Below are 233,019 nucleotides of genomic sequence, written 5' to 3' on the forward strand. Positions count from 1 at the left end.
CTGATAACATAGACTTGGATTTAGTTAATACGCTCTCACTTATATTTCAGGAAACACTCACTAAATATACAGGTACAGATCCCACACAACGACCACGAATACCAAAAATCAACACGTCAAAGGAAGTAGGAAAAACACTAAATTATGTAAACACTCACTTACTACCACACTACATTCATTCAATTTCTACACTCTCAGACATTCATACATTAGTTTATGCTGGGGCAGTCACAGTAGTGACACACCATGGACTGAAAGTACAATCACAGACAAATACACAGAAAACACAATTCTATCACAAGCCTGCCTGGCAGAGAAGAATAGAAACACAAATAAATGACATTAGACAGCAATTAGGCAGGCTGACACAATACACTAAAAACAACATAACACCCAAATTAAGGAAACAGCTCAAAAACATTTTCAAGAAAATAAAAACACACACAAAGCATGAACATCACAACACACGCATTACAGAATACATTGATACACTAAAACAAAAACTTGCTGCCAAAGCACGTAGACTCAAACGATACAAAACATGTACACTACGAAAACAACAAAATAAATTATTTACAAACAATGAAAAACTCTTTTACAGACAAATTAATAACAAAGCAAACACTGATACACAGCACAGTGGCACACCAACAGAAGAAGAACTCACAACATATTGGTCTTCTCTTTGGTCCAGTGCTGTCATGCATAATGCTGATGCAGGCTGGATCAAGGAGGAGAACAGAAACTTGCACAACATACCAACTATGCCTTGTGCTGAAATAAACATACATGATTTCCAATACACTGTTAACAGAACACACAACTGGAAGACACCTGGTGTAGACAACATTCACAATTTCTGGTACAAAAAGTTTACATCACTGCACCAGGAACTAGCTAAACATCTAACACACATCATCATCAATCCACAAGACATGCCAAATTTTCTTACTCAGGGCATCACCTACATGAAACCTAAAAACAACAATACCACAGACCCCACACAATACAGACCAATTACATGTCTTCCAACACTCTACAAATTATTGACATCCTGTATTGCAAACAAAATATACAAACATGTTGAAGAACACGACATTCTAACAGAACAACAAAAAGGTTGTCGTAGAAACCACAGGGGATGCAAAGAACAGTTACTCATAGATTCAGTCATTCTACGGCAAGCACACAAACAACACAGAAACATACACATGGCATATATAGACTACAGAAAAGCATTCGACAGTGTTCCACACAGTTGGCTGCTACATATTCTACACATGTACAAAATACATCCATCACTCATGGCATTCTTTCAAAACACTATGCAGCACTGGAGAACAACACTACATCTCAGGGTTAGTAACACTTCCATACAAACAAACCAAATTTTTATTAGGCGAGGAATTTTTCAAGGAGATTCCTTGAGTCCTCTCTGGTTCTGCTTAGCCCTGAACCCATTATCCAACATGTTAAACAACACGCAATATGGTTACAATATCAGACACAAAAAAACAACACCGTTTGCACTGTCACATCTCATGTACATGGATGACATAAAACTTTATGCATCCACACAAAAACAACTTCATCAACTCCTACAAATCACACATTCATACACCAAGGACATACAAATGGAATTTGGCCTAGATAAATGCAAAACAGTTCACATAGAAAAAGGAATCCTGAAGAAAGAAGATTTTGCACTTGGAAATGGAGACATTATTGAATCCATGGAAGAGGGCAAGTTCTACAAGTATTTAGGATTCCAACAGGCCAAACTAACAGAACATACACAAATAAAGCAAAGATTAATTAAAGAATACCAAAGTAGGTTAAATGCTATTCTCAGAACACAATTAAATGCAAAAACACAGTTAAAGCAATAAACACATATGTCATCCCAGTACTCACATATTCTTTTGGAGTTATACATTGGACTCACACAGATCTCGAGCAACTCCAAAGGAAAACAAGAACAACACTTACTAAGCATAAACAACATCATCCTAAATCCGCCACAGAAAGATTAACCCTTCCACGTAAAGATGGCGGACGTGGCCTGATTGACATAGTTAACCTTCACTACAAACAAATACAGTCACTGCGAGAGTTTTTCTACAAAAAACAAGAAACATCACAATTACATAAAGCAGTAACTCTAGCAGACTCGAATAACACACCATTAAACTTACACTCACATCATATGGACACAACACAACATATAAAAAGCATAGACACCATTAAGCAATCGTGGGCTCGAAAGGCACTCCATGGCAGGCATCCTTATGATCTGGCCCAGGATTTTGTTGACAAAACTGCGTCAAACAGCTGGTTAGCTCGGGGATGCCTCTTTGGGGAGACGAAAGGATTCATGATTGCCATACAGGATCAGGTCATAAATACTAAAAAATACAGAAAACACATACTCAAAGATGCAACACTCACAAATGACACATGCAGAAAATGTCACATCATGCCAGAAACTATACAACACATCCCCTCTGGTTGCAAGCTTATGGCACAGACAGATTATTTACACAGACATAACCAAGTAGCAAATATAATACACCAAGAGCTTGCAAAGAAACACAAATTAGCAGACATCCACGAACCATACTACAAATACATTCCACAGGCAGTATTGGAAAACAACACGCGTACTACGCAACAACAAAATGTACTACGACAGAGCCATAATCACAGATAAAACAATTTACCACAACAGACCAGACATCACACTCATTGACAAACACAATAAAATCACATACATTATAGACATATCCATTCCAAACACTCACAATATACAAAACGCATGCACTGAAAAAATTAGCAAGTACACAGAACTCGCCCAGGAAATAAGGCATCTGTGGAGGATGGATAGGGTGCTTATTGTACCTGTTGTTCTCTCCTCTACAGGTGTCATACCACACACACTACACAAAAGCCTGGGCACATTAGAATTGAATAGAAACACATACATCACACTACAGAAGGCCACTATATTGAATACATGTCATATTGTGAGAAAATTCCTGAATACAGACACACACACTGATACACTTCTTTAATTTCTGTTTTGGTTACTGTGCCTTGACTTTGGTCCGGCATAGTACACAGCCACCGGTGTTAACCGAGTATATCTCACTTAACCCTACATAATAATAATAATAATAATAATAATAATAATCAACGCAGAGCCCAAACGGTTAGGAGTTGAAAGTTGAAATTTGGTACACAGCAGTGGCGTGCCGTCGTCGGAAGCGGTGGAAGCGCCGCTTCCCTTGTATTTTCTAAAAAAAAATACATATTGTGCGATTATTTTCATATAATTAAAATTAATATTTTATTATAACCGCATTATGTATCTTATTACAAATTTGTATACTACATGCGAAAAAAAACGATAAGATTGCTATTGTATATTCGAATATTAGTGCGGAATGGAAGCGCTGTATTGTCAGCTTCCAAACACCCAGATTATACTCATTCGCGCGTGCGCTTTATAGAGCACCAACCTCACCCGGTTTAGCTGGTGGAAGCTACACACATATAACGCTTCCAATTCTATCCAGGACTGGTCCTAGGCTGTTAGCCGCCCTCGCCCGATTATGTGAATCATGAGTAGATTTATAACTTAATCCAACCGACAAGAATTTACTGGTATGATGTTTTTATGATAGTTCTGTATAGTTGACAGGAGTTTTAAAAAATCCATTAAAATATTTGTTATTTTTATTCCGCTCTCCCATCTTATATTACTTACGGATTTCAATGTTAAACCAGTGATATTACGATTTCGTATGTTCCATCTATAAGGAAATGTAGAAAAAAAACGTGTACAAATCTTGTACAATGTTAAAAAATTAACTATTACTTTGGCAGCATCATTTACAACTAAATTTAATGATAAGGCATAAGGTAAATTTAAGGAAAATAAATTATAGAGCAAAAAAGCTCTAGAATTTATTTTCCTTGAATTTACGATTTATGCATCCATTGTCGTAAAAATTTGTCTTTCCACTTTTTCCCAAGGCTACAAATATTTAAGTACAAAGTAACCGGTTTCAACTTATTTCTACTTAAGAAGTAGTTAAATAATTAAGAGATTAGGGAATTGGGGACATAAATAAAACCTGCCGAAAGAGCCGGAATTTTACTTAAACAAAAGCTTAACTGAATCAATCTGTAGCCTAGTATTGTGCGGACTTATTTCTTCGTAATATTAGATAATAAGACAAATTTTTCCAGTTCAATGAGAGTGACCGAAAAGTTGTAAATTTTGGAAATTTCCGTGGACCCTGGTCCTAAAACGAATTAGTTAAAAAACAAATGACGGACAATCTATTAAGTTTAACATATTTAGATATTTATAGCTATGGCGAGAAACGTTTAAAATGTACAACAACCTTGTCGCGTCCTTTGAGATATACAAGTGATGTGACAAAAGAGACATTTGACATTGACCGGTATCGGCACCCTCGGGATTTGGCAGCCCGCGTGCATGCACCTACCAGGACCGTCTCTGATTCCATCCATTTGTCACTCGTAGGGAGCTATTTGACTAAGTGGATTGTTTTAAGATTTAAAAAGTAAAGATTTTATGTTATTTTTATGTACGTTTCTTTACAAAGCTATATTTAATTATAATTTTCTTTAAAAGTATATTCATACAGAAGAATATCTTATACCAGGTACGAGTATGTACTGTACATCCACCAGACATTTTATTTCACCAAGTAAGTTTTTATTATTTTATTTATAATTTTAGCCCTTATATCGTGGCTAGCGATTCAGAATGTAATTGTGATATTAAAAATACATTCAGAGAAGTCTACGGTTTTTACTGGCTTATCGAACAAACAATACGAATGGAATCAAGATCATCACTGACGCGCAATTAACTGATTACCCCTGGAAGTCGGCTTCTCACATAAACACGACTTCCCTATCATCAAATGTCACGGCATGCCACTGGTACACAGTTAGGGTACATCACGAGAACGCACACTAAGAAGGGATTTTTCGAAATACCTCCCCACGGAGGAGAGGGACAGGGTTAAGGCTTAACACTTCCATCAACAATGGAATTGTCACGTAACAATGGAATTGTTAAGAGAAAGCGACGTGCAAGACGCAGATGCAGTTTTTTCGTTTTTACGGGAAATCAAACATATTTTTAGACCCATCTAAAAATTCTGTAATTAGTCTGGAAACAGGGGGGACCCAATTCTTGCATTCTGTGAAAACGGGTAAGGTTGACTGTAACGTAATAATATTAATTTTCGCTAAAATTGTTAGGAGTTGAAAGTTGAAATTTGGTACACAGTTAGGGTACCAAATTTAAGTACCAAAGTGTTAAGTAACAATGGAAGTGTTGAGTAACAATGGATAACAAGAGAAAGCGACGTGCAAGATTTACGGGCTCTGGAAAAAAAAGAAAAAGAGTAATATGTTAGAACACATTCGATTTTCAAATTTAATAATAACGGATGAAATTTGATCCAATAATCTAGTGTCTTATATCAGGAGTCATGGTAGTTACTAGTGACTCCCCGGCAAGTAAACTACATATACAGGAATCAGAGTTTTCGATTTTCGGGGATCGATTTCCCCGTCCCTCAAACACTTATAGTAATTTTGTCGTTCGAAGGAAAATTGTTCTCTTAGGTAGTGTGCAAAATTTCAAGATTTTGTATAAAGAGTTGCCGAAATATAAGCAATCGAAAAGTGCAAAAATCTGCAAAAAAACGGTATTTTCTTCATCCGGCACTGCAGACGATCGTAGAAAAAAACTACTGGGTACAGAAAGCTCAAATTTTAAAGTTAAGCCTTTTTCGTTATCAACGAAACTTCCGGGTCTATATGTCAAAGTTTACGGGGGTTTCCATGGAGCTAATTCAGTTTTACGGCTTCATTTTATGCATATAGAATGCATTTTATTCAAAATGTTACAGAAGCTCAAATTTATGCCAATTAAAACTTTTTATAACGATTTTACTAAACGGTGTTCAGTAACATAATGATAATTTAAAGTATATTTTGTAACAAAACGATGATGTCATCTACTTTTAGATCAACATTGTTTATAACGGCAATTTTTTTCTACAGCGATTTTGCTAAATTGTGTAGACCTGCAGGCCTGCAGTAACATATAAATGGACTATGTATGTTCATGCTGTCCGTATTTCGAACGGTTTGTAGATATCTATCCTTTCCAAATGTTTCAGCCCAGGCAGTTCTATCACACGGTGTGGTAGTCACATACAAGTCCCTCTGTTCCATCTATAAAGAGATAGAATTCTGTGCTTACTACATCGGGCTAAGGACTGAGGAAATTGTAGGGTTTTAGGAGAACCCTACAATTTCCTCACTCCTTAGAAATGAAAAGGACGCCATCAAGAGAAAATAGTGCCTCGGCCGAAACAACTTGAAAGGTTAGAAATGTACAAAGCCTTCGGGAGAAAGGCGGTAGTTACCTTCAAGGAGACAGACTCTATTTCGTCAAGCTGGAGAACGTATAAAAAGTTATAAGTGAAGGTTTCTTCTTCCAATTGTCAGACTAATAATATTTATCGTCTTGCTTCACTATACATAACTAGCAGATACCGAGATTAAAACAGTTCTCTTTATTTCGCCTATTTAAGAATCAGTGGCGTAGCGTAGTGGGGGCGGCAGGGGCGGCCCGCCCCGGGCGGCACTTATAGGGGGCGGCAAAATTTCACAATAAATAATAATATCTTGTAAAAATACTTAAATAAGGGGGCGGCGAAATTTTCCTCCGCCCCGGGCGGCTGACACCCACGCTACGCCGCTGTTAAGAATGCATTTTGGATTGGTAATTTTCTAATCCCTATTCGGGCTCACAGCTTCAGTGTCTCCAACACAACGAACAAAAGGTTAGTTCGCCTTAATATACTTGTATTATCTACAATGATGGATATAGTGCACAATTTGTACACATTTTAAAGGTGTAGTTTTTACATATCAGTCTCTTGCACTTCTTTGTTTATTTTTTATGGGAAAATGCAACGCTTTTTCTAATTCCCACAATTATTAACTGCTTATTACCTCTTAGAAGGATTTTAACATTCAATATTGTGGTTCATAACACGACAAAATGTACTTTGTCATTGCGAAACCAAAGTTTTCACAGACAAACTACAACTACGAGCAATTGTTTATTGTGACGCCGTCACAATGAAAAGAATGCAAATTTTAATCATATTTTTAAATCATTTATTTTAAAACATGTGCTTTTCAGCTCAAATTAGTAGTGGCTTGCCCCTGTACATCATACTTTTTCTTAAACAATAGAGTCGTGCGGGTCATCTATTAACTGCTTTCGAAAAGGATAAGTTTTGTATTGTAAAAACGTAACTTCCGGTTTGCATCGGAAGTCATATAGTTAATTGGACCTCCCGTTCCCAAGGTTTCCATATCTGGTCTCGGATTTCATCTAACTCCGTTCTCGAGATTAAGGCAGACAGTGGAAATTTAGAGGTCTACAATTTTTTCCAAATGCAGTCCCCTGAGGTCACGGGTCGACGCGAACTAACGGATTGCAATACCGATGGAAAACATCCAGCTTTGACTCTGACTCTCGTAGACATGACAAAATTTGGAAATAAATGTAGATTCCTTCGAAAGCAAAATTGTCGCGTTGTAAGTAATGAAAGCAAAAAAAAAAAAAAAAAAAAATTCTTAGCCGTCAAAAAATAAAATATCATGGCGGGCAAAAGTTTCAAAGTTGGATCAACATAAACAACATACAGTGTGCTCAGCAGAAAATAATACGAAAAAACAAAACAAGCACCTGATCATTCGCTGAGAGATATTTATTCTTAACGTGTTAAGAATAAATATCTCTCAGCGAATGATCAGGTGCTTGTTTTGTTTTTTCGTTGGATCAACACTTGCCGACCAAGTCGAGTGGAAGTGTCAAATTGATTAACCGATCAAATTAAGAATTTAAGAGACAGATCCTTTAAAAAGCCAGAAATTCAAGGTGAAAGAATGGTGGCTTCTCCCCGGCTCAGTCTGTTTTCCTCCGTGTCGGTTTCCCCGCTGTCTCGGACTTCATTTTCGTTCATTATAAAGGTTTTTCGGTATTTTTAATATTAACTTTATCCAGTTTGACGTTGCATTAATACGCGAAACGCGCAACCCCGACGGCGACCGATGAATCTTTCCGTAAAACGAAATAATATTGGGCGAAATAAATCGAAATCCTAAGAATTAGATTGATTTCATTCGATGGCCGAAAACGGACGAAAAAGATATTTATCAACGTATTCAAACGAATTTCGGGCAATTTTCGGAGATGGTCAAGCCTCGAGACGTAAAATTTCAAAAGATCGTCTTTCACCTCTCCACGGTGGCCATTCTGCACCATGTAAATGCAGAAGATAATTTATTTATCAAATTCCAAACACAAGAAAATGGTTGAAGCAAAATTTAAAAAGAAAAAAAATTATAAATTAATTTTAAAAAATAAAATTGATTTTTTTTTAATTCGAATTTTTACGTAATTCGAACATTGTTGACGCGTCTTTTAACGTTTGTTTGAATTTCGTCACGCATGACGATTGTGTTTCTTGTTCGATGTTCGATTGTGTTTCTTGTTGTGGTCGGAAGTGCTTTTGTTGTGCTCTTCGATTGCGTGCTGTTTTTTGCGGTTTGCGGACTTTTGCAGAGAATATTAAAGATTTTTCAGGTAAGTCTTAGTCCATATTGACCCTAGACGTAAGAATTTATTTAATATTACTTGGAGGATCGGTCCCAGAAGACATCTCGGCACATCGTTCGATGGTCGGCCGTTTGCGCTTTGGATTCGAATCTTTTAGATTTAAAAAGGCAGCTGCGGTCAGCATTTTGCTTTTCTCGGAAGAATTTTGCCTTAACTTAAGCTTTTGTTTTCATCGGACTAATTGCAAATTTTCTTTTTTTACAGAATAGAGACGTTGGTGCGGCTTTGGAGGCGGTTCCGGCGGAGGCAGGCGGTGGCGCCGGAGGGAGGGGGTTCCTCGGACGACGCGGAACGAGTCTATCGTTCCGTGCCGTTGGAGGAGCGGGGGCTCGACGAGCGAGAGGCAGCGGGTGAAGAAGACCTTCCTCAAGTGCGCGTGGCGTGGCATTCTCCCGGAGTCGGGATCATGCGACGCTACACTCTGGGTTCAGTGCACTTGGCCAAGGTCTTCGGGGGTCATAGCGGCCACAGAGCTTGCTGTGACGGATATAGAAAATGACAGCTCGTCCGACTTGACATTTTCTGGTTGGTCGCGTTCTGCCCGTTCGTCCGCGACGGCGACGCCACCGCCTTGTCGAAGTCGGAGCGGGGAGGAATCGGAGGAGAGAGCCGCCGAAATTGAGGGACCGTGCTGTCCGTGGTTTCGTTGCTGCGGACGGCTGCGGTACCCTTGGCCTAGGCGGTGATCTTCTTCGATTTCCTCTTCTTCACCCGGATGCGACTTTCTTACCGGATTCGACACTTTTCACCCGGACTCGACACCTTTTCCCGGACGTGACTTCTCTTACTCGGTCGTGACCCACGGACTTGTCTCCCGAACGTGACACTCGGTCGACGACAACGGATTTGACTCCCGATTGTGACCACCGGACGTGACACTTTTACTCACCGGACGCGACATTCGGCTGACCTTTCTTTCCAAACAGCTGTTATGAGGATTGAGCTTCCGGTTAGGGTAGGTTAGATTAGGCTAGGCTAGGCTAGGTCAGGTCCTTCGGTCTTCTCATAACACTGTTCGGGAAGAAAGACTGTTTGATAAAGGTAATAATGTTGACCTTAGGTAATAAATGAATGAACTTCTCGTTTTCTCACTGTCTTTGTGTTTTCTAGGAACATTTGGGAGGGAGAAGAATCTCCCTCCCCAACTTTACCACCAAGAGGACCAAGTGGACAAGTGAATATTTTCCGAAATCTCCGATGGTAAGAACTCTTTCGTTTCATTTTTTAACACATCTTATTCTCGTATTGTAATTTACTGTTTTTCTGTTTATAGACATGCCGAAGATGTTCTTCGGTTACACACATACACACACGCACGAACATAACATCAGTGTACACGAAGATATACACCATTTAACCTTTACTCGAATTCTCGCACTCACACACTTATACGCCAAGCGCCTCGTTCTGTGTAATTCCACACAATGAAACAACCCGAACACTCGCTTCCCAAAAATCCAACCCCTGGGTCCTCGTCCCGGGAAGTGGAAACGCCAATTTTAAAGATTAAAAGACTTTAAATTGGCGGCCGAAGGGGCTCTGGTAATTACACATCTTGCATGGATTAAACAGAATTTCACACATTAGCATCAATAATCGTTTTGTGATGAATTTTTCTGTTAAATTTAGTGTGGTAAGAAAAGATCCACGATGTGGGCAGCCGAACTGTATGGAACGGGACTTGACAGACCGCCCTGGATTCTTCAACAGCACGAATCGATGTCAGAACGGTAGACCGAAGTCTTAACTGCTCAAACATTCGGCCGTCACCTTGTTATACTAGATATAACAAGTAGCGACACTTTGATATAAACAGTTTCTCATTGTACACTAGACACTTGCACATAAATTGTTTTTAGTTGGTCAGCAATGTACCATAATATGTTATATAGGTGAGAAATTGATATTCGATGTACACCATTTCATTCACGACGCGTTTTAGGAACTTAAGTATGACGTATATTGAGGATGTTCTGTATTTAAAACGGTAGAGCACGGCCGGGAGGTCAAGGGATTACGGGAAAGCGTCGCTTTCGCCGCCGAGAACGTGCAAACTGACAAGTTTTCAGGTAGTAAAGGATAAACAACAACGTTAGTTGTCAAAATATGTATGATGAAATCGAAAAAAGATTTTTGTAAGTCCGATTCTCACATAATTAAGCTTGTTTTTTACTATTTCGGCTCTGTTATATATGACAGAGTAAAAGTATGGCGATCGGTCAAAAAATGATCTCAATATTTTTACATTTTTGGGCTCGAGACCTTGAAACGTCGAGAAATACAAAACCACTGGGATTCTGTATGTATGTGTGTATGTATGTTTGTTACTGTGTGTGAGGGGTATGATTTTGTTCATTCACTTTGAAGCTTAAGCATTTTTTGTCGAAAATTTCTGAAATTTGTAAATTAAGACATTCTGGTAGAATTTCCTGGCGTACAAAGGGTCACAATCATTACAAATTCTTCTTTGGATTTTGAAAAATACAGATAACATTAGTTTAGAATAAATGAATGATTCGAATTTTGTTTATTAGAAAAAATAAAGCATTATTTTAACTTAAAAAACTTAAAGTAATCCTGTTTCTAGTGAATATTATTTTAATAAAATAATCCTTTTTGAAATATTTCAAACCGATTAATGTTACGTTACGTAACACGTGACGTAAAAATATGACGGGATCATAATACGGTCACGCGTTCTTAACAATATATTCTAACAATACGTAACGAATTGTTAGAATGTATTGTCTTTTTCTGTTGTAGATGGCCATTGTTAAACAGATTAGTTCGGTTTTTCTCGACTTTTGTTCTTTAGAACATTCGATGAAAATTGAACGATATAATCAGAACACATCGTGAAAATCGAACAATATTAGAACATTCGATTTTCAAATTCGACCTTTCTTTAAAAATACTTAGTTCGTTGATAAATTACTCTTTTTCTTTTGTGACTATAACGTAATAATCTCAATCTTCGCTATCGCTGCTTTTGCCCGAGCAACGCCGGGCCTACCTGCTAGTTTAAATATAATTTTTTAAATTATTTTTTTGAAGAACCTTGAACATTAACAGCATTGTTATTTACGGTCAGGTTTACTGATAATTATTTCTTGACTACCTATAATAATTAGTACTATAAAAATTACTTTCGAATAAAATCTCGCAAAAATACGTGGCTCGCTGGAATTTAACTTTAATAAGTCGTCTTAGTGTCTTTTAAATAGAGAAATTTATCATAATTCAAAAAAGTTACTTGTTTCTTCGTTCTGTTCGACTGCCTGAAAAAGTCGAGCAAGAAGTTTTTGCTGGCTTAGTTTTTCTTTACGTTTTATTGTGCAAAGTTTCTGCTCACCCTAAAAATGTCGTTGGTGTTCTGACCGTTCTTTTTCGCTCGATTCTTCATAATTCAGATAACACAATGAATAAGTCATTTGCTACCGGGGTTTACTGGAATCGACCGCAGTAGTGAGCAATGTATGTAAGAGGAATAGACTAAGCTCAGGTTGTGGCAGCGGCCATATCACGCCGAAAACACCGGTTCCCGTCGATCGTCGAAGTCGGGCCCGGTTAGTATGCAGGACGGAGACGACTTCGGAACACTGGATGCTGCTGTCTGTTGTTTTATTTTTAATTCCACGTTTATCTATCGCAAAATATGTTTTAAAAAACGAAAGCTGATGTTTTTAAGAAAGAAGTTTTTGATATGTGAGAGTTGAAGTGGCTCGAAAAATAAGTTTCTTCGACGCCGCGTTTCTCTTACGTGACAGTCAACAGTAACATTTTTTGACTACCGGCTAAGTCAGCAGTTGTCTTGTGTCGCGGCGATCTCAGAGAAAATAAAAGCCTAGTATTCCAAAACAAAAATAATACTTTAACCGAGCCAGCCAGGATTCAAACCTGGAATCTTCTGATTCGAAGTCAGACGCGTTAGTCCGTTGCGCCACTGGACCGCTATATTAATGCTTTCTTCGGTTAATAAAATACAGCGCGTCTCCATGTTTTCGGCATTCGTGTGAAAAGAAGGAAACAGCGTAGACCAACGCGATTTACGCCTTGCTTAAGCATATTCCATTTTTCTCTTGCATCGATCGTGTGAATCAGATCGTCCTCCAGTTAATTATTCACATTAAATTCACAGTATTATTATCACTTCTATGGTCACGTGATTTTTCCACCAACCCCCTTTACCGCGCGGCTTCTAACAGATTCCATTTTTTATCTTTAAATTGTAAAATTTTTGGCTTCGCTTAAAAAATTATTATTACATCTTTGTTTTCTTCATTTTTTCTACTTTTAAACAGTGTAAAATATTCTCTTATTGACACAAATGCTTTATTTGTGTAGAATTTAATGTAATTTGATACGTAAAACGCAAAAAATAAACATCAAATTTCAACTCGCCGTAATTTATCTGTGTTTCACCGATCGCTATTGGGTTTGTTTGTAAATAGGGAAGAAATATGACACTTTCAAGTGAAGTCAGTAGAAATTTCGTACTACTGCTAAAAAATTTGTCAATATACCCCGCTTTACCCCCTACCGCGAAAGTCAATAAACGTTAATTGTTTTATTACTCTATTTTCAAATGCTTATTTCTGACTTGTAAGTCAACCAATTGACAAAGTTTTTATTTTGTTTTACTCATATGAATGTTGTATGTAAGATTTAACAGACATTTTCTTTATATATTTACATATAAATTTTATTTTTAATTTTTAATGTGATATAGTCGTGTTTTAGGCTTAACTCGATCACCTAATATAAAACTTGACATCGCTCAAAATATTATTCAATCCATCAAAATTCTTTGTTGATAGTATTCGCTTGTGCCAACGATAGATCTGACACCTAGCGGTATTAGCGCGAACTACATAATGGCGGCTGCTATGGGTATAAAGTAGTTTGTTAGAATAGAAAGTGTTCACCCTATCTAATATAGGCCATCGTCAGGTTTAATATTATAAATGTTCCAAAATGGAACGTACCGTTTTCGAATATTTTACATATTTAAAATTCAAAAAATAATTTAACTTTAAAATAAATTGAAAGAAGTGTGTATATTAAATAAATAAATAAACAAATAAAACATAGAAAACAAAGCTAAGTGGAAAGAAATGATTTAAGGGTTTTTAAATGCCATTCTTTTTTCTATTATATATTTCCACGCTGTTGGAAGCGCATTAGCATCCATAGCATTTAGGCAACGGTTTTTCATTTTACTTTTATAAATTTCCACTTTTTCCATCTTTAACGCAATGGATGGAGAGTGCGCCGTTTAAATGACTTTAGCCTCTTCCCATTTTACAATCGTTCCTTCAGTCTGTGCTATAATTGATAATATTGTGTTGTGTCGTTTGTCAACATTGTATCAAATGCTCTTTTTTTTTTTTTTATAAAAATCGAGAATGATCTATAAAAGAGCACCTAATATCTGTAGCTTGCTACGGAACGATAAAGACAGCGTGAAAAAGGAAGGTAAAGCTAGGGTATATAAAATTCCATTTGAAAATCAACAGTTAGGAATCGAAAAAGATTATGTGCGTGTGACTAGAAGAAACCTGGCGGTACGTCTGCGAGAACATACATACAATTTTCACAAAGGACACAACACTATTAGCAATTATGGCACAGACTGAAGGAGCGATTGTAAAATGGGAAGAGGCTAAAGTCATTTAAACGGTGCACTCTCTATCCATTGCGTTGGAAATGGAAAAGGTGGAAATTTATAAAAGTAAAATGAAAAACCGTTGCCTAAATGCTATGGATGCTAATGCGCTTCCAACAGCGTGGAAATATATAATAGAAAAAAGAATGGCATTTAAAAACCCTTAAATCATTTCTTTCCACTTAGCTTTGTTTTCTATGTTTTATTTGTTTATTTATTTATTTAATATACACACTTCTTTCAATTTATTTTAAAGTTAAATTATTTTTTGAATTTTAAATATGTAAAATATTCGAAAACGGTACGTTCCATTTTGGAACATTTATAATATTAAACCTGACGATGGCCTATATTAGATAGAGTGAAAACATTTGTATAGAAGAATTTTAAGCTCAGCAAAATTAGCTGTGGTGAAACTGAAGTAAATTGTTTGCTGAGAAAGAGCTGGATAGGTGTGAAGTTACCAGTTTTAGTATTTTCTCTCCGTCTGTAAGACATCTTTTTCGATCAGCCACATATTCTAAAATGTCACAAAGTGTAATCATTGTAACATAAACAACTACGAAATCAACTAGGATTAATGTCGGATACAAATGCGAATAAAACGTTTTAACTACAGAGAGAAAAGTTATTAAAAAGACAACACACAAGTAACTCTCGTACGTTGTCAAGCACGTTATACCCTTTGTGGCAGCCATTTTGGTCGACCTCATACGCCACCTATATTTACTGGCACAAGCGAATAGACATAAATGTTTTCTGTGCATGAAATGAAGCAATCAACAAAATAATGTGTGGACTATCGAAAATTCGGCAATTTACGACATGATGTCAAATGCGTAAATTCACCTATTTATAACTAAAAATATTCTCGAAATTTCATCAAAAAAAAAAAAAAAATGCATTTGCAACAATACCTAAATAAAATTCTTATGCAAGAAAAAAAATTGTACAATTAGCGCAATTTGTATTAAATATATTAATTTTGAGAATTTTCATCGCTGTTATTTCTCGCGAGGACAAACGCGATTTCTCGCAGAGTATAATGAGACATCGCTGAGTTTAATAATAAATTGCGATATCTCGTTTCAAAATCAAGCTAGAATCGATCTTTTTTTTGAAAAAATAAAATTGTTGAGAGAAAAGAATTGACAGCGAAAAACGATGCTCGCGATGGTCGCGATCGACGATAGCGATTATCGCAAACTCGTTTTTTTCCCGATTTTTTGCTACCGCCAGAGTCGGTAGATTAACCGACTCTGCTACTAGCGAAGATAGGTAGTCGAAAGACCAGTTAATCTACCGACTCTGCTACCGCGCATAGTCGCGTGGAAGCTTGTTAGAAGCGGGCCCTTTTGTGAGTTTTTTTCTGAGTAAACTCAGCGCGCAATAAAAACGTTATTTATTGCATTTTTCGCAGTTCGAAAAGATTGGAGAACTTAAATTTTTTGAAAAATTTCAGAAAAAATGCCACCAAAAAAAACCACCAGAGGGCTTCTCACAGAAGCCGGGCGATCATAGAAGGGATTGGCTAGAGCCCTATATAAACAAAGTATGGCCACTCTAACGTATGGACGCCATTTTGAGGCCAAAGTTGCAGTGTCACAGTACTGCTTAGCATTTAAATGAGCAATGTTAGTTAAAAACAGAAATTAGATTCAGAAAGAAGTTATATTAAATTAAACATTTTTAGAAATAATTTTTAATTATGTTCGGAATAATTGTAGTTTATAAGTGATGGACAAAATATATAACAATAACAGGGCTAGAAGCAAAAAAGTGAATATATTAAAAAATTATATTTAGTGGATCACATTTATTCACAGCACTATTGCAATATAAATAATCTGAAAAATATGTATTTAAATTTAAAAATATAATAACTAAAGACAAAAATTATAAAAAAAATCAATAAAGTTTATTTTTCAACGAGAAAAACTCAAGTAACACAGTGTAACGTAGTAACAAATAGTGATTCTCTGCATTTTTTGCAAGGAATGCAGATAATTACTAAATATCAATCATTTATTAATAAAAAGGGTAATTTCCCTGTTACAGGGGGTGTTCTGTAGTCGTCTTTACAATGTCCGTAAAGAGGGAAGAGGCGAGCCTTGTTCAATTAACATTTCATAGCCCGATCTTCCACAAGCAAATTTTAACTGCAGAGCCTTTCTTATTGTATTATTTTGCCATTTTATTTTCCGTGTTGATACGTTTCCAAGGGCTGTTATTTGATCAGGATTGAAAATTAATTTTATGTTTGTACTCTGTGTTGACTCTAGACTTTAATTTTCTTATCTCTTCATAGAGATCCTTATTCTTTTCTGCGCTCTTTTAACTCTATGTAATGCATTATGCAATTGAGATTACAATTCATTAATTTGTTTTGATTTTGGTGACAGTGGCTGGTACAGATTACCGGAGTTTTGAAATACTGGACCAGATGTCTCATTATCTTCATCTTCATTCGTGCTTTTACATTCTTCAGCATTTTCTTCAAAAAGAATCAAAGTATGCAATAAAAAAAATAGAATATTTAATAAGAATATTTTAAATTTATATTATAAATATACCTGTACTGGGCTGCATAGATGTCATAGGAGATAATTTGTAGCATAACTGTGGTCCAAGGTCGGATCACAATTGTTTCTATGCCCTGTTTTTGATTCAGAGCATCTTCTCTTAGGTTCGATGCCGTCCTACACTTTTTTCTCACAGACCTGCGTCTGTGAGAAAAAAGTGTAAGTCGGCATCGAGCTTCAGCAATCTTCTTCCATCCTTCCTGTAATTTTCACACTGATCTTTCTCAAAATGAACCTATGAGAGTTAATTGTAAATATCCACATCACTAAACCAATATACTTATAAAGGTTAAAATGTATTAACAGACTTAATACTCTTTAGCTTTAGTTTATTAATGTGCAATGTACAATTAAATAGGTAGGCAAAGCAGAAGTCCTTTCTCATAAAAATTCTGATTCTTACCTCATAAAATTCTGATTCTTTCTCATAAAAATTCTGACAAAGTAATGCATGTTTTCCAGGAATCCATAATTTCTTATTTTCATCCAGCCTGTTTACTTTAATCGCCAATGCTTTTTTTCCTAGCTTTATCACTTGGAAATCGATGCAGTTTGAATTTAGGAGCTCTATTTTGAGCAATTAATGGCTGATCAACCTGGCATGATCTATTTTTATATGGTAGCTTTAAGAGCGATATAGATGTATCGATAGATCTAAAGGCTAAAATAATAATTTCTAACGTCAGTATAGCAAAGTAAGAACTAACTTGATGTTTAGAATCTATTTTAGATTGGAACTACCTGGTATATAAAGTTTCGAATCCTGTTATTTATCGTAATAAATAGCTGATTGACACTCACTTGTCATAAGCGGATCGGAACTGACCTCATAATGGCGTCCACAAACCACGTGATCGGCTGTAGCCAATCATATTTTGACCCCCCAGTTGACCATACTCTGTTTATAGAGGGCTCTAGGATTGGCGGCTAGTTTTTCTCACCTCGCCAGTTATTTCCTTTTTTTTTCTATTTTTATTTTCTTTACGTTTTATTTCGCGGAAGATTCTTATTCTAGAATCGCACGAAGCGGAAAGGCGGAGAAATGACTTCACAAAGTGTTGCAATTGAATTGAAAACAAACTTTGTTTTAATTCTAATTATTCATTAATCTTTTTATATTTAATATATTATATACCTTCTACAAATGCATAGTAGGCAATTCTTCTTTAATTTGGTGTTGGTACTTTTATTTAGCGTTTATTATTATTAAGTCAGTGATATTGCTAGGTTTGAATGAGTCTCGTAACAAAATTGATATATTTCTTTTATATTTAATATATTATCATCTAACTGATGAAGGCCATTTCAAACTTAGGGACGAAACACACATTAAAAGTTTTGTTATTTTAACCTATCATTGCCACGTTTATCATGAAGTTTCAATAAGACGAAATCAGGGAGAGTGGAGTATCCAGGTTTTATGGTAATCTATATTCTCCACAGAGTGTTAGGGAGTAAAAGTAAAAAATCTATAAAAGTTTTCTACAGTTTAGGAGTGTATAGAGAACAGACGGACTATTATATATATATATATTAATGTGAAACGTGAAATCACATTACTCTCAAGAGCGTACGCTCTTGAGTGTAATGATTTCACGTCTCCCTCCTATTCCGTTTCATATACAAAGGAATAATGTTTCCTATTCGTTGTTCCATTTCGTGTAACATATTCTAAGTAGTTCTGAAGAAATATTAAATTCTGAGGAACCGTTTCGTTGGAACAATTTAACAAATAAAACTGGCTTATTCACCTTTAATGTTGTGCAACAAACTGTTCGGAAGAACGCAATGGTTTGACTATGTCGAGAGTTTCAATGCTTGCACTATACATAATTGAATATTATCATTTTATTCTAATTTAAAATTTATGTACAGTATATATTTTAAGACGACATTTAACCTTAAGACAGTTCTCGATGAACAAAACCAGCTGCCATGATGCTTGTATGATGAAATATACGATAAGCACGAAGATCTTTAACGAGTTAGCGATACTGAAATACGAGCGAGATTTGTGCGCAGATAATTTCTTACCACACTAAATTTAACAGAAAAATTCATCACAAAACGATTATTTATGCTAATGTGTGAAATTCCATTTAATCCATGCAAGAAGTGTGATTACCAGAGCCCCTTCGGCCGCCAATTTAAAGTACTTTAATCTTTAAAATTGGCGTTTCCACTTCCCGGGACGAGGACCCAGGGGTTGGATTTGTGGGAAGCGAGTGTTCGGGTTGTTTCATTGTGTCGAATTACATACACAGAACGAGGCGCTTGATGTGTAAGTGCGTGAGTGCGAGAATTCGAGTAAAGCTTAAACGGTGTATATCTTCGTGTACAGTGATGTTATGTCCGTGTGTGTGTGTGTGCGTGTGATCGAAGAACATTTTCGGCATGTCTAAAAACAGAAAAACAGTAAATTACGTACGAGAATAAGATGTGTTGAAAATGAAACGAAAGAGATCTTACCATCGGAGACTTCGGAAAATATTCACTTTTACGATAAATGGCCACTTCGTCCTCTTCGTGGTAAAGTTGGGGAGGGAGAAGTATCTCCCTCCCAAATGTTCCTACAAAACACAAAGACAGTGAGAAAAGAAGAAGTTCATTCATTTATTATCTAAGCTCAACATTATTACCTGTATCAGCTAGTCTTTCTTCCCGAACAGTGTCATGAGGAGAGCGAAGGACCTGACCTAACCTAACCGGAAGCTCAATCCTCGTAACAGCTGTTTGGGAAGAAAGGTCGGTCAAATGTCACGTCCGGTGAGTAAACGTGTCACGTCCGGGTGGTCAGAATCGGGAGTCAAATCCGTTGTCGTCTATCGAGTGTCACGTTCGGGAGACAAGTCCGTGGGTCACGTCCGGGTAGGAGACAGTCACGTCCGGGAAAAGGTGTCGAGTCCGGGAGAAAAGTGTCGAATCCGGTCAGAATGTCGCATCCGGGTGCAAAGGACGAGTTGGGGAAAATCGAGGAGGATCACCGCCTAGGCCAAGGGAAACGCAGCCACCCGCAGCAACAAAACCGCGGTCCCTCGACTTCGGCGGCGCTCTCCTCCGATTCTTCCCCGTTCCGACTTCCGAAAGACGATGGCGACGACGTCGCGAGCGTGGACGAAGAGGCAGACAACCCGAACATACGAAGTAACAACGAATTCCGAGAAACCTCGTAGGTGTTGTTACGCCGTACTTCTTCCACAACAAGGTCTGTGGCTGGCTGATCCCTGACGACCTTGGCCAAGTGGAATGGACTCAGAACTCTCCCGCCTCCGGGAGAGTGCCACGCCACACGCACTGGGGGAAGGTCGTCACCACCCGCTGCCTCTCGCTCGACGGTCTCCAACGACACCGAACATTCGGCAGAGACCAAGTCCACCACCGGATCCTCGAACGTCTCATCGGAGCCGTCCGAGGAACCCCCTCCCTCCGGCGCCACCGCATTCTTCCGTCGGAACCTCCGGCGAAACCACTCCAACATCTTCATTCTGAAAAAAAAAGTTTGCAATTAGTCGATTAAAACAAAAGCTTAAAAAAATTAATGTCTAAATTCTTCCGAGAAAAGCAAAATGCTCACCGCAGCTGCCTTTTTAAATCTAAAAGATTCGAATCCGAAGCGCAAACGGACGACCATCGAACGATGTGCCGAGATGTCTTCTGGGACCGATTAGCGCAGAAAAAGTCCAAGATTATACTCACGACGAATCGGAATTCGGATAGTTTGCGTTAGATCCTACCGGAAATTGCTAGAACGTTCCAACTGTATTTGCAGTAGAGACGACCGACCCGAAACGAAGAAACTCTCTTACGTGTAATTTGTATTTGTACGACAGTAAATTAAAGACACGCCGCACGTAGCCACGAGGAAAAGGCACTCGAGCCAGAGTCGTAACAAGTGTTTCCTTCTAGAGCAATTTACCCTAACGTGTACGTCACATAAACGCAACGACGGCATTTAAGAGTTTCGTACAAAGAAATTGCCAACGAGTCGACCAAAACACAAGAGAAACGTACGAAGAAGCGAAACGTGCCCACATCCCAACTCGCCATTCGGGACACGAACGTTTAACTGGCACAAAGCATTGGCAGATCGACTGTACTCAGAAAAGACCACCTCGTGGAAAGAGACAAAGAGCCTAAGGAAAAGAATTCTTTGTGTCCAGCCTGTATAGATAACTGTTAAGTGTATTAGTATTAGATGTGTTTGCAGACAATTTAATTCTGACAAAATAAGCCATTGAAAAGCGTTGTAAGTAGTACATAAATTGCATGGAAAAGTCGGAGGTCAAAGGGCGAAAGTTTTGACCTGTCCAAGGAACATCCCATGCTTCGGAATACGGTCTCCGTCCATCAATGTTACCAGAGTATATTTCAGTTAAAATTACGAGGAATTCTATTTAAACTTAGTATTAAATAATTTTTAATTGAATTTCTATAAATAATCCTTATTCTTTGACCGTGTTTATAAAATATAAAAGAATTAATTACGAAAATAAACCAATGAGCAAATACTTAATCCGTTTCCGGCGCTTCGGTCGCTTTCCAATGTGGCGGCTCGTTTAAAAGTCATTTGGGATCCTGATTCACAAGCGACGTCTGTTCGGAGAAAGAGCATACAAGGCTAACATCTCCATATAAACCAGGAAGAAGAAGAAGAATTCACAAGCGACGGCACATTTAAACGCAAATACGCCGGCCGATGTCGTCTTTGAAAGTTGGACTAAACGAAACGAAAATAAAATCTTACAGCTAGCTAAATTCTAATTAAAATCTTACTTGGTATAATGTAGGCGTCCAAAAGTCTTCTTAAAACCACGTTCCGGTAGCAAAAAACACTGACGAAAGGCAAAAAACACAGCGAAAACAAGAGCACAGAGCGCACACGTCCGTCCGGCAAGCGAAAAACGTGCAAAGTGACGCAAAATCGTGTTGCAACAATAGAAACGGCAATTGTTGCCGTTTCTATGGAGATTAGAAAGCGCCTAACGAATTCGAATGCGATTGACGTAATGGGTTCTTTTTGAATTTTAAGGCTAAATATCTGCATTTTTTACGTTTCTATCCCCCGAGTGACGACGGATTGGGATCGAGAGACTCCCTACCACCCTCCGCCTTCGGTTTCCATTCTCCACAAGGGGTTAGAAGCAAGATTTTCTATAATCGAACGTCATCTTTACCTCGCCACCCCCAAAACTAGAACAAATCATTCCTCTCGTTCGTCCAGTATTCTCCGATCGACCGACAACGCTATTGTTACCAAATTTCCTAATATTTCGTTTGTTCAACGCCATTTTAAAAGCACATAAGGAAGAACATATAAAATTAACACGAAATAAACTTGAAAAATCTTTTAAAAAATATCATAAATCTTCCGATAAACTAATTCGAGCTTAAATTAATCCTTAAATTCTTCCGAGAAAAGCAAAATGCTCACCGCAGCTGCCTTTTTAAATCTAAAAGATTCGAATCCGAAGCGCAAACGGACGACCATCGAACGATGTCTTCTGGGACCGATTCTCCAAGTAATATTAAATAAATTCTTACGTCTAGGGTCAATATGGACTAAGACTTACCTCAAAAATCTTCAGTCTTCTCCGCAACAGTCCGCAAACCGCAAAAAAATCCAACGCAATCCAAGAGCACAAGAAAAGCACGTCCGACCACAACCAGAAACACAATCGAACTGCGAATCGTCATGCGTGACGTTTTTCGAACAAACGTTAAAAGACGCGTCAACAATGTTCGAATAACGTAAAAATTCGAATTTAAAAAATCAATTTTATTTTTTTTAATTCATTTATATATATATTTTTTTTTCTTTTTAAATTTTGCTTCAGTCATTTTCTTGTGTTCGGAATTTGATAAATAAATTATCTTCTGCATTTACATAGTGCAGAATGTCCAACGTGGAGATCTTTTTCAATTCTACGTCTGGAGGCTTGACCATCTCCGAAAATCGCCCGAAATTCGTTTGAATAAACATCTTTTTCGTTCATTTTCGGCCATGGCGTGAAATAAATCAAATTCCTAGGATTTCGCCCAATATTATTTCGATTTTCGGAAAGATTTCTCGGTCGCCGTCGGGGTTGCCGGTTTCGCGGATTAATGTAACATCAAACTGGATAAAGTTAATATTAAAAATACCGAAAAACCTTTATAATACGGCCAAACGAAAATGAAGTCCGACACATAGGATTTTTTTTAAAGCCAGAAATTCGAGGAGAAAGAATGGTGGCTTGTCCCTGGCTCAATCTGTTTATCCTATGTGTCGGACTTCATTTTCGTTTGGCCGTATTATAAAGGTTTTTCGGTATTTTTAATATTAACTTTATCCAGTTTGATGTTGCATTAATCCGCGAAACCGGCAACCCCGACGGCGACCGAGAAATCTTTATGTATCGTGGCAAAACAAAAGAACAAATTGTTGAATATAGTAAATGTCATAAACAAAGATGATACAAATATGTTAAACAAACTTGATGTTGCAGGTGTAATTTATAAATTATCTTGTACTTGTCCACAAACGAAGTCTTACGTTGGAGAAACCGGAAGGAAGTTGGAAACACGTTTAAAAGAGCACGAGGCAGCAATAAGATTAAAATGAGAAGAATCGCCGTGGTACCTACATTATAAAAATAAATTTTGTAAAATAGATAGAAATAATGTAAAAATACTTTATAAAGAAGAAGATTGTTTAAAACGTAGAATAATAGAACATTTTTGTATAAAAGAATATGCAAATTTAATTAACCTGAATGACAGTATGCAGATAGATGCATGCTGGGAAAACATCACCCAGCATAAAAGGAATGGGTTACCGAGACTCAACTACCCACTGATGAGGCGTTGCGAAATGCATTTGGGAAATGAAATAAAGAAGTTGATCAAAGTATAGCATTTTTTCGTTCTTTATTGTCTAAATAACTCACTCGAAGTCGGAGCTAAAGAGTAGTTTATTTTACTTGGATTATAACCTAAAGTTTTTTAGTGTTTTTAAAGAATTAATTTGTTTTAGTTGTGCTTGGTCTTAATACTGTATTTTATATTGTACGGGTATTATTCACCTGCTGAGATTGTATGGAAATTTGGCTCGGAGATTTGATCGATTGATGTGATATTTAATTTTTAAGTTTCTTGAAAATTACAAGATTTGTTTTTTGATACAATAAATTTTGTTGTAATCCTGATGTCTTGCTTTACTCCAGAATCATAGCCAATCATGGGCCGAATTCGCAAACACTACGTTACTAAGAGAAATGTGTTTATTAAAGCAATTGATAATTTATTTCCAATTAATAATTAATTAACAACCCCAATATTGTATTATGCATTAATATTAATTGTAGTTAAACGCAAGCGTTTTCTTTTTACGAGAAGTACAGTCGTCATCTCAGCTTTTTTGTTGATGTTGATCGGAAGTATCAGCAACATTCTCATATTTTTTATTTTTATCATAAGAAATTGCTATAGATGACAAAATATGTTATTAATTAACTGATAATTTGTTTTAGCAGGTCACGTTTGTTCAGTCAAGTACCGAGCGACTGTTTGCCAAAATTTGTGTTCGAACACCGAATTGTTCGAGTACCGAGATATAGCCGTATTTCGTTCGTTATTTTACTCATGATTAAAAAAGTTTAATAACACTTATCTAAAAGTGTTTAAATAAACTTTATTAAATACGAAGGTTAATCTATAAGTATAAAAACAAAACATAATGACGGTCTGAAAGCAACGACAACAGCATCGGTGAATAGAAGAGCTAGTGCAAGGAAGAAAAAATTATACTATCAGTTTTCATTAAAGCAAACCCGACAAAAGGCACAAAACAAACTGAAAATTTCAATATTCTAAAATCTATGGGCAAATTTTAGACGACACACGTGCTTGCTTGAATAAAAAGAAAATCGAATAACGGAGTTTACACTTAAAAATTGTGAAATTTTGTACGGATTTTCCAAACTGTGTCAGAGCGAAACCGAAAGTCGTATTTTACGTGGGATATCCCCAATTTTCCTACCGTGTTAGAGAGAAACCGTGTTGTAGAAGTTACCGTGTGGTATGAGAAATACCTGCAATTTAATGTTATTCCACTTTTAAACGAAAAACTATTATTTTGCCAATTTCTTTCAAACTTCACTTTCACTTCAGTTCCGTTCATACGGAGGTTCTAACCCTTGGTCTTATCCCCCAAAATTGACGCTCAAGTAAGTATGAAGCAGCCTATATGGCAATAAAGAGCTCTGGCACAGTTCTATGCTTACCAGATAATCACAAAACACTACCTCCATCCATATCTTCCCATCATACTCAATGTGCAAACTGAAAATCGTGAACACTATAACCATATATATACGTAGGGTCTAACTCATAATCCCTCGAGTTAACTGGAAAAGACTCGTCTTAATTTCTTCCATATACACTCTGGTGAACGTATACCCTTCGAGTGTTATATTTGTTTAAATATTTCTTGTCGCTTCCCATTTTCTGCCGTCTTGTTTATTACTATCCACGTACAGAACCACCATATCGGCTCTTCAGTCCGATGGTCTTGATTTTGTAATTCTGGACTCATCTACAATATATCAGACTTTCGGTTTCAACATCAACTGTTAAACTCAAAAATTCCTATCGACACATCGGAGAGGTCGCAACCGTCGTATTCAGCCTAAAACGTGAACGGCGGGTCGATAAATCCCCAGAAATTTTTCAAAGGATGGTCCGTCCGAATATGTCGGGCCCCGTCCCTCACCACTCGGTCGCCCCATTGTGGGACTGGTTAAACCCATAATAGGATTGCTTACGGCAGTGGCGTGCCGTCATTGGAAGCGCTGGAAGCAGCGCTTCCACCGAATTTTCTAAAATATAAATTTTCATATTTTAACGTAGTTTGAATTAATTAAAATTAATATTTTATTATAATTGCATTATGTATCTTATTACAAATTTCTATACTACATGTGAAATAAATGATAAGATTCAGTGGCGTGCCGTGTTTGATGGCAGGGAAGCTGCGTTGCTGTAAAAAGCCGACTTCTAGAGGCAATCAGTTAATTGCGCGTCAGTGATGGTCTAGGGCAGGGATGAGCAACCTGCGGTCCTCGGGCCGCATTCATATATTTTGCGGCCCGCGACGCATAAAATGTGAATAAATATATCAATTTTCCAGCTTAATTATTTGGTGCAATATATGTATTTGCATTATCCAATTCGAAGAGTGGTCAAACATATACTTGACAAGATTGGATTTTGTTTTTCTGATTTACAGTTGAGTCCAATTCTTGAGTGTTTTTGGTAATTTCGGTGAAGAATAGACTCGCTGTTTTAAAACGACCTAAATGTTTTTTATTGGATGTCACCGGGACAAATTTTTTGCATTATTTGTGTCTATCAAAAACGTAAAGTTCTTGGCAAGCAGAAAACTGAGTGTCATGAACTGAATGAGTTAACTTTGTCAGATTTTATTTTATTCTTTTTGCTCTGCGGGCGCTAAAAAGATTTTTTTCAAGTTCATCGTGGTTCTGGCTCGATCCACAATAGGGTGGCCATCACAAATGTCCTTTAAAAACTTCAGGCAAGTACTCGATATTGCTTTACAGTAGTGGTTTTTGTATAGTGTGTAAACAAGAAGTTTCTATTTTGTAGTGAGAAGTGGCAATGTCACCTTAACCATTGCGCTAATACGGCTGCAACCCTAGGCCGGATGGCCGAGCGGTCACGGTGGCAGCCTACCGCTCTGGGGGACCCGGGATCGAATCCGAACCGGTCCAATAATCCCCAGGAATTTTTCGGGGGGTGGTTCGTTCAGATATGTCGGGCCCGTCCCTCACCACCCGGTCGCCCCATTGTGGGCCTGGCCGAATCCATAATGGGCCTACTAAAAGAGGCCTTCTTAGTGCTCACAGGGCGGAAAGAGCTAAAAAAAGGGCTGCAACCTTAGGACTCCGACAGCCGCTACCTTTTCTTTTTTTATTTAGTTATTAATTTATTTTTTTTTTTACTAATGAAATTGTACCAGTATTCTGATGCAAAAATAAAAATGAAATTTTTTATTTTGAAAAAGAGCGCCTGATATCGTTAGACACAAGACATAAATGTATTAGGACAACCGGATTCGGACGGGTCGAAAAAGATCTGTGGTCCGACTGGATATGTTTGCCCCGTCTCTCACTACCCGGCCGCCCCATTGTGGGCCTGGCCTAACCCATAATGGCTTTGCAAAAAGAAGCTCTCTCTAGTACCCACAGAGCGGAAAGGGTAAAAAAAAAAAAAAAAATCTCGAAGTGATAACCCACTTGATCTTCAATAATTGTAATAAAAATTCATAATTCTTTTACTCATATTAGTGTTTGTAAAAATTAAACAATATTTAGTTGTATTGAGTATTTATTTAATTAATATAGATCTACATTAATTATAATTTTTATAATAAAGACCTATGTTTATTAATTAATTATGTTAAGTAATAACTATTTTTTTTTATTAGAGATATCATTGAATTAATCCTTTATTATAAAAATCACTCTGCGTAGGATTCTTTTATGATAAAAATAGGCAATATAGGCCAATACTATAGTTATTTTTATCGTTGTATGTTAGATTCAAAATTACCGATAAAATAATTTACACATAAAAAACATATTTCGATACAATGTATGCTTGATAAATCAATGAGATAATTGGGATTTGCTGAAATGAAATCTGAGAAAATGAACTTTTTTCGAAATAATCTGGATTGGAATCCATTTTGGCCTTTCGTGTATGTTACGGCAGTTTAGGATTATAATGTTTCCCCGTATCTGCTAGCCGTATGTTTAGTCCAAGCGTTGATTCTTAGCATCAACAAATCACAATCAATTTACTAAATTTCTCTTCCAGATTGTCGAGGAGATTCTTTAGTTTCGGGGCATTTCGGTTCAAACTCTATCCAGAACCTAATAATTTTTAATAATTTGTTAAAAGTAACTGTTTTCATCAGCCGCATTAATAAAGTAAACAATCGCGAGGTACATCTTCCTTTAATAGATAAAATAGAAGTAGGCTTTATAAATAATTGTACTCTGATCCTTTGCGTAACGAATCCAATCCAAACAATTTACAAATTCCACTCGTAATATCTTTAAGATAGCGCCCCTAGCGTAAGTACCAGTTACTATCCGTATCTGATGTCCGCCATGATCGGTGAGTGGAGGTGATTGGCTTTTGACTGATGCAAATGAATCCGTAAGAAAGATCTCACAATGTTCTCTACCAAATTCCGCCCATAGACAGATAAATAAGATCGTCGAAGAATTATAACAACGTTTAAGCAGGTGACTTTATTATAATTTGCCAAAATAATATCATTAAGCCTATCTGTCAACTTTTACAGGTCAAATATATGAGATTGAGGTTACTGTTTATTTATATTTAATTGGAAGTATGTTCATATTTACCAGTAGCAACAAAAGACAACGTAATCATAGTCTAAGGAATTCCACGTTTGCCTTATTTATATGAAATGAACAACAATGAAGACGGATAATATCTACAAATTTCAGGAGTTCCTTCCTGCCATACGATTATCATTAAGCTTATGTGTTTCCCAGAAGCCAAATTCCATAGATCTATCAAATATGGTGCTTTGGAATTCATAATTATTGCCTTGAGATAATAATAAATTAAAATAATGTCAGACTTAACGCTGGAAGAGCGTATGAAACGTCTGGAACAATTACTTTTGGGTGGTCCTTTGATGTTGAATGGAAAAAGTTTTAGTATTGAAACATTATTGGATGCATTGGTTGTTCTGTATGATGAATGTGTCAACTCTTCACTACGGAAAGAAAAGACCATCTCGAATTTTATCGACTATGGTAAGTATTTTTTATTCTTATAATAGGATGATATGAATAAAACATCAACTTGTTATATATAATAAATCAATTGATATATGAGAATGTCATCAAATTACATATTTTTATTAATTGATCAAATCTGATTGAATTTTACTTCTATTTAAAAACATTAAATAAATTGATAAATATAGAATATAATATGATTTTACTATTGATTTTTTTTTTTTTTTTTTATTGATATAAAAGATTTAAAACTTTTACTATAACAGTAATTTGCTTTGTGTTAAATATAATACTAAATGTTTATTAGTTGTATGTGTTTATTCTTATTTGTTAAAATTATAATATTGCTTAGATTTTTGTTATACATATTTTTATAAAAATATAAAAATTGAAGCTTATGTTTCAGTTTGTTTTTTTAATAGTTTTTAATTTTATTGATAAATTTTATACAACCAAGAATTTGATTAAGTTCTATTAGCGTATTTCTCCTACTTTTATTTCATGATAAATCAAAATCAATGTTTGAATTTTTTAAAATCTTTTGGCAATATTATGTAATTTAAAAAAAAATGAATGTCATAGTTTTAATTTCTTTAAAAATGTCCAACTGTTCTATAAATTCAATAGAAAGATCTATTTTTAATTAGAAGGTATACAGTTCAAAATAGATACTAACAAGATTAAATTATTAATTCAATATTATCAGTTATTATTTAATAGTATTTTCAGAATTATATGTTAAAATGTGAATATAAATAAGCTATAATTAACAGAATTGTAAGATTACTGGATTACAGAATAATTTGATAAAATTATCAATTAATTTAATAAATTGATTGATAATTATATGAATTTAGTAAAAAAATAGACATATTATTATATATTGAGAAATTTAGTGATTTTATGATTAAATAAATTGAAAAAATTAGTTAAGAAAGAACTAGAAAAGAAAAAAACTTTAAAACAATTTAAACCTGTGACAACTTAATGCAGTTGTTTCTCTCAGATTTATTTAATCTCGAGTTTTTTGGTTGATTGTTTTTTTTTGTACATGGGGAAACAAATTTTTTAATACATATTTTTAATGTTTTTATGTCTTATAGATTCAAGTTTAGATTTTATCATCATGTCAATACTATGAATCTATTCTGTGTAATTATTTTAAGTTTTGTTTAAATAATTTTTACTATATATTTCTGTCTTTTCTTAAAATTTGTTTATGTACATATTTTTAACTTTAATTTTTATTGTCCATCAATCAATTGGAAGTTTTGGATAAATGTGATTTCTGTTGCATGTTTCTGAAAAACTTTTTCTTTCAGAACATTTTTAACAAACTTTATCAGTGTCTTACATTTATTGGTCAGTGTTGATACTGTCTACTTGTTGGAAAGTGGTAGGCTTTTTTTTTAAGTACACGGTTCCTATACACCTGGAAAATCAGGGATTTTCATTAGTGTTTGGAAAAAGTCAGGGAATTTGTTTACTTGGTTGCCTTGTTGATTTTGTTTGCTGATAGTATGGCTGACCAAGTGTAGCTGTCTGCAGGCGGTAAGAAATATTGTGGTACAATGCAACTTATGAAAAAGAGATGCACAATATTTTACAAAAATTATAGGACACAAAATATAATAATTAATATTTTTTATTTGTATTAAGGCAAGCCTTGTTACAGGGGGTTAATATTGGAGTAGATTAAAAGTTTACAATTGTTGATTAACCATTAATCTATTTCATTTTTTTTACTTGAGTACTATTAGTAGGAATACATGAACATATAGTAATATATATATTTGTTTGTTTACATTTAATTCATTTGCTTTTTTTAACAAAATAGTTAATTTACAATAATTTTATATCAATTAGTTTCATAGTTTTTTAACTCATTGGTAATTTGCTTAAAGAAATTATTTATTATATACATTTGTTTCTTTGTTAGGTTACTTAATTTAGCTCTAAAATCTTGATTTTGATTTGTGTGTAATATCTCCATGATTTCATATTTTTGACGGTATTTTTCAAATCTTTCACAGTATAGGACACAAAATATACAAGCATACAACAATATCAATTGTTATTTTTAAATGTTAAAATACTTTTAGATTTTAAAACTGCTGTATTAATTATGCGGTATTATAAGTTTGAGAGAAAAATCTAATACTCTTAATAATCTAAAGTTGATAAAAAATTTTTTAAAATGTATTGGGACAAATTTAATAAATTTATACTTTTGTACATGGATTATACAGAATTTTTTAATAATAATTAATGGCTATTTTCTTTTTCAAAGCCATAAAGTTTTGCAGTTATCAGTTAACAGAATAAATTATTTTTATTTAATAAAACATTTTAGTTTTCTGTAGAGAAGACATGTCATAATTCTGTCTTTCTTATTTTATTTTTAATTTTACTAATCCATTAATTATAAAAAAATATATAAACTGTTAATTAGAAAAAAATAACCAGTTAAAAAGTTGGTGACATGAGAGTCAGAGAATTTGTAGTGTTGGTCAGGGAAAGTCATGGAATTTTAAACAAAAATTTGAGTAGGAACCCTGTAAATATAACGAAACTACACGAAGAAGCTTTAAAACTATCTTATTATATTAAACTGATAAAAGTAAATAAACAAAAGATATGCTAGATATTTAATTGTTAATGTCTTGTATTTTGATACATTTAAACATATTGTCTTCAAGAGAACAAATGGAATAGAATAAATGCCTTGAATATGATATCTTTGATTTTTCAATGCATTTCACATAAATATAGCATTATAATCATATATCAATTAGCATGATAATGCAATACAATATTAAAATAAAAATTCAAAACAATAATAGGATGATAACATAAATAATAATAATAATAATATGAACAATCAGAAATAATAAGAACATATACAATAGAACTGTTTCAAATTTTATTTTAAATTTGCTTAAAAATACTTTTTAAACAGAAATGAAAATAATATAACTTTTCATTCAATAATCGATATTTAACAATGTTCCATTACATTGTCGTGAATTAGGCTTATATAGTATCTATTTATTTAGATATTTGTATAATGTAGCCTGCTTCATCCATTCTGTTATGTAAAACAAAAATATATTTTGTGATTTCCAGGAACAAAATCAGAGCTACAAATATCTTACTGTACTAAAATTCATTGAAGTCTTACAGTACAACCTGTGTATTACAAAAAAATTTGATCCTCAACAGAATTGGGAAATAATATACAAATAATAACATTCTAACCTTGAAATTCTCCTAGCTGATAAAAGTTCAGAAAAACAAATGCTTTCGGTCTAATCTAAGACCCATGTATTGATAGTACTTTTCAGAACTTGCTGTTTGTTGCAGATAACTGTGTAAGCAGATTACAAAATCCATGTTCTAAGTGGTCCAAAACTGTACATAAAATGACACTAAATTTTGTATATTTTCTAATGTAATTATTTTGATTTATACATATGTAATGAAATGTGTAAAATTTTTGATAGGATATAGTTGAAAAAATTTTTAAGTCCATTTTCCAGTTATAGTCAAGGATTTCTGTCTAATTAAGCAGGAACTTTTCTTAAACAGGAACATTTATACAGAAAGAATTTAGACTTGAGATTAAACTTCTGACATGGGAAACTTCTTAAAATGAAAAATATCAAATGGAAAATTATGTATAATTTGATATAACAGAGAAACTAATTGTTACAATACAATTTGATAAGCTTTATATATCTCCTCCAATTGGTAGTTTGAAATAATTATGTAATACATTAGCTTTATTTAGAACAACGAATCATATTTTTAATGTTTAGGATCATGATAATCCAGATAGGATGTGTTGTATAGTCTTATGCAAGATATGGCATTTTCTACAAATGTCATTATTATTATTCCTTTCAACTTTCATCAGGGAAATGCCTATTTTTTTTACTAGCTATAAGATTTTTGAGTTTTGTTCAAATTCTATTTTCAACAAAAATATATTTAGACTATACCTATGCATATTCTAAATTATTTGTATTTATTTGATGCAATACCTTTGATATTTAATTTTTTTTAAAAAATTAATAAGATTAAGACTTTTACATTTAATGTTATCTCCAAAAGCTCTTATATTTGACTGAACTATTATAAGTCTTAAATATTTTTGACCTAACATTGCAGGCCTCATATTCATCTTTCTTTTTCTACTTTTTAAGACATTGTTCTAATTGTACTACTACTTATCTTTAAGTGATAACAAAGAAGCAATTTTTTTTCTAAATGAAGCATATGTAATACATATTCTTGAGTCTGCTTCTTTTTCCTACATGTAATGTATATGTAATGCAAGATTTTGTGATCATTAAATAATAAACTTTTAGATTTCTTTAAATTAAAAATTTAATTTTTAAAAATATTGAAGACCAAATACAAATAAAAATTTGTTGTCTTTACACATCCTTTACAACCACAGGAACACAATTAACATGAATAGAGTCGACTTTTCTTTTCAGGCTTTTCTCTGCTTACAAATATGTAAGTTGATTAAAAAGTCCCTCTGGCACTTGATTTAATTTTTTTTAATCTGTAAATCTCAACAATAGTTTTTCTAGTATGAGTGTTTAATCAAGTCTCAGTGAAGATTACAAGGGTCTTTATGATTTTTATTGCTCTAGTTTTTCTCAATTTGTTCCAGGTTTTTCTAAGCTGTTGTAGCAATTTTTCTTTAAATTTGGAAAATGTTTAGTAATATTTCATTAACAACATTAACTCCAGGACCAGTTTTATATTCAGTAATTATTTTGCTTTTATTTACAATATATACAAGGTGCAGTCAAAAAGTTCCAAGACTCAGACTGTTGTGACACAAGGGAGTGCTGCATAGTCATGAGCATGCAGTGAGAGATGCACATGGTTTTCATGAATCAGGGACTATTCCAAGCTTGGCAGGAATGCTGGAATTGATGCATCATCGTAGAAGGGGACTATTTTGAAGATGATGACTGTCAAAGTTAAATAAAGTATATTGTGTTCTTTTTATACACCCCGTCTCAGAACTTTTTGATTGCATCTCATACACCAAAGTACTTTGTTGTTGTATATAGTTTTAGCTCTAAAAACATATTATCATTTGCTGAATTTATTAGTGTGTCATTTCAATATAAAGTGAAATCCCATTTTTAATGTTTCTCAGTTTAACATTAATTCTGATTAGGCATTCATTTTTATGGAGAACTAGTTGAGACTACTAAAAATGATTAAATTTGGGTTTCAATTTAGTGTTTTTAGGTTTTACACTAAACTTTGATTTTAAAGAGCAATTTTTTTTTTTTTCATCAGCATATCAAAAGATGATTTTGACTTACTGTTTATAAGATAGAAGATACAATGCAATTTTTGGTCCCAAATTTTGCAGCGCTCCTTGATTTATGGGAGCAAACACTTATTCACTCTTTTAGAATTTAATCTACAAACTTATTCCATTTTTTATAATTTCAACTTTACTGTAATAAAAGTTAAAGAATAAAGTCTTGAAGATAACTGCCTGTGTTTGACTGAACAAAAAATATCTAGATAAAATACAAACAAGCAAAAAAAGTTAAAAAGACAAAGACAATAATTTATTGAAATGAAAAAGTCCAAAAACTAGATGTAATAACAAAAAATTTAAATCCAGTAAAAAAGAAAATGGAATGTTTATTAATGGAATGACCATTTTCAATCATGTATAATGGCTGTTTTCAGCTTTCTGTTCCATTTATTATATTCCATTCTAGAACCTGAAGATAACTGTTATACTTGGTTGAAAACATTTAATCTGTTAATAAATGTTCAATTTTTTTAAAACTGGATTTAAGGTTTTTTGGTATTAATTTTAATAATTTATTGAGAAAACATAATAATAGTGTTAAGAGATATGTAAAGAAAGAATTACAATGCAAAAGATATTAAATATAAAGAATACAATGCCAAATACACAGAGTATAAAAAAATACACAAAAATTTTTAGAATATATAGTAAGAATATAATAAGAATATAAATTAAATAGTAAACATTTAAGATTAAAAACTGTAAAAACCACAAGACAGATGTTTGCATTTGTTTTTAAAATAGTTAAAATCATGAAATAAAATATTTTCTACCAGATAAGTATAGTATTTTGAATCCGATAGTAAAAGAAGATTCTTAAATTTGAAAGAAGTAAAAGAAGATTCTTAAATTTAGGGATTGATAAACAAGTATTATTTCTAGTTAACTGGGGTTCAAGTACATTTAGTAGTGGAGAGGCAACCATTAAAAAATTTAAAGTATAAGATGGTTAAAATACACAATATAATGAAAGATAGAGGGTGCATTAATTCTTGATCTAACCACTTTGCTGAAAGTGGTAAGTGGACAATTTATTAAAAAAGAAGATATACTTTGTTGAGTAGTAGTTATTATTATTATTTATTTATTTTTTTTTTGTAAGAAAGTTGGTGTATCATTACACTAAATGAGTAAGCAATAAGCACTTATAGATTAGAAATTTGTAAAGAATGAAAATCTAAGAAAGAACAACATGTGATGATAGAATAATGACAGTGACATTAAATCACACCTTTTTTATTGACCAAGTTTTAACTATCTTATAAATATGTTTTGAAAATATTAATCATTACTTAAATAATATGCCAAGATCAGAGATTGTATCTATGTATTTAATATGATTGCTGTTAATGTAAATTGGATTTACAGAGGTATTCCTTATTAATGCAAAACACTTCATTTCCATTTTATGAAAGTTAATAGATGAAAAGACTCACTAGTCTTGTTAAAATGTCTGTTTGTAAAAGTGTCTGATCAGTATTTATTAATTTCATATTGTCAGTGTATAAAATTACATGAGAGGATATGTTAACCTTTCAGCAGTGGGAGAGTCAGGTATGGTTCTATCCCTTAGTAGTGGAGAATATACCCGAAAAATTTTTAAAGTATTTTTTCACGCAATTTTTCTCATTTCCGTTTTAGAAAAAGTATTTGTAAACAGTTATGTCTAGTAAAGAAAAGTCTTTTTTTATTGTTACATAATTCATTTTTTATGTGAATTTTTTTTTTGCGGTAGTTTTTGGCTAGATTCTGGTGATACCCCCAAAAGAATTTAACGTATATATACGTCCCTCACCACTGCCACACGATCGCCCTCGACGTATATATACATCCCTCACTGCTGAGTGGTTAATACTACTACTAATAATAATTTTGTAAGAAAGAAAAAGTAAACTACTAACAACAAAGCCCCAAGATATTCCACAAATAGGAGAAAAAGGAGAAAAGTAAAATTAAAAAATTTAATGGTAATTAATCTAAGTAAGAAATGATTATTTAACCAATTTAAAATGCAGGATGAATATCAAAATATTTCTCAAAATGTTGATTAATTGTGGGAGGGAATATCAAATCAAAGGTCTGTTTAATATCAATGTGGACACCATAAGATGCATTTTTTACACTCAAAGTTGTCAATGATAAGGGATTGTAGCTGCAGAAGAATAGTACATTTCAGCTGATACTGTAAACTACAGTGTTGATGGGGAAATTTTAGCTTCCTTTGATAGATGGATAAAAAGCAATAGCTATAGTACTTGAAAACTTTAACATTGTTGAAGATATAGATGTTGAATATCATATTCAAAGTTTTAAAAAGGTGCAGAACACACAACAGAAAATAAATAGAAAAAACAAAACAGTGTTGGGTTATATATCAATATTTAAAATATGTGATGCTGGAAAAGTTAAAAAAAAAAGTTGGCAAGGGCTTTTGTACTACTTTCTCAGCACTCAACAGGAGGTCAAGGAGACCAGGAAGTCTGATAATTTTCTATTATAATCTAAAAGTTAGAAAAAAAGACAAAAGCCTTATTTTTGTGGATAGGGGTGATTTTATTTTTTATTTTTAAATACTTCTAAATGCCAGTAACAAGTAAAATTATCATTAAGTCTGATCTCACTTGAGATTATGACTCCCTACCCCTTCTAACTTCCTCCTCAACTTATAACCTCCAAAATGCCTTTTTTGTTTTTGGAATCTGGACCTTAAAATGTCAAGAAATGCAAAAATTTTGGAAGATCAAATTTGACTTGTTATAATATTTTTCTGTTTTATGTCAACTGGGAAAGTAATATTGATAGCAATGCTTCTTACCATAATATATTATAGAGTTCTTAATTTGTTATTAGAATTAACATTTTTCATGATATTTTGATTTTTTTAAAATTGTTTCTACATACCACATTTCCTCAGTTAAATCCTGGGATTCAAATAAATTCCAGTCTTCAAATGAGCCCTGAGGAATGAAGGTGGCATTAAAAATAAATCCTTTTCTCCCTTTTTTTTTTACTCTTTCCACCCTGTGGAGCAATAAGAGGGTCTTTTTTTCAAGCCCATCATAGGTTCAGCTAAGCATAAAATGAGATGGCCAGATAGTGAGGAACAGAGCCTGACAAATCCAGGATAAACCACTTCTGGAAAATTCCTGGTGGTTTTTTTGACCTTCCTTGATTTGATTCTGAGTCTCCAGAATAATAGGCTAATATCTTAGATGGTGAATTTGGTTAACTATGACAATTCATAATTATTTCAAACATTGTAGCTGTAATCTGTAAATTAAGATAATTATTGCTTTTAATTTTTACCTAGTTATCTCCTATTGCAAGGTAATAAATCTCAGCTTCAAAAAAATTCTGGATCTTCAAATAAAACCTAATGTTTTAGAAATAAATTGTCTGGAGTTTAGTTGAGGAAATATAGGCCTAGTATTCTCTAATTGTAAATGTTATTGAAAAGTAAAGGCCATAACCTATCTAAGATTATTATTTTAGTAACTAATGAGTGACAGTTTGTTTGGTAGGAAATTTTTTTCCTACCAAACAACATTAAAAAAAAATAAAATTGAGGTATATAATAAACTAACTCTAAGTTATCTTTCCTTTCCTTGTTAATAAGAAGATTGTTCATTTGATATTTTCTCAAACATCCTTTTCTAAGTGGTGATTTTTTTTTCCCAGGAGTTTTTTTCTTTTAGATTTGTTCTTCTTATTCTAACTTTTCTTCAGAAAGTCCTACTTTTTAAACTTTGAAACACAGTGGGAGCACTGACATTGTCAAGTTGTTTAAAATTTCATATTTCAAATCTTAAATTAATTAGTTCAATTCTCTTTTATTCTTTGAAAGTACATTTTTTTTCTCAATTTTTTATGCTTTTCAAACATCAGGTACTATCTTTTTCATTAATTTCTTACAAATTTTTTTTCTACAGATTGTAAATACGACTTTCAGTTTTTTCAAATAATATTTTAATATCATCCTACTTCTTTCTTTTTATAAAGCTACAGTATTTCTTTGATTGAAATCCAGGAGAGTTTATTTTTAAAACATACATGTGGTCTCAAAAAAACTCCAGAGGATAACAATGTGATGCAGAAACATTTCAGCAACCCAGTAAACCAGAACCCCTGGCAACTATCTGGATAGCTTACACAACAGTCAACAGATTTACTGATACCACTTCAATGAAAAATATATATCCGAATAAGGTGGTTGTTCTCTTCCTGTCAACTTTTTGTATATTTGCTTTCACTAATATACATAAACTTGGTTGAAATTGAGACTGGTAGTTGACAAAAGCTGTTTCTCCCCCATCAACATTGAAAGAATTCTACAGAAATTTATTTGTCACGGCCTACCATCACATGAATGGAACCTTTGAGCCTGATCCAAAGATTACAGAATTCACACTGCTTGATGATGAATAGGTCATTGTTTTTGACTTTGAGTCATTGTATCTATCTATCTGCCTGGAATGCTGCTTTTGCCTTCTTAGAAACTTCCTGTTAGGGCACATTAGCCTATTTCTTACTCTTCACAGGCAAGTTTTGAGCTGGTAAGCCTTGAGACATACTGTTCATTTTTCCATTATGATAGAACTACTTACTTACAAGGGAGAGGTGGGCAGTCCTCTATCCAGGACATTTCATGAGATGGTTTTTCAATTGTTGAAGTTTGTCCTGCTGAAATATAACACATGCATCCAAAATTATGCCAGGTATATAGACAAAAAAACCTGATACACAGAAATACTTGATGTTAACACCAACTCTTACAGATGAAAACTGTACCTGGAGCAGGAGAGTGTGAGGCCCATTTTTTGGATATTCTTATCAAATTTAAGGATGACAGAATTAAGACTAAAAGCTTTTTGGAAGCCTTCATACAACCCTCTATTTCTTGGATCTCATGTGATCTAATGCACTACAAGCTAATCACTTTCAAAGACTTTATTAGAAGGTTATATACCCACTGCCTTAACATTGTCAACAGACAGGAAGAGCTCTCTTACATTAAAACACTTGAGAGCATTTTGATTATCATCCTAGGATCATACAATCACTGATTGACAAATGACATAAAAATTAACCTTATTTTCACACCAGCAAATAATTTTAATGACAATACAAACTTTTTTACTTATCAATAGGTCTGCATCAGGTTGATGTATTCATACATTCTATTTTTAGAATATATGTGAGTTACATGAATGTTACATAACTAAAACTTTGGAATAAATTTGAAATTTACAAGCTAACAAATTACACATAATTATGTGTGATTTGGTAAAAATTAAAATGAAAGGTTTAGTTCAATGTTACAAATATAAATTTTCCTGAGTTGTTCTTTGTTCTTCATAAAAATATTGCGAGATGGGTATAACTTCACTCTGTCTTTGGAATTGAGACGTTTTCCTCTATTTGACACCTTGAATATTTCCAGGGTTTTGAGTGATCTGGCTTGTTCGGTAGAGACGGTATGCTTGATTGGTTTGGCTTGTACTAAGTTAGCTTTACACCTGTTTCAATGGCAAAGATTGAAAGAGCAGTGGTCAGTTTTTACTTTCCTGGCTGTTATGTATACATAATAAAGGAAAGTATTGGAATTGTTTGACCCTCTGACTCTTGAAAATCTCCATGTTTTGAGATCTCAATCCAAAAAAGTCAAAAAAGTGGCAAAAAATTCTGTGTGTGTGTGTGTGTTGGCATCTGTTTCATTTAATGTCTCAGGATGGGGTAAAGATTAAGTAACAAAATTTGGCATGGTGACTTATATATGAATGGCATTGATGCTATTAAATTTTGGTGGTTAAAGGTCAAGGGGTGGGGAGATAAAGGAAGTCGTGTGTATCTCCAGTAGGGCCAGACTTAATGATGATTTTATTCATTATTAATATTAACAGTTAATAACTTTTTTTTATAAAAAAGTATAAATGTATACTCACCCCTACCCTCAAAGTTAAGCTTTTTTCCATTTTATAGTAATTAAAAATATAAAAAGTTTTTTATAACAAAATCTCATAACAGATGGTTCTAAATGCAATTTTATTAAGTTATATTATAATTAAAATTATAAAAGTTGTTTTCTAAATAAGATCTCATAATAGCTGGGAAAGTTACGTAACTTGTTGCTGGAGTTTTTTTATGTCATATTTGTGTTCTTTTAGCCTTTTATTAAATGATTGTTGATGGACCCAATATATACAAGGTTATGATTAAATCCTTTCATCCTAAACCAGGACACCATACTATACACCCCTGGTGCTTGCAAAATATTCATCTCATCTTTATTATTGTATATCAGGGATTGTGCCAGTATGTCAGTGCAGCTCTCTTGTGTTCAGCAATTTCTCTGTATATATTCAATAGAGATTTTGATCTTATTCAACAATTATACATTTAAACAAACAACAACATTACAACCTGATACATTATAAACTACAAGCCAACTAATGCCAAATGTTATAGGGCTAGATATCTGCTATTATACTAATAAATTATGAAACAGTTTGGTACTAGAGGGAGACATTAGGTGCCATCTCTTAATACATTTAATAATTATAATTTTTAATTAAATAATTTAAATAATTTAGACTACTGGAAGAAAAGAATTGGCCTGGAGTGGGACTCAAACTTGCAACTCCTGCTTACCATCCAGATGCATTGCCAATTATGCTGGTTCAATCTCCTCTTCCAGTAAATATAAGTTTACATTACAACCATTGACGGTTATTACAGTGCCGGCTGGAGACGCATCCAGTGCCCACGTCCTGTAAACTCCTAAGGCACTCAACTGGCCATTGCAAACTTCAGCAAGGCATATATATAAACAAACAACATCATTACAAGGTTCTGTACAGTTGTATGTTTATTGTGGTGTTATGTAACTTCTTCACTAGCTTCTGTTAGTCTTTATAGAAAATTCATGTTCCTTCAGATGTACAGCCAATACTTTGCATCTCTTTTTTGCCAACAAATGGGTGGGTGACCTGACCTGACTTAGTGTACTATAGGTCTCGGTAGGGTGCCTGGTTTGTTTAGGTTCCAAAAAGTTAACAAAAGTATACTATTTTCTGTTGTTAAGAGAGATGTGTTTATTAAAGTAATCAATAATTAACTAAAAATTACAATTCAAAGTACTGTATGATGCATTAATATTAATTTTAGTTAAATGAGGCATTTTCTTTTTACAAAGTATTGTCATCTGAGCTTTTTTGTTGATTTTGGTCAGAAATATCAGTAACATTTTCATTTTTATCATAAAAAAAAACTTTATGGATGACAAAATAAAAATGTTATTGATCAAAAATTTGTTCTAGGTCTCCTAGTTTGTTCAATCAAGTATTGAGCAATTTTTCTTCATAATTTGTATTCAAATACTGAATTGTTTGCGTTTAGAACAGTTCAAGTACTGAGATACCACTGTATTTTGTTTGTCATTTTTACAAACGATTACTTACCTACAGTTAAAAAAGTTTAATAACACTTACCTAAAAACTTTTAAATAAACTTTACTAAATATGAATATTAATCTATAAAACAACACAGTGACAGTCTTAAATGCTACTGTCTGAAAGCAACGTCAACAATATCTGGTTGAAAGCTAGGACAAGGAAGAAGAAAATTCTTCTATCAGTTTTCATTAAAGTAAACCTGACGAAAGACACAAAACAAATTGAAAATTTCAATATTGTAAAATCCACGGGCAGATTTGAGATAACATGCAAGCTTACTTGAAGGAAAAAATATCGAATAACAGAGTTTGCACTTAAAAATCATGAAATTTTGTACGAACAATTTCCTGAATTCTCGAACCATGTTAGAGCAAAACCAGAAATCATGTTGTATGGGTGATATCCCCAATTTTCCAACCGTGTTAAAGTTCCATGTTGTATGACAGAAAGCTATACATGCAAATCTAACATGTTTTGTAAGTTGTCAATATTAGGTAAACCGGAAAGTAATGTCGTTTCTGCACATGTCAATACTTGTTTATCATTTATCATCTCATTGGGTACTTCAAAGCTGTGCAAAAGACATTTTAAGGTTAAAGTGACTTGTTTACTTGTAAATAATTAAATCTTAAATTTTTTTTTGCAATTTTGGGTGAAATGGCCAGCCAAATACCAGAAGAGGTACATATCCGGCATTGTATGCTTTTTGAGTTTCACAAGGGTAGTGATGCAACAGTTACTACCAAAAACATTTGCAATGTTTATCCAAGTGCATTAGACGTTCGTAAATGCCAAAGGTGGTTTTCTAAGTTCAGATCCGGTAATTTTGATCTTTCCAACTTGTATTGATCAGGAAGACCAACAACTTTAGACAATGATGTGTTAAGGGCGGAAGTGGAAGCAAATCCGTATCAGACAATCAAGGACTGTCTCAACTGTCAAACACTCTTAACCAACCTTGCTCAATCATCCAAGAACATTTGCAGCAGATTGGTAAAGTATGCAGAGCAGGTGTTTGGGTCCCACATAATCTGTCCATAGAAAACAAAGCTAACTGATCCACCACATGCAACTTATTGCTTCAACAGCACAATACCGAAGCAGTTTTTTTGATTGCTTGATCACTGGAGATGAAAAATGGATCCTCTATGATAATCCAAAATACAACAGGCAGTGGCTCTCTCTGAATGAATTGCCACAAAGTACTGCTAAGCCAGGTTTACATCCCAAAAAGGCGCTTTTGTGTGTTTGGTGGAGTATTCATGGAATCGTTCATTTTGAAGTGCTGAAACCTGGAAAAACTGTGAATGCAGACCTTTACTGTGAACAACTGGATCAAGTAAATCAATGTTTAATTGAAAAGTGTCCAGCGATTGTCAACAGAAAAGGCGTTATTCTGCAACACGATGATGCAAGACCACACTGTGCAAGACAAATCCTGGAAAAAATTAATAAATTGGGGTGGGAGGTATTGCCTCACCCACCATACTCGCCTGACATTGCACCATTGGATATCCATTTATTCTGATTGCTACACTTTCTATGTGACAAAAAATTTGAAAATTTGGATGATATCCGAAATTCCATCTCTGGATATTTTGCTCAAAAACCAATTGATTTTTATCAATCCGGCATTGAAAATTTGTGCACTAAATGGCAAAAGATTGTTGATAACCAAGGTGATTACATCATTAATTAAAAATAAAAACAAGTTAAAAATTTATTTGTTTGATTTTAATGTAAAAAACGACATTACTTTCCAGTTGCCCTAATATATTCCTCCTTAATTTGTTCACTTTCTGTGGCAGCTATATACTCCTTTAGTTGTGCATTGTATGTAGATTTTTTCATTATTACAAAAGATCTATTTTTATCTGCTTTTAATGTGATAATTTGATTATCTTTTGAGCCATTTTTTGCTTTCAGATAAGTCATGACAAAATTGTATATCCTGTGGCCTAGTTTTCATGTTTCTTATTTGGGATACCATCATTCATCTATAAAATTCTTTTGACTTTCTTTCATATCCAATACTAGTTTTTCAATATTTGGAAGTACATATTCTGGTTTCAGATTGACAGTCTTCGGTGAGTCCCTTTCTAATCGTTTCTGTAAAACAGTTCAGAGGTGAGGAGATGTTTCAATAAATTTGAGTCATACCTGCATACTTGACAGGCCATTGCTTTTGCTCTAAGAATATCCATTTTAATTTTTTAACATATTTATTAATCAGTGAGTTAGAAACCTTTTCCTGTAAGGTTACAACTCTCTTGTTCAAATTATATAAAAAATTAGATCTTTGGTAAATAGATGATTTTCAAATTGAATTAAGTTGTTGAGTTTAGAGTACATCAATCTTCTTGTTGTTTGTATGGCCTTCCTGAGGTATATTCACCTCAATTTCAGAAGAGATTCATACCCATTGGGAAGGTGGAACTGGAAAATGGACCTGATTGGGAATCTGATTGATTTAAATTTTACCAAATCATTCATCATTATATATTATGTTAATTTTGTATGGAATACAGTTCTAAATTTCAAAATTGTCTTGAAGTTTGAATTTTGTAACATTCATGTTAGAACACTCATATATTCTAAAAATAGTGCTTAAATACATTGACCTGATGCAGGCCTATTAATAGGTCAAAAAGGTTTGTATATTAATTTGTAAAATTATTTGCTGGTGTAAAAATAAGCTTATTTTTTCTCATTTGTCAAAAGTTTGTTAAGTTTCAAATTTTATAAAAATAAAAAATAAAATCATATTTTAAACTTCTTTATTTAAGAAATTAACATTTTATTTAATTTTTAGTACTTTTATAAAAATGGTTTTAAACTACATTTCAATTCAATATGATTTTCTTACTTGTTAAAATATTTTGTAACTAGAATTAAAAAATATTTTTGTTGTTATTTATTTGTTTTATTTAAAAACAAAGTTATTGAATAATAATTTTTAACCTTATATTTCAATGATTTGTTATAAAATAAAATATATATATATATATATATATATATATATATATAAATATGAAACTTAGAATTTTTATTGTAAGCATTATTTCTATTGAAAATTTTTTGAATTTTAAAATGACCATTTTTATAGCAAAATTGGAAATGTTCATTAAAAGATAACAATTGTATTTTTCATTGCTTTTTGCCCTTAGTTACATGAAATTTTTGTAATGCCATATTCACTGGTGTGATAAGCCCTAAAATTTAAATAAAATATCACAAAAATTTAATAACAATTATGTTTATTAATTTTTATATCATGTAATGTATAATTTCACACATTAACTTTACTTGGAACAATTGTGTAATTGACATGTTAAGTTTTCAAGCTACTGGAATACAACAATTTTCATTATTCGTTATAGAAAATAAAATTTTTAAAAATGCTTTGTTCTAAAATTATATTGAACAGATTTTTAAGAATTTAAAATTATGTCTAGTAAATTTTATTTATTTTTAAAAAGTTAATAAACCATGATGAAATAATAGAATGTAAAACCCAAAAACAAATACTTGAAAGATTATAAGAGTCAAGAAGCTGAGATGAAAAGTCACAAAAACATTTTATCTGTACACAGTTTTGACTCCTATAATCTTTTCAAGTGCTTGTTTTTGGGTTTTATATTTTACTTATATGGAGTTGTTTATATCAAAACAGATAAAGTAATAAATAGCATCAGCTTTACTTTTACATTTTATAGAGATAAACTTGAAATTATTTATAGTTATCTTAAGGATTTTGGATAATAGAAATATCTGTAATCAGAGATTATTTTTAAGTTATAAAATTGATTTTATAAGATTTTAAAATTTATTTTCATTTATTGATTTTTTTTATTAAGTTATTTTCATAATAAAAAATTAGTATTCTTGGAAGAATAAAATAGTTTTCTTATTATCAACTTATAAATAAAAATATGTACAGTACACTTCATGTTAATATATAATTATAAACAATACTGCCTTTTGGAATTCAGAGACTTAAATGATAACAAAAATAACACTTTAACAATAACAAAAATTAACATTTCTTTCAACATCACATTGACTTCTTCTTCAGACCATATAGAATATATTAGAAATTTTTTTAATATTAAAATATATTTAATTAAATGTTCCGTTACTGGTTTTGTTGTGGATTTTAAAGAATTAAAAGCTATTGGCTTTTTTCTAGTAACATATCAAAAAAGGAGCAGTTGTTGATACAGGCTTTATTGATGGAGGAAATGCATTTTGGGTCTTAATGATCCCTCTTCAGTCCTTATACTTTACAAAAAGAAAATAGATAAGGATTAAAATTAAAATATATGTTTAATGTATTATATATTGCCTGAAAAAGACAATGCAATATCAAAAGTAATTGCTAATTTTTATTATTATTGTTAAAGTATCTTAACATGGAAAGACAGTATTGTTTATAATTATACTAGCAGGTAGGCCCAGCATTGCTTGGGCAAAAGTAACGGTAGCGAAGATTAAGATTATTACGTTATAGTTAACCTTACCCGTTTTCACAGAATGCAAGAATTGGGTTCCCCTGTTTCTAGACTAATTAGAGAATTGTTAGATGGGTCTAAAAATATGTTCAATTTCCCACAAAAACGAAAAAAACTGCATCTGCGTCTTGCACGTTGCTTTCTCTTAACAATTTCCTTGTTACATAACACTTCTATTGTTGACACTTCCATTGTTACTTAACACTTCCATTGTTGATGGAAGTGTTAAGACTTAATCCTGTCCCTCTCCCCCGTGAGGAGGAATTTCGAAAAATCTCTTCTTAGTGTGCGTTCTCGTGACGTACCCTAACTGTGTACCAAATTTCAACTTTCAACTCCTTACCGTTTGGGCTCTGCACTTATTATTATTATCATTATTATCAACTCGTCTCGATTATATATATAGATAATCAACTCATTTAATAGATGTGAGAATAGTTTAATTTAAAAAAGGAAAAATAAAGATATATTAAAATTATATACAGGGTGGGCCAACGAAAACGAAACGGCAGAGTGTTCGTGTTCATCCAAGCAAATCGCTCGGACAGGTCGATTTATTCTCGAGGGGACATCTTATGCAATAAAGTTTTTGCGAATCTGAATATTAACTAAACAAACATTTATTTCGAAAAAAATGTTTGTTTAGTTAATATTCAGATTCGCAAAAACTTTATTGCATAAGATGTCCCCTCGAGAATAAATTGACCTGTCCGAGCGATTTGCTTGGACGAACACGAACACTCTGCCGTTTCGTTTTTGTTGGCCCATTCTGTATATTAATTTAAAAACATATATATATATATATATTTTAAATTAATAAACTAATTTTAATAATACATATAAATAGGTTTTACTGTATTAATAAGTTATGTGGAACACTCTTGGTTCCATAAGAACGTGTTCAATTTAGACTGCTGGCTTGAAAAAAGTCCTGTTAGTATCCATATGGCAGAGACAAAAAAAAAAAATTAATGTACAATTAACACTCAATGGCTGATGTAGGTCCAGAAATACATTAAAATACAGATCTGATCCACAACAATGAATGCAGACAAAAGCAGCCAACTATTTTTTCCATAGCTAAAAAATATGTTGATAATTGGCTATAAATTTGACTATAATATTTTAGTGCAAAAATGGACACTGAACTAGCCAATTTGGCACAAAGTAGCTAAATATGGTAATCCTGGGCTATGTTCAGTAATGCAGAATTTTTGCTAAGTCTAGTTATGCTACGTTGTTTAACTCGTTTCCAACTACGCTTGCTCCTCCCACTGCTAGAATTCTAGCTAGTTCCGTCAGCTTTTTTTATCTATGCTAACTTTTACTAGTGACGTGATTGTTTTTGTCTCATCATACAATTTGCAAGATGGCTGCTCATGTTGGACTAAATGTATTTTATTATACAATCACAAAGTGGATTAAATGTGTACTCATTCTAAAATGACTTTGAAATGTGAAATTATCATATGTCGGTATAACAGATTCCGAATACATTTTAATAAAAGATAATGGTCCATTTCGTTGATTACAATTAATAATTGCTTCATTAATTTCATCACAATCTGATGCAGCTTTCATTTGAATAATTGTATTAGTTACTTCATCCTTTTCGACCAGTTCATTTTCGACAATTGTTGCAATCAGAATTTTAACTCCTTCCATCATTTTGCCCAGTTGTCTAACTAGGAATAATTGTTCAATGATGCTCAGAACATTCTTAGCTCCACCCACTAAGCCACTCAGAATTCTAACTTAGGTGTTCTGCATTATTGAACATGGCCCTGGTCTTTAGGAAGAAATTATGCCTGAGACTATTGGTGGTCAGGAATGTAGAAAATCTCCTAAAATGCCATTAAGGATGTTTGTCATAAATTTTCTTATCAGTTAAAAACTGATAAGACCTTAAAACAGAATGACTCAACAGTTAGATATTTTCAGAAATTTTTCTAATTTTTAACTTAAAATCACAAAGTTCAAAGTAGAGAGGTGTATCTTGGACACCTCTCTACTTTGAACTTTGGATATCATTTTGCCCAAGATACAGAGTATCATAAACATGTAAAAGTTCAAGGATTTCCAGTTCTGTGTGAAAGTATTCAAGATATGGGGGTGTCCAAATTGATGGGTTTTACTATACATAAAATATATACATAACTTCTTAACCTAAGTCAAACTGCATTAAGTCCCAGGTCCCAGGCACAGTATATGTAGTTTCCACATAATATGGTCTTGTTAAGTTGAAATTGTTAGTACTTTTAATTCAAACCTATTCTCCCATGTATCCTCCATCTTTTGTACATTTATGGTCTTCATTTTCTCCTACATTTTGTGTGGATGCAGATGATTAAGATAAACGAAAACAATGGTTCAATCCCAAACACAACACTATGCCATTACAACCTTAGGGATGATGGGTCCTAATGTGTCCCATGAAAACATTGCCCACATCATAATACTGCCTCCACTAGCTTGTATCTGTCCAACTGTCCATCCAGCTGCCATGGTCTCCTTTGGAAATTGGTGTATCCACACTTGATTGTCAATGTGATGGACCAGAAAACATGACTCCTTGGACCAGACGACTTTCTTCCATTCCTCTAAGATCCAATTGCAATGCTCTCTGGCCCATTGCAAACGCTGTTGCTGATCATTTGCTGTAAGTGTGGGGACTTGGCTGAGACAGAGGCTATGCAGACCCATATGCAGAAGGGTATGCTGCACTGTGTGCTGAGACACATTATCTTGGTTACTACTGTTGTAGCTGCTGGCGATTTGGGCCACTGTAGCCTTTCGGTCACAGCAAACAATGTGCAATAGTCTCCGCTCTTCTCTGAAATCAATGCATCGTGGATGGCATACAGCTGGCCGTCAACTTTTTGTTTCTCCATCCGTACACCACTTTCGATAAGTACTAACAATGACTGCACATGAACAGCCCACTAATTGTGCTGTTTCTGAGATCAATGTTCCCAGGCGCCTAGCCAAAACGATTTGTCCTTTATCGAAGTCTGATAAATCTGCTGCTTTTCCCATGATGCATGCCAAGTTAAGTTCTTGAGGTTTTGCCTTAGGACAAAACCTCAGGAACTTAACTTGTTCATAAGTAGGGGAGCACTTGTACAATAATACATTATAGTGGTATTTCACTTACCAAAAACTGCGTTCAGTTTAAGAACCTCTCGCACAAATAATCTTTATTCCAGCAAGCCAATTTTACAATTGGCTAATGTTTTTGACCTCAATTTATAAGTCATGATCAGGCTAAACAGTTTTGTTGAAGTTCTGATGAATAGAGTAAGGACGTATATTCATTCATAAAATAACTGCATCGTTAGATTTCCTACAGACTACTCAATCAACTATATACAACCTTACACAACAGCAAAAATGTTTATTAAATTCATGCTTTCTGTCATATTTAATGACCATCAGGTTTGCTATTCAAAAACTTGAACAGTTTACAAAAAGTTAATGGAAAATTTTTCTGCTATAGCAAACATGACTGGAAATATTAATTTAATAAATGTTTTTGCTGCTATGGAAGGTTGTATGTAGACAATTGAGAGAACATACATTTGATTTAAAACTTAGTAATGTTTTAGTGGTTGGCCATTTACATTCATTCTGATATTTTTAAAATCATAAAAATTACATAATAGTTTCTGCACTCTTATGCATCATATGATAAAAATAAAATTAAATGGGATACATAACACATGAAAGCCTTATTGGAGACCTGCCCACTTGTTATGGTACCTCATATCAGGTTTTCCTTGCATTAGATATGTTTACTTGGTCCTTATAATTTATAAATTTATCAAATTGAAAGGATTTATATATGTAGCCCTTCTATATGATTCTAACCAATTTTATTAGGTACTGATTTTATAATTTTGGCATTGTTCCAATTCACCTTGACTTTCTTCTCTATTACAGGCTTTTTTTTCTTAATTGTATACTTATATTCTTTAATCTACACTCTAAGGGAGTGAGAGGTTGCATCTATACATATTATATCTCTTTTGGACCTGCCATCTATTATTGGCACACTGTATACCCTGGGCATTGCTGTTAAGTCCATCTTGTCTTTGTTGTTTCTACGGTTGTGGGTCATTGGGCTTCTATAGTAAATGTGTCTGCCTATAGTTTTGGCAGTTTATTTACATATGTTTTTGAGATTGTGTTATAATTCATGGTCCTGATCTCTTCACTATTATTGATTTAAGTCATCATCATTGTTTTCACTTGCAAATTTATCGATCATCTTATTTATTAACTTGGGATGGTATCCATTCACACTCAATTTGTCACTTTTTCCAAGTGACAAAAAAGCCACTTGGAAAGAGCAGTACTACTGGAATTTCAACACCTTATTCTGATCTATGCTAGATATGTCAATATCTTAATTTTATGGTGCAAGAAACCCAATCTACATCATTTTCTCCAGTGGATCAATAACATATCCTTTTGGTCTTCTACAATTGGACCAGGAAAGCAGAATGCAGATTCACTTTTTGGACATTTCCATCATCTGCAAATGATGCAAGCTTCATATCAACATATACTGAAAACAAACATATCAATCCATTTTTATTGCTTATAACTCAGTGGCCCCATCATCTAAAGCTCTGTCTGGTTTAGATCTTTAATAAGAAGGTCCTCTGCACATTGTACTAGCATCCTAGACTTTCAATGAACTTAATTACATCAAAAAGATAGCAAAACAGCATGATTACTTGCTGGAATTGATACATTTAATCACCACCTTTTCAAGTACTCATAACCAGTCAGGTCCATGTGAAGACAGGAGGAAAGTTATGCTGCATTTTCCCCTGCCTTAAGAAAAATATATATGGAGATGGCCAACCATAACAATTTAAACCTGAGATTGTACGGAACAGTAAGATATTTTATAACTATAACGATTTCTCTGGAATTTATTCCATTCTGATTGAAGACCAAACAAAAGGAGCAATACACCTTTGTATAACTCCAGCAATATATTTAATTAACCAAAAACATATATTGCTAGAGTTATACAAGGTGTACTGCTTCTGTCATTTGGTTACTTCTCCAGTTTTGTCAAATTATTTTGATTGAAGATTTCTGCATAAGCAAAAAAATAATGACATTTGTAGGTGCTATCAGATGCAACCTGTCTCAAAGGATTAAGAAACAAAAGTATGCAATCAACAAGAAATTGGACAATATAGCCCTAATAGCATATGCTAGCCATCATGAGGTGTAAATTAATTAGGATGGAACCAAAATTGTTATATCTTCCAATGATTTTAATTTCCTTAAATATTTAGGGATATTTTAGGTTTTAGAGATATAAAAAGCAAACAACAGCTGTGTTAACTACCATGATCTGGACTCTTTAGCAGCTATGTGGAAATCACTTTATGAAATCTGATTTGGTCAAATTTTTAATATATAACCACTACAATTTAATATTTATTGTTCATTATTTTAAAGTTTGTTAATTTTATTATATATATTTATTTTTGTTTGTTTTTTACCTTGGATTTAAATTTTATATCATTCTATTTTATATGTTTTTTTGATTTATTTTTGGTTCAAAGTTTGATTGTTTGATATACATTATATATTCAACAAATGAGGAATCAAATTAGGTCCAAAATGTTCTTGCTTATTAAACTTATATTGCAGGGAGTTATGTTAAAATGTGAATTTTTTAGTTTTTGTGACATTTTCTCCAGTTCTATAATTACAAGTATCCCTCAAACAATACAATATTCCTACAATACAATTTGAGAATTGGAAATATTCTAAAACTTCATACATTTCATATATACAAAACTTCACAATTTTTAAGTGCAAACACCTTATTCATTATTACTATTTTTTTTTATTCAAGCCAGCATGCATTTGTCTCATATTTACCCATGGATTTTAGAATATTGAAATTTTCAATGTTGTTTCATGCCTTTTGCCTAGTTTTCTTTAGTGAGAACTAATTGTATAATTTTTCTTATTCCTTGTCCTAGCTTCCTATTCTAGCTTTCCTATAAATCTCGTATTGCTATAATCAGTGATAGCATTCTAAATGAAACTAAAAGACTGTTGCTGTTTGTTTTTATAGATTAAATTAAAAGTTATTACATAAAAAGATTAAACTTTTAAAGATCTGGTATTTACTAATTTGTACTTAGCTTTATTAAAGTAATATAAAATTTTTCATATTTACAAATTATAAAGACTCCAAGAAAATATTAATTATTTCTATTATGATGATAATTTATTGAGCAGAAAAAATAAGCATTAATTTAATTTAATGCTTTTATCTCAATGATTTATTGAAAGGAAAAAGTAATCGCGTGCTAATTTTTATTTTTATCATAAAAAAAATACTGTGAATTTTTTGATTCACAGTATTGTTTTTATTTATGTAGTTTTTCATTGTGAGATTTTATTGTTGAGAGTGAATATCTATGTGAATATACAGTAAATGTATGTATTAACAAATGTTTATAGCTCTTCGTAGAATTTAAGCTTTAAAATCGAAATATACAAAAATTGTGAAAAAAGTTAATACTGTATTTTTTTTATTTTTTTTTATTTTTTTTTAAAATCCTTCAATGTTAGTTGATACAATTGTTTACAGAATATAATTAGTATAATTACAGTGTGAAGGTGTAATTATGTAGCTAAAAATTTTTGATATTTATTATTTTAGCTAAACCAGTTGTCCAGAACATAAAGAACCTACGTTTAACAAAAGATGACTTTGAGATTTTAAAAGTTATTGGACGAGGTGCATTTGGAGAGGTTAGTCCATAAAATTTATTTTCTTTCTATATTATAAAAGTGTTGAAATAAGCATATGACTAATATAGATGGATTTAGGCATAAATAAGATTTTTAGTTTTAGGTTGGATTTATATTTAATAATTAGAAGATAAAAATGTTGGTCGAAATATATAGTTCAATGTTTGTTTAATTTAAAAAAAATTTTTTTGAAATGTTAATACAAATTTATAAAAATTATCATTATATTTAATGAAATGAGATATTATTATGATGTATTATTAATAAGGACTAGCTCATAATACAATAATTAGTTAACCAGTAAATGTTTTTTTTATATCTAAATTGATTAAATGTAATTAAAAATTTGATTTCACATTTTTGTTTTGACAATTTATTACAAATAAGTAAAATAATACATAATTATTTACTTATATGTAATTTATTTTTAATTTTAAGGTAGCAGTTGTCAAACAGAAAACTAATGGGAAAATCTATGCCATGAAGATACTTAACAAATGGGAAATGCTAAAAAGAGCAGAAGTAAGTATAACATTAAATACAACTTTTTGGATAAGTAATTAATAATTTATTAACCCTTGGCAGTTTGTTACTTTGCCACTATTAAACTTTTTAATTTTTAAAATTTATTATTACTGTTTTTAAAATATTTTTTTTTAAAAGGATACTGGATTAAGGTGTTTTTGACTTAAATAAACAGTGAACATCAGTTGTTGCAGTATTTCATTTAAAAAATCTTTTTCAAAAGACAAGAATTTGAAATAATTCTATATCATAGAGTTAATATGGAAAGATATTTAATTTTAAATCTTTATTGAAATAGAGAGAATATGAAATTGTAATATTGAAAAGTGAAAATTGAATTTTTAAAAGGATTAATAATTTTATGGATTAATTGTTAATAATTTTTACATAACAAATGTAAGGTTTTATTTTAAATATGTTTATGTAAAATTTGACAACATGACCAAAAAAAAATCTACTGTAGATAAATGAAACTAATACATTTTACCATTAACTAATTGATATCTGAAACATTTAATTTAACTAATAAAGATAAATTGATTATCATTAAATATAAATTCACTGGTAAAAAATTATTCATATTAGATGAATAGTTTAAGTTATTGGATAAATGATTTCATCTAATGTGTTTAATCGAACATTTGAATATAATAAGGATGATTAATAAAGACAGGAATCCTACATGCAAATTTAATTAAAGTTGCATACCAACATATGCATCATTGTGTGAAATTTGTTCTTCCTAAAAATTTACACTTGTTTTTTGTTTACATGTTTCTTTTATTTTTATTGAAAATTTCAGTTTACTACATAGAGTGGGCTTTTTATTTGTATTAAGACATAAAATATCTATCCACATCATTCCAAATATGATACTTTTGTTGAATCACCATCATTATTTCAATATTATTGAAGGTTCAGTTATGCTGTTTAGATCTTATGAAATTACAATACACTGAAAATGATTGTTTAAACTCAGTGGAAGTGAGTGGCATATACATAAACTCAGTGGAAGTGAGTGCGTCATATAGTCCGTAAAATACAGTATATGCCACTCACTTCCACTGAGTTTAAACAATCATTTTCAGTGTATTGTAATTTCATAAGATCTAAACAGCATAACTGAACCTTCAATAATATTGAAATAATGATGGTGATTCAACAAAAGTATCATATTTGGAATGATGTGGATAGATATTTACAGATCACATGTACAGATCAAGAAGATGAACTGTGTGCATCCTCACTCAAATGCCTTGTTGGATATATTAAGGAACTAGAAAACCAGAATTTAACAAAGGAGGAGCAATGGAATGTTTTCCAGAGAACTTTAAACTCCTTAGATGGATTTGCAAAAGAGAAACTGTTCTCTTCTGTCTCTACGAATCCAGATGTGGGAACACTTGTTGACACTATAAACTGGACTTTCATATTGATGTATTTTACGAACTATAAGATGCACCTTAATTTTTAAGCAATTTTTTAAAAAAATATTTATAAGACGCACCTGAATTTTGGAGGCAATTTTTCTCTTTTTCTTCGAAAAATTGCCTCCAATATTCAGGTGCGTCTTATAAATATTTTTTTAAAAAATTGCTTAAAAATTAAGGTGCATCTTATAGTTCGTAAAATACAGCAATATGAAAGTCCAGTTTATAGTGTCAACAAGTGTTCCCACATCTGGATTCGTAGAGACAGAAGAGAACAGTTTCTCTTTTGCAAATCCATCTAAGGAGTTTAAAGTTCTCTGGAAAACATTCCATTGCTCCTCCTTTGTTAAATTCTGGTTTTCTAGTTCCTTAATATATCCAACAAGGCATTTGAGTGAGTGGATGCACACAGTTCATCTTCTTGATCTGTACATGAAATGAAATCCTTGGCTTGTTACACTACACTTGAAACATCTTTGAGCTTCCCAATGAATTCCTTCATTTTAGCAAAATTTTCACAAAGAAATGTTATAGCCTCAAACCAAGTGCTCCACTTTACTATAACTGGAGTGGGTGGAAGATGTAATCTAATTACTTCTTTGTAAAGCTGTACTCAAGCAGGAGCTTTTGTAATAACTTTTTTCACTTCTGAGACAAAGGAGGTGGCTATCTGATATTCTTCTTGCACTTTCTCACACACTTGATGCAAAGAATGTAATAAGAATATATGTAACCTGATTAATGAATGAAAAAATTTAACTGTTTCATTGTGAGTTTTGTTCTGAACAACGCAAAATTCTGCACTCACCAATAGCTATCAAAATGTTAAATAGAAAGATATTTAAAACTTTACAGACAGAATTATTTACAGTTATTATTATTTTATTTATATAGAATAAAATATAAAGAAGACAGAGAAGATATAAAGAAGAAACACAATGTTCTAATTGCTATAACTGTCTTTTTTTATACTTTATTTTATATAGAATAAAATATAAAAAAGACAATTATATCAATTAGAAAATTTTGATATAAGTTTCAGGAAAAAAGTGATATATAAACATTAACAGAAATGTAGTAATAGTTAATTTTATAATTGAAAGAATTTTGTTATATTTTTAGCTTAATTTAAAAAAAAAAAAACTTGAAAAAAATAAAAATTTATATATATAACTGTGTGTACATAATATATACAACTGATAGTTAACAGGTGGTTGTATAAATTAATTTTTAAAATAATATGAAATTATGCATATACAAAGATTTAAATAAATACATACATATTAATAAGTAAATAAAATTTTTATATATAACAAACATAATTTCATATTAAAATTTGTTTAATTTACACAGACTGCTTGTTTCCAAGAAGAAAGAGAAGTTTTGGTTCATGGAGACAAAAGGTGGATAACTAATCTTCATTATTCTTTCCAAGATGATAGCAATTTGGTAAGCAAAATGAAAAAGATATTAATTTTAATTAATATTTTTCTTAATGATAATTGACTCTCTTAATTTTTACTTGTCTGTTACTCTTCAAGATTGATTTCTGATGAAAATAATTTAAAATTATAATGTTGAAAACGAGTTAAGAATCCTGTTTAAATAGCATATTGATTTATCAAATTTTTAAAGTATTCCAGTAGAAAAATTTTTTTGCTAGTTCTTCTTTCCAGAAATCATTTTGAAAAAACTATTTGATTTGATCTACAAAATTTTCATAAAATAATTATTGAATTTTTCATTCAGTTTTTAAGTTGTTTAGATTAGAATAATTTGCCTTATTTTAATATATTTTTCCTGAATGAATAAGAAACATTAATGTGTAGATAACTGTTATTTTTATTTAAAAACATTTGAAGATTTTCAGTGAACAACGAACAAATTTGTAATTCTTCATTACAAATCATTAACCTATCAGATGTTCAAAGTTTTCTCCATTGCATGTGATGCCATGTCGAATTTTCATGGATGTTAAGCCTAACGAAAATTACACATTTTTGAAAAGAATAATTGTGGCTATTGTATCATCCAAAATTATTCTTTTATTTTGCACAAACAAAATAGATATATTAATAAATATAATAACCACAAAAATTATATTTCAAAAGTTAGTTTTAATATAAAAATTATAACGACTAGCGACATCTAGTTTCAAAAATGTTCCGATGCTGAAACGAGATATCTCGGGTCAACCGGTTGAGGTCAGAGGTCATGACCATGAGATATGTTCAGAATAACACAGGACAGGTTAAATTCTAGTTTCGCTAAAAAAATTTTCTTTAGCATATTTAATTTTGATATACATCAAAACACAAACAAATATGTTATATATACATACACATATAATTTTTAATTTTTTCTGCTTATTTTTTTTATAATCATTTTTAATTCATATGAATTCTATTGTTGTTATTTGTTTTGATCAATTTAACAATTTAATTAATCTGTTGAAGTGACTTACTAATATAAAAGTAAATTTAAAATAATTTTATAGAATAATCTACTTATAATCAAACAATATTTACATAATTTTACAAAAAATATCTTAAATGTAGCTCATATATAAGAAAAACTTTTAGGGAAACCTGTTTAGATATACTTGTAAACATTTTTTTTATATCCATTTGTTAATTATTTGAGTTAATTCAGTGAAATGATTTCCAGTATATTTTTAAAATAAATACTGTTTAAAATTATTTTTTAAATTTATCAATTTTAGATATGTTTATAAGTATGCAGTAATACCTCAATTAGCACTGAAGATATACTGAAGTACCAATTTATTAGGTACACCCACCTAATAGCAATGGGACCTCCCTTTGCCTCAATAGTTTGTCATGTTAGTATGGAGGACCACTGGTGAGTTCTTCAATTTTGCCTTTAGTGTTGAGCGGCCCATTACCTCACTGCTAGTGTGTTAGTGTGTTAGTTTGGAGAGCCGTCTTGTTTGATGTTGGTCATCCTTAGTAAGTCATACAAGGGACATTAATGGCACACTAGTATATTAAGGAAATTCTACATTCTCATATATTTCCTTTTGTGGCAGGGCTGCAGATAGCCATTTTCCACAAAATAATGATTGGCTTTGCACAGATAGGGTTTTCAAGGAATTGTCTTTCATGTTGCCATACTTGTTTGGCTTGCCTGGTTTCCAGATTTGTTTCCTGTCAAGCATTTGTGGGACAAGATAGGACACCATCTTTAACAATATATGAATAGAGGGATTTGGAGTGATTTGGAGCATTTGTGGAAAAATCTGTTAAAGAATAGCATACAATGTCTGTAGGTCTTCATATCTGACCATATTGTTTTATGCATCCAGGTAGGAGGAGGTCTCACAAGGTTGATTTTAAATTGTACCACTCATGTCAAAGAGACAGTTTCCACATAAAACTGTGGAAACTTTCTCTTTGACGTGAGTGGTACAATTTTGAATGATGTTAGCTATGATATTGTAATCACTTATTACAGTTTTCATTATATTTGCACTGATAGTTTCATTTGATTTCAACACTTCCTCTTCCTTGGTGTGTAAAGCTTTTTTTGTTAATGAGCATAGATTTTAAGAGACAGTTTCATCCAGACAATAACATAAGATTTATTTTTTTATGATCTTGTATGTTTTAATAGATCAGTGGCTAAAACTTTTTGAATAGATGTCCCCATTTTAGTGTTTTTTGACCTCATAGAAAGGTTCTTTTAACCATACTAGGGAGACACGTGTCAGTTTGAGATCCATATTGTAGATTCAAAGTTAAATGAATTTCAATTAATGCATGATTCTACAGAAATATTTGAGTAGATAAGCTTAAATTTGTTAAGCTGAATTTTATTGTTTACAAGGCTATTGCTAAGAACTCACATTAATATTTGTTATGCTGTTTATATATATATATATATATATATATTTAAACAGCATATATATATATATACACTATATATATCTGATATATATTTTCTATTTGAATAAAACTTTAAAATGACATACTTTAAGCAGAACTTTAAATTATTTTTCAGGATAAATTTTATCTAATTGTATATAATGATGATTATATATATTTACTAAAATCTTTTTTGAAAATCGAAATTTTTTATTTTCTACCAATTTTTATGAATAACTATTTATTACAAGCACACATGATAACATGAACACCCCAGGACATCTTCAATTAAACTTGAATTTATGACTATTTACAAAAATATAAAATTTTCGAGTCTTTCTACTTCCTGTTTCACTCCACCACAGAAGTAACAGTGTATTGGCTTGAATAAACTTCAGTAGAACAAATGGTAAGTTATAAAAAAATTTCACACAGTTAAAATTGATCGAAACGCCGACCTTTTATTTGAGGATTCGGCGTCCTTTAATTAAAACTAAAACAATGATTACAACTTTTAATTACAACTACCTTGCTCTTTAGCACAATATATTACTGGTTCAGGCCCTCTGGTGGTGGTTTTGGGTACTCCTAAAGTTCATTTGCATACAAGCACACATGATAACATGAACACCCCAGGACATCTTCAATTAAACTTGAATTTATGACTATTTACAAAAATATAAAATAAAAGGTCGGCATTTCGATCAATTTTAACTGTGTGAAATTTTTTTTATAACTTACCATTTGTTCTACTGAAGTTTATTCAAACCAATACACTGTTACTTCTGTGGTGGAGTGAAACAGGAAATAGAAAGACTCGAAAATTTTATATTTTTGTAAATAGTCATAAATTCAAGTTTAACTATTTATTATTAAGTAACAAGTTATTTGTAAATGATTATTGACTTTGCTTAGATTAGGTTATTATTATTCTTTTCATTGTTTTGTGTAATTTTAATAATATTTTTTCATAGTACCTTGTTATGGATTATTACTGTGGTGGAGATTTATTGACACTATTAAGTAAATTTGAAGACCGCCTTCCAGAGGATATGGCAAAATTCTATATTACAGAAATGATTCTTGCAATTGATTGCATTCATAAATTGAATTATGTACATCGAGATATCAAACCTGATAATGTACTTTTAGATGCCAATGGTCATATTCGTCTTGCTGATTTTGGTTCTTGCTTAAAACTTCTAGAAGATGGAACAGTAAGAATTTTTTTTTATTATAGAATGTTAAATTAATTTCTTTAAAATTTGTTCAATTATACTAATTAATTTTATGTAGTGAATTAAAATTTTTTAAAAGTTATATATATAAGCTGTTGAAAGTGAAAGTGGTAAGTCACCTTTTGTCTATATTGAGAAATTTAGAGCTAAAGTCAAATACATAACAATAAATTTGCAGTAATTTTTAAATAAGTGCTTTCACCTGTGAGTAAGTAACATAAATATTCTTATTTCTTTACAAACAAAATAATACTATTAGGAACTGAAACTCAGCAGCAATGTAGGTTTTTGGAAAAACTGACTTATACCACTTTTGCTTTCAATAGTTCATATCATAGTTACATTTGTAAAATGAATTGCTAAAAGATTTGGTTTTTTTTTTTTTTTCTTTTTGAAAGAGAAATTGAACATTTAAAATTAATAAAACAGAGTGCCCGAAAAGGCGAAAATTTGCAGAACATACACACATGTAAGAGTACTTCAAACCTCAAAAAATCTTTTAATGTGTAGCCTTTTTTATTAACTATTCTAATGCTTTCAGTCAGTTGATTGATCATCTTCAGGAAAAAATTGAACGATTCTGATTTCTACAGAATGAAACTTGTTTTGGAAAGTTTTTAAACTTTTAAATTTTCTTTAACATCTAGTGCGCAAGTCTGTTATCAATATGTGAATAGATAATTATAATATATATGGGATACTGGCATGTATAAACATAAAAATAAATAAATAAAATAAAGTAACACAGCTGGTTAGACAATGTAAGAGTACCTCACACTGTCTAACAAACTTGTTGGTAGAGTGGTAATAAGAGGATGCATTTTTTTTCTATCTGTACCTCTACCTCTCTAATAACTGTAGTTTGAATCTAATTTATAGATAAACCTGTATATTTTTATTTGCTAACCTGCATTTTGTATGTATTAGTATGGTTTGGTAGAAGCTTTATGACAGAAACGTTAGTCTCTAAAACTATGAGATTTTTGTTTATATGCAGTATTTATTTATATGGGATTTTATGGGAAAATAAAGTAATTTTCCCATTAAAATTTTAGTTTGACTTTCACTAATAATTATATACCATTTATATGAATTTTATCCATTCATGTAAGTTGCATAACATGATAGGATATTATTCAACTTTTCATTATAAAACTTTTTCTTCACTTGAGGGTTTAACATAATTTGATAGTTTGAATTTCAAAATGCATTTAAAATACTGGTTAATACATTGTTGATATCATTTGATGTATGTTATAAATACTTGAAAATGAGAATTATGAGATATTAGTGTTTGAAGAGAACAAATAACATCATGGAAAATTATAATTTAAAAAAGTGTGTATAATCTAACCACCATAAGATTAAACACTTTAATGAACATTGCATACCTTTTACAAAGATAATGTTTCCATGCAACAAAGTCCTTCAATTAAATTTAAAAAAACAACTATCTAAATACAATGAAATATCAGAAGATTAGAAGAAATTAAATTTTTCTAATAACTATATCTTGAATACAGATTAAAAAAAAATTCAGTAGTGTTATCATATTATAGTGTCATAGCTGGGAAGATGATGTGTGCTACTTGTGTATGAATGTATGCTGTTATTTTTAGGCTATTTTTTTGCACTTAGAGTAACTGGTGACAAAAATAAATTTTATTTTGTTGTTTTTGGAAAGAAATACATCCAATAGTTCTTGAAACATCTTTTATTCCATATATATTGATTGGTTTCCCTTGTAAATTACTAAATCTAAGCAAAATTATGTATTTAACAACACTATTCAATTAGTAGATAATAAACTTACCATATTTCAATGCATTTAAGAACATGCTCTTATAGCTGGGGCAAAATTTGTACTATATTTTATAAAGTACAGTAGTCCCTTGTTATATCATGCATGTCGGGAGACAAAGAAAAAGTGAGATATATCTGGCGGCACAATATAACAGAGTACTAAAAATTCTGTGCTTGTACATAAACAGATTATACATGCTATGGAATTTCTATCATCTATTCTTTCATCAGCAAGTATTTCTGATATAAAATAAGCTTAATTTTTCAGTACTGAATTTTATTCGTGGTTATATTGTATTAATTGACATTTATGTAAACATCAATACCGTAAATGCCCATTTAGCATTATTGTTTTTTTAACAATGACATTTAAAAACAAATACTGTTAATATAAAAACAAAATATCAGTTGCAATTTTATTATACAGTACTATATTTCATAATACATTGCTGATTAAAAAGTCATGTAATGTATATTTTTCAATGAAAATTGTAAATATAGTAACTGAAAATTTAAAATCAAATATTGCACATATTTGATTGAACATCAAAACTTACAAAATTATAAAGAGTAAAATTCTCCAAAAAGCAAAATAAAGATACTACTGTATAAAAATTTTAGAAATTTCTGTTCAGAAATTATAAAAAAATTTTTTTCTTGCACATTCTCCAGTGAATTCAAAACTTCACACCTTAATGTGAATTGACTGGTTTTGGTCAAGTTTGGAATTCACAGAAACTTGTAAATGAGGAAACTGTACTTAAAACCAATAAGTAAACAACTTTTAATATCAAAAGGAAACATAAATGATAATCGATCTGTCCACCTACAGGTATACCTCGCCTTACGTCTGTAATTGGTTCTAGGAGAGGCAAGGTAAGTTGAATTTACTTACCTTCCACTGTCGTAACTACACAATAGTTATGATAGTGGAAAACGCCAATAATGAGCACTTAAAGACCGCTAAATAAGATGACAACACAGAAACACAGATGTTTTCATGTTTCATTCTCTAGGATTTATGATGATTATATTAACATTTACTGTAAATGTTCATATTTGAATATGATTTTATGTGCTTTTAATGCTTTTCTAATGATATTACAACTTGAATATTTGTGGTGGACGGATGTAAAGTCGAATAAAATGACTTAAACTTGAGTTTTATTTTTCCATATACTTTTTTGACAAACGACGTATAATTGAGAATGACGTAACTCAAGGTATACCTGTATTTTGCTTATTTAGATCTTGACAGATTTATTGTTTCACCCACAATGGTAGTTTCAAGGACAATGATAGGAATAAAATACAGGATTTTCTTGCAAAAAGAAATTGAATGGCAATTGATATTTTAAAATTTATTGACTCAAGTGTTTTAAAATTTGAGAGACCCAAAAAAAAAAGCTTGATATAGCTAAATCCACGATATAATGAGGGGCTACCGTATTTAAAAAATTTGTATTCTTTATTCTTTCTGTATTATTTCAATGGGTATTATTTTAATCTTTCTTGTTCCTAGTAGACAACAAACATTTTCAATATCCCAAAGGGTAATGTAGTGTTTTTCAATGAAAATAAATTTAGCTAACTCACAGATCTGTTGTGATTGATAGATATTATATATTCTGTTGCACAAATCTTATGCTTTCTCATTCTAAATCTAAGTGATGGTTTCTACATAAAGGGCTATTTGATAATTTAATGGGTGCTTTAAGGGAACCACATAGACCTCAGATTTTTTTTGTGTGAGAAGGCAGTCTCTGACATTGGATAGAATGTCATAATTAACAAGATAGAGATATATTGTAGACAAGAAATAATTAGAAGAAGTGAACTAAATCAGAATTTACACATTAAGTAATCTTTAATTTATAATCTATAATCTTTAATACAATAAATATAATAAACCAATAGTAACTGAAACTTATACCATTTTTACCCTTTTTGTCAATTAACTTTTATCTGGAAGGATAATTAACTTGCATAAATATTCATAATGACTTTTATATTGTCATTTTTTTTATATATAAAAATATTACTTATTTCTACTAAATCTTTTACAAGATATAATTTTTTATACATATATTATCTACATAAAACAATTTTAACTATAATTATTATTTATTAGAGTTACTTATTTATTTTTTAATGTTTTATTGAAGTAGATGAATAATTTTTTTTGACTCAATGTATATTAAATGTTTATGTTATGAAAATAATTAATTAATTTCTTAAGGTTCAGTCTAATGTTGCTGTTGGTACACCAGATTACATATCACCAGAAATTTTAAGAGTAAGTAATTTAGTAACTAATAATAATTTGTAAAAAGTTATTATTGTTTTTATTAAAAATTATGTATGTGTTTTCATTATGTAGGCTATGGAAGATGGTCAAGGGAAATATGGACCTGAATGTGATTGGTGGTCTCTTGGTGTTTGTATGTATGAAATGTTGTATGGAGAAACTCCTTTTTATGCAGAATCTTTGGTAGAAACATATGGCAAAATTATGAATCATAAGGTTATTATTAATTTTATTATCAAATTATATGCTTAAAAATGTTGCTAAAATTCTTTATTAGTAACTTTACAAAGGGCAAAAACCTTTTCAATAACAAATATAACATCCTTTTAAAAATTGAATTATAAAAATTGGATACTAATACAGAAGATACAAATATACAAAAGACATAGTAAAAAAGTAAAAATTATACTAAAATGCTGTTTTATTAAAAAGGAATCAAAAACATAGTGAAGCATCAAAATTCTGACTAATTGAAACTAGACCCACCCAGATTTTTAAATATATTTGTAAATTAGCATTTTAAGTACTGTAAACACCAAATACACTATAACTCAAATTTAAATGTTTTATGTTCAAGTAAGTGTTTCACAAGGAATGTAGGAATATTTACAAAAATTCAAAATTAAACAATTCTGAATTCTGAATGAATGTTAGAACATTAACAATGCAAGACTGAAAGAGCATCAACAACAACAGTTACCATTGAAAGAGTAATATCTATTTTTGTGTTTTTCTCTTTCCTCACTATAATAAGTCCTAGTTCATATGAATGTCCAAAGTAGACAAAAGTATAATATAAACCATTAAGGATAAGAAGCACATATCAATAGGACTGCTTATGAGTTTGAAGTAAAGGGACCTATATAGTAAAACCTGTGTAAACTGGAATCACATGGTACTTAATATTTTTTCCAATCTGGCAGGTCACTGTTTGGAATAAGGTTGAGTATTTTATTTTACTTTTTATTGATAAACTACATCAGATAAATGTCACAGTTATGTTCATTTCTTTTTTATAGTAAAAATCAATTTTACATATATAAAAATATCTTATTAGGCTTAATCCAGATTAAACCATGTCAGATTATAATGGAACCATTTTGACCCCACACATTTTTCAAAGTGCTATTAAATGGAAATGATCTATTTTCCAAGGGTATTACTTAGTGTATTTTCTTTTGCCACTTCATTATGTATAGAAAACAATCCTCATACCGGTACATCTAATATCCAATATAACTTCTTAAGCCTTTTAAATTTCCGGTACACAATACGAACATTAACAACCAAGTATGACGTTGCCAAAAAAAAACACACCACCGCCCTGTCGACGTACGCCACCGACCCCGATATAAAGGCAGATTTTGATAAAACCAGCCTCATTAAAACATCATTCGACATGGACTGCATCAGGGCCTTGGAGACCCTTGAGATTTACAAGGCGTCAAAATCGGGGAAATGTATTAATTTCAAGGATGGCAACGTTTTATCATATGCATGGCATTATGTCTCCGAAGTGCACCCGCAATGGTAGCATCTCAGAGTAGTGTAGTATTCCTGTACGGATGGACAGAGTCATTTTTATGATGGTATCATGGAGATTAAATGCATGTTGGATCGTTCGCAATTATTGCATGCGGGAGAGGTTCGATCGTTTGAAGTTTGAAAGAATTCTATTTGCATTCTATTTCAAAACCATCGATAAAAACTTGACGAAGATCGCGGAGGCGATCGAAAACGTTAGTTAATTGGTTGTTAATGTTCGTATTGTGTACCGGAAATTTAAAAGGCTTAAGAAGTTATATTGGTCATTATGTATACTGAGGGGAGGAGACTTATATTGCTTTATTGATTTAGGACATTTTCTGGTTTTTTGTATGTTTGGAGTCATATAGATCCTATGCTAACTTTTGTGTTACATAGTATATAAATTAAAGTTTATGTTGTTTATTGGAATAAAACTAGAAATAAATATTAATTACTTGTATGATTTAGTTTTTGAAATGCGAAACTAATTGTGTTTTTGTTCTGGTATGACATATTACTTCCTCTCTATTGTACAGTCCCTTCCATTTGATGAATGAATTCATATATTATTTAGCATTTTCAGATATGCATCACTCAAAAATATATTACAATGAAATTAAAACTGAAGTCACATTTTACCAAGTACAGCACAACCAGTAAATAGAACTAGGATATCAAGATGTCACCTATGTCTCAGAAATAAAGACAGTAAGACATTACAATACATGAAACAACTATGTTTGTGGTATTCACAGTAAAATCATCTGCAAGGGTTGCAAAAATAAATACAGTAGAGCATCGTTTATCCGACCCCCGATTAACCAACTTATCGGTTAACCGACCGCGTTCTAGTCGGCAAATTCAAATGTCCGCTAGTGATGTGGCACTACAATATTTGGTTATGTCTTGGCTACTTTAATATTATTTTTGTTAAATTTTTGCATGTTTTAGCTGGCAGCACTGGCTCGACCATGAAAGGGAGGCTAGTATTTAAACCAGGCCTAATACACTATACTAATAATGTATTTTTTCATACTTTTCGGTTATCTGACTTTTCAGTTATCCGACCAACCCCAGTCCCCAATTAAGTCGGATAAACGATGCTCTACTGTATATATTTTCTCTATGAATTATTTTAATTGATTAAATGAAAAAAACGTTAAAATTTTGGAATTTATTGAAATTTTAACAATTTTGTTTTTTAATAATGTTAGCAATAATTGATTAACAAATAGGTTTTATGATTATAAACAAGTGGTGGACAGAAAGCAGATGAACAAAAGTAATTTCAGACTTGTTGCATAATTTGCAAATGTACATGCAAGCAAAGATGGTTTATTCATGCTGTGCACAGAATAAAAGTTCTGTGCTACCAATGAAACAACATCGAGAAAAAGATGTGAGAACAAGCTCCTTGCTGAAAGTGTCATTCAGTACTATGACAATACATTGGGACACAAAAAGAAAACTATTGCCCATTTTATGGAACAAAGTATGAGAAAAAGCACTTTGTATGCCATTTTGCAAAGGTTTGAAGAAACAAGACAATTACAAACACTTTCTGGTCACCCATCTCTCAATCCACTCTGAAAGTTGTGAATCAAATCAATCAGTTAGCTTCCATCAGAAATGCATTGTCAAATTGTTGTTGCCAAAGACAACTTTACATTATATCAAAGTCAAGAAGTTGTGGATCAAAGGACATAAGAAACAAACTGCACTGAAGTATATAAAGGACCAAGTGGAAAGAGCAAAAAGAGACTATAGAAAAGTATATGAAAAATATCTGAGAAAGCATCTCATTATTGATGACAAGACTTATTGCCCATTTGATCTTGGAAACATTCAAGGAAAGCAATATTACCTTGCTATAAATCCTCTAAATCCTCAAGATATTGCCTGTGAGGAAAAATTCTACAAGGAATATCTCATTTGACAGGCTATGGATCCTCTGGGAATACTTCATATTCTTCTGTTTGCAAAGGTACCATCATTGTTCAGGTTTACTGAAAAAACAACTGTTTCCTTTCATTTGTAAGCACTATTTCAGTGGTGATATCATCTGGCCATATTTAGCTACATCATAAACAAAAATTGTAACTTCCTTCTTAGACAGCAAAGACATTGAATATGTATCCAAATGTCCCAGAAGTGTGTGGCATTGAACACTTTTGGGCAAAATGCAAAGAGGATTATTGCAAATGAAAAGTCCTTGCCAAAAATGTCTGGTTCTTTAGCCAGATTTGGAGATTTACCAGCTGAAAAGTTGCATTCACTTCTGGAAAATCTCTCATGGACCATACTTACAAAACATTTGTTCAATTGCATATCATAGTATTTGTGCCAGCAAATAATTATTACTACTACTTTACAATAGTTGTTATTAGATGAAGAACAACTTTAAGAATTGTTCTGTTACACAAGCATTAAAGTATGAGTTGCAGAACTTAGTCCATTTACTTTTCATCCACCTGTTAGTTGCAGGTGAAATAAGCAATATCACTGTAAATTATATGCAAATATAAATAATTATTGCTATTTATTTGCATGGGGTCAATCTGAGCACAAGGCATCAAAAACATATTTTTTTTTTTTTATGATACTTGACATGGATTAATCTAAAATGATTCCAACTAAAGATGGGAGTATTCAAATGCAAGAATTAACAACTATTTGATTGAAAAAAGTTCTTGTTTCCAATAACTTCTGTTAGTTATTGGAATACTTCTGGGATGCAACCCTTATGAGCTCATGTGACTACAAACAAACCAATTCAAGTATCAAGAACTAGTGTTTTGCTTCACCTCCTGAAATTCTAATTGCATTACAATTCTAATTCTAATTCCATATTCAAATTGTACTGGTCAAAAGCCTCAGGAAGATCATGATTATTATGGTCAAAAACATTAGTTTTAATTAAAATTTGTTTTTACTGGGATATAAAAAAGGTTCTAGTGTGTTTCATTATGGTAATACAAAGACTAAGTTATTCTGTGATCTAGCTTATTGAGGAATTTTAACTTTATTAATTATTACCTTTAATCTCTATAATTATTAACTTGTTGAATACTCAGTATGTAAAGTACTATTTTTAGTATCTTAGGAAACCGACACTAACTGCGGTCGGTAAAACTTCCTTTAACCTAACGGGTACTTTACGCGGATTCGAGATTAGTTTGCCAGGCCTGGGCTTTTACGCGTGCACCGAAAAGAATTAGTAAGAATAACGACAAATATTAAGTCAAAGCAAAAAAGTTTCAAATATATTTAATTAGTAAATAGAATTTACTATGTACAATTGTCTATAATCCAAACAAAATTTATTAATGAAATTCAACAAGTCAACCCGACAATAAACTCAGCTACTTAGCTTAACTTAATATTAATTCCCCTTTGAAAATTCGACAAATCAAATACTTAGAAACTATGAACAAAATCTCTTACTAATTAAATGTCTATCCGTCACCTCACTATACGAAGAGCCTATTTCCTCAATTCTTTCGATATCGTCAAATCGAACTCCTCTTTAACACCTTGGATCGTCCAATTATCAATATGGACTTCTATCAGAATATCACCTCACTTTCAAATTCACCTCGCTCTGGATATCATCTCGATTTGGAAATCACTTCCCTTTGGAATTTACCTCTCTCTGGAATTCACCTCTCTCTGGAATTCACCTCCTTCTGGAATTCACCTCTCTGGAAATTCACCTCCTCCTCCTTCGGTTAACATACGGGTTTTATACTGTGAGGTGACGTCACACTTCAGCTAGGTTACTCCCCTTATTTACATACTTAGTTGCTAACATTAATTTTCTTTTCTAGCAGCTTTAAGTTTTCGACAAAGCTTATAAACCGTTTACAAAGTATTTATCATAATTTTCTGGGATGTTAAGACGGTTTAGTAAGTATTTCTTTACTAGTGAGTGTGGGGACTCCCCCCTCCATTTTTTTTCTGCGGATCGTTTACTTCCGCTGGGCAGCGCAAGTGCGCGAGATCTTTCCTACGGCGCTTATTTTATTCCGTGAGTTGGTTTATCTTCTTTTTTCGTTACTAATAAGAGAGTGGTGGGGGAACCTTCGTCCTAAATAAACATAAGCTCCAAACAAAATATAATAAAACGAAAAATAATAATAAAATAAAAATAACGCTTGGACTCAGTTCCTTACAAGTATTAGTTAGTTACTAACTAATCCATAGTATGTACAAGGCAAATTGGCAGCACTACATTACCTTGTTCTCAAGAACTGAATTCTCAGAAAGTCATTTGATTCTTGAAAGTTCTCAATTCTTAAAAGCATTTGATTCTGCTTCTGATTATTAGTCTTTAATTTCATCAAAGACTAATAATATTTAACTCCATATGTTCTCTTGTTATGTGACCTTCATTTTTCTAACAGCTCAAAATTGTTCTCAGATTACAGTTTGTAAGATGTTGATTCCGACTCATTTTATTTTGTTGGGGATTATTTTTAGTTCATTTTTATTATTTGTTTTGGGCCTTTTATTTTGTTAAGGATAGACTACTTTTCCTTTCCTGGAAAAAATTCTAGAGTGAAAACAAAACTTGCCTTACCGAGATAACTACTGAAAGCAAATTGAATACATCATCAACCTGGAAATGGCATCTCAGAGGGAGATTTCTAATGAAGTTAAAAGAATGATCTCCTACATCAAATTGTCACCAAAATACCAGATGAAATTAAAGAAATTTATGTGAAGTTGGTGACATGACATGAAAAAAAAAACCACACAATTGCTAGAAGTAAATACAGCAGTGGCATGCCATCATTGGAAGCGATGGAAGCGCTGCTTCCACCTTTTAATGACCTTCCCTTGTATTTTATAAAATATAAATTTTCATATTTTAACGTACTTTGAATTAATTAAAATTAATATTTTATTATAACTGCATTATGTATCTTTTACAAATTTCTATACTACATTGAAAAAAAAGATAAGATTGCTATTGTATATTTGAATAATTCAGTGGCAGAAGGAATGTCGAAACCGGGTCAGCTTTCAAACAGCCAGATTATAGGCATTGGTGCATGCGCTTTACAGAGCACCAACGTCACGGTTTAGCTAGTAGAAGCAACACATGCATAGAGCATCCAATTTTATATCCCAGACCGGTTCTGGGCTTTTAGCCACCTGCCTGCTAGATATTTGGCCGCCCTCGCCCGATTATGTGAATCATGAGTAGACTAGATCAACGGCGAGGCAACCCCCGGCCCGCAGGCCAGCTAGGGCTCGTGAACAGTTTCTATTCAGCCCACAAGATCATTAATAGATTATTAAATGGGAAAAATAACTAGTTATTTTTCCAATTCTTTGTAATTTTCAAAAACGATAAGAGAAATAAATGTAGTAATTAACTTTTTATTTATTTATTTCATATTTGCAGACTAAAAAAATTACAAGTCACAAGAAGGCGTCAATTAACTACTATGGGCTGCGGAAAAAACGTAAAATTTATTCTGGTTCATGTTATAAAAAAGGTTGCTCACCCTAGGCTAGATTTATAACTTAATCCAACCGATAGGAGTTTACTGGCATGTTTTTATGATAGTTCTGTATAGTTGACATGGAAGTTTAAAAAAAATCCATTAAAATATTTGATATATTTATTCTGCGTTTATTCTGCTCTACCATCTTATATTACTTACGGATTTAAATGTTAAACAGGTGATATTACGATTATAGTATGTCCCATCTGTAAGGGAATGCAGAAAAAACGTGTACAATTCTTGTATAATGTTAAAAAAATTAACTGTTACTTTGGCAGCATCATTTACAACCAAATTTAATGAATGAGACGTGCAAGATACAAAAAAAGCTCTAGAATTTATTTTCCTTAAATTTACGATTTATATATCCGTTGTCATAAAAATTTGTCTTTCCAATGTTTTCCCAAGACTACAGATATTCAAGTACAAAGTAACTGGTTTTGACTTATTTCTACTTAAGAAGTAGTTAAATAATTAAGAGATTAGGGAATGGGGACATAAATAAAACCCTGCTGAAAGAGCCAGAATTTTACTTAAACAAAAGCTTAACAGAACCAATCACTAGCTCAGTACAGTGGGGAACTGATTTCCGTGTACACCTGGTATTAAAACGAATTAGTTAGAAAACAAATGACTATTAAGTTTAACATATTTAGATTTTTACAGCTATGGTGAGAAACGTTTAAAATTTACAACAGCCCTGTGGCGTCCTTTGAGGTATACTAGTAATGCGACAAAAGAGGCATTTGACATTGACCAGTATCGGCACCCTCGGGATTTGGCAACCTGCATGCATGCATGCGTCGCACACCTACCAGGACGTCTGTAATTCCATTCATTAGCCACTTGTAGGGAGCTATTTCACTAAGTGGATTGTTTTAAGATTTAAAAAGTAAAGAATATTTTGTTATTTTTATGTACGTTTCTTCACAAAGTTATATTTAATTATAAGTTTCTTTAAAAGTATATTCATACAATTGAAGAATTTTTTGTACTAGGTATGTATATTCGTCACACATTTTGTTTTAAAAAGTAAGTTTTTTTTTATAATTTTAATTTTAGCCCTTATATCTTGGCTAGTGATTAAAAACTTTTGGCTCAAGACCATATAATGAAAAAAGTTTTGGCTCAAGACCATATAATGAAAAAGAAAACATTATTAAAAGAGAAAGTCCAACTCCTAAATTAAATATAAATACGTCAACAAAAAAATTTCGACATTTTGACGATAAAATTTATGATGAATGACGATTCTTAAAATAAAATTGAAAGCAATTTGGAAATCAAAATAGAATAGAATTTAACATTGGTAGACAATATAAAATAAATATTGAAAATTATAACAAGATAGTTACAATTAATAGATATATCTAAATTAATAGATGTTATATGTTCAAAGCAAGAATTGGCATTTAGAGGGCATAGGAAATTTATTGAATCTAATAAGAAAGTTCAATATAATTACCTCTGTTATTTATTAAGTACGTTAGATAATCTATTAAAAATACATTTAAAGAAGTATACGGTTTTTACTGGCTTATCGAACAAACGAATACAAACAGGCCCTGATGTGCAATTAATTGATTGCCCCTGTAAGTCGGCTTCTTACAGAAACACAGCTTCCCTATCATCAAATGTCACGGCACGCCACTGAAATACAGTAGAGTCGTTTATCCGAATCAATTGGGGACTGGGGTTGTTCGGATAACCGATTATGTACGAAAAAATATATTAACCAGTCCAATGTTGAAATTTTTCTCCGTTGCATGTCGCTTTGTGTTGAATTTTCGTCGATTTTAAGCCTAACGAAAATTTTTATAATAATAATCGAGGCTATTGTATCGTTAAAAATTATTTCTTTATTTTGTACAAACAAAATAAATATATTGAAAAATATAAAAACATAAAAATTATACTTTAGAAGTAAATCTAGTATCAAAAAAGTTCAATTCAGCATGACACGGTCTGACTGGAAAGCGTTCGGATAACCGACGTTTCGGATAAATGACTCACTACTTGTAACTATGTTAAATGTAAGTATGTAAATAGGGTCTAATGGAGGTATTCATGTAACGTCACCACCCCTGCACTATAAGAAAAGAGATGAGCCAAAGAAAGATGAAGATCTTTCTTCGGCTCATCTCTTTTCTTATAGTGCAGGGGATGAAGCTAAGGATCAAGGGAGATTGAGAAAAAAAGAAAGGCTTTTGAATTGGATCTGGCAGATTAGAAGTTTCATAGTGGTGATGGTGATGATCGTAAGACCTTTTTGTGAATTTTGTAAATAGCCTATTTTTCATAATTGTCAGATTTGTGTGGAGATAGTTTAAGATAATTTTAAGTTCCCAAGTGTCAGAAAAGTTTTTGTATATACTTGTTGTTTTTTAGTTTTGATTTGATAAAGTATCATTGAATTTTTTAACTTTTTAACAGTTTGTTCTTTCTAACTTATTTTTGAATTCTTACTAATAAAAATATTGTAGTCTGTCTTTAGAATAATAAATTTCTTACTGATGAATAGTCCAAAATGTATTTATTTTGAATTTATGCTAATGCTAATCAAGTTTTGTTTAAACATATTCATTTGCTATGCCCATTTAAAAGTCCAGGCCTGGTACCAACCACCCTTCAATTTCATTTATGTAATGCCATATGTTAGGCAATTCTGGGCTCAAAAAATTTAGAGGTTACAAGTATATCATGCTCTGCAATGACTGTTATACTTGGAGGCAACTTTACTTATTTGTCTACAAGTGAAATCTTAATTTTTTACTTTATCCAGGTTATATTATGTTCTTCATACCAAAAATCATCACCCATTTTCATGTTAGACATGTTTCCAGGTTCTAGTAAATTTTAACATAGAAAATTGCTTCATTCCAAAGAATTTTTTCTATTCAGGTAGAAACCTATCTGTTTTATTCATGTTTCATTTTAGACAGTTTTACTGTAAAGGAAATGATAGTGAACTGATTACAGAGATTGTTAATAAATTTGTTGATCATCACAGTTCCAGAACATTGGACAGTTTTTATTAAATGCTTAAAATAATTCTAATTTACTTCTCTATTTTCAAGCTTAAGTATAATTTTCAAGTGTCTTTGTATTTTCGTTTTAATTATAGTAGTATCCATTAAAATTTTCATTTATGTATTGTATCTTAATATTTGATTGTTCTAATATTAACAACAAACAAATATAACTTAATTTTTAAATTTAGAATAATTTTATTTTTAGTTATTCTATGTTATAAAAAATATAGATTAAGATATAAATACAAGTATTTTTAAATAAGAAACAAATTTTGAGATTTAAAAATGCTATTCATTAATTGCTTAAAATAAACTCTTTTATGATTATGTGCAAATTTTTTCAGAATTGTTTCGATTTCCCTGAAGAACCTGCATATAATGTATCAGAAGAGGCTAAAGATTTAATGAGGAGATTAATCTGTACAGCAGACAGTCGTTTTGGACAGAATGGTTTAGATGATTTTAAAAATCATCCTTGGTTTGCTGGAATAAACTGGGACAATATTAGAGATAGTATGTAATTTTTTATATTAACATGTTCAATGCTTTGATAAACTAAATGTTTTAAAATATTTTTTTGTATATTAGTTAAATTTGTGAACAGAAAATCACATATATACATGATGAGCTATATTTTAAATTTAGAGATTAAAGAGAAATCATAATATGTATAAAGTATAAAAATATTAATTAAATTTATGAATAAAAAATTTGTGATTACCTTTGTGAAAAAATTCAAATTTAATATTGAAGTAATGAAAGTATGTGTAAGTAATAATTCCATGGATAAAGTAAAGAAAAAAAATACTTTAATATCAAAAATACAAGAAAAGAAAATGCATTTAGTGCATATGAATAATTTAAACTCATCATGAATTCTTATGTGAGATTCCAGACTGAACTTGTGCATTTTTCCAACAAATTTTTAATTTCTCAGTTAAAGATACTATTTTAAAATTCTTTATAAACAAGACATTTTCTAAAGCATTAGCAAGCTTTATTTATTTAAAATAACAGTAAGAGGAAAAGGGATGCTTAAATGACAAGCTTCAACTACCCAATGAACCTTAGTTACAACTCTAGACTTATTTGCATTTATTATTGAATGTTAACATTAGTCTTTTTTAATAATGCTGGCATTTCTACACAAAAATCAGATTTCTTTTAAGAACTAAACAATGTCATGAAAGCTGCTATTGACTACAAATAAATTTCCATTATAGAGTAACAATTTGAATTTTTTTTTTTTTTTTTTTTTAGTTGAAATTATATGCTTTATGACTGATGCATCATTGACATTTGCAAGAATATATGGCTAACAGTTTTCGCAAACGTGTGCACTCTTCTTTGGTCTAAATTGTTTGCATTTTTTGCTGAAATGCATAAGAGATAAAGTTAGCTGTTGATAATGAAAATAACAAACCTAATAATTCAGTTTGTCTTGCTGTAATTTTCTCATTTTAATTCCTCACAACTGTAGGGTGTTTCAAAAAGAATCATCCAATTTTAAAAAATCATAACTATTCAGTTTTTAATCTGTTTTGATTGAATGATGTACTGTTAGAAAGAGGAAATTCTCAAGTTTTATGTAGTTGCTAATTGGCAGAACCACATGCTTCATTTACCTGTCACTTCCATATTTTCAAGATGGTGACTGGACAACAGAAATCATTTTTGTGTTTACACTTTGCGAAGTGTGGGTCCATAACAACTGTTTAGTGTAATTTTTGTCAACAATATGGTGTCGAACCACCTACTGCCCAGAGCATTAGGCAATGGTATGAACAATTCCAAGACATGGGTTGTCTGTGTAAACAGCAATCCACTGGTTATCTCTGTGAGTCAGACAAAGATGTGATTGTGTTTGTGATTTTTTTTCTTTTTTTCTTTGGGGTTTTTATAAAAGTTTACGTGCCTCCTCTTCCAGCTACAGTGGTCAAACTGTGAAACTGCATAACAGCAGTGGTGGCAGCAGTAGATCCAGACATGCTTGCAAAAGTTTGGGATGGATTTCACTACTTTTGGACATATGCCATGCATCCAATGCATATAGAGCAACTATGATTTATTATGTAAAAAAAGAACTTGAAGGTTAGCTCTGTAATATAAAATTAATCTTAAATGTATATCTTCATTACTTTTCATAATATAATCATTTTAAATTGGATGATTTTTTTTTAAACACCCTGTAATATAAATAAGGATTATTTGAATGCAGTTTTTACTTCTTTACAGATATTTCCAATTCACTGTTTTTTAAAGAAAAACTTGTAGCTAAAATATTATATGATAAATTGTCTTAGTAAAACTAAGAAAATTGTAACTGCTTCTTGTACAGTTTTATTTTAACAAAAATCAAGAAAATACATGTTTTTAAATTAAAAATAATTGTTTTAATATTAGATGAGATTCTACTGAATTATTAGGTTCTAATACTTTAAAGAAAAAAGGGTATACCTCATTTGCTAGCTTAGTTTCTGTATTATTCTAGTATTAGTTTGAAGCCTTTTCTTTAGTTTTAAGCATTATACTTTACTCTGTTTAGCTTTTATGTAGCTGCATTACTTATTGGTGTATGCTACAATTCAGGTTTTCTTTTAAATCCACAGCTTTGCAGCCTAGAAACTGCATGACAACATTAATTGTAGAGGGAGTAGTATTACCTTATGTACACTGCTCAGAGGGATCCTTCCTCTCTCTTCTTTCTATCTCCTCACCCTCTTCTTCATTCTTCTGCTGGCTAAACACTTTGTGTAGGGTCATTGTCTTTTGTTAAAATAAAAAAAGCCTCATTTGGTAGTGCCCAGTCTACCAAAATAGTAAGGAAAAAATGATTACAAATGTGCATAACTTTGAAAGGGCTAAAGAAATTGAGCTGAATTTAAAGTGGAATAATATCAATAACAAAAAAGTTAAAAAATATAGTTAGCACCATTCAAAATATATAGTCAAAAATTTTTTGTTTTTAATTTTCTAAACGGGTGGCTGTGCAATAGGGCCTGAAATTTGCATGGATGTTATTTGGGTTCAAACAAATATTTTTGCAAAGTTTGTTGAATTTTGAGATGGGGCCCAAATTTCAGGTAGTTAACTGGTGGTAGTCTTTATTGTAAATTTGATGTTAAAAATAGATAGTTACTAATACATTTACAATTAAAAAATAATTAATAGCTATTAGAAGTGTGATTGTTTATAAATAAAAGTGAAACCTCCATTAACAGACACTTCCAAATAGCAGGCACCTCTACTTACTTAACAGACATTTCCAAATAGCAGACACCTCTACTTACTTAACAGACATTTTTACAATCCCCAGACATCTATTATATTTACCTCTAAATAGTGGACAGACTAAAAAACAGATGCTATTGTCCATAACCAACCTTACAAAAACACAATGTTCTGTCTTCAATGTTCTAAAAGAATTAATTACATACAAAATATTTTAAAATGAAAACAAAGAATCGGTTCAAATACTCTTTCAGACAACAAACTATGATCATAGGCATCCACTAAAGACTGGCTCAATATAGGAATAGGGGAGGAGGGCAGGTTATAAGAAGTCGAACAATATTCTTTATCTATTAAAGAAGTTTAATCTGGTTCAGTTGTCAATCGTTATTTATTGTTATACATATTAATGTTATTAAACTTTTCTTATTGTTGAAATTAAGCTTATGATACCAAAAAACTATAAACTTTTTCAAAGTTATTCATTCATTCAAAAATAACTGTAGTATAATAATAATGAAAAATAAACTTAAGATCATAAATGTCATAAATGTGAGAAAATCAAATATCTTCCCACACTTTAAAGTGGTTGACAAATTGCCTTCATAACACAACCTTTGAACTTTCACCAAACAAATGCTGTTGTCATAACTGTTTTAACAGCTTTGTGGTGGTTAAAGTGGAATTTTTAATAAATCAGTTACTGAAAAAAGCAAAAATGTTTGAAAAGTTACACCTACTTGATAACTACAAAGCAGACAAAACCCTGTAATGATTTTTATTGATTGCTTAGCTCATAAATGATGTTATAAATATAACAATTCCGAATATACTTCCCACTCTGAAGTGGATAGCAATTCACCTTCATAACTTGGCATTTGGACAAGACTCAATTAAAACAAGATTTTTACAGCTGTAAAAAATAAATAATATATTATATATAAATTTTAATTATATATGCTATGTATACTTTTTGGTATATTTACATTCTTAATGCAAATTTGATGTTTTCTTAATCCATTGTATTTGTCACTTTATAATGGCCAGGTTAAAATACAATATGGCCACTGGCATGTACCTCTGAATAGTGGACACCTCTAAATATCAAACAAACTTTGTGGTCTCGACAGTGTCTGTTTGGAGATTATACTGTATATGTAAATATTACTTTGTTTATTTATTTATTATTTTTTGACAGGTGAAGCACCTTACATTCCTGAGGTAAGCAGTCCTACAGATACTTCAAATTTTGATGTTGATGAAGCTGATTTTAAAAGTTCAGTAAGTCTCTCCGTTTTTTTCTATTCTTGAAATAAATGACCAATATATAATTTTATAATGAAAAAAATATTTGAAAATTTTAGGATTCAGTGCCACCTAGTACAAATTCTATTTTTTCTGGTTTGCATTTGCCATTTGTTGGATTTACATTTACTTGTGGAAGGTAACTTTTACTAAGTATTTTTAAAGTAATTATTTAATATGCAAATTTAGTGTAAAATATATGTTGTCTTTTATTTTATTAAATAATTTATTGGGTTGTTCGGAAAGTTCGTAGCGATTTTTGATAGCCGACAGTTGAGACACCGATTGACGCAAAAATGATTAGAATTGTACAAACCAATGAATATTACGATAAATGACCTTGAGACGCGTCCGTTACAAAAAAACCGTTAAGATTATTCAAATAGCGTTTAATTTGGCTCATTGCAAAAATGGATGCGAACAACGTGCATTATCGACACTTGTTTCTTTTCTTTTTTCGTAAACGCAAAAATGCTGTACAAACAGCAAAAAAGATATGTGATGTTTATGGTGGGAGTGCTGTATCAGAATCAACTGTTCGAAAGTGGTTTGCAAAATTTAAAACGGGTAATTTCAGCCTTGAAGATGCTCCTCGCTCAGGAAGACCTCCTGTTATTGAAGAGGACCAAATCAAAGCATTATTGGATGAAAACCCTCATTACACAACTCGAGAGATTGCAGACATAGTGAAGTCATCAAACAGTACTGTATTTCAACATCTAAAGAAGCTCGGATACGTGAATCGTTATGACATTTGGATACCTCACGACTTAACGGAAAAAAACTTACTGGATCGCATCTCCATTTGTGATTCTCTTGAAAGACGAAATGAAAATGACCCTTTTCTAAAGCGTTTAGTGACAGGTGATGAAAAGTGGATCATTTATAACAACATCAGCCGAAAACGATCGTGGGGTAAGAAAAATGAATCACCATTAAAAACTCCAAAGGCCGGTCTTCATCCAAAGAAGGTCATGCTCACTGTCTGGTGGGATTGGAAAGGAATCCTGTACTATGAGCTGCTTCCACAGAATCAAACAATTGATTCTGATAAGTATTGTTCCCAATTGGATAAGCTGAACATGGCAATTAAAGAAAAACGTCCGGAACTGGCCAATAGAAAAGGCATTGTGTTTCACCAAGATAATGCCAGACCTCACACGTCTTTACGAACACGCCAAAAATTATTGGAACTAGGCTGGGATGTTTTACCCCACCCCCCTTACTCACCCGACCTTGCCCCGTCGGACTACCATTTGTTCCGTTCTCTACAAAATTCCCTTCATGATAAAAACTTTGATACTTTGGAAGCTTGCAAAAACCACGTGGATCAGTTTTTCGCGGAAAAAACTGGAAAGTTCTACGAAGAGGGTATCATGAAGCTGCCCCATAGATGGCAACACGTCATTAAAAACAATGGCGCATACATAATGGAATAAAAGTATATTTTTAGTATTAAAACAATTTCTTTTATTTCTCTTAAAAATCGCTACAAACTTTCCGAACAACCCAATATAATAATTTATGCTAGTATCAACATTAGAAATTTATGATTCATTTGACAAAATTAAATGGAATACATTTGATAATTTCTGTTAAATGTATTTAAAATGTGTTTGTTTGCTTGTGTATGTGAAAATGATTATAAAGCGTACTGCCTGATAAATAATCTGGCAGTTTAAATAATAATCTATAATAATAATAATAATTAATAAATAATCTGGCAGTAGAATTACATTGGTGTTTATGTTCATTATAAAACAAAATATATTCTAAATTATATAATAAATAAATAAATAAATAAATATATATATATATATATATATATATATTTATTTATTTATTTATTGATTGATTTATTTATTGATTTATTTATTTAAAATTAAACATAACAATGTCCTCATTTTGATAAATCATGATTTTGGGAGTATGGAATTTCAAAATGGAAATTTTTTTAATGCTGATTCATGTATGATTACAAGGTTTGTTGGTTATTCCTTAAATATATATCTTATCTCCGAGCAATGACAAAACTTAGCTTGTCAGTGAATTTGTGGAAAAAGCCAGTGAATTGCCATGTCTAAAGTTTTAATTCAAGCTGTAAATTTTTATGTTATTAGACTTTTTAAAATTGTGACTGCATTTCCATTAGAATGAAAAATATATATATACATCTAAAAGTTTTCTTTTAGGAATTTCTTCATATTTCAAATATAATGATTTCATGATATGAACAAAATTAGGAGGAACTAAGTCTTCTGATTGCTTTATAATTTGAAATGATTGAGATGATGATGATGATGATGATAATAATAATGTACTGAATAAACAAAAAAAAGAGGAGGAAAGTTGATTGATAAAAAAGGATGTTCAGGTGTTAATTACATACACATCAGTAACATAAACAGTATTGTTTACTATGTAATTATTTGTAAACAAAACAAGAATCATTCTGTTACCCAAAGGTTGAGATCCTAGCATTACATAATGTTTTTGTAAACACCCCCACCACTCTTGTAATGCATTATAATGATTATCTGCATACTTTATTTTAAAGCCCTTTAAAACATAAAAGAACCAACTTTTTTATTTTTCAAAAGGTTTGAAAATACAGTCAAACCTGTTTTTATGCGGGGGATAGGGACCGCATTAAAAAAAACACATAACACATAAAAAAAATCGCACGAAACTTCACGAGGGGCTATAAAAAATAGTTTTCGCAACACAATTAAAAAAAATATTTTTTTTATGCGGTCAACAGGGACCGCATAAAAAAAGTCTCAAATAGAAAATAACTCAAAACCGTACGAAATAGAATTTATTGACAACAGATGTCAGCACTTGACTGCATCGTCTGGTCTATCGTCTGTTTTACATATTTTTGTCCAGGTGGTGTTTTGTTGACTTAAAAAGTAAATTATTTCATTTTTTGCATATTCATGCAATAATATTACTATAATAAGTGCATTTATGCTATAATAAGTTTATTTAGCTATAATAAGTCAACGTGAGACATGACGAATCGCACGAGACTAGTCGCCAACTATACCGCACAAATAAAAAATCGCACAAAAAAAACCGCACAAATTAAAAATTCGCATTAAAAAAATCGCACTAAAAAAATCGCACAAATAAAAATCGCACATAAAAAGAGCGCATAAAAACAGGTTTGACTGTATAACGTTTTAATATAGCTTTAAGTATAGCTTTATAAATAAAAATTTTTACTATTGCATCAAGGGAGGAACAGTTATGGTCAGCTTTTGAAAACATTACATTCAAATCTTATACCTGAATGATGGGGAATGCATTGAACAACTAAATAACTCCACAAAACCTTCAAAAGTGCCAGCACAATAATATATTTAAAATAAATATGTTGAGACAAACGTTTTTGATGCAATTAGGATGCAGGATGTTCAGATTTAAATATTTTAAAATCCTCTGAACAGTAAAGCCTTCAGTATACATCAAAAATCACACCTAGTTGTTAACATTAACATTAAACTAAAACAAAAATTAACGAATCCATTTTTAAATCATGTGCGAAATTAATTGATTTCCTATTTTTTAATGTTGCCAGGATATTCAAAAAAAGATTGCCGGGCATGCGAGATATTCGCATCCTCCTTAAAATTGATGGATTCCCCCTTTAGTTCAGCTTTAAAAATTTCAAGACCCTCTAAAATTTTGATTCGATCCATGCGAAGAGAGTGTCTAATGAGACTGGCTTGCTGTAGTTTAGCTTCTATGTCCATCTCAGAAGGTTTTGTGGTTTTCTCTTTTGAAGGTTTTATGGAGTTATTTAATTGTTTATAACCAGCTTTGTGAAGATTCAGAGCATTGAACAACATTCGCTGTATTGCTAAGCAATCTTTACAGCACATACTAGTTCGTCCCCATATGAATGAATAGATGCTTTTTCATTGGGCTGCAATTTGAAAAAAATTGTAGACCTATAAATTCCCACTGTTGTTCTTTTGATTGTCTTTCCTTAATCTCAAGAAGGGAGTTAGATGAAAGATGAGACCAGATAGGGAAACCTTAGGGGCAGGTGGCCTCGATTAATTGTGTTTCTGTTGTTTTGTTTTGTAGCACCATTTACCCTGTAGCGAACACTTTTGGAACTAAAGTTTTTCTTTCCAAAATCCTTTTCCACATTCTTTGAATAATATGTACATAAAGTTTGGTGTCAATCAACTAATTGGTTGGGCTACAGAATTTTCTGAATAGGAAAACTTAAGTATGATTACCTAGTATATAACACAAATAGGTATTTGATTTGTAAAGATAGGGAAAATTGAGCAATAGATAGCAATAAAATAAATTTATTTTAAGATTCATACATGGAATATTTTCAGAGAAATATATTTATATAATATAAATTTATTGAATTATCATTAAGAAAATATCAAAATTTTTAAAAATAAAAATGAATTACATAGATTAAGATCTATGTTGCATTGATTAATTAAAAGAATTAATTATATATAGAAAGGTAATTATATTTAGTGAAGCTAAGAAAATGTAAACAAAATTCTTAAGTGTTTAAAAAGAGATTAACTTTAATAGAAAGAAGTTCATTATTGTTACTACAGTGCTAACTCATACTTTGAACTTAATTTATTTCAGGAGGCTGTTCAAATTCCAAATCATTTAAAGTCCAAATCAGTTTTTCCCATAAGAAATAACAGAAAGTGAACTAATTCATTTCCAGACCTCATATGACACCCATTTCAATAAACTTAAAACAGCAAATACACATAATTTAAAGTAAAAATAACACAATTAAATTCACTAAATAATAAATTAAAACACAAAGACAATAAATAAACTATGTAAATACTGTATAATAAAATGAAAATTGCATTTACTAGTCACACACCGTTGACTTTGGTATCTTAAAACATGGCCATCAGATCAGCCATATATACACAGCTTTTATGCTTCACAATAAGTTCCTTTTTATTTAAATTATCAATATTACAATCTTCCTCTTAGGCTTTGTTACTTTTATATACTTCTCAGATGCCATAGTTATTATGTAAAGATTATATTGAGTTGAACAGAAAGTTCTTGCATATTTTTAACAGCTAATGCTACTTAATACGGATGTGTGCTTCAATTATAACGATTATGGAATTTCACTGAATAATGTGCGATTGTAGGCTATTCTTTGTTCGGAAGCTTATTTTAAACTTTGTACTTCACATTTTGTTTGAATAAAAATAAGTTGAAATATCTTCAGATAAACATATCAGGATGTTATTATTTGTGTTTCAGAAGAGATGTAACACCATACAAACAGTAAAATAAGATTCTTAATGTGTATGGAGAAGATGGTGCCTGAACTTTGAATTAGCCAAAGAGATCCTTAAGCTATTAAAAGGCATTAAACCAAACCTAAACTTTTAACATAATATGATTTAAGATAAAATGAAAACAACACCTTTCTTTCAAAAATTCCAGCAACAAACTTTAATCATATAAAAACGTTTTCAACTGATTTCATCAGTCTTCTTCAGTTAAACGAACAAAAAAATAAAAAGAATGAACTAATAATTCAAATTTACAAAATCGTGAGAATGGAAAGAATTTTCACAATTACGTAGACTATGCAAAAACAATATACCGATAAGCGGTAATAAAAATGCAGATTCTTGACAATATATATAATATCCCATTCTTACGTTATTCAATGAACGATTTCCAGGCAGATGACAGCCCATCTGCGTCTCTGTGGTTGATGCAATGGGACGTTAATTGTGCCCTATATATTTCTAATTTCTCCATGTGTCTAACGGCCTGCTTAGACCTAGTGGCTTTTATGATGGAAGCACTATCTCAGTGTACTGTGATCTTCTGTTGCTTAGCAAATGCTGCTAGGACCGTGCTGTCAACGGTCCTATTAACAGATTGCTTATGTTCTTTTAATCTCTGTTGTAAACTACGCAAGGTGGCCCCAATGTACACCAGATCGGACTTAAAACGTTGGTCTCTGATTGGTATTGAGTACACTCCCGTTAGTTCATTTGGTTTCTCTTTCCTCTTTTCATTCCTTAATAGACGGTATACCGTCGGGTTGCGTCTATACACTATGCATAGGTTCCTTTCCTTGGACACCTTCCTAACAATCTTGTTAATAAACGGAATATAGTCCATGACCACTGTTTTTCGCTGCTCATTTCCGTGTGGTTGTTGTTTATGTCTCTGCATACTCGTAATTAGCTGGTTTACGACCTTCCTCCGATAACCAAATTGTGTTGCTATGCTTCTTATGTACTCCAAACTCCTTGTATGTGTCGCAAATATTTGAGCAATGTGTGTAAGCTCGTTTCACCCATGCTCGCAAAGCCGCTAACTTAAATCAGTCAGGATCTACAGAGTTTCTGGGTATGATGCTAGGCTTGGTATACCGGTTTCCTGAAGATATTCGTCTGTATTGCCCCGTCTCTACAGGTGATTGTCAAGTCCAAGAAGTTAACCCTAAAATCACTCTCCTGGTCCAACTCCAAGGTGAGTCCGTACGGGTTGTTGTTGATTGTATTAAGAAAGCGACGGGTATTGCGATCATTACTCCATATGATGAATATGTCATCAACATATCTGGTATAGAAAACTATGTCTTCTTGGAATGAAGGTAATATATTGCATTCTAGGTTCCGTAGGACCAACTCGCAGAGCATCGCTGATATGGGACTTCCCATCGGGACTCCCCTTCCCTGCATGTATGTTTTCTCTTGAAATTCAAAGAAGGAAGAATGACAGATGAGATCAGCTAATTCCAAAATGTGCCTGTTGTATTTGAATGAATTCACAATGTTGTTAAATAAGAAGTCCCTTAAGGCACAGAAGCACAGAGGAAGTTTTATCAAGGGATACAAGGCTTTAAAGTCCATAACCATCATGTGTTCCCTGTCCTTAAGCATAATTTCATCCAGCCTTTGTACAAGTTGCAAGGAGTCTTTGATGCAATAAGAGTAATCTTGTATCCTATCCCGAATAAATTTGACAAGCTGCTTTTCTAGTGCAAACGTGGGTGCACTACACTTTTCCACGACCGGTCTTATCTGAAAGCCCGGTTTGCGCGTCTTGCCAAACGCAAAGATCTTTGGTGGTCTTGGTGCCTTCATAATGATATTGTCCAAATGCAAAAGGCATGCTAACGGAGACATGGCAAACTTCTTAACTCTATTCTGTAACTTCTCTAACAACTTGTCCGGAGCAATAACGCATTCCGTGCTAGTAATATACTCCTGCAATTTCTGAACATACGTATCCCGTTTAATGAGTACGATATCCTTAGTCTTATCGGCCTTCATAAGAACCACTTCATTCCTCTGAAGCCATTCTCTCGATTTCTTGATGTAATTCTGAAATTGTCCGGAGCCCGAAAGAGAGAAACGAGCTAGCACGGGCTCCGGACAATTTCAGAATTACATCAAGAAATCGAGAGAATGGCTTCAGAGGAATGAAGTGGTTCTTATGAAGGCCGATAAGACTAAGGATATCGTACTCATTAAACGGGATACGTATGTTCAGAAATTGCAGGAGTATATTACTAGCACGGAATGCGTTATTGCTCCGGACAAGTTGTTAGAGAAGTTACAGAATAGAGTTAAGAAGTTTGCCATGTCTTTGTTAGCATGCCTTTTGCATTTGGACAATATCATTATGAAGGCACCAAGACCACCAAAGATCTTTGCGTTTGGCAAGACGCGCAAACCGGGCTTTCAGATAAGACCGGTCGTGGAAAAGTGTAGTGCACCCACGTTTGCACTAGAAAAGCAGCTTGTCAAATTTATTCGGGATAGGATACAAGATTACTCTTATTGCATCAAAGACTCCTTGCAACTTGTACAAAGGCTGGATGAAATTATGCTTAAGGACAGGGAACACATGATGGTTATGGACTTTAAAGCCTTGTATCCCTTGATAAAACTTCCTCTGTGCTTCTGTGCCTTAAGGGACTTCTTATTTAACAACATTGTGAATTCATTCAAATACAACAGGCACATTTTGGAATTAGCTGATCTCATCTGTCATTCTTCCTTCTTTGAATTTCAAGAGAAAACATACATGCAGGGAAGGGGAGTCCCGATGGGAAGTCCCATATCAGCGATGCTCTGCGAGTTGGTCCTACGGAACCTAGAATGCAATATATTACCTTCATTCCAAGAAGACATAGTTTTCTATACCAGATATGTTGATGACATATTCATCATATGGAGTAATGATCGCAATACCCGTCGCTTTCTTAATACAATCAACAACAACCCGTACGGACTCACCTTGGAGTTGGACCAGGAGAGTGATTTTAGGGTTAACTTCTTGGACTTGACAATCACCTGTAGAGACGGGGCAATACAGACGAATATCTTCAGGAAACCGGTATACCAAGCCTAGCATCATACCCAGAAACTCTGTAGATCCTGACTGATTTAAGTTAGCGGCTTTGCGAGCATGGGTGAAACGAGCTTACACACATTGCTCAAATATTTGCGACACATACAAGGAGTTTGGAGTACATAAGAAGCATAGCAACACAATTTGGTTATCGGAGGAAGGTCGTAAACCAGCTAATTACGAGTATGCAGAGACATAAACAACAACCACACGGAAATGAGCAGCGAAAAACAGTGGTCATGGACTATATTCCGTTTATTAACAAGATTGTTAGGAAGGTGTCCAAGGAAAGGAACCTATGCATAGTGTATAGACGCAACCCGACGGTATACCGTCTATTAAGGAATGAAAAGAGGAAAGAGAAACCAAATGAACTAACGGGAGTGTACTCAATACCAATCAGAGACCAACGTTTTAAGTCCGATCTGGTGTACATTGGGGCCACCTTGCGTAGTTTACAACAGAGATTAAAAGAACATAAGCAATCTGTTAATAGGACCGTTGACAGCACGGTCCTAGCAGCATTTGCTAAGCAACAGAAGATCACAGTACACTGAGATAGTGCTTCCATCATAAAAGCCACTAGGTCTAAGCAGGCCGTTAGACACATGGAGAAATTAGAAATATATAGGGCACAATTAACGTCCCATTGCATCAACCACAGAGACGCAGATGGGCTGTCATCTGCCTGGAAATCGTTCATTGAATAATGTAAGAATGGGATATTATATATATTGTCAAGAATCTGCATTTTTATTACCGCTTATCGGTATATTGTTTTTGCATAGTCTACGTAATCGTGAAAATTCTTTCCATTCTCACGATTTTGTAAATTTGAATTATTAGTTCATTCTTTTTATTTTTTTGTTCGTTTAACTGAAGAAGACTGATGAAATCAGTTGAAAACGTTTTTATATGATTAAAGTTTGTTGCTGGAATTTTTGAAAGAAAGGTGTTGTTTTCATTTTATTATACCAATTCCAGTTAGTTCGTTATTTTTATGATTTAAGAAGTTCTGTTCAAGAAATTTTGAACTAAAGGATATAAAGTGTATGGGGTGTCCAAAACCTGTCAATGAAGGAAAATTGCTGGAAGAAATTGTTAAAAAATTAATGAATAACATACAATATATATAAAACCAAACACAAAAAATAAAGCAAAAAAGGTACTGTAAACATACAAACATAATGTAAGATTGAGAGATGACTTGGGCATACAACAGATTATGTTTATGCATTTTTGAGTGCATTTTTTTTCACTGCATGCGCAGTTCAAACTTTAAGGTGATTTTTGTCTGATTTAGTATTCAAACTCTGAAGTGTTTGAAGCTAGTTTCGTTTGATGTATGCAGTAGCACTGTATTTGAATTTTACTTGTTTAATAAGTTTATTTTGTGTGCAGATTTAATTGATACATATTAAAATTATTTAGAATGTACAATATAATATATGAGTGATTATATATGTTAAATTTATTTTATTTAATTCAGCAAGCTATCTTGTGTTGGGATCAGTTCTGCATCTAGTCATGATCAAGTAGATATTGAAAATCATAACTTATTTCAACAGAAAATAGAAAAATTAGAGCAAGAAAAAAGAGATTTATTGAAAAAAGTATACGGTAAGTTTATTAAATTATTATATATTAGATTTTAAGAATAAAAATACACAAATTAATATGTGAAAAATTCTTAAAATAAAATAATCACAGCTTTAAAATAACTTAATAAGCAGTAACTTAAGTACTTACTCCAGTGCTTAATTTAATAATCATACAAACATGTTTGGCCCAATTTTTAGGGGCCTTTGTCAGGTAGTATAACTGTTCCATGAAACTCAGCAAAACAGCATAAATTAAAAAGTACTTACAAGAGCAGCAGAGTGGCATAATTTAAAAAGAACATTTTTATATGAATCTGGATTTATTTTAAAAATAAAATTTTTCAAAATAACATAGTTTTTATCTTTAAGAATTAAGTGAATAAAGAACAAAGTGCCCCATTTGCAGAAGTATAAGGCTATCAGTATTAATGCATGTTCCTGAAAGGATAGCCTTATAAATCTCCAATGCCTTGGCTGTCTGAAGTGTATGATGGTCAAAAATCTTTTGTATATGTTTAATGTCCTCCCAACATGAGGACATTAAACTCAGGCTCTGAAGCAAATTGGGCCAGCTCAGTGACTTTTTTTTTTTTGGAGATGTTATACTTATGATCATTAATCCTAGCCCTAAAGGATGTATATGTGGGCCAAAGTAGAAAAGGTGCCTGTTGAACTTGCATTCATTTAAAGGGATTTCATACATTTTATAATCTAATTGTCTACTAGGACATATTATACTATAGGACTGGTTCTGCAAATTAAGAAAACAAATCAGAATAAACAGTCTTTATTTTTCACCTGTAGACAATTAAATTATAAAAACTATAGTTAAGGACACAAAGGCATAAAACTGGATTTCATACATGCCTGGGGCACGTGCATCCTTTGCAAAATCCTTACCATTGGTTAATGACCAGAATACATTGGATCATCTTTTATATGTGAAGACTGGATTTGAATTGTTTGCTATTTTGGTATACAGCTGGTGGCATCTGTGATTATAAGTAAGAATGATGCAGTTAGCATTCCTCTCGTCTGTTGGACCTTCATTGGCTATTGGTCACTCATAAGTTTTAAGCGAGTGTAGTAATAAAGAAGGGCTGTATCCATGTGATAGTGTAATGTATTTAACTCATTCTAATTTGTGCATGATGTTTGCCTCTTCTAACAATGTGTGTAAGCACACTTTACAGTACACATGATTACATGAGATGAATGGTAAAAAAGAAAGATTGGTGAGGTTGAGTATACAACAGACTGTGTTCATGCTTCAAGTGCATTTTTTTCACTGCATGCACAGTTCAAACTTCAAGGTAATTTTTGTCTAATTTAGCATTCAAACTCTGAAGTGTTTGAAGTTAGCATCATTTGACGTATGAGGTAGCACTGTATTTAAATTTTACTTGTGTGCTTCAAGCATGGTATGGTGGTATACATGAATTGTTATCCTGTCATTTGAAAGTGGAATACCAATGTCTAAATAGTGTGCCTGAGTTATTAGATTACTGTAGATTAAAGGCAAGACCATAACTGTTGTTATTGAAGGCCAAACATCTAAAACATCCTTGATGTTGGATTTGGCTTTCCATGTTACTAAAATGTAATCAATATACCTAGTGTGTAGTAATATGTCTAGTAGAAATCTCTCCAGAGTCTGCTCCAGAAGTTGGAGAACCAATTCATATAAATCACCAGAGGGGGGGCTACCCATGTGGGTATGCCATATTTTTGGACATAAACTTGCTTGTAAAAGGAGAAAGCGGGAGTGTAGCACAACAAGTGTGTAAACTCCAAAATTTTTTTGTGAAACTTTTGTGCATTTTGTATGGTTAGAAAAAAGAAATTCAGTAATGCATAAAAACAAGGATCAAGGTGAATAAATGGGAACATCAATTCAAAATCTTGCATCATAATGTGCTCTTTACCAGTTAGTCCAATGTCATGCAATTTGGAGATAAGATGATGGGGTTGGTTATCATACAAACTCATCCATTGAGGTTGTCTGCCAGAAGATGATGAATTCCTCTTTTTGTAAGGAACATCAGAGATCTGGCATTATCAACAACAGGGCATAGTTGCTGGTCCAGTTTGTGTCTTTGCAAATGCAATAGGATGAAAAATATATGAACAAACTTCATTTTAATTGACTGTTTAGTGAAAATAAGAAGAATATTTTGGAAAGTGTGTTGGAAAGTACTGAAACCACTCCAGAAAAATCCTACACTTTTTTTATTTGAAACATTGCTAAAAACATTAGTGATACAGAGCTGGAAGTAGTAGTATTTTCTCAGTATGAACAACAACACATCCTTGGACTAAAAGTGAGATTTTTCATAAAATAAAACCCAAACAAAATGCAATGTAGTAATTGAGGTTCATTGTAAAAGTAGAAACAAATGGTGTACACAGAATAAGAATTTGATGGGAAATATGTCATATTGAAGATAGTGACAAAATACTTGGGATATGGTCATACTTTTCAAAAATGAACAAAAATGTTCCCATTGTGCAGAAAAACATTTTATAGAATGTTCTGGCATTATTTATAATATACACAGTAAACACATTTTAATGTCTATGTTCAAAATCCAAAATTCGAAATAAACTATAGTGTGATAAGCAAATGTCCAAAATATGATATGATTTGTACCATAGTGAATTAAAATATTACGAGGGTATCCAGAAAGTAAGGAATGCTTGGCTATAAAAAAGGAAAAAACAGCAATGATAGGAAAAAGTTTTATTAAGCAATTATTACAAGACCAGTTACTTTTCTACATAGCTACCATTTTGATTTAAATACTTGTCATAGTGCTATGCTAGTTTTTGGATTCCTTTGTCATAAACTTCTCCTACCAGTTCTTTCAGCCAGTTAGTGATAGCTTCTTTCACCTCTAATCCATTCCAAAACATTCCAAATCCACCCAAAAATTCTTTCAGCTTGGGAGAGAGGTGAAAGTCACTGAGGGGCCAGGTCAGGACTGTATAGTGGGTGGTTAAAAACATCCCAGCCAAATTTCTGAAGTACAACTTGGGTGGCTGCAGCAGTGCAGTTGCACATTATCCTTCTTTATTAAACATTAAACACAATTTTCTCACATTTGCTTCATTTATAATGTGATTACCATACACTTCCATGATTTGTTTATGAATTTCTGTAGGACAAACTTTCTTTGCATTTAGAAAATGAATAACACTTTGCATTTGGCAGATTTTTTGATTTTTGTACACATTTTAACCCTTGACAAAACAGTAACAATAAGCCTGCCATTATTGAATATTAACATGTACTAAGCTAACACATCAGAAAACAAATTAACCTTGAATCAATGGTGGTAATTTACCTATGCAGAGTGCTATGGTCAAACGTTCTTTACTTTCTGGATGCCCCTCATATAGTGGATCAGTGGATGGTGGGACAGTGGATGATTAAAATATTTCAAATTAACCTATATTACATCTATATTGATCTAAAATTGCAGCTGTACAAATACTAATATATAGCCCCAGTTCTAGCAGCAGCAGTGTCATTCCATAGTATAAATAATAAATTCATATGAATAATAAATTCCTATTACAAATAAAAATAATAATATACTGAATTATACCGTTAATTTAAATAATAGCTGAAAATCATCACTAGGGGTGCCACTAGTGAGTGTTCTAGGCATTCCATGACAGATTACAGATATACAAACAGTGACATTGATGGCTTATATAAGTAGATACAGGGTGTTCGGAAATTCCCGTTACAAACTTCTGGGACTTGTAGAGAAGAGTGAGTACATAATATTTTGATTAGGAATCCATGTCTGGAAACTTACCGTTTCCATTCTACGACGGTTTCAATTCAGATGTTTAACTCTTCCACTTCTGCTGAGGGAAAGAGAAAAAATAAAAACAAATGTGCTTAAGTGATAAATGGATGTGTCGTTATGTTTCCTTTCAAACAGTTACTTAATAATTGCACTGCATTATGGCTAATTCAAATTCCTCAAGCAAAAGTGGAAGAGTTAAACATCTGAATTGAAACCGTCGTAGAACAGAAACAGTACATTTCCGGACATGGGTTCCTAATCAAAATATTGTATACTCACTCCCCTCTACAAGTCCTAGAAGTTTGTAACAGGAATTTCCGAACACCCTGTATATATAGTAATCTAGTAAACTTTCTGGCAACTCTTAAATATTTTTATTGCTTAGGTTGTGAAATGAAAAAGATAGCAGTAGTAATCACAATTTCCAAGACACAAGGTTTATATTTAACAGAATTTTCTGATAGCACTAACATTATTCTTCAATTCTGATAGAAGAACTTATCTTTATATGTTTTTTCAAATTACTATGTTTTTGTTGAAAAATTGGATTATGACTTAGGAACTATTAATAATTTCTTGACAAATTATAATGGAAGATATAATTTTTTGCTCTGATTTGAATAGTAAATCTACTAAGTGGTATGATGAGTACATAGATCATAGAGGAAAAATTATGGAAAGCTTTTATTAAGCCAATAATTTGCTTATACTAAACAACCAGAGACAAACCCATGAGAGGTCTCATGGAAAAAGCAACATTTATTTAACTATGGTTTTACTAAATATAATAAATAAAATCTTTGTGGATAAACCATGTAGAATATATCTAAGATCATAAACCCACTATGTTCATGCTGCTACTACACTGCATAAGTGATGTGACATTAACTATCTGTTCTACTAATACACCTGGAGGAATCAAAACTTAAATAGAATATTGTAAAGAAAAATTTAACATAGATTCAACAAAAATTCTTTAAAATTCATCATCAAAACCAACTTAAAAAATTCTTTCTATGATAGGATCCATTTGGAATTTTTATATCTGTGATTTGCACAGCACATTCATCCTAGATAAAGCAATAAAAATAATTTTATCAAAAATTCATTTAGTTTGTGAACAGACTACAACTCCTAAAAATGATAGTAAATTTTCAGTCCTGTAATGGAATCAAGATCTTGCTATTTTTTAAAAACAAAGAGTAGCCAAGAGATGATTTTAACAGTTTAAAAATATAGATATTTGTCATAACTGCTTGATAAATATTATTTATTTATTTACTACAAGGTTCTTTTATACCTTTTGTATGGGGAACAAATTAACTTCTTTGACAAATATATCAGCTATAAAGAAAAATGTGATTTCTTACTCTTAGAATCATTATATATGATATCTTGGTGTGACTATATTAACAATATGATGGAAGAAAGAGTTGGAAATTCTATAGGTATGAAAAGCTAATTTTAGAAGAAGAGAACTAAATTAAACAATTATTAATAAAAACATTCAAAATTTCTGGGATTCTATTACTAACAATGCAACATTTCTTAAATCTTTTCCTTAAGATATAGTGGATGATGATCTTCAGTGTCATAGCTTAATCAGAAAGGCTGTATCATTTAGTTTATAACCTAACTTGTTTGGACCAGTTGATTTTGTAATTACTGACAAGAGATGACTGAAGTAAATTGACAGCTTAGAAATAACAAAGCTCTTGGTATAGATAATATAACTGGTATGATAAAAATTTATTCAGCAATTTCTGATTGCATAATAACATGTTTAAAAAAATGCTTTTCGTTAGCATGGAAAAATGCTTTTATTAATGATTCAATGACTACATTTATATGGGTGAAAAAGATTTCCTTTAAGGGGAACAGGTGATATTAAAAATGGTAGAATACCATACAGGATGATTACATCACCTTGAAAGAACAATAGCGAGGTTGAGGCCGAAGTTTTAAATGTGAAAACATGTATGTCAGATGTTCAGCACCACTTTCCTGTAAGCCTAGAAATTTGACAATGGCATTTGGAATGTTGAGCATGATTCTACTGATTATCCAAACATCATTGTCAAACTTCTAGGCTTATAGGAAAGCGGCACTGAACATCCAACATACACGTTTTCACGTTTAAAGCTTCGGCCTCAACCTCACTAATAATTTAATTTCGGGAAACTTGAAACTGGATGAGATAAAACATAATTTTCATGAAAAAATTTTTTAAATTTCACTTTGTTTATTTTTATTTTAAATTGTTGGAAAATTTTATTAAAAATATTTTTTTATATAAATGATATGTACAACATGTTTTATTCATATAAAAGCTTTCAACTTTCCTGTCGTTATTAATTTTCAAATTTTTAATTTTGCATTTTACTTCAGTGTTTTCATATCAGAAAAAAATTTAAGAAATTTCAATAAATATTACAAACACGATACAATTTCTATTGTATCAGAATTATTTTTGTTTAATTTTTATCATTTGTCTGCTTAAAAACAGTTCTGTTTTTTTTATTTCTTAAAGTTGTCTGTAAATACTAATTCTAAGTTCCTAATTCTACTAATTTTGTTTTAATATAACTACTTAGTAATTGTTTAGAAACATTTACTAAGTATATAAGTAAATATTTACTAAGTAAGTAATTGTGGATTGCTACATTGTTGACTCAAGTTAATCTTCATATATGTATATTTTTAAAGTCAACACAAATTTTATTATACATTTAAACTAAGCTCTACAAAACTTACCCAAGAAAAAATTTCAAATTAATGTTTGCTTGCCATTTCTTTCACATGTTGGCTGACTTTTGTTAGAATATTAGTGCTGACATCTTGTTACATACAGGTATAGAATATACTGATTGTGATTGATCAGTTTTTCAATTAACTTCTGTTTTTGTTGACTGCAGTTGAAAGCAGAGTATAATTTTTTTGTTTTGATTTAATCAGATCTTTGCAGTTTTTATTGTGTACAAGCATCAGCAAATTGCTTCGATTTCTAAGGAAATGGTATCATGTTGCCTCCCCTTAAAGTCCAAATGTTCTGTATCTTGCTTTAGTACTAATAGCATGGATTACAATTTTATAACTTGTCAAAGAATTTTAATGTAAATTTAAAATTTATGTAGATTCTGCAAAAAACCATAAATTAGATTTAAATGAAGATATAAAAGGAATTAAGAGCAACTATACAGAATCAGAAATAAGGAAATTACAAGATGAAGTAAATACTTTAAAGAAGAAAAATTCTGGTAAGTAAAATAAATGAAACATTTTTAGTTCATTTTTTAAAATGCACACATTTTCATGTATAGTGAGTTTTTTTAATGAAAAACATCAAAAAATTTGAGTTTTTAAAATACTGTAAAAAATTTAATATATATAAAATATATAATAATATATTATATTTTCTTGATTAAATTCCAGGATTCAAATAAACATGGTGAATAAAGGTGCTGTGAAAAATAAACCCTGGGCTGAAAAGCATGGGAAACATGTTGAAATACTGCATTCTATAGGTTAAAAATAAACTCCTGGGGTTTTAGTTAAGGAAATACAGTATACATATTTATACCAGAATGAACATTAAAATAAATGTCTAAATAATTAACATGAACTAAACAGAGATAAGAAATATAAAATTTAAAATATGGTATTTGTTGAAACTACTAATACTTCTGACTTTTCTATTATAGAGTACATAGAAGACCCACAATGTTTTCAAATTAAAATTTCTGAATTATTCTTGCATATTTTTTAAATTAATTTTATTGAAAATTGCAAACTTATACATTTCCTCTGTTGTCCATCTGTCTGTCCTTTGTTAATATCAGAAAGGTGTTAGGTAGATGAAAATTGAGAGCAGATATGGAAAGCTTGGGGTTTGATTAACTATTTATGAATACCCAGGCTGGACTGGAAGTCATGTGATTTTTTAAATTAAAAGATGATTAAAAATTGCAGCCTAGTATTGTGATGTTGCAAATTGCAGCCTTGTTAAAATTTAGTATTTTATTTTGTTTTCAACTTCTTTACAGTTTTTAGGAACCTATTTGATTTTACTTAAAAAAAATAGTTTAATATTTAGCATGTTTTTGTTGGCAAATTTAACATTGTTTTAACATGTAGAAATGGAATCTGAATTGAGGAAGATGTATCAACAAAGAGAAATAATTAATGGAAGACAAGAATTAGATTCTATTCAAGATGATAAATCTCTCCAGTATAAAGAAATGGAAAAATCTTTAAGATATTTAAAGACAGAAAAAGAAGATATTCATAGAGTAAGTAAAAAATTAGTTTTATCTTTATTTGATTTATCAGCCTAAATTTCAAATAATAATAATATGTAAGTATAACAATATAAATATTTATTTACACAGTAATATGAATCATTTAAACATTATATGTACTGATGAGAAAGTAATGAGAACATTCATTTACATTTAATAATAATAATACTGGAAATGTTTAGAAAATAATAAATTGTGAATTTACAGATTGAGGTTGTGCTTTTCTAGCTAAGGCAGATCATCTTGAAACTGAATATTTGAATCCTTAGATTAATAATCAATATACTCCTTAAATTTTATTACTTTAAAATCCTGGTCTTTCTAATGATTGATTTTTTGAAAGTAGAGTTTAACTTTGCAAAAAAAAAAGAACTTACTTCAATTATTGAGCAAATTATAAAAGTATGTCCCAGAACAACAATGTATGGTGCATTTTTAGTTTTTACAGGCAAAACAAAAACTGGTATATCAGAAACAATAATAGTTATTTAATTCTTAAATCAAGACAAAAAGTACATTACTACACCACAGTGTTTATGAACTCATAATTAAAGATCTTTTATTTAGGGATATCAAATCTTCAACTTTTTAAATCTTCAAAGCTTTGAAACAAGATTTTGAAAGCTTTGAAGTTTTGAACTTCAAAATTTTGAAAGTTTTAATGCCAGCATTTTTACTGTAGTAATTTATTGTTACTAGAAATGAATGAATTTAATTTATTATGAATTGATTAAATGACTCAATTGAGAATTCTTAAAATTAAATTCTAAAATTTCTGGTCTGTATTTATGAAACAAGTCTTATATAAATTTAGTTTAGAATTTCAAATCTGTTTGATTATTAAACACATTTGAGATTTTCTTTGAAATAAAAAATTAAGTATACAAAAGCGTTAAAAAGATGAGGAGGCAATCGATTCTTTACTTTTGTTAAAATGTTACCACAAATTGAGAAAACCCTTCCATTATCAGTTGATGTAGCTTTGATGGTTTTGAATGCTAAGTAAAATTTCTGTACATTTTCACTATGTTTTTATGCCAACAGTAATGTTTTAATTTATTCTGCTCTGAAATTTACTTTTACTATTGTTTGAATATTAATTAAAATCTTTGTACCTTTGGCTTATTTTTCCTGAGGCTTCAAAGTCTAAAAATTCCAAGAATTTTCAAAGGTTTGAAATTTCAAACATTTTGATTGATATCCCTACTTTTATTGAATGTTTCAAAACTGAAATAGTTTTAAAGGATGTACCAGTGGAACAATGATATATTTTATTGTTAAGTGAAAATGTTGTATATTAACTACTGATGAAAAAATATTAGAAGTAATATGACACAATTGCAGAAGGGCCATCATGTAGAAATTTGAACCACATTCCTTGAGTAATTGTAATATTATCCTAATATACAATGTTGTTTTAGCCATGACGGGCACTTCTTTCCAGATACCTGTTTACCTCTTTGGCTTTGATATGGCTCTCCAGAGTCTTTAATACCCTTCCACGCACATATGTTAATTGTTTTTTTTTTTAACATGTTTTAAGTCACTGGGTGAAATGTGAATAGACACTGCATTAGCCATCTTATTTGCTATACAGCAGTATTTCACTCAAACCATTCAAGTGTCTGAACACACATTCCATCCAGAGATGGAAATTAGGCCTACTAGTATTTGTTTTGTGTGAAGGAAATGCTATACCACATTGTTCTGGGGTGTACAGTACTTCAATTATCTATATCTTTTGACACTTGATAATTTGTCAACCTTTCTATTTCTCTGAAACAGTTATTTTTAGAAATTCAGAAAAGTTTTTATTCTTTCTGTGATCATAAATTCTTCAAATTATATTTCTATAATTACAGGCATCCTTTGATTAATGCACAAAATTAATTGACACAATCTTTTTTGTGGCAGAAATTTTAATTAATGCAGCTTTAACGGCTATATATATTTAACATAGGTATGTTTTTCTCAGCAAATAAGGTGTTAGTGAATTTGCTATTTTCTTTTATTAAAATAAAAATATTTGTTATCAACTGAAAATTTGTTCTAGTGGTGGTGATTGGTCAAGTCCCAAGGTACTGTATTTCATTAACATGATTTGGATGTATGCAGTGTATTGAGGGATTAATGAATTGTGTTAAGGGATATCTGTTATCTGTATTGAAGTTTTTATTCTCGTTGTTGGAGGAAATTTTTGAACTAATCTAAATGACTGTATTTTATATAAAATAGCTACAATAGTTACAATTAGAAAATTATATTGGAAAAAAGTTGAGATGATACTTTAAAAGGAGATGACTAAGATTACTTTTTGTTATTAGGAGATTGTTGTTATATTGTTTCTTAAAGTTTATTATTTATTATTTGTAAAAAAGTAAAAACTTAAAAAACATTTAAATATTCAATTCAGAAAGGCTCTTATTTAAAAAAGTATATGGTATATATATTGGCTTTGCCAAATATGAATTACAGTGAGTGATCAGTTAACGAACATAATCCGTTTCAAGACTTTGTTTGCTGTCCGAATTGTTCGTTAACCGATTATTGATTTACCATAGGTTTTTATGGGAATTCAATTAATTCATTCTGGAGACCCCCAAAAATAACAATTACATACTTTCTTACTATGTTTATACACAGTCTTGCATTTTTATTAGTCATGTTTATTCCGTTCATGGGAGTTAAAGAATCTGTCTGTCAATTGCTTTTCTCTCTTCAGGATTTTTCAGAATAACTAATAGCGTTGTAATTGTAGAGATCCCTAAGCCTATTAATTTAACACCTTCAATCCCACATACCTCAATCTAGTTTGGATGCCATTCTAAGACCGTTGTTCTTACATCCTTTCACTTCTTCAAAAGATGTTTAATAGCAGATATCAGCATTAATCCTTTTTTTTTCAGAAGAAAACATATGTCGCCAAGTTTTCTTGGTGTTCTTCATTCAAGAATTCTTGGCATTCTTCTGTCATCAGATCTGTTTCAGGTTCCATTATGAGCTCTTCAATGTTCTTTATTTCTCAGATGTGATTTTTGTTTACTCCTTTAGCTGCTTGAGTCTTCTTGATTATACAGTATCTTTCTTAGATAAGATTGAACTGCGGTCTACTGTAGACCTGTTCAAGCCATACTGCCCAGCAACATCAGACGTCTTGCCCACTCTCTACCTTTGCTACTATACTCTCACTTTTTGAAAATAAAAACCGACGCAAAACTTAACGAGTTCCCACCCGACAGTTGCGCAAATACTATAAAAATATTGTTTCTGTCAGGAAAATAAAAGGTTGGAATTACAAGGGAGTTTCAAACTTTGGAGGAATGCTATCTGATCAGTATATACCAGGTTGAGCATCGATGTCAACATCTCTCATGCTCTGAAAGGTTTAAAATTGTTGCCTGAAGACAAGGGAAAACCAATATTTATTCATTATTTTACATTGCTTCTTCTTGTGTTTGTTCTGTGAGGTGTTCGTTATCTGAACATAAAAATCTATTGCAAAAGTGTTCATTATTCGATTTGTTTGTTAACCGATCACCCACTGTATAATATAAATAAAACGATAACTTTTTGTAAACATATTTGTAAATAGAACAAAAACTGTGATCCACGTATTATAACTGAAAGTTTTATCTTTCAACATAATGCTTTGGATTTCAATGCACTTGTGCCAGTGGTCTAGAAGTTTGTGGATGCCATTCAGGAAGGAGTCTTTTGATTGCAAGTATTGCCACACCTGATCAGGCTATATCACATCCTCATTATTGCAAAGTCTTTTCCCATCCAGATATTCCTCATGGTGGCCCCATTTGAGTAAATAAAGGACAGCAGAGAAATTACAGATTTGGGGAAAGAGTTAGAGATTAGAAGTGACAAATGTAAGTGATAGAGACATTATCAATAGCTTAAAAATAGATGCTCAAGATAGGAAAGAAGAGAAAACGAAGAAAGAAGGAAAAAAATTTAAAAAAAGAAAAAGTAAATAGAGAAGAAAACATTTAAGAGAGTAACATTATGTTTAAGAATTTTTTTTTTGAAATGAACAGTAGTACAGAAAATAGAAAACATATACATTAGAAATCTTTAAGTGCATATTTGGAAAATAAGAGCTGCAATGAAAAAGTTTTGAAGATGAGCGTATTAGGCAAGCATACTTGAGAATACTTGGGCAATAAAGAGAAAGGATTTACAGGTTATTCTCCAGAAAAAGTAGTTAATTAGTTTAACTTTTGACATTCTTGTAAAGATGGAGTTATAGGTTTGGAATAAATTTTTTTTTTCAATATGAACTGTGTCTTTTTTACTTGGATTTTTCAGGAATGTACAGTACCTACTGTGTGAAAACGCAATTTGATGTACTCAGTTTTATTTTGAATCAGTGTTTCAGAAAATTTTAATTATGTAATGGTGTTGAATCAGAGAAACAATATGTATCTAATTTGTGCACACATCAACAATACAAAATTGAAAAAAAAATTTTGATGGTACAAAAAATAATAAAATTGTACATTTTTAAATTGAGTTTTGGGGGTGCTTTCTGACTCTTGTAGCTGTTGGCATGAAATTTTTTGCTCTCTTGTGATTTGACTCATTTTTTCTTTCTTGAAAAATGTCAGAGTTTCAGGCTCAGAAAAGGAAAACTTTTTTTCCACTATTTCAAGACGGATTGCCACAAAATGTAAGAGAATGATTTGGAAGTGGTAAGTCAACAGAACAGTTGATCTTGTCTTATATAAGTGCCGGAAAGGAGATTAATATTGAAGAAGGAATTAGACTTTTGTTGAAATTACAAGCTTTTTCAAATAGAAACTACAGTTACTTTTAGAACATTTAGATAGAATGCAAGCATAGATTGAGAATATAGAACAGCATTGGTAAATGTTGTGTCTGCTTTTAAAGCTGACAGAGAAAAAGATTATGTTAAAGAAGGCAAATCAAATATGCAACAATTTGCATGAAAAGTTAATGAGATTAAAAGATAAAGAAAGAAAGAAAATAACAATGCAATCTCAGGCTTAGAGGATAATGATAAAATGGACGATGGTTTAGTTAAGGTTCAAAAACTTTTTAACGATAATTTAAAGATTACAGCTGTCAATATTAAATGTGCTTTTAGAGTTGGAAAATTTAAACCAAATACAAAAAGACTGATTCTTTGTGAGTTGTTTAATTTTGAAGATAAATTAGAAATTTATAAAAAGTATTAGTAATTTAAAAGGTTCAAATATATTTATTAATGATGATTGTTTGACTAATACCAGAGCTATCATAAACAAATTAAGGCTATATGGAAATTATTCAAGAAGGCAAGAAATTCAAGTACAGATGAATCTTATGTTTTGTATAAAAGCTATTTAAAAGAATATAAAGTATTATGTCAAAAGAAAAAACAGTCTTACTTTTCTAACTTAAATAAAAGATTGATAACATCCAATAACTCTAAAATATTTTGGCAAACAATTAGTACCTTTAAACTTAAGCCCTTAAAGTCCATTGGGTTATAATTCAAGAATTCCCTTGGAAAGATTGTTCAATTATTATGCTACTAAATTCTCTAAAGAACATTATTTATTAATGATGAAAAATTGTTGTTTAATGTGTGTAAAGTGTTTCCAATAGGAATGGAATGTTTTACAGATTTTACATGAGAGGTGCTAAATGGAGCTATTAACAGTTTTAATCTGGTACCTCACCTAGAATTGATTTTATTAGAACAGAATATTTAAAGTGTTTTTCAGAAAACTTTCTTCCTACAACATTGAAGGTTTTTAACGTTATTAAAAGAAACTGTACCTTTCCGGAGAAATGGATTGAATCTTTGATTATTCCAATATATAAAAACAGCAATGTGTATGACCCCAAAAATTATTGACCCATATCTTTGGTTCCTGTAATTGGTAAACTATTTATGTTTTTATTAAATTGGAAGTGGATTAGAAAATTGAATTGTTAAATATGATATTTTGTGTCAGGAGCAAGCAAGTTTTCGACTTGGCCGATTGTGGTCAGGATCAAATATTTGTATTAAATGCATTGGTATAATTAAAATTGTAGAAAAAGAGAGGAAAACTTTATTATGTTTATTGTTTCTCTTTACTTGTTTATTAGACTTTAGAGTCTGCTTTTTATACCATTAATTGTAAAGTTTTATGGGCCCTACTAGAAAGAATGGATATAAATAAACAGTTTCTTGGTCTTGTGATTGATATATATTCTAAAGCCACTGCAAAAGTGAAAATATTATCAGAAACAACTGATTCATTTGGTGTTGACATAGGAGTTTTGCAGGGTGAGAATTTGAGCCCACTGCTTTTTAATTTGTGTGTCAATGGTGTGATAGTTCAACTTATTAAATCTGGTTTACTTGGGATTTCTCTCTCTGATCAAGTTGAGTTACACATATTAATGTATGCTGACGATACTGTAATTCTTGCTGATACCCCACAAATACTCCACAAATGTTACAAAGTAAAATTGAAATTCTGAAGAAATTTTGCTATGACTATGGATTAACTATAAATGTTTCTAAAACTAAAGTAATCATATTCAAGAAGGGTGGTAGATGATCACCCAGAGAGAGATGATTTTTTAATAATAAGCCTTTACAAGTCATTTCAAATTGCATATACTTGGGAGTATTATTTTCGTCTTCTGGACAATTTTTACAGGCTAAAAATTATAATATACATAAGGCTAAAATGGTGATGGGTTCAATATGGCTTATTCTTTCGAGATCTAAAATTAATTCTTCTCATATTTCTATATTTTTTTTATATAATATATGTCACTCAATGATTTCATTTGTACTACTTTATGCTGCTGCTGTATGGGCAATTACTTATTACAATAAAATGGAAATTGCCTTTGCTTTATATCTTAGAAAAATTTTTATGTTATATAATAAAATTTCAACTTACATGTTGTGTTTGGAACTTGGTGTTTCTAGAATATCATTAATAATAATAAAATAAATAGTTTCATTTTGGATTAGACATTTGAAATTAGATGATAAAAGTTATGTTAAAGTTGCTTATAACAAACTGTATAAATTGTGTTCAATGATGGGTTTTTTTTTTTTATTATTATTAGAAAAAGTGCACCACTCCTATGGGAGTATAACACTAAGGATACATAAACCAAAATAAATGATTCAAAGTAAACATAAAGATAGAAATTTGGCTTTTAGTGAAAACTAAAAAGTAAAAAACTAGAAATTAGAAATAGTCTTTTTTTCCATATTTTTTGAACATACAATGGGTAATTATACTTACAATTGTTTGTTGGTGTTGAAAAATTTGTTAGACCACATGGTTTCTCTGTTCTATGGTTGTTTCAAGGTCCTCATATGATCGAAAGTTATCAAACATGAATTATAAGAGCGTGCTGTGAACAAACCATACAAGATGATTGGTCTTTGTTGGAAAAAAAAACATTTTCAATCAGGCCTGTCTTTAGGTGTGGGCCTACCAGGCCTGGGCCAAGGGGCCTCCTAACATTCGAGACCTCGATAATATGCAAAATTGAATAGAGCAACAAGTAATAAAATTATTATAAACAGTAAACAATCAAAAGATATGTTTGATAAATTTTATTAAACATAAATATAACAACACGTTTGGCAGAGAAAGCTAATTGAAAAAAATTTATGAACATTAACCCTCTATTACAAATTCCTTAAGGGGCCTCCAAACTTTTCTTGGCCCAGGACTTCACATGTACCAAAGATGGGCCTGTTTTCAACTATACTGTAGTATTAAAACAACTTTTATGTGCAAGGATTATTTGTTTATGGACATAAGTTATTGTGTAAAACCTACAATACTGCCTTTGAAATGTGGATAAAATTATATTTTGGCATATAATAGTAGACTAATATTAGATCCTGAGAGAATTTGTAGTAATTGTAGTATGCAAGTGAATGAAACTTGGGAATATGTATTCTTTTGTTGTATGAAATTTGAAGCAAGTAGGAAAAAGCATCTAATAAGATTTAAATCCCAGAAAGATATAATTAATTTATCACGTTTTTCGAAAAATGATTATTATTGTGTATTTTATTTTGTATTATCTTGTATTAATCTATTACATTAATTTGTTATGTTGTTCTAACTCCAGCTTTATGTAATACTTTAACCCCCTTGTAACAAACTAAGGTTCAAACAAAAAATAATTGAATTGAATAAATTGAGTTTTGGAGTTTAAATATATCACAAGTATAATTTTATATTATTAAAAAATGTATAGGAATTAATATCTTATTCTAATAATTTTTATCTATTTTATTATTGTAGGATTTAATAGAAGCACAAGAAAAGTTAAAATTACAGAGTAAAGAAATTAAGGATGCTTTAGCACAAAGGAAACTTGCAATGACTGAATATACTGAAATTAGTGATAAGTAAGAAACATTAAAAATTTTAACAATTATATTATAGTTTGTAATTTTTAAATTTAAAAGTTTCAAAATATTTATATATAGTTACTTTTCAGTATTTAACAATGTATACTGCCAAATCTATTATTTCTTATATTAAAGTAATTGAATATAATGATTTTATATGGTGATATTTAATTTTATCAAAATATAATAATCTAGTTTGAATAATTGAGTTAGTAGTTTATTTTTAAACTACTTAATTTGAATTAGCAGTTCTTAAACTTTATGCACACATGGTCTTCACAATTAGAAATACCTTGTATTAAATAAAATATTATTTAACACACATATAGAATTTTTAATTTTTATGTGCCTATCTTTTTGTGGCAATTTTTTTTTACTGATGTTGAAAAAGTTTTTGAAAATATACTTGCAAATCCCTGGATGTCTGCAGAGCACAGTTTAAGAATTGCTGATCTGAAAGATGGAAATATCAGACAAAAATTTTGATAAATTGCAATTTTAACTCTTGAATTTAGGGTAAACTTAATATGTATTTTTAATAGATTATTAGTAAATGAAAAAATAAATTACATAATAATTAATAGAATATGTTGATATATATCATAACTTTAAAACAATAATTTATCTAACATTGAAAAATAAGAAACATTACACACAGAGTGAAATATTGAAATAAAAGCGTACTTATACCATTTAGCAGCATAAAGTGAACTAGTAACAATTAAAATTGTTAATAATAGCTTAAAAAATAATCTTAATATTCTGTAATGAATTATATTTTCAAAATTAAAAACAATGTTAAAAAAAATGTGTTTATTTGACAATCACGTGACAGATAATGAAAAATAATATAATTGTTATAATTATATCAAGGTTTATACAAAAGGAATGTTTGTCAACTACTATTAAAATTATCAAATGTTTTTTGAAATAATTAAAATACCAATAAAGAAATTGGTAGTTTAAATGATTTTATCAAAGTTTTTAAGACAAAATTGATATTTATTTTTCTTCTGAAAAAATTATAATTAATTGCATGTGAAGTAAGGTAAAATAGCCAAAAGACAATTAGTTGATTTGTTGGATGAGAAAAACATTTTAGTACATTTATATAAAAAATATAAGTTAGAACTTCTTCAGTATTAGTGAAGTTGAGGCCAAAGTTTTAAACACGAAAACATGTACGTTGGACGTTCAGCGCTGCTTTCCTGTAAGCCTAGAAGTTTGACAATGGCCTTTGAAATGTCAAGCATGATTCCACTTCTTTTCCAAACATCATTGTCTAACTTCTAGGCTTACAGGAAAGCAGCGCTGAACGTCCAACATACATGTTTTCACGTTTAAAACTTCAGCCTCAATCTTGCTATTTACATATAACACAAAATGTAATTAATAGTTTGTGCATTTTAACAAAATTAATACTTTTTATTCCATATTTCAATGTATTCAGTAGTAATGACAATCCCATTAAAAAAGTAATCTTAACAAATTAACTGGATAAATATTTTTCATTTCTTTTTAAAATGTATGTAAATTTATATAGCATAAGTTATCTTCTGTTTAAAAAAAATTACATATATATTATATAATCTAGTTGCTTGTTTAAAGCAATTATATCTTAAAAAGTTTCAAAACATTCTCTGATAAGTCTTTTAATAAGACTTATTTATGTCTGAATTTAGCGTTATTAAATTATAAAGTTTTGATGATTTACTGGAACTGATTTTGATTCAGTATTTCTGACATTTATTCATATTTGTTTGTTAAGTTTTGGCAACACAACACTTGGGCGATCTGCCTAGGGGGATGCTTTCTGGGAGATCTTTTAAGGAAAACTGGCCCCTATTTAGGCATTACAGACGTGGAGAAAACCCGAAAACTCCACATAGCCAGCCTGTCTGAGCAAGGCGCAAACCCACAACCAAACTCCCAGTGTTCAAGGTACGAAGAGCATTTGGCTACTGGTGGGCCCCGACATTTATTCATTTTTTGATTTTTGTATTCACATCAAAATCATTAGGCCTAAACAATTGGTTCTGATCTTCATTTGACAAATTGTACTATTATTATTATTATTATTATTAGATTTTTGCTTGTCTTTCGTTGTTGTCCATTGGTATATGTTTATTAATGACTAAAAATATTGGCAATTCATATCAGATATTTTTTTTATTTTGCTTTTGGCATGAGAGGTTGTCTTGTATTTTGTGTCATTATAGTTTCAATAGATACTATGTTTTTTAAACATGTAACAAAAGATCTGTATTAGCATTTACATTGATCTTTTTGATTTGTAAAATCTCTTTATATTAAAAGTAGTTGATTTTTAGCTTTAATGTCAGTATCATTTTTATAAGTACAGTAATACCTCGACTTACGCGAACCCGGAGTTACGCGATTTTTAAATTTCGTCGATTTGGCTTTTGTTCGAGCACCATGCAACTTTTGATTACTCACTCCTCCCCACACTATTTGTTCAGCTTACATGTTCGGATGTGTCACGCGGAATCGACGCATAGCTACAATTTATTTTGTGTTATGTATTTCTGTGTTTGTTATATCTACGGAGACTTGAGAGACTCTACTATGTCATCCAAACGAAGTAGAACTGATTCTTCTGCATCAAACAAGAAAAGAAAAACTTTATATTTGGAATGTAAAGTTAACATTATTAAAGACTTTGATACAAAAATGAAAAGGGGTTACAAATTTTAGAAAATATAGACTCCAATGCAGAGTGCATTTCTTCTACAAAACGAGAAATAAAAAAATTATTAGCATGCTACAAGGAAATTTTGCGGGGGAAAAAAACAATCTTTGAGCCGTCAGACGAATTTGTTAGATTTTATGAAGCCTTCTACATCAAAATATCTTCGGTTTATGATTTTAATAATATAATTTGTTATACATATGTATTATCTAAGATTTTATTAAACATTTTTTTCTAAATTATTGTTTTCTTTAGTCTCCGGCCCCAATTAAAAATAATTTGTATATATTTATATGCGAAATTATACCCCAACTTATGTGAATTCGACTTACACAGTTATCGCTCAGTCCCACCTATCACGTAAGTTTGGGGTATTACTGTATTGGAGAAGAACTATCATTATAGTTTTCAAACTTTCTTTATATTACTAACACTCATAAACTGTTGATACTTGAATTAAAACCATTAAGAAACCTAATATCCAGCAGAGTAAAAGAAATAAGTGCTAATGTTTTCACTTCTGGTGTTAAATGGGTATCATCAGGCAAACTAATTTTTCAACTCTGAAACAACGGGGGAATTGCTGTACCCATGTGAAGAAGGAAGGTAACGTAGAAAGAGAGAAGGGAGGAAGGATAGTATGATTTATAGTTCAAGGAAAGACCTTCACACTTTGGGAAAGGAGTCAACATCACAAAAATTAATAGTGGTGTTATTGTGGTTGGCCTTATAAATTTCCATCTGTTCAAGATGTTTGAGAAAGGGTTGCCATAAAGAGCTATGTAAGAGGCGTGCACTGTCAAAGTCTACATTGAAATCTGGGTCGGAGGTGAAGATAGCCAATGCAGTGTTGACTAATCCTTTCATGCTGGAAGTCTGATGTTCCTTGAGGCAGGTGTTTAAAGGGCATGTTGTAGCACCTATGTATTCTAGGTGCATGTCTGGATGGTCTTTAGCATTAATTACAGATTGTTTCACCTGAGTACTACAACTGCAGGTCACTAGAGTACCATTTACAACAATTATGTAAAGACTTTGTTTAAGGCTGACAATTGACTTCCTAAGAGAGAATTATCTGATTTTTTTTTGTTTTTGTTTTTTTTTTAATTTTTACCCAACTGACATGAGTTTTCTAATAAATCCTTTTTACAAATTGAATTTTGTAAAATTTCACCAATCTAAAGTGTTTTGGTTTAATGGTAAATCCAAGTTTAGATGATTACTTTCATGTTTGTAGGAAAGATGACATTGCATTGTTAACTTGTAGGAAAATATTGACAACAATGGAAGATGTTGTTCAAAATCATATTAGGCTTAAACGAGATAGATTTAAAGAGAAAAACAAGTGCTATGTCAATTTGTATTTTTGGATCCTAACATTTACAATTATATTGACATTTGTTAAATTGCATTTATGTTGTTATAAGCTTTCCACCATATTGTCAGATTGCTCTTTAAATTCAGAAGATTATTTTGGAAATCCTTTAGTATTAAAAAATTGAGAATTTATACCTTCGAAAACAATAAGAATTGACATATTGGTGCTTATTGTTAGTTTAATTTATTTACATCAGTTTATAAAGCACCTGACTAATTGCAGTTTGTGCATTCATTAACCATTGATGATGGCTATCAGCAGTATAAATGATATTTATAGTGATGATAGCCATCATCAATTTAAAATTTAAAATTTACTTCATTATTTGAATTTTAATATTTTTTGATACATACATACATGTATATATGTGGTAAGGAACTGATTGTAATTAATAAATAAATAAAATTTTTATTTATAAGATTATTAGAACTTAGAGCACAGAAACAAAAATTATCTCGTCAAGTGCGTGATAAAGAAGAAGAGTTGGAAAATTCCTTACAGAAAATAGATACATTGCGTCAAGATTTAAGGAAGGCTGACAAACTTCGTAGGGAGGTAATTACTGTATTTATCTTTTTAAATTTTAAATTAGTAGGCTCTTGATACAAATAATTTTAAGTTTAAAATATCATTTATTTTGATACCTGTGTTTTTAACTCACTGGTTTATTTTCAGCTCTATGACTAAGAAATTCTGCACAGAACAATAAACAAACTTTTCTTTCTTTCTTTTATTTATTCATTCATTTCTTTTATGGATGAAACTTGGTATCATGATAAAATCAAAAATATCAATATACTATTTAATTAAGAAAGCAAAAAGTATTTAATAAAAAATTTAATAAAATTTTTGGTCATTATTTTGATTATTTTTTGCTTATGAGTACATTGAGTGGTTAGAATGAAACTTTAAAATAGAGCAATAACTGTAGAACTGTTGTTAGAATAACCTGGTTTATATAAACATTTTTAAAGTTTTAAAATTGTTCATTCAATCTGATTATTATAGAAATTCTAGTTATTCTCAATTAATTCATTAGATTTTCTATTTATAAAAACTTATCTACAAGAAATAGGAATTAATTGAGAAAAATTAGTAAGAGGCAATAAACAAAGTAGCTTATAGCTATTTTAAATTTTTGTTTCTCTAGTCACTGTATTTGTGAGCTGAAGATGGTTAAGAATTCCTTTCTTAATTTAGCTGCAGTTCTTTGGCTTAATTCTTAAATCTAGCACTTTATTTATATTTTCTCACTGTACTGTATTGAATAGGAAATTTATTATATTTATAACTGAAGATAAATCAGTAAGATTGAAAATATTTTTAGTTGAAGGAATTATGTTTCAAGATTTTAGAATTGTCTGTTTTGTATATCTGGATTTTATATAGTTTTTAGTTTTAATAACACTTTAAAGTCGTTTTTAATAAATTAATATTTTTTGTAGCTAGAGGCTCGAATTGAAGATGCAAAATCTGATATAGCTAAAGAACGAAGAATGAAAGAGAGAAGTGATGAATATGCTCGTCATTTAGAAGAAGAAATGGAATCATTAAAGCAGCGTCATGTTGGTTGGGGTACCAGCCCAGCACAATTAGAAGCAACTCAAGAAATAAATAGGTATATTATAATTTAATTATTTTTTCAATAATTATTTTAAAAATTAATGTATCAAAATAAAAAATTTGTTTTCCAAAGTCAGTTTAGTATTGCAATAACAAAATATTGCAAAAAAGATAAAAAGAAACTTACTATCATTTAATTTCTGCTTGAGATGGCTGATTTTTGTTTCTTCTATGGGATTTATAGGATGATCTTGACTTTTTTCTTCTTATCTTAACTAGAGAATTGGTCATGATGTTCTTTTGAAAGAACATCATGACCAATTCTCTAGTTAAGAGTTATTCCAATTCTTAGTTAAGAGTCCAAGTCTTTGAAAGAACATCAGAGAATTGATCATGATGATGTTCTTTTGAAAGAACATCATCATGATCAATTCTCTGGTTAAAGAAACTTACACTAAAGTTCTTCAAAAAATACTTTGTTTAATAAAAAAAGAAGAAAATTACTTATTCTACTCTCTTAAAATTTAAACATATAATAAGTATTATTATATCTTAAAATATAATGAAAATAAATTTGTTCACCAATTTCCCAAATGATCTCCAGTAATTTATTAATTCCCTGATAAATTGACTTGCTTGAGTTAACAGACTGACTGCTGACAGATCACTAGCACCAGATTGGTAACTCAAGCACTAGTTGATTAATGTACCATATTTTCTTGATTCTAAGATGCCATATTTTTACACATTCTTACTTGTTTGAAATAGATATGCATATTAGAATCAATGGCATTTTATGTTTACAGTCTAAATACTAAGCAATGAAAACAGACTACAAGATGTGTTATGCACCAATATTGCTGTATTGGCCTGAATATTAGTCAATGTTTTTTCCAGTTTTAAGGGAAAAAAATTACTCTGCCTATATTTGAGCCTCAACTTAAATTTGACTCTGATTGAAGTTTTTTTTTTTTTTAGTCTTGATAATTGTCTATGATGCACATTACACAATTCATGCACCAAATTGATTAATTAAAATTAATCAATTTGGTGTATGAATTGTTTGTCAATGCTAAATACCAGTCAAGTTGTTACCTATCATGCTGTTGCCCACAAACTATGTGGGCAACAGCATGATAGACAACAAGAATTAAGTTTTTGACACAATTGTAAATAATTGTTTGGTTATTCAAAAACAATTGACTAAACTAAGCTGATTGCTTTTATTATATTCTACATATTCAACCAATTTTAGTAACTTCTACAAAAATTTTATTTTGGCAAGTTTTTTTATTCTAGTGTTAGGAGTCTAATAATGGAATAATTGTTAAAAATTGAAGGAAAGATTGATGGAAATTTACCACAAAATTTATCCTGCTGTAAAGTGAAAATTTGTATTGTAATTATAAATTTATGTATTCACTATGATCATATGTTTTAAACTTTATAAAAAACCTGTAAACATTATAAAAAAATAAGACAAGCAAAAACAAAACACAAAGTTTTGATTTTGTTTTTGATAGTCTTAAAACTGCAAATAACTACACTTTCCAGAATATATGAGAAATATGCAAGGAAGTCTACCTTCCCTGGCATAATAGGAGGCTACCACTTGGTGCATAGGACATTAGTTTTTCTGATTAGACAATTTTCTGATTAATTAGGTATCATTTAAATATGATTTGTAAAAAGCAAAAAATTTTTGAGAAATTAATTAATTATATTAACATATTAAACAAACATAGTATTTTATTGTATTTTTGTGTACTTCCAGTTGTTTGCCTTTAAGTAATAAAGGAAATAAATAATAATGCTTTGTTTCTCTTCTGTGCATGCTAATATATCACACAGTAGTATTTTTTTTTTAAAGAAAACAAAAGAATGAAGAACAGTTCTTTATTATTATTATTGAATTTGTATATATTATTAATGTTAAACTCAATGATATAGTATTTTCGGTTTCCATATTGTAAAGATTGACTTGCTCCCTACAATTTATTCAATTACGTATAGAATTTATATTTATATATACATACAGGCACACATGCACATAAATAAAATATATAATAATAAATATATTATATCAATGTAAGTTAGTCATAGTAAATTTGATAATTATATATATATATATAAATTTTTTAAATTTATAGTTGATAAAAGTTTATAACATTGTATTTTCTGAATTATAAATAGGCTTAAGTTAGAAATTGAGAGTGTAGAACTTCAACATAAAGAAATTTTAACTCAACAACAATCACGATATAATGCTGAAATGACAAATTTATTGGATCAGTTACAAGAAACAGAATGCACAAAAGAGACACTGGAAAAAGAGGTTATAAATTTTATTATGCTTTTAAATAAATTTTTAATTTATATAGATAACTATAAATCTAAATATCTATTCAAATTTTTAAGTTAATTTTATAACAAAATTTTGATTGTATCTTTTCACATGTAAAAAGTTTTTGAATATTAATTTTTTTATATATTGAATTTTGAGTTATACTGTGTAAATAATAATCATTAACAAGGTGGTATTTTTATACTGATTTTATCATTGTTTTGCATAACACTATTAATTATGTAAATTTTAATTATTATATTTATTGTCAATCAATCAATCAATCTTTATTATTTGATATAATGGGTGTTATTACAAAGAGGTTAAAGAACATTGTTATTTTAAGTTAGATACATGAACAAAGAAATTATATAATTTATACAGAGTTAGCATGGCAAAACTATCATCGAATAAAATTTGGTAACAAAAATCAGATGGCAGTGTAGCAACTCGAACATCCAAAAGATATTTATTGTATTTTTTCATCTCAGTAATTTAATAAATTTTAGAAAATTATATGTAAAAACTTGCAACCTCATTGTGATAAGAAAATTATGTAACTACAAATTCTTACAATTCACGATAAAAAATTTCAACAATTTATTTTGTACAATAAACCAGGCTATTAACATGTGCATTGTGAATGTGCTCATCATTTCTTGAGTATCAAAGAAAGTTTCCCATTTTTAAAATCAATGTTTAAGTGATGATTAAGATGATGATAGCTTTTAATGCAATGGTACATTCATGTAGAATGTCTTGAAGTTGTTTAATAATTTTTTTTTACCATGTGCATTTCAAAAAGATAAACATTAATGTTTGACAGTTGATGTTTAATCTCACAAATATATTAGGACTTTAGTACTTTTGTTTGCAATTTATTTTTAATAAGATGTGAAACACTTTATGAGCATGAAAATTGTTTTGTGACGTTGTGTACTATATTTTACATTGAATTGAAATAGATGTGTATTTATATTTTTGAAAATAATTAAATATTTCATCTATTAAAATAAATAAATTATTATCTTATGGAAAAACATTTAATAACATTTAAAGAAAGAAATAAATAAGTATTTTCAAAAATATAAATACACATCTATTTAAATTAATAAAGAAATAAATAAATATCATTTATTGATTTTATTAAATGTTCTTTTACATTCTGATTATTTGGGAATGTGGATGTTAGGTTATGTAATTAATGATAAAAGGATATTAATATATTAATAATTTACATATTATTGTCTTATTAAACCCACTTTTTAGTACCTAAAATTTATCTGAAAATTAGAATGCATTCTATAAGCTGAATGTGTCTTATACTGTAAAGAATATTTTTATCTTCCAAAAAACAATGTACAAAATGTGATACATTCAATACGGTGCTGGGAACTCGGTAATAAGAAAACAAATTCAGAACATGAGAAATCTGATGTTAAAATTTTTTAAAATTGCAAAATCATTTTGTGAGTAAGACATTTTTCTGTATTTTTTTAATGCAATATATTGTGAAATAATAATAAAATAGGAAGCTTTAAGACTTAAAACTGTTTGGCACAAATTACATATTCTTCATTCAGTCTGCATTTAGATATAATAATGTTCCATAATTGATTGCTTATATTTTTTTCAGTTATTTTTACAATTAATGGTATCAAATTAAAAATTGTTTAACATAAATTATAACAACAATAGTAATTATTTTAAATTTATAATATTAGTTATTTTCTTGTAGATTATGACACTGAAAGAAAAAATAGAACAAACAAGAACCGACAGGTAAATAAATTTTATAAAATATTAAAATTTTTCAAAATTCATTTTTTTATGATATATTGAGTGATTTACTCTAATATTGGAATAAAATATTAAAAAATTATTTGTGTTGATATTTAGTTATTATAAAATATTCAAAATTTTAAAATTTTTACTAATCTTGGATAATGAAATATATAGAAAGATCATAATTTTTTTAAAACTTCTTCTAAATACAATAATTGTGCTAAAGTATAAATCTTGATCAATAGATCATGATTTATACTTTAGCACAATTAAATTATAAATTTAGTTTATTTTTAAATGTCATTACTTGTGCATAAAAGAGAAGTTTTCTAAAATTTTTTTATATTTGCTTATTAAATTTAAAATAAGCTGTTTAAGATAATCTTATGATGTTTATAATACTGCTTTAACTTTACCATTATAAATAAAAGCTTTTTATGAAATTGGTTCACAATTTAAAAATATTAAATATGAGAAAGTAAAACTGAATTTTTACTTCTATTAGTTAATTTATAAATTTAAAATTAAATTTTGTTTTTTATGTATGAATACACAAACACACAGAAGGTTCTCCACTTGATTGCTTTTGGCAATTTAACTTTATAGCACTTTGAACATTATTTTGTAATTTATTATAATTTGTATACAATGTTATCGTTATGTATGGAGTCTGTACAGACCCCGTACATAATGATAACATTTTGGAAAGTCAGGAAAAATCAGGGAATAAGATTTTTAGCAGAAAAAGTCAGATAAAGTCAGGGAATGATATCATATGTCAGGGAATCTGTAAATACCGTGGAATCCATTTGTTACTCTCTTTTTTTTTTTTTATCTGATACGTCTTTAAATTTGGTTTGGTATAGGGGGTATACAAAAACTGGAGCAACCAAAAGAATGGCAAAATTTGTCATGCTTATATTTCGTAAACTATAATTGATAATTTAATGATAAAAATTTTGTTGGATAGAGTGTTTATGTTCATGTTTAAATTAGGATGTGCAGCTGTGAGGAGGGGTTTGCAGTTGTGTGAGAAAATGGTGGTGGTGCACAGCATTTAGGCAGTGTATAACTTTGGATTGTAAAAAGATAGGACATTGAAATTGGTGTTGATTTACAGAATGATAGGATCTACAATATTATTTAGAAATAATAATCAATAAAATAGAATATGTAAACTTATGAGTCGATAAGTGTGCAAGTTGAAGAAAATTTTCACAATGTCTAAGAAATTGCAAAGAAAATATGAACAGAAATGTAAGAAACATATATTGTTGGAAAGAAAAATTTAAAAGGAATCAGAAAAGCTTAAAATGACTAATGTCAAACAATGCAAGTTGAACAGAGATCGTAAGAAAATCAAGCACATCAACTCTGATGCGAATACTTCAAATGTGTCATTGCCTGAACCGATAGATTGACTCTTGATAACTGCCAAGACTTTATTTGTTTACATCTTATTTTTCTTCTAATAACACACAGACAGATTCATGCCTTAAATGATTGTAGTTGGTTCTCATACATAAAGCAGTCAGTTGATGTCATGGTGGGAGGCAAAGAACTGTCAGTTGGTTTAACAATATTGTGTACAAGACATTTTGGACCATGTGGCAGGCCTCATACAGTTCATGTATTTTTATTCATTGTGTTCTTTGCTGCTGGCCACATGCAATATGTGAAGATAATAATTCTGCCAATTTTGACAGATTGATGATTTTGATATGTTTTTCCTCTGACTACAAATTTTCATCTTCAGATGGCCCGTGGAATTTCAAAGTCCACATTTTTTGGAAGTATACCAAAATATCACCATAAAATTAAAGTTGGGTTTCAAAAACACCACCACTTTTCTGCCAAAACTCTGCCATTTCCATTAGTTTCAGGGAGGGATGGGAAGAAATGTAATGAACTTGAATGGGTCCATGCTGGACCAAAAATAGTGCATGATAAGTGATTTCTCCCTCTCGTGGAGTGTGTAATTTATTCTGTTTAAATTATTTTGAATTTCCCACCTCCTGTCTTTAAGAAAATTCGATTTTATGATGTGATATGAGTCTTTTTCTTATTTAAATAAAATTTACAAATTAATTTTAAAAAATTGTGAAATTTTTTATATGACATAGAAATGATGTAGCTAATTAAGTGATTGATTTTAAGCAAAATTTTTCATTTTGTAAGTGAATAAAGTGTTTTTTAATAAAAAAAAAATTATATAATTGTGTACAAAATGGGCTTAAATAGACTTGGCCGAATATTACATAATGGAAAGGAGAAATATGGAGACCTTAATAGGTCAGGGAATTGTGTTAATGTCCTAATTGGTCAGGGAATCACAGATGGAATTATCTGTATGTACCCTGTATGTTTGTTTAAAATATTTTAGTTGCTCAGATAGATTTTTCTGGTAACATACTTAGGGTCACTTTTGACTGCACTATTTCATTTTTATGTAAAAAATTCTACTTCCACTGAAACATTTCATATTGGTTATTGAGTTACTGACAATGCAATTTTTCTTATATATAGATTAAATTATATATTTATATATTCATATCTGAATTATGAAGCTGGTTTTTTAGTAACACTGCTTCATAGGCTCAAATGAATCATTGATTTAACGTAATTGTTTTAGTTATATTGTTAGTTAATTTTTTTTTTGTTTGCTACTTAATAATACAATTTATAAATTGTATAATATTTATAGTTAATTTACGGTTTTATTTTTATGTTCGTGTACATATTTTTACAATGTGTATTTATGATAGTATTTTTAGTGTATTTATTTGAAAAATATTTTTATCAATAAATTATTGTTAAATTTGTTTTTCATTATAAATAAAAACTATTTCATTTGAGTTATATAATTTTATAAATAGTGTTAACTTTATAAAAACTTGATATTTTCAATAGAGAGATATGTTAAACAGTATAATAATGAATATAGTAAATTGAAATATGAAATATGTATGAAAACTTTTATATTCACGTTTCTCTAATTTATGATTTTTATTACCAAAGTAAAAATGTTTTTCTTTCTGTCAGTCTAATATACTGTTTTTTCTCAATACAGTTACTTATGTTATGATGAATTGTGAATTTGCTATTCAGAGAACAATTTTTTAAAACATAACAACATAAATAGAAAAATTTTAATATGATTTATTTATATGAAAGTTTATAAGTTAGAAAAAATTTTAATATTATACAATATATATATTTCAGAAATATAAAAATTTTCTTAAAACATTTTTTTTAGTTCTATAGAACATCAAGAGGCCTTAAATGAAATAAGAAGAGCACATGAATGTGAAAAACAGTTGCTTCAAGATGATAATAGGAAATTAGCATTAGAAGTTGAAAGGGTAATATTATAAAGCATATTTTTACATTAATGTCACTGTTTGTTCAATGGACAATATTATTTATTTACCTGAAGTTTTTAATATATAATTTTTTGTTTTACATTAATTCTCATAATTATTTTAAATAAAATAATACATCTTTAATAATTTAAATGATTTTAAAACTATAAAACTTCAAAAAACATTTTGTTCAAGATTAAGAAAGCAAATGACAAGACAGATTTTTCCAGGATTAGAACAAAATTTATTAAATTGAATTAAATTGACTAAAAACAGTCAAAATAAACTAGAATTGGATTGAATAAATTTTAATTTCAGGTTAAATTTTGTTATTAGTTTTTGTATAGTTTGTACTTTTTTTCACTACATTTCCCTATTGGCAAATTTCAAATTAAAATTTTTTGTGAAATCCTTTTCCATACCCAGAGTAGTAAACCTGCCAAATTTAGTGACCAAAAGCTCAAAATAGGGAAAATTTAATTATGGCTACCTGATATTTCATTGATATTTTTATTGCAGACAATTTGCAGATCACAAATTATACAAATTATGATTGAAATAAGAATTAATAACAAATACAGTTTTCAGTTATTCTTTTGCCAGTTACAATGCATAGTTCCTGTAATTTTATCTAAAAGACTAAAACTTACCAAAGGATTTTGACTATGAAAAACAGAAGTTTGAAAGACTTATAATAAAATTAGAAAATTTTTAAATTTAGAGATAACATCAAACTTTTGCAACTTCTTAGATTGTGAAGAAGTTCAAAGCATCATATTCAGTTCACATATTTATTATTACAAATAAGAAAAAGTTACACATTCTTATATTAGTTAACTAATAAGTTTTTATTGATGCATAAAGATCTTTTATCTCAGCAAAATTTACCTGACACTTGTCATTTAAAATTGTATAACAACTTATTTTGGAATTACATGTGATCAACAGATTAATCTGATTATTGAGATAGCAAAGATATTTTAAATTATCAACTTTATTAACTATTTTTGTTGTTATTAAATTAAATTTTCTTTTTATAAATTTAATATCTTATACTTGTATTAAAATGTTTTCTTAAAATATATTGTTATTTAATAATACTAAAATTTACTATGTTCTTTATTTAGACATTATTATGGCAATTTTATATTTTTATAATTTAGATAACAGAATTGATAAATAGGCAGCAAGAAGACAGACGGCGTTTAGAAGATGACATTATTCAAATCAGAGAAAAGAAAGAATCTGTTTCTCAGTGGGAAGCACAAATTAGTGAAATCATTCAATGGTAATAAATTTTTTAAAGCTAAAAATAAATATAAAAAGGAAATTTGTAAATTATTTAAAATGTCATTTTTCAACATCTCTATGTGAAATTCTTTGATTGATATAGGGTTAGTGATGAAAAGGATGCACGAGGCTATTTACAAGCATTAGCTACAAAAATGACTGAAGAATTAGAAAACTTAAAAATGAGTGGTGTTATTTCTTCTTCTACTATTGTAAGTATTTTATAATTTAGAAGTTAAAAATAATTAGAACTGTAATTAGAACAACTGTTTTTTATAAAAAAATTGTTCTAATTGTGAAAAATTTCTTTTTATCTGCTAACATTCAATAATATCTGCTTTATCATAAATTGTATTAATTTATTATTAGCTATGTATTTGCATAAATCTGTTTAAGAATAGAGAGAATAGTGCATTTTAAATAGAACATAGGTCTGAAACTTTTAGATTATTTTTTTAGACTAATTAAGACCAATTCTTAAGTAATTGATTAATAGAATTTGATCTAAATGCAAGCAATTGTGTATTAAGATTAATAATTAAGAAATTAGTTAAATAATTCAGATAATTTTGAAGAAAATCAATCTAGTAGGATTCTAATCTGCAACTCTTGCATACATTACCAGTTATGTTACCCAGACTTTTATTCAATCTGTTCTTCAAACTTTTTTATTTCGTAAATAATTTTTATAAATTATGAAGTAAAATGTGTTATTTATTTATTTATTAAAGTTATAAATAATAATAGTTTCATGATTTTTTTATATTTGTATTTATGTAATATTTTTATTTTAATATAATTAATTTTAATTAATTAATTATTAAATTTAAAATAATAGATAAGAAAAAAAAGAAAAACTTTCTATTCATAAAAACAAAAGAAAAAAAATGAAAATAACATCATTTACTTTTATAGCACAATATGGTTCAGATAGTCAAACTGAAGTTTAATTGAATTGCATACTTTCACTCTAGATTTTCTACATTTGCATGTATTATATATATATTATAGACTAATATAAGTTTTGAAGACATTAATCATTTGAAAATGAAGTAAATGAGACATATCCTTTTGATTCTTTCTGTAATTTTTTGTTAATGTTACAGAAGCATGATAGAATCAGTAATGGAGTCATATGTCAAATAATTGTATATTACAGTACAGTTCCTTTCATTTGGAAAATTTATAATATATATAATATTTATAAATTAAATTTTTTTAAATATTTCCAAAAAATAGACAATGTCTATATTCTGTCTTTTCTTCACATCTCAAAAAAAAGTTTTTTGGTGTAGTTGGTTTTCATTTAGAGGATTTTTTAATTGTGCTGTTGCCAGAGGGGATTTTAATAATTTATTTGCATATTGAGGTGAATGAAAAGCCTATAAATAAAGATTCTCTTCACTGAAACACTGCTATTTTCCTAAGATGTGAAAAAAAGGACAGAATATAAATATTTTTAATATACTGTCAGTTTGTTGGAAATTTTTAAAAAATTTCTGTTATTGTTATTTTAGCCATTTTATCAAAATTATTATACAGTCAAACCTGTCTATAACAGCACCCCAAGTAACCAAACAACTCTTCTGTAATAGACAAGTTACCTATTATAGGTATCCCTTGATTAATGCGATTAATAAATTTCTCAATGTTATCACATTAATCAAATACAGTGGTACTTTGGTACTCGACTGAATAATCATCACTCACTACAAACAGATTTTCAGTTAATAAGAAATATTTTTATTTTAACTTTAATTTTTTTATTCATTAATTTGTAAAAAAGTTCTCTATGATAAAAATGATTAACCAATTTAAAAATAAAATAAAACTTTACAACTGCCTACCTTTGCCAGACCAAATTATACTCAATTCAGTCTGTTTTATTCATAAATGAAAAAAATAACAAACTGTGTGCAGAACACAATCACCAGCTTGTTTTACAACCATTTCAAGTGGGTGAAGTGTTTCAACAATACATGTCTGTGACACACTAAGATTTGTTGCAAATTCATGTGTTTTTATTTGTCAATCCTTAACAATTTCTTTCCACAATTTCTCTTTAACAGCTTTTGGGAGCTCGTGCATTTTGTATCCTTCTATTTAAAATTTTCCAAACAAAACTTTCAAAACCACATTTGACACATTCAGAGTTTACTAGCATCTTACCCATACACAGTACGAGTATTTTTTACTGTTTGTAGAGTGTGATATCCTTTATGAAACTTAAAAGCATGCAAAATATGCTTGATGTGCATTTTATCTGCAGACATTTTGACTTGATTTTATTCAAATGAAATGTGATGTAAAAAAACTTTAAAATAATCTCACATCAGGAATAATATGTTAAATTTCACAACTTGTAATTACATCACATATTTATGTTAAGTAAAAATAGCTGTTAATAAAAATATGCAAAAACGTTCCTATTAAATTCCAATATTGTAATATTAGTTGTATAAATAAAGTATTTTGCTATTCTGTATTACTTATGTGTATTTTTTCACTTTTTTTAAAATGATTTATACATGCTAGACTTGTAAACTTCTTGTTAAATTTGTGTTAAATCAGTTAAAGATACCTATTTTTTAATTATATGGTCCAATTTTCCTTTCCATTTCTGCATTAGACAGGTTTCACTATATAAAGGTTAATTTATATTAATTTTTTGCAAAAAATTCAAGGGACCAAAGAAATTTTCCATTAATGACCGGTTTTTACTATATATATATTGTACTATAACATATCATAACTAACCTATATCATAATTGACTGTATATATATATATATCATAATTGATATCATTAGAATCAGAAAACAGTTTAGTTTAATAGTAAATTTTAAACAGAAAATATCATTTCTATTTAAAGGATAAAAATTGGCGTAACAGACGATCTCAAAAATTAGATAAAATGGAATTGCTAAGCTTACAATCAAGTTTACAAAGTGAAATCCAAGCCAAACAGGCTGTAAGTGAAGAATTAAGTCATGTCAGAGCAGAGTTGATTGCTCATCAAAAGTAAGTTTTATTAATTTTATTTTGGTGAATTTTCATTGGAAAAATTTTAAATTTATAAATCTATATCTATATAAAAGGGAACTTCGAGATTATCAACAGAAACTTGATGCATATAGAAAAGACAATCAAAAGAAAGAAAGTAAAATTAGGGAACTTCAGCAAAGACTTGATTCTGGTGAAGGATGTATGTATTTATTATGATATTTGTATTAAATATTTACTTCTAAGGATTTCAAAAGGTACAATTTTACAATTGATATAATTGAAATCAAAACAAATTCTGCTTTTACTTTCTATAATTTTATTCAGTTTAGTTTATAGTTAATGAATAAAAATATAATTTAGTGGAATTACTATTTAATAAATATTAATTATAATTTCTATAAAATAACACAATATTTTTTAATTTTAACATGAAAATCAATTTGATATATTATCTAACTATATGATATTTGGAGACAAGAGATTATTTTTTTGCCTGTAAATAGCATTTTTTTAAAATTTAAATATGATTACAAATTCATATCTATTCAGTACTTGACAAAATTAGGTGATATGTTTTTAAATACAAAAAAATATTTAAAAAATTTAAACTGAAATGAATTGACTTCTATGAACATGGAATGTATTCTTGCAAGTCACATGTAAAATCATTAAAAAATTTTCATTAAGATCAGAGTCCTAATAATAATTAGCATATTTATTCCACATAATTAAAATTTACAGATTTTATTGATATAATATATGTTTTCCAGTTACTGATTTTTGAGTAAATATATCTTATGACTTTTAATTATATGAAAAAAATAGTAAATTAGAATGGATTAAAAATTTGTTAAAATATTTTCAACTTTTCTTCTAATTCAAATAACTAACTGTTCTTTGTCTTTTATCTTACTGAAACAGACCCTCAAATAATGGAGCTTCTGCATTGTCTAAAGGGTAAATTTTAAGTTCTTTTTATCTTTAAATTTATTATTGTTTTATTTTTTTTTTATTTCCAAAAAGTTTCTAAATTTTAAAAATCATGCATGATCAAAAAAGTAACTATTTTACTGAAAATAAATTTTTATTCTTCAAAAATTCTGCCTGTATATAAGCTTTATATCATTATTAGTATTTAAATCGATATTTTATAAAATTTTAATATATTTATTTCCCAGAATTTATAATTACTTATAGGTGTTTCATGAAATTTTTGGCTAAATCTATCTGCATCTTATAATATTTTAACTGTTTTCTTTTGCCTAGCAGTTATCTTTTAATCACAAGCTGATCTTGAAATAATCTATTAAAAATGCAAATGTATCAGAAATTTGATGTAAAGATAAAATTTTTTATGCAGTATTAATCAATACTATATGTGATCTCCTATGAACTATTTTATTTGTAAAAATTACTGTATTCTAGTATGGTTTATGTAATCTTCTCACAACCCAATTTTTTTTCCAGAAATTCTAAGATATTGCTTTTAAAGCTCTGCATTGTAAAGTGCTGTGTGCTTTAAAATTTATTTTCCAATTTTGTAAAATTTACATTTTTGCATTGATAAAGTGTAAATTCTTCAGTCCTTTCATGGTTGTGCTGTTTCAAACCACTTTGTGAATGTCTCAAAGCAGATTAGGTAACTGAAGGTCACTTAACAAACATTATCTTAAAAATTCACCAAAAATCAAATTTTTATTATAAATGTATTTTAAAAAAAATCATATTTATATACTATTATTATTTTTTTAGGTACAATATTTTTCACTTGTTCGTATTATAAATTTTCAAAAAAAAAAAAGTTATGACTCACATTTACAACTTGGAAATTTATGACATTTTGAAATAACAAAATTTTTCAGTTTCTTTATTCCTTTTTTGAACTAAGCCAGTAAGATAATGAATATTGTTCTGTACATTTTCATATAAGGTTTATGCATGTAGTGTTGTTGGTTTCTGAATTATAACACATTAGCCCTGCTTTACTCATGTCAAGCAGATGAACGTGTTTAGTTGTGTGGGGATCTCACAGAAGCAAGTTTTTATTTTAAATTTGTGAAATTATCAACATTGCATCAAAAAAGTAAGATTATCTCTTTAATTTCTACTCTAATGATGTAAAATACTTGTGGATTGACAAAAATGTGTTGTTTATATTTATTTTAATGTAATTTGATCCAAAAATACCAAAAAAGTAAACATATCCAATTTTATATAGCTGTAAGGTTTCACAGATTGATGTAGGATTTGTCTGTAATTGGAAATTAGTAGATTGTCTTTCAAAGTCAGGATAGTAAAATTTTATTACTTTTGTAGGAGGGTGTCAGTAGACTACAAATCACACCTACTTCTAATGTAAACAAACCACAAAGTATTTTATGACCACAATAAAATGCTGGTTAGTTGATCAAATTACAATGTTATTATTTTATTGTACTCAGAAGAATGGTTTCTTTAATGTTTAATTAACAAATAGTTTTGTTAGATCTGATTAATTTTATATTTTAGTCACAGTTTAACTGGCATTCTGGTAACCCCAAGGTTTCCAGCACGCTGGTCTCCTTCGCTTTTAATGTGGTGTGTTGGTTGTCCCGCGAAAATACGTTAAAAACTAATTTTGATTTTTTATTTGAAGAATTATTATAAAATGTGACAAGGAAAAGAGAATTGCAAAACACCAGGGGATCAAACTAAGTTCCAAATGTAACATAAAAATGGCAATTGATATTGCTAAGTTTTCAAACACTTTTAGATTTGAAAATAGCTGTATTAATTATGTAATATTGTGAATTTAAGAGAAAGGTCTGTAATACTCTCAATAATCTAGCATTGATAAAAATTTTTTGAAATATTTTAATTAATCTCAAATTTAAAATTCTCAAATGGAATTGGTTGTTTTGTATATAAAAATTAGATATTGAAGAAAAATATTTAAAATAAAAAAATATAAAAAATTGTGGAAAATGTTCTAAAGGTTTAAATAAATTTATTTATTTCTGAATTTTTAGCATTCATAGTGTTTTATCCTCAAAGTTAGTAGTGTTTGAGTGTTTTAACTCTAAGAAATTTTTTATATTCTTTAAAATTTTCTTCTGTACCTAACCATATTTTTATATTCTGTTCTCTGTGTATTGTTTATACAACATAATTCATTATGGAATTATGATGGTAAACATATTAGTCATGTAACAATATAAGTGTGAACAAATGATATGAATGTTGTAATCTTTTGTTAAATAGTGGATATAAGTTAATGGCTTCTATTTATATAGTACTGTTTTTATATTCCAAATGAAAGATAAATTTTTAAGATTAAAAATTTCTTACAAAATTATATACAAGTTTTAAAATAACAACAAATTGATGTTTGTTGTTGTTTTAGAACTTTTTACCTCAGAAATATTTATTTTATTTATTTATTTCATTTTATTTCATTACATTTAGAGGAAAAGTCTTGATAGACATTTGATTTTTGACCTCTTACAATAACATATCATAAAAACAAATAACACCCCTTAAAACAAAAAATAATACAGAATAAAAACAGGCAACAACTCTTAAAAGATATACAGTACTGTTTTACATTTCAATTTAAAATCAGAGAGATCAAAATGTAAAAATTTATCAAAATTATTAAGATTTTGTAATATACAATAAAAGAAAGATTGTTGGGATAGATTTAGATGATAAAAAGGAGGAAAAACATAAGTAAATGAGCAAAGTTTTCTAGATGAAATTTGGAGTGAAAGTCAATCTTGATAAATAAGTCCATTAAAATGTTTGTAATATATCAACCAATCAAAATATTTAATTCTCTCGAAGAAAGATGGGAAGCCCAGGTGAATTCTAGCAACATTAGAGTCAACAGTGAAAGGCAGGTTACATATCTTGTTAAACGTAAGGTAAATCTTATTTTAATAGCAAATAGCAGAAGTAATCTTGTGTAAAAGGGAAGGTGCAGCCATTGACCAGATGGGCAGTATATAATCAATGCATGATTGAAAATTAGCATAAAAAATGGTATGCAATGCTTTTATTATTAAAGATGGGCTTACAAAATCGCCATAAAATATTATGTCTGATAGCCAGGGATTTAACTAGTTTATCAATATGATTTTTGAAAGTAAGTTTGGTGTCAAAAACTGTCTAAATCACTAATAGAAGTTATGTAATTAATTGGATTAGAATCGATGTAAAAAACAGGTAATGGAGGATTACGAATCAAAGCATAACACAATCATTGTTTTTTCTGTATTAATTTTCAGATTTAAACATATTTATTAATAGTTAGATATTAGACTAAGATAGATGGATCAGAACAGATTAATTTTTTGTCAGTGGCATAAGCTATAATATGAGATTTAAGATGGCAGAAAAGTTCATTTAAATATATTGAAAAGAAATTGCCACTAAGAATAGATCTTTGTTGAATACCACATAAAGGAAGAAAATCAAGGAAAGTATAATCACCTATTTTAATTTTATACGTTCTTAATAAGAAATAATTGTTGAACCAAGAATGAATTGCAGGATCAATATCATATTCACCTAGTATATTAAGAAGGATATTAGGTAATACAGAATTGAATGCACTGCTTATATCAATATATACAATGTAACATGGTTGCTTATTTTGAAATTGTTAATTATATAAGACAAACTTTGTAATAAGTTTGTTATTGTCAAATGGTGGTGAATGTCTCAAATGTTGAAAGGAAGAAGTTTACTTGATAAAGGAGAATAGATTTTATGGCAGCGGTTCCCAACCAGTAGTCCACAAGAGCTAAAATATGGTCTGCAAAAGATTTAAAACTTTTATTCCCACATTGATACAAACTGAATTTAATTTTTACTAAAAATGTTATGTTTTCTATTATAATAGTACTGTTAAAGCATGTTACTCTTGAGTTTAACGATTACTTATGTTAAAAGTTTTGATTAAAGTTTATTTTTAGATTGATAGTTTATTTTTCTTAAACCTTGTGGTCCCTGCTAACAACAATGAAATTAAAGCGCTCCCTGGTCAAAAAAAGGTTGGGAACCACTGTTCTACGGTATACATGATTTTAAAAATCTTTAACATTGCAGGGGAAAGTGTGATGGGTCAAACAGTGTTTTTATCCTTTTTTGGAATTGGAATAATTATTGATGAGATCCATTGATTGGGTACATCACTAGATTGAATGTAATGAGAAAAATGTTCAGAAAGTATAACAGCAGAAATAGATTGGATAGATTTATGAAATGCATCTGGAATATGATCTGGACTAAAAGTAGATGTATTAGTAAATTAATAGCATATGAGACTTCTGAAAATGAGAAGGAAAAAGAATATATTTACAAAGAAAAGGTTAGTGGTTTGTAATTGCCTTCTGGAATAATATTACACAATTTTTGTTTAAGATTAAGATAAATATCATAAACTTGATTATCATGAAACATAAAAGACGTATTAGGAGTATTCCTAGAGAACTTTGGTATGAAAGCCCAAAAAGTCTTGGGACCAGAGGCAAAAGAATTGGCTGTTCTATTATAATAATTAAAAAAGACAATGAACATTCCTTATGATATCATTTTTGTATAACTCGATGTAGTTATCGGTCTCTTGGATTGCCAGATTTTTTCCACTTGCACCATTAGATACTATCAAAAGTATCTAAGAATATTATGTAGTTGTTTAAGATGAACATAAAACCATTTGTATGAAGAAACATTGATTTTATGTAATTTTAAATACTTTTCAATGGTTGAACTTAAAATATTATAGAAGAGATTGGTAACAACAGAAACTGGCAAACGACAAGATTCTAAGAATGACCAGTCCATAGAGCATATATATCTAGAAGTGGCTTTTTGATTAAATTGTGACCAAATAGGAACTTTAATGAAATGTTTAGTTTTACAATTTTCAGAAAAAATTGAAATGTCTAAACAAATAGCTGAGTGATAAATCTCCACATAGAATAAGTCTTTGGTTATGTATAGTTTTGAGGGAGCATAGAAAACGGTGTAAAGTTTGAAAAATACTCATTCTTTTAGGATGACAAGCATAAATCAAAATAATAATAAATTGGAGATCTGGAATGTTAACAGCTATAATGGAGTCCCAGTATTCAAAAATTTTGAATACATGAAGTGTTATAGGGAATATTAATAATATGCCACCACCTTATTGATTTTGATGGGTAAGAGAGAAAATTTAAAACCCATTTGGTTAATAAAATTGATGTCATATGATTCATGAGATATCCAGCTTTCAACAAGGATGTAAAAATCGAAATCATCATTAAGGAGACTGGGTAAAGTTAAAAGCTTATTATTTATCAATCTGACATTCTGGAGGAAAATTCTGAATGAATTATTAGAGAAATACATAATATTGTGTAAGTAAGTATCAAAAGTAATTCTTACATAAAAAAAGTAAATGCAACAAATACAAAAAACAAAACAGCCCAGATGATAGATACACTTTCAAAATATTAAAATTAAGAAAAAGAAAAACTAACCTGTAAAAAATGTTCAGAATTAAAATCAGTTAATGAACAATATGCACCATCTAAATTAACAAAAAATATGGTTGAAGATAAGATGGTTTTAATATCTTCTTGGGTGAGTCCACTTATTGCAGGGTGAAGACAGTATGTAAATGAGATACCTCAGTTGAACGATGCAACAAAATATAAAAAAACAATCGACTCTACCGAAGTAGAGACAAGGGATTGGAATTCAGAGATAAATAATAAGTCTGTTAAAAAGTATTCAGAATTATAATCAATGAACAGTATACACTACTCAATGATAGGGCCAGATTAAATATTGGGCTAAAACTTGACTAATTAATTACACATATGTAATTTGGACTAAAGTTAGGCAGTAGTTTTGCTGTCATCTTTTGTTAAATTTAATAATTAGAAATAAATAAATTAATATTTATTTCTGATTATTAAATTTAATACAAGATGGCATTATAACTGCATATCTTTAGGCCAAATTATGTAACATCTGTGTAATTAATTAGCAAGTTCCAACCTTGATAGTTAATTTGACATTATATGTGTTTTATTAATAATATAAAATTATCATGAGATAGAGATTCTACATATCTCTAGTGAATAATTTATTTATTTCTGTAATTTGTATAAAATGGCCTATTAAAATCTAGGTAATAACTGTTTATCATTTATCATACCTTAATCAGATTATTATTTATATCTTATATAAAATTATTTTATGATATTTTATAAATCACTAATTTGTTAATTAACATTCATATTATTTTTTTATTTTAGTTTTTGACAGACCATCCTCACAAATGTCATTTCTTGATCAATTCCTTAAAGATACATCTCAGTGTTTGGCAAGAAGTGAAAGTGGAGATTCTGCAGAAGCAGGAGATGAAGCAGACGTTGAAGACAATCAACCTCCATCTGTTGCTAGTAGCAAATCTAATGTTTCAGAAGCAAGTGCTGTAAGCAATTTGTATACATAATTTCTTAATTATATTTTAAATAGTAAATTAATAATATTTTATATAATAAATATAATATTTCCTTTCTCAGCTGTCTCACTGTCTAATGTTGGATTCACATTAGAACTACCAAATCTGGTTTTGATGGCTCAAAATGCAAACAGTACTTGCCAGCTGGTCTGGAAAGATGATAAAACCATCCACATATTTGTCCACTGTGCAGACTGGCACTTTATGTAAACAATAAGAAAATTTATATGTATGAGTGTTCCAAAAGTTAGGTTAACAATATTTATTTAAAACAATGGCATTTTGTTAGTTGATTTTACAGCAAAATAATCAATCATGTGTAAGAATATATAAAGACACCATACAAACAATACCTATCAACAAGATAAGATTGTATTTTTTGTATCTATAATGAAGGCTTTTGGTTAAAAAAATCCATACACAGTTGTTAAAATATCAGTTTTCAAGTCTTGAAGATTGTTGTTTATTGCAGTCTTCAAATACACAAATCTACCCAGTATGGAACTCAGTTTAGTTCCTGGAACACTCTTGTTTGGTTTGTTGTTTGATTTTGTTTTCTTTCTATTCTCTCCATTAAATGATCTCTCATTTCCATGCTTAATAATGATGTTGGGCATTACATTGTAAAGTACTATTTTTAGTATCTTAGGAAACCGACACTAACTGCGGCCGGTAAAACTTCCGTTAACCTAACGGGTACTTTACACGGATTCGAGATTAGTTTGCCAGGCCTGGACTTTTACACGTGCACCGAAAAGAATTAGTAAGAATAACGACAAATATCAAGTCAAAGCAAAAGTTTCAAATATATTTAATTAGTAAATAGAATTTACTATGTACAATTGTCTATAATCCAAAACAAAATTTATTAACAAAAATCAACAAGTCAACCCGACAATAAACTCAGCTACTTAGCTTAACTTAATATTAATTCCCCTTTGAAAATTCGACAAACCAAATACTTAGGAACTATGAACAGAATCTCTTACGAACTAAACGTCTATACCTCACTATACTAGGAACCTATTTCCTCAATCCTTTCGTTATCGTCAAATTGAATTCCTCTTTAACACCTTGGATCGCCTAATTCTCAATCTGGACATCGACCAGGAATCACCTCACTCTGGAAATCGCCTCGATTTGGAACTCACCTCGTCTTTCTTCGGTTAGTGTACTGGTTTTATGCTGTGAGGTGACGTCACAATTCAGCTGGGTTACTCCCCTTATTTACATACATAGTTTTCTAACATTAAGTTTCTTTCTGGCAGCTTTAATTTTTCGACAAAATCTTACAAACCGTTTACAAAGTATTTAGCACAATTTTCTGGGATGTTATGACGGTTTAGTAAGTATTTCTTTACTATTGAGTGAGGGGATTCCCACCTCCATTTTTTTCTATGCAGACTGTTTATTTCCGCTGGGCAGTGCAAGTGCGCGAGATTTTTTTTTCCTACGGCGCTCGTTCCTTTGCGAGTTGGTTTATCTTCTTTTTTCGTTACTAATAAGAGAGTGGTGGGGAACCTTCGTCCTAAATAAACATAAGCCCCAAACAAAATATAATAAAACGAAAAATAATAATAAAATAAAATTAACGCTCAGACTCGGTTCCTTACAACGTTATTCATATATTGTCTTTAGACAAGGCTATAGGTAGGATAGAGAATAAGAAGAAATATAACCAAGCATGATCACTTATTTGAAAGTTTATTGGTTTGGTCTGATCATGGTCAGATTAAACCAATAAACTTTCCAAAGGAGTAAGGGTTATCATCTCTGAGGGATGCTTTCCCCCTGGCTGCACACAAATCTATCCAGAGAGATTTAAAAATTAGAAAAATTGAAATAACTAGGTAAGTATTTAAAGTGAAATGGCTGTAATCATGGCAAATGCTTTCCTTTGGGTCAGACTACTTTTTCCCTTTTTCTCAGCCTTGTTAGCTGTTTCATTTGTTTCAATCTTCCATGTCATTTTAAAATGTGATGACATGGCATTTTATCTTATCAATTGATTTTGATTTGCTAGTCTGGTAATTGACAAAAAGTCGTCAGACAAACTGATCTGCTGGATTGGAATAACAGTGACTACTGGCAACTCTTGTTGTCATTACAGCTGAGTCTGGCATTATTAGTATGAATCCAGTTTAAAGCAGAGGTGCACAGTTTTAAGTGTTTTCCCAGGCTGCAGTATTGTAGCTAAAATATATTTATAAGGATAATAAACAAATATTTGTGTGAATCCAACAATATATAACTAAGTTAAATTTAAATATATTGTGTAGATTTAAATTAAAATAATTCTTTAAAAATCAATTCTTTAAATATTTTTTCAAAAAAAATTGATGAGACTTCATAGGTTAAATCCGAAGAAGTTAACCGATGTTTTTTTTGTCTGGACCGCATTTCATCAGAGACAAAAACTTTTGAGTGTTATAAAGTGAATAAAGAATAACAAAGATAACACTCAGAAGTTTTTGTCTCTGATGAAATGTGGTCCAGGCAAAAAAAAACATTGGTTAACTTCTTCGGATTTAACCTATGAAGTCTCATCAATTTTTTTTGAAGAAATATTTAAAGAATTGATTTTTAAAGCAATATAAAGAAAACCACACCATTGATATAATACATATCTATTCTTATAGTAAAATAGTCTTAATATATTTAGGAATATTTGAGTAGGCTATTAATTTTAAAATATTTTTATCAAAATTAGATGGCAGGCTATATGTATGCACCCCCTCATCAAAAAAATATTTTTTTTTAATATGAAATTTTAAGTTTAACGGTTTTTAACTCTCTTGTAGTCATAAGAAATAATTTTGTTTAATATATAAGAATTATTTTAGATAAATATTGAAACATTAGTTTCTGATGGTTAAAAAATAAGAATATGGATACATACTTAGATTTATTACTTATATAGATTCATTCTATATGTTTAGGTTTTAACAATTTTTAGAATGAATAAATAAATATATATCCTGCATTTATTGAAGAAAATATTTTTGTTTTTATTAAATCTATTTACAATTAAACCTGTCTATCTCAAATCTCACAAGAACAAGAAAAAAATTCAAGATAGACAGAATTTGAGATATAGAGGTTCCTACACTGTAAACAGTAATAGGTTTGGTCGGTGGTACTGTATTGCATTAATACAATAGCAAGTAGAGTACTATAGATACTTATATAAGTATAAATAAAACATTTTTGATATACCTTAACAGAAATAGTTTGTCAATAGTTCTTATGTGTGATTTTCTTCAATCAATAAGATGCAAGCCAAACTCATCACCAATCAGAGAAAAACAGTATGTAAAATATTGGCCTTTTAGCAGAGAGAGAAAACTTTGTCAATTGGACCCATCTGTGGTCAGACGATAGGCCACTTGCCATATAAAACTACTAAACGTAAACAAGTGGCAGACATTAATGTAAGCTCTCATCGGATAACAGCGGACCTAAGTGTAAGCTGTTCTCGAAAGAATGGTTTGTGATCGGTCGGAAGTTTCCGCCCAAAAAAAACCTTAAGTTGCAGAGCAAACGGGAGAGGGAGGAAAGAAGGGTAAGAGACTAGTACACGGGAGTCTCCGGCACTTGGAAAACCCACTGAGCATAGAGAGTGTTCTTCTATGGTAAACATCTCAGGGACGGGTTAGTGTGGAGACTGGACTGACTGTGCAGTTGAGCCAACTTCACAGGCTGACTGAGGCTTCTCCAGAGTTTAATAGTTCCCAGTAGCCAATCCAATACGCGAGACACGACACTTTGTTCTACTGGCGTCCTGTATATATTATTTTGTCGAACGTGTACATTCTACGTATTTTGTTTTGTAAATAAACTGTGTAAATATTGTATAATTTGAGTGTGGAGGTGTGCTTTCCATCAAACCTGGATCAACTATATCAAGTCATGATACATAGGGCAGACCAACCCAAAGAGACAGAATTTGGGAAAGAATTTCACTAGATCTTCAGTGTAATTGCAATTATATACTGTATTGCAAGAGATGCTTTTCAACCACAGTTTTTGCTGTCAAAATGTAGTCACTGATCTTTGAATTTGTAATTGATACTTTAATTTATAATTTGACACATAGAGGTTTTGGAAGAAAATTATTTGAGATAAACATGGAAAGTATACAGTATTGAATTTAGCCTGAAAATGCAGATGGGGAAAAATTTCAAGATGAAAGAGATTTTAGAGATAAACATGTTTGAGATAGACAAGTTCAACTGTATTTATTTATTTGTTTATTTATTTTACATAATAATTTTAAACTGAATATCTATTTTCATGAAAATTTAATTTATCATCAAATTTTACACAATTTAGATATTTATGTAAGAGGATAAAATTAAGTCAATTCTGATTGCATTTTCATGGAAAAGTATTATACATTTGCATCAGCTACTTTGTAAAATTGATTGACATTGATGATAACTAACTACTATATAAAAATAAGAAACTATTTTCATATTTTCACAATTGAATGAAATATATGAATGATTTATAGATACAGCATACAACAAAGTTATTTTGATGTATCTATAAATTTTGTTAATTTATGTAAATTATTTAATTTTATTAATTGCTTATATTTTTTTTTTTTTAATTAAGGATCGTTTACAAATGTCTGTCTCACCTGTAATGGATTCAAGACCTGAAGTCAATCTTATAACACCAAAAGTAAATTTATATATCTTATATTCTTTATCTTTTTTATAGTACATTTGTCTAATATTTCTGGATTTCTTTTGGATTACTTTTAGGCAAAGAATCAATTTATTTTTACAATTTGGTTTACAGAAACAGAGAATTATCATTATATAAAAATTTTAATAATGAGAATTAATTTTAAAACTTCAAGAGTGTAAAATTAAACCAGAATAGAATTAAAATCTACTCTAGGTTGAACTTCTCTTGTAAACCAGTCAGATATATAACCAGGATATGGTATCTGAGCTGCAAATCAATCTTTACCTTTAAGATATGTATATAATTTAGAATCATATAATTGTATAGGTTATATTCTTACTTCAGGAGGGCTTGAAAATACCAACCAGTTCAATACTTTATTAAAACAAAGTAATAACATACAAATTTTATTCAGATGTTATTTAAATTAATATCTGAAATAAAAAGGTGTCTTGTACTTCAAATTTAATTCATTTTAGGACGTTTGAAGTCCAAATTAATTTTTCCCATTAAGGATAACAAAAACTTAATCAATCTATTTCCACACCGTAAACAATATGAATTTCAATAAACTTAAAACACAATTCAATGCCCTGATAATAAATTAAAACACAAAAATAATAAATAAAATACAAATGCTGTATAATAAAATGAAAGTTGTAGTAACTGATTCCACACCATTGACTTTGGCATCTTAAACATGGCTGCCAGATATTCAGAAGTATACTGCTTTTACACTTTGCAATAACTTCCTTTTCCACCTCAGTTGTCAATATTACAACATTCCTCTTAGGCTTTTGTTGCCTCTACACACTTCTTGGATGCCATTATTAATAAGTAAAGGTTATAATGGGTTGAACAGACAGTTTTTGCATATTTTTGACAGTTGTCATTACTTAACATAGATATGTGGTTTAATTATAACAGTTGTGAAATTTAATACGTTATTGCTAATATGATATTATATTCTTTGTTTAGAAGCTTATTTTAAACTTTTTACTACACATTTTGTTTGAATAAAATCAAGTTACGTCTAAATATTCAGGCTGTAATATGGCTATAATCAAATAATTAATACAATTGTATTAATTATTTGATTATAGCCATATTACAGCCTGAATATTTAGGCGATCATTGGATGATTCTATTAACTCATTGGGCTTTGAGATGTGTATTATATGCAAGTTACATCTTCGGATGAATGGTGTATTGGGCATATTATGCTTTGAGTTTCAGAAAGGATGTAACACTTCTTTAGTGTTTGAAATACAAGATACCACTGTATTACAGAATATGCAGTATGTTTGCTCTCAAGTGTATCTCAAAGTTTGACATCATACTTTGAAAAATATCTTTTGGAATAACAAAGATTACACATTCCATAAATGACTTGAGTGCTTCCAAACTCTGAGTGGCCTAGTACACACTTCTTGAGATATTCCTATAAAATAAAAACTAAAACAAGGATTCAAATTGGAGAATACACAAGCTAATCATATCTATTTCCACAGTGCTTTTAGTAAAGAAAAGCAATGACATTGTCTCCAAATAATCATTTAAAAAGCTAAATTGAACTAAATTCAACCAAATCAAGTGATAAACAAATAACTTGAGTACTTCAGTGAGTCAGAAAAGTTTCTTGTTTCAGATAAAATTGCATTTAAAGTTGATAAGTGTTTTTATTGGACCACCCTGTATACTACCAAAAACATAATCTGTATGTGATTATAACACTTACGTGTTGTGGCGTTACAGGAGTGGAGTCCTGGAGAATGGACTTGTCCAACAATTAGAGAATGAACTCGTCCGCTAGCACTTTCAGTAGTATACAACTACCGTCTTCAGGCGGTCTATCGAATACAACAGTTTAAGATTTTCGAACACTAATCCGACGGTTTCACAAATTTCCAATTTTCAAAATTATTAAACAATATTTCAGACGGTTTAACAGATTTTCCATTTTCGAATGTTATTTAAAAATCCTTTTATGCGTCATAGTGCATGGACGAGAAATTAATTTTAAATAATCATATCATATGAAAAATAAGGCTGTAAAAGAGCCCAGAACATGCATGAAATATAAGCTATGTCAAAAAGACATCTGAGTAGCAAAGACTTCAACATCATGGGTAGAGTTGTTTGAAAGCTGTTGGGTAACAGCTTTCAAACAACTCTACCCACGATGTTGAAGTCTAACTAATTTAGAGAAGATTTTTACTAATTATTCAATAATATGAAACATTAAATAAAACTTGATACCAAAATATTAGAATAGGTAATTGAAAAGTTGCTTAACTTCATAAAAGCTTTTTATAAATAGTTCCATGTTCCAATTGGTTTAATTAAATCAATAAACTTTACTTGGTTTCCAGAAATAAGCTGTTTTTTAATTATTTGTTTTGATGTGTAAATGTGTTAGTTTGACAGTAAATATGATCGGAGATAAATAAAGATATTTATGAGTTCATGTTTTGAATTAATTCTTTGTTGGCTATTGACTATTGTTTTCTTATTGTAAATAACACACTATAGCTAATAAAGATTAAAGGAGTCAAAAATTTATCATCATAAAATGTTTTTGAGATTATTTACATCTCATTGTCAGATCAGATCTTAGAAATCACACTGTTCATACATAAATACTACCATTTGAACAAAGATAAATTTAAATGTTTAGATAAAAATCAATTTAAATCTCATGCTTGGAATGAGATGATTGAAAACCTTAAGGATAATGTTATTGATGTAGAACAAAAATAATAACTTAAACATAACTTTAAAAATAAAATAAAATATGAATAAAGTATTAGTTTTAATGGAATAAAAACTGTACAAATTTTAAAAAATTCAAGTACTTTTGAACTCTACCTGTCTTCAGGAAATGAAAGAATGTTCTATTACTATGGAAGTGTAAACTTGAGAAAAATCATCACTCTATTAATGAAAACACTATTACATTAGATAGAATAACATAGACAATGAAGAAAAATTTAAAGTTAAATATATAGTGTAAAATTATAGATTTAAAACTTAAATTCAAATTACATTAATTTTTTAAATAATCAATTAAACAAAAATGCAAAATTATTTAATGACATACAGCCAATAATGTTGTGATCACTAACTGTTGTTATTTTATCAGAGTTACATTTGTTAACATTTCTAGATTTTAAGCTTTTTCTCAAAAATCCTAATATCCTCTGTGATCTGATCATCATCCATGACTTTTAAGCTCTCAGTTTTCTCTCTTTGATTCTAAGATAAAATGAGATAATTATTCTGAAAGTTTTGCATTAGGAATGTGATGTAATCTCATTAGTAAATCAATAAATAAAAATATTTACATAATAAATTTTTTCTCAAAATTGTGAATTGTTTTTCTTTTTGATTTTGCATTTGTAATCAATGTTTTATTTTACATAACTTGATGATGCATTATTATTATATTTATACTGTGTATCATTCTCAGTTTGGGCTTGGAATCATATCTCACAGGCAGGCCAGATAGACAAGCCTGCAAGATTAGTACAAAACTTGAAACAGTTTGGTAAATCTTCTGGCAATATGACAAATTGTTAGTGGTAGCTTTTTGTAAGGATCTATATAAATTTGAGTGAGTGTCTATTGTCTTCAGGTTTTTATGTAATGAATGTAGAATAACTTCTGTGGCAGAGAGAACATTAGGTATGGTATGGGCATTTTATTTCTTGAAAGACTTCAGTATATTTATTGATTTTTCTGTATAGCTACTTTGTAGATTATGTGTATTTGGTATAACAATGTCAGTGATATAGGTTGTTTTGTGCACTTTGTCAATAAGCATAATGTTTGGTTTATTATGATGGTTCATTTTATAATTGCTCTGTCAAAATAGTTCCTGTGCTGTGTTCTCAAAAATAGTTTATGGAATATATTTATAGTATGGTGTTTTTGTGATGGCTAGTAAATACTTCTTTGCTATAAACTGATGAATTATTTTAGCTACCTGGTTATGTCTGTATAAATAGTCTATTTGTGCCAGACTTTTATAGCTGCCTGTGATATGTTGTATAGCTTCTTGTGCAGCATGACATTTTCTGCATTTACTGTCCATGATATCTTTGATTACATGTTTCCTGCAGTTTTTTGTATTGATAAGTTGGTCCTGTATTGCAATTATAAAGTCTTCTATTTCCCCAAAGAGTTTCCCATCTCTAAGCCAGTAGTTTGATGCTGTTTTAGCTCTGTGTTTATGTGCAAGATCAGTTGGGTATCATCCATGGAGTGCTTTTCCCATCCATGCTTGCTGTTTTGTGTTCACAGCATCATTTGTGTTTTTAGTACTTTGGGTGTTCCTTAGATCTAATAATAGTGTGTACTTATCAGCCTGGATGATTGTGTAATGTAATGATAATGATTGTTGTTTAGTATGGAAGAAGCCTTGTAATGAGTCTATCTGTTTCTGATGGAGAATCTTAATACTTAAGACCTCTGCCACTCTCCAAGCATGGGAGGATAAGCCTTTTTTTAAAATCAGGGTGTTACAGTCTATACTTAGTGAGTATTGTTTGGGTTTTACAATTTAGGTCCTCAAGGTCTGTATTAGTCCATTGAATGGTGCCAAAATAGTAGGTGAGTAGTGGAATGGCATATGTGTTTTATCAGGTTTTTGGAGTTTAAATGTGTTTTTAGTACTGATCTTAGTCTGTTTAGTAAATTCTATTTTTATTTTTTTAATTCAATTATTTTAGTCTGGTAAATTTTTATTTAAATCTTATAGAATTTCATAACTGACATTTAAAAAATTATTCAATTTTTCAGCCCAAGGCCCATCAGTTTTTAGTACGTACATTTGTAGCACCTTTGAAATGTAATCATTGCACATCACTGATGGTTGGGATTATCAGGCAAGGAGCAGTATGTGAAGGTAAAAAAACTTAAAAAAACAAACTTATAATTTTTTAATGTTTATAAATAAAAATAATTAATCCCCTTTGTATGCTTTCATAAGTCTTAATGGCTTATAAAGCTGTAAGAGTGATGATTGGCATTTATTATTCATTAGATATGATTAATGATTTTAAGAATTGGTGATTTGATTAGCTATATCACTGTTTTTTAATACATGTAAATCAAAATTTTATCAGTACTTTTGTATGAATGAAGTTTGACTACTGCCTATTAATTCAGTTTGCATTTAAACCACAATTAATAACATATAAAAATTGCATAAGATCAGCTCAAAAAATCATAAGGCAAAATTATTTTTTAAAAAAACCAACTGGCATTTAATCTGCAATTGTTGTTACTTGAATGTACTTTCTAATAAATTATTTTTGTTTTCAATTTTCAAAAGCACCAATTTTACAAACAAATTTTAATTTTAAAAAATTTATATATATTTTGAAAAATCATTTAATTATTAAAATTTTAAAACAAAACAACTCACATTTTACATAATGTATTTTCTCTATCATAAACTGGACCTACAAACATTATCGATTTAAAAAAGAGAATAGCACTGTTTTACTAGTTTTAGTTGTTACTAGGTAATCTATCATTAAAGTTACATATTTGAATTTATTAATAACATTCAAATTGAAATAATTTAACAAAAATTGACTTTTATTTTTATTGTGATTTTAAATATCAGTTTATGTTGTTGATTTTTTCAATTTTTATCATCATTAAAAATATTTTATGGAATTTATATCTTAGTTATTTTGAGTATCCAGTTAATGAAAACTTATCCATTAACAAAAATTTCATTATTCAGCTGTGCATTAAATGTACACACTTAATATGAATATATACTTATTTTTTTAATAAAAGCTGAATGAATTTTCTCTGTTTGTATTTGAAAGCTTTTTATTGTTTTGATAAAGTGAAAAATAAACTAATGAAATTATCTACTCATACTTTTAAAAAGTATAATATATTAACATAAGAATGTAAATTGTTGTCCAAGAGACTGTGGTTTTTGTCTAAAGAAAACTAGAATAAAATTATTTCTTAATGAATGTTTTTAGAAGATTGTGGAAAAATTACTATTACTATTATTATTATTATTATTATTATTATGTATTTTATGTATATAAGGTTATTTAATCTAAAATAAAATATTGAATAAATGTTGATATTATAGTATGTGGATTTGCTTGCCATGTTTCATGTCAAGACAAGGTACCTGCTGTTTGCCCAGTTCCAGCAGATCAGAGTAAGTGATTTAACAAATTAGATTTAATTTAAAAAATGGAGTTAAATTAAATAAAACTTTTATATTATAGCTAAAAGACCTGTTGGAATTGATCCAACAAGGGGTATTGGTACTGCATATGAAGGTTATGTGAAGGTAATTTTTAATTTTACAATTATAAATTCTGTGTTTAAAAAAATTTTATTTATAATTCATAGTATTTTTTCAATATCAATATTGGATAATTTTTAAAAATTTTGTTATGATGAATTAAATATTAAGAAATATGAAGGAGAAAGATATTTGCCATAAATTAAATTTTAGATCTTTTATGAATAAAAAATTAAAATATGTATCTTATCTTCTGTATCTAATATTTTATACTTTGATTGAGAGAATACAGTTAGTAGAATTTACTAAACTACCATCATCTAATTAATATATTTTTTAGTAAGGTCATCTGTTTGATGTCAGTATTTACTTTTTGCTGTTTATGTTCTGGGATTACTTTTTTTTATTCTAGAACAGGCCTGGCCAACCCAAATTGTTTCGCGGGCCACTTTGATCATGCATAACATTATGGTGGGCCACAATTTAGGCAAACAAGCTTTTAAAAAAGTAAAACAAATACAAAATGAATAAGATTTTATTGTTATACCAAGAGTTAGTACTTGCACTTGCGCATTATAACAATGACACATGCAAATTTTCATTTATTTAATTGTTTTGGTATACACATAACGGGAAACAAAAGTTGTAATAGATATATAATATCACTTAGCCGGCCACACAATTTAACGTGACGGGCTGCGAGTTGGCCAGGCCTGTTCTAGAATGAAAACTATTTTTTTTCCTATGTTTAATTGATGTGCAGTGGCACATTGAGAGTTTTGGAGTCCCTCTCTAACAAAAATTCCATTAAATCCAACAGTTATAAATATTCATGCTTAGTAAGATTTTTAACCTATGACCTAGTTACTAGAAACAATGTCTAACATATTAAGCTGCTACATTGGTTACATTTGTTATTTGCAAAATACAAGTATATTAATATGTATATTAAAGTATATGTATATACAATAGTTGGAAAAATGAAATAAAGTAAATATAATTTGGTATAAAAACTGTGAAGTTTGCTAAAAAGATATAGTTCTTAATGAAAAAATCTAATTTTTTCATAAAGAACTGTAAAGTATTAATTTAAAGTATTAATTTAACAAAAAATTAGATTTTTTGTTAAATTAATACTTTAAAACTTGATTGAGGTATAATGATATGTAGAATATTTATAAAGTGTAATGTTCTTGAAAAATTAGATTTACAAAATTGAGTTAACATATTTTTAAAATTATATATAAAGTATTTAAATTTTTTTATTTAATTTATTACATTAATCCTATTATACTGTGATTTTTATTACTTTTTTCAGTTTAAAAAGTAAAAAAAAATTTTTAGACTAATCAAGAATTACTTTTCTTGATCAATTATATAATCATTTATTTTATTTGTTTATGATCATGTGATTCTAACATTTGTTTAATCACTATATTTTAGAAATAAAAGGAAATATTTTAATACAATTAATTACTTGAAAAAAAATTTATATATTATAGGTGCCAAAACCTGGTGGTGTTAAGAAAGGATGGATGCGCCAGTTTGTTGTAGTTTGTGATTTTAAATTATTCTTATACGACTTGGCCCAGGACAAAAATGCTCAACCTTATGTTTCAGTTTCTCAGGTTTTAGACATGAGGTAAATTTTCACTTTAATTTGTGTATTTAAAATTAACGTATGTTTTATATTAAGTTATAATTAATTAATTTAGAGATGAAGATTTTTCTGTTAGTTCTGTATTAGAATCAGATGTCATTCATGCTAACAAAAAAGATATACCATGCATTTTCAGGGTAAGCTTTTCTAAATTTTATAAATATACTTATAATAATTTTCTTTTATAATTTTAAATGTCTTCATGGAAAAGTTTAGTTTTTTTTTTAAATATTTCTTTAACTAATGATTGATGTAATTAAAATAATTCATAATTTAGTTATTTGAAACTGAAAATTTGAAATTTAATCAACATCTATAACAAAGTGTAAACAAATTTATTACTTCAAAAATCACAAAAAGAAACCTTGCACCAGCATAACTTTATTATAATGAATGTTTTTGACTGCTTTTATCATTTATGATCAGTTCTAAATTTAAATACAAAAATGATTTTACGTTCTAGAACATACATTTTGAATATAGTGCAGAAACAGTTCAAAATATTGTATGTTCTAGGATGTAAAATTTTATTTATATTTGAATTTAGACTTGATGATGATTTGATAAAAGCAATCAAAAACATTCATCATAAGTAAGTTATGTTTGTATAAGGTTTTTATTTTTAATAGCAATCATAGTCCATAAAATTGGAAAAAGCTGAGTTTGATGAATTACAGACAACAGATGTCAAGGAACTGATTGAATTGTACTTGGAAGATGGGTTATATTTGGAAAAAACTGATGAATGTGAATTTTAATCCAGAGGTGAATAAAGAAATTTCTGCCATTCCTTTAGTATTGAATATCAGAATTTTATTTGAAGATATGGAGCTTTCAGAAGATTTATTGATAAATCAATAGCTTGTGAATGAAGATCCCTATGTAGAGAGAAGTCAAATTTTAGAGAGAAATTAAAATTGTGACTTTCAAAACAAAAAAAGAATGAAAAAAAGAGATGAAAATTAGTTTTTAAGAATAAATAAATATATCCAAAAATATATAATAATTATTTTTAACTTTTAGTTTGAAATAAAATAAATGAAAAATTTTTTGAATGAAAATGAGTTTATATTTTGTAATATATTTTTCAATTTCTCTAACCTTAATTTTTTCAATATATTTCTCATTTTGCATCAGTTTTATAGAATGAATATGGAGATTTTCTGTATTTTAAAATGTTAAATAGATCAAAATGATGTATGTCTCTTTTTTTTTTTCATAAACTAATAAATACAAAAGAGATTTTTGCTTACTTTTATTATTTTAGAAATTTGATTATACTGGCTCTCGGTTAATTTAGATTCATCTAAGAATCGATGTTAAACTTCAGATAATGCTTGAATTTTTTTGTTTCTATATTGGTGCAACAGTTTTTTTATTTCATTTATTTATTTTTTGTGTTTAGTTTTAATACTAAATTTTAGATTTTCATTTGTATTGAGAAATAGTAATAAATTATTGTGTAAATTTAGACTACATTTTACATATATTTATTAATATAAAATATTTTATTAATCACTTCAAGATTATTATTATTATTAAATTCTATTTATTAAATCATTTATTGGTAAGACTTTATTCATTTTAATTAATGTTTCTCTTTAAATTTAATGAAAAATGTTTATATAGGTTACTACATCTATGATGAATCCTCCTGATGTAAGAAACCATATGTTAATGTTAGTGGATCGAGAAAGTGAGAAGACAAAATGGGTAGATGCTCTTAGTGAACTGCATCGGATTTTACGTAGGAATAAATTACCTACAAGAATGGTATTTATTATTATTTTTATTTTAAGAAACAGTTTATTTAAAATAAAAATTTGTTTCAAAATATGTATAAAACAGTTTCTTGTTTTCTATATACTTTGTAGCACATTTTATTTGTTAAATTATGTTAAGGTATTATGAAAATAATTGTTTGAACCTATTCTCAATGAGAAGAAATAAGTTATTTATTTTTTCTCATTGAGAATAGGTTCAAGCAATTATTTTCATAATATTTTAACATAATTTATAAAAATGTTCATTATTTGACTCTGTTATCATTATAAATTTAGTAAAAATTTAAAGCTTTGTTTTTGAAGTCTTTATTTAGTATTCAAATGTTATTTGGAATTATATTCTCAATTTTCAGAGAATATTTTGTAAAGCATACAAATATTATTTTAAAAACATTAGAGTTAATTTAATTCTTTGAAACAGGTCTGAAATTACTAATAATGTTAGCAATGCCATTTTTATGTCATAATAGTCTTCTTAATTTCCAATATTTCAAACAGTCAACATTTTTCAGATATTTAAATTCAAATTGTATTCTTTTCAAAATAATGTATTTTGTAATAAAACATATAGAAATAAACAAAGATACCACTAAATTTTAATAAGACAATAATATGGCTAATTAATTATAAAAGTATTACATAATTTGGATTAAAAATAGTTGATTACATGCAATTTTGTGTTAAAGTTAATAATTTAGAATATTCTGGAAGAAAAGATTGATCAGGAGTTGGGCTCAAACCTGCCTCCCAGTTACCATGCAGATATGTTACATTCAATTCTTTTTTCTGTTTATAGCCAATTTCACTTTAGATCAATCTTTACTTCCATAATTTTCTATAGATTATATATATATAGATTTATCAGATTGTAACAATGAACACACATTGTTTCAATATGTAAAATTGAAAAAATTTTAAATTACAAAAACAATTAAAGTATATGAGTTCATAAATACTGCTATTAGAGATGAACAAATATTCTTCATAGAAGCAAAATTTTTTTAAAGTACGAGGGCTATTTTTTAAATAAGGTCCGTTTGTGAATGAGAGTGAGAATAATGCGCAATCACGCCAGTACGCATGCGCTTCTGCTCCGAGCAAGCTTGGCGCGCATTTTGATGCCATTTGCAGTCATATCGTCTGTCTGTATGCTTCGCTATAAAAGTTTAAAATGTTTAAGAAAATTGAATCTCCTGCTGACTGTGAGATATGATCTGTTATTCAATTCTTGAGTGCAAGAAACTTGGCAGCAGCGGAAATTCATCGTCAGATTTGTGAAGTTTATGGTGTAATGCTGTGAGTGACAGTAAAGTTCGAAAATGGGTAAGAATGTTCAAGGATGGGCGAGTTAATGTGCATGATGAACCACGCCCTGGCAGACCTTCTCTGATTTCTGAAGATTTGGTTCATGATGTGGATAACAAAATTCGAGAGGACCGACGGTTCACGATTTCAACGTTATCAATTGAATTTCCACAGATTTCAAGATCAGTTTTGTATACCATTGTTTCTGGAGAAACTGAATTATCGAAAATTGTGTTCTCCGTGGATTCCAAGATTGCTTTCTGACGATCACAAAACAAAAATATTGGACAGTGCTTTATCGTTTTTGACTCGATACGATCATCCACACAGTCCAGACCTTGCACCCAGTGATTTTCACTTGTTTTGATACTTAAAGGAGTTTCGTTGTGGTCAACAGTTCAACGACGAAGAGGTGAAAACTGCGGTCGTGGATTGGGCTTCTTCACAGACGGCAGATTTCTTTGAAGTCAGAATTCAAAAAATTGTTGAGTGGTATGACAAATGTTTAAACAAAAATGGAAATTATGTAGAAAAGTAGATAAAAGTATGTAGAATATAGAAAAAAATATATTTTAATGATATTTACAGTATTTTTCTTTTTACTAACAAACGGACCTTACTTAAAAAATAGCCTTTGTATATTTGAAAGAAAAAATAGACAATTTGATATTTAAAATGAAGTTAGATTATTGTTACTATAAAATTTTTTACATAGCATTTTTTTTAACTTATATATTGATTGGTTAAATTTTCTTTGTCATTTACTATTTTATTCATATATAATTAAGTTTATAATTAGCTTTACTAATAGCTCCAATAACTGTTATATTAAATAGTCTAAGTTATTTCCTAGACTAAACAGTCTTCATTACTTTTATTAGTAAGAGAGATATTTTGATAAACATCTAGTTTTTTTATATATTTGATCATTTGAATACTGGAAAAATAATTTAGTTTATAAAATTCAAGATAGTTTGATTTAACATATTGACATAAATGTTTAAATAATTTTTTTTCTCCTGTCAAGTTTGAAAAATATCTTTTCAGAATTTTTATGATTTAAAAAATTATAGAAGTTTTTTTTAATACCCATTACAAATTATTTGTTATTGTTATAATTTATTTTAGGTCTACCAAGCTAAAGAATTATTGGACAATACTATAACCATTATTAAAAATGCATTATCAGCAGCTGTTATTGGTATGTTATGCAAAATTTGAGTTTATTTTCTTGATAAAATTTATCATTATACTTATATAGTTTTTGAGTTTTAGATTAATTTTTAATAGAATAGTAATTTAATAATAAAATATCATTGGCTTTAATAATTAAATAATTTTTGAACTAATCAATACTACTTGCTATTTAATTTTTGCTGTTTTACTTCTTCATTGTTAGCTCTAATACAAATGAACACTACTTCCCTTCTTAAGCTTATATTCTTATTTTCATTTGTTTTATCAGACATTTTTATACATTTCTGATTTAAAAAATAGTAATATATACAGATATTCTCATTAAATGCAAGGAATGTGTTTTATGGAGAAGTACATTAAGTCAATTTTCATATTAAATGAGGACTACTCTATTTTTATACTGTGAGAACAGAAGGATCCAGTCTATTTCCTTTCCACATACAGGATGGTAAATAGTAAAGAAGAATACTCGTAAAAATCTTCTCGTCAGTCCTGACACCAGTTAGGATAAACTAGTCGTGTCCTAACTCGCAATTAAATTAATTTCTTCCGAGTGGCTGAAATATAATAAAACTTGACTGGAATTTTAGGAGGGTTCGTCTTTATACTTTAATAGTGTTTGTTGTTTGAATTATGTGAATAACCTGAATTGGTTAAGTGAAAATTACATGATTTATGTGATATACATGGCCTGATGATGGACATTAAATCAAATGAAAAATACGATATGTTAGGTATATATCTAGCTGTTTATTTAAACATAACTATAACTATCATTCATATATAAAGGAGTACGTTAAATAAAAACTAAGAACAAAATAAGTAGTATTGATATGAATACAAATGAGAGGACTTCTAATCTAATCCTTAAACTAGACTGGAGAGAATTTACATAACAATATCATACACAGTGTATTACTTGACATCCACATACGTCTCGGGTGGATAGTCGAGAATCCTCGGGAACATACAGATGTTGGCAAACTAGGAGAGGGATGACTAAAACATTGGGTGTTCAGCAAAGGTGCCAAAACAGAAGCATTAACGCCTTGATCACCGAATAAGTGTGTCAAAACGAGAGCAAGTTGGAAGGTGACCTCTCGCTTTTTATACTGTATTTCATCCAATAGAATTATTAGAAAATCGTGTCATGCTTCCGATGCATGATGGAAGTTGGGCAGTCTTGCGGATAGATGAGTGAGATATTGTACCCAAACTATCACTTTTGGAGGAACTAAACTGTCTTTTGCCATGAATCAAAAGGAAGTGCTTCCATTAACTTAAATAATTTTTTTATTAAAATAATTTTAAAATATTATTTCAACAAATTTGCTAAAAATATCTCCTCCAACTCCAGATTCTCACAATACTATTTGCTTGTTATCTTGTAAAATTTGTTGATTTCTATTTCTACTAAATAGTGATATTATACTTCAAAAAATAATGGAAAACTTTAAGAATTTTTTATTAAAAATATTTAATGATTCAGAACAATCATATTACTATAATAATTTTTTTTATTATATCAATAGAAAAGTGCTTTTTCTGTTTTCACTTTATCCACAAAATTTACTTGTAAAAAAGAAGCCATGAGAATTAAATGAACTCTTATAACAAGAATTTATGAAAAATCTTAAACATTGTCATCTTATTCTAACGTCTTTGTATTTGATATAGAATAAAAAAATTCATTTTAAAACTTTAATACTTGATACATTTGTAGTTTATTTTCCTTTTTTTTAAGAAAAAACAATATATCAAAGAACAAACTATCTATTTCTTAGAGTTCATTGGTGAGGGAGTTATTAGATTTTAATTACTGTCACATCATCTGTAGTTATTTTCTACATTTGCTTTTGTTATTATGCCTCATATATCTGCTACAACTTGTGATAGTATAAAGATATCTTCCAACTTAATTACCAGTGCTAATGACAACCCTCGAAGAACCTTTATGTCCAGTAACAAAGGGTACATGAGCACAAGTACGACATTGACAACAAAAGGCACATCACCATCCTATCCACTTATGTCACTGACCCGGAAATGCATGCTGACCTTCCCAGCACCAGGCTAATAAAACAGGCTTTTTATATTGATTACATTAGGGTCCTGGAGGCCCTAGAAATATACAAGGCCAGTCTGACGAGCTGGTGCATCAATTTTAAGGATGGTAACTCATTATTGTATGCTCGGAGTTACTTGTGTGAAGAACAGAGTGCCGATAACGCACATTGAATGTATACTATTTACTTTTATACCAGATCCACAAGTAATAGGCACACATGGGTTGCCTTATGTGTATATATATTTTTAGATTTCATGCATTTGCAACCATTAAATTTCGGTTGGTTTTTTATGTTCCAAAGGTCTTCAAATTTAACCTTTTTGTATTCTAATCTTACACAGACCTTGAGTAAGGTCAAAAGCATTTGTTGGATGATTTACTAAACTTTTTTTTTTACCAGACAAAGGTTCTTCAAGGGTTGTGATAGTATGTTAGTATGTTTTGAATTCAATCAAGAATTAATTATTTTTTTAGATTTTTGATAAGTTTACATTATTTAAAAGTAAATTTTGAAATTTGAACTTGTAATTTAATGGCAATGTTTATGTAATTTGTTATCTTTATAAATAAACAACATTTGTCTCACAAGAAAAGTGTTGTTAATAATCTAAAATATTTTTGTAGGTATTTATTTAATGAAAGAAATGAATTTTGAACTAATTTATAAATATAAAATATGATCAGTTATTAATATTTATAAATGAAATAAGATATTGAAATTATTATAATTTTTGTAATATTTCTAAAACTTCCACGGGAATGTTTCATATATTGTTTTGTAATAAATATGAAAAAATTAGCCAGTTTTATCAGTTTGTTTATTAATACTTTTTAGATTAAAGAAATTTAATCTCAAAAACTGTTTACTACCTTTTTAATTACTCCAAAAATATTATATTGAATAATTATTGCCTAAATTAAACCTTATTTCATTTATTAGTAAGAATCATTTGTGGTTAAAAATTTTACAAAATGTTAAAAAAAAAAAAAGTTTATCTATCTGGCAGTGTAATGCAATCCAGATATTTATAACTTCAAAAATGATTGATTATTATTAAATGTTAACTTTTTTCTTACTACAAAATTGTATCATTTGTTGGTTATTATTATTTATATGAAGAAGCAGAGTATATTTAGATATAAAAATAAAATCATTAGATCTTTCTATTGGTTGAACATGATTTCTTAAAATGATATATATATAATATATATGATGGATGTGATGGTTTTTTTTGGATCATATCATTTGAATGGGAAGGTTTATTTTTGGATAAAAATAAAATTTGCTTGACTAAAAAGATTTCCAAATTACCTTAACATTCTACTATACCAATATGACAGTGTGTACTTATATGGAGAAGAGTGATATGATCATAGATTTATATTAGTAATTACATTTCATTTACAGAAACAGATCTTATGTATGGTATATAATATGTTATTTACAATGTATTAATTTTGAAATACATAGAAAATTCAATTCTGAATATTTTTTTTAAAATCTCAACAGTTTTCATAGGCCAGCAAAGCATTAAATAATTTTATTTAATAGTTGACAATAAGTAGCAGATTTTAAGAAAAATAAGTGATTTAATGATTATAATAATTTAATTCAAGAAAGTTGTTAATAGATGACAACTTTCATTAATTATTGAATTTCTTATTTTCTTAAAATCAGATTAATTTTATTAAACAACATCAGATTTTTATTTGTGGAACATTCATTTCTTATTACTTTAATATTCTAGATTATGAAAGATTTGCTTTAGGAACAGAAGAAGGCTTATATTGCATTGACTTAGACTGTGAAGGTAAAGTATAATATATTATTATTTTTAATATATTTTGTTTTAATTTCAAGTTATCATATAAAGTATAATTAAGTTTATAATCTTTATTAATAAAATAACAAAGTAATAAAATGAACTTAACTGAATTGATTTCATATGGTTAAACAGTTGGTGAATGATGGAGAGATTGCAATTGCTTATTATCATAACAAAACTTTAAAAATAAATGACAGTTTGAATAACCATCTATTTTAAGCAGGGAACAATATTAGAAGTGTACTTCTAAATCAAGTGTTACTTGAAGAGGAAACACATGAAACAGGATTGCAGACAATCTTGACAAATTTTTCTATAAGTCATGGAAATCAAGTAGATATTTTATACTCCTCTCTATCTGTATATGAAAAGAAGAATTTCTTCTTTTCAGACTTTCTGTTGCAAAGGTTTCATATGTACTTTTGGACTGGTATGAGATGTGAAGATATTCATCTTTAAGTTTACCTGCTCCATTTTTCTTTAGATTCTTTTCTATTTTTTTTCACCCTACTATATCTGTCATTTAGGTGAAAAAATGACATTCTTATTCATGACAATGTTCTCATTTATCTCTTGTGTTACTAGCAAGCTGGAGAATCTAATCCCAACATATATGACAATACATATGATAATAGAAACTTTTAAAACTTTCTCAAATTCAAAAATTATACTACTAGGGAGAACTTAAATAGATGATTTGATTTTTGTTTCACTCTAATATTACTTATCCAGCCCACTTCTGAGATTATGGAACTCTAATATGAAAATAGATTCTTATAGTCACTATTACATTACTTATTATTATAGTTTCTAGAGTATAAAAATGAGATTCAATGATAGGTTCTTATGCATCTAGCATTATTTGTCAATAAAGCAAATATTCTGCATTGCTTTATTGAAACATAATTTAAAATTTCTCTATATATAGTAGCAAATATATATATATATATATATATATATATATATATATTATTTTTATTTTTTCTTATGAAGCATATAATTGTTGTTTATGTTCCAATAAAGCAGTGCTCAATTTTTGAAATGATTTATCATATATTTTTATGAAAAGTGATTATTTATTTATAGATCTTGTTATGCAAATCGTTTGTTTTTATTGAGTTAAAGCTAAGTCTACACGTACAAAAATGAATTCTGAGAATCTGTCTGGACAGTGGAACTATGCATTGAAGAAATGCAAACCATTAATGTATCTAAAAAAAGGATTTTGAATTCTGGTTATATAAAAAAATATTAAAAATTAGTCAGATAGAAAAGAAAGCAAATGGGAAATTTTGGAAGAAATTAAGAAATGAAAGAGTTTTGTCATCAATAATGAAGTTTCTTAAAGTGTGATAGGGACATATCATGCAGCATGGAAGTTGTCATTGCAAGGACTATATTAAGGGAAAGAAGACTAAAGAAAAAGGCCTAAATTTCCATTATCTAATAGCAAACTAATCCAAGGAGTACACGACTAAAACAAGATAATCATGATTTGAATTGTGTGTACTTATATACGTACATATATACATACATACATACATATTTTTTATTCTTATTATCTATTATAAAGGCAGTGATGATATAAAGATTGTGAAAAATTCTGATATTTCTGTTATAAACTAATGCTATATTAAAGAAATTCAATTAATTTATATTAAATTGTTGAATTTTAGTAAGATTTTATATACTAGATTAACAAATGTGAGATTAAGAAATAAATATTAATTGTCTTTTTCAAAATAGGAAAAACTCACTCTTGGGCTGATAGAAAAGCAGTTTTTTGAATTATCTTAAATACATTTGAGTTAATTGTAATATATTTGTTTTCTAGTAAATAAATTAGTTATTTCAATAAACATTTTTATTTGTTATTTTCCTATTGGATATTTAACAAATGAATTACTTTCAATTTCTGAATTTTTTAACAGTACTTATCTGCATGCCATTACTATAATATTGAATATATTCACAATAGCATAGATCTATAGGATTTAATTTTAGTCTTTGTTTTTATAGAATAAGGAACTTATTATAGACAACAAATTATTAGTTATAATTGATTTCTTTAGAAAAATCAATGGACATTAAGAAATATTTCTCAGGGGTCACACTGCATAGCACCAAAATTGCCACTTGGCAATATTTTTATTAAAATGGTAATAAAAACCCTAGTCTGCTTATTTTGACATTAAGTATGAAATTGAATCACAAAGCATGCTTCAGGATAAACAGCAGAATATTTGAGGTTCTGTGCACCATGCCTAGTGATTTCATGATGTCATATGGCAAGTTCAGACAGGAAGGTAGGAAGTGACATTGAGAACTGACTGCAGTTTTTGTGCAATGCTACCTAGAGTTTCCAGACTGGAGAATTTTTTATCAACCAACAGAAAATTTGGGGAATTTTTTGGGGTGACATTTTTTTCACTTTGATCTTTTTTCAGTATACTATTTTATCACTGTTTAAACATTGTGATCAAATGTGTTATTTCGAATTATTCATTAAAAAGTTATTCAAAAATTATTCTTATTTCTAAGTGACAGCTTAATATGTTACTTTTGCTTTCCAGACTCCAAACTGTTAACGTTACCAGCACCTGCATTAATTAGTAAGTAAAACTGGTGGCAAAAAAAATTTTAAACTGGCGAAATGGTTGGAAATTTTTAAAAATTTTTCAGAGCAACCCTCTGATTACTCCAAAAACTACTGTACAATTTGTGAAAACTTATTTTGAATTAATTGAGCTCTGTTGTCACTTAGTCGTAATTAGCACCACTTCCTTGTATTGTATCGTTATTATTGTCAATTAAAATATTAACTTATTTAATTACAACAGTCTTTTTAAGAAATTTATTAATAATTTTTTTAAAAGATTGAAATACTAAATGTTTTCAAAATTTTTTATTTAATAAATGACAGTTGCATTTATTATTAAGCAGTTTTTGTGTTGATAGCAAAATTGATAAAAATATAAAAATTTAATAATGAATCACAATTCTGCCTGCTACTTTAGTGACAAATTACTTTGATTAGTAATATCTATATTAAAATAAATAGTTTAATAATGAATCTTACAATTATTTATTGTCTTAAAGCTTAAATTTGTTTATTTTTATTATATCTGTTTAATTTCATTGATCAAAGATTTAAATAAGTAAAATTTACATTGTACATTATTACTTTTAGAAATTTCTAAAGTAGGAGATGGGAAAAAGATCTCACAAATAGAGTATATTGCTGAAGAACAACTGTTGATTGTAATTGCAGGTAAGTATTTTAATTTTAATATAATTTTATAAAAATATTGTTAGACAAGGTTTGTTATAAAAGTTCTAGGAATGAGTCAAAAAACCAAAATGTGTTAGAATATAGAGAAAATTTATTTTATATTTAAAAAATAATCACTTGGAGTTTCAATATACTTTTTAAATGATTTTTTTCCAATTTAGGTTCTTTCAGGGTTCTCAAAAGTTTCTTCACTTTGTGTTGTATGAGTTCTGTTGACTTTTAAAGTTTTAAAGATTTCTAACTTTGGCTAAAGAAAAAGTCATTAGGAGCTAAATTGGGGAAAATACATGGGTTGCAAGATTAATAGCAGTTACAACTTTAGTTACAATATTAGTTTGTGTTAATAGCATGCACAACATACGGTTACAACTTGTTACAGTTAAAACAAGTGACATTGTTTTTATATGTAGGATTACTGTCAAATTTGTAATTGTCATTACAGGATTAAAGTCTTCATCAGGCACCTCCCATAAAAATTACCTTGAGTTAATGATAAATTCAAGGATCAAATACTGACACAGTTAATATTGATTTGAGAAATTCTTTTCTCATGATTAATTATAAGTTGTGATAGTTAGACCATCAATACATGTTAAAATCTTAATAGTAAAAAAAGTAATGCCTTTTGAAATTCTTGTAAATAACAAAATACATCAGTTGCAAAGTGGTGCAAAATGTTATGCTTCTAGTATTATAATATAGAATTTTATTTGTCATCTTATGTTAAAAATTCAGAATGGAATGTAAGCAAATCTGCTTTCAAATTACTCTTTTGATATTATTTTCAAGGAACATTTTTAAAAGAAAAAATTTTCTTAATTTGCTGCTATCAAACTTTAAGCATTATTTGATGTATTAAATGATAAATTGTCATTTGTTAGATTAATAAAAATTAAAAATGTAACATTTAATAAAACATTTTCAAAATTTTATGTGAAATAATTGTAGTGGTAATTTTTTCCAATGATTTCACTTTTTAATGCATGTCTGTTGTCATCTTCTGATTAGAAATATGCAGTAAGAAACTGCTAATGTAAATTAATATTATATGACAAGACTGCATTTAACAGAAAAAAATTTTCTGTTAAATGCAGTCTTGTCATAATTCTAATTTTCACTTCATAATGTTCTAATACAGAGTTGATTGATGTTTTGATAGGTGATAATCTTTTATACATCAAGACAAGAATAAAATGCTAGATTTATGTGTAAAGCTTGAAATTTTATTGAAATGAATAGCTACAATAGATAAAAATCTGAAGATTTCTTTTGCTTGCAATGTATTGATAATGTTTCACAAAATTACTAAAAATTCAGTGTAATAGATAAGTATGATGATTTGAAGCAATAATTTTAGCTTAAATAAAATACTTCAGCTTCTGGACAGTCATTTTCTTGTAACATTGAAACTTGACTTATAAGGTCTGTGTCAAACTCCTCTTGGATATGTCTATATGAAATTGTTGCTGAATTAATTAACATAGTATACACAAAAGATTTATTTCTTTACTATATAAGTATCTCCCTTTTTTCACACTTCTTGGAGTTTCATGTGCTGTCTGTTACAAAAACAGTATCTTCAACTTTTGTGCATTTCACCTAAAATTGTATATACAGGTATACCTCGAGTTACGTCGTTCTCGATTATATGTTGTTTGTCAAGAAGTATATGGAAAAATAAAAATCAAGTTTAAGTCATTTTATTCGACTTTACATCTGTCTGCCACAAATATTGAAGTCATAATATCACTAGAAAAGTGTTAAAAGCACATACAGTAGTGAACCGAAAATCGGAATCAATTGGGGGCTGGGGTTGTTCAGATTAGGGATTTGTTCCAGTTACGGTTTATGTACGAAAAAATATATTAACTGTTCGATGTTCAAATTTTTCTCCGTTACATGTTGCTTCGTGTTGAATTTTTCTCCGTTGCGTGTCGCTTTGTGTTGAATTTTCGTCGATTTTAAGCCTAACGAAAATTTTTATAATAATAATCGAGGCTATCGTATCGTTAAAAATTATTTCTGAATTTTGTACAAACAAAATAAATATATTGAAGAATATAAAAACATAAAAATTATACTTTAGAAGTAAATTTAGTATCAAAAACGTTCGATTCGGCACGACACAGTCCGACTGAAAATCGTGCTGATTACCGGCGATTCTGATTACCGGGGTGCCAATTTACGAGTCTCTACTGTAAATTAAAATATGTACATTTACAGTAAATGTTAATATAATCATCATAAATCCTAGAGAACGAAACATGAAAACGTGTGTTTCTGTGTTGTCGTCTTATTTAGCAGTCTTTAAGTGTTCATTATTGGCATTTTTCACGGTAGTTCCAATATCTACCATTTGGCATCATTGTCAGCGCCACTCGATATTGGTAAATTTAACATAAATTAGTTTATTTTCTACTATCACAAAATAATTTTAATGACTGTATTTTATTTAACTTTAAAAAAATCATTTTATTTTATAATGTCTTAGAGAAACTACATTCACAAATAAAGAGTCTGCGATGTACTGTAAACATCACCAAATTGTAAACATGTACATTTACAAGTATGTACTGTATGCACATGTATTTGTAAATTTAGATTACTTTTTTCTGTACTATATTAAAAACTAAAATTTATTTGTTTGTAAGCTTAAAATAGATTCTTATTAACCATATATTATTAAAAATGCATTTATAAATAAAATACAGAACTGGGAATGGTTAATTTGTGGTTTAGCCTAGTGATAAGTAGATTTGACTTACGTCACCTCTCCTGGAACCAATTACCAACGTAAGGCGAGGTATACCCGTACCACTGTGATGGAATTAGATTATGTTTATTGATAGAAACATTAAACTGCCATTCTAAATTATTAATTATTTTGTTACGATTATCCTTTTGGACTTATCATATGTGGAGACTGATTTTTTAGAGTTTAGTTTTTATTTAATATTAAAATACAATACTTAAATTATTGTTATAATGAAAATCTTATTTACAATTAACAGCCTAATAATAAATATGCATTTTAGCATCATGCCATCATCAGTTTACATTTTTTAGGCTATATTTAAGATTCCAAACTTATTTAAAACAATCATGTTACGTACTTAAAAAATTCAATTATATACTGGACATGCTAATACATTTACATATGTACTGGATATTACTAAAACACTTAAAGTATGCTATCAATAAATCATTAAAATCATTCTTTCTTTTCATTGCTCATTCATCTTTACCAGGTTTTCTCATTCCATTTTTATATCATATTTAACATGATCTTTGCATGCCAGTTTTCCATATCAAATTAACTATTTATTAAAACATCTGTTTTCCAAACTATAACAATTTAATTTTTCATCATTTATATCAATATGCCCAGAATCTTAAATATATTAGTTTCTATAATAGAACAACTTAAAAAATGTAAACTGATGAGGGCGTGATGCCAAAATGCATATTTATTATTAGGCTGTTAATTGTGAATAACATTTTTATTGTAAAAATAGTTTAAGTATTGTATTTTAATATTAAATAAAATTTAAACAATTGGTTTTCACATATGATAAGCCCAAAAGATATTATGGTCCTAAAAGGATAATTGTAATGAAATAATTAATAATGGTAAACACAAGGACTAGAAGCATGCAGTTTAATATTGCCATTGTAAATGATCTGTCTGAATGACAGCCTTTGTTCATAATAAAAGTAAACAGCTGTAATTCTGTGGGCTATTAAACTTTGTTGTTATATTAAATTTGTAGCAAAGGACAATGTGAAATAAAAATTAATGTAAAGTAAAGAAGCATAATATGGAATGTGTTTATTTTTTAATACAATTTACTGTTTGAAATTGTGCTTAAAATATTTTACAATTAGGGCATATAGTTTCAAAAATGGCCAGGTTCATAATTTCATAAAAATTATCTACTTCGCTTATATAAATTTTAATCAATTATTTGAAAATTATTTCTTTTTAATAAAATATTTGGTATATAATTTTAGTATAATTCATCAATACTAAAATTAATTCATTACAGTTTATGGTAATTGGCTAATTATTAAAGCTAACTAATTTTGATATCAGAATTATGAGTGTTTGATTTTATATTAATATATAAAAAATTTCTATTAATGTAAAACTTGTATGTAGCTGTGTTTGTTAAACTTTTGAAATACAGATAAATCTTTTTATAAATGATACTTTTATAACTAATTATAGAAAGATTTTAATATGACTATTATAATAACATAGAAAAAATGTGTATGATGTCTGGAAAATAACTAGTCCCAGTTATTTTCAAGACATAGTATATTTATTTTTTATTCGATATTATCACCAATGTTACTATTATTTCTTTCTAAACAAAGTTCATAAATGTAGAAACTCTGATGTAAAAATTATGAATATGTTCGTTCAGCTTTCTTTTAAGATTTATTTTTTTATAACATGAAAAAATATGTAAAGTAATAAAATTTAATAAATGTTTCTTTAACTTTTTACTTAATGAGTTCTTGATTAAATTTATCTTTTATTTGCAGAATTATTTTTTCTTAGTTTTAATTTGTATATTACTTAATGGTTATGTAACAATTCAGAATTTAAAGAAACTAGTCATTTGATGATGTATAATTTTATTAAAAAATTAATATAAGTTTAATTTATTTATTGAATTTTAAGAGAACATTGCATATAAATTGTTTATCAGTGTATTACTATTGAATAAAATGTTACTGTATACATAATAAAACTTCAGCATTAATTGACTATTTTTAGAATAATTATTATGGAAATGGATGTAAGTTATTCTTATTTTTGGCTAATAAAACCAACTAGAAACTATTAACAATTTTGTCATGCATCTTTTTTATATCTGTCTTTTAGAAAACCAAGACCACTTAATCAACCTCTAAAAATATCTTTTATTGCAATGCATTTCAGATGAGAGACTAAATTCCTCTTTAGACAGCTGTTTTCTCATATGGAAACCATCCCTTGAGCAATTTTCATAACTTTCGGATGTAAGGAAAAAGATGTGACAAAATTGTTACTCTAGTTGGTTTTATTAGCCAAAAATAAGAATGACTACATTTTCAATATACAATTAAAAATAAATTCTAAAATTATTTTTAAAAGTTTTCTCAATTAGGTTTTAATTGTTGCAGACACTTAGCTAATTTTTCTTATCTAATTGCATTTAGGTAAACAAAGACATCTGAAATTAATACCTGTGGGAGCTTTAGATGGACTTGAGGTTGAATGGATTAAAGTAACTGATACTAAAGGATGCATAGCATTTTGTACTGTTTGTTTATGTAAAGGCTCTGTGTCTACTTATGTAATATGTGTTGCTTTTAAACGTCAGGTAAGTGTTTAAAAATTAAAACTATTCAAATTTTTTATGAGAAAATGGAATAGATTTAAAAGCTGAAATAGAAATTCATTCACTTTATTAGTTGGTTACTATCAAAACTTAAAATCAAAAATATCTACTACTGGATAGTGAAAGATGTAAGGTTAAATATTTTTGATTACTTTCATTTTTAGGTTCCAAACAAATTTATAGTTTTGGTTTCAGTTTTATGTTCTGTCATCCAATTTATAACTTATCTATATTGATTAGTTTTTGCATTAGAGATATCTTCAGGGAAAGATCTAGAAAAATATAAAATTTAAAATAATCAAACAAATAGTTTGAATCTTTCATTCAAAGATTCAAATTTGTATTAAAAAGCAGTTATCAATGGGGATTCTGTAATAATATAATTGTATATGGAAACCAACAAAACAAAATGGGGGTGCAATTATTATTAATTACAGATTATGTGTTTGGTTAGCATATTTCTTATTATCAAAAGTGTTGTTGCTGACTTTCTTTCAACTAAATATTAAGCAAGCCTATGCAAGTATATTTTTTTCATTTTGAATCTAATTCAAATACTTGTAAATAATGTACAAAACCCATGTTGTGGTATTACTGAAGTTTCAAGTACCTAGCAATTTTAATTATTAATTACAATGCCTCATATTAATTTTTTTGGTTAGATTTACCTATGGTATACAAAATGGCGGCTCGTCTCTAATTCCAGGAAACAGTGGAGACACATGTTCTAACCTAACCTAACCTATTCTAATGATTTGGTTGGTAATAATTATGGTAATTTATTAGAATAGGTTAGGTTAGGTTAGAACATGCATCCCCACTGTTTCCCTTCTTCTGTTTGCAGGAATTAGAGATGAGCTGCCATTTTGTATACCATAGGTAAATTTAACTATTTTTTTAAATAAAAAAAAAAACTTTATTGCAATGCTAAAGCCTTGTTTCTTTAATATTTAAAAAAAAAACAAAAAGTTTATAGCACAGAAATAGCTATAGTTTTTGATTATGGACATAAATTTATTAAGTTTAAAAAAATTATTTAACCTGTGCTATATCCAACTGTTTATGGTCTGAAATAATACCTGTAGTCCTTATGCCATCAGCACACAAGTGGACAATGCCAACTGTAAATATTAGCAAGTAAATTTTCAGCTTGTTATTAAATTCAGCACTGCAGTTGGTTCTGAAGGTCTTTTAACAACACACATGGGAGCAGTATGCAATTCCAAAATGGCAGATCTTGGTGCAGCTGTTAGAATCTTTTGTGAATTATTTAATTCAAAACATTTTAAAAGTAATTTATTTTTGCTATTTAAGGCTTTGTTTAGGAGGTAAAATTAATGATTTAAATTTAATGTATGCAGCTTTAAAAGTAAAGTAGATTATAAAATATTTTAAATATACAAGTTTTGTCAAATCTTTTATTTTATTAATGTGTATTTAAAAAAAAAAAATTAGTACAAACAGAAAATTGATTTATGGTGATCAAAACCTTACAATTTTACTGTTACATCATATAAGAATTCAACTTTGCACATCTCCATCATGGAGGCAGCCATCTTGTTACAGTGACAGCTGAAACAAGTCTTGCAGATTTAACCTCAAATCAGTGAGACTGCTGCAATGGTCCAAGAAAATGAGTTCAGCAGCACGCTCAATGGCATCACTTAGCAACACTTAATTTAACAACAACCTGTTCTTCTGCAGTAGGTCATATTGAAAAAAGAGAAACAAATATGTGTGTATATTTATTGTAATGTTTTTCAAAATTGTTTGAAAAATATTACAACTCATGAAGAAACTTTTGTAATTTAAATTATATTTTATTTACTGATGTAGTCTTCAATGCTTGAAAGGCAAAAGGACTTTTAATAAATTTTTATTTTAATTTAATAGTATATTGTCAGTTTTGGACAACATTGTTTGAACATTACTACTGAAAGTTTAATTGATAGATATTTTGTTTTTGTTTTTATGATTTAAAACTAATGCTAGATAATTACAATTATTTGAAATTAATTGCACATTATTATGAAGATTTATGATTCTTAGACAATCTAGTTTTTATTTATTATCTTTATTATATCAAATATTCATTAGATTTTAATACCAGTATATAGTAATTTTTTATATATATTTATATCTAGTAAATTGTGCAGCAATTTATCTAAATATAAATGTAATTTATTAACACAAATTATTCCATTTTTAGGTAATTATGTATGAAATAAATAGGCTTAAAGGCAGACATCAAAAACGTGGTGACATAACTCTTCCAGGAACACCTCAGTGCCTCGATATTATTGGAGACAAACTGTGTGTTGGCTTTCAGTCTTCCTTTTGCATGTATTCTCTCCGTTCTGATACAGCACCAGTCTGTAAGTTACAGAATATATTTCCTTATTAAACATAACAAACTGAAACTATGAAGTATGCAAATGTTTCATAGAATTTAGATTTTTATGAAATTTATAAAATGCAATTTATGACTAATAAAAAAATACTATTATATTTCTCTTGAATATAAATTAGATATAAATTCACCACATTAACTTTACAATAAGAATCTTTATCAATAAGAATAATTGAAAAATAAAAAGATATAAAAGATGAGCTAGCAGAAAAGTATTTGCAAGATTATTTTTGTACAAAATTTTATGCTTGTTTAACATCTCTTTCCATTTTTTGAATCTAATATTTTCATTATAAGTAGTGTTTGCATGTCTTTTCTAAATCTTTCCAAAATATGGCTTTCTGAAATGAGTTTTTTTTTTTTTTTAATAAGAAGGAATTTATATTTCAGAAAGCTTTGAATATTTCTCAAAATTTAGCTTTTTTCTTCTCTATCTTGAAAAACACTAGCTAGTTCTTTATCTACAAAATAAACTATGGATTTCACCTTTACCTAAAACATTCACTACTTTCTTTCAAATTTACCAATTTGGCAGTTTCAGATGTAATGCTATTCAAGTGCAAAAATGTAGTTTTTTTTTTTTTTTTTAGAATTAAAAGTTTAAATTTACTTTATATTTTTTATTCACTTGTTTTTGGAATTTTAATCAATTTAGACAAAATATAATTTAGTGTTAAATTTTAAAAAGACTTACACTTATTGAAAACAAAAATTGATTTTAATTAATGTTTATTCTTAATTTCATTCATTTTTATAATCAAAAATCTATTAGAACTAAAACAATATTTTATATATGTATTGTTTTTTTTTTACTGGTTTATAAATACATCTAGTTGTATAAAACCGAAGATAGTAATTCATTAATTAAAAAATAATTCAAACATTTAATCATATATGTCTTAATATCTCTTTACATTTTCAGGTTTGATTAATTCTGACTGCAGTTCTCTTTCTTATCTTGCACATAATGCAATGGATGCATTAGTATCTGTGGAACTTTCTAATAATGAATATTTACTTGTATTTACTCGTAAGTAATATTATTTATAAATTTATATGCTGATAAAATTGAATAATGTTAATTGTTAAATTAAAAGCATTAGACTTCTTAATAGTATTTATCATGTTTTTGTGTGAAAAATCTGCAAAATAAAAAGTTGCTAGAATTCAAATGAACCTTTGAATAATTCACATCAGTATATCCCACATGTCCAAAGTAGCTGTGAAAACATAGAACTTAACTAGAGCAATTTAGAAGTTGTCTCAAACATTCTTCCCCTTTTTTCTTTTTTCCATTTTACTCCTAATAGTAATTCATTACAAATGTGATTCTAAAATAATTGAGAAGGAAGATTAAAATTTTTTATTTTTAAAGTAGATAATATAATGATGATTAGATGGTTCCAATGATATTGATTTGAGAATTGATTGTTTTTTCTTACTAGCTATAGAGAATAACATATGACAAAATTGATTTCTAAGTAGTTTGTAAATTTTAGTTGTACTTGCAAGTATATATACATATACACTCCTCAAAAATGACTTAAAATAACTTTTCATTTTAGGGTTTACTAGATAGCCAGATCTGGATTTTTTAGTAGAGATTGACACTTATGATTGCTTTGTGTATGATAGAGATCTATAAAATTTTTCAAAACAATGACTTTCAATTTCAATAAAGAAAAAATTGAATACTAGTGGTTGTTATGGTGGCCTAACTTTGTCTCTTGAATTTTTGATATACAGTGGAATCTCACTTAACGAGCAACGTTTTGCATAACAAGTGATGAGGAGAGAGGAAGTCCTGGATTGTGCACATGCTCCATCATGCTATTATCTGTAATTTTTTTGTTTTCTGCAAATCAAATTTCCATTCCAGGTTGGTTCATTCCATGCTAGAAGAAAAGATGATGATTCAAGCTCCTTAACAATGTATATTGTATAATTTTCTTTGGATAAATGTTATATATGTGGGGTTTAGATGAGCAACATTCCTAAATCGTTAAGACAATAAATTTACGAGGGGTTGTAGGGAGATGTGGCAGGACGAGTAAGGGGAGAAGTGAAAAAGACAACAGTTGGTGACGGTGTGAAAGTATGAAAGGACAGAAAGACGTTATGAAGGCGAGAACATTATCATTCTATCAAGACAGTTACGACGGTTATAAATGCTGGAAGATTATTGTTCATTTCTAGTTCTCTATTTCTATCATTATTCCTACATATATAAAATACCGTATTTACTTGCGTATAAGATGATCTCGCATATAGTAATAATAGGAAGTTTTGCAGAAACTGTATTATATACAAGATATATAGGTGTGACTTTAAAGATCAAAATAAAGAAAATTCAATTTATTAATACAGTTCTAATTTTATTTTGTTTAATCACAAATAAATTATCATCAAATGCACTTGTTAAAGCAAACAACCATGTTTTCTTGATGCTTTCAACTGTTGTCTACTCGGACTCACCCTCTGAAGCTTCGTTACAATTCTCCTCTTTTTCACTCCTACTCCACAAAGCATCGTCCTCTGATTTGTCGAGTGAATTTAAAATGCAGTATTTCCTGAATGACTGCTATCAGCTTTTGAAGAATGCTTTTCCACACACCTCATAACTACGTAGCAAAACCAAAAGAATATAATGCACATGACAGGAAAAGGTTTATTTTTAATGATTCAGAATGTACAAATATTCATTAAAAATACCACTTTAACAAATATGATATAAAAGCATTTATAATCATTGCCAAGTGACCAGCTATTTTCGGATCCTCTCTTTAAAAGCTACATGCACCTTGACCTCAATAGCACTCTGCTATAATGGCACCATGAACTATACACGGTTCACAAAAATTATTGCAAAAACACAAAGGATCCTTTGCTCGTGCGTATAGGATGGCCTAAGTTTTTGAAGCAGTGAAAAATGAATAAAAACCTTGTCTTATACGCAAGTAAATACAGTATTTGAGTTTTTTTTAGCATGGAGCGCATTATCGTATTTTACATTAATTTCTATGGGAAAAATTGTTTCGCTTAATGAGTGTTTCGCATATGAGTAAGGTTCTGGAACGAATTATGCTCATTAAGTGAGGTTCCGCTGTATAATGATATTTTCAAAAATAGATCAAAGAGATTTATCATATTTAAGAGAACTGAACTTTATTATTTTTATTTTACTTTAAGAATGTCTCTTATTTGACTGTAACATGTATTTTTTTATAGTTTCTCAACTTGCGGGAATGATAGAAATTACTGTAGTAATAATAGGAAGTTTTGCAGAAACTGTATTATATACAAGATATATAGATTTTATATTTTTACAAAATTAGCAGTTGTTTACAGATGATATTAAATATTTTTATATGTAAATAAAGAGTATTGATTTGTTTGATGGAATGATTTACAGTATATCTCTTTTCTGTAAATTTTTAAACTATCATAATTTCCTGCATATAACCCATGGGTTAATTGTATTTTAAAGTCAGTTTGAAAGCAGGTGCAGGCTATTCATCCTAGCAATTTTTGTGGGTTATGTGAAGAAAACTATACAACAATCAAACCTATTATTATATTAATAGTATGAAAAATAGATTCATAGTCCTGTGGACAAGGATAGGCATTTTAATGTTAAAAAGTTCTATTAATACAAAATATCAGTTAATATACAATATGAGATGCATCATAGTCCTGTGAATTCAATAACAATTATATTATATTGTTTAATACAAAGCACACTGCTTCTAGCTTTCCTGAAGTCATTCAGGCCAAAGTGGGAACACACAAGCCCCATCATGTTGGAATGCGAAATTAAAGCAAGCATTGATGTCGTAAACTGTATATGGACTGGCAACACTCTGCTAAGAAAGCACTAGGCAGGAAGAAACCTGTTGTTCTGTTGGCACCAAATTATGGATGTATCAACAAGTGTATATATAATTTTAGATTAAAATAAAGTTCAGTTCTAAGTTAAAGGATTGCCTTATCATTGTTCCAACAAATGATGTTCAACTCAAAAAATTATTCTTTCTCTTTTAGTCAGCACTTTGTACACTGTGACAATACTAAATGATTAGTTAAGACAGTTGACATGTGCATTAGAAATCAGAAGTTAATAAGATTGGGAGATTTTTCATTAAAATTGTGTAGTTTTACAAAATAATTCTTATTTTTAATTGGAAACAAAGGAAACAATGTTTGTCTTAAACACACAATAAAATGGAGTTTTCTATTTGTTTTTAAAATAATAAAAAATTTTAATTAGCTAATGAACTAGATCATTTTAATAAAAAGAAAATTTTATGTTTACATTATATTTTAATTATTTATATAGATCTTGGAGTGTATGTTGATTCACAAGGTAAAAAGACAAGAGAACGTGAATTAATGTTTCCAGCAATACCAGTTGCTGTCAGTAAGTTATTCATTTATCATTACCATTGAATAATAGTAAATTTTCTATTAGTATGAATACAAGCAAACTCTTTTTATTAATTAAATAAACATTTTTTTTTTTTTTTTTTTTTTTTTTTTTTTTTTTTTGACTCAAACACATTATGCCTCCGAGAATTAGTATTTATTACTATGTTATAATTAAATAAACTGCTATTGGAAAGTTTTATTTTTTCATTTTATTATTATTATTTTTTTTTAATGTGATACAAAATAAATAATTTTGTAAATTGAGATGTTAAAATATACTATTTTCTACTTATTTTTTGAATTATATGAAATTAATATTTTTTCTAGGTGTTTCTGATGGTTATCTCTGCACTTATAGTGAAACTCATATAGATGTGTTTGAAATAGCTACTGGAGATTGGATTCAAACTATTAGTTTAAAAAAAGCAAAACCTTTATGTCGAACAGGGATTATTGGATTTGTTTTAGCTGCAGATCTTCCTCATATAATTTATCTTCATAATATTCATTTTCATGAAAATTTAATACGGGTTCCAGAACATGGAGGAGGACAACTTCGTGGTCGAACAGCTAAAGCTGTTCTTGCAAGAACAAGGCGTCGATTCTCAATGAGAGAGCCAGATAAAACAAATAAATCGTAAGAAATAATATGTATTTCATGTTATTTTTAATTATTCTATACTGTTAATTTATTGATTTTTATCAACAGTACTACAGATAGACGTTCACGAATTATTTCTGGGCCTACAAATTTCAATCATATTTCCCATATGGGACCTGGACAGGGTATACAGTTACAAAAACTTATAGATATTCCTAAGGTTAGTGTTTTTCATTTTTAATTTATATGTATAATTATATTTATTATAAAAAATTTATTTAAATTTAATGAGAATTAAAATAAGTAATAGTGTCTAAAACTAATTAAGTTTGTAGTTAGTATATTTAAATGTATTTTATTACCATATTTATCTTGTATATAATGGGATAAAAATATATATATTGTAGTTAAAATATTTTTTTAGAATAACTTGAATAAAAAGATGATTTATTATTCAAATGAAACAATCAGCATATTATTTATAATATAATATGACCATGTTTGACTTATATCATATACTTGTACCAAAAAAATTATGGTTAGTTGCAGGGATGATATGAAAAAGTAAATAATAATTTATTATTTAGTCTTCATATTTTGTTTGTTTGTGCATATGAAAATAATATTGACGCAGAGAAGTGTATGGAAAACCATTCAATCACATTTTGAAGGTAAAAATGTATCAGTAGTATAAAAAAATGTATACAACAAACTATTATTCATTTTTTAAATAATTGCATGTAAAGTGAGTTTTTTTTTAGTTGTATGAAATACTGAAGTGTGAAAACTCCTGTGTATGCAAAATATAATGAATGAAATTCATTTATTATTGCTTCAAGATAAATCCTGAAGCTCATCTTGAATATGATAAATTAGTCAACATATTTGAAAATAAGTTAAAAAATTGAGAAAATTTAATGAAGAAAAATTACTTTAAAATCATGCTATGGTTAAACTTTAACCTTAAGAAGAAATATGAGGGTTAATTAGTAAATAAGGTCTCCATTTTTATACAGTTAATTTGAGAAAAGATATAATACGCTCAAATTTCAAAAAATAGAAAAATTATTTACTTTAGTCAAATATTTATTTTTAACATAATCATCATTTAGAATGACACATTGTTTTAAACATTCAACCTATTTTTGCATTCCATACATAAAAAATTTTTCTAGCTTCTTCTTGATCCATTATCATGTAGCAACTTGAACTTGACAGCTTGAAAACATTGATTTTTCAATACCTTTAATTTTGGGAATAATCAGAAGTCTGGTAAGTTTTGGGCAGTAAGGAATGTTCAGAATAACTTGTAAATTCAGATTCTTTAAACATTTTTGCTGGTTTTTTTTCCATTCTGGCCTTACTCTGAAAATACATTTTATAAGGCTTCTTAATATATTGCTGAATTTAGTGCTCATAAGGTTTCAAACACTTCATTGAATTGTTTATTTGTCACTTTGCCAGCTCTATGTAAATAATTCCTTTTAAGGTTCCAAAACATTGTCAGCAAGATCTAAGCAAGGAAAGCAGTTTAGAACTTAACTTTTGGAGAATATTACATCAATGTTCAATGCAGAATGTAAGTCTTATCTTCTGCACTATAGTAATGATTAATAACTCATTACTAGTGATGATTTTCATTAGAAAATTGTCACTTTTGCAACAATAATGATCAAGGTGTTCTTGACAAACTTTTTCACTTGTTCTTTTATGGCATCTGTTAATTGTCACAGCACCTGGTGAAAATTTTTATTTAACTCAAAGACTGGATAGCATATGTTATTCTTTACTGGTTGATGTGTAGTTGAATGTCATAGCAAGAAATCTTTGGCTGTCACTGTTCAATTTGGAACCAAACATAAGAAAACTTGTACAGGAAAATTAACTCCATTTGTTGCACATTCATGGGTTTAATTTTAACAAATTAGTTCAAAATGTATTGTTTTGAAATATTTGATATGTCAAAAATATTCAAATTCAGTTGGAATAGTGACTTGTGTACATTAGGAAGTTGAAGCTGTCCTAAAACAGGACAAAAACATTCCTTTGTGAAAAATTTAAACAGTTGGCTACCTGAAAGTAAGCATTTTTATACAGATAACATCAACTCCAAGGTTCATTTAAAAATATGGAAATAAAATATTAAATTTATTTATAAACTTTCTTATTCATCACTAATGCACTTTCTTTGTGTTTTAATTGTTCTATTATTATTTATTGTTTATACTTTATTACTCTTTTTATCTCATTACTTTTGAATTTCTTTTTTTCAATTGAAAGATTATTTATGATAATTTGCACTCATTATACTAACACAGTAATGTAGAACAATTTTCAAATATAGTGGGATCACCAATTCTTCTTTGTGGTCATGTATACACTTTTTCATAGGCATTATTTTAAAAAAATAAATATTTTCAATACAGATTTAGTTGAAAAATCAATTGATTGTTAATCATAATCAACAAAAAAGGGGGATTAGTAGATCTATGTTTGTACATTAGAAATGTTATTCTAATATATACATAAAACAAATTATGCAAAAAAAAACAATAATTCTGAGAAAAAGAACTATGTTGCAGAATTTTTAAAATATGAATTTTTATATAAGGAAGTTAATGGTGAGCATCTATCATTTTGTAAAAATTTTGCAGGTTACAAGTTCTTAAAGACATACAGAAACAAGTTGTCCTTGAATGTATGCCAAATTTCATGGAAAAAAAGTACATAAAAAAAAGCCAATATTGTGTTTTTCAAAAGAAAATAGTCCAACTCCCTCAAATTTGATTAAAAACTTTTTTTTATTAATAAATTTAACTGACAATGCTTATAAAGATTGATTAATAGAAAAAAGCAAACAAATGCTGATACAGTATACATGGGGACAACACCCCTAAAAAGCTAATTGTTCACACAAAAGTGGATGGTTGAGAAATCTGATATTTTATATATTATATAAACTTACATACATAGGTTAGATTAAGATAGATTGCAGCCACCCACCTTCTTGCAAGTCACAATTGCGCCAAATTGCATTATGTATTATGTTTGCAGCTATTTTCTCCCAAAATTTGAGACGGAATTAAGTCCCCTTGTAATATTGTTTTCTATATGTAACATGATGATGTTAAATGAAGTTCAATCAATGAAGGGGTGAGTGAAAGGACAGGTTAAAATTCCAATTTACATACTTCTCCAATCCTAAAATGCATGCAATTTCTTTTCCCTTAATTTGAGGATGAGGTCAGTTCCTTTGCAACATTGTTTTCTATATTTGCATGGACAATAGAATGGGTGAGACAAAGGGGAGTTTGAAATTTCAATTTATGGAATTCTCACTTACATTATAATGTTATTTAATATTCTATTACTATACATTCAAAAATTGTTTATATAAATTACAGCAACTTGATACTTCAATATTGCCAAACAATCTGCTAGATTTTATCAAACTATTAAGGCTTTGTAATAATTAGAATTAAAACAATTTGATTAGAGGTAGATGATTAGGCTGCCATCTCCTGATAAATTTAATAACTAGAAATAAATTAATTTTTCTCTAATTATTAAATTTATAAGAAATTTTGGGTGTACTATAGATTACTATCTATGGAATTTTGGGACTGAGTATATATCTTAACTGAGAGGACCAAGACGAGTTCAACGGTACCTTACTTTTGGGCTGGAGGCAAAAAATAAGAAGGTTATCATATTTTTTTTCGGCGATCACGCGATGATTGGGAGTTGTGTCGCTATCTCCACTAAGCCTATCGCGTGGCCATATTGGCCATATATACCTTCAACAGTGGCAGATGATGATCCATGAGCACACTGATCGTCTACAGTTCAAGTTAAGTATTTTTTGCATATCCTCGCTAGTCAATCTCGGGGGCTACGGCCCCTTGGTCTCACTATTGCTCGCGGTCGGCTAGTACTACGAGCCGACCACGCTATTGCGATCAGGAGTCGCGATGCTTGAACAAAAGGGAAAAAAGGAACTGGCATTCAACTGTTCGTGTTCCCAACGGATTCCCCCCAGGAGGGGAACCATCGGCAGGCCGCCGATTGTTTAATGTCACTAGTTATTGATTCACGTAGTTCTTGAACAAAAGAAAAAAAAGGAAGTGGCGTTCGATTGTTTGTGCAATTTCTTGCCTTTCTGCGTGTTTTTTTTAAATTTGTTTGCAGACTTTACCGCAAGATGGCAGCACTAGCAACTACGGTGCTGTCTGTATAAAAGCATTAAAAAAGTGTGATAACTTTCTTATTTTTCGTCTCCGGTCCAAAAGTAGGGTATTGTTGAACTCATCTCAGTCTCCTCAGTTCAGATACATGCTCAAAGTCCCGAAATTCCATAGATAGTAATCAATAGTATCCCTGAAATTTTAATCATTTTAATAATCAGGGTTTATTAAATAACTTATTCTATAAATTCTGTGACCATGAGTGATTGGTATGGTTATATCCAAATTAATTAATTAGTAGCTCCAGAAGCAAAGATTGCACAGGGGTATGGGTAGCATAACTGGCAATGCAACTGCACAGCAAGCAGGAGAGTCTAAATAAATTTTAAAAATTAATTTATTTCTAATTATTAAATTTATGAAGAGATGGCAGCCTAACCGTCTATCTCTAATCAAATTGTATTGATTCTGATTATTAAATTAGTTACCCTTATATAGCCCAATAAAATCTAGCAGATTATTTGTCAAAAATTGTTTATTGTTTTATGTTTAAATGATTTTAAACTTTAAATTCTTTTATTCTTGAAAACTAAGATTTTATATTATGTTGTAAATTTTAAAACTATTTGTTCTATTTTATTTTTTTCTATTTTTATCTGAAAATGTCAGTTATGTATTATCATCAAAAGTACTTATAAATATATTTGTTTTTTAAACTCATTATGAATTCATTGTTTACTTCCATTCTTATTCCCACATTCTTATTTCCATTCTTATTGAATTCCCACAGCATTCAAGCAGTCAGTTTAGGCACTATCTGCCTATTTTTAGAAATTGTTTTATTATTATTAATTTTCATTAATTATTTTTTATTCAATTTTTGAATTATTATTTACAGTTTTTAATTATTCCATATAAAACTAATATTGTTTGCATAAAGAATTTATAGAATAAAGAACCGTGATTATTGAGTCTAAGAATTGTTGTTTATCTGAGAGTACGTGTGGATTATGTGATTGGGTAGGTTATATGCTGATTTTACTTGTGAGTTGCAAATATGAACTCACAAGCTTTTTCTTTGTCTAAAATTACTAAGAATGTCTCTAGAAAACATGAAAAATCATTTGTGTGCTGCAGACATATTTATTTGTCATTGTATTTATTTATTTTTTATTTTTTCAAAATTAGCAAATCACATACATAATAGCCTTCTAAACATCTTAACATATAAAATACATATACCAAAAAAAATTGTAAACATGCAGAACTAAAGAATCACTTAATCCTCTTGCAAACCTTGTAACCAGTGCTGTCAAAGTTCGTACGCAAACGTTTTCGGCCCCTCACTAGGTCCTTCTTTAAGCTATACTCTTTTTTTTTACCATTATATCGAAGAATATCCACTTTCCGGATTCGAAGATTAAGTTGTTTCACCCCAGTGTGTATAGGTGAAAGAACTAAAGAAATAAAGTGCCCATGGAAAGGGGATAATGTACTTGCTGTGCCATAGTGTAGTTTTGAATTAGTGGTCACATACACTATACAAAAGTCTACAAAACATTAGACCTTACGAACACTTGTCACATAGTGAAGAAATTCTTAAATATAGATACATTTACAAACAATATACAAATAACATTTTTTTTGTGGGTATGCTTGACTTTGGTCTAGTGTAGTACCAATATTAGTCACCAATATCAGCTGAGTAGGACATAATTCACCAACACCACCATACTAACAAATAATAATAATAACAAATGCTAAAATAAACAAGACAAAAATGTTAAATGTCAATAATAATCAAGGATATGGGTTAAAGATCTCTTACCGTAGCTTTATTGTAAGGAACTAACAAATAACAAATGAGTTAGCTTCTGAAAAATTCTCTGAGAGTTGTTATTAATATATAGAAAAGAGAAATTACCAGTAATTTATCAGTTTTATGTTTTTACCATGTTTCGTTCGTACTTTTAAAATTGGTTTGTTATAGCTAAGAGTTCATTAAAAGTGAACATTACTGTACTTTTAAACACAACCCCCTGCCAAAAATATTAGATTACCCTTCAAACAAACCAGAGTTCAAATGTCTTTCTGGAATAAATTAAAATTTGCACCATTGTATGTTATTTGAAATCATCTACAAGAAAATTTGTTAATAAATATTCAAAAGATGATAACCATCTGTTCATAATTGTTCATTTTCCTGCTGGATCTTGTACTAATCAAAATTAAATAAATTTCTTTTGACTTATTGGTCTGTTTTTCTATTACCAGTATGTGAGAATTTGTCAGTTACAAACTTTCACATTTGTCACTTGTATCTTTGTTACTTTCTGATGTTGATATATGTACAGAACAAAGCATATCTGACGGTCCATGAGTGGAAAGATTGGGTTTATGAACAATTGGCTTAATGGTAGATGAAAATTAGAATATGAAATAGCCTTTCTAATTTTGATGTTGAATTCTTTCACATTTATCAAAGTAGCAGTCTTATTTGACTTCTTGATTCATGTTATACAAATGGAATTACAAAATGAAGACACTTCAGCTGATTTTTGTTTCATTTTTTCATTATTCTGCCCATCTATAATAGACTATATGCTGTCCTTATGGCTTGTTTTTCTTACCTTAGTTTCATGTCAAAATATGTGATTCAATCAAAAATGAACTGCTTATTCAGTAATAGCATGAAGTCCAGTCTTTTTGCCATGAGGGATTTCCACCTTATGCGTTTGTGCACCAGTTTGCTATGTGGTATTGAGTTTTCAAACTGAAACACTTGCTACATGAAATTTCATAAAGTTGTGTTAGTGTAGTGCTAAGATTCAAGAATGGATGAAAATTTAGCAAAGAGCAAATATTAAATTTTGCATTAAACTTTGGATATCTCCCATTGAGACCCTTGAAATGTTTTGGAGGCCTATGGCAACAAGATCATAGGCTGAAGACTGTGTTTTGACTGTCACTCATGTTTTTAAAAAAGATCAAATGTTACTTTAGAGCAATGAAAAGCCTGGATTATTGCACACCAGCACCAAAAGCATTGAAGAAATTCAAATTTTGTTTGTTATGATCATTAAATTATCCTTCAAGAAGTTGCTAGCACCATTGTTATTTCATTTTGGTACTACTCAGGTGATCATAACATAATCTGGGCATGATTGCATTTGTCAGATTCATTCTGTCTGTTGACTCAAGGCCAGAAAACCATCAGGTCAACATTTACAAAGATCTCTGGAAACAGATCACTGATGACCCTACCTTAATGATTTTTGGGTTGTTGACCATAACTCTAAGCCCAAACTGTAGTTGTCTCAGTGGAAGAGACCACAATCTCCAAGATCCAATAAGGAAAGACAAGTCAGGAGTGCAACAAAGCTTTTTTGATTTTTTTTTTTATCATAACGGTATTGTGTACTAGGAATTTGTTCTTACTGGTCAAACAATGAATTCAGGCTTTTTCTGTGATACTTTAAAGCAGTTGCACAATTAACAATACTTTCAAGTCTGTTACCAGTATTGTTAATTTACTGCACTCCGGTGTTGAGTTTGTGACAGTTACACAATGATGTTTGCTACAAAAAGCCTAAACTATAATGCAACTAAACTTTCTTCCTTCATCACAGAATGCTCCTGCAAACACATTCTTCAAAACATGAGCATTTTTGGCAGAAAATAACATGAAAGGACAACTTTTTCCCCCATCCTCATTACTCACCAGATTTGGCTCCTTGTAACTTGTCTTTGTTCTCCAGTATGAAATTGAAGCTCAAGGGGCTGAATTTCAAATTAGTTAAGGAAATCTAAGTTAAATCACAACAAATACTTCAGAACTTACAAGAAGAAACTTTCAAGGAGCATTTGAGGCAAGGCAGAAATGAGCAGGATGGCAGCAAAATTTTAATTAAGTGAAAAATATTTACAGACAAAATATGATTTCTTTTGATTATATCTCATAATGTGCTTTTCTAATAGATTATGTTATACTTTATTGTGTGTTTTTTGCCATAAAACTACCTATTGCTTGTGATGAAAAATACATATCAAAATAGTTCATTTAATTATTCCCTTCTCATATAACCCTTGGTAAGTAGACTGATTTGTAATAATAAGAATCCTTATTGATTTGTTAGAAAAATCAGGAGTGTATTCTTAATTTTTTTCAACAAGTCTCTCTTATAAATAACATTTCTAATTTTTTGGAGTAGACAAAGTTTAGACTGAAATGCAGTTATTCCAACCTCCAACCTTTACAAATTCCATCTTGCTATTTATACAGGAAACTTTACAAATCTTTAACACAAGTCCATGTAATTTTCCAACTTTAGTTTTCTATTTCATTATTTTTTTAAAAATTCAACTGTTACTGTTTGTGTCTTTATTTATTATTGTTGTTTTTATTTTGCTAAATATTTCCTATCACAGACTATCTGTAAATCTGAAATTATTGTAACAGTAACTTAACCTTGCATACATTTCTGGCTGCAAAAATACATTGTAAAGTACACAGTGCAAACGTTTTTGATCTCATTTAATCCAAGTTCAGGCTTCTATAGAAGATTTGCATTGCAAGTCAAATACTCTAGTTTCTGGAAATTTTTTTAAAATTTGGCCATCCACATTCCAAACAATTCCAAACAAAAGCATATTTAGAACTAAACATTTCTCTTATAACATTAATGTTCTTAAATATTTTTGGCATTAATAAACATAATAAATTGCAACAAGAATTAATAAAATAAATTGTAGAAAAATTTTTCCTAAGAGCATCCTACTCCTCATTCCCCTATTATTGTGTATTGGGTTATCAATGAAAGATTTCCAGGCCATGAGAATGAATTCAGCATCTCTGCCATTTATAAAAGCTCACATCATAGGAAATGTATAAATGGCAAAGATGCTGAATTTATTACTACGGCTTGGAAATCTCTCATTGATAACCCAGTATACAATAATAAGGGGACAATGTAGTAGGATGTTCTTATAAAAAATTTTTCATCATTTATTTTATTAATTCCTGTTGCAATTTATTATGTTTATTAATGCCAAAAATATTTAAGAACATTAATGTTATAAGAGAAATGTTTAGTTCTAAATATGCTTTTGTTTGGAATTGTTTGGAATGTGGATGGCCAAATTTTAAAAAAATTTCCAGAAACTAGAGTATTTGACTTGCAATGCAAATCTTTTATAGAAGCCTGAAGCTGGTCACTAAACGGGGCCAAAAACATGTGCACTGTGTATTTTACAATGTTTTTATTGTGGATGGAAATGTGTGTAAGGTTAATGTAAGTTACTGTTAAATATTTCCTATGTATATAAAACAGGGAAGGGCAGCTCAGGTCCCTTGGGCCACATGCAGTCACATTAATATTTTTTGCGGCCCGTGTCGCATGAAATATGTATAAATATATCAATTTTCCAGCTTAAGGAAGTGTGCAGAAAAAATTCAAACATTATTTTCTACAACTTATGGGTGTGAATAGTTTATCCCACAATGAATTTAGTAAAAATTAAAACAAGAAACCAGCTTAACAGACACATCAAAATTAATTTAAAACTAACAGTAACTAATATTTAACCAAATATTTCCAATATATTATGTTTACATCAGTTCCAGAAGCTAAATTAAGTATACCTATTCTAATACAACGAACTTCCTAACACACTGTAAAATCAGACTCACTTCTAATTTATAATTATATATGAATAAATAATTGTGATTTACCAGCATTTTTTTCCCCTCTTTTATCTTGTATGTGGCCTGTGTCAGTTCAAAAGTTTTGAAATGTGGCTCTTACATAGAAAAAGGTTGCCCATCCCTGATATAAAATAAAGTATTTGTATATCTTGTCATAATTTTTATATATCATTTTTATCATTTTAAAATACTTTATCTAATTATCATATTTACATTTATTTAGTAATTCTTAAACAATCTTTTTAAATTTAACATAGTATTTTTTTTTTAAATCTGACAATGACAACATTAATTATTTGAAAGTACTTTAAATAATGTAATGTTGTCATTGTCAGATTTTTATATTTTATTGTATCAATTAAAGTTAATTAACATCAAAAGATGTTTTTCACTTAATTTGTTTTGATAACATTTCAATAATAGTCAACTGGAGAAATTGTAAAAAATTACCATAAGACAGATATACAATGCTATGTGTTTTCTATGAGCTATACTCATATTGATTAGCCCTAAATTTAAATTTAGCTTTTCTGTTTAAACTTCATGATCCATTAAAATATTTTGCAAATTCAAAGAATAATGAGTACAAATAAATTATATAATTAAGAATAAATTTGATTAAACTCTTTATTTACTTTTGTTGTATGGGTTTTATTTCTTTACTATAAAAAGTATTTATGTAAACATCCTTTTTATGTTCAGCATGATTGAATTAGTAAAAAAAAATTTTTATAACCTTATATTTACAGAAACCTCATCAGATTATGATGACAATGATGATGAATTTACATTTCAAATGTATTCAAAATTACATGATGAGAGTGAAAAGTTTTATTTTTATAATTTTGTCTGAAACAAAATTATTTGAATGAGAATAATAAATATTACCATCAGAAAGTTTCAAAATATTTATTACAATAATTTTATAGGTTTCATAATTTCACAAATAATATATATTTAAATGCTGAAAACATAAAAGAATAGTTCTAATAAGCAAAATTTTAAGCACTGTAAAATTTCAAATAGATATTATTACCATTTGTAAATTTATGTAAAGAAATCTAATTTAATACACTGGTTAAAATATTTAGGGGAGTATGTACTGCTCTCATTGAGGAGTGTCAAAGAATTTCCTAACACCTCATCAGCAACCTCATCAATTCCGAGTCACACAAATGCGCAGTACTTGTGGCCATTCACAAAAGTCAAACATCCTACCAAAGTCAGCATAATATTCTAAAAATCATTTGTTCTAGTTGTGCAGATGCACATATTGTTGATCAGAATATTGCAACAAGTACAATAAATGGAAACATAACAATTCAGCTCAAATGCATATTTTTTTTACATATACTGTATATTTTATTGTATATTGCATAACACTAACATCTGACATTCAGAATTGTTTATCATAAATGATTTTTTATGCTACATCACTTGATCTCCAAATTTTTTTACTAGTGCAGTTTTCATTATTCAGTTAAATTATTTATAGTATTTCCTAGTTAAAATTGTAAATTTGAAAATTGATGATATTTATGATATTTATTTTATTTCTTTTTTAGTAATAATAGTACATTAGTTTGTACAATGTGATAAAAATAGTTTTAAAAAATAATAATTATATGAAGATTATTACATTTTTTTTGCTATAATCTAATAGGCTCAACAGATTGTATCAAATCAAGATGATAAAATGCAACAAACAAAACAAGTTATTAGTAAAGTCAGTAATCAAAAAAGTCATCCAGTTACAGAATTACACCAAGTAATGAATACAGTTCATCAGGCCTCTAATGGTATGTTCTGATTGTGTTTTTAAAATTTTCAGATTCATTTTAGCAATATTTTTTTTTTTTTAAGATTCTGCAAAATAAAAATATCTACAATAATCACAATATTGTTTTTTAAAGGATATTATATAACAGATTTAGATAATAATTATGTAAGTTTTGAAAAACTGTATATTAAACAGTATCAAACAATTTAATAAAACCTATTTGTAAGAAGTTTGAATATTTAAAAAATACACATAAACTTCTTAGAGCCTATATAGCAGAAAGAATAAAGAAAAAAAACATACACGTATTATACCATGCAAAATTATAATTATATATAATATATTCATTATCAAAATATAATTATTATTAATAAAGTATTTTCAGGTAACTATATTAGAATTTTGAAATTATTTTTTAATAAAATGAATAAAATTTAAATTTTGAATTTATTCCTTCTAAATTTCTTTATTTCATGAAATTTTCTATTTATTTCTTAAATGAATACAATAAACAGTAAAAAATTAATAGGCAAATAAATTTGAACTCATTTAATGTTTTTGGACCTAAATGAAACATCTTGAAAGAACATTTAAGAAAAACCTAAATATGTTTGATGTCAAACCTAAATTTTAAATGAACTATGCATGAAACATCCATTGGCTTCTTTATTTTTGAAATTACAGTGGGTGATTGGTTAACAAACAGTTCGGTTAATGAACAAATTGGATAACAAACACTGTCATGAAAGATCTTTATGTTCGGACAACAAACACATGTTCGGATAATGAACACCTCAGAGAACAAACACAATAAGATAAGAAGCGACGTAAAATAATGAATACTGATTGGTATTCCCATGTCTTCAGGCAACAATTCAAAATTTTTCGGAGCGCGAGAGACGGCAATATATACTGATTGGATAGTATTCCTCCAAACTTTGAAACTCCCTTGTAATTCCAACCTTTTATTTTTCTCACAGAAACAGTTCTTTTATAGTATTCGTGAGACTGTTAGGCAGGCACTCATTAAATTTTGCATCTTTTTTTTTTTTGAAAGGTGAGAGTATAATAGCAAAGGTAGAGAGTTGGCAGCAGATGTCTGATATTGCTGGGTAGTATGGCTTGAACAGGTCTACAGTAGGCTGCAATTTAATCTTATCTAAGAAAGATACAGTATAATCAAGAAGACTCAAGCAGCTTAAGGAGTAACAAAAATCACATCTGAGAAATAAAGAATATTGAAGAGCTCATAATGGAACCTGAAACTGATCTGACAACAGAAGAACACGAAGAAACTTGGCGAGATATGTTTTCTTCTGAAAAATAGGATTAATGCTGATATCTGCTATTAAAGATCTTTTGAAGAAGTGAGAGGATCTCAGAACAATGGTCTTAGAATGGCATCCAAACCAGGTTGAGATTAATAGGCTTGGGGATCTTTACAATTACAATGCTATTAATTACTTCTGAAAAATCCTAAAGAGAGAAAAGCAATTGATATTAGACAGATTCCTTAACCCTCACAAATGGAAAAAACATGACTAATAAAAATGCAAAATTATGTATATATGTATTTTTTATTATTACATATAAATAAACATTGTAAGAAAGTGTATGTATATATATATTTGGGGGGTCTCCAGAATGAATTAATCAAATTCCCATAAAAACCTATGGTAAATCTATAATCAGTTAACAAACAATTCGGATAGCAAACGAACAAAGTCTTGGAACAGATTATGTTTGTTAACCGATCACCCACTGTATTTATCAATATGACATAACATCATGCAGGAATGATACACCAGTTTCAAGACTCTATCAAATCTAACGATTGGACATTAGTTTGGGATAAAAGAGGATGTGTGTGGAACACCAAAAGGATGGGGGTACAGCAGAGTTAAGAAAAGAGCAGAAACCTATCAATGGAGAGAAGAGAAAAATTGAAAGAGATAATGAAGATCAAGAGATTTGAGGGACAACACCAGAGATTGGGAATTTGATTTAACTGTTGTTTACCTTTGCTCATTACCAACTATCAATTATCTGAGTGATATCACCAAGCTTTATCAAAATCAAAACTTAATAAGTTACTCTGTAAAATGACACAGTGATGGAATTTTATACTTGTTGATTATCTATTAAAACAGAAGTTGTACAGATAATTTCGAACATTCTGTATAAATGAATCAAAATGGGAGATCAAATATAAAGGGTGAAAAATAAATATAGTGTCATACACCTTGACATAGCAGTTTCTGTTAGAAAATCTCATACACATACTTATACACATTCTATATAGCATTTCAGCATCCTTAGCATTTATAGACTTAGCTGTTTTGGAAGATACATAAATTTTCAATTGTCAAGACCATTATGTTACGAGCTGGATGTAATAATCTAGCTCAGTGATTTCCAAACTGTTTTGAACCTTGGCCCCCTTGATTCCATAAACTTATACCCAATGTCCTGACCAAACAATCCCTTTCATCCATTAAAGCAGATGAGAAGAAACATTGCATTTAATGGTTTACTAATATTAAGAACAATGTACAGTAAGGACACAAAGTGTGAAGTTCATAGAAAAGTTTGGCTAAGGATATTTCTAAGCCTTTCTCACAGAAGGAAAACATGTTAAGGGCATTGGGGGTATGGCTAGAGGGTGTTGTCTCAACGAGGCACTGTCACACATCTTGCAGGATTGCAGCCATTCTTCTGTTATTTTAACAGAAGAATGGCTGCAATCCTGCAAGATGTCATCAACTGAATTTTCTCTCTTGGCTTTCTTTTGCAGACTTGTTTCTTGAGGAATAGTTATAAATCTTCTGTATGGTTCATATCTGGAGAATTGGGCAACCAGTCAATAATCTGGACATTATAGTTTCTTAACTATGAAACAGTGCAAGCAGTAGTCTGGGCTTTAGCACCGTCCTGTTGAAGTAGGAAGCCATCTTCAGGAGCTAATCAGTTGAGAGACTGGAGAAGGGTGGTGTTTAACAGTCTCTGGTAGTCAACTGCCTATAATGTCAATTCATAAGTAACCATATTAACTATGCTGCAACATGGAAACATTCCCTATTTGCATCTTAAGTGAAAACTTAACTTGCTGTTTGATGCAACTTTTCTTCAGACTTTCATTTGGCATTCCGATGATCCTGCATCCAGTATTTCCATAAAAGACCTCAAAAAGCAACTAGTTAGGCCATGTTATTTGACACCAATCTTGATCAGTCCAATGTAGATGATCTTTAGCCCAATGATACTGCTTCTTTTCCTGGGCCTTCATTAGCAAGGGCTTACACTTAACTTTATACGACCTTTAGTCATTTGCTTTTAGCCTTTTAGTGGCCATTTTGACAGAAACTAACTTATCAATCTTTTCTCTCCATAGCACTGCAGCTTTTGTGTATGTTCCTGGTCACTGAGCCTTGATTTTTCAGATAAGCATGCAATCTTCTTTATCCAATGAAGTCTTTTGTCTTCCATATCTTATCTTCTCTTCACACAATGGATCCAGTGAAATTGTAGTGTTTAAGGAAGGACCATACTGAGGATTCAGGAATAGAGGTTTCTCCTAATTTCTCTTATTGACATACCAGCTAAACATTTTTCAACAATCTTCCCCCTGATTTCAAGAGATGGTGTCAATTTTTCCATGTTTGGCAGTAGAAATGACTGACATTTGGACCTGTTGGACATTGATGCATTCATTGGTCACGATGCACAGCATATTGCTAGTAAAAAAAATTACGGGGAATGACAGGATATCTACCATTGCCAGTACTCTGCAAACTTCAAGACCAGTGCTTTTATTACATGCAAATCCTTTTCACATGACCTCTGCAGAAATTCTTGAACTTCATCTCGATTTTTTTGTAACAAAAACATTTCTTTTCCTGATTTGCATGGACTCACATCCTCAATAATGATGCTTTTTCATAAATAAACAAAACATTTTCTGACATGGGTGCACAAATTTATAGGATGGGAAAGTATATTTAATAGAGAAATAACTATCTCAATTATATAAAAAAAATCTTCTGAAGTTGTATACTTACCATTTGGCTTTGATACTTAGATGTGAATGATTTCTAATCTTAGTTCAGATTTGTGTTCAGTTATATTAAAAACTACTAAATTTGAATTTATAATTCTATATTTTCATATAATTTTATTTATAATAAAATTTTAATATATAGCATATTATTGAAACAATGTTCTTAAAGTCAAAATAAAAATCTAAATAATCAATTTTCTTGAAATATGCAAATTATATATTAAATGTTAGAATGGTATAACTTCAGCTAATATCTTATCTAAAAACATATTCAATGGACACCTTGAGTGGAAGAAAGATTTATAAGGACTTAAACTGTTATGTACAGTGTGTACAACAGGCTATGTTTGTGTGTGGTATTTCATCAGTTTATTTCAAGTCATGTTGATGCTTTTTCCTCTTAGGTGACAGGTACTTTAGTATGCTGAAAATATCAATAAAAAATACAATTACAGTAGAGCGTCGTTTATCCGAAAGCCAGTCAACCGAAAGCTTTCCAGTCGGACTGTGTTGTGCTGAATCGAATGTTCTTGATACTAGATTAACTTCTAAAGTATAATTTTTTTGTTTTTATATTTTTCAATATACAGTCAAACCTGTTTTTATGTGGTGGATAGGGACCGCATAAAAGAAAACTCATTAAAAAAAAAATAGCACGAAACTTCAACAGTGGCTATAAAAAATAATTTTCGCAACACAATTAAAAAAATATTTTTTATGCGGTGAATAAGGACCGCATAAAAAAAGTCTCACGTAGAAAATAACTCAAAACCGTACGAAATAACTAGGAATTGCTTTTTTAACTCCTTGGGCCTTTTTCTGCAATCCCTAATGGGAAAAAAAATCCTCTAAGAATTTTATTTTTTATATTAATTAATTATTTCCACTTATATACGAATCTAACATTAATAAGTTAAAATCATTTTTTAACGATTATTTTTATTTGATAAATATAGCTGCAGAAAGTGTTATTTCATTTAACAAGGCATGAAATTTCACACCTGCAGTCTAAAGCTGGAGGGAAGCTAACTTACTGCATCTGTTCAAATATAACATAATATTTATGATTTTTATGCTATTAAAATGAGAGGGGACCGAAAAAAACGTATGAGAAAAAAATTTTACTGAATAAAAAATGAAAAAACCTGCTGATGTCATAGAAAACATCCAATAGAGTTTTAAAAAATTTTACAGGAGTCAATTATGTTCCAATTTGATTGAAATTTTCATATACCGCACAAAAAAAATCACACAAAACAAATTGCACAAAAAAATCGCACAAAACAATCGCACAAATAAAAATCGCACAGAAAAAGACCGCACAAAAACAGGTTTGGCTGTATTTATTTTGTTTGTACAAAATAAAGAAATAATTTTTAATGATACAATAGCCTTAATTATTATTATAAAAATTTTTGTTAGGCTTAAAATTGACGAAAATTCAACACGAAGCGACACGCAATAGAGAAAAATTCAACACTAAGCAACACGCAATGGAGAAAAATTTCAACATCAGATAGGTTAATATATTTTTTCGTACATAATCGGTTATCCGAACAATCCCAGTCCCCAATTGATTCGGATAAACGACGCTCTACTGTATATACATATTCTGGAAAGTCATGGATGATGATGAGGAGATGGTCCTCCAGTGCAGAAAACAATTTATTCTGAAATATATTTATTGTAAGAATATAACAAGCCATAAAAGTTAGTGGCCTCAATACAATAACTATTATATCCAAATACAGAAAATTTGTCTATGATAGTGAAACTTTAGGATATCTTAGTGCAGGGGTTGGCAACCTATGGCATGTGTGCCAAATGTGACATGCGGAATGATTTTCAATGGCACTCTGATTGAATAGAAATGTAGTAAAAATTAAATTTTAATTATTAATTTTTGGATTCCTTTATAACCAGACCAATTTTGATACTATATGTAACAAAAATTGGTAGAATCATATTGGCACCCAAAATAACACTAACTTAAGTTTGGCACAACACTGCTCAAAGTTTACTGACCCCTGTCTTAGTGTATAATGAAAACTCCGTATTTGTATATTAATATTTAATCAACCATTTTTTATATTTACAAAGCTAAAGTTTGCTTATTCACAGAAGGGTTAACAAAATAAATGATTTAAAAAATGAATCTTTTTGTTAATCTCAGGCAATTAAATGATTTTAATGTCTTTTTTTTTTTTTTTTTTTTTTTTTTACTCTTAAATGCATTCTAGTGCATTTCATGTTGTTGACTGTTACATTGGGATAACGAATATAATTTCATAGTTTTTTATTGTTTTATTACATACACTTATTTGGATAGTAAATGTTATGTTTCATATTAGAATGCATTGTGAATCTCAGCATTGTATTTTACAAAAGGCTTTTAGTTATATTTTTGTCTATACTAGGATTACACTAACAGTTGAAGGCAAAATATAGACAGATTAGAGACGTGATGATCTCTTGAGACACAAATAATTGATTAGCCAATCAGTGACCAGCTTATGATATAGACAATGAGACAATGTGTCTCGACAAGAGATACATTGTCTATATCATAAGCTGGAGACAAGAGACAATGACCAGAATATGGCCTCTGACTTATCTAGAATCTGTTGCAATAAACCACAAATTTAAATTGAGAAGAGACAATGACCAGAATACGGCCTCTGACTTATCTAGAATCTGTTGCAATAAACCACAAAAAATTGAGAATTTGAAAAAGATCCTATAGTATTTAAATGAGAAGAAGGTAGAGTTCTATCATATTGTATTTCCTATAAAACAACTGTTATTAGAGGATAATGAATAAAATATACAGTCAAACCTGTTTTTATGCGCTCTTTTTATGTGCGATTTTTATTTGTGCGATTTTTTTTAATGCGAATTTTTAATTTGTGCGGTATAGTTGGCGACTAGTCTCGTGCGATTCGTCATGTCTCACGTTGACTTATTATAGCTAAATAAACTTATTATAGCATAAATGCACTTATTATAGTAATATTATTGCATGAATATGCGAAAAATGAAATAATTTACTTTTTAAGTCAACAAAACACCACCTGGACAAAAATATGTAAAACAGACGATAGACCAGACGATGCAGTCAAGTGCTGACATCTGTTGTCAATAAATTCTATTTCGTACGGTTTTGAGTTATTTTCTATGTGAGACTTTTTTTATGCGGTCCCTGTTGACCGCATAAAAAAATTATTTTTTAATTGTGTTGCGAAAACTATTATTTACAGCCATTCGTGAAGTTTCGTGAGATTTTTTTTAATGCGTTTTTTTTAATGCGGTCCCTATCCCCGCTTATTAGAGGATAATGAATAAAATATATTTGAATTTATTTTTTAGTTTTTTATGTTCATTTTTATTAATAAGCCATAGTGGTTCAAATCAAAATCAATTTTTGATCATATCTTTTCTCCTTAGTTTCAAGGCATTTTTGTTATAACTATAATTTTTCTGGAATCTATAGCAATAACGTACTGTTATTCACTACAAAATTAAATAGTTATTTTTGTTTTTTAAATTGATACTTTTGAACTTGGATTATTTTTCCACTCATTAATTCAGTTAAAAAAGGAAAAGTGCATTCCATTATAGTAAAAGAGAGATTTATTTATGCCCATAGAGAACAGATGATTTATTTTTTAACTGAAGCAGTATTGCTTTCAGTTAAATTAAGCATGCAGTATACAACTTTGTAATGTGATGTTTTACTTTTACATGATTTTGTATGTGATGGGTCTGTGGTTATGTTCAAGAAGCACTTGCAGCAGGCAATATTATCTTCTTAGAAATGGACTTTGGGAATAAACACATTGTTTGTTGGAGTTTTGTTGTTTATTATATGCAGGAAAGTCATAGCTAGTGTCTGTTTTGAATTTTGAGACTATTAACATCATCGTGTGTTTTCTGTAGTACAAGCCAAATATGTTTGTGCACTTCCACTACATAATTTTTGTCATCAGCTTTGGGCCATTTACATCAGAAATAGGTTTATTTTTTCTTATTGTTATAATAAAGCTAAACTTGCATATGTTTAGTAGAAGAGTGTGATTGGACTATACAAATTTCCATTTGATTAAAATGTTTTGATTTATTTTATTAAACTATGGTTCATCTTTCATTTTCAACTTGCTGAAAGATAAGATGGCCTCACTGATATTGATGAATGTAAGTGTCTATAATGTTGACCAACAAACAATTACGCTAACAGTTAGCCTCATTTCCTGATATGAAGACATCATTCTTGTTAACTGACCAGCTGTCTTTCTACCAACCAGGTATCTTTGTTAAATGTAATTTTCGTTTCAAGCTTTGAGAAAGTTGATGTGGATACTTTTCTCAATGGTATCTTAATGTTTAAATATTGTGCATTGTTTCTGATGAAAATGCACTTTGAGGACTTTTTATTCTTCTTAAGGGTGCAGTAGCTGTATGATTGTGATTAAAGATTGAGCTGACAATTAGAGAATGGAAAGACACAATTACTCAATTGCAAGATGTGTATTCAAAGTAGCTCTCACAATTTCAAATCTTCCAGGATATATTGTGTTAGAAATAACAGCTAAATGAACCTTCAAAGTTTTTATTGCTTATGAATATGCATTAATTGTCTAACTATATAGTGACTCAATAGTGTACAATAGTAAACAGTGCCAAGTTAAATGAGCTTCTGATAAACAAAGACATTTTTGAACTTTCAGTGGTTTTTAGCCATTTTACAGAACAATCAATATGTGGTCTGACAATTTAGTTCATGAACTTGCCACCACAAGCTTATCATGAAAGCTCTATACAGAAACCTGAGTATTGTTCCATAATCTTATCATATCAGTATTTTACAGATGTGTTTTTGTATAACCACAGCAATCTCATTCTGATTGGTGACTATTATTGTTTGTGCATGTTTTCATATCCTGCTGCAAGAATATCAGAGCTTGAATAAGAACAATAAACAGTGATAAAAGTTCTTGTTAAACTTAGCAAGAGAGTAAGTGAAATCAGGGAGATGTTATTGCAAGTTTATAGGGATAGTCTATGAAGAAAACAGCAGTGTATAAATGGATTAAACATTTTTCTGAAAGAAGAGAGATTGTCACTGAAGAGAGAGCAGGATGGCCAGCAACAAGCAGAACTGACAGATATATTGCAAAAGTTAGTCAAATTGTATGTAAAAATCATTAGCTGACTATTAGGAGCATAGCAGAGCAAGTGAATATCAACAGAGGAACAGTTAGGAAAATCTTAGCTGAAAATCTTGGCTGTAGAAAAAAATTTTTTAATGGCTAATAAATATATATATAGCAAATGCTAGCCTAATATTAAAATTAATATTTTCCAATTAAATTATTAATGATATATAATAAGGTTTAGCAAAGCTTAATATATATACAGGAAATCCTCAATAGTTTGAAATTCAGGGGACAAAAAAATTGCAACTTTGAAATATTCAATTTTGAATTATCAAGATTTACACATTTCTGTATAATATTCCAAATATCATGTAACTAATGTAATTTAGTAAGCAAACAGAATACTGCTATGTATACAGAACACTACTTTATTTAATAAATAATTATTAATAATAATAATAATAATAATAATATAAATACTGTATAATTCAACATTGACAATGTTATGTATACTCTACTACTGTACTGTGCACTTACCATGGCATCTGCCTTTTCTTCACTAGGTTGGAGAGCTCTAAAATAGAATGAAAGGAAGGAATATATGGCAGTTTTTAAAAGTTCTTTAAAAAAATCATAAATGTAAAATTGAATGCATTCCATTTTACTGACATGATAAAGATCTATGCAGATTGAAAATGTTATTCTGTCTTTTCATTGAGCATGTAGCAGCATCTCCCTCACCGGATGAATGATATGTCAAATATGGACTACTTTACTGTTCATTTCTATTGTTTATGTGAAAAGGTGTATAGTTACTCAAAGGCAAGATATATCCTCATAGCATTACCTTCAAGCATCATATTAATTGTAAACAGGGCTGCAAAAATTTCTTTATGATTGACAGGATTTCAAGGTACTGGTATTGTATCTGCAATCAGGTTTGGAATTGTCTCATCAAAGTCAATGGTGTAGGTTGTTGTAATATCATTATCATATTCACATAATCTGGGAAGTTCATGATATAATCAGTGTTTTCCATTAAGGCTTCCCATTCAAGTGGCACTTCAGTTTCATTATTTTGCTGGCTGTTTTCAATGTCATCAGCATCTGCATGCCATTGAACAGAACCTGGTTTTGCAAAACAGTTTCTGATGCTTATGGCCAGAATTTCTTGCCAGGAAGCCTCAACATTCTGCAGGGCATCCGAGATGTTTCATTTTCTGATTTATTCAGCATGTACAGTACATATGAGATATCTCTTTAAGAATGTACTATACCAAATGCTTCCTGTTCCCAACTCTCACTTGTGAAATTATGCCTTGGTCTAAGGACTGGATAATGCTGGTGGTATTTGCTGGTAAAAATATCGCACACACATTGGGAAGGTGTAAGCTTTCCATATTGTGGTTTGACAATCGATCCGTCAGTAACGAGACCTTTCTTTTTTGTGTTGCCATCTTGCTTTGAAAGCATAGCAGCCAGTCTTGAAATATCTTTGCAGTCATTCAAGAGTTTTTATTTGACTTGTAGGGGCAAGGTAATTGCAGCCGCCCTGGTACAACCATCTGCCTCATGCAGCAAGGGCTAGCAAATTTCCCAATTATTACAGGTGGAAATTTTTCTGGGCCATCTGAATTGCAACACAGCATGACTGTAACCTACTCCTTACTGCATTTTTCATTATGGCAGGTTTTGCCTTTTAGTGCTAATTGTAAAACACACCTGTTTAATCTAAGTTGAAGATGTCATGTTCAGCATATTCTTGCAATATTGGACAAACAGTTTCTAGCCATGATTTGGCAATGTCTGTGTTTACTGATGCAGATTTGCTGCAGGCATTCAGAGATACGTTGTTGTGGCAGGCTTGAAATCAGCACAACTATCCACTGGAACATTTGAAGTTGTCAATTCCTATGCATGATGCCAACATAACTGCCTTTTTCTTGATTAGAGGTCTTGACAAGGGAATATTTTTTATGTGTATGTCGCAAAACCACTGGAAAAGAGCCTCTTCTATTCCTCATATTTAGAAGTTTGCAGACATTTTCATTTACCAATTTCGGCACCAGATTCAGCTGATTGTTCAAGTTTGTGATGGTTTTTTAGCCATGTTGATAGAGTTGAAAAAGGAATATTGAAAGCTCTTGAAATCTCACTTTTTGAACATTTATTCTTGTCCACCTCATGGAGAATTTCCATTTTTTTTGCAATTAAAATGTTCTTGCAGCTTCTCTTGGAGCCTTTTCCTGATGCCATATTACTTTAAAAAATAAAAAACGTTCACTTTCTATCCACTTGTCATGTAATTTTTGGTTGTATGACAGATATTAGCTAGTTTTAGCAAAATGATATCATATACTGTACTAACACTGAAGGTAAACAGCATGTATCTAGTGAGAATTTCACAAGTTTCCAGATAAGTTTTATTTAAAAAAATAAATTGAAATTCTTCATGTAGACCAAATTATTTTTCAAGTAGCCCATAGTAAGTGACATAAATCTAATAGCATAGAGCCCTACAAATATCTCAATCAGCTACTTGTAGCCAATTCTTTCAACCTGAAAGCCAGTCAAATTTTAAGAGATAAAAGGAAAGTAGTAGTCAATGATAAAGATGAGATATAGTAAACAAGAAAATGTGTTACTATAAAAGCAAAGCCATATTGACCAGATAAGAGTTGTTCTTGGTCTATTATTCTCTTAAAGTATGGAGGCATCTCAATCAAAATGTACAAATTAACATACACTTATCACAGTTTGGACTGAATTTTGAAGTAGCCATATTTTGAACTAACTGAATTCCTTAATGTGTAATGTGTAGCCAGAACAGATAGTACAGTTACAAACTAACAGATTTTGAACTATCCAAGTTCGAATTAATAAGGATTTCCTGTAATTGTTAAATTTGCTTTGAGCAGTTCTGATATTTCTATATTAATTATTTATAGTCAGCATTTCTACTCAAGTTGGTAATCATTTCATAATCATTTCAAATTATCATCAGGACATCAGGACTGGCATATGGGTAACTGGCATCTGAAGCAAAAATTCTTTTTGTTGCTCTTATCTTTTTTTCAACATTGAATATACTACACTACTTTTTGAAAATATCATATAAAACATTCATTTTATTGATTCATTATTCTCACTGATCTTAGGTTTTTCATCATAAAATTAAAAATTTTGATCACAAAAAAAAAATCATCTATTTATTTTTAAATTTACAGTACACTTACAAAAATTCATTCTGCTTAAGAGAATATATATTTCACTTGAATTTTAATAATAAAACAACATATTTTACATTAAAAATTAAAAACTTTACTACTTTTAGGAGTATTTGAATTACGTACACTAAAAAACTCTTGGACTAGTCAGCCTGAAAATACCATCTTCAGAGGCTCCAGCTACATTCCATTGCATTTAAAAGTTTTGAACATAAAATATATTCTATCTCAATGGTTTTAGAACTGGATCATAAAACATGTTTTAAATAACACAAAAACACCAAAGAAACCAGTTAGAAAACCAAAATTTTTATGATAATGTTTTTATTCATCTGCAGCAAATGCCATCATAGTGCCTTTTGTAAGTCTTAAGTTTTTAAATTTTGATTTATTTGATTCATTTAAAAAACACATTCTGTTTGGTTTGTATTCAATAATACCTGACATTGGTCATTGTAGACCAGTGGTTCCCAAAGTGGTTCCTACAGACCCCCAGGAGTCCTTGGTACCACTTTAGGGGTCTGTGGCAAATTAAAATTAATTTGGAGGTGCATGGACAATGAGAGATTATTTGCTCAACTTTGTTTAGAAAATGATGAAGATTATAATCATTTACTACTTAACACGGAAGTTCGTTGGTTATCTAAAGGTACGTGTTTGGATTGATTTTATGCACTCTTTGATTCAGTGTTGGAATTCCTGGACAGCAAAGACAATAATTTGCAGCTCAATGTAATTACCATATTTTACGGACTATAAGACGCTATGGACTACAAGACGCACCTGAATTTTGGAGGCAATTTTTCGAAGAAAAAAGTGCGTCTTATAGTCCGTAAAATACGGTAATTCAAAAAATGACATAGCATATATGACTGACTTATTTGCCAAATTTAACAAAACCAATTTGAAGTTACAAGGTGATCAATTAAATTTAATCAAAACTAAAAGTATAATATCTGTATTTGTTTCAAAACTTTTTTTATACAAACAAAACTTGGGGAGAGGAGAATGTTCTCAGTTTCCAAATCTTTCAAAATTGCAAAAACGAAATGATGATTTGCATGTTTATTGTCAACACTTAACGGCTCTTCATTCTGACCTCAGCCAAAGATTTGAAGATATTCTTCACTTGGTTATCCCTGATTGGGTGTTGGACCCTTTTACAAGAAGACCCACAAACTCAGAAGAAGCCATACTAATACAGGAGGAACTTATTGAATTATCCACAAATGAGGAGCTGAAACCAATGTTAGAACAAGAATACCACAAATTCTGGTTACAAAAACAGATACCAGTTTTATATCCTGCATTATGGGCCACTGTACAGAAGCTGTTGATTGCTTTCCTGTCTTCCTATTTAGTAGAACATGGATTTAGTGCAGTTATGAACCTCATCACGAAAAAAGAAATCGACTGCAAATTAGTACTTGCAGAGACTTACAGATGTTACTCACAAACATCGAGCCGAACATAAATAATCTCATATCCCATCAGATTCACTCATTTCATTAAAAAATAATGTGCTTTTGTATTTTAAAACAAAATTTATAATTTGAATAAATACTACTTTAAATATAAAAATGTTTTATTTATATTTTATTTTTGCATCACAATGATGGTGGACTGCACACGGATCTATTTCATAAGCAAGAAACGAGAAAATTCACATCCAGGCGTTAAGTGTTAACGAATATTGCTATAATCACTAGCGCTTTCGACGAAGCTATTTTCGTCTTCCTCAGGTGGATAAAAACGGATAAAATCCTCTTTCGAATCAGAAAATTTTCGAAATGCAAAAACCGCTTTAGAACTTTGGAACACACTCACTGATGGAACAGAGCGAGAAGAAATTTAAATGTGCGCACGTGAAATTTTATCCACCTGAGGAAGACGAAAAAAAGCTTCATCGAAAGCGCTAGTGATTATAGCGATATTTGTTAACACTTAACGCCTGGATGTAAATTTTCTCATTTCTTGCTTATTTTTGCATCACTATTCACCATCCAAGACATCAAAGTTAAATTTGAAATTTTGCTATAATGCAGTTGTATAGAATTATTTCAATTGGGGTTCATGGTCAGGGTTTTGCTATGAGAAGGGGTCTGTGGGTATAATAAGTTTGGGAACCACTGTTGTAGACAATGGAAAATGTTAGTATCATACTGTAAAAAAAATTTTTTTTCCACTGGTTTCTTTGTTGCTTTTGTGTTATTTGGGGCAAATATGACCAGTTTGTGTTGTGGTTGACCATACAACCACAACACAAACTTTACCATACCAAAGACCATACTTTATATATCATTTTTTAAAATTCAAAATTACAAATTATAAATTAAATATAAACTTTCAATCAATGTTCCATCATCAATTATAACCAGACACTTTGAAAAAAATCAAAATGCAAAATTCCAGTTTAGTGATTTTTTAGTGTGTGTAATTCAGATACTTTGATAAAAATCAATAACTTTACTGGTTTTAGATTTTGAAGGCATGATTTATTCTATATTTTATTAATTTACAAAATAACAAAGTATTATGTTCAAACAAAACAACTATAAAAATTAAGACAAAATTAAGAAAAAAAGCTTAATTTATTACTTCAGAAAAAAAATTGCAATATATGATTAAATCCATACCTTTCTTAAATTTGTATTTATATAACTTATTAGTTAATGTAATTGCCAATTATAATATAAAAATTTATAGATTAGCACTCATTGTATTCATTAGCTAAAATTACAAATACATTTAATCTTTCTTGAAATATTGTTGAAAATAATTACATTTAATTTTAATTTTGAGAAAAAGTTATGAACAATGCCAATAAAATTCTAATAGAAATACAAACATTGGAAAAATTATTTAAATAAATTATTAAACAATAACTTCACACAAAAACCAAAAACGGTGCGTTATCGTATAAATACCATTTTCACAAACGTTTTCGAAAACGTTTGTGAAAATGGTATTTATATGATAACACACCGTTTTTGGTTTTTGTGTGAAGTTATTGTTTATTCAGCGCGGTGTGCAATTGATGAGTAAATAAATTATTATTGTTTTGGTATAATTTAATTAATACATTTAATGGTTACATACTAACACATGTTTTTAATTCTTAGAAATATATTAATATAAAAATTTAAAGTTTGAATTACATCACTTAAATGTACTGTACATGTAAATGTTGAAAGTCAAAAATTTTATTATGATTTCTAATTGAAAAAATCATTGTTCTATTGAATTAATACAGATATCTATTGCTAAGCTAAAAAACACTTTCAAATTTTTTACACAATTTTTAATTGATGTATCAAAGCTTTCTTTTTAAGAAAACACAATGATAAATCTTTGATTTATGGTGTATTTTACAAGATAAATTTTATATCAATTTCAATTCCACAGCAGTTTCTTTTGCTGAATTTATCACTACTATGAAATCATTTAAACAATATTTTTCAAAAATAAATTCATGTTTTTTAAAATTTTCTATACTCTTATACCAACAGTGTCCAGATAATTAGCAATGCATCTGCATGATAAGCAGAAGTTGCAGGTTCAAGTTCCACTTCAAATTGATCTTTCCATCCAGAATATTCTCAATTAATTTAATTCAAATTCAGATAGACTCAAAAATGTAAAAATTTTTTGTAAATAGTCTAAACTTCATAATATGAAGAATTAATATCCTGAATCAACATTGAAAATTGTATTATAACATTAATTCAAATTATTGAATTTAATACAAGATGGTGACAACACTGCCTACCATTAGTTCAAATTATGCAATATCTATGTATTTAGTCAGGTTATAGCACAATTGAATTTGGCTTTATAATATGATGATTAATATAATTTAGGCATTGTTTTCTTTCAGACAAAACTATATTAGGGTTTTCAATACTTTTGAATCAAATGTTTTTATTTTTGATAAAATGTCACACCACATAACAGTACTACACAAAAAAATTTATAAATAGCTATAAAATTAGCTAATAACTTGTTTTTAAATTTTGTATCATTATCAGCTTGCTCACTTAAGCAAATTTCAATTAAATCATCATATACTTTTTGTATTTTTGTTAATTGAAAGAATAGACACAATTAATCTTGATAGATTAATTGTGTCTATTCTTTCCCAATAGAAATATATTTTAATATGAAAGAAATGTTTTATATATTTTCATGTTGTCCATGTTGTGTGGAACTAGAAAAAGATATGAATAGCTCTTGAACTAAAGAAAAAGTAAACAACTTTCTCCAGAATTTCTATTTGTCAAATACTGTATTTAATGAATGACAGGAGCAGGGAACAAAAAACAGACTAAGTTTTGATTTTAAATATTGTTTACATTTCAGAATGAACATCTTTTATATTCAGTTCACCATCATAATCATGGACTCTCATATTTTAGTACTAACAAGGAATATTAGGCAACCATCATGTCACATCTATGATGATTTTTCACATATTTTAGTCCCTAATGAGGAGTTGTTGTTATTTTTCTTAATCTTTATATTTGCTGCCGTTATGCACTCTTAGGAGCACAGGGCAACACGCTAAATATTGCAACATTCCAAAAATTTATAGTATTCAGACAAAAACAAAATAGAACAGGATAGTGATCCATGTTGCCATCAGTTAACACCACTTGAGGTGGATTACTTTGTTAGCCAGTAGCAGGGATTGAAGGACACTTCCCCTACAGCTTTGGTTTGGTTTCATGAGATAAGGAAATTTAACACAAAGATGATCTGCCAAAGGAGAATACCTTCTGAGAGGACTTTCTATGGAAAACTGGCTCCTATTTCTGGATTTTTTCCATGTATATAACTCATTATCTGAAAAACTTGTGAAAGCTCATTGGTCGTGCAAATCCAGAATCAGCTACAAGTGTTCAGTGGTGTTGAGTTGTTCCCAACTGGCCGGTATGATGAGTAATTGACACGTCATGTTCGCATAAAAAACATAACCTTTATTGACTGGTAAAACAAATGGTTCATCCGACTCCAATTACAAATATGACTTTTGTGCAGTAACACAAGAAAAAACGTGGAACGTAGCTATATATCTGCGGTCGCCGAGACAGCTAGTTCAGAAGTGCCGTTCCTTTTTCTTACCATCCTCCTACGCTATCGCTCCGGCCTTTTTCCACTTTACAGCAATTAGTCCGTGACTGTTATATTTACAAGAATTAGTTCGCAACCACAACAGTGGTTTTATCTACTTGGCCACAGTAGGCCAGTACCTATAGTAAGAGAAGAGATATTTTCTGAACAAATCACGGGTATTATGCAGTCTTTGAATGTGTTCTTTACCAAATATTAAAAACTTTCTCAGGAAATTTTCTGATCTCACATTACTTGCTAATGTTCAATTGTATCACAAAAATGTAATCTGGAAAATTTAATTTCTTGTTTATCATCAATTTTCTTTATCTATATTTTGTAACCTTATTAGGTTTGCTTAGTTTTAAAAGTGAATTTTTACAAGAAATGCCTCATTCTTTCTAATAGTATAATAATATGGAGTGATGTAGTGTTTTTTTAGTCTGTTACTGGTACAAGACTATTATGCTTTAATCATTTCTTCAGCAAAGCATGTTATTATGAAAACTTTTTCCTGTAACTGGTTCATGTTTTGATAGTTTTCATTAAAATGTGAACCAGTTACAGCAAAAAGTATTTGCATATGTTTCTTGCAGTTTTTCATGTTAATTTTTATATCTTCTACTAGTATAAGGCAAATATATACTTGCTGAATAAATTTGTTTTTTTTTTAGTAAGATGTCTTTCCCTGTTACAGGTTGCTGCTAGCACACAAAGTAATCCTTGCAAAGTGCTGTTGATTGTTGCAACATGCATTACTCTGTTTTTGTTTGAGCATAAAAAATTTTCAAAATTTTTACAGTATTTACAATTTGTTTCCCCTATAACGTTCCCAATTTATTTAGAAATTATTTTTGGATACAGTATTCATGTACTGTACATATGGGATTCATACTAACATTTATTTATAATTTATTTGGGAAGAGGCTTAGATATAAACAAAATTATCTTTATTCAAGGCCAATTTTGTTAGTAAAAAAGATGTTTTTATTGACAATATTCAATCTATTTGCTTTCTGGGAGCATAATTTTGTAGATCATAATTGTAGAAGCATGTAAAACAATAAACATTTCTGCAGTGTGTGCATTGAATAAATGCAGATTTTTACAATAAGGTGATGATTTACATGTTATAATAGAATGAAGATATAATAGCAATTAATGTGTAGTCTCCAATGTATAAATCATTTAGAAAAAATGCATTTTGTCCCAAATGATATTCAGTTTCATGTCATTACCAGGTTTTCTAATTATTGATTTAAAGTATGTATCAATATTTAGAACTTTTTTAATTCACTTAAAGACCTTTCAAGATCATTAACTTGATAAAAAAAAGTTATGCAAGTTAAAAAAAAATCAAGTAAAAAACAGAGGGACAATATTTTTTTGTTGTGTGATTTTCATTGCAATAAATTTATAAATTTGTAATTTATTTCTACTATTTTACAAAGTATTTTATTTATTTGATGATAATGCAGTTTTCAAAATTTTATTTTATTTTATGTTTTTTTAATATCATTATAGGTTTGAGTAAGTCAACCTCTTTATACAGAGTGGTTCATTTTAATCACTCCACTGGAATAAGTTGAAAAATAGGAATTCTGCAGAAAAATTCCTTAAACCAAAAATGTTAGACTTCAATGGGGCTACAAGCTGGCACTATTGGTTTCATCATAGATGGTGCTACAATCAGTGAAAGTGGAATCAACTAAAGTTCAAATCCATCTTTCAGAAAAAATATTTTAGATAAAAGTTTGTTTTTTATGTAGAATCATAATATGCAGTAAAAAATGGGGGTTTCCATTTAAGGAAAGTAAAGTTGACCTCCTTTTCACTGTCATCTGTGATGGAATTGATAGTGCCATCTTGTAGCCCCCTGTAACATTTTTGGTTTCAAGAATGTTTTTGTGGGATGCATATTTTTTCAATTTCTTCCAGTGAATTGATTCAAATGAACCACCCTATGTAACATGCTTGTCATGAGACAAATGTTTATAAATTCAATTAATAGTTGCAGCTAAATAGTCTGTCTTTATAATAATAAAATTCTTAGTATCAGATTTCTGATAATTGATTTCCAAATTACACCAACTATTTGATTTCTAAATTTCAAACTTTGGAAATCGAATTTTTTCAAAATCTAATTGGTATTACTAAACAACTAGATTGAATAATATGAAATGAAAGGTTAGATTTCAAAATTATAAAATTTATTCCACAAATTTTAACAATAATAGATTAAAATCTGATTAGGTAAGTATATATATGTAATAATACAAGAAAATCTGTATAGTTTACATATGTGAAACAAAGAACCTTTTAATCTAATTGAGTAAAATGATTTACCTACATTAGTGATAGCAAACCTTTTTCTGAAGGTGGGTCAAAATTGAATTCAAAATTTAGTAACTCCAAATTGTAAGTGAAATATTTAATTTGAGTAATTAAAAAAATAATGATAAGCTGTATATAAATGAAAAAAATAATACTATAATTTATGAAAACCTAATACTTTCTTAACATTCAAAATTTATAACCTTGAAATCATTACTACATGGGTCACAAGTTTGTTATCACTGACATACATGCTATAAATTAATAGAATAATAAACAAATTACAACATTGAAACAGTAAAAGTTTAATAAAACAAATAAATAAAAATGCTTTTTTCCAGTTAGTTGTTTTTTTGTCTTTTTGAATTAGCATGCTTGAGTTTTTTTACATATGTACTCAGTTTGTAACCTTGCTTAAAACTAGAAAAATACTAGAAATTTAATTCAAAAATAGTGTAATAACTGCTTATTTCTTAAATATATGGTAAGAAATAATAAAAGCAGACCAATTTTTATGGGAATTAACAAAAATGAAACAGAACAACAATAATAATAATAATTTTAAAGTGATGATTAATGATAAACTGTATGCATTCAGATTGGATAGCATTTTGTAGTTTGAAGTAATGGAAACTTACATAAAATATAATTTCTAAACTGTTTTTGATCAAGTTTTAACTTTGTGATCATTTTTAGTAATCTATTTCATAACGTCTTAGATTTTTATTTCAGGAAATTTTTACATAAAAATACTTCAAATTGAAGAAACTCCTTGGAAATGTCATCTTTATATATGACTTTATGCAAAGCTTCTTGTAGTGTTTACTTTTGTCCTATAATACAATAAAGCTAAGAATTCAGTTTTACTTTTTGTATAATTTTATATCTAAAATTTTACTAATTAACCCATATTCATTTCCAAAGGAGCGAGGGTGAAAAAATTATATTTTTCATGTTTATAACAAGCAAGTCTGACAAATAAGCAAAAAATTCTGGAAATTACACAATTATTAAAATTCTTCTTGAGAAATCATTTCATAGGAAATTTCCAATTTCATATGTAAAATTAAATATAAACTAAGATGTAATATAAGTTTAAAATGAATAAAATAAAAAGCATAATTAATTTATTTCTTTTATTATAGTTTTTCAACACTGCAAAATCTTAAAATTCCTGTTTTCCTGAATTGTCTGTTGCAATTAAGAACATAAAGAATAGTTTATATTCAGATATCCTCTACAGAGCAGTTACATGTGCATTTTCTAAATTTTTAAAAAATATAAAATGCAGTTATTATATACAAAGGTTATGGAAAACTAAATGCCCTTTTAAATATCTTGTAGAGCTATTTGTTATGTGAGGGGATACCACATGATGAAGGAGATAGTATATCAACATTTAGAGACATAAAAGTTTATATACATTTATAGAAAAATCTTTACATATATACATACATACAAGGTATTATTTCTCACAAAAAATATAACAACAAGGAACAAGGTCTTCATGTATATTGCAACCAGGGCAGTGTCCTGTCCAACACACACAGTACTTTATCCATTCCCACTCAAGTCATACAGACAAAAAGGTGGTTGTTTGTCTGTTGTTTCACATATACGAAGGTCATTCTAAAAGTAAAGAACGTTTGTTTCTCTAGATATTTTTATTTAAAATAATGAAACAAAACTTATTTTACAACATATATGATAACTTAGCTATTTTTCTACGTAGTCACCATACAAATTTAAACATTTGTCTTAGCGTATCACCAGCTTTTCTATGACTTCTGCACACTCAGTTACCACCAAGTTCTTCAACTAATCATTAACAGCCTCTTTCAGTTCATTGTCACTTCCATAGTGATTCTCAGCCAAAAAATCCTTCAATTTTGGGAAAAGGTGATCATCACTCGGAGCCAAGTCCGGACTATAAGGAGGATGTTCAAAAACTTTCCACTTAAACTGCTGAAGCAAGTTCTTAGTCAATACAGCAGCATGCGGACATGCGTTATCCTGAAGAAGCACAATGCCTCTGGACAACAATTCCTGTTTTGAATGGCGTGGCATAGTTGGTGAAAATTTACGGGCAGATAAACCTCTGTTATCTGCCTGTAAATTTCAATAGGGCAGACTTTTTTGACATTTAAAAAGCATATTACACTACGAACCTCACACTTGGTGAAATCTTTAATTTTGTCACACTATAAATAGTAAACGATTATTGTGGCTCGCTGTTAGCATCAGACTGGCACGAAAAAATGAGAAGGTCTGTGACGTGGGGGTGGGGGGAGAACTGTGCGGCTCATCAGATCAAAATGTTCTTTTCTTTTAGAATGACCCTCGTATATTCCCCACATACCACTACCAGTGATTCCAATCATTTTACACACAAGAAAAGAAAATATAAATATTTTTTTTAACAATGATTTCCTGAAATGTGATAAATACAAATAACAATAATTAAAACATGAAAAAAATAATATAAAATGGATAATTATACAAAGTCAGGGATGACACAGGGTAAGGGAGGAGCTGATGTCTTCTGGATATGCTACTGCTCATACTTAAGTACTGAAAGTGGGATAACACAAAAATTTAAAATGTTTGAATAATTAATAAGTATCTTTTGTTAATATGTGCACAATGATTGTATTGCAGATGGTCCAGTAAACCATGGTGTTTTTAAAAACAATATTTTGCAATATGAACAAATAAATTTTAATTTTATACATCAGTGGAGAGTGCTTAAGCCCATACAGCTCTTTTTAGAATTTATTTTATGTTTCCTACCTATTATTACTGTTTGTTATAAGATATTCAAGAAATTATTGAAAATCATATGTATTGAAATTTTAAAATTAGATATATTTAGTAGATAGTATGTTATTGAATCTAAGATTTATAACTAAGGTACTAGTTGATGCCATATTGTTATAACAACACTATTATTATTAGTAATTTCAATATTGAATTTTAGATTGATATCTAAATTTAGAAAATATTCAAGCCAAAGTTTTTGTAATTTTATCACATTTCAGCTAGAATAGTGGAAAATAAATACCATATTCCTCATCTTTCTGTCTCAAAAATCATTTCTGTGTCTAATAAGAAATGGTCATGTAAGTCGGGATAGTAGTTTGTCACAAAATGCCGTAATTTTGATACAGTTCAGTTCAGTTATTTATTAAAGTAAAATACCAAATACATAAAGGTACATGCTTGGTACCGTAATAAACATAGCCGGGAGAAGTCACAACAATGGTAATAGTTTACATAAAGTAGTAATACAAATAAGGAAACGGTATACATGATTAATAATTCAAATTGACTATACAAAAGAGGATATACAAGACAACAATATAACACAGTTTATGAATGATAAAAAGTATATAAAGAAAAAAAAAAGATAAACAAATAAATAAAAACAGCAACGAAATGAGTGCAAATACTAATGGAACAAAGGTAAAAAGAATACATACAAGGTACGCGTATATACAAATACAATATGCTAAAGGGGATGGAGTACATAGTTAACACTGTGGACGTGGCAAGAAGTACAAAGAGGAGGCTCTAAGGCAGCAGGCTACCCTAGAGATGTGATGAATTGGCTGACAGAAATGTTAGTATGCAGGGACCGTGGTTTTCTAGAAGTATGTTGACACTAGATGCTTGAAGGCACTGTAAATCTCACTATGTTTGAGCAGGCAGTTCAAGTTGTCAGGGAGCCAACTGTAGTTGTGGGCCTCTATGGTGATCTTTAGGTGAAGTCTTTCAGACTCCAGCATAGGACACTGCAGGAGATAATGGATGTTGCTATCCAGGGTGCCACAGGTTGAGCAATGGTTTTACGCCTACCTAGATAGGTTCAAGCATATTGCTTGAACCTATCTAGGTAGGCGTAAAACCTCCCATGGTTGGAGTGGAACTGTGAGATGTGGTGGCCAGGAGTGAACCACTTATACTTTGCAAATTCTTTGATGTTTAGGATGAAGTCAGAAGTGACTGAGCTGTTATGACTCCACACATTCTGCCATGAGGCAAAGAGATCTTTCCACAGGATGGATTTAATGGTCTTATTATTATACTTCTTGTAAGAGATGGGCAGGGCATTGTTGTTGGATGCCAGCTTGGCAATGGTGTCCGCCCTCTCATTCCCGTGGGTGCCCTGGTGGGCTCTAGTCCAATTTAAAAACATGTTGTTTGTAGAATTAATAGCAGCCTCATAAATGTCAACTGCGATAGGGTGTGAAGACCTATTCCGAAGAAGTGTCATTGCCGAGGTGCTGTCTGTAATGATGATGATCTTATTGCTTGTAAAGTTCCTGTTGGACCATTCAATGGCCTTAGCAATGACGAGTAGCTCCACGTGAAACACAGAACAGTGTTTCCCAAGCCTAAACTGAGCGGTATGAATCTCTTTACCATTGCTAAAGGCAACAAAACCACTACCTACGTTTAGGTCTGTTTTGGACCCGTCCGTGTAAATTTGAACGTCAGTCATGCTGGGGGTATCAAAACTGATCCTAAGAGGTGTAGCAGGGTGACGAGAGTAGGCTAGACTTACATTAGTTTCGTAATCTTCATAATTAATATGATAGGTATCAGAGTGTATATTGTGGCCCCATTTCAAATGACACAACTGAGTGTTGAGGGTAATCACCAAATCGATTGGGGGCTTTTTTGGCTAAGATCTGCAAGGTGACGTTGGAGGTGGTATTGTACGCTTTGGTTATTTGAAGGAGAGCCCTTCTGTGTGCCGCGATGAATTTCCTCTTAATATGGATTTTATTGATATCTAGGCCCCAGCAGCCACAGGCATAGGTGATAATGGGCAGGAATATCTGATCGTAGATGGTGTTGAGTGCCTCAGTGGCTAAGCCCCAACGTTTCCTTGCGACACCTGCGAGAGCATTGAATATCCTGCCAGTACGCTCTGTAATAAATTTGGTGTGGGCATTCCACAGCAGATGAAAATCCAAGATAACTCCTAAGTATTTTATGGTCTTGACTATACGAACTGAGTGCCCACCCATCTTAACGGTGGGGACTCGCCGGTAGATGTTAGACTGTCCAGGCTTGTTGAAAACAATACCAGAGGTCTTTTCAGGGTTAAAGGAGAGCTTAAAGTTGTTGCTCCAGGCAAGGATCCTGTCAAGGATTGCATTGCAGTTAAGCTCCAGATCGGCATGAGAGCTGCCACCATACAGAATCAGTGCATCGTCCGCATAAGCAACTAGGTCATGTTGCCCAAAGTTTTGACGGAGAAAATCGTCAAACACCACATTCCAGAGCAAAGAGCCGCAGACCAAGCCCTGTGGACAGCCACGGACGACTTTTCGATGTACAGTGTGTCCACCAAAGTGTAGAACAGCAGAATGGTCTGTGAGGTAATCTTGTATAATATGATAAAGATTGGCAGGACAACTCTTCTTCCTTAGGGAGTGAAGGACAGATGGCCACCAGCAGGGCCAGATTTACATAAGGGTATTTGGGGCCTGTGCCCAAAACTAAAACTTTTCTGTTACCGCGACAGCCTAGTGTGGCCTAATCATGAGGGCAACAGGCAGAGAAAACCAAACCCGAGAAAAAGTCTATGAAACATCGGAAAATTTTGGGAAAAAATTTTACATAGGTATTTTTCAGTTAAATTAAAATAATTAGTTTTACACAATAAAATATATGTATGTTTACAATAACCTTATTTTAAAATGAAATTTACAACTTCTTAGTTGAAATCTAATTGAAAGTACAGTATTTTGTGTAAATTTTCTAAATCATCAAATTTGCCTACTCTTAAAGGGGGGATCCCCACCGAATTTGTGCCCAGGGCCCCTGGATTGGTAAATCTGGCCCTGGCCACCAGGCACTGTCAAAAGCCTTGCTAATGTCCAGGCTGATGGTGATTACGTATTTGTAGTTTTCTAGAAGGCGATTGGTGCTCTTAATAACCCTGTTAACAGCGTAAGCCATTGAACGTTGTGTTCAGAAGCCGTACTGGTTGTTATGCAGCAAATTGTTTTTCTCAAGATGCCAATGAAGTCTGTTGGCAATGAGCCTCTCCAGGACTTTGCCGAGGACTGGGAGAAGAGTGATGGGGCGACTTTCTTCTGGGTTTCCAGGCTTAGATACTGGCACAATCTTAGCGTTCTTCCAGTCAGAGGGGAAGACCTGTGCTGCAGACAAGCATTGTAGATCTGTATTAGCTGATCTGGGATAATATTCCAGAGATGTTTTGCCAACTCAGGCGTGATATCATCTCGTCCAGGAGCCTTCTTGTTGTTAAGGTTGGCAATGATCTTATCAATTTCATGGCGCTGAAAGGGTGGCGTATCTAGGGTGTTGATGTCACTTGTAATTAGATTCCGGATCCCTCGGTGCTAGTCACTGTCTTGATTACAGTCATCTTCCAAACAGAAAAGGTCTATTTTCCAACTTGCTGCCTGAAAAAAAATCTTGACCAGGAGTGTCAGAATGTAGGATAGCACAACGCTTGAGTTTGTTGGTTGCATAACGGGTTATGAAACCCCAAGGGTTTTTAGCGGCCTTTTCACAAAATTGGGTCTGGGAGGTCTGTTTGGCCTTTTTAATTTCAGTTTTGTAGTTACGGAGGTGCTGGAGGTAAAGGGCCTTGAAATTGGAACGATTGGGTTCGGTAGGACAGCTCTGGAATTTCTTGCGAAGACAAATATTTTCCTGACGGAGTTCTTTCAAGTTGTGTGTCCACCACGGGACCAGCCTGTAATTATTTTTTTTAATCTGAGGATGTAAGTAAGACAGGCCTTCTCAATAGTCTTAATGTTCTTGTCAGTGTAGTCCCTGGCAATCTGTGGGTCAGGGTGGTTACAATTAAACAGGTTATCGTTAAGGTGACGAGTGAGGCTATCCCAGTCTGCATGTCTAAGATTAAACTTGAGGCTTGGTTGCCGGGAGTTTTCATCGGTGAAGGATTTAATATTAAAGGCGATCATGGCATGGTCATCCAAAGAGTCTTCCAGGACCCTCCAATCAGTGATGAGAGGGTAGCAGCTCAGGGGACAGGCTGTGACGTCTATCCAGCTGTGTCCCTGGCTGGAAACAAAGGTAGGGGGAGAGTGCGGGTTGTTGATAACAATGAGCCCGTTACGGGCAAAGAACTCCTCCCAGCTGCAGCCACGAGGGTCAAGGCGATCCCCTCCCCAGGTCGGGGAGTGAGCATTAGTATCACCAGTTAGGATAAAATAAACATCCCTGAAGTTATCCATGCAGTTCTGAATAGTGTTCAAGATTTCTTCAATAGCGAGTTTCTTGGGGCAGTAGAAGTTGATGAATACAAAGCAATGGCCATTGATGATGAGTTCTGTGCAGCAAGTATACTGTGAGCTGATGTTTCCATGATGGAGCAAGGACAGACCATTGTTCAGAACAAAGGAGACCGCCCAAGGATAATCAGGAGTTCTACGTAGGGTCGAGCAAGTGGTAGGGAGGCAGGCCGGGTTATTACGAACACAGTAGGGTTCCTGGCACATGATGAAGTTGTAGTTATTCAGGTGAGTGGTTAAAACTGAAGTAGCGGCTATGCTTCTGCCGATGTTGTATTGCAGAATACTGATGGTTGAATTATGTTGTTGGTCCATAATCAGTGCTGTTTATGATGTTGGATTTGATTTTCTGGTATACTAAGCAGGAGATGTCTCTAGCGTTATGTTCTTTCCCGGGCATCCCTTCTCCTTTTCTATCATGCTTACAATTGCAGCACACTGCAGGTTTGTCAGTATTGGTGCATTCTTTGAAGGAGTGCTCACCTGCACAGTGGCTACACGTAGGAGTCTGTTGGCTGCATGTATTAGTTGAGTGTCCGAACCTGCAACACCTGTAGCATTGCAGGACAGGGCAGAAATCAGAGACTCTGCACTTAGACCACTCCAGGGAAACTTTCCCCAGGATCAGCAAACTCTTGCACAGGTAGGGAGAGACTTGAGTAACCCGGTTGATGTAGTCCTTGTTTTTCTTTCCCATGGAGAACTTGATTTTGAAGACTTGATTGAACTCCTCTTCGCTTAGGCTTTGCTGATGATGTCATTTTGCCTGTATATGATAGAGGGGAGTTCCTCACGAGAGATCTGCGCTGGCACAGAGTAAATGGCAATATGTGGCTGTCTCTTCTTTGGTTTTTTAACGGTGATATGAGGTACCTCCTTTTCTATGAAGTTCTCAAGTCTATTGGCTTCCTGTTGGTTTCAAATTTCTATAGCTAGACCACCATTCCCCACGTTGCGGATTTTATCAATACCAATCCGGAGTTGTGAGGGTTTTATCTTTTCATGCAGGATCTTACACAGCTTATTACAGTTTTTCTCGTCTCCTTTGTCATATAGGAGGAGGACATTGTTATTAGATTTCAAAGTTTTAGTTTTAGTTTTATTAATAGAGTCCACCTGTTTTCCTGACTGTAGTACGGTACTGTATGATCTTTGGGTGGCTTTAGGCGAGGAGCTCATATTGCAAAGTTGTTCCACCTTTTCGTTAATGGACTTTTGGCCATCCAGTAACTCGCCAATGGGACCCTCAGTTATTCTTTTATCTAGTTTGGATGAGAGGTTTTCCAACAGTGACGACGGGGGGTTCAGGTCTAACTTGTCTACAATGTGGTCTTGTAAAGTACTATTTTTAGTATCTTAGGAAACTGACACTAACTGCGGCCGGTAAAACTTCCGTTAACCTAACGGGTACTTTACACGGATTCGAGATTAGTTTGCCAGGCCTGGACTTTTACACGTGCACCGAAAAGAATTAGTAAGAATAACGACAAATATTAAGTCAAAGCAAAAAAGTTTCAAATATATTTAATTAGTAAATAGAATTTACTATGTACAATTGTCTATAATCCAAAACAAAATTTATTAACGAAAATCAACAAGTCAACTCGACAATAAACTCAGCTACTTAGCTTAACTTAATATTAATTCCCCTTTGAAAATTCGACAAATCAAATACTTAGGAACTATGAACAGAATCTCTTACGAACTAAACGTCTATACCTCACTATACTAGGAACCTATTTCCTCAATCCTTTCGTTATCGTCAAATTGAACTCCTCTTTAACACCTTGGATCGCCTAATTCTCACTCTAGACTTCGACCAGGAATCACCTCGATTTGGAAATCACCTCGACACTTTCTTCGGTTGACGTGCTGGTTTTATGCTGTGAGGTGACGTCACAACTCAGCTGGGTTACTCCCCTTATTTACATACTTAGTTTTCTAACATTAAGTTTCTTTCTGGCAGCTTTAATTTCCGACAAAAGCTTATAAATTGTTTACAAAGTATTTAGCACAATTTTCTGGGATGTTATGATGGTTTAGTAAGTTCTTTGCTAGTGAGTGTGGGGATTCCCCCCTCCATTTTTTTTTCTCTGCGGACTGTTTGTTTCCGCTGGGCAGCGCAAGTGCGCGAGATTTTTTTTCCTACGGCGCTCGTTCCTTTGCGAGTTGGTTTATCTTCTTTTTTCGTTACTAATAAGAGAGTGGTGGGGAACCTTCGTCCTAAATAAACATAAGCCCCAAACAAAATATAATAAAACGAAAAATGATAATAAAATAAAAATAACGCTCGGACTCAGTTCCTTACAGTCTATATTGTTTGCCATTGAGCATTGCTCTTGGTGATATTCCTAAGCTTTGAGTTGATGCTCTGGAGTTCGAGATTCCACTTATTGTGGTCACAGTTATTTATATAAGGTTTGAGTTTTTCCAACATGGGTTGTATACCTTGAGCAGGGTAACCGTCCTTGACATTGCCCACAGTGGATAGCAGTTTGTCGTTAACAATGGTTTCTAACCGGTCGCAGAGAGCTTCCAGTCTGTGACTGATACCGAAAGTTGACCTAGGTGGGTGTAGAACTGGCATTGGAGGAGTGGCCTCCGCACTTAATATGTCATTGTGCGATTTCAGCTGGGTCTTCTTCTGCAGCTGGTGTTCTGTTGAGGGAGAAGAGGGGGCCCCCTGACCATGGGCACAAAAACACTGTATGTCACTATCTTTGGGGATGCAGTTCTCCTTGATGGTTGTAGAGGCAAGGTCGATTAATTTTTGCACCTGGTCGTTGATGTGCTTGTACTTCGTATTTTGAGCAGAGTTCAGTCGTTTGGAGGTCTTATCGGCATAGCAGCCTTTGATCTCATCAGCAATGTTGAAAGCCTTCTTCAGAAATGCAGTCAGCACTGTATTCTCCTCGGAGCACATGATGCGCGTAACGATGGTAAGTGTAAACAGCCAACCAAGAGAGTGTAATGTAAAATGTACAGAGAAAAGATGCCAGTGGCACAAAGACTCTGTCCCAGTGGGATGGGATCCAACTCAGACAGAGGGGAGCAAAGTGGTTGGCAGGTGAAAACGAACAAGGCACTTACCGCAGCAGTGAAGCCATGGAGAGTTCCAGCTAAGAAGTCCAGAGGGGAAGAACGGTCCAACTCCAAGTACAGCAGAGAATCCTTAGAAAGTTGTCAGGGAGATCCAGGAATTAGTCACAAACCTGTGAAGAACCGTAGGGTGTGGCTGCAGAGAGATGATTTCAAGTAATTCACAGAGAGAGCACCCACTGTTGAAACACAAAAGTTCAGTCAGTAAGTCTTGGTGCACGCTGTGGATGCAGGTAGCAGGTGGTGGTTGACCCTTGGCCGGTGGAGGGAGCCCACACTAGTCGGGTGGTACCGTTGACACCAGCAGGACTGTACAGTCCTGCCTATATGGGTCGTTGGTGCTGAGTAGACAGCCAAGCCGGTGTATCCACTGGCTGGTTGGCTGAATAGGAGTCTGTCTGCTGCAATAGTGGGTCTCCCCTAAACCAAAGGTAGACAAGTCCACAATTACCAAGCTAGAAGAGGTGGCACAGGTTGAAGTCAAGATGGCTGCTACTGCTGTCTTCTGCTTTCTTGGTCATGGAAGCCAATATGGCTGACACAAAAACCAAGATGTTTCCTAATTTTAGGAAGCAAAAAAGTTAGGCTTAACAAACCTAAGCCCCTAAGCCTATCCACTGCGCTAGGCCTAACGTAGCCCTAACTAGCAATACTTTAGCACTGACTACACTAAGCTAAGCCTAAATCTAGGGTTAGCGACACGACTTAGCAAAAATATAAGGTCTGGAGCTAACTGACATAGGTCTTACCTCCACAAAAGCTAAAACCCGGACCAATTTTGATACAATGCTTTTTAGATTAACTAATACTTCATAAAGAAAAGGAATTTAAATAATTTCGTATGATATCAATGGTTACAAATCTGAAATGAGCCATTCAATATATTCATCTTATTTGTTCCCAGTACTAGATGATCAAGATAGTTTGACTTTTTGATACTATTTACATCATTTGATTTTCATTTATTTCTACAAATTCCTCTTAGTAATTCCAGTTAAATTTACTTTAAATTTTATTGTAATAAGCATAATTATGACAATATTGAGATTGTCATTGTTGTTTGTTTTAGTGTGACTACAAATAAAACACAGATCAGATGTCAGTCTTGCTAATAATTTCTTAATATAATTTGAGAATCCTTACTAAATGGTTAAAATGCCCATGTCAATGAGGCATGCCTTATGAATTTTGCATTAAGAATTTTATGTCTCACTTCCTCAAAAATAAAATAAAATTCATTTATTGTAATTGTTTTGGGAGTTTCTGTACTGATGATGATAACCAACTGATAACATTGATCAAGATAAATAAGTACATTTAGTGGAGATTCTGATTTTATCAACTCTTGACATTAAAGGACAAGTTAAAATTATTAAAAAATATATAACTTGAAAATTTATTAATTGTAATTATTATTATTATTAATTAATGGTAATTCATCCAGTGTATAATTAAAGTAAGAAATGCCATTGGCATTTCTTACTTTAATTACAGTTTAAACTACTGTATTGCAAGAAAATAACAATTAAAATATAATATTTGCTATCAGTTCTGACTAATAGTAATAACCGTTTGTTTATTTAATTTTTACGATAGGAAATGTCATGTATATGATTGCAAGATTTCCACCCTCATTTAACAGTATAACCCAGATACATAAAATAAAAAGAAAAAATAACAATTATGCATCATCATATATATGTTAAGTCTGATACACAAAAACACAGCTTAAACATGCTTATTTAACAGATGACAGCTATAATAAAAATTGATTACCTAGACAATAAAGTCTCATAAGTGTATTTTAATTTATAGTTACACTGCAATATAATAACCCCCATTGTGGACAGATCTTTTCATAAATGTTAAATGGAGATCTGTGCAATATCTGTGAATTACTAACTGTGATTTTTGCATTGCAAACATTATTCTTATTCCCAAATCATGTGATTTTCAAATTCTCAAACTGGAATTTTGTGTTCATTACTTCATTACTATATATAATTCTTGTTACTTGAGGTACTTGGTTTAGTACCATGCTCAATTTAGTGTCAGTTTGGAACAGATAAATGATAGTGCTAAACTGAGATTTGACTATATGTTTATGATTGAATAATTTATAATCATAAATTATTAAATACAAAACACGGATTCTACTGTGTCATTATTTTTTACTTACAAGTAATTTTTATTAAATTATGGATGCATTTTTTTGGATGAAAAATATAGTAATAACATGCTCATTGTTGAAAAGAAATTATGAGCAAAGTCAATGTGAATTTCTTGTTTGTTTTCATGGCTATTGATATTTTTATTTTAAATTTTTAAGAAAAAAACTATAATTTTGTCCTTTTTTTTTAGAGTTCTTAAAATAAAAATGTTTATTTTATTTTATTTTATTTTTAAGAATTTAAAATATAATAAAATAAATTATATTTTATTATATTCTAAATTCATTTTTCTTTAAGTTGTTTAGTCAAGTTTAAAGTAACCATTTACTTTCTTTTCAGAGTGTTTTTCTATAGAACTGTTCTTAGGGCATAACAGTTCTAGCAGGACTACAATTGAGAAAGCTAGCTGATATTCTAAAAACTGAGCAGTTGTGTTAAATTGACTGAATATAATTTTTTCTCAAAATCATAACTTTGAAAGAGTATAAGCTTTTTCACTGAATATGGTCTTTAAACTTGCATTGTTCTGTATTTGGAAAAAGAAAAAGCATCTCTGAATGAATAAAAAACCATAATATATATATATATAAAATCTGAATCTACAAACTTTTAAAAATTATTTACTTATTTCTAGTGCTATTTTTAAGCTTTGTTAAACAAATTCACAATAGGAATTTTATTATTAGTTCTAATTCCAACAAACTTAAATTGTTGGAAAATTGTCTGGCTCAGTGTAATCTATATTATTTTAATAAATTATCTTGCTGATTTTCAAAAAAGTTAAAATTATTTAAACTAAAATGGTTTATTTCTCAGTAACTAATAATAAAATACCACAAGATGATCTTAATCTTAGCTTCTGAACTCTATATAGTCATGATTACTTCACTTCTTTTATTCATTTCCTACATTGCATCTCTTATTCATTTTTGTCAACCCCACCTCTAATTGTAATTTGTCATTGAATCCAATGTGCATTAATGTCTATATGAGTGACATAGTCTTGAATTGTCTTTATCTTGAATACTTCTTACAAATACCTAAGACAATGCGAATATAAATGATAATATACCTTTTATTTTCTATTGTAAGTATTTTTTGCTATACAAGGTAGTTTATTTTAATCAAGCCTCTGGAATAACATGAAAAATACACATTTGACAGAAAAATTCATTATATCTAGTTAAAGTCTAACAATTTAGATATAATGACCACAAGATAGACCACAAGATGCTTCTATCAGTTTCATCATGGATGGCATATATTTATCGTACGATTGGTGAAAACAGGGTCAACTTCATTTTATTAAAGGATAACCTCCATTTTTTATTACATATTATGATTCTACATAAAAAACAAACATTTATCTGAAATACTTTTTCTAAAAATGCATTTGAAGTTTTATCTGGCTGCACACATGTCCGGAATATCTGTGAAATTCACTGAAAAAAGAAAGAAAATGCTAAAATAATCATTAGGAAACTATTGTTGTTTGGTGGAATCAAGATCAACATCTTATCATTATCACAAGCTTGATGGCTTTAACATACTGGCATGATTTTTTTATATCTGTTCATTATTTGAAGAAGAAAAAGAATGATTCTACCAAATAATAGTTTCTTAATTTTTTAATGATTAAATGAAACAACCTATATATAGTAGCAGCATAGAAATTGCATCACCTATGATATATATACCATAAAGCATTCAACGGATAAGAAAAGTAGCATATTTAAGCTATGGAATTTTTAATGATAACATGTAGTACAGGGGAGAAGCTAAGAAGAAGAAATTGATAAAATACAATTTATTACATATAATGCTACATTGAAATTAAGTGTTATTTGCACCATAGACTCATAAATACTGTTAATGAACACTGTCGCAAGAACTATACCCATTCAGTTATGGAAGCAATAAAAGGAATTCACAGTGTAAGTAGGCCTGAAAAACATAACATGAACAGTTATTTCTGGTTGAATGGGATCTCAGTACTTTGTAGAATCATCCTGAGCCTACACAGTTTTGGAGTATTCCAACATAGTAAATGAGTGTATTCAAGTATTCTATATCAAACTTGTGATACCAAACTCTTATAATTACTCCTGCAGTTGCTATTTATTTTCAGACTTCTTATCTGAAATTTTTATATCCATAAATATGCTAGCAGTTCTTAATAGGATTGAGATCAGAACTGTTACGTGGCCAGTTTTGCCATCTGATCTGGGCTAGGTCTCTTGTAAGAAATTTTTTTTACCTAAACAACAATTTGTGTGTCAGGTTAAGTGATGATAATGCTGTGACGATCGGGATATTGTGAACTTTATCATTTATATGTACCTTTATAATCTTTTAACTATATTTTATACAAACTCTACATTTTATACAAAAACGGAACGAAATAGACCAAAAAGGGTTAGTTAAACGGGAAATCAACTGATAAATTCTGTTGATAAGAACAGTTTAAACTCGATTCCCACGAGTTGAGTTCCTTGTTAAGATGAGTCAAATTTCGGTGACACGACTACGTCACCAATAATTTTATTGGTCCAAGAAGATCATCTCTTCTGACGAAATCAAAGAAGGGCCTGCAAACTCCCTCCCCATATAAAAAGGGAGCACGATGAGTAAGACGAAGAAGTTGTTACTGACCGTGTGTTTGTGCGCTCAAAAGGATAGTTACCTGTCGCTGCCGATCCTCCCTCATCATCTATATTCAAGCCGAACTGTCATCGTTACACTTCCTATCTGAACAACTATTACCTGTTAGTGGACAGAGTCATTACCGACGATCTACTACAAGATCATCTATTCTTAGTCCGAACGCCTACAACGGTCTATAAGGATATCATCGATTATTACATCGACATCCGACTACATATCTTAAGGTATTTATCCTACACGCGAATATTTGTAAGCTCTCTCTCTCTCTCTCTAATCCACGTAGATTAATGTTCGCGGATCGCGCGTCATGTAACTTATCATCGCCTGTAAAGTAATCGTTTGTACCTAATTAGTCCTATGGAAAAAATAAACGGGTATATTTTTATATATAAATCTCTGGGTGCGTTCTTTCCGTCATCCTCTCCACTCGCTTCATTCCGGGTCTAACCCATACGTAACCGCTCGCGCAATTGATTTTCTGTATCAATCTAAGGATACAGTGGTGTCATCCTGACGTGGTATCAAAGAGATACCGGCCCTATGGTCACAATGCTAACAAATTGTAGAAAAAGGACACATTATACTTTACTCACCATCTTGGTACAGTGATATGATGTAGAGTTGTCCTTGAAGATGCAGGATTTAGTGTTACAAAATTGTTTCTTGGTTATTGGATTTAGCTTGGCGGGTAAGATTTTTTTAGAACACTGCATTTACAAAGTATAGTCTGTTGATACCTGTGCTGGATAGCACTCCCACACCATTTGACTGACTGGAACTTACTATCTGCATCAAGCAATTCCTGTTATAGGCCTCACCTTTTCTTTGCCTAACATAGGTTTGCTATCAGATTTTTGCAGGTTAAATTTGGATTCATAAGAAAACATAACAGAATCTCACATGTCAAAGCTGCTGTCTACACATTTTACTTGTTGACAGCTTCTTAAGTGGGCAATAGTCTTATAATCCCATGTTAAACAGATGATGATGATGATGCACAGTTCTTGCATTCACTTTTACACATATTTGCTCTTTCCCTTTACTTTCAATTTGGAAGAGCTAGCAGTATGTTCTCACATGCCAAGATACTTCAGCATTATATTCTGGCATGGTATACTCACATGTTTACCTCAGCTTTTCTTTCAATGTTTCCTTTATAACAAATGTGCAATTGTTGATTGATGAAAATGTATTCTTTGCACTATTTTATGAGAGGATAAATCTTCAGCATTTAAAGCAATTATAGACATTTTACAAGGAGTTAACTGTTGAAAATTTTCCATTTTGTGCATAAAGTGTACCTTCACATTAGTTTTTATACCAATGGAAGATGCAGTCATTAGAAACATTGTTGCATTGGCCAATGTTTCCAATGGCTGCATCTCAGTAAATAAAAAATGTTTTATGATCTCATGGATGATGCAATCTTTATGGTTTCTTGCAGATCTGCAGCAAAGTGATACTTTAATTTAAACAGAAAAATGCATTCCTGTCCAGTTGAATCTATAAAAATTTCAAGAAAAATGCAGACATAATTTATGGACAGCCCCATTGAGTGGTAGACTGATGCCTTTACTGCCTTGGCCATCAGGCTATATTGTAATATAATAAATATCTATAATTATGTATGATGCCAAAGTCAATAGTGTGCAACCAGTAAATGCAATTTTCATTATACAGTTTTTATGTTATTTATTTATTATTTTCATGTTTTATTTGTTATTAGAACATTTAATTTACCTAAATTATGTGTATTTACTGTCCAGTCTGGTCTAGCAGTTATTAGATTTTGGAATATTTTCAAATTGAATTTTTTAGCTAAATTAATTTTCTATATTGATTTTGTTAGATTATTGATTTTAATGATATTTCTGAACTTTTGTTATTTCTTGTTAGTCATAATAATTATTGTAAAAGCCATATGCTATATTGCTTTCAAACATGATAACACTAACATATAAAACAAACTGGAATAAAATATCAATATCAAATATCAAAGTTAACTCGTAAGAGGCTGAGATGGTGCATACCATCTTTAACACCCATCACATTAGATCTTTTGGTTTCCTGCAGATTTTTTAAGGTAATGAAAGGAGAGAAGTTCATCAATTACAAAGACACGGATTCATTATTTCATATCTGGAGGTTTTTATACAATACCCCTTAGTTGAAGGGATAGGATGGCTGGAAGGCTTTTTACACCTTCTGAGAAGGGTGTCATTTGTTCTTATTATTTGATGTAGGATATATGAATTTTATTTATTTTCTGTATTATCATTTTTCTTTGTACTTTTATTATATTTATTTTATGTGCTTCTGATGGAATACCAGTTTAAATGTATTCCAAATTTTTTAAATCTGTTAATTTGCTTGGAGCATTCTTGCATTTGAATGTTTGTTATGAAGAGAATTCCATTTTGTTATTTTGAACCTGATGAAAGCCTATGAATGTGGCTGAAAATGTTAGTTCAATAACATGTTCAGTAAAGAATTATTGCTGGAAGGATAGTGTTTGTGTGTGAGATTTGATGACAGTATTGAAACATGTTGCTTTTATATTATGAGACCTTTCTAAGATATAATATAGATGTATTTTATATAGAGTATAGCTTCCACACTATGTCTTGAAAATAAAATATAATTAAACTTTCAAATTTATATAATGATAAATCTGTAAAAATCTAAAAGTATTCAGAATATACAAAATAGTCCATTAACCATGTGGTAATTAACACCTGTTTAGAGAATCATTTGTTATAATTTTGAAAATTGATATTGTTATAGCTCATTATTTAAATTCAAACTTGTAATTTTATACTTAGATAAAAATTTTTAATTGCTTCCATTTTGTTATAGGTGTTCCTTTGACAAAATGCTCCATAGCTAATTACAGTCATGGTCATCGACCACCATCTTCATTAACAGCAGTTTCACCTGACGGTTCATTATCATCTCAAGAACACTCTATTCACAGCTTGAGTCATCAGACAGTTGGATCTGGACATGACGTACGTTTATAAATATAACTATTATTAAACATTTTCCAATTATTAGTTATTGAAAATAATATGATTTGATAATTTTAGGAGCAGTCAAGTCCTCGTCATTCTATAGCATCAAATAACAGTTCTACTCTGAGCTCTCCTCCAAGTCCAGGTGAACATAGGGATCAGGGATCATCCAGTTATGAATCTCAGAGTTAGATAAATCTTAAAGAAGTAGAATGTATGTTTAGAAAAATTTACAAATGCCATACAGAAAGAAAGAGAAAGAAAGAGTAGTAATAGGAAACTGCTCATAGTACTATATGTATCATAGGGGACAATAAAATAATAGACTTCATGAAAACCAATGAGCATACAATGCAGAAAAAATCATAACACCTGGACAATAAATGTATCCAGCACATATAACAATGATGCACTTGCTCTTCATGCAGTGTCTTTTCTCTGAAATATCAGAAAGGTTTTATTTGATTGTACTGAAAGATGTTTAAATGACCAAACACTGCCAGAAAATTTGGTGGTGCTACAGAACTTTTTACACTTTTTTCTTATAGAACTGGTTTATAAATAAACTTTATCATGTTTTGTACTTTTTTATTTAGTTACAAAGTCATTTATAACACTGAAATGTTAGAATTTTATGTCCCCAAATTTGTGTTTAATCATTGTCTTAGTCCATAACTGATCAAAATGATATGGTTTAACCTGCATTAAAAATATATTATATATACATATATATTTAAAAATTTTAAAATTGCAGGCCTTAAATATAAATCAAAAAATACTTTTTATTTATTTAAATCAATGATTTATCAAATTTTTTGTATATAAAACTGTGATTTGTTGACCTGTGACAAATATAAAGTTTGGCTGTGTTATGTTTTTATGGATTTAAAATTATTAAATATATTATTATTATTATTATTATTAATTATTATTATTTTCTCTTTTTTTTTAAGGAAATGGCTTTTTTTCATTTTTGTAAAATTATTAAAGCAGCCATAGTTTCAAAAATAGACATACCAAATATTATTAAATTTTCATAATTGCTATTTAAATTTTGTTTTACTAATATTCATACAAGCGTGTGATTTAAAAATCATGTCATCATATCCTAATTGATGTCTAGTAAAGAAAATTCTGTAACCAGTTGTTAAAAAGTTGTAACAGACTACTACTCATGTGTTAAATAAAACAAAAAATACACTTTTAATATATTATGATTTTGCTTTCTATTCTTCTTCTTATTTTTTTAATTAGAAGTATACATAAATTAAAATATAATTAAATTTCAATAATAATATAAGCTTATGCTGTTTAGTATAAAAACTATTTAGAGAATATAATCTCTAATCTTTAAATGTTTTAAAACAGGTAAAACTATATATATTATACATACATATATTTTAAGTGGTTAAAATGAATGATTTAAATGAATAGTCCTTGGATATATTTAACTGAAATAATATTTAATAGTTTTTTTTATTGGGCTCCAGAGAACAGTTAAATTTCTAATGGAATATTCTTCATGTTCAACTAAATCAAAGATTTATGAAGCAAATGATTAGACCTGAATGACTTTCCTTTCCTTTTTTTTAAATTGCTGAAAATAAGAAGAGTTGGACAAGAAAGTATTGCCATTAGTTCACTGTCATTTACTATAATCCAAGTATTATATCATTATAACAAGAAATTCACTTCTATTCATTTTGTCTATGATGAATACAATTTCATCTTTTCCTTGTCACCAGATTCGTTATCTTAAAGCCTGAGTGATTTAGTTATGTCTAAGTCAATAGTTGATGTCCCCTCTTAAACCTTTCAATCATTTTCAGTATTCAGTGGAGACATGCTGATATTTCCTCTGTTCTGCATTAATCAATAGAATGATATAATATTAAAGTTTAGGTAATTATCAATCATAATATTTTAAAAATGAAATTGTTGGTTTATAGATTAAAATATATGTTCTCATTTATTTATATTTTAATATAATTTTTTATATTAAAAATAATGTATAAAGAATTTTCAATAAGTAAAATATACATAAATTTTAACAGTTATTTTTTTTTTGTGGAATGACAAACAATTCTCCTAGTTTCTTTTGATATAAGCAATGGAAATTACTGTTAAGGATATTTTGCATAATAATATGTTTAAAAATTTATGTATAGTATTATTCTAATATTAAATAAATTGCAGTAGTAATAAATAACAGTCTTAAAAATTGAGGATTTTTCTCATCTGAATATGTAAATACTTTGACATTTAATCACATAAGTACAGCCATCAATCATTTGTTACAAAATAAGTATTGACAAAATTATTCAGTTTCCTTTTTTTGTTTCAGTATTTCATCCTTCAAAAGAATAAAACACACATCAGTAATATTTATTATTTCTTTTATTTTCAACTTTTATTTTTATTTGACATTTTCCTTTCTCAACTCATCAATCTAAACTTGATAATCCTAGATATATTTTCTCGTCTCCAATTATTATAAATAATGTTTTATTATTATACAGTTTTGATTAAATTAATTGATTTTAATAATCTGGCATTTGAAATTGATTATAGTAATATTAACAAATGATTATATATTTATTATTATTATGTAGGTATTTTTATCGAATTTCTCCAAGTTCTTAAAGTAAGGTGGACCTCCCTTTTTCGGTATTCAGTAATGCAAGCTAAGTGTAGTATTTCTAAAACCTTAATTCTTTAAGGACACTTGCCTCCGCCCAAAAGTATTGAATAGTAATTGAAGCGTGACATTTTCAAGAACGTATCTGGACATTGGGGATGGAGTGTAATAAAATCTTTTATAGTTTTATAACCAGCTTAATTTCGTCAGAACATATTAAAGTGCGGAAAGTGAAGACGAAACTAATAGTAGTCGGTTAAATATAATAGAAATATATTCTTAACTAAACAGGAAACTTCAAATTCACTCAACGTGCAATCTCATTTATCTTGTGCAAGCTACGTGATTACCCTGCGGAGATGGGGCCATTGTCAAAAGCCCCTGAGATAAATTGGACGTTGAATTATTCTAATTTAGAAGTTCCATTCAACCCGTTTTTGAAATGCATTAAATTAACCAAGAAGGCTTTTTCCCTCTTTACTTTTCTTCAAAATTCATTTCTCCTCCTTTATCATAAAAAAAGTTCATAAAATTTCGTTACCATAAGGTATTCAAATACAGTATAAAGATCGGAAAGTTTTATAAAGGTTGGTGGTAATTTGCGAAGAAGAATTGTAAAGTTCTTTTACCTTCTTTACGCTCTCTTGATTTCTAAAGTACTAGTTTAAAATGCATTCATTGATTTTCGGTTTAGATATCTAAACCGAATGGAACGTTATACGATCGTCCCGAATGTCTGTCTGTCTCTCCAATTTTCTTATCTGTTTTCTGATAATTTTTCATATGTTTTATAATAGGAAAGATGCATTTATTATTTGATCCTAGACGACTTCAGATTATCTAGAGTAATGGCTCCAATTGTAATATAAAATGAATAAGATTGTTCTTGTTTAAGCATTGTATTTTCTTCTCTACGTGATTATAAAATTACGTTTATTTTTAATAATTTTATTCCTTTTTTTCTCTAATTAATGGATTTATTTTACTGTTTTTTAGACCGGGGGAAAAATTCCTTCAGAGGTATTTTATTCCTTTTGCTGTTAATGTAGAATCGAAGGAATAACACAAGTTAAATGATAGAGTTTTTCAGCTATTTTCCTTTTTCTTTCTTTCTTTCTTTCCTTTTCTTTTGTAGGCGATCGAGGAAATGACCGAGAAATTTTCTTTCGGAACAATTCTATAGAAGTGTATTGCTAAGAGGACGGACGAATCAAAGTCAGAATGACATGGAAAATGGTCGAAAATTGTCCTCTCCGTAAAGGAAATCCCATCCTACAATTTTAAAAGAATGGAGACGTATAGTAACTACGAAACACCTTCCAGAAGAAAAGAAAACGAAAATTGACGCGGAAAACAATTTTTAAAATTGTAGTAAGTTTAAACTCCGGTAAATGGAGTCGAAATGGAGACAATGCAAATGGATGATGAGATACTTGAACTGATTTGCTACATACTTAACCAGTAAATGGAAATTTCTGATTGAAACCGAACGAACAAAAAGAAAAACGAGAATAGGGGAAAAAAATTAATAAAGTAAATCTTCCGATGACGTCAACACTGTTTATTTTAATTTCCGTTCGTTTTCTAGAATTGGTTTTTAAGAAAGTTTCACCCTTTCTCTCACGACAAATCAATCGGTTCGATTAGCGATTTTCCCTTTCGCCAAATCTTCATTTAATCATTTCGTCTTGATTAACGGATTTCGAAGACTTCGATTAAATTAGAATGGTATTTGAAATGATTTTCAAGTTTTTTTCGAACATCGAGTTGACTGATAGTCTCCTTTCTGTACAAATCAAAATAAATAAGACTTGATGACTTCTAAGCACAGTAGCGGAAGTACAAAGAGATGTGTTCGAGATTCGACTAGTCACGTGGAACTCCAATCAGTAAGTGTCGACATTTTCAGTTTTTCTTAGCGATTAACTCCGTTTTCGGTATGAACGGTTGAGTTAATTTTAGAACATCTTCATCCATTTCCTTGAGAAATTAATATCAATAAGACTTATAGAAATTAATTATAAATGTTTACCTGCATAAACTCTGACGCATTATTATAAATTTGACTTCGGATCGGGAATTAAGTGTGAAACGTGTTTCCGCTCTTAATATCATTCTGCCAACTCCCCGATCTCAATTGATTTAGCCGTGCCAACCCCCAGTCTTCGGTTTATTCATCTCGCACTTATCTCTATCCTAACTCCACTGTTTAAGACTTATTAACAACCGGCCGACGAGATAAATCAATGATTTATAGTAGTGCGAACACACCCAGCTTTCTGTACTTTATCTTCTACAGTCGCCATCTTGAATCTACACTACTTGGCTTATCTTCCACTTTATAGAATGTTTGATTAGTATTAGTGCATAACACAATACGTCTCAAAGATCGTTATTGGACTTGTTCGTGTTGCGATGTTTCGCTTAGATAAATTCACAATTTATGTTTCAGGGTTCACTTTATGCGTTCACTTCATTTGTTCCAAGATTGTCTCGCAGATTATAATAATTTCAGTTTAATTTGCGGTTTATATATATATATACATGTACAGTCTACAGTGTTATCTTTAAGAACAAAATATTTATTCGTCCGCCTGAAATATTGGGAGAATGTGAAGTAATTTAACAAATTCAATTGTATGTGATGAGTCGAAAATCAAAAATGCCGATGTGTTCGAAGAAACCTTTTCAATTTTCCATATTCGTAGTGTATTTAGAATTCAGTTCGTGCTTTAGTTGCTTCTCTATCGCAACTACAACATAATCTTGATTTATCGTGATTGCACGCCTGAGTTTTAAACAATAAATGCGAAAAAAATGGACATCAAATTATTCATTTTAATCTTAATCAGTGAAATTGTTTTCGTCAGATTATAAGTTATGTACGATTATCGTTATTTAGCTTTAAATAAATATAATTATCGAGCAAATTTCCGTGCAGAAGTTATGATTTTGAAACTAGATTTAAAGGGATTTCTTAAAATTAGATCGTATGTTTTGTTGTAACGATTGAAAAGGAACATTAATTAAGATCGTTCCTCCAATGTTGAATATATAATTTTTTTTTTTTTCCTCCTAGGATAAAGTAAAAGTCGCCTGCAGTAGTAAAGAAAAGAAAGTCATTTCAGTCAATTCGAATGTCGAATATTTTCTACGAGTGGAATGTCGCGTTTGTCACCGAAAATTTAATCCGAATCGTTTGGACATTCACGTGGCCATCTGTGAGAAAGTATTTAATAAGAATCGTCCGGTTTTCGACTCCAGAAAACATAGACTTAAAGGCACTCCTTTACAAGCTTATCTACCGTTAATTTTGAGGCGATTAAAAGAACCGAGAATGCAGTATACTCAATGGAGACAGAAGCACGAGGAATTCATTCGTGCCATGAGAGAAGGAAGACGAGTTCAGTCTTATATATCCAGGGGACTCGATTTGTCTAAGTTGCCTCCTCCCACACCATCATATAATCCGCATTACATTCATTGTTGCTACTGTTTACGTAGGTTTGCGCCTAAGGTGGCGGAAAGGCATATTCCTAAATGCCAGTATATCGAATGTAATAAACCGCATCTCAAAGAACCTAAGACCAATCGGGAACCGGATTTGTCTAAAAGTCGTAGGAAACGTGATCCATCCCCATCTAAAAAGCCAACCAGACGTAACGGGGTTCATTCTAAGAAATCCAGCATAGGGTGTCCTTGTAAATGTTTATCTAAACGTTGTAAACGACTGCGTAAGAAGTCGGACGAGTTATTGGAGAATGCGGACGATTTGAATTCATTATCATCGACATCTACCAGCGAAACCGTAATTTATAGAGACACAGACTTCATCCCATTTTGCTTCTGTGCAAGTAACGTCGCTTCCAACAAAGATTATTGGCATCGAGAAATTAGTGAAATGAAATATTTACGTTGCATTCAAACTTCTCATCTGCTAGATTATGATAAAAATCTGCAACAAACCGAAAATATGGAACGTTGGTTTCTTTCGAAAAGGCAAAACGGCAATTGTCAGTTTCGTCCACAAAGAAATTCTTCGATGATAACGCATACAAAGCCTATTAAATCGCGTAGTAAGATACTTCCCCTCACAAAAGGCGACAGAATACAACGAGATATATTAATTAAATATTGTGATTACAAGTGCAAATCTTCCCCGAAGCAGCAGTCACAAATGGATTTTACTAGAAAACCACACGAGAACGAAGCGACAAATTCAGATTTTGGATCGTCGTCCGTTCAGGATGCTAAATCAGAAATGTCGTTCCGTCGTCGTCCGGCACAATTTAACTACGAAAGAGAAAAGGCGAAGTTGTCTTCTATACCGCCCATTTCCAGAATGCAGACTGCGGATTCGGAATGTTATTTAAGGTCGTAGGCAAAATGGAAGTTTTGAGCGTCGAGAAAGGCAAGATTTTCCAGACCGATGTTTTTTCCCTATCTCTTTTTAATAAAGAGCTTTTATTCGACTCGATCCCGCTTCACAAATGACTTTCAATGGCTTAGACACGTTCAATTAACTATAGTTGCGATGCTGTCAGTGCGATTGGCTACACTGTCATTCTTCCACTCGAAATTCGCTCCGATTGTCCACTTGGAAGCACACTCGCATCTTTCTTGATCTTCCGTACCTAATCTGTCTGTCGGAACGATTGTGCAGGAAAAACGTCAAACTTTTTCCCCCTCTTATCTAGCATCTAGTAAATAACTCCTCCATCTCGATATTCCGTGCCAAACCCGCTGCTTTCTAAATCGACTTGGCGTGGACCAAACGGATTTGTCATTGACAATTCTCCGGAATTTTCTCTCTTCCGCAAATTCCGTATTCTTTCCCTTCACCTACCGATGTTAAGAGGAATGGGGGGGAATAAAATAAGATTCAGTTCTGTACCGTAACCAAAACGATTCGGTACCGGCGTGTGGCGGGTGAGCATATTGCCACCCTACACGCGAGATACCACTTAGGAGGTGGGTTTAGGCCGAGAACACGTGGACATTCACATGCATCTATTTTATTGGTACCCGTCTATTTTATTTTAAATGGCGCGTGTTTACTAAATTAGAGGTTAATTTGTTTTATAAGATAATCTGCATATTTCTGTCTCCGTGTAAAATCGCTAGCGATATGGGAGGCGCGGTCAAATGGTGTTTGCCTCTAAATTAGTTGTAGTAAATCATATTATCTATTTTCTCCACCCCGTGTCTCCTTGACGATCCCAATACCTTATAAATCTTGTCGCCCGTGGGAACTTTACCAGATATTTCACTGTCTACTTACACGAGAGGAATATCTCGTGTCCTTTCGTGATGTGTATATTTTGCATGACATAATAACTAGACTCGGGCGGATACGGCTCTATCCGCACAACTTGAATAATAATAGAAACGGTGTTGTGTGTCCCGCAAATTAAATTATATTCGTATTAATTCAATCGTAACCTACTCGAGAATTCAATAACAAGCAAATTAGTTACGGTTGCCGACATCCGACAAATGACACCGAGAGATGACACTCTGCACCGATAATTATATAAAGAAAATTAGTTTGAAAATTATAATTATACCGGCGAACGAAAATGAAAGAAAAATACAATAATTTCCATTTAGGAACTAGTTCTTTTGATGACCAACTCTCGGGGATTTGTCGGAGGAAGACAGACAAATTCCTAGCGAGGCACAACGTAATTTACACCTTTTCCGTTCGGCCGTTAATGGATTGAAGGGACCTAAATCGACAAAACGTCTGCAGCCCGGTAATGATTTTTGAATTCTCGGGTGATTATAAAAAACCAAATATTGTACTTAATTAGCGGAGAGTGCACACGATGAGATGTCTACTTTGGCTTTAACACTTTGCTTGTGCGTGAGTCAACAGGTGAGTCATCTCTTGAACTGACTGGCTCGGAGCCAGGCGCCGGTTCTGTCGATTCCAGTTGACAGGAATATATTAAATCACACAGTCAATAAACTGGCAAAAAGGCGACATGTTGTCGGCGAGTAGAATCTGTTCAACGATGTAAAAATGAGTCCACTCGCTTTTAAGTAAGTTTGATAGAAGAACTCGCTTCCGAATAGGAAATCGTCCAATATTTTCAAATATTATAACAGGTGTTGTTTGTTTATCTGTTGCTAGATAATTGGCCAAACTTCTACATCCTATTATAACCAAAATTTGCATTTATACTACTATGATTAATATTCGCTTCAACTTTTTCAATTTTTCATTTTGTCTAATCTAAAAACAAATCTCCAGTAAAACTCGTCCCTAAAATTAAATACATTCTAAAATACAAGCAAAACAAATTGTAAATTATGACTCCATATTAAGAAAAATCATTTAAATTACTTATTTTAGAATTTCATTTCTGAAAGATAAATAGCACTAAAAAACAATCCACATCATTAAGCAAATTTGCTTCATTCAAACTTTTCAATTCTGCTTTTTCTTTCGAGTTTTGTGTAGCAGCCTTTTATATTATTTATTTTCCAGAGAAAACCGCCGCGACAATATTTAAAATTCTGCATGTCTTTGATTTATGAGCTGTCTTCGACTCACGTGCGATGCACGAAAAAGAAAGTCCCAGCATAATTCGAAACCAAAATTGATAGTAATCTGTTAAAACGCATTTTTTAAAAGAGTTCCACGTACTTAATTTATCGATCTGAAATGCTACAATCTTACTAAAATATTTTTATCTGCCGGGATTTATCCATTTTACCAAATCAGGCGTCTACCAGTGCAATATTTATGCAGATATCAATACGCTAAAAGGGAAAAATTACTCCGTTTAAGGTTTGAAACAATACTTATATTGGAAAATACAGAATTGATCCTGTAAATGTTACTTTCCTGCAGCATTCATTGTATTTGCGGTGAAGCCGCACTCCACCACGACTACTATATTCTGTTGAATTAATTCCTTTAATATTTTTAATTACCGTGGATAATTTAATTATATTAACATATTATAATTACCGATGGTAAATCAGGTCAGATATATAAAAGTGCGTAGATTGGGCGGAGTCATCTGTCAACTGAAGTTTCGAACCATAAAGCTTTCTATCGAATTAACCTTAGGGTCTGAACTAATTAATTTTATTACTGAAACTTATTTATTATTCTCGTTGGATTACTCATTAACCATTTATTACATTAATTTATTTACCTGGAGATTTTTTCAAGTTTAAGTATGTTACCTGACATGGATAATGTAATATCCAATACAATTTTTTTTATTTTAATTACTCTACTGTTGTATTTATCTAGATTAAACGTGGTAATAAATTTAAATATATATAATCTTAAAGTTTACCTACGATAATCGATGATAATCTAAGATTTATTATTCATTGGAAGATGTATTTTGCTGACTTACAAATGCGGCTGTTACGTTTTTCTTCGAGCGAAGTGAACAATTAAAGACTTTTCTTAATAATAAATGGAAGGTTTTTCGAAAGCATTCGTTGAAGTAACCGTAAATAATGACATTTATCCATCCACTGAGAAGAATTAGAGTTGTGCTGACGTAACGTAAAACACGTCGAAACTGAAATCGAAAATAGAAAAAATAATTAACGTTTAATAAACAAAAAACGTCTTAGTGAGTTAAAATTTAATTTTAATTAAAAACGATTATTTTTCGTCTTTAACGGACTGAAAATCTAGCCAAAAAAAACTCACTCTAATAGAACTTTACCAGCTGCGATTTAACTATTAATTATTTTCGCAGCTAAACTAAATGACGTTAAAGATTTCATTAAATACCACACTTAGAAAAAAAATGTTGAAATTATAGAGGTGAAAGACACGTAGAATGGATTTTGCTGACGACTGTTTAGTTGATGACAGGTCTCAAGCAGATTCGAAATAGATATATGCCATTCACAAAGTCCATTTCACTAATTGCTACTTACCTTCCTGACTGCGGCGGTGTTGCTGAAAATATCTCTATTGAAAAGACCCAGCAGATGATATGGCAACCAGCAAACAGCAAAAATCGAAGATATCACAACAATCATTCTTATAGCTCGACGTTTTCTCCGATGCGCAATCATATTCGGTGTAGTATCTTGGGACTCCTTCAAAACTTTTATAGCGCGACGGTATAGATCGGTGACAATCATCACAGGAACAATATAAGCCACTATCAAATCCATCACGTTGAAAACCAATTCTTCTCTATCATCCAATTTACATGAGCTCATCTTACGAACGACCACGAATCTGGGGAGGACATAAAGTAGACCGGAACACCAAATGAAAAAAACACATAAGAAAGGACGTCCCTGCCGAAGATTGAGAGGACGAACGATGGCTCTGTGTCTATCCATGGCAATGGCTACAACGGAATAGATGCTGTTAAACAGTGCCACTTCCAAAAGAAAGCTTAATTGAGAAATCAAGCATAAGTGTGTCTTGGACAATTTTTCTAACAAGATCAAAGTATTTATGGGGACTATCACCGAAGAAGCCAAGATATCGGAGAAACAAAGAGAAAGGACGTAATAGTTGAAAGCTTTGCGAAGAATCGGTTGAGTGACAATAGTGACGATAACCGTGGCACAACTGAAGATGATTAAAACGAACAAAACGTTGTAAATGGCGCACATGGCAATTTTTTCGTTGCTAGCATATCTATTTACTGTCGAATTCGACATATTTAAACCCAAGTCTGTGCCTTATCGTTTTATACGCTACTCCACTTACACTTTATATAACATGGCTTCTGTTTCTAAGTGCCAAAGGAGTGTTTACTTTCAAGATTAAGTTTTCTATCAAACCCAGTTTATGAAACTTGCCAATGATATTAATTCTGACGTCGTCGAGTATCATTCCATAAACAGTTATAAAAGAATAAATTATTCTTATTTAAATTTTAAATCAACTGTAAAATTACGTTATAGTATATCACTTATTTAAAGTCTCGTAACGTGCCAACGACTCCGCCCAATTTCTTGACTCTGATGTCCAAGTTTCTATGCAAAATATCGATCGTAGGGAGTAAGTTAAGAGAAAAGCCATCGTAATTCAGAATCAAAGACTTAGATACCATATTTTATTATATTCTTTATCACTTTGTATGTAAAAAATATATACGGTTATTTACGGCAGGTCGTAAAAAAACAGATATTTGTAGTAAGGAAAGAAATTATAGAACTGATAAATATTTCATCGTCGAAAGTATAGGTAACACCGTAACAACAATAACAAATTATATTAACAATAATGAAACATTAATCTAGATCGGTAGTAGGTACATTAACGAAAACATCATTAGGTCGTAACGGGCGCGTGACGTATACGGCATTTTAAATAAACCATAAACATCCGAAATACTTCTCTCGACTCTGTATATTCCTATTATTGTAGTAATTTGTAAGTGACTATAAGGAATATTCGGCCTTATGTAGCGGAGACGTCCCCGCCCCGAACTGCTATACTACCAGCGGAGTAACGACTATCAGACACGACATAGAAGCGTTACGCAGCGGGTATTTCCCACAGCCCTGTTAATCTGTACCAAATACTACAAGCATTAATGAAGTTAACAGTTACAAGTCACATTGGGACTATCACCGCTCGTGTAACTCATCGAACGGAATTAACCGTCTTTATTTGCAGTTGTTTTCTAAGAACGCTAACCGTATTTTATCCCTCGGTTCGGCAAGGTCGAAGCGATAAACGATACAGTTATGACTTTGCCATCATTTATGAGTTACTCTCATTACAGTTTTAATACGATCTCTCTAGAGCCTTTGCAACGGCCATCAACCATTCCCACGTGATTTCCTCTTCCAATAGAAAAATGCTTTACAAGTAGACAATGGACGAATTTTATTTCTTCCAACTTTTTTTTTAAAGCCAATCCCGTTTTTTACTATCTTTTCGCTTTAAAACGCCGTAAACTGTTGCTCCCTTAGTGTTTTTTTTTTTCCTACTTCTATCTTCACAATCGTCCGAGCGAATTTAATTTAAATAAATTGTTACGTTATTAAGGTTTACGAGAATTTCCTTTATCGTAATTTTAAGGTAAACCGTTTTATTGTAATACGTGTAAAGTGCGGTTAAAATGGTTAAGTGGCGACTTAGACGCCTGCAGATTATATAAAGAGAAGATATATTGTGATTTTATATACATCCTTGGAGATTTTGCTATCGTCCTCCTTGAAACCAATACCAAAATGGTAGATTTTATCGTGATGAAAACCTTTACTTGTCTAACTCTGTCATATATATAAAACTGGACCAAATGGTCTCGAGATTTTAAGTCTCCATTAACTGTCCATGAAAACTGAATGACCTTGATGGTCTACAAAACATGTAAATCCAATGGTCTTGTATGTTTGCTAATTAACTGCCGATGTAGTTCTGAAAAGAAAAAAAAAACATGCACCGTCGACTACTTAATTTCTTTTTTTCTTTATTCCTAAAAATATAAAAATGTAATTCTCCAAAGGATTTAAAAATAAAAATATAAAAATTGCGTTTCTAGGTTAAAGTTTTGAAAAACTTGTTTACAAATTTAAGAGTTATATTAAAATATTTCATCTAATAAAAAAAAAACATGGTAAATGATTTTTCGAAAAAATCATCAAGAACTTTGCAAATAAATATATTATTTTTTAAAAAATAAATAAAATAATTCCGAAGATATTTAAATGTAAAATGAAAGAAAAAAACAGTAAATGGTCTTTTTATCCTTTAAAAATATAAAAATAAAGTGAAATTTTATTTAAAAATATATATATTATACCGTTCTGTAGTAAAATTAATTTTTAAAAAAACGCATTTCAATTAATGTAATTTAGATTTAAACAGTTAATGATAATTAAATTATTTTTTAAAAATCGTAACGCTTCTTTACGACGAAATTATTGGTCATTTTGAAATTAACGACTTTTTAATTAACCAATAAGAGTTTGGATATTTTAATCATATCTTATATATTGCACTTATTGCTGGAAAACGTTACGGTTGTTATTAATGCGTTGTTAGGTTACGATATTAACGTAACAATTTTTTTTATTTTTTATTTTGGTTGGCGTGCGTGATGATTGTGATTTAGAAACGGAACGTCTAAATGAGCGCAATCTATTCAGAAATGTATAGAATGATTAAAAAAACTGTTTTGCAAATGAAAATTTCATAAATAATTTTCAAAATACATTTCGAGAATATTAATTAGAAACTATTCGATTTTTAAACTTTTATAAATGTTAATTAAAACCGAAGATAAAGTTTGAAAATTTTTAATTAGAATATTATTTTTTTAAAAAAAAGAAAAAGGTAATTAATTATCCGGCACGTCAACTATTAACGATATTTAAAAATAAATTTACTAGAGGATTTTTTTAAGTCGAAAAGTGTAATGGGTCGGATTTGTTAGCCGGTAGGCATCAATTGCCGAAAATGTAATTATTTATAAAGAGGAAACGATGGCACATCTACGTAGACGATAATGCGGCTCTATCAGATCCTCGTTCATTCAAAGACGAATGGATTTGTGATTATATTATACAAGAGTTGAATATGGCGTTTATGATGCAAATGAGGTTATTATCGGGTTTCCCCCATAAAGAGATAATTCTTTCCGGTTTTGCGCCGTAATAAATATTAAAGTAAACACATTTAAATATTAATTCTACATATTATTTTCGGGGCGATGTAAAGAATTTTCATTTTTACTTATTCATTAAAGGATCCGCTGTTAAACGGTAACAATAATTGTTACACAAAATTAACTCTTTGTACCGCTTCGAGCACAAAACTAAAATGTAGTTTACGCTTTAACCTGTGAACCGGATAGCGGCTTAAGCCTGTGATGACGGCCGGACTTACTCTATTTTTAGTCTATATTATTCGTGGTAAATTATAAGAATTTATTATTTAATCGTTTAAATATAATATTATATTTATATTTTCGTGGTAGGCTATTTAATAACGTAATAAATAAGGTGAACGTGTTTGAACGTTTTGTAATAATATTCCAGGCTCGTAAATCAGATATTTTTTCGAATATGTCGGTCTTGGGCCTTTGTAGAATCGTCTAAATCATATTTAAAGTTTTTAAATTACGGGAAACGGCTTTTTAGTTTTGAATAAACAGGATTTTAATGATGGAATCGAAGTAGATTACGTGTGAAAAATGAACAAGTGGCGGTGTCGGTGGGGGTTTTGACTGGCTGCGTTGTACGTTGGCGCTCCTAATACCTAAGTTAAAAACGATTTTGAGCGCTTGAAAACGTGTTATTTTAATTAAAAATAGTGGTTCGGCCGGGTCATCGTTTAAAGACGAGCCGCGAAGAATTACTGACCTGAATGATTAAGTCTGTTTAAGTTAATGCGCTCGGATGTGTTCGAATGGCCGTTGGGCGCCAAATTTGCATATAACGATCCTCTATTCACTTATCTGGAAAAATTTTTTATCGGTAGTGTGTGTATCCTGATTCGATCGCTGACCTTTCATCGCAGCTACAGGTACACAACAGCCGTCAACTGTTACAGAAAGGGAGATTTAGAATATGGCACGAAAATACGTGATGTAAGGCTGTGTTTCTGCCATCCATCGATTATCGCCCCATCTGCGTCCAGCACTATCGGCTACGGAGAACTAAATATGAGCTATACATTATATTTTCTGATAGGCATTGCACGCGATGACACGTGTCCAGGGTACGTAATGTGTCCAGGTGCTGTGTTTATTGTTCGAACAGATAGTTCCACGAAGGGGAAGTATGCGGGGGAAAAGGAAAATTAACATGGAGGGGCTACTAATTTCTGTTTGTTTATGGTCTTTGCAGCGTTTCCTAGAAGGGTTACTTTTTCCGTAACCCAGCTATACGGCGTATTGTCACGTGATGATGGAAATAACCAAATATGCCTTTTCCAACTTATAAAAATGGCTTCTCGTTACGGATAGGAATTTACTTCCGAAAAGTATCGACGATTCTTAATGCCCGATCGCTCCGTTGCATATGTAATGGGCGACTGCTGCATTTACATTAACAACCGCCACACATAAAAAATTGATTTGAACTCGACCTTCATAATAGATCCGATAAAATCCATCATAATGGAAAGATCGTATCGCCGTCGAAAAATCATCAAATTATCAGAATATATCGTGTTGTGTTTTTTTACTTTCTTCGATGGAGAAACTCATCACGTCATAAATTTTTATCTCGTACGCCGAATTAATTGTAAACATTAATTTTAAACGTTGCTTATAGCGCAATACGGAGAATTTGGAGATTACTATTGTAATTGTTGGACTCAATCTAATTATCTAGAAAATTAAAAAAGGTAGTTAGAAATGGCTACAAACTGCGACGATTTGTTATGAATACAAATTTGTCGGCTATCTGATATTTTGTTTCGAGATTAATGATACATTCGCTAAGTGCATCTTGTCCGCGAGACAGTTGGTTGCCACAGCAACTATTAT

General features: G+C 30.3%; 3 protein-coding genes and 1 long non-coding RNA gene across 10 annotated transcripts; 2 read left to right on the plus strand and 2 right to left on the minus strand.

The window, feature by feature from the left end:
• Window positions 1–19,219: 19,219 nt before the first annotated feature.
• On the minus strand, window positions 19,220–19,601 carry LOC136969731 (uncharacterized). The gene is made up of 2 exons (XR_010879861.1): window positions 19,466–19,601; window positions 19,220–19,394 (listed from the first exon to the last, which is right to left on the minus strand). It is a non-coding gene; the product is annotated as an uncharacterized lncRNA (long non-coding RNA).
• An 8,529-nt stretch (window positions 19,602–28,130) lies between these two features.
• Window positions 28,131–218,144, plus strand: LOC136969637 (serine/threonine-protein kinase Genghis Khan-like). 7 transcript variants are annotated; one of them, XM_067263897.1, is made up of 45 exons: window positions 28,131–28,848; window positions 52,858–52,949; window positions 53,388–53,471; window positions 56,258–56,353; window positions 59,763–60,005; window positions 64,069–64,125; window positions 64,210–64,353; window positions 74,554–74,722; window positions 78,639–78,721; window positions 78,805–78,884; window positions 88,641–88,771; window positions 95,705–95,827; window positions 96,705–96,859; window positions 105,160–105,266; window positions 109,777–109,912; window positions 110,803–110,975; window positions 113,114–113,255; window positions 115,003–115,046; window positions 118,306–118,411; window positions 119,575–119,699; window positions 119,805–119,913; window positions 122,572–122,720; window positions 122,798–122,904; window positions 123,627–123,662; window positions 129,995–130,173; window positions 134,821–134,889; window positions 139,699–139,804; window positions 141,023–141,094; window positions 141,165–141,229; window positions 142,687–142,826; window positions 142,900–142,981; window positions 144,474–144,617; window positions 147,062–147,134; window positions 150,947–151,009; window positions 153,598–153,636; window positions 154,215–154,295; window positions 159,525–159,688; window positions 161,916–162,081; window positions 163,039–163,146; window positions 166,453–166,533; window positions 166,869–167,178; window positions 167,251–167,362; window positions 178,694–178,829; window positions 216,779–216,930; window positions 217,009–218,144. In XM_067263897.1, the coding sequence occupies exons 1-45, from the start codon at window positions 28,662–28,664 to the stop codon at window positions 217,123–217,125; spliced, it is 5,337 nt and encodes a 1,778-aa protein (XP_067119998.1). In that variant the 5' UTR covers window positions 28,131–28,661; the 3' UTR covers window positions 217,126–218,144. The 7 variants fall into 7 exon arrangements, with proteins under 7 accessions (XP_067119998.1, XP_067119999.1, XP_067120002.1 ...); XM_067263898.1 differs by having other exon boundaries at window positions 129,995–130,164; XM_067263901.1 differs by lacking the exon at window positions 153,598–153,636.
• A 2,735-nt stretch (window positions 218,145–220,879) lies between these two features.
• Window positions 220,880–225,816, plus strand: LOC136969641 (uncharacterized). The gene is made up of 2 exons (XM_067263909.1): window positions 220,880–221,460; window positions 222,651–225,816. The coding sequence occupies exons 1-2, from the start codon at window positions 221,386–221,388 to the stop codon at window positions 223,950–223,952; spliced, it is 1,377 nt and encodes a 458-aa protein (XP_067120010.1). The 5' UTR covers window positions 220,880–221,385; the 3' UTR covers window positions 223,953–225,816.
• A 1,082-nt stretch (window positions 225,817–226,898) lies between these two features.
• LOC136969732 (QRFP-like peptide receptor) lies at window positions 226,899–228,454 on the minus strand. Its single transcript, XM_067264013.1, has 2 exons — window positions 227,489–228,454; window positions 226,899–227,121 (listed from the first exon to the last, which is right to left on the minus strand). The coding sequence occupies exons 1-2, from the start codon at window positions 228,230–228,232 to the stop codon at window positions 226,918–226,920; spliced, it is 948 nt and encodes a 315-aa protein (XP_067120114.1). The 5' UTR covers window positions 228,233–228,454; the 3' UTR covers window positions 226,899–226,917.
• Between the last annotated feature and the right edge of the window lie 4,565 nt (window positions 228,455–233,019).

The sequence above is a fragment of the Centruroides vittatus genome, unplaced genomic scaffold (genome assembly GCF_030686945.1).
Source record: "Centruroides vittatus isolate TY-2023 unplaced genomic scaffold, ASM3068694v2 contig_18, whole genome shotgun sequence".
NCBI classification, from domain to species: Eukaryota; Metazoa; Arthropoda; class Arachnida; order Scorpiones; family Buthidae; genus Centruroides; species Centruroides vittatus.

Bases quoted from the DNA above. Each gene is read 5' to 3' on its own strand.
- LOC136969637 (XM_067263897.1), top strand. From the start codon at position 28,662: ATGTCAGACTTAACGCTGGAAGAGCGTATGAAACGTCTGGAACAATTA. The intron at 109,913-110,802 runs GTAATTACTGTA...TATTTTTTGTAG, and splicing joins CTGACAAACTTCGTAGGGAG to CTAGAGGCTCGAATTGAAGA. The intron at 178,830-216,778 runs GTATGTTCTGAT...ATTTTGTTATAG, and splicing joins AGTTCATCAGGCCTCTAATG to GTGTTCCTTTGACAAAATGC.
- LOC136969641 (XM_067263909.1), top strand. From the start codon at position 221,386: ATGACTTCTAAGCACAGTAGCGGAAGTACAAAGAGATGTGTTCGAGAT. The intron at 221,461-222,650 runs GTAAGTGTCGAC...TTTTCCTCCTAG, and splicing joins GTCACGTGGAACTCCAATCA to GATAAAGTAAAAGTCGCCTG.
- LOC136969732 (XM_067264013.1), bottom strand. From the start codon at position 228,232: ATGTCGAATTCGACAGTAAATAGATATGCTAGCAACGAAAAAATTGCC. The intron at 227,122-227,488 runs GTAAGTAGCAAT...TTTCGATTTCAG, and splicing joins ACACCGCCGCAGTCAGGAAG to TTTCGACGTGTTTTACGTTA.